We start from the raw sequence: 279,591 nt of genomic DNA, 5'->3' as shown, positions 1-279,591 counted from the left end.
AAGGAAAAAAGAGGAAAACTGGGAAGAAAAGGGGAGGATTTTGCTTTTCTGGTCTTGTTTAAGGAAAAAAAGGAAGTAAATCCTTTGTGTTCTGGTGAGTGACTGCAGGGCGTCACGGCAGGAGCCCCTTGCAGAGGCTGCGGGCTCTGTGGAACAGCCCCTGCACCCTCTGCATCCCTGGGCTTGTGAAGGGGAGGATGCACCGCTATCCCCTGGGATGTGCCAAACCGAGGGATGCAGCGAAGCCGAATCTGATGCTGCAGCGATGCTCCTCTCCCTGGTTCATGTGAACGAGCCATTCCTTTGCTTGGGCCTGCACCTCGCCCCTGCCTGTTAGCGGGAAGGATTCTGGGCTGGGTCGCTGCAGCCCCAAACACAACGTGCCTTTATCAACACACACCAGAGCCTGGTGCAGCCCCGTGGTGTCGGCACAGTGCACATGGAGCTCAGCCAGCACCTTGCCCAGGGTCCTCCCATGGGAAAGATCAGGAAGACCCATCCCAGCCAGCCCTGGGGGTGATGGGGTGAAGGTACCCCAGGAGTTGGTGTCTCCATGTGGATGCGGACTCCCTGGGGTGGAGTTGGTTGTGCCTAATTGCTGGGGCTTTGAAGGGTCCAGAGGACCCTGACACAGTAAAAAGGCAACTCCAGGTAGAACAAGGTGATGGGGTTTAAGCAGCAGAAGGGATTCAGCACTGAAACAGCTTCACTGGGCACAGGGAGCAGCAGGCTCCATCCCAGGGCACTGCGCAGGGATGCAGCTCTCAGAGATGCTCAGGTGAAGAGTAGGGGTGGGTCCATGACCTCCTGTCCTCTCCCTCCCTCTCTCCCATCCATCCAGGATGTCAAAGGCTTGTTTGGGAAACGCTTCTCCTCCAGCCTGTCCCACCAGGTCCCACCTCGGGGCACCGGTCTCCCCCCCATGAACCACTCTCCTGAGCTGCTCCTCAGGTTTAACTTTTTCTTTCTTTCATAATGTATTTATTGCCTTCATTTGAGGAGAGACAGAAAATCCCTCATTCCCCTGCTTCTGCCCCTCTCCCTCCTCCTCAGTGCAAGCAGCATCGTGGATTCCATGCAACTCAGCTTCTCCCAGCAAAGCCAAGCGAGAACATTGTGTGCCAGCCTCTATTTTAAGCACCCAATAAAAGTGATTTTTGGAGTGGTTCTATCCCTGTGTCCTTCTTTCACAGAGCCCTTGGACCTGCCGTGGGTCCCATGGTGGAGATGCCCAGTCCTCAGTGCCCCCCTTGCCTGCTCCAGAGGCTTGATGGGCACCTATTGATTAATGCATTAAGGAATCAAAGCACGCCTCTCCTCACCAGCGCTTCCTCAGGGATGATTGAAATCAAAGCACCCCTCGGGCAGTGCCAGTGGGGTGATCCATGTGGATGATGCCATTCGGATGAAGCAGCTTTCAGAACCTTTAGGACAATCTACCGGTCAATGTCCAGGGCAGGCAGCCTCCTTCCCAGTGCTGCACTCCCTCCCTCCCTTAGCGCTGATCTACAGGTGGGGAAACTGAGGCACAGAGCTGCTCAGTGATTTATGGTCTTCATAAGGCCCTTTTCCCCTTCCAAGCACACCCTGAGGTCAGGAGCAAGAGCTTCTTCAGCCTTTCCATCCAGAAGTCACCAAGGAAAGGAAGAGGGGATGGCACAGGGGTGATTGGAGCTCATCATTCACCAAGGAAATGGATTCAGCTGTGTTCAAGTGGGTAACTGGGGCTAAATTCAGGCTGATGGGAAGCAGCAGGGTGGTGGCATGGGGTTGTTTGGAGCATGAGGCTAGAAAAGCTCTGACCTTGCAGGAGTGATCACCATTTGCAGGGGATGCTGTTGTGGGCTGGGCCTGCCCCATAGCACTGGGGTCTCTGGAGGACCAAGGATTTGGAGCCATCAGTGATGCCAATGGAGCATGGGTGCTGCTGAGGTGGGTACTCGCTGCTGGGGCTGCTCCTCCTGCCCGGGCAGGCTTAAATCATTGATTCAGAACCCAGTGTACACGGGGGGCATGTTGGGGCCCAACCCCACAGTGAGTGAGGGTGTGGGAGCCTCCTGCTCCCATTCTGGCTCTGCTCCCACAGCAAATCAGGTGGCTCCAGCCTGGCCTTGAGCACTGCCAGGGATGGGGCAGCCACAGCTTCTCTGGGCACCCTGTGCCAGCGCCTCAGCACCCTCACAGGGAAGAGCTTCTGCCTAAGAGCTCATCTCAGTCTCCCCTCTGGCAGGTTAAAGCCATTCCCCTTGGCCTGTCCCTACAGGCCCTTGTCCAAAGCCCCTCTCCAGGTTTCCTGGAGCCCCTTTAGGCACTGGAGCTGCTCTAAGGCTTTCCCAGAGCCTTCTCTTCTGTGTTAACAGGGAATTACAAGGAGCCCAGCTCAGTGGCAGCAGCAGCAGGCAGTGAGCGTGGGGCTGCCGTGGGGTGAGGAGGGCCCCATCTGGGGGCTTTCCCCAGGGCTGGATGAGGGCTCAGGGAATACAAGGTTTTGGCAGGGACTCGATATGGGGAGATGTGGAGGAGGGGGCAACAGCCAGAGGAAATGGTTAAAGATGGGATGGGCACCATCGCCCGGGTCTGGGTCCTGTGGAAAACCCCCAGGGCGAGCAGCAGCTTTGGGCATTGCTGGGGCAGAGCCAGGAGCTGCCCTGCTGCAGGTTTAAGCCTGGCAGAGTCCAGCTGCTGTTCTTGGAGCTGCTGCAGGGCTGGATGCGGCCCAGCCAACAGGCACCAGCCCTGCCTGAAGCTGCTCCTCAGAACAGGCAGGGAACAAGCAAGGGCAGGACAATGAATACAACCAGATCTGCCAGAGGTGTCCGCACGTCAGGGAGCAGGGAACCAGCTCTGGCTCTCCTGGCACCGCAGCTGGAGCTCTGTGGTCTTCCTACAAAGCCATCAAGGTGCTCTGCATTGTGAAGCAGCCTCTCCTCCTTGGCAAGGGATCAATCACTGCTGGGCCTGTGTGGGGCTGGGTTACAACAGATGGGCAGAGCTCATTTGGTTTCCTGGGCTCCACCGGCATCGTGAGCCAGGAGGAACCCAAGGAAAGCCAAACACAGCCCATGGGACTGGTGTCCCTCACTTGTGCCAGCTGAAAGGTGGGGTCTGTGCACCCCGGAGCTGCCAGCGCCTCGCTCTGCGCCCTGCACGGCTGGTGGGGGCCCTCCTGTGGTGGTGATGGGCCCTGGCAACCAACTGGGAACGAACCCAGCAAGTACTTAGCCTGGCTCGGGAGATGAAGCCGAAGCCGTTCCCCTTCTGTGGCTCCCGATGGCTTCCACCATCTCCTACCTTGTTGTAGGGAGACGTGTGCTGGGAGGGATGGGAGGTCAGTCCTCCCTCCCTGGAACTGGGCATGCAGGAAGATCACAGGTTCCTTAACTGGGAACAGGCCTTGACTCTATGGTTTTCTCTGAAACAGCACAAATGAAAGACAGAAGAACCCAAATTATCACAGAACGTGCTCAATTTAATTCAATTCATTACACACAGGACACAAACCCAGCTCATTCTGCGATTCACGCCCACTTTCAATAGTGCAAACACAGAGATGGTTGTTAGATGGAGCAAGCACTCCTGCTCGTGACTGCGGCACTGCCTGCGGGTGCAGGGTGGTATGCTGCTCTACACCAGGATTTGGGAGCACTGGGGGAGCTCCGGCAGGAAATCCCCCTTTCCAGCCAGCAAGTCTTTCAGCCAGAGGTACGACGTGTTCCTGCCTTTGGGCTGCTCCTCAGATTGGTTGTGTCTTCTAAGGGTTGGAGATGCAGAAGGTAACTGCAGAGGTCAGTGGGCTGCATCTTCCCGAAGCATCCACTCCGTGCAGCAGGCATGGGGTGTCCCACACATGGGTGGGCAGCAAGTGCATGTACCCAGGGTAAAAGAGCACAGGAAAGCAGGACTGCGATCACAAAGCTGCCTGTTAATAAGGTGCAGAGAGCAAGTGGATGGGATGTGTAACCAGCCTGTGGCAGATGGCCAGACACTACCGTGGACTTGGAATTCCACCTCTTCAGAGGAGCAAGGAAAAGTCCAGTCACTGCAGACAGGTAACTGAAGCAGGGCTTCCAGAGCAGAAAAGCTGCTGCCCAAAGGTCACCTGTGCTTCTGGAGCTGTTCCAAACACAGTTTATCACCCCTGTATAATGTGTGGGTCTCGTTCTTGCTCTTGAGAAGACTGCTCAGTGCCAGATATAATCATCCTGCTAGATGCAGGAGGATGGAACAGCCCCTGGGAAGCTGCACTATGGTCTCCATCACAGTCATGCACCATAATAGATATGTAACACAGTCAGAAAGTTCATAGCTGTCCTCATGGTAACTGCTTAGAGTAAGCATTCCAGGGGGCTGCTCCAAAGGATCTTTGTACCTCATGTAGCGGCTTTCTTTAGGCTAAGCTGGCTCCACAATCCATCTCAGCAGAGGGATGCTGAGGTTTGTGAAGAGCTGAAGCAAAGACTGCTGTGCGTCAGCAAACAGTCACTGAGAAGAGCAAATGCGACGTGTGTACCTCTGGCTGCCAATACTGAGCATTTACCTACACGTGTGGTTTCATGCTGCAGAGCACTTTAATGTGCTCAATGGCACTCTACAGTTCCCACACCGAACTTAAGTACCCACCAAAGGAAGGATTTCGCTGGTTCTGGGGATAACTGGAGGCAAAAGTGGCTGAAAAGCAGAGGGATCAGTACGTGAAACCTGACCTACAGTACACTTGTGCCAAGAGACCTCAGCAGGCTCCTGAGGAACAGCAACCAATGTCTCTGAAGACAAAAAGAGCAGTGAAACAGATAAACCTTTTTAGTCTGGGCATTGCCAGCCAACTCTGCTCCTAGGAGATGTGCTGCAATCACTGCTGGAGGTTACCAAGGAGCTCTCCTCTCATATTGCACTTCATAGTAAACCCACTGTGAGAGAAGAACTCATCTGCTATCAGACACCAATGGAATATTCAGAGAACCAAAGTCCACCCCCTGAGCTCTGAATTCATCTACGTGAGACAGGCAAATGCTCAGCACCTCCAGAAGAACAGAGTTTCTGAACTGGGACCCCACATTAACAGCCACATCTGGAGAAAAGAGGTGACAACGCTTCCTGGCCAATGTCCCGTCTGTGCTGTAAGCTCAGGGTGATCACTGCATGCTTTGAGCTACTTCAACCACACCTGAAATCTGCCCTTCCTAACTAGTGCCAGAAGAGCAGCTCTTGGTACATTGCTACTTATTTAGACTTAAAGCAATAGAACATTCTTCTCTCCTTTCCCTGCACTAAACCTCTCCCCAGCCTCCAAGCCCCAGCCACAACCTGGGCAGTTACAGCTACACATGGTGTGCTTGCACTGCAATAGCTTATTCTTCTATAGGAAGGAAAATCAACAGTAACATCATCTTATGTCCACTAGTACTTCAGCTAAAAAGAAAGAAGAACTTGACAAATGCAGGTTGTAAACACCGTGGTTCTACTGAACAAGAAGTCACAGAGATTGTTACACTCCAACTTTTCTTGCAATTTGCTCCTTATCCTGAACTGCCACACTGAAAACAACTTGGTAATGGGAAGTGCACACAGCCCTTCAGAAGGGGCTTGGTAGAGACATTCCAGCCCATTATCGAAACTTAAACGCTCTGGACTTTTTGGGTTTTGATCACCACAAATCACATGCTTTTCAGTGCAGCGAGACCGGAACAATTCCCTAAACCTGCTTTTAGCAAACATTCAGTTCTTAGAAGCTATCGGGGCGAGGGGGAATTCACAGCATTCAGAAGTGCCACAAAGTGCCACCCTGTGCCCTGCGGAGCCTGATAGCCTCCCAAGGACAGGAACTAGCCAGCAGGAACTCCCTTCGGTGATTCCACGCTGCTGATCTCAGCATGACTAAAGTGCATCACCAGCAATTGAAAAGCCCTTTAGTTAAGGGAGCAATAAATCAGCTTTTCCATGTGGATTGATTCCCATGGACTTACAGATAGTACACCTAAACACCAGGTATCCTCCAACAGTTAAAACACAACTGTAAATAACAGCCAACAACAACAGTCTAAAGTACAGCCAACAGAGAAATCATCACAACACTATGCAAAACATGAAGTTGATCTGACTTTTGGCAGTGATAGGCAGTGATTGTATATAGCACCTACTCTGTTATCTTTGCAGAGAAACAACTCTACCATCAGGACCTTCTGCTGGACAGGATCCGGGTGTCTCATTGCACCCCTGACCTGCGGGGCTGGACCCATGCACGGAGTGTGGAGACAAGGGGAACAGCCTAGAGAAGCACCAAGGTATGAGCATCACCTTCTCTTTTTCTGTCTTCAGGTGTGCTTCTTAGACTAGAGAGGGAATTCTAGAGATGATGAAACAGGGTTTATTCTATGCACTGTACTGAATGCAAATGCCTGTGTACCTGAATGGTGAAGGCACTATTGCTACTGCTGCATGATACAGGCCCTCCAAAACCCTGCAGAACAAAAAGGTTTGAGCACACACTCTAGGATGTGATCTCAGACTGACACCAAGCACAGCCCACAGACTAACCAGCTGCAGTCAGTGCTTTACAGAAATCACCATTTTTTTACCTCAGAGGCTCATATCCTGTCTTTAAAACTACATCATGCTCTGAATTGAGCATATTTAATCTGACAAGATGAGGCAGACAGGAGCTGCAACGGTGCTGTAAGCACAGAGCTATGAGAACATCCCCAAACATGCACAGAGCTCTCAATTAATCCAGCTGGCAGAACAGATTCTGAGCTAATGCTGGACAGGCTTCAGCAAAGCTATGCTAGGTGACATAGACCTGGATTTAAATGGGAAAAAGAAGAATCGATACCAATGAAAAGATCCAATATCAAAGCAAAACCTAACAGCCTATGCTGTTGCCATCTGATCTGGGACCTGAGATAGCTATGGATTAAAAATCTGGGAGGGCTTATTTCAAGACTGGTAGCAGAAGGACCTTCACCTTATCTAACAAACCTACGTTAAACCACACGAAAGAATCAGAAGCCAGGTTGTTTAGTTCTCACTGCCCTGAGGAGAACTGATGCTTGGACCCTCTTTCCCACCCCTGCATATATGTATGCATCTCAGAGGCAGACTCCCCCCTTCAAAGGCACTGCACAGGGTTTGACTCACCGGAGAACACCACTCCAGCAGCCAAAGTTCTAACTCTTTCCAAAACTTGCTTTCTTCAAGAGCCAGTTGTCAGAACAGAGCATCCCAGTGACAGCACTGAGCTGAAATCAGAACATTTAGACAACTTCAAAGCTGGGATGTTGAGATACCAATGTGCCAGTTGCTCCCTGCTCCCCATGGGCTTTAATTTAAATGGACATTTGAAATGTGGATGCTGCTTCATTGAATGTAAAGGATTTCTCCATGCTCTTGGTCAGATTTGAATCTTACTTCTCTTTGGTATTCCCTGTCTGAGCTCTGAAGTCAGGGTTGGTGTGAGTGCAAGGAAACCTGTGTGCAATCTTTTGGGGGAGAAGGCCTGAACTCGCACAACTACCCCATAAAGATCCTGATCACCATCTCAATGTCTTTCCTGCACACAGGGCACGGTGATCTCTTTTTCTTCAGCATCTTTGCACACTTGAAACAGGCCACAAGATGAGCAGTCCTTCCATGGACAATATTCCCATCCCGTGGTCTGTGATGGCACAGGAAGCAAGGGTTCAGCAATTTTTTGATACTCTCTAAAGACTGAATTTCCTCCTCCTTTTTATGCTCAGTGAAATGCAACAAAGACTCCTGGCTTTCACATTCCTGTGCCAAATCCAAAGACTCAATAGAGCTGCGGGGATCTACACGTGATTTGGTTTCTACCACGTACAGCTCTTTGGGTTGGCCAACTGGAGCTGAAATAGTCCTTCGGCAGTCCGGGACATCGATCGCTTCATCATCCTGTTTGTTTTGGATAGCATCAATGCTGGACAGGGAAAGAGAATGAACCAGTTTGGGACAATCTGAGTACCAGTCTTTCCGCAAGGCCCAGCAGCGGTAACAGTACCGTTTGCCTGGAGAGTTAAACTTCTTGCATTTGGTGCATTGCCAACAGTCCTGAGGAATGAGTGAGGCAGACGAAAACAGCAGAAGTTAGAGTATTCCTGCATACAACTCATTTCCTCTACACAGGAAAAGAAGCTAGTAAGATTCATCAAAAAAGGACATTTAATATCAAGCATAAGCTGGTGAATGTGTGATTGCTGGTTTGATTATCACCAGCTCGAAAGCTTGAAGAGAATCTGGCCACCCCTGTGCATTTTACAGATGCAGATCTCTTACGCATTAAAATATGCCCTTCCTCCCTCCCGGCCTTCAGCACTTTGGAAGAATACAATGTTCTCAAGCTGTGCAGTTTATTGAATTTTCAGCATCTCACTCTAAATTCAAGCGTAGAGCTCCTGGAATCAGTCAGGAATACATTTCCCAGACTCACTAATCACTTAGCATCTGCTCAATCTGTACAACTAATAGCAGCTTACTCGACTACCCCACGTAGCAAAGGCAAGAGCTGCCCAAGTTCAGAGCTGTGATTCAGCTGTCCAGTGCCAGGGACATCTTTATTTGTCAACGGTGCACAGACTAGAAAATTAAGCTTAAAACTTAGGGTGCCATCAGCAGCAAAGAGCATCATGACACACCATTGCTGACTTCCAACAAAACCCCAAAAGGCAGGAAGAAAAGACTTGGATCAAAACAGAACATATGCAGGAATACAGATTTTATGTCCCTCAGTATGAAGGAATTCAGGTGAGGAATGGGGTAGTAGAAAGTGGTGACAATCCAGTAATTACTGCTTATTCTCTCTTCCCACCTTCTTCATTTAAAGGGGGAAAAGAGCTGTGCTCTGTCCTCCTGACAACGGCCAAAGTATCTCAGCAAAATGGGGTGAGATTCTCTAATCCCAAAGGTCAAGCCAACTTCTCTACATTCCTCAATGCAGTTTATAAAAAACCTGCTTTTGACTTGATTGGGGGTCGGGGGGGTTGGCCTTTGAAAGTTGTGCAAGAATCAGCTTTTCCTACCACAACCAGCAGCAGCTGTAGGATGAGGTTTTTACTACTATAGCAAGGATGCAGCACACTCCAAGCAAGGAATGCTGACCTAAAGGATGCCTACCTCAGAAGCAGCTTCTGTATCTGTGTCATCACTTAAGCATTGAGAATCTTCAAAGTCATTCAAACAGATACCCTCAGTCACCTGGAAAGAGTGGAAGCATTGTTAAAGAGGTGGAATCATCTCTATCTATGGTGGCACTGTACACCAAAACTAAAATAAATACATCACCACCGTGATAATTAAGTCATTTCTGTAAGTGAATCAAAAGCCATTTTATATACTGAATCCATTACAAAACGTTACTAAGCCTTGCTAGGCTGAGTTACAGCCATGTCTGCCTGCGGTCAACTCAAACCTCTCCCTGATGCACACAAGAACCTTACAAATACACATACATACGCACCTGAGTGGTCCTATTAATTTCCATGGAAGAAACTCAATCCTTTCAACACTCATAACCAATCTCACCCTTTCAGCTCTGGATGGTTATAGATCTACCTCCTCCAAGACAGGCACAGTACCATGAGATCAACTAAACAAGGCCAGGCTGTGGAACCCAAGCACTGTGGCTCTTTGAAGAGGTACCTTTTGGTCACCTTCCTTCACTTCCTCGCAGTCAACTGCTTCCACCTTGACTGCAGCACTGTTCTGATCCGATGAGCATTCATTAAGGAACCACAAGTCATCAGTAGTATCCGAAACGATGGCAGTGTCTATGTCCTATTGGTAAACAAACAGGGGAGACCACTCTGAGCTCAGCAGCAGTACCAGCACCACAGCTATCACACCTCTCCCCTTTTCATCACTAACAGCCTGCTCAGCCCTGGGCAGCTTCTCCAGTCACCCCTGGGAAGGAAAGGATTCCCCCTTCTAGCCATAAGCTGCTGGGCACCACACTACAACCATCTGCACACAACTCTGAACCCAGAAGATGGGCAACTCCTGACATACAACCAGTACTCCGGAGTGCAGAAGGACCTCCAAGGGCTGAACACAGCCTCCCAAGAGCACCTAGTTTATTTCAGAGCACTAAAGGTAACCATCCACCTGATATGAAAGGCTAGGACAGGAACACACAAGGGAGAGGCTGAAAATCCTGGAGTGGGAAGGGGAAAGAAAGAATAAGAATCATTTATTTACTTGGAACCCAAAAGAGGAGAGGAAGAGAACACAGCACGCCTATTTAAAATGGCTACACACCTGGTTAGTCTGAATATCTGTTGATCCATTACTTCTGGACTTGTAATTGCTTCTGAGGTTGCCTAAAAACCACCATGGAAGACCAGCTACATCCCATTCCTCAAACACTAGGTCCAGTTTAGGCTTCTTGCTTTTAGAGAGGTTTTCTATTAAGTCTTTGTCTGTAAGAGCCAAGTAGAATCTAAGTCATGCCACACCTACATTATTTAAGAGACCAGCAGAGCAAAATTGGGCCCCACCTCATTTTAGCAATCTTTCTTGCTCCTTACAACCAGTTACTCTACAAGCTCTGGGATTTGCATGAGTGCACTGGGATGTTACATCTGCAACACATCTGTACTCATGCATCTCCCAACAGTCACTGCACAGCCAGTGACTGTGAGAGGCATAGAAGCATCCCAGTGCTCCCAGTGTTTCTCGAACAGTACAGGTCCTTTTCAGCTTTACCTTAAGACTCAACACAGAACCATGACCACTTCTTTCAGAGATGTAACCAAGTCAACACCGAGCCTTGAGTGACTTAAGATGCAGACAGAACTGTTTCAAATTTAGTTCAAATTCCCAGTGATGGGAGCTCCTCAATTCTCAAACTTGCCCCAAAAGAAGCAGGAAGGCAAGAATCCATCCTCCATAACCTCATGCTTCAGCCTCCTTTTTAGCCCATGTAGTTTAGTCTATGATCCTAAACTCACCAGTCTGAATTTCAAGATAACCTTGAATCTATCTCTGTTCAGTGCCAAGAGTTTCAAAGGCACAGACAAGGACTGTTCCTATCTCTTTTGTACTTGCAGCCAGGAAAATATCTACCACTCTCATTTGATCTGGAAATACCCACTCTTGCAAAGATTTGGTTTTACAAATTAGGTTCCTTGATATGAGGACGACATGAGAACAGAAAAGTAGAACAACAGGAAAATTGCTTCCATAACATCCAGCAATTCATACAAGTGAACCAGCAAGAAATCCCCAGACATTAAAACAAAGGAAATGTCTAAATATGAAGGAGCTGTATTACACTTAAGCTGGGGAGAAAAAGCATTCCATTGTTATTCAGTTCCCTGACTGGTTTGCAGATAATGACAGCAGCCTGCTCAGGCTGTGTTCTGTGTAATCAGAGCAGAGAGTCCCTTGGGAAGATAAATGGATGCAAGTATAATTCCAACATTTACAACACCCTGCAGCAAGGTCTGTGAGATTTTTCATGGCACTGTTTAGTGACAGATGTGGTTTTGAGGCTTAACCTGCCATTTTATTCAAAGTGTTTGTTTATTTATGAGACCAAATAGCCAAGCTACAATACACATCTATCATCAAACCCCTCTGGCGAGCATTTGCAGTTCTCTCAATCTTTAGCATAAACCTCTGATTTTTAAAGATTATATTCCACAACAGGTTTTCATTAGTCTCCCAACACCCTCTTCCAGCATTTTGCTGATGCAGAGCTCAAAGTGTCCCATTGGAGAAGCAGCACAAGAGCCTGCACACACTGTGTTACTGCAGAAGAGCTGGCACTCACCTTCGTAATGCTCACATTTTTGCTCTGAGGTAGACAAAGCAGCAGGATTGCTTTCACCTTCCATGATGCCAGGGTCAGAACCTTCTTGCTGGCTGAACTGCATGAAGGAAGGAAAAAAGAGATGTTAGTCCAGCAGAGCTTATAGGGACAAGGGGATGTAGCACTTCCATTCCGAGTCACCAGCTGCAGTACAAGACCAAGAAGTTATGAAAGGTTTCTGAACAACTACACACTATTAACCCTTTAAGAAGGCTAATGCATCTGTACCAGCACAAACAATACACTTGCAACCTAGGAAAAACCTTAAGAGTGGCAAAAGTTCCAAAGTTGCCATCTTAATGCAGTGACACCATGATCTTTTCTGATTCTCTGGCCCCCAGTGTGAACAGACACCTCCTGGATCAGACCCAGTGAATCCCACAATATACCTGGATATATTGAATGTGCAAAGGTTTTTCCTAGGTTTCAGATTCTGCCTGAAAGCTTCTGAAAACAATCCTCCTAAACACAAAACTTGGTCACACGTTTTAGAAAGCTTAATTATTTGGCAATTCCTACTCAGAGAAGGGGTGGGAGAGAGCGGGGGAAAGACATGAAAATACAGAGCACGCTGGAGGAACTGAGGACTAGAAGTGCTACACCCCGAGAAACGCGCTCAGAGACTGGTACTCTGTTATGAAGAGAACAGAGAAGGGTCACTCTGTCCCTGCTCTGTGGACTCCAAGAACTTTTCAGGAAGGTGAGGACCTGGCAGCCAAGCAGCACAAAGTTCTGGCAGTCCACCATGCACAGGTACAGAGAAGGGGCACTCTGTACAACAAAAGAAACCACCAGGCAGTGGGTTTACCTTCAGCTGGTCTTGGCTTGGCTTATCGACGCTCTGTTCCTTTGCGAGACTCTGTGCAGCATCTAGATGGCAGGTAAAACAAAAGAAAAAACCTTCCCTGGTAATAACCATTCTCACAACACAGGGTCTTCAGCAAGCAACCAACGAGCCAGGCTTGGCAGACCTCGAAGGAAGCCTTTCAGAGAGCTCTTTCTTCCTTAAGAGAGCTGGCCATCTCCTAGAGAGGCATTACTCCAGTTTTGCTAGGTACACACAGAGGCATTAGCCTATGCAACCCAGAGTCTGTGCCTCCTTGGAGATGAAGCTTCATGAAAACTCACAGAACCTCCTCCTTCCCAAGGTGAAAAACTACTTTTCCTGCTGGCTGTCCTGCCATCACAAGCTCTAAGCCCTTTCTGCAAAAGATCTGCACAGAGGCAGAAACCCAGAGCAACAGCAGAGTGTGGGGACCTCTTGTGAAGGCTGGATCAGATCCATGCTGAAGGTGGTGAACAGATAAGAGGAAGATCTTTATAAATACCTGAGGACACCACCTCCTGCACCTCAGGATGAGACCGAAAAACATCTTTCTTAAAAGCCTGGGCATGAAGAACAATTCCTAGACTACAGGAGGGAAAATTCCATGCACAGCAAGCTCTTCCCTGGGTAACTGTGTACACATCCGGAACACAATTTAATCCAGATGATTATGCTGGCCCCAAGAGTTAATTAAAAGGCCAACCTCAACAGCAAGAACAGTCACATTACCAGAAATCTTCCTACACAATAGGAGAGCTGCACTTGTGAAGTCACCCTTTAAACAGAAAGATGTGCTAGAGAAAAAAAGATTGAAGCATGGCTCCTGCTGGATCTCCTTTTAATCCAGCAGGGAAATTCCCTGCTGAATGCCAGGCTGGCAGGAACAGTCCCATTCATTCATGAATCATAGCACTGGTACTGAAACCTGCTGCTATAGGCAGAAAAGTGGACCTCAAAGTATCCACAAAATGGACCAGAATACAGAACCACACGACATGGTTCTGTCTCACATGGTCTGCTCTCCATGCATTAGCTCAGCTTCCCTGTCTTCTCTTCCATCACCCTACAGCTGCTGCAGTCACTGATTATTTAATACCTGAAGGAAAACAGAAGCCAACTGGCTCGTCCATAAGTGGTTTGGCTCTGCAGTGATATTAGAAGAGGTGAAGACTGACCCTTCTAACATGACAAACTATAATGCAATAATGCAAATTAGCCTTAAATACTGTGTGGAAAAACACTCCACTTACTGGAAGGCTTCCTTTCTTCAAGCCAACACATACTATACAAAATGTCCTTAAAGTAAGATATTCCTGAGTCTACCTCAGGTGAGTCACTTAAGCAGAAGCTTGCTAAGTAAGGGCACCATCTGATAAAGAGCATTCTGTCAGAGCTTCCTCTTTATTACCAAGATGTTCTGCAGTCCCTTGCTTTCTACAAGTGTACTTAAAAGAAGTGGGCGAGATAACCTGCAAAATGCTGTGCTCATAAGCTCTAATTTGACTAATGAATACAAGCAGCTATTATGGAACATGAAGACCTCTTCAAGCTCTATGGCACTTCCAGTTATTCCTATGTTGCAACGAAGGTAAAACACCACCTAGGGTCATCTTACCTACGTATTTGTCAAAGGTCTGCCAAGAGTGTTTCGTTTAAATCATGCACACACATACACACACACAAGCAGACACAGTGGTATAACTCAGGGATCATAGCCCCTAAAGGAACAGTGCTTCCTTTGGCAGGTTTCAAGGTAGTTACACCAGGACTGGAGCACACTCGCACACGCAGCCACACACACCCAGCCACAGGCACACACCAAGTAAAAGGGGACAGGGCAGCAGAGGAGAGGGTTTCACTGGGATCCACATACACTGCCTGTAGGGAAGAGGGCAGGGCATCACCAGTAAAGGAAACAGCACAGTTATCCTGCAGGTAACGTGTTTAGACCGAGTCCATTTAGGAAGATTCTCCTATATAAGCAGAGAACTGAGCACTTCAGAGCTGTGTTTTCTCAGTCTCTAAATTTGCACAAGCTTTTGTATACATGTGCAAATACAGACTAAGCCCTTATGAAGAACCAAGTCCATACTATCTGCTGAGAGACCTCAGGAAGTAGGGCACACAACTCCACAACTCCCTCATGATCTGCACACTTGTAGTTTCATCAGAAGTCTTTTTAGCCAATGAAGATTACCACCCATATAACGGGCTCTGGCTGCAAGGAAGTCATCAGCTGAGATTAAGTTAGAATAAATCTTAATTTATGACTAAAGGGGTTTTGATGTAGATAGATTTGGTTTCTCTTATGAGCTGGGAAAACAAAAGTCACCTTTAAAGGCTCAAGTGTTTGACTAAAGTCCAGCCCTCCTTGGCTCGCAGAATCAGGCTGGGTTTCCAGCACTCTGATGTTGTCTCAAGACTATCCAACTATAAAATGAGGTGAGAGAAAGAAGTCACAGGCAGCCACGTTACTCAGACAGTTAACTGATGTCATATCACAGCTACTGATGGTGCACACACAGAAAAGACACAGACTCAACGAGATTGTCTACTCAAAGCCTTCAGCAGCAGTTTGGTTCAACTTCAGAAACATTTCTCTTTTCTGAATATCATTACTTACCCAAGTTACATCAACACTACATTGAATATACTTGCCCATACTGTGACAAACCTACCTGCCACTGCAGCAGAAGTCAGGTTCCGTTTCAGCATCTCATAGACTGGGCTGTGGGAAAGAAGGTGCCAGCTGAGTACATCCACAATCCCAAACAGCATTCCACTTTTCAACCAGGGATTGAAACTCTCTTTTATTAACCAGACAGACTGGGAACTGCAGAGGGGTTTTCTGCCACTCCTAAAATCTTGCTACAGAGAAGTCTAGCTCAGAATTTAACTGAAGGATACAGATTTTTACTCACGTGTGAGATCAAGGGCCTGAGAAGATGCAGAAATAAAAGGGGGAAAAGATGTCACCTTCAGCAGCTCACTGTCTGCACCATTCAGAACAGGCTCTTGATAACAAAGGAGCTCAGCTCAAACTTGTCAAGAGCATTATCAATAAGCCACTGAGCAGAACACTTGGTATTCACAAGGTTTATCCAATGATGAACAGCAACAGTGACACCAAGAGTTTCCTGTCACCGCAACCTCTGTAATACAACATTACAAAGGTGACTTTTTCCTACCTTGGATCTTTCACAGAGAAGCTCTCCAATCCCAGCAGTTCTCCCAGCTGATCTCCTCCACAATAGACCATGTGTTGCTGCCTTTTGTCATATAGCTGCCTCACCATGATATACTGTCCTAGGTAATGCATAACCTGTGGACACATAACATACTGTTAGCCCTATCTGCAGCTGAAACCAAACCACAAAAGACCCTGTACATTTGCTTTAGTTTCTGATACTTGTATCCTGCTACCCTATAGTGTGAGTCAAATTGTACCTGCTTTTTATGCACATCTGCAAATTGTTGGTGTCTCCCAACCAAGGGGGAGTTATGCTTTACCATACTGCTATAAGGTTTGTAACTATTAACACTTGACAAGAAGGAAAAACTAGTGCATTGGTATCACAAAGAATGACGGAGAGGAAACATCCTCTGAGAGCCAGGGGACACTGCCAGCTACAACAGATCAGACTTAACCAAGTTAAAACATGAATCTATACAAGTAACCTGCATTTAATACTCAACTCTCCCCATTTAAACCATTCAATTTGGTTTCGCAAAGTTTTTTAGGAACTAAATAAGTTATTTCAATGCCTTTAAGTATTTAAACTAAGCCATGGGGCTCTGCAGGAGTATCTGACACATTCATAATGAAAACCCTGTGCATGTGATTCTTTGCAGACAGGATACTCTCGTAAATCACAGTGTCATGGTTTTAATCTTGTACACATATTGCATTTTAAGCTGAAAAGAAATGAATTCTCTGAGGTTTAGCTGACAGGCCATTTCAAAGGAAAGTTGGAAGAAAAATTCAACAGGAATCCAATTCTTGAGGCTTTCATGCACTGAGCAGAGAGCAAGACAATTGAACGGCATCTCCTGCGCTCCCTCAGGGATGTGGCTATCCCATCCCTGCTTTCTCTAAAGACAGTTTTTCCAGGATAAATCATTTTCTTCTATTCTAATTCCTCCAGGGGCTCTCAAAGCCATTTACGATCAGCACTATGGCTGATCCTATGGCTATCCCTTAGGATCCCTGGTTTTGCAGACAGGGCTTCAGAGTACTGAAAGCAGCCAGTCCCACCCCTTCCCCACAAAGAGCCACCTGCCAAACAACCAAGGAAGGGCACCCTTCCAGTGCCCCGAAGCTGAGCCCACCTCCTTCAGTGTGAAGGTTTCCCCCTGGGCGCCTGCAGCCTGCAGAATCTTCAGAAGTGGCAGTTTGGGCCGCACCTGAAAGAATAAACCACAGAATTTGGTTTGAATGACCCAAAGCAGTGAGAGGAAGCCCCCTGACACGTGTGCCTGGTGTCACAGCCAGCAAACACAAGTGACCAAGACACAGCAAGCACAGAGCTGACAAGCCAGGGATGAGGTGGAGGTCGTGGAAAGCACTGCTTGCCTCAGGCTAACCTGCTGAAGGCTGGGATTCGTTTTCACAAGGAATCTGCACAGACAGCCAGCTCTAAAGGCTTTAATCACTCACATTGTCCCATTAACTTTGATGTCATTCATCCTGGGAGGGAAGACTGGAAATTCAGATCCTTGGTATGTATGGAGTCCTGAGCAGTGACTAACCAAATGTAGTGAGTCATCTACTCAGGAGCAATGAGGGATGGTGCATTCACATTGCAACTTCAAGAGCAGTGTGCCTGAATTTCCTCTATTAATGCAGTGAATAAGTGAGATCTGCTCTGTACAGACCTATGTATTTATTAGGCTCCATGAACAAGCACATAGTAAGAGTGAATCAAACAGAAGGCGTGGTTAATGAACACCGAGAACCTGCATTTTCTGTGCAGCTCAGTCATAAAGCAGAATCTTTCATTCCATAAAACAGAAAGCACCCTGAGAACGATGCAACTGCTCCACAAGCCCTTTAGCTTTCACCCACACCCCCAAGCAGCTCTGAGTAGATGATGCTATATAAAACAGCACCAAGTTTTAAATAGCTTCTCACTCCCCCCCATCCTGCTACTTCATTTATTCCACAAGAATTCCAACAATTCCTAGGAGAGTGCCACCACATGATCCTGTGCCTTGTGCACCCACTGTTTGAACGCTACACAGCTGTGTACAATTTTATTGTACATTGTACACTAAGGGATGCTTCCCACACTGAACCTCTTTTGTTCTCCTTGTCTATCAGATGCTAGTGCAGGAAGACATTTCAATCTGTCTCAGGACAGAAAGCCCAGTCCTCAGCACACCATGTTCATTGCTGTTTCCCTTGCACTTTGGGCAGGTTTATCCTCTCAAGGCATGTCATCTGTACCAGCTGTGAAGCCCTCACTCATCAGTGTTAGGTGGGTTCACTTGTGTCTCACACCCACTCCTCTTTTTCTGCTTATATAAATGCAATGGTAAACCCAACTTCCTTTCCCCAGGAGCAGAGCCTGCCTGCAGTCCTCCATCTCCTTAAGAGACAGCCTGAGCTGCAGCACCATATTCCTGCACTAGGTAAGAAGAGCAGGGTTTGTTTATCACTTGGCTCTCAGATGGTATTTGGCAAAATATTTCTGTTTTCTGAAATGTGGATGTGTCTGCTTTGCCTGTTTTCTCCTTATTGTATTTACTCAATGCATTTTCAAGCTCAAACAGAACAGCTCATGTCCAGCCCCAAGTCTCTTTCTCAAGAACAGCTTTTCTCTAGGAAAAAGCTCAGCACAGCTCAAGTGCTTGTTACAGCACATGATTTTAATAAGAGGAAATTATGTGTTTGCACTCATTCATTTCTCTAATGACCACTCTCAAATGGATTTGAAGTAACTTCTTGTACATCTCTTTCTGATTAAAGAAGCAACCTAGTTAGCTTGCTCATTTTAAAATGAGCCCTTAGCTACCACAGTAAAGTCAAAATGGAAGTGTTTAATCCACACTGTCTGGGACACTGAGTGGTGACAATCAATATTTTGCTACTAATATCAGAGCCTATTTACTTTTTGCATGCAGAGTGAATTGGCTAAATAAGCATATCTGACTTGGCTACATTTCAAAGCTTCTAAATTAAGCTTCAAATGGGAGGCTCTCTACTTCCCATCAGCTTATTTCCAGTCCTGCCACATCCCTTCATGTTGTAGAGATGGTTTGTACAATGAATTGGCTCTGGAAGGTTGGATGCCTGTCCTGGAGAAGCATTTTAGATGAGATTTTTCCTGTTATTTGCATGTTTCTCTTTTCTGACTGGCTGTCAATATGGTATTAAGACACACTTATCATGGTGACCTTGGCTCAGGGATACAACTACCTTTTGTTCCAAGGAAATTCTAGGAATAGTCAATAAGAGGAGTAGTACAAAGGAGGCATTACTGATTAGACAAAGGTCAGCATGCAAGGTTACACAGCCCCACTACAACTGTCACAAAGAGCCCAGCATTAAGGGGGATGCTGTATGTAGAATACTTCAAGTACAGGTCCAGCACAAAAATATGCATTATACAATTTCTCCTCTGGCCAATCTGAAGTGCAGTTTTCCCCTCCTTCCCCTTTAATGTTCATAAATCCTTGATCTGATAGTGAGAGTAACACAGCTCCTCAGAATAAAAGCCCTACTCCATTAAGCTAAGTTCTTCTAACTTAAATGTACCCAAAGAGGTTGAATTTGATGGAAGAAATTGCTGCTTTAGCAAGGAGAAAGCAGTGAGAGTAAGTGGGAGAGGCAATTACCTGGTTAGCTTGTCCAAGTGCTATTCTGCAGGCATTCTCAGCTGCTGGATGCTGGGCAGAGCTTGGAGATGTCATCGTGGCAGTGATGAGCTATTTAGAGCAGAGACCTATAAATGAGAGGAACGTTCATGTACCAGCAACCTGCTCTTGAGTTCAACCACTTCCACTTCTTAGAAGCTTCAGGAAATGAGAGTTTAAAATTAGCCCTGCATGCATCTCTTAAATGGCTGCTGTATAATGCTAATATTTCTGTGCCCCTAATGTGCTCTGTTGAAACTGGATCTGCTTTGCCTTAGCCAAGCTGCATCCAGCTGCCCAGTGCTGGACAAACAGCCATGAGGAAACAACTGTGACCGATTTCCTGTGGCACTGAGGATGGTTTGGCTCTGCCCATCTCAAGGAGCAGCAGCACAACATGGTGAGGAACGTGGGGACCTGCCAGCTGAAGGGAACTGCCAGTCTCCATCAGGCTCTTGGCAAACTCTTAATGTGGTGAAATTCTGCAGTCAAGAGTTGGGGGAATAGAAGGTGAGTCACAATCAGCCACAAGGGAAACCTTCAGATTCCAAATCACCAGACAGCAACTCCCTGATTGCCCAAAGGAGTGGTCAGTGCAGACTGCAACAATCAACACATTCCCCACCTGCCTTTGCCAAGGGCTGAAAACCTGCCAAAAGCTGCTGCTGCAGCCTCCATCCCAAATGCCCAGATGCAGGCTCTAAACCAACAGTTTGAGCAGGTGAAAGGATCCTTTCCTGGAAAGGAACAAAAGGGGAAGTCCTGCAGCTATCTGAATTTGTCAAGCCCTATCAGTTTCAGCACCACCCAGGGAGCACAGCTTCATATGCAGAATGATCACTAATGACTCATGTTCACAGCCCAATCCAGTTTGCTCCACCCCACACAACACCTTTGAAAACGTCTTTATGCTTAAAGGATGGTGTCAGTTAAGCAGCCACTGCAAAAAGTAACTCGGTTACAAGAAAATCTCCATTTCAGTGTGAATCTGGTTGCTATTCTGCAAGACAACATCAAGAAATCCTTTGGTGAGCCTAAGGCCGGAGCATGTGATGAACTGAAAAGAGTGGCTCCTGAATTTGCTTATACAGATGCATCTTTGGGAAAGCTTTTCCACGTGCAATCTGGCAGCACTGCCGACTTTCAACCACTGCAGGAGTTCCAATCTGAAGGCAAAAGCTTTCAAAGCAGTATCTAAATTCTTTCACAGAATTTCCCAGCTGCAGTAAATGAGTCTGTTCTTACATTAGCTACAACGAATGGGAGCCAGTATGAGCAGCTATATTAAAGAGTGAATGCTTGCAAAACAACCAGACTTCTGCCTGAGGAATGTAACCAAATTATCTCCATGTAGACTAAACAGGCTGAACAGGCAGTGTAGAGAGTCGGCAATGACAGAGACCTGAGCTCTGGCACCAATTCAAGTTACTGTGCACTGGTAACCACCCAACCCCATGGCTCACCTGCCCCAGCAATTAAAACTGAGTTGCAATGAGTTTGTTAGAAGCTACTGATAGTTCTTACAGCATTGCATTTCTCTGAAGTAAGGCAGTAGCAGGAATAAAATCACTCCCAAAGATCAAGCAGATCTAAATATTTAGGAAAGCTTAATTAAAGCATGTTAAAGTTTGAAAAACGACATTGATCTAGGTAATAACCCAAAATAAGTGACATAACAGCTAAAATTACTTCCATGCTACCAGTGCCTTACCTTTTAAGCAAGGTTTCTACTTGGTTACGCCAAGCACACTGCACCACGAGCTGCCCACAGGACCCTCTGTGCTGTGCAAGCTGAGCTGTACTTTGCACCAGCCAGAGACCAACTCACCAACGTTGAACTTCTCTGCTGGCAGGAGGAGCACGAGGATGGGCCTGCTGCTTCCCTGCGCTCCTGCAGTGCTGGAGAAGCTCTGCCTTGCCTGGCTCAGCTCCTCCAGGCTCAAACTTCTCCTGCCTCTAACTGCTGGAGTCAGAGGGGAGTCACTGAACACATCAGCTGCTGGTAAGAGCTTGAGCTGGTTTGAAAAGCAGACAAATGGGAGAAAGCAGTGGCTTTCCCTGCCCCGCCTTTGGGGAAACGGACTGCTACCCCCGGCTGAGGGAGTCAACTCAAGATCACTTTAACTGTTTCAGTACTGGGTTTACTAGAGAAAGGCAAACTCGTGCCTTGCCTCCTGTCATTATCTCCTGTCATAGCCTGGAAGCACCCGAATTCACTTCAGCCAAGTGAACACAGCTCCAGTGAATTTACTGCTCTTCCCCTCTACACATGGAGCTGCATCTATAAGAAAATGGATGCTGGAGCAGAGCAATAACTCGGAGGAAGCTGTGAATCACCAAGGAGTCATGAACCAACCGTTTCTTCCACCCAAGCACTTTATATGGTCATGCTTGCCACATGGACAAGTCATCTGCCTGGTGTGTGAGGAGAGGTGCTTTCTCTTCAGAGACCAAAACCCCACTAAACCGCAGGTTGTGATGCACAGTGAAAACAGGGAGTGTAAACTAGACATAACTTATGGCCTCTGATGGCTCACTCTGGGTTAAGGTCTGATGGTTTTGTCCTTCATCCTTTTTCATGCTTTCAAATAAAGCAAAATGTCTGTCGAGGACAAAGCTGCTGTCCCACGTACTGAGTCACGCAGGAGGGAGGCTTTAACCAACCAATTCGTGGCAACTCGGAGCTAATGAGGTTGGCTCCTCTCGGTGTGAGTCCCTGGGCTTCTTCATGCCCACAAGTCCTCCTGCCCACCCATCTCACCCAGCCTGCGATAGAAACCCCATTTCTCCTCCCTGTAGCTCCCACCTTACTCCATCCCTAGCTCCACCAGTGATGTCACAGTGCTTCCAGGGCCACAGGTTTCACCTGCTCCCATCCCTGGGCTCCCAGCAAGTCCATACATGTCCTTTGAGAGCCACATGATGCCCCCCCAGCAAGTGCTGCCTGGTCCCGGTGCCACTTCACGGGGCCTTGCAGTAATGCAAAGCCACTTGTGTCCTTTTCTTACTGCAACAACTGGTGTAAGCATCAACCACCTGCAAACCATGACCTGTCAGACAACAGGAAGCCTTGAGCTAACGTAAGTTCAACGGACAGCGCAAAGTGCTCAGCAGGAGCAGCGCTCGGTAACACTCGAAGCTCGGGAGCCCGTTTCTCATGGCAGTGGCCGCACGCTCACAGCGAGCCCCCAGCACAACCGGGCCGCAGGATGCTGCTGCCGAGACGCGGTTTCTCCAGTGCAAGGCGGGTTTGGCTCCTGCCGTTAGCACCGGGTATCTGTCGGGGTGGTTTCTGCCCATGAAGCCAATTTTGACGCAGAAATGCGCACCCCGGCCCGGGTGCTCCCGTCCGCCTCTCGGGCGCCAGCAGCGGAGACCCCGCTGAGCTCCGGCCCCGCATCCTCTCACCCCGCACCGCCCGCACCGTGCCCCCGAGGCGGCCTCACCCTACAGCTGCTCCATGGGCACCAGGCGGGCCGCAGCCGGGGGGAGGGAAGGGGGGGGACGGGGCCCCTACACCCCCCGGGGGCTCCTCTCCACCATCTTAGCGCGGCCTCGGGCGCCGCTTCCCCTCACAGCCAACATGGCTGCGACGGCGCTTCCGCGGGGCACCGGGCCCGCGCCGCCGCGCCATAGAGCGCAACGGAAGTCACCCCTAGAGAGGACGGAGGGCCCGGGCGGGGAGCGCGCCCGCCACCCCCGCCGTGGAGGACCGAGCGGTGCGTGTCCCCCCCGCCCCGCGCGAACCCCGCTCCGGAGCCGCGGGACAACGGGCGGAGCCACCGCGCCCGGCCCGGCCCGGCCCGAGCCCCCTCGGCCCGGTACGAGCCCCCTCAGCCCGGTACGAGCCGCCCCGCACTCCTCCCTCGGCCGGGTACGAGCCCCGCCTCGCGCCCGCGCGCACTGATAAGACCGGGCCACGCGAAGCGCTCGCAGAGCCCGGATAGCTCAGTCGGTAGAGCATCAGACTTTTAATCTGAGGGTCCAGGGTTCAAGTCCCTGTTCGGGCGACTGCGATTTTTCTTCACCTCCTATACTTTATTGTGGGTTTATATTTTTATTCCCCCCCTCCGGCACTGCCCGGGACCCACGGGCGGTAGGAGCCGCTCCTGCCGGGGGGAAAATGGGTTTTGAGGAGGGGAAAAATCATTGTGAAAGGAAGGGGAAAAATAAAACCGAACGAAAAGCAATCGCCCGAACAGGGACTTGAACCCTGGACCCTCAGATTAAAAGTCTGATGCTCTACCGACTGAGCTATCCGGGCTCTGACGGCGTTCTTTCCTCTGCCTATACATGGCGCTGCCCACGCGCTCCACGGCTGCCTTCGCTCCATGGCTACCTTCGCTCCTCTGCCTGCCCCCTCCTGCAGCCCACGTTCCTTCGGACACTCTCCATCCAAGCCACCGATGCCACGGTGATGGCACAGCTCCGGGTTCCAATAACCCAGCAAGGGCTGTTTCCCTTCTTGGTCCCTGATGGAGGTGTGTGGTGGGCTGATGGGCAGAGGGGGGTCCTCACTGACAGCCGTGGGTCCATCTGCCTCTTCCCCCACAGCAAAGCGGGGTGCAGCAGGGATGGCTGTTCTGGAGGGGGTTAGACTAGGTTCGAGGAGGACAAAGAATAATCTGCCCAGGGCAGGGGACACTGGGATGTGATTTCTGCAGCCACCCAGCTCAGCTCCATGGTTCCCATGTGGTTTCACAGGCAGTTGTGGTGCTGGTTGGGGTCATTCTTCCATCAGGGCTTGGAGATGCCCACCTGCACCAGGGGACCCCCAGGTCCCAGCTCCCTGCACGGCACTGTGAATCCCACCACAACTTCTCTCCATCCTCCCACCTCCTGGTGAGGGATCTCCAGTGAGCAGGGAGGCTGGAATTACACTCGGCCACAACTGAGGCCAAACCACGGGCTGTGACCCGCAGCCCTCCCAGCCCAGCTTGTGGCTCTCCATCGTGGTGCCGGGGTTTTGGGAGTGACCACAACCCCCCCCAGTGAGCGCCTGGCAGCGCCGGCCGCCCGCAGGAGCACACCACATCCACCGCTGCCCATAGCGTGCTCCGGGGACTGGCTGCCGCGGTGGGAGCACGGCCCCCGCAGCCGGGGGGCTCTCGGCTGCCTCAGCAGCGCAGCGGGGCTCAGGGAGCTCCGCCGTGGGGGGAGCCGGGAGCACCGCGGGCACGCCCTGGGGGGACCCCGCTCCGTGCAATGCTGCGGCCCGCCGGGAGATGGCCCCGCGCCGCGCTGCGCCCCGCCATTGTCCGCTGCTCTCCCTCGTCCCTCCTCCCTCCTTCCTCCTCCTCCTCCTCCTCGCGCCGCCGCCGCGGCGCGGCCCCGCCGCCGCCGCCCGCTCGGAGCAGGTAGGGCTGCGGGGACCGGGGCACGCGCACGGGGAGGGGAGGGGGGGGCGGCCCGGAGGGGCCCCCCCGTGCTCCCACCGCGGCTCCCCCTTTGCACAATGGTAAATACCGGAACGGGCCGGTACCGAGAGCCGTGATTTCACCCCCCCCCTCCGGGGGAGCTGGGCAGCGCCACCCCGAGGCTCCAGCACAGTCCCGGCACTCCGGAGTCCCCCCCCCAGCACTAGGGGCGGTGCTGGGCGGGGGCATAGGGGGGACCGGGAGCGACACCCCCGGAGCCGGACCCCGCGCTCCTGACCCGGCCCGGGAGGGGGGAGGGAACTGGGGTGATTTTTATGTGCAGAACAATGGAACGGAGCCATCAAAGTGCAAAGTTCCTCATCTGCAAAGCGGAGGGGGGGGGGGGGGGGGAGGTCCTGTCGTCTCCCATCGTGTTAGAGACCCCCCAGCGGGATGGGGATGGGGACGGGGACAAGCACAGGGCACCGAAGCCACGGGGGGCGCTCCCGGGATGCTCCAGCTGCCCCTGCGGGGCCGTGCTCTGCATCCTGAACTGGCTCACGCGTGTGTTTAGGAGTGAGCTCCAGAGGTCTGGGAGCCGTTACCCCTGAGCAAGGGGATGGAGCGGCTTCCCCGCAGCTGCTCGTGTGTGTAAGGCCAGGCAGGATCTGGGCCGCGGGAACCAGCACTGCTGTTATCAGGGAAAATCAGTGTTTTCCTCTCAGAGCACAGGGATGGGCAGCAGGGAGCTGGGGGTGATGGAAATAAATGGGGTGCTGGCCCCTGCGTTAACTGCACCAGGAAGGCGCCAGCCCCACCTCGCCTCGGGAGCACCATCCTCAGTATCAAGTGAAGCCAGAGCAGGGAGAGCATCCATGCTGCTGCCAGGGCCCAAAAGCAGCCAAAAAGAGCTGCTTCTCCAGGCCAGGCACCAGCCCTCCTCACACACTAAGGTATGAGTAGGTGCTCTGTGTGTGTGTGCAAGCATGGCCTGGTGCATGCTAAGGACACACGTGCAGGCAGTGCATGCCAGCATCCCGGCTGTGGGGCAGGATGGGGCAGTGATGCTGGGGCTCGCAGCATTTGTGGTCCCATCCCAAGTGGGGGGTTTCCCTATGCGCTGGGTGCACGCAGGCGTGTGTCCAGCCTGTGTCTCTGCTGTGTCCTTGGGCTGCAGCTCTCTCCCACCCTGCAGGCACAGCAGCACTGAACAGCATAAGGACTTGGTTCCTATTGCAGACTGGGTCCTGCGGTGTGGGGCCAGCCAGCACCTCCCTGCACCCCAACAGGGTGCTGTGGGCAGAGGGGTGCACCCCAGTGGCTCCAGCACCTTGAGGCTTCGCTGTAGGAGCAGCTGGGGCAGGGAGAGCCCTGCAGAGCGTGTGGCACTGGGATGACTGGAATCACGGCAGCAGGATCCATCCCTTGGGGCTCACCTGGGGTGCTGAGATGCAGGCAGGGAGGGCAGCGCAGGCAGGGATGCAGGCAGGGAGGGCAGCGTGCTGCTGCAGGCTGTGCATGCAGGGCTGCAGCCGGTGGGTGCACACACACCCGCGCTGCCGTGCAGGCAGCCGCGGTGCCGGGGGAAGCAGAGATTTGCATAGGAGCCGAGTGCCGGAGCTGCAAACCTGTCCCTGGCATGCCCTGGGGAGGCTGAGCACCGAGATACATGGCTCTGGGGATGGGTGCTGGGTGCGGGAGCAGCCAGAGTTGGCTCATTCCCAGTCTGACTGTGTCTGTGTTCCCCGAGCCAGGGAGGAGGAGGCACCGGGTGTCTCGGTGATGGGGATGCAGCAGTGGAAGGGACCCCGCTTGCTCTTTTCTGTGCTCCCATCGGTTTGCAGGCGCTGGGTGAAGTGAAGCATCTCCTATGGAGCTGAGCACGGGGCTGTCGAACCTTGGCTGCCCAGGAGGGCTCTGTTGTCCCCTCTTCTTCCCCTATGCCAGTCTGGGACACCCCATTGTCCCCTCCATCAGCCCCATGGTGGGCTCAGCTCCAGGTAGTGCCTCTGCAGAGCTCCCTTCTTCGGCTGCCCCCAGTCACACCAGGGACATTCCCATCCCAAACCCAACCCCTCTTCCCAGGGCAGGATTTCCTCCCGAGGGGGGAAATACGTATTAAAATGATGGAAGAGCCTTTGGCATCGTGCAGCTTCATATCCTGCCTGCCCCGGAGAGCTTGGACCGGGCTGGGCTTTGCTGGGCTGTTAACAAGGAGACATATCGGCTGGAAGAGGAAGGAATTCCTGCCATAAGGCAACAGGTTGGAAGCGAGTGGCTCCGGCTGTTCCCAGGGTCTGGTGCGTGCAGGATGGCAGCTGCCTGGCGTTGTTTTGCTGCACAGCACGGACTGGGGGGGGGTCTCCTCATTGCAGACCTGCCCCGGCCGTGGGAGGTTGTGGGGTGTGTGGAAGGAGCCGTGTCCTTCATACCCAGCCTGCAGGAACCCTGCTGTGGGGCTGGATCCTGGTGGGCAGGGATTAGCTCCAGGTCCTTCCCGTCACGCTGCTGGGGGGAACCAGCTCCAGACCCCCTTTGGAAGCTCCCACAAGTTCCTTGACTTGTGGATGGGAATAGGCAGAGCTGCCTGGAAGTGTCTGGGAGGGAATGGATCCATTCACACTGAGCACCTCAGGAGGCTGGGTTTTGTTGCGTTTGGGTTGTGCGGAGTGTGGCTCCAGGGATTAAATTCCCTGGGTTTCAGTTTCAGTTTCCAATAGCAGGTTCCCTGTGGGAGCTCCAGTTCCAAACCAGGGTGAATACTGGGGCTCACCCAAAGGGGTTTCCTTGGCCATGACGCTGCTTGAGAGGTCCAAAAATGCTCCATTTCCATCCCATTTTGAAAGGGAAGCAAATTGAGACCAGAGAGTTTCCTCTGGAGCCGGAGGAGCTGGGGCTGTCGTGCTGGTGCTGATAGGGGGCCCTGGGAGCCTGTCCCCTCCATGTCACCACCTGTGTGGGTCTGGCTCTGCTTTGCAGACCTTGGAGCATCCCCGCTGCTGGAGGATGGCCTCAGGGATGCAATGCTCAGTGATCCCAAGGCAGGGAAGCCGCCGGCATCCTCCTACCCGGGCAGGAGGTGCTGGGAGCACAGCCCTGCTGCAGGGGAGCACCAGGATGGGTGGATGGACCTGCAGGCCCGGAGGTGAAGGCTGCTGCTTTATCCTATTCCTGGCCGCTCCTCCCTCCACAGGGTTATAAACGGGTGTGAACTGTGTCCCTGAGAGGCACAACCTCCATCCCCAGCTCCCCATCAGGGACTGCCACTTCAGGGCTCGCTCTGCTCCTCACCCTCAGGTGGTTGATGGCTTCCCAGATGCTTTGGACATCTCAGAGCTGCTCCCAGCACAGCTGCCTGCGAGGGGAAGGGAGGGAGGGAGGGATGGGGGGAGCTGGGGTGCACAGGAGGTCCCTGCAGCTCTGTCCTGGGCTCCTGTCCCTGTCCCTGGCTGGAGCCTTGGCTCTGCTGTGGGATCCTGTGGGATCCTGGGAGATGCTGGGAGCTGGCTGCTGAGTGCCTCAAGTTGCCCCCAAACTGATGCTCATCTCTTTGCACAAGGGCTGGGGTCATCCCTGTGAGGGTGCTGAGGCGCTGGCACAGGGTGCCCAGAGAAGCTGTGGCTGCCCCATCCCTGGCAGTGCTCAAGGCCAGGTTGGACACAGGGGCTTGGAGCAAGCTGCTCCAGTGGAAGGGGTCCCTGCCCAGGGCAGCAGTTGGAGCTGGAGGAGCTTTAAGGTCCCTTCAACCCAAAGCATTCCATGATTCTCAAGGGCTGTGCCCACAGGAAGGCTGACTTCATGAACCTGAGCAGCACAGGGATGGAGAGATATCCCTCACACAGCAGCAGCTCCTGGTGGGTCACAGCAGGGATGTGCCTCTCTGGGTCCCTGCAAAGCTGCAGCCTCCCTGCGGTGCAAACTGGGAAGAAAGTTGTGTTAAACTCGTTCAGAGCTTAGGGCAAAGGGGCTCCAGGGAACAAGGGGGTTTCCCTCCTGCGGGTCTCCATGGAGGGTGGAATCCCAGGCGGGATGGATCCCCTGAGGCTGACGTGACCATGGCGAATGCCAGGAAATTCCAAGTCAGAAAATGATCCCTGTTATTAGCAGTGGGGTTTTAAAGAGGGAGAAATTCTGCTTGTGTCTGCGGCTCTGGAATTCCTGCCTCCGGAGCTCCCAGTCCAGAGTTGTGTTTGTAATGGGATGGGCGTTGGGTGGGAACAGGGCAGGATCCTGAAGCGGGAGGTGCTGGTTGAGCTCCGGTCCTGCCCCTGCCCGAGGACTTGGAGGGCGACCAGGAGAGGTCGGGGCTTTTCCATGTGGATTTGCATTGTCCTGGTGCAGCTGCGGAGGGAAGGGGCTGAGCCACCTGCTCGAGATGCTCTTCTCTGGCTGGCGTTGGCACCATGGGGTTGCTGTGCCTGGTGCAGGCTGAGCCTTCCTCCCCATCCCCATCCCTATCTGTATCCACAATCCCATCCCCTCCCCATTCCTATCCACATCCCTATCTCCATCCTCAACCCCATCCCTATCCCCATCTCTATCCCAATCCCCATTCCCGCATCCCGGCTGCCCTGGTGCGGGTCTGGCTGCATCCCATTGGCACACACGGAGCCTCAGCTCTGCCAGGTGGGATTGTTTCTCTGTCAGGACCTCAGCGAGCTGCCGATGCTTCTCTTGGAGACGGGACTGGGATTGTGGCTTTGTCAGCCACCAGAAATGGGTTTTGTTTTATTGCTTTTGGGTTAAAAGCACGTTTTCTTTGCTCAGCCTCCAGGAGCACTGCCAGCCTTTGGGATTCCTCCTTTTCCAGGAAAAGCCCACAGCAGCCAGCAGGGACCGAAGTGCTGGTGAAGGGGAACATTCCCGGCCTGTCAGGTCCCCATGGAAGCCATTTTTCCAGCTAGACCCTGAGCTTAACCCTCACCTCTCCCCATGCCCAGGTGGCCGGCGGTGCAGCATGCCTTCCTCCTGACCCTGCGCCCGGCAGGAAGAGGTCCTGGGCCCCGGAGCGATGTCCTCCACACGCGGCAATGGGGAGCACTGGCAGTCCCTGGAGTCGGTGGGCATCAGCCGCAAGGAGCTGGCGCTGGCCGAGGCGCTGCAGATGGAATACGACGCGTTATCCCGCCTGCGGCAGGACAAGGAGGAGAGCCGGGCCCGGCAGCACGGGGACCAGCCCCTCATCTCCTGGGACGAGCCTGCGGACAGGAGCGGCTGCACTGGCATCAAAGCGGCGCGGGGCCTCTCCGGCTCTGACCCCCTGCTCAGCTACAATGTCCCACTGGTACCCGACAGTGCCCCCGTGCCCGGAGCCCCCCCTGCCGGCCCCAGCCCCCTGCCTCTGGACCCACAGCCCTGGCTGAAGGGGCCTCTGGCTGGGGAGTGCCTATACATCCTCGAGGGGCCGGGGGGGGACTTCCTCGGGGAGCCCCTCAACGGCACCGAGCCCCACAATGGCAGCAGCAGCTCCCCGAAGAAGCTCTCGCCGCCCCCTCTGCCCCCCCGGCACCTGCTGTGGAGCTCCCCCGAGGGCACCCAGCGCCCGGGGAAGGGGTCCCCCCCGTCCTCCACCAAGGGACCCCAGCCCAGGGACGTCAACACGTTCTCGGCGGCGCAGGAGCGCGCACACGGGAAGCTGCTCGGGCGCCGCATCTCGGAGGAGGACCCGTACGGCATCAACGATGCCATCACCTGCCTCAACCTGAAGGCCACCTACGAGTCGGAGGTGCTGCGCGAAGCTGCCCGCGGCTGGAAGGAGGGCAGAGGCATCTTCGAGAAGGAGCTGAGCGGGAAGCCGGTGGCGCGCAGCAAGACCATGCCCCCGCAGGTGCCCCCGCGGACGTACGGGTCCCGCTTCAGCAGCAGGAAGAACCTGGCACCCAACAAGAACCGCAGGATCTCCGGCGACCCAGTGAGAAGCTTTTGTCTTCCTGGTATGGGGCTGGGCTGGAGCTGGGGCAGTGGCGGAGCTGGGAGGTTGCCAATGGGGCCGTGCACTCGCTGCGTTTCCTGTGCTCAGGGTTGGTTTTCTTTGCCCCGTCCCTGGGGCTCCCCAGTCATGTTTGCACCCTGGTCAGAGGCATCCATGCTCTGAGACGCCGTCCCTGGGGCTCAATGAGCCCGTCCCAGGTTGTGCAGCTCCCCAAGGGGTGCAGGATGGTGCGGAGCCCTCGGGGGGGTGATCCAGGGCCGGGAACCAAGGACACGAGGGTCCTGCAGCTCCAGGGCACAGGAGCCGCTGCCTCGGGCTGTGCTGCAGGGGGTTCACAGCAGGCTCGTGTTGAGGGGTCCCCACATCCTCTGGGAACAGCCGGGAGCCTTCTCCCAAGAGCCAGGCCATCGCTTTCCTCTTGGGCTCGCAGCAGCCTCCCTGAGCCCAGCTCCCTTCGTCCTCTCCCCGAGCAGCAGCAGGATGTGTCCCCGCTGTGCACAAGGCGCTGGGGCTGCTGCTGCCCCTCCTGGGGGCTGCTGGGTGCCTGCTGCTGGCTCTGGAACAGCTCATCCTGCCCCCAGCAAGAGGAGGGGATCAATGAGGGCCGAGGTCACCTCCCTGTCCCCGGCGAGCAGGGACACAGATGGAGCCGGGGGGAGGCTGTGTAGGGCACTCCTCAATGCCAGGGGCTCATTGACAAAGAGCATCAACCCCTTCGTTAGGGGCTGCTCTGCTCCTACCTTGCTCTGCCCCCACCTTGCTCTGCCCCCCCCCCCCCCCCCCCCCCCCCCCCCCCCCACTGCCTGGGTTCATTGTCTGGCAGTGGGGCCGTTGTTCACTGGGGAAGGGCGATGGAGGCCCAGGGACCCCAGTGTGTGGGGATCCTGCCCCGGCGCCACAGCAGCAGGAGATGGGCATAGGCATGGGCAGCGCTCTTCCAGGGATGGGGCAGCCACAGCTTCTCTGGGCATCCTGTGCCAGCGCCTCAGCACCTTCACAGGGAAGAGCTTCTGCCTTATCCCCAAGGAGAACGTCCCCTGTTCCAGTTGGAACCCAGCACCCCATGTCCTGTCTCTACCACGTGTCCCCGGCACTGCCCTCCCCCAGCCGCAGCAGCACCGCGTGCACACAGTCTCTGCGTGCCCGGTGCTGTAGCAGGGAGCTGTAACCGTGGGGCAATGGGCTGGAGTCCCCCAAGGACACTGCAGCCAGGTCATGGGCTCGTGCTCTGCCCCACAGGTTGCCCCCCGGCCACACTCCTTCGCCAATGGCTACGAGCTCTTCGAGGTGTCGGAGGAGCGGGACGAGGAGGTGGCTGCATTCTGCCACATGCTGGATGTGTGAGTACCCGCATGGGGCTGGGGCCTCCTGCTGCAGGGCGGCCCACACATGGGGTGCTCGGGGGACCGGGGTGAGCCCCAAAGCAGGGCAGCACCCCTGACGTGTCCCTGCCTCGCCAGGCTGCGCTCCAGCTACAGCACCCAGGACTATTCCCTGACTGGCCTTGTGTGGAGCGCTGTGAACCTCAGCCCCGAGCAGCTTGGCCATGGCGTGAGCCTGAAGGTGACGGTGGTGTGTGACAGCCTGCGGGAGCCCCTCACCTTCACCTGCGACTGTGAGTGCTCCCTTGTCCCTCCCCCTTGCAGCGAGCCCCAAACCCCCGGGGGAAGGTTGAGGGGGGTCCCACGGTGCTGCTGCTCCTCCCCGCAGGCTCCTCCACCGTGGACCTGCTCATCTACCAGGCACTGTGCTACACACACGATGAGCTGCACAGCATCGACGTCGAGGACTTTGTGCTCAAGATCTGCGGCTTGGAGGAGTTCCTGCAGAAGTGAGTGTCGGAGGGGGGGGCACACAGCACACCCTCAGCATCCCCGGGCTCACACTTGGCCCATGTGTAGCCGCAGCAGGGTGTGATGGATGGCCGGGGCTGATCCCGGCAGGAGCCTCTCCACTCCGTCTCCTGCCTCCCAAGCCATGGTGATGCTCTGGTGTGTCGTGGGAGCATCTCTCCCGGTGGCAGGGTATCCATCACACTGACCCCCGTGCACCTGGAGAAAGGCCTGAAAACCGGGGAGCTGCTAAACAAGCTCTTTGGAGAAGCATTAAGAACAGCCACGTCATGGTTGGAGTGACAGAGCCTGGCTTCTCCATGTTCCTGGGGGAATTACAGGCAGAGGTGGAAAAGAAACATGTCGGGAGCAGTGCGAGGGCACAGAGCATCAGGACTGCGGTGATGGGGATGGAGATCCGCACAGATACCTCCCTCTCCCGCTGCCTGTCCTGCGAGAAGGCTGCATTTCCATAGGGATTTGGGCGTCTTGCAGCTCGGGAGAGCTCTGCAGAGGAAGGTGCAGGAGCCTTGCGTGTGAGGCACGCACGAGCCAGCTCCTGCTGCTGGAGTGCTGCCCTGGGCCTGGCCGGGCCATGGGAAAGCTGTGGGAGCTTTGCCATGGGCTCCGGGAGCTGCTGGTTTAGGCCCTAAAGGGGCGGCTGGGAATGGCTCAGCCTGTGCTGCCCCGGAGCGGAGGGCGCAGGGAGCCAGCTCCTGCCTCTGGAGCGGCAGGGCTGCGTGAAGGGGGTATTCCCATCGGGAGTGCCCCCCTGCAGGATGGATCCAGGCAGCTTGGAGGGAGTTTCCCAAAGGGATGGAGCTCCTGACTGTGTGGGAGCAGCACCCTGGGCACGGAGCGGGACGGGCCCTGGCGAGCTTTTCCCCACTGCTGCTGGGTCTCAAAGGAGCTTTGGGAAAGGCCTGGGACATAAATCCCTTTTGCCACCAGTCTTTTCTTTCCACATCCTCCCGTGGCTGAGGAGATGCTGGATGTGCCAGACCCCTCCCTGTGGAGCCACCGGGCACTTGAGCTCTGCAAACCACCCTGAGCTGCTCCCCCTTTGCTTTGGCAAGGCACAGAGGGAGCAGGACCAGGCACGGGGTGCAGGATGCCAGTCCCAAGGGTGCCTTTCCCAACCCTTCCTCCACCTCTTGCCATTGCAGCTCCATCCTGCCTGGAGCTCCTGTAACCCCTCAGCAACTTGCCATGGCTCTGCCACACAGGGCTGGATCAGCTCCAGGAGGGCTTCCCGTGCTGGTGGGCATGGTGGGACCAGGCTGATGCAGCCAGAGCATCCTCCAGCTCCTTGGGTCCACACTCACTTCCCACACATCCAAGGGCAGGTCCTGGCAGGATGGGCTCCTCCACACCCTCTCCTGGCTCCATCGTGCCAGGTTTTCAGAGGGCACAAGGGAAAGAGGGAAAACAATAGCTTATTCTTTACGTTTCCTAGCACAAGCTACCCGGTGGCACAAACATCCCTTTGCGGCCAGGCTGAGCCCAGCCAACGCTGCCTGGCTGAAGGGCGTTGGGATGGGGGATCCTGGGTTGGGTTTTGGGGCACCCCACGGGGTGGAGAGGGGCTGTGTGCTCACCGGGACGGCTCTGTCCCTGCAGCAAGCACGCGCTGGGCAGCCACGAGTACATCCAGCACTGCAGGAAGTTCGACATGGACATCAACCTGCAGCTGATGAAGAGGAAGGGGCTGCGTAGTGACCTGGCCCGCACGGTGGGTGCCCCCTCTCCCCCCCAGTGTGGGGAGCAGAGCAGGGGTGCCCCTGGCATCTCCCTTCTGCAGGAACACCCAGAAATGGCGAACACACTCTCTCCATCTCCAGGCAAATGATGACCAGAGCCCCTCCACCCTCAACCACTACATCCACCTGCAGGAGAGGCCCATCAAGCAGACCATCAGCAGGTAGGGGGACAGGACTGGTCCCCTGTGCTGGGTGCCCTCTTGGCCAGGGCTGAGCTTCGCTGTCTGTCCTCTAGGCAGGCGCTGAGCCTCCTCTTTGACACCTTCCACAATGAGGTGGATGCTTTCCTGGCAGCTGAGGTGAGCAGCAGGGGCCAAGGGGGCATTTTGGGGGCCACCTTCCCTCATTCACTGCAGTCTCTTTCCCCTTTTTGTTATGGGGCTCTAAGGGTGCATCAGGGAAGGGTAAAGCCATGGCAATGGCGCAGACTGGTTCACCTTGCCCTTGGCTGCTGGAGGCCCTGCCTCACCCCCACTTTGCCCTCCACAGGGAGACTTCCCGCTGAAGGCAGAACGGGTGATCCAGTCAGTCATGGCCATCTGCAATGCCCTGGCTGCTGTGGAATCCCAGGAGATCACAGCAGCGCTCAACCAGATGCCCCCCTGCCCTTCCCGCATGCAGCCCAAAATCCAGAAGGTGAGAGATGGGCACTTCCCGCCGGTGGGAAGTGCGTTCCCACATCGGGCTCCGTTCCCAGCTTCCTCCTTTCGCACCACATGGAAAATTCCTCAAGAGCTGGGAGCAGGCGCTGCCTGGCCCCGCTGCCTGCCCAGGCAGGGTCTGGTTACACGGCTCTGGCTCTGCGAGCGGCTCCCCCCAGGGCTCACTCTGATGCTGCTCCGGTGGTTTCTCTTTTTTCCTCAACAGGATCCAAATGTTCTGGCCAAGAGGGAAAATCGAGGTATTTGTGCTCTCCTCCCCCCCTTCTGGGCTCAAGTTCTTGGTGCTTTTAATCTTCAACCCCCTCAATTAGTGAGGCCAAAAGGGTTTTGGTTTAAGGAAAGAGGTGATGGAGGTTGTTCCATGAGCCCAGCAAAACGGGAAGCCTGAGATCCTCCCTCTCAAACTGCGTTGTCCTGGGGGATCCTGCCCAGGCTCCCTCCTGCATCCCAACCCCAGCCCAGTGGGATGCAGTGGGGGGCGGCGGGGGGGCCACCACCCCACACCACCCGTGTCACCCCTGCAGAGAGGATCGTGGAGAGCCTGACGGCCGCCATCCTCAACCTGGTGGAGCTCTACTGCAGCACCTTCAACGCGGACTTCCAGCCGGCAGTGCAGGGCAGCCGGGAGCACGGCGCGGCGCGGGAGGCTCGCCTGCTCTCCTGCCCACTCGCCTTCACCGTCTATGCCACCCACCGCATCCCCATCACCTGGGCTGCCAGGTACGGGCTCTGCCAGGGCCCCGCTCAGCCTCTGCATGCCCTGCGTGGCTGAGGAGCTTGTCCCTGGCCCACAGAGAGGGATAAAGGTGAATTGAGATGGGATCTGAAGCAGAAGCTCTTCCCTGTGAGGGTGCTGAGGCGCTGGCCCAGGGTGCCCAGAGAAGCTGTGGCTGCCCCATCCCTGGCAGTGCTCAAGGCCAGGCTGGACACAGGGGCTTGGAGCAAGCTGCTCTAGTGGAAGGTGTCCCTGCCCGTGGCAGGGGTTGGAACTGGATGAGCTTTAAGGTCCCTTCCAGCCCAAACCAGTCTGGGATTCTATGGTTCTCTATGCAGCAGGCATGGATGGAATAAGAGCTAAACTCACCCCAAGCCTCCTAAAGGGCAGGAATATTGGGGTGTGGTGATCAGCAGGCAGTGAGGGTTGCTCACAGGCAGCTGATGCTGGAGCTCCTGGGCAGGAAGGGCTCTGCCGTGCTCACCAGTCCCAACCCCACGCATCCCTGGGGATGCAGCATCACTGCCGGGCTCAGCATCACCCCAGGGATGTGACAGATGGCCCCAGTGCAGCAGGGATGGGCTGCCCTTGCCCCACACCAGCGACGTGCTCCTTTGTTCTGTGCCTCGGGTGCCCTGTACCCGCTCCCAGCTCCACGCAGGGGGGATGTGGGGGTCCGGGTGTGCGAGGCACCGGCGCCAGCAGCAGCCACCCCGCCGGGGACCCCTTGCCTTTGTCCTGCCCTTAATGTATTCCCCTTGGTGAGTGGCTCCGAACAAAGCGGGAAGCCTGGGAAATGCCGGCATCCCCTGACCCCGGCCCTCCCTGGATTGTGGCTCGGCACCTGCCACATGGGAGGGCCCCCCCAGCAGCCCCGTGTGATGGTATGTGTGGTGGCATATGGTGATGGGGACAAGGCGCCCAGCGCTGCACCCCCTTCCTGGCACAGCCCCTTTCCTAAGCCCAGCTTCAGGAAGACGCAGCTCCCATCCTCCCCACCCCACTGCTGTGGGTCTGCCCCATGGTGGGGTGCACCCCCGGCTCACAGCTCCCCTGCCCCAGCTGAGCCCCCCCGGCTCACAGCTCCCTCTGTTCCTCTTGCAGCTATGAAGATTTCTACCTCTCCTGCTCCCTCAGCCACGGTGGCAAGGAGCTGTGCAGCCCCCTGCTCACCAAGAAGGCCAACGTCTACAAATACCTCTTTCACCTCATCATATGGGACCAGCAGTAAGGCAGCACCCGGCCGTGGGGTGGGCAGGGGGTCCCGGTGCCAGACCCAGCCTTCCTCTTGCCCTGCTCCTGCAGCTCCTCTCGGCACCTCTCCCTCGGTTTTGGGTGTTGGAAGCTCTTGTGTCATCCCTGGGAATAGCAGCAGCCCTGCCCGCCCTGGACCTGCGTGTTTGGTCCCGGGAAAGGGGATCTGCTCCCAGAATAGCTCCGGGAGCAGGCAGGGAGGCAGCGCCGAGCCCGGGCCGGGCATTCGCAGGGAGGTGGGGATGGGACGGGGTAATTTTAGAAGGTGCCGGAGCCCCCAAGGACAGGCGCCGAGCGGCCGGCGGGGAGCGGAGCCGTGCCCGCAGCCCCGGCCCCTGCTGCCCATGGCGGGGATGTAGCTGCCACCCTGGGCTCCCAGGGAGCATCGCAGAGGAGCCTCAGCCCCGGGGTCCCACGTAGCCCCCCTTGGCCGTGGGACGAGGTCAGTGCGCGGTGGGGACCCTCCATGGCACTGGGGTGCGCTCCCCAAACCCAGCTGCATCCTGCCCGTGTCGTGGGGCCCTCATCCCGCGCTGGGGGCATGCGGCACCCCCAGTGCCAGCAGCAAGGGCGCCGCTGGGCTGGGCTCTCCGGGGACACACTCGGCACCCGCAGGCAGGGTCCGGCCGGCCCATGGGGAGCTCGGGTCCCGTCCCCGGCAGGGCTGAGCCGTGGCTGCTCTCCCGCAGGATCTGCTTCCCGGTCCAGGTGAACCGGCTGCCGCGGGAGACGCTGCTCAGCCTCACGCTCTTCGCCGTGCCCGTCCCACCCCCGGGGGGCTCCTCCGACACCAACAGGCAGCGGCGCGTCCCCGAGGCCCTGGGCTGGGTGACCACCCCCCTCTTCAACTTCAGGCAGTACGTGGGGCACCCCCCATGGGGCACGGCCGGGGGGGGGGCCGGTGCCTCGGGGGCAGCATCACCGCAGCGGTGCCCTCACCCTTCCTTCTCCTCCAGGGTCCTGACCTGCGGGAGGAAGCTCCTGGGCTTGTGGCCGGCGACCCAGGACAACTCCAGAGCCAGGTCCAGCGCCCCCAACTTCAACCAGCCCGACAGTGTCATCCTGCAGGTCTGTCCCGGGGGGCCTGGGGACACCCCCCCACCGAGCCCCATGTGCGGCTCCCACTCACCCTCTGCTCTGCCCCAGATCGACTTCCCCACGTCTGCCTTCGAGGTGAAGTTCACCAGCCCGCCGGCAGCTGAGCTCAGCCCCAGGTACGAGTTCGGCAGCCTGGGGGAGGAGGATCAGCGCCAGCTGCGGGAGGCGATGCAGAAGAAATCTCTCTACTGGTAAGTGATGGACCGGGGGTGATGCTGACATCGCCCTGCGGGGGGGGACCCTGCTGTGACAGCCCAGGGGGTGTCAGTGTCTGACCTTGCTGGGCACTGGGGATGATGCTGGAGCCTGGTGTTGTCAGAGCCGGGTGCCTGGGCAGGGTCTTTCCATTCCCCCCCAAGGGAGCAGCTGCCCAGCCTCTCATCCAGCCTGGCACAGGCCAGGAGTCATCCAGCACTGGTTATAAGCGACAGGATCAAGTGTTGGCAGCTGCACAGAGCAGGGCTGACCTCGTTGCAAACCTGCCCAGGGGTCCCTCAGGGGACAGCCAGGATGTCCCTGCAGCAACTCAGTCACCCCTGGGCATGGGTGCTGGGCTCCCGGCTATCCGCTCGGGGACAGGGTGCAGCGTGGGGATGAGGGGAGCCCCCAGCATCCTGCAGCCCCATAGAGAGCAGCCCAGGGGGACACAGGCAGGATCACGCTCTCCATCGCAGAATCATGTCACGGTTTGGGTTGGAATGCCATCCCCTCCCTTGCCCCAGGCCTCATCCTTGACCCTGTCCCCAGGCTGATGGACATGGACCGCAAGCGGCTGTGGGAGAAGCGGTCCCACTGCCACGCGGCGCCCGGTGCCCTGCCCATGCTGCTGGCCAGCGCACCCAGCTGGGAGTGGGGCTGCCTGCCCGACATCTATGCCCTGCTCAGCCAGTGGACCTACATGAGCCACCAGGATGCCCTGGGGCTCCTGCACGCCACGTAAGGCACGGGTGGGCTGCGGGTGCCGCAGGGATGCACACTCTGCAATGGGAGGAGGGGTGCTGGGGATGCTGCCCCCATGAGGCCTGTCCCCGCTGCAGGTTCCCGGACCAGGAGGTGAGGAGGACGGCTGTGCAGTGGATTGACTCCATCTCCGACACGGAGCTGCTGGACTACCTGCCCCAGTTGGTCCAGGTGCGTGGTGGGACGGGGATGTGCCATGGGGTGCGTGGTGGGACGGGGATGTGCCATGGGGTGCATGGTAGGACCAGGATGTGCCATGGGGTGCAAGCTGGTCCCGCTGTGCCCCAAAACTATCTCCGCTCCAGGCCCTGAAGTACGAGTGCTACCTGGACAGCCCGCTGGTGCGCTTCCTCATGAAGCGGGCGATCTGTGACCTGAAGATCACCCACTACTTCTTCTGGTAGGTTCGGGGGGGCTGAGAACAGTGAGGGGGGACCCTGTGGCTCTCCTGACCACGGCCTGCCCCTGCTCCGAGCAGGCTGCTGAAGGACGGCCTCAAGGACTCGCAGTTCAGCATCCGGTACCAGTACCTGCTGGCGGCTCTGCTGTGCTGCTGCGGGAAGGGGCTGCGGGAGGAGTTTGACCGGCAGTGCCTGCTCGTCAGCATGCTGGCCAGGCTGGCCCAGCAAGTGCGGGACGCGGCGCCGTCCGCGCGGCAGGTGGGTGCTGGGGTCATAGGAGAGGGTGCAGGAGGGAGCTGGGGTGATGGGAGGGGTCCTGGGCTGTGTCTCAGCCCCCCCCCATCCATGCCCATTCATCCTTGCCCACCCACCCTGCAGGGCATCCTTCGTGAGGGGCTGGAGGACGTGAAGCAGTTCTTCAAGGCACACGGGTCGTGCCGGCTGCCGCTCAGCCCCAGCCTGCTGGTGAAGGGGATCGTGCCCCGGGTGAGTGCTGGAGCCGGGGGGCTCGATGGGCTCCTCTCCCCCCCAGCTCACCCTGACGGGCTGTGCCTTCCTCCTGCGGCAGGACTGCTCCTACTTCAACTCCAACGCGGTCCCCCTCAAGCTCTCCTTCCAGAACGTTGATCCCCTGGGAGAAAACATCCGTGTCATCTTCAAGGTGAGCCCGGCACCCCCAGCACAGCCCCGGCCCCATGGGGCTGCCTCAGCTTTGCCCCCCGGCTCTTATGGCTCTTCCCCACGGGCTCGCAGTGCGGAGACGACCTGCGGCAGGACATGCTGACGCTGCAGATGATCCGGATCATGAACAAGATCTGGGTGCAGGAGGGGCTGGACATGCGCATGGTCATCTTCCGCTGCTTCTCCACTGGCCGTGGACGAGGTAACCCCAGCATCAGGGCATCCCCGGTGGCATCGACCTCAACATCCCCTGTTTCAGTCTGAACCCATCACTCCTTGTCCTATCACTGCAGTCCCTGATGAAGGGTCCCTCTCCAGCATCCTTACATCCTTCAGACACTGAAAGCTGCTCTGAGGTCTAAAACTAATGATGCTCTTGGGCTAGCGACAGCACAGGAGGTCCTGGGGCTCTGCTAGAGAGGAGCTGCTGTGGGCAGCTGCGATCCACTTTGGGTCTGAACCCAGCAGCCCATCTGTAGGAGCATGGCTTTGCAGCTGTCAGTCAATGGCTGGGGAGTCAAGGGGTTGTGCTCTGCGGGCTGGGGTCTTGGCAGCCCTCAGGAGGGATGGGTGCTCTCACACTGCTGTCTCACTGCCAGGCATGGTGGAGATGATCCCCAACGCCGAGACCCTGCGCAAGATCCAGGTGGAGCATGGCGTGACCGGCTCCTTCAAAGACCGGCCCCTGGCAGACTGGCTGCAGAAGCACAACCCTGGGGAGGATGAGTATGAGAAGGTGAGGAAGAGCCTGGCAGGGTCTCCGCTGCTCGTGCCCCACTCAGCAGGGATGAGACCCCTTCGCGTCCTGTTCTCCATGGTTGGCTCCTTCCCTCTCTTCCCAGGCTGTGGAAAACTTCATCTACTCCTGTGCCGGCTGCTGTGTGGCCACCTACGTGCTGGGGATCTGTGACCGGCACAACGACAACATCATGCTCAAGACCACGGGGCACATGTTCCACATCGACTTCGGCAGGTTCCTGGGCCACGCGCAGATGTTCGGCAACATCAAGAGGTGAGAAGTGCCCCCGGGGTCTCCATCCCCCCCAGCCCTTGCTCTGCAGCCCCCTCTTTGTGACCCCTGTTTGGGCATCACTTTCTGTCCCTCCCCGACACAGGGACCGGGCACCGTTTGTCTTCACTTCGGACATGGCGTACGTCATCAACGGCGGGGACAAACCCTCCAGTCGCTTCCATGACTTCGTCGACCTGTGCTGCCAAGCCTACAACCTGATCCGCAAGCACACCCACCTCTTCCTCAACCTGCTGGGGCTGGTGAGAGCCGGGGCTGCGCACCCCTTCCCACCAGGAACAATCGAGGGTTCCTCCTGCCACCCCTCGCCCTCATCTGTGCCTTGCCTCCCAGATGCTGTCCTGTGGCATCCCCGAGCTCTCCGACCTGGAGGACCTCAAGTACGTCTACGATGCCCTGAGGCCACAGGACTCTGATGCTGATGCCACCACGTACTTCACCAGGTAGAAGACACTGGGGTGTGCAGGGGCAGGAGAGGACGGAGGGAGCCGAGGACGCAGGCACCGGCTCGGCTCACTGAGCGCGTGGTGGCCTCGTTGCAGGTTGATCGAGTCGAGCCTGGGCAGCGTGGCCACCAAGCTCAACTTCTTCATCCACAACCTGGCGCAGATGAAGTTCACGGGCTCTGATGCCCGCCCGACCCTCTCCTTCGCCCCCCGCACCCACACCATCAAGACATCTGGCCGGATCCGCGACATCTTCCTCTGCCGCCATGAGCGAGTCTTCAACCCCAGCAAGGGCTACGTGAGTGGGGACGGTCAGGGGCAAGCGAAGGGGCTGCCTGGGTGGCTCTCTCCTGATGCTCCTCTCTATCCCTGCATGGGTCCAGGGCATCCTGGGCTCTCCACTCCACGTCCCATCTCTCTGCAGACCTACGTGGTGAAGGTGCAGCGGGAGGGCCCAGGCGAGGTGACCTTCGTGCAGCGGAGCTTTGAGGAGTTCCAGGAGCTGCACAACAAGCTGCGCCTCCTCTTCCCCTCCTCGCTGCTGCCCAGGTACCCCCACAGCCCCCCACGGACCCTCAGGGCCCCCCAGCACCCCCGGGCTCTGCTCAGCATCTGTCCCTGCAGCTTCCCCAGCAGGTTCCTCATCGGGCGGTCGCGGGGCGAAGCGGCGGCCGAGCGGCGGAAGGAGGAGCTGAATGGGTACATCTGGCATCTCATCCACGCCGCACCCGAGGTGGCAGAGGTGCGGGGCCGGGGGTCCCTGCAGGGTGGGGTGGTGCTGGGGGCACCGGAGAGGTGGGGAGGTGCCTGGGGGTCGATGCACCACATCCAGCATCAGTCCCGAGTGGTGCGGGATGTGCTCGCGGCTAACGTCACCTCCTTGCCCCGCAGTGTGACCTCATCTACACCTTCTTCCACCCCCTGCCACGGGACGAGAAAGCGGCCGGCACCAACCCGACCCCGAAGGCAGCGGGTAGGGGGGCTGGGGGCAGTGCTGGCACGGCACAGGGTGAAGCGAGAGGCTCCCATCCCACCCATGTCCCTCCTCTCCTCCAGATGCCACGTGGGCTCGGCCCCTGGGGAAGGTTGGTGGCGAGGTGAAGCTCTCCATCTCCTACAAGAACAACAAGCTCTTTATCATGGTGATGCACATCAGGGGGCTGGTACGTGTGCGGTGCCCGGTGGCAGTGAGGTGGAGGTTCACCCCTCTGCTGTGCTCACGGGGTGTCCCCGGCTCTGCCCCACAGCCACCGTTGCAGGATGGCAATGACCCTGACCCCTATGTCAAGACCTACCTGCTGCCTGACCCCCAGAAAACAACCAAGAGGAAAACCAAAGTGGCCCGAAAAACCTGCAACCCCACCTACAATGAGATGGTGGGATGGGGATGGGGATGGGGATGGGGATAAGGATGGGGATAGGGATGGGGATGGGGATGGGAAGGGGATGGAGATGGCATGGGGATGAGGATGGGGATGGGGATGGGGATGGGGATGGGGAGGGGATGGGAAGGGGATGGAGATGGGATGGGGATAGAAATGGAGATGCAGATGGGATGGGGATGGAGATGGGGATGGGGGATGGAGGTGAGGATGGGGATAGGAATGGGATGGAGATGGGGATGGAGATGGAGGATGGAGGTGAGGATGGGAATGGGAATGGGATGGGATAGGAATGGGATGGAGATGGGGATGGGGATGGAGATGGAGATGGAGGATGGAGGTGAGGATGTGGATGGCAATGGGATGGAGATGGGAATGGGATGGGCATAGCAATGGGATGGAGATGGGGATGGGAGATCTCAAGGGGTCTGTAGCTGAGAGTTTGCCCAACTCTGCCCCCCAGCTGGTCTATGATGGGATCCCGCGGGGGGACCTGCAGCAGCGGGAGCTGCGCCTGAGTGTGCTGAGTGAGGAAGGCTTCTGGGAGAACATCCTGCTCGGGGAGGTCGGCATCCGCCTGCGGGACCTCGACCTGGCGCAGGAGAAGATGGGCTGGTTCGCCCTGGGGTCCCGCGGCCACGGCACCCTCTGAGGGGCAACCACCGGGGCTGGGGACCCCGCGGCTCTGCCCATCCCGGGATGTGCCTGTGGGGACCGGTCACCGATGGGTGCTGCTGTGGGCGGCTTCTCTTTGAAGTTTACCTTGTGTCAAGGGAGCAACGCGGGGCGGGAGGAGGGAGGACCGCGGGGACGGGGGGACTCTTCCGTTGGGATATCTGTATTGGAGTTGTTTTCTAAGTAACGAGTAGCGTGAGGCCGGGCACCGGGTGCGGAGGAGAGGGGAGGCACGGGGACGGTCGGAGCTCGGGGTACAGCTCCAGCCGGGACATTCCCATCTGGGGATGTCGCTCCCAAAGGTGAGCGGTGTGCTGGGGCTGGGCACGGGGCCGGTCCCATGGGGCTGAGCCCCCAGTGCCGTGGGGACAGCTGGTGCCCTGCCCGTGCCCATGCTGGTGGGACACCCATCACCCAGCTCATCCTCCATCTGTCTCCCGTCCTCCCTGCGGCCCCGGGGCCGAGGCGGCTGCGCCGGGGCGGGTTTGGTGCCTGTGGTGCTTTGTTTACAGCAGGAGCTCCGTAAACGGACGAAAAGTTTCTCAGGATCGAGAAGAATGAACTGAACCTTTATATTAAAAGTTTTAACTTGGAGCTGGAGCTGGAGGGATGGGGGGGGATGGAGGGATGGGGGGGGATGGAGGGTTGGGGGGATGGAGGGATGAGGGGGGATGGAGGGATGAGGGGGGCTGCAGGGTTGGGGGGGGCTGGAGGGATGGGGGGGCTGGAGGGTTGGGGGGGCTGGAGGGATGGGGGGGGATGGAGGGTTGGGGGGGCTGGAGGGATGGGGGGGTGTGGAGGGATGAGGGGCCTGGAGCCGGGGCCTTGCTGTCTCCACCAGGGGGCGTGGAAATGAAGGAGTGCACCGGGTGGTGTGGGCCCTGCCTGCGCCCCTGCCTGCACCTCTTGCGCCCCTCCCTGCACCACCGCCCGCCCCCGAGCCCAGTTTCCGCGGTCCCAGGCGCTGCCCCCCTGCAGGGGTCCGCGGGGCTGGCGCCGGTGACGGGGCAGAGCCCTCCGCCACCGCAGGGGGCGCTCCCGCGCAGCTCCCGCTGCCGCGCGGCTGATGCAACCTCGGTAGGCGGGAGTGGCGGTGTCCCCGCCCCGGGTTCGACCTCTCATGGGGGCGTGGCCATCGCTGCACCCAATGGGCGGTGCCGGGGTCTGTGACGAAACGAGCGCCTGCGCGGTGCGGGGTTGGTACCGGTGCTGCCCTCGGGCCTCTGCCGCCATTTTGCGTCAGCGCCCGCAGCAGGATGGAGTCGAGCAGCCGGTGGGAGTCGCCCGCAGCCCGGAGCCCCGCAGCCCCTGCCCGGAGCACCGCTCCGCACGCACCGCCGCGCCGCAGGGAGCGTTGAGCAGCACCCTCCGACCGCTCATGGAGCAGAGCGGCCGGGAGCGCGGTGGCCTGGGGTGGGCCCGGCTGGGCTTCGCCGCGGCCTGGCCCAAGCTGGCCGGGCCTAGCGCGGCCCCTGCCGGAGCCTCGCCCCAGGCGCCCCCGCCCTTCTCATGGCTGCGGCTTGTGTCGCAGCTCCTGTCCCCGCCGCCCGCTTTGCTGCAGCGGCTGCTGCCGGGCCCCGCGCTGAGCAGCGCGCTCTGCCCCGCCGCTGGGCAGCCGCCCGCCAAGGGCCCCCCGCCGCCGCTGGTGTCGGAGCCGGCCGCGCTGGACTGGGCCAAGGAGACGCTGGAGAAGAAGCGGGAGGGCGGCGCGGAGGCCCCGCCGGGCCTCTGGGGTAGCGAGCTGGTGCGGAGCCGCCTGCTGCCCCTCTCCGAGCTGCGAGTGGACCTGTACGTGCGGGGCCTGGAGCAGGGCCCAGGCAGCGGCTCTAGAGAGAACCATCTGCCACAGCCGCTGCGAGCCGAGGGCCCTGCCGAGGCCGGGCTTTTCCGGGGCTCGTTGCCTGAGGCCGAGTTCGTCCGCAACAAGCGCTTGGCCTTTCTCCAGCCGTGGCACTTGGGCAGCATTGGCCTGACCGTGCCGGAGCCGGACCACGGCTACCACAGCCTGGAGGAGGAGCAGCAGCACAAGGGCGGTTGGCAAGAGGAGGTAGGGCCACGGCGGGACCAGAGGTGCGATGCTGGGGAGTTGAAGCGGCCCCAGGAACCGAGCGACACGGGGACACGGTCCGGAGGTAGTGGTGCCTTGGAGCAGGAGGGGGACCGGGGCTCAGCCGAGAAGGGGACACTTGAGGGGGAAGCCTTGGGTGAAGAGGATGGCGAGGACTCGGAAATAGAGCAAATCCTTCCCGTTTCGGTCAGACCTGCCTGTGCCAATAAGTTAATAGACTATATAATAGGGGGAGTTTCCAGTGGGGAGGAGAGTGCGGATGATGAGGAAGACTGGGATGATGATGACGATGGTTTCGATAGCGAAGAGGAGCTCCCCTTGGATTCAGACGCCCGTAGCCAGAACGGGGAGAGGCTTCACCTCTGGAATTCCTTCTATAGTTTGGATCCGTACAACCCTCAGAACTTCACAGCCACCATTCAGACATCTTCTTGCGAGCCGGGAAGGGACATGTCAGATGTAGAAGAGGAGGAAGATGATGATTCTTCGTGGGTCGAGGAGTCCTCGGGCTCTCCTCACCCCAGTTCTGAGGAGGAATGGGACTGTAGCAGTGGGGATGAGGCAGAAAACTTGAAGCTTTGGAACTCATTCTGTACCTCAGATGATCCCTATAATCCTTTAAACTTCAAGGCAGCCTTTCAGACAGCAGAGAAGAAAGGGACGCCTGGTTCAAAAGGAGCAGAGAGGCCAAGTCTGGTCACTTCTGAGTGTAGTCCCTTAACTAACTGTGGGGGGGAGCTGGAAAAGCCTGACTGTGGGGTCACGGTGCTGCATGGCATTCTTTCTGCTGAGAAATGTCCCAGTTCCAAGAGGAAAAAGGTACAGACTTGGGTTTTGGGTTTGTGTTTTGGTGTTGCTAAAATTGCACCCCATTGCACTGTGGGTGAGGGGACTTGGGTTTCAGGCACGAGCGTACCTCCATGAGCTCATGGTCTGATTATTTGGCTGAAATGAGTGTGCCTCATCCTTTCCACGTGATGGGAATTTCAGAACTCAGTGACGTGGGGCACTTCCTCACATTCCTTTTTTAGACTTGGAAGTTACGTTTTCCTCTGAAGAGGTGGCTTTCGTTCTGTGTTTGTTGTCAATCTCTGTTGTGTAGTTGCCATCCTCACAGAAACAGTTGAGATCCGTGAGGGAAGTTTTTCCTTTGGAAAATACCTGTTGGAATAACACTGATAAAGTACTTTGGGACCTTTGCATACACGTAATGTAATCCAGGCTTAAAGCTTTCAGAGCTGGGACAAGCCTGTTTGAGTTACAGACAACTTTTGGAGTAGGAAGAACTCTTCTGTTGGGGATTAACACAATAATACACTGAAAAGTTTGAAAACAGAGTATAATAATACTCCTGTTTTCATGTAGAAGACTTAAAATGCAGCAGTCATTTCAGTGCAATCTGGAGCTGGGCTTTCGAGCACAAACTGGAAGGTTAGCATGATTCTGAAGAGTTTGTGCATTAAAAAAAGGCCTTTTAATACATGTGCCAGGATTCAAGTAAATGGGAATTGCGTGTCCCTTAAGTTCTGTGATGCTATACATGGACTGGGTGGTTTTTTGGGGGTGGTGTCTTGAGTCTTGCCTGATACTTCAGGCATTAGTATGAGGAAGAGCTTGTGATCCAAGCCCCAGGGTAATCCACTATCATGTAACTATCATGTTTGCTTTAATGTTCGTACAGCAAAGAGATTTGTTTGCTCCTTTAATTGAGAGCCTGGCTTGGAGGTGACTTCATACCTGTCCCTGCTGGGGCAGATGGTGCTTGCAGACTTCATGGGTCTCACAGGACAAACTGTTTGGTTTAATTTAAATGGAAAAGACTCCCAGCAGTTCCTGCAGGAGGTTTCTGTGTAACTGCAATAGGTAGGGCAGCCCTGAGGAGCTCTGCTGTAAGCTCAGCCTGCACCTCCTCAAGGCTTTCTGCCTGTCAGGGATGGAGGTTACACACGAGTGATGTTGTGATTGCTGTGTGGTTTGGTTCTGTGTAATCCTGGTGAAAGAGCCGTGACCTAGATGCAGGATTTAACATGACGTTTCAGCATCCAGTAATTGTGCCCAGGGGTGTCTCAGACTGATGTAAAAAGGATGTAAGGTGGGAACTCGCAGAGGGACAGGCTGATGTAACAGCTGCCTGTGCTTGAAAGCACATCATTAGACCTGTCTGCAAAACAGAGCTGAGGTTGCCAACAATCTTCAGGTCATTCATCCTGTTTCCTGTCTGGCACCTTACACTCACACAGCAGCAAAGCCATCAAACCCAGGAGCGCTTTGTTTTGCTTAAGTTACCAATGCCTTGACACTGGAGGATGGGGGCTCTGATGCATCTGCTCTCAGAGGTGACTGCAGTCCTTTGGGATCGCCGCACTAGATTTAGATGACTTCTGGAGGCTTTCACACAGTCTCCTGTGGCTCTGTCCTCAGCTGCTGATTATTCCTGGAGGTCATCTCTTCCATAACTGTTATCTCCATATTGGAAGTTGCACAAAAAAGCAATCCCAGTACACTTCCGTCTGTTAGCATGAACCGAGGCTTCTGTGTTAAAACCTAGGAATAGAGCAGCAAGTGGTTTGTATCTCCCATGTGTTTTCCTGACCTTCCAGAACTAGCTGTCCTGCAGCAAATCCCCTGGAACCACCTGTAAGGACAGCATTTGGCTTCTCTTCAGGGATCGGTCCTGGTGTGAGAGCTGCTGGATGCTGACAGCTCCCTAGTTTGTCTTTGTTTTGTAACTAAATGAAAAGCAGCACAGAATTCAGTAAGAGCCTTGTCTAGTCTGGCTTTTGCTTATATCTTGATAACGGAAGGACTTAAATCCTTAGTATAGTCATACTCTAACCACTGTCAAGTTTAGATCCCAAGCCTATACATTTGCTTTCTTAAAATAGCTGAATAGCTCTTAAACGCAGTGAGGAGTGAAAGGTTTTGATGCCTGTTTTAAAATGCCATCACTTTGATTCTCTGTCCTTGCCTGAGCTGAAATACTCCGGAATGTGGAACCAGCTCTGAGCGGATGGGTTTGTTCCAGTCACGCAGTGATGAGTGTTGCTTCCTTCTATGTAACCTTGTGTGATTCCTTATCCTGGTGCTGGCAGTGACTCACGTGCTTGGTTGCTTCACAAAACAATTATTCCTCCCTTTCTTTCTGAAATGGAAGCTTTAGTAATGGGAGCTGGTGGCTGGAGGGTATCTCTGTAGCCAGAAGTGCCTTGGCAAGTCCTGAGTAACCTCCTGCACTGTGGCTGTGTAAGGTTATAACCCAAGTGCTGGTGGCAGGGGTGTTCTTGAACACGGAACATGCTGTGATCTGCCACTAGCCTAAGGAGGCCTCTGAGGCTAATTTAGAAACTCTGTAGTAGCTTAAGCTCGACTTTGGAAGCCAGCAACTGGTCGTTTCTAAAGCTGAGCTGACACATGCTCTGGCCTAGGTAGCCTCTTGGAGGCTTTTGGCTCTTTGGGGCATTTAGTAAGTTCTGTTTAGAAAGAAAACCTTGTGCAAATAAATACCAAGCTCCTTCTGCACGTGTGCTTGGCTAATGCTTTACTGCTTGTCTTTTCCAGGTGACCTTCCTTGAGAAAATTACTGAGTATTACATAAGCAGTGAGGAGGATCGGAAAGGACCCTGGGAAGAGATGGCACGGGATGGATGCAGGTTCCAGAAACGGATCCAGGAAACGGAAGAAGCGATAGGATACTGCTTCACAGCAGAGCATAGACAGAGAGTATTCCATAGACTCCAAGAAACCTACTACAAGAGGGTTGATCTCTTCTAGCACCTTCAAAGACCTTGTAGTTTGTGTGACCCTGAGCACTCATGAACATCTTCAAAACAAGTGGCAGCTGCATGTGGTCTTCTGAAGTGGGGAGAGAAGTGGGATTTTAGGACTTTTATCCCAGTTGGAATATACCTGTGTCCCATTTTGATATCCAGACAAAATCTTTTGAGTATCATCAAGGGTAGGGGTGGTATAATTGCATTCCTTTTAAGTAACACTTGAGGGACAGACTGCTTTAGGTTCAGTCCATTCCAGAAATGCCTTGTCTGCCGTATGTTGGGAAGTGGTGACTCTTCAGTTGGATTTTTTGCACTTTGAAAAAGCAAAACCTATTTTGAAGGAAATATTTATGGGGTTCAGAACCTAATTCTTGCAGTTTTGATTTAAAGATTTCAGAGGTGTGTGCTCTTCTTGTGGCTCTCCATTTCCTCTGACTTGTGTAAAAGCCTCAGATTTCATTAGCTAATGATGTTTACTGTGCAAAATGCCTTTTAACATCCCAGTTTTGCATGTAATATACTGCTTGAGTGTTAGTGTGGTGCTTTGGTGTCTTACTGTTTCAGTCTAGCACACTGGGGGATTCAGGGGAGCTCTGGTGCACTACGAGCCCTTTGGTTTATCCTTATTTAAACACATACCTTTACCCAGTACTGTTCCAAAGGGTGCTGGCTGCTTGTGCACCAAACCTCTGCTTTCAGGGCAGTGAAAAGCCTCATCCCGATCAATAATTAAAGCTTCACAGTATGTATTGAGGTTGATTTGAATTTAGGTAGCCACGCATAGCCCCTAGTCCTTTAGTTAACCTTAGAGGAGCTTCTCTGTAATGGATTCTGCTTTCTGAATATGGATTGAAGTGAAGGATTCTTCATTATTTCTTGTATCCAGTGTGCTCATTCTGGTACTTGCGAGGAGAATTCTCTTTAACTTATGGAAATCTAAGGCTACAAATTGCTGCATTCTTTACCAAAAGCCAGTATTAGTACCTCTGTGCATCTGCACTTTTGTTCATCTGTTACCAGAGTAACATTTCATGTGTGCGATCTGGAAGGGGAGGTCCCTGGTGGAAGGCAAACACTCCTTATTTATGTTCTTAACTTCCAGTGTGTAATTGTTGTTGTAGTCCCACTAAGGAAGCAGCACCAGTGGGATATGTTTGGACGTGAAGGATGTTGTGTGGCTGGTATCCAAGCAGATATGAGGTTGGAATAAATACCAAGCATCACAGAATTAATCTCTGTTCACATGAAGTTGTGTGAATAAGTGATTTGCTACTTGGTTCCTTCAGCTGTTTCCCTTTTGTAAGGGGGAAACCCCAGAACACTGCAGATTCGTCCTGTCACCACTTCTCCCTGCTACAGAGGGTTAACTGTGAACTACAGTAGTTACCATACGATGTTAAAATACAGCTGATGCTCTAGCATTACGAAAGCAATGCAGCAATGTTATTTGCCGTCCCCATGGCATAGAAAAAATACTAACTGGGTTCTCCTTTCATACAATTGGAGTTTTGAAATTGTAATTCTAATGATGCCCTCAAAACCTGTGAAATACCTTTAATTTGCAGATCATTTCCCTGTATCACATTTGATAACAGGAGTTCTGCTTTTTAGTTTAGGAAACATGGAATGATCAGTGGGGAAGAATAGAGAGCTTGTTGACTTCTGCTTCAGGTGTGACTGATAAGTAAAGATGCTGTTCATTGCTCTTGATAGAAGACACTACAGTGGTTTTCCTGTGCCTCTCCTGGTTTCCTTGCTCTTGGAGAACCTGGTGCTTCAGTTGCTCTGGAAAACTTGGTTTACTGGTGCTGGGAAGAAGCTTTAGAGTGGTGAAAATTAACCCTGCAAACACTGATCTGCTGTTTGCACAGGCTTGGGAAAGGCTCTGCCTGGGAGTGAAACAAACTGACACAGGTATAAGCTACATTAAAACCTGTTACTTCCAGAGTGCTTCTGATGTTAAGAGGTTTTTCCCAGCCTGCAGTGTTCTTACTGAGCCATACCTGCTTGGGTCAGCTTTCTTCTCTCCGACCTCATGTTTAAAGCAGCCACTGTGAGGTGAGCAAAGGTTAACAGGAAGTTCATCACCATACCCACCACCCGAGCCAGGTTGTCCGGGCTGGCGGGGGCGCAGAGCCCGAGGCCGGAGGGGTCAGGCGAGGGCGCTGCGGCGGGCGCTGAGCCCGGGTCCCTCCGCCGAGGGGAGGAGCGGGTCCTGGAGCCCCCGCTTGGAACTACCGCGAGCGGCGCGCTCCGGTCCGCCCTGAGGGGGCGGGGGCGGGGTACGTGCAGGGACAAAGGATCCGCAGAGCGGGCGGGGAGCCCCCGGGCGGCCCCTCCTGCTCGGTGGCTCGGGTGCGGAGCAGCGAGCTCCTGTCTGAGCCCCGCGCGTGTCCGAGCGCCGCCGGCGGGACGGATCGCAGCGCCTATAGCGAAGAGCCGAGGGTCGCTGCCTTGGGTCCTCCTTCACCGGCCTTGAGCATCCTGCAGATGAGCCGATGTGCAGCGAGGGCTCCGGCTGCCTTTATCCGGGTCCTGCTTTTCCCGTTCCCTGGGGACTGTGCAGGGCGCTGGGGTCCGGGCTACCTGAGCAGCGCTGCCTGTGAGGCTGGCGGCCCGCTGGGGGGCCGTGGCTGGGCGGTGGCAGGGGTTATCTCCGTACACGGCGATGGCAACGTGACCGCTGCAGTGAGGTCGCTGCTTTCCTTCTGAGTCTGCAGCTTCTTGTGCTGCAACTCTTCCATTGCCAACAGTTCCACCTGTGTAAAGGGGAGCCTCTGTGGGTACTGCCCCTGCCAGCTCTCCCCTTGCACAGTAACGCTCTTTGGAAGGTGATCTGGAGAAGTGAATTGAGAAGTTCTATCAACAGCAGATGGGAACGGGAGATCTGCTGTCTGATTTTACCCTCTTGTTTAATTCTCAAGGATATTGGCTTTATCTTTCCTTCTCCTTGACTCTTTTCCAGCTCACAGGAGCTATCGATGAGGTGAAACGGTTCTGCGTGCGGTATTAGAAACAAGGGAGCTAAAAAGAAGAGTAGGCAACTTAAACAAGTGTATTATAAAGATGCTATTGTATTGAAACATGAAGGGGGGTAATTTCGCCATTTAATACTTCCTTAATGGCTGGCTGGCAAGGATAATCACAGGCTTTTAACTCAAATAGGTGTTTCTGCCCACGTAACATCTGGTTGAGGTCTGACTCCTCACACATGAATCGGGAGGCAACAAAGGACTGTACCCAGGGCTTGGCAGCAGTAGTGGGAGGCCGCTGGAGCTTGGGCTGATCCCAGACGTGGCAGGAGGGCCACAGACTGGCAGGAGTTTGCTGCTGGTCCTTGGCACCCTCTAATGCAAATGTGGAACAGGCAAAACCGGCTTCGGCAGGAATGTTTGCTTGGAGCTCTGTGGCAGAGAGGGAGAGCTCAGGCCCAGGGCTGTGCGGGCTTGGAGCTAAACCCATCCCTGCGGAGCGCTGCCAGCAGCTGGAGAAGATGGAGCAGATTCCTCTGGCAGCAGCATCCTCCTGTTAGTGGCAGGATTGAACCCCAGCTCTGTGCTCCTGCAGGTGCCCATGGACTCAGGGATCTGCAGGGCAGTTCTGTGGCTTTGGGACCGCAGGGCTCCCATCCAGCCTGTCCTGCCTGGTCCAAGGGGTGCTCAGCCTGGCAGGGGAGCATCCCTTGGGGTCCCCTCAGCCACGTCCATCGCTGCCTCGGGGCGATGCTGATGCTGTGATTGAGGATGAACACATGGGGCTGCATCTGTGTCCAGCTGTGCTCAGCTCCCCCCCACTTCCCTCAGCCCTGCTGTGTGGGACCAGAGCAGGACTAGGAGCCAAGAGCCTTGGTGGGATGTCCACAGCTCAGGGCCGTGGGGCTGGAGGGAGGGAAGGTGCTTTTGAGCACTTTCTTCTCATGCACCAGGTTATTTTGTTTGCAGATCAGTGAGAGGGCACTTGGCTGGGACCCCTCAGGGTTCCTCAGCCCTCTGAGCCTTTGTAATGAGCAGTGCAATGGACCCATGAGATTCCACTTCTCCCTGTATCCCCATCATTGAGTTAACAGCACTTCAGTGGCAGCCCTCACTTCAGTCTCTTGCTCTTCCTGCAGTCACTCACTGTTAGACACTGTGAGACTAAAGCTATAAAGGAAGGGGATGAAAAGGAAGGGCTGGGGATGCTTGTGGGTGTTTCTGTTGCTTGCAGGACTCAAAAGAGCCCATTTGCTTGCAGCCTTTGCAGTGACCAGCACCTGGTTTGTGAGCATCTCCTGCCCTGGCCTGTGTGCTCAGGAGCCGTGCAGCAGGAGGTGCCTTGGGACCACTCTTAGCACACTGCCAGCAGCCGGGCACAGCACATCGGGCCCTAAACTACTTTGTGAGTAATTATTGCACAGTTAAGAGTAGCTCAGAAAGCGAGGAGCAAGAAATCAGCTTCGCTAATCCCAGAACGGCGTTTGTGCCAGGCTCAGCTCCTTTCTGGAGTTCTAATCCCTCTCCAGATGAAAGGGGAATGTTTGCACTTGGACAGGGTCTCATCCCCATGAGTGTGACCAATCTGCTCGAGTGGCGATGACAAACACACAATGGTTTGTTAGTCCCTTCTCAAGGCATGTGGCAAAATCTCAGCATTTCAAATGCAAGGGGGGGGGTTATCCATGAAGATGTGGGCGTTCGGCACTAACGTGAGATCCAGTTTTCCAGCAGTGCAAGTGACAGCCAGCTTTGAGGGGAAATTGGTTTTCTGTGTGGAGCAAGCATTAAAAATAGGAGCTTTGTGTCAAACCCCACGTCTGTTTTGACTAAATCCCAGATAACAAGAAGAATGGGTAGAAGACAGAGCTTATACAGAGAGCTCCAGAACCCAGGAGCCAGGATTAGAGAAGAAAGGATGCGAGTGGGTGAGTGCAGTTGATGATTGTCATGTGCCATCCTTGCACCCAGGGGGATTGCTGTGGCTTCTCTGGGTGTGCCTTGCTTACAGGTGCTTTGATCTGCAAACCTGCAAGAGATCCATCTGGTTCATGGCACCAACCATGGCCAAGGTTCAGAGCCTCATGGTCAGGTTTGGAACCATCTGGCACTGGAAGTTAATCACTGTGCATGGCCAGAAACTCTTTCCTATCAGATGGTCTTGGAATGGGGCATCTTCAGACCTGTCCCTGGGTAGGAGCCTCCAGAACGATTTGTGCTGGTCCCTTCCAACCCAAACCAGTCTGGGATTCCCTGATTCTTCTGAGCAGCTCCCCAGGGGATGGCATTGACTGTCCTAGGACAACCAAGAATTCCAGAGGTTACCGGCTCAGGAGTGTCTGCTCCCAAGCAGAGTCTGCCCTTGCAGTGCCTCGTACCATGGCAGGGTCTGTTATTACCACACATTGCAGCATCTGCTGTGATTGCTGCACCCACCTCAGCTCATCTCACCCAACTCCTGCATCTACAAGAGCAAGTTTTGCACCAGACAGGGCGAGGCTTACAAATAAAACCACTTTATTGAGTTTTTGCTTCTCTAGCACATGGCACATGGAGAATTAAGACACAAGGTGCGATGGGGAGCGATGTGTTTGTCCTTCACTCGGCAGAGGGTTCCTCCTACCCAGAAAAGCATATCCCCTCCTCTGCCGGTCCTGATGCTCAGTGATGTGGAGGAAGGTGGGCACTGAACCGGACCTGGAGCCTGGTGGATGCAGTTGTGGTAACCTGCTGTGAGGAGAGGCCCTGCCTTGCTCGCAAGCCGAGTTTGAGCTTGAAGTTGCTTTTACTTGACTTAATGACAGTAGAACACAGAGCACTGAGGGACTCCAGAACTCAGGGAAAAATCCACCACGAGCAGGTGTCCAAACCCCACAACTGTCTGGTAACAGCAGCTGATTCAGCTGCATTGCAGACTGGTACTTGGGGTGTTAGAACTGCATTTGTGGCCTCTGCAGCCAACCAACCACCAAAGATTCCTTCTTCCCAAAACTTGCTCTTCCTCCAGGGTCTGGGCCTTAGAAGCATTTTTCATTAAGGAAAAACCCTCTTGGTCATCCTCTAGTACCAGGATGCGATAAAACGTAAAGAAAGATCTGATGTTCATGCAAGGATGTCACCTATTTCTGTGACCTCTTCCCCCCTTTATGGCTGAACCCCACCAGTGGTAGCGCAGTTCTCTCCACTCCAGGTAACGCAGTGGTGTACGGGGGGGGGGATGAGCAGCAGCTACAAGAGGGTCCTAAGAAACTCTTCATGCAAATAGCTCTAAGGAGACTTCAGATACAGGGGAAAGAACCAGGTTTTCCTCCCTGAGGAATCAACAGCACTTTTTTCTCTATGGATACAGGGGTTTGGGACACACTGCACAGACTTCCACAGCTCATCAACACCTCGGTAGGAACAGGGAGCCCGGGAGCACGCGGCTGGGTTTGGGCTGACCACAGGAGTCTTTCACTGCTGCTCTTCCCAGCAGGCACTGACAGTGCAGCAGGGACGTCCCCTCCCCAGGCCCCCTCCGAGCACCTTTGCACCATTCCAGCCTCCAGGCACACCAGTCGCTATTTTACACGTCGTTTTACAGCGCTCTTGTCTCAGTCCTTCCTCCTCTGGAAGCATCCGTACAGTGAAAGCCACAGAAAACACATCACCTTGGAGACGCATTAAGACAAGGACGGGTTTGGCCACAACACAGGATTCTGCCTTTACTTACGCAACAACAACCAGACAAAGCCTCGCTGCTGCCGCTGCCCCTCAGCGAGAAGTTGCTGAGGCCGCAGGCCAAGGGCACGAGAGACGCGGTTCGGTCCCGCTCCGGATCAGGGCGTGGGGGGCGGCTTAGGGGAGGGGCAGGAGCCCTGGCTGTCAAAGCTGGCGGCGCGGCCGTGCCACTGCGGGGAGACACAGAGGGAGCGGGGTCTGAGCGAGCCGGAGCCGAGAGTGCCCCGTGCCTGGCACGGCCCGGGGCCAGGCTGGGCAGGGCCCTGGGCACCGTGGTGCGGGGTGAGGCGCCCCTGCCCACGGCGCGGGTTGGAACCGGGTGCTTTAAGGCCCTCTCCAGCCCAAGTCTGTGATCTGAAACGCTTCCCATCCCTTTCCCACGCTCCCTGTCTGCTCTGCTGCAGTCTCCTCTCTACGGCATCCTTCAACTTACTGAACGCCTGCGTTTAACCGCCGAGGGGGAATCAGTGAGCAATGGAGAGCATCGCTCTGTAAACCCAGGCGCAGGCGGAGGGCTGCTCGCAGAGGAGGCAGCGCAAACGCAGCAGTGTGCTGGGGAGGCAAAGCTTGCTCTGGGGTCAGCTTTCTGCTGCTCCCTGGCTCAGTGCTTTCTGGTTTACAGAGCCTGGCCGGTGATTTCCCTCCACAGAAGCCTCAGTGCCCACAGGGCCAGGGACACTTCCCAAAGTGAAAACCACGTCAGTGGATGTAGCAAGTACGGTTTTTACCACGCTTATGGATCATACATTATCAGTGATCAGCCCTGGGGGCTATTAGAACCATTCAAAGCCATCGCTCTTCAAGCCTTTGAGCACTTGCCCATCTCCCCATCCTGTTTGATCGCATCCAAACGACCAACGACAGACATCCCCCAGAGACAACAGGAGGCACAGCGCTCCCAGTGCTCCCTTCTCCCCACGGATCAATTCCCTCCTCTCCTGCATGAGCAGAAACCCTTTGGCTCATGTCAATGCTCTGGCGTGTACGGATTTCACTTGTGTGGCTGAAAAGTCATTCAGTAAGAGTGGCCCTCCCTGGGTCGGGCCTGCCCATGCAGCACAGGGAGCACGGTCCTGTTCCTCTGGAGCCAGCTGGCAGAGCCTGACTCTTAGCGTCCACTTCATAAATGTGCATTTTGATGGCTAGAGATAGGGGCAAGAACCGGGCCAGCTTCCTTCCCCTAAGAGGCAGTGGGTGTAAAGCAGCTCACGGTGCAGATCTGCATCACACGCACTGCATTTCATCGGGGCTGAGCAGGAACTGGGACTGGAGGAGCTGGGAAGCTTGTTCTTCCCAGCACCTGCCCTCAAGTAGGAGAACAGCTTCTTCTCTGTGTCTCCTCTCAAACGTATTTGCTAAAAGCCCTGAGGAACTGATAATGGGGAGAAAATCTCCCACTGAGAATTACCAATAGAACAGCAGAGAAGCAGAGAGTACCATGAAAACGGTTTTTTTGGCACCTCTCTGCCTCGTTCTGCCTCTGGTTACAGCGTTTGATCGTGCAAAGATGTAACGGAAACTCTTCCAAGAGCAGGTTCAAGTAACCTGTGTGCCTGAGCAGCCCGGGGCTGGGGTCTCTTCTTTCCATCAGGAAAGGTGACCCATTCACTGTGCAATTGAACAGTCACAAGCAGCTCAATGCAAGTCAAACATGCCCAAAAGTCTGGAGGGGGCCGGATTTGCATGGCTTTAAAGATAAACGGTTGCTCTTCATTAGGGGCATGACTTGGCCCTCAGCAGCGGGTTTCATCTACAGCGAGGTTTTGAAGAGCTCAGTGCCCCTGTGCTGAACCGGAGGCACTTGGCAACATGAAAGACCCATTTTGCATCTCGCTGCTGCTGCTCTCTGAGACCCGAGTTCGTCTTTTAGAGAGAAGAGAAATCTCCGACTTTCAGAAGTCCCCTTCAAGATGTGCTGTAATTTTCTATTGCTTTTTATAGAGCCATCGCTTTTAACCTGCCTGATGGATGCTTTGGGAAGCGCAGAGGAAATGGCAACGGGTGGGATGATTGAAGTACCTTGGGGAGGTCACGGTGGGACCTCCGGGCTGAAGAATGGGAGCAGGTTTGTGCTGAGGACAGGAGTTTATTGTGAGGATAACTGAAAAACGCATCAGGGATTCTGGTCTTCTGCTCACAAACTCTTCCAAATGGCTGTGTGAGGACAGTGCTTAGAAGCCTGTAATTAATGATTCATTTGCACATGTTCTGTCTCTAACGATGATGGTCATTACAGAAGTACCCTCATTATGTTTGGTTACTCACTGCTGATAAATATGGAGCAACCAAACACAATGGAATGTAACAGGAGCAAGCTTCCCTGAAGGCTCCAGCGATGAAAGAGAGGAAAGGGCAACTCCTTCATGGAGGAAGGGCTAGAATCGTGCTGCCGACCCAGGAATGAGGGGGTTGGGATGTGTTGGTGCTGCGGCTGTGGAACAGACCCAGTGCTCCCAGGGTCTCATGTTAAGGAGCCAAGCCCACAGCACAGGAGGAGGCTTGGCCCAGGAAGCACAGCCCCAGGGGCACCAGGGTCCGTCCATCCCAAAGTGCTGTGGTGGGAGCTGAGGGCCGGGGCCAGGCCATGCTCCTGGTGGAACACATCCCTGAGGGACCATTCCTGAGAGCATCACCAGAACCTGGGACTGGGGCTGCCCCATCGCTGTCAGTGCTCAAGGCCAGGTTGGACACAGGGCCTTGGAGCAAGCTGCTCCAGTGCAAGGGGTCCCTGCCCGTGGCAGGGGTTGGCGCTGAAGGAGCTTTAAGGTCCCTTCCTATGCAGGGCAGGATGCCTTCCTCACCCAGTGTGTGGGCATCCAACACGGAGCAGCACTGAGCAGCTCTGCGTTCAGGGTTCACAGCTCCAGTCACCCGCTCCTCAATTTATGCACTCAGAAAGACAATTCAATGGCAGCCTTTCTGCTTTTAGTGTAAGGTCAAGCACTCAATCAGGAAAGACATTGATGTACAGCAGAGGCCATCAGCTATCGCTCTGGCAAAGAGAGACAGTCATGAGGATCAGCTAGAGAGCAAACGCTCCATTTGCTGCTGTCTGGCTGCAAATGCCTTTGATGATGAAGATGATGAAGATGAAGGCGACTGCTCAGGATTCCAGCACAGCCTGAGCTCCCTCCATGAAGAAATGAGGGTGGGAAAGGGGTGGAGGGTCAGAGCTTCTCCCTCAGCATCGGCATCCACGTGCAGATGGAGTGAGCAGCCGGCAGCCTGGGGGCCGGGACTGATGGAGTGTGACCCTGCATCCCACCACCAGCCTCTCTGTGCGTGGGGACCCTGACCTGAGGATATGGGACACAAAACCCAAGTTGCTTTTAGAATGCACACACACACAGAGGATGATGATGCGATTGCTCAGAACCACAAATCCCATTTCCCATGAATTTGTCCTGTTCCGTCTGGTTGCTTTGTTATTCTTTAAGGGACTTGCAGACAGCGGTGCTAACAACTAAAGGGAGCATTTGCTGGCTGGCTCGGAGGAGCAGCTGACGGCAGAATACCAGAAGAGATGATCAGAAGCTTTGTTCCTCTGCTTTTGAGCAGAGCTCCTGACCTATGCACTGGAGGGGAACATGATTCACTCAGGTTGTTCTTGCAGCGTCTGGGGGGCTCAGCAGAGGTTTTCAAAGCACACCTGAGCAGGTGACTCATGTGCAATGGCTCCCAGGCTCCTCTGGATTCTGCACAACGGTTATGTGGGGTTCTCATTGATCATCAGAAACCTCTCAGGGATCTTTCTCTCCATCTCCCACGTGCAGTAGGAGGAGCTCCCGGCCCTGGGGCGGCCAGGGCCGTGCTGTGGGGTGCTGCACACGATCGGACCTGCGCTGGTGATGGATCCCTGTGCTCCCGTGGCGGTGTGCGGGCACCCACTGCCTGCGCAGACAGCTCCGGCTCACGTGTGGGATGCCGGTGTGCGAGCATGGAAAGGGCAGTGACAGCCTGGTGCTGCTGCTCAGCACCCACTGCACCGACTGCGTCCCTGCCAGAGGAAAGAGCCGGTCTCAAAGATACAGAGGGTTTGGTGCATGCTGAGTCAGACTGGAGGGTAACCGAGCCAGGAGCCTGCCTTCCAGTGGAGCTCAGTAGCTGAGCATCAAGGGGGGGGGGGGGGGGGAAGACGCTTTTTGTTTCGTACTCTGGCTCTGAGGGAAAAAGTCTCCTCAGGCCAGACGCAGCGAGAGGTTTTATTGCCTTTGGCCACAAATGCTGCCTTTCTTCTCACACCTGAAGTGTCAGTGGCGCCTGTGCCAATTTCCGCATCTCTCCCCTTCAGAATTTATGACCTAAATCGGGCAAAGCCCCAAAGAGCTCTATGGGAGGGTGAGAAAATGGAGAGCAAGGAGGAAAAAAACGCTAGAGATGGTCAGAATGGTACCCACGCGTTTCAGCCCTGGTTTATAATCTGGGGCCGCAGCAAGTGAATCTCTTTCTCTGGGGATGCTTAAAGCAATCCCATTTGTTCTATTTATTCTCCCTCAAAGGCTTGGAGATGAGTCAACAGCAAAATCGTTTAGGATGAGGAAATGGGAAGTTGAACTGGGCGATGCCTCGGGGCAATCGGTGCGCAATCAAACAGCGCTCCCCTCCCTTGCTGCTCCCAATCCCTGATTTAGAAACAAAAAGCAAAGAAAGAGAAAGGAAAAGGCAGCAGAGGCAGAGGCGCACCCGTGAGCTCAGCCCCTCTCCCTGCTGCGCGCTCCAGGAGCTATTTCCAGACCAGACAGAAACGTTTCCTGGAGTTCATTTCTGGTGAGAAAATTCCCTCAGCTCTTGTCAGGAAACCCCAGGGAGCTCTCGGGAGCCGCTCCCCGGCTTCTCCTGCACAGGTCGCGCGTTAAAAGGGAAGAACAACTCCACAAACCTCTTTGAAAGACTTCTTCACCTCCACTAACGGATGCCAGTGCGCTATGGGCTTGCGTGGGTACGCCAGCATCTCGTTCCAGTGGTCTCTGCCCAGCCCCTCGGCATTGACCCCCACGCGGCAAACCCCGATGATCTCGTTGTGACCCACTCTGAGGAGCAAGAGAACAGCAGCAGCGGTGTCACTCAGATCGCCTGTGCCTGCTGAGGCTGCTGGCCCTGTGGGGTGGTGATGATTTGCAGGACAAGCAAATAGTGAAGGGGAACACAGTCCTCACTCAAGAAAATGCCATAAAGCAAAGGACCAGCTTTAAGCAGTTACTATTCTAGCAGGTAATTCTCCATCACCATAAATATCAATGACACTTTAACAATAAATCACTAGAGACAAAGTGATGGCACAGAGCCATGCAACCACAGCCCTGATGCTATGGAAAATGGCTGCTGAACAGGAAAACCTGCATCCAATGGGACATTTTCCCCTCCAGCCCTCCACAGCCTCCCACCTACCGATCATAATCCATGACAGAGATGAGCAGGCTGACTTGATCCATGTTCTCGGGGGGAATGTCAAAGATTATTGCTTCATTGTAAGTGGGATTAAGTGTGTTTTTCTTTATGGTGGTTTTCTTCTTTTTCAGTCTTCGCCCGTCACAGAGCAAAGACACTTTGACATATGGATCTGGGGAGGAAGAGGTAGGAAAAGGCCTTCTGCTTATGGAGGTTTCTTTTGTTACCATCACCACATAGAAACAGCATTATCAAAGGGTGACTGTATGTCACCATGAGCTAAAGGCACCCTCAAATGTACTTTTAGGAATATGGATGTCTGGGTACCAGCTGAATCCACCACCTCTTGTACTGGTGTGAGTGATGTTGGGAGGTCCAGGCCCTGCAGAACCAGCCATGAAGACTGCCTGGGAGGCCGAATCAGCCACTTCCATCAAGTTTTGATAAGGGTTTGCAAGCGTAAGGAGGCCCCTTCTCAAACCAAGAGCCAGTATCCATTGGGTGACAATGCACACTCAAGCATTCGAGCTTGCTTTAATTGCACGGCCACAGACAGCAAACCAGTGCTTCCTCTAAGCAAAATCAGAACTTGTCTAAAAGAGCACAATACAATGCAGCATTGTGGCAATCTGAACTTTTGCAGGGATCCTTCCAGAACTACCCAATTGCTAACACTGTATAGCAGAGTTGAGTAAGGGAATTTTAAAGCCCATTATCCCAATGTCAAAGAGCAGAGAAAGAAAAAGGATTAGAGCAGCTCTGCTTCCCACTGGCTGATGATGGCAGAATGCCCTCAAGTTACAAATAGCTCCTGTTTGCTGTAAGGGCTGCTCAGGCCATTTCAATGCATTTTCAAGTAACAGTTAAACGTGCAATGTATTCTTGCAGAAACACTGAACTGGCTCAATCTGAAGTCTCAACTCACAGACATTTCAGATGGGATCAAGCTCCAACTGTGTAGAAACACTGAATGCAAGAGGCTCTTACCATATTGTTAGTGCTTTTAGTACAAGTCATCAATTAAATTCAAACACTGTGATGGTGAGCTCTGGGAAAGAAATTGCTTTTTTATGTTGAAATCCACGATTTGTGCATGCTGCGGTTGCAAGTCCCTTTGGAACTGTGGGTGCAGACAGTGTTCAGGTGACTTTGATCCTAACGTTTGAGTACTGGTCACTGTGCAGGAGAAGGAATATTCCCATGGGATTTATCCATGATCCTTTCCTAATCTTGGGGTGAAATGATTGATTGAATAACTAAAGGAGTTATTTGATGGAGAATTCCCTACTCACATGGCACTGCCAGGGTCAGTATCTGCAACAGAGCTGAAGCGCTCAGCCCGAGGGATGGATCAGAGCTTTGACACTGCAAACCCTTCAGCAGGGATGGGAAAGCTGTGTGTGTATAATCACCTTCCCTGGAGTCATGCCTTGGGGAGTGGGATTTAAAGATAATTCTACTTTTAAGCTTCTGTTCATACTTAAACCATGGACAAAGCTTTGTTGGGTTTTTGTGCCGTGACACAGCCTCGGCATAGAGAGATGTATGCCCACTATCCATTGAGGCTACCTGGAGGGAGAAGGAGGAAGTGTGGATGCTATGGGGTCCTTCTCAGCCATCGAGCACCTACCTGAGTAGCCAGTGATATCCATAGCCTTGAGATTCCTGCATTTTATGACAGTCAAGGTGAGGCGACCTGCAGTTGGCAAATAGCACAGGGAAAACATGATCTCCCCCAGGTCCACGCTTTCCTTCAATAAAACAGAGAACACGACATTGGAAACGTGCAGGAACCAGCTCACTGCCTCCACCCACCACGCAATGCTTTGTGCAGGGCTCCCACAGCACTCACACTGCAGCAGGCTTTGCTCTGCTGTCATTCTGCTGTGTTTGACACTTCACTGCTGGGAGGTGCTTCCAGTGTATCCCAACATTACCTGGCTAAAAGGAATATAGGAACAGGAGAAAAAAATGTGTGTCCAGATGTTACAGCTTCAAATCATAGCTAAGGACCATTTCCATTGCCTCGGTGAAGTGTGTGCTTCCAATTGGAGCATCACAGCTAATGCTCTTCTCTTTTTCTGCTCCGTTGCTTACACAGGAGTGAAGTGAGAACTAACACCAAATGAAGGCCACCAGGAAATCACATCAGCCTCAAGTTTTGCTTGAATGGACAGCATGGATCTTCCAGTGCCAAGTGTGTGACGCTACCATCTGTTTCCTCAGGTGGAGGAACGGGATGCAAATACAGACCACAGGAAGGTGAGACCCTGTACACTGCAACAAATGCAACAAGTGGCTTTTAGGACACTCCAGTAATAGGGGGTTATGGACTTTGTTGGTGCCCAACACATCACCAGGGAATGCGAAGGATGCACTGACAGTGATTTCTGAGCATGGATCACTAACCCGTTACAGACGGGGGATCAGAGCTTTCAAAGAACAATGAATTACCCTGTTCAGTGGCAATTGAGCTTTTAGACTGTGACCAGCTTGGACCACCAACCCCTGCGAGATGCCTTCAGAGAGCAAAAAAGTGCAGGAGAAGGCATGGATGTGTTTGTATGGGAGCAGGGAATTGTCAGCAGGTGGCACTCAGGAATGTTTGGTGCTTTCTGCATTACAGAGCCCAATGCAATTTGCTCTTTTAGTGCCCCATAAAACAACATTATACATCGCTCTTAGCACCTCTTGTACACGCAGCCTTATCTACTACACCTCCTAAAAGCCCATTCCATCATTGCCTTGCTCATGGGAATTCAGAAGAAAACAGCAAAAACCCAACCCAGAAATACTATTTAAATTAGAAAGCAGGAACACGCGAAGTCAGCAGAAAGATTCCCAAACACCCCCCAAAAAATGAATTAAAGGAAATTATCTTAATTTGTACATACAGATCTCACATCTGTAGAGCAAACAACTCGTCTATTTTTGGAAAGAGAGTGTTTGATTCATTTCAATGGCACATAATGATCTGCTGAAAAGAAATTGTAGCTCTTAGTAGTAGAGTGATGGAACTAGAAAGACAAGTAAATGCACTTAAAGCTTTGTTAAGTGTTAGGAGAATAGATCTCTTGATGGCTGAGATTCGTGCCAAATTATTCCCTTCTCTAGTAAGGCAAGGATGGGATATTTATTCCATGGGCAGAATACTGATGAACGTCATAGAAAAGTCTTGATTCTTGACAGGGCTTCACTTGACTAAAAACTGAATTAAGAAGCTTCTCAAGCACCGAGTACACTAAAGACCCAACGGCAGCAGGGTGTTTTCTGGCCAGAACAACGTGTGACGCGACTCGTATCTAAATAAACGTTGTCTCCAAGGTGCTGTTTGCTGGTAAACAGGAACTTAATGATCTCACCCACTCGGAGTTCCTCCTCTGATCCCTCTCTCTAATGAGCCCACAGCATCCTAAACAGCTTGCCTTCCAAGGCGACACAATGAGCTCGAGTCCCAGCCTTGCCGTCAGTAGCTGCCAATGAAAGACGTGGAAGCATTTACTGAGTTCTGATCCCTATACCTTTAGTACCTCTTGATGTGTCCTCCTGGAGTGAACTTCTTGCTTCACAAAATATTACTAAAGGTGCCTTATGAAGGGGCCAGGATCGTTTCCATCACACATGAAATTGCTTTTGGAGCCCCTGCAGCTTCTCATTCACGGCTTCATTTCAGCTGCAGCCTCTTGGCTGCATCGGGTGCCCCCGCATCACGCTGCTGCCTCGGAGGCTGCTGAGCTCCATGAAACCAGCTTTACCACTGGGGTCACTGTGCCCTGAGAGCTGACCCAAGCCCTGCTCCTTGCTGCCTGGCTCCAATGTGGCCGATGTCAGAGGACAGAGCTCACAGAGCCTCATTCATTCAGTGTCTGAAAACGAGCCCGCAGAGATAGCACTAGAGAGGGCAGTTTACTTTTCAAACACGGCACTTCTCGTTACCTGCAGATGCATTCTTCCACTTTTAGCATGAATTGCTTCACACTGCACAGAGCCTGAAGAAATAACTGCACTGAGGAGGCGCTTTGCAAGGAGCACCTGCGAACACTGCTGCTGCATCAGAACTGAGCTTGAGGGCTGGGGTTGCACCTTTTCATAGGATCCCAGACTGGTTTGGGTTGAAGGGAGCTTAAAGCTCCTCCAGCTCCAACCCCTGCCACAGGCAGGGACACCTTCCACTAGAGCAGCTTGCTCCAAGCCCCTGTGTCCAACCTGGCCTTGAACACTGCCAGGGATGGGGCAGCCACAGCTTCTCTGGGCACCCTGTGTTCGCATCCCCAGCTCCAGTCAGAAACTGGAGCCATTCCTCACCACAGACCTCACTGACACTGCAGAAGAGCTGAGAATGCGTATTCTGAAATGATGGTTAGAAACGGTTGTTCTGTTCTCAGAGAAATGAGCACCTGAAGCTCACTGTGTGCCGGCTGCACTGAGCCCTGTGTTTGCAGCACAGTGCAGCAGCACTTGGTATCCACACAACGCACTGGCTCTGCTCTTCCGTGCATTCCTTGGTCCATGTTTCGGAGTGACAAGGGCAGGAAACCTTGGACACAGACATCAGCAGAAAGCAGCCCCATATGGGACTGTGAGAGCACTCCCTGAACATCATCTCAGCTCCTATTCCTCTCCTTGCACTGAGAGGACCTGTTCAGGGTATAAAATGAACATAAATCGGTCCTTGGCCTCCTTGCATTAGGTTAAGAGATTTTTCTTTGCAACCATAAACACAGGAGGGTGAAAATCACATCCCGTGGGTACCTGATTTTCTTGCAGATTATAGACCCTGGGACATTTCCAGCATTCCTATCAGTACTTCCTAGGGAATAATGGAAGCTGTGAATCAATAACCTCTGCAGATTTGAAACCAACAATGCTTCACTGATTCACAGGCTGTACACTCATCAATCCAATAGCTGAGTGCCAGCGATTTGAATAGCTTCTGTCATTGCCTAAGTGTGTCCCGATCTTCTAACCCACACAGTTGATGGAATGTATTATTAGTCACCCAGGGCTTTCTTTGGCTATTATGAAAACTGTATTTACCCTTCTCATTTGTGATTAAACAGAAATGTCCTTGGGTGTGTGAGAGCTGACTGAGATGTCCCAATATTGGCCCATTCCCAAAGAATGGCACAGGAAGGATGAGGGGATGGAGCCAAATGTGGCACTTGCCATTCCTGTGGGAGGCCTGCAGGGTTGCTGCACGATGCGTCTTGGGCATGATGTTGGCTCTGCTCCTCTCACACCTTCTTTGGAAGCTTTTTCCTCACCAAGCCTCCTGTTGGTGTCTCTCGCCCTGGTTTTGGGTTGGTTTTGGTTGGTTGGGGTTTTCCCCATTGAATTAATTCATTTCAGTAGGGAAACCTCCCCTATTCCCCACAGAACCATGCCAGCAAAACACAGAACACACCCAGGCTAAGAACCCCGCACCTGGCTGCAGTGGGGTGCTTTATGTGCTTTTCTTGTCCCAGTTGCATTCCTGCTCCCAGGTCTTTCCCCCTTCAAGCTCTTGAAGCTTTGCCATGCTCTTTGCGTGCTGATCATAGAGCAAGGAAAGGGAAACCCCGGGGTTCCCCACCAGGGCACATCACAACCTGGCAGGGCTGCGTCTTGCAGGCAGAGCAAATGCAAACAGGCAGATGCCCCCACAAGGCACCCACATGTGTGATGCCCCTTGTTCTGCTCCCAGCAGCCCTTGGCCAGGTGAACGATGCACCCGAGGCTGCTGTGTTCCCTTTCGTTCCCCTTCACTAACGATGGCAGGCACGGCTGTTTGTGGGTTGGAAGCCACGAGCGCCCGCACCCTGCCACAGCACCGCGCAGCCGGGAGCTGATCCTCTGGAGCAGGTACTCACCGTTGTGGCGTACTGGATGTCCTGCCAGATGGAAGTCTCCCGGGAAAGGTCTGAGGCCTCGAACAGGTTCTCCAGGATGACTTCTCCTATCATGTCATGCCTGGAGAACCTGTCGAAGTCAAAGACGCTCAGGTGGAGCTTCCTGCTCCCCAGCTCCTCGTGGGGCACGGGGAAGTGGAAGGACTCATCGAAGGTGGGGTTCAGGGTCTTCCTGTGCACCCGTGTCTGGAACTTGCGCTTTCTGTCGGGCAGGAGGTAGATCTTCACGTAGGGGTCAGAGCTGCCACAGAAGTCTTTGGCTGGCAGGTCGAACGCCCTGAGGATGCGCACGCTCAGCGTCTCGCTCTCGTAGTCGTACTTGAGGGTGAAGTTGATTTTCCCACAGGTTTTTGCTGCCTCTTTCTTGGGGTCCTCAGAGTCAACAGATTTTTGCTTGTAGAGCTCGGGTTTGATGCGCCCGATGCTGGTCGGCTGCTCGGCCACGGCCGGCACGTCCATGCCGTAGTCCATGCTGGACACGTGCATCTGCCGAGGAAGGTGCCTCTTGAAGGAGATGTGCCTGCAGGAGGAGCACACAACAGCTCTGTGCTTTCCAAGGGTATTTCTCTCCTTTGCCTCCCTTACTACTGTTAAGAAAGCAGGGAGAGCGCGGAGCGCTGCTGACTGCCACGTGGGAGCCATGTACGGTATGGAAGTGAACCCGGAGGGAACACCGCCGGTGCTCACAGGAACCAGTCCAGCACATCTCCTAACTCCAGAGTGTGCCTGCGACAAGGTGCATCGTTTCACCTGTTACAGGAGAAACTGCAAACAGCTAAATATATGAGACCCGACAACTCCTTCACCAAGACACAGGCTAGCCACTATGAACACTCAGTCCTTACAATTCCAGGAAGCATAGAATCACAGATACCAGCACTAAAAAGCTTTTAAAGTGAGAGAACCACAACGAGCTCAGAAAGTTACGTTTTATTCTGGGTATTGCTGCTTCCAGACTCTGACCAGAAACGATAGATAATTCTTGATGGGGAGGGACGCAGAGCCTCATTCGAAAGCTGTCTCTTGCCTTGAGCTCCCCTTCAGCACACGGGAAACCATGTGTACCAAAGCTTTATCTAAGCAAAGCATAAGAGCTTTCTGTGGGCTCATGGCATTACTTCAGATTATCTGGTGTTTACAAGAGCAGTTTTATGGAGCCATTTAACCATGCTAATAAATGGTACAGCCAGAGCAGTAGCTTCTGGTGATCCACGGTGCTGGAGCCCTCACTTCTCCTTGGCAGGTTCCTCAAAGGTGTTTTGGCCTGGGCTAAGCTGGGCTGTCAGAGATCCCAAACTGCATCCCTGGGTCTGGCTGCCTGCCTGCGGTTCATGCTGGGCTCTTTCGCTTGAGAAAGTGGGTTTGAAACCTTCCCACATGTGCCCAAGTCCCGCTCTGCTTGTGCTCATTCATCCAGGCTGAGCTTTCTTCTCTTCCCTTGGGAACTTGCAATAAAAGCAGAAGGAGCTCGTGCGTGACAGAGGCCGTCGGCTGCCCACAAAGCAGCGCAGCCAAATAAGAGTGTGTGGCACAACTGCAGGCAGCACCGTGGTGACGTTAACTCCAGCTTCTTCCAAGAGAAGGCTGTGACCCAGGCCTTATCAATCCTGCAACATCACAGCCCATCTGAGCAGTGTCTGCTTGCCCAGTCACGCTCTCACATACAGCATGGGCACAGCCAACAGAGCAAGCAGAAGTGCTGGGGGCAGCCAGGAGCCTGCGATCACCCTTTCCTGTCCCACTTTCTCAGCCTGATGTCAAGGAGAAGGCACCGTATTTCTCAGTGCTCTTGCCAAGGAAGTGTCCCGGGGTCTGTGCAGCCTTACCCTGGCTCCCCCCAGGGTGATGCTGACATCTCTGTCCCCAGCTGAGACAGACCCACATGGGGCGCAGCTGGTTCTAAGCTTGTGCACCGAGCGATGCGTCAGCTCTGCTTATCTAATTGTGTCTGCTGGGAGCCACAGCAATGAGGGAGAGCAGAGAGGTCTGACTGTGCCTGACAGCATCCCATCAGCAAGGCTTCAGCCTGCCTCTCATCTTCCAGCAAATTACAATAGCCAAAGCGTTCTGACAGCTTGACACAATGAGGTCAGGTCACAGTAATAGGGATTGAATCCTGTTTTTTTTCAAAGGGCCCGCAGTAAGCCAGTCTTAGCACATTAATTGGTTAATGACACCAAGTAATCCGGCATGTAGGTGGGAGTGTTTTCTTTAGCCACCCTGAAGGTATCTGAACCTCAGGCTCCGTTAAACAGCCACCGTGAGGCGCAGCATCCCTGCAGAGCATTGCATCCCTGGCATTCAGCCCTGAGAAGGCTCCAGGAAGACCTTAGAGCAGCTCCAGTGCCTAAAGGGGCTACAAGAAACCTGGAGAGGGGCTCTGGACAAGGACCTGTAGGGACAGGGCAAGGGGAATGGCTTTAACCTGCCAGAGGGGAGACTGAGATGAGCTCTTAGGCAGAAGCTCTTCCCTGTGAGGGTGCTGAGGCGCTGGCACAGGGTGCCCAGAGAAGCTGTGGCTGCCCCATCCCTGGCAGTGTTCAAGGGCAGGCTGGACACAGGGGCTTGGAGCAAGCTGCTCCAGTGGAAGGTATCCGTGCCCATGGCAGGGGTTGGAGCTGGAGGAGCTTTAAGGTCCCTTCCAACCCAAAGCAGACTCAGTGATCCCGCTCACCTGGTGGAAGACGCAGGCTCTGTTGTTTGCCGCTGGATCCGCGTGCGCCGCATGATGTGGTCCTTCATGGACATCTGCACCTCTGCGGGGATGTCTGGCGATGTGTGGCTGATCTTCACCGCTGCCTCCAGGAAACTGATGGCGCCCGTGTCCTTGAGCTTGTCTGCCATGCTCTCCTTATGGCAGCCTGCCTCGCTCTGCAGGACGGCCAGGTTAGAGGATACGGCCTTGTTCCTCCAGGGAACCCAGCACAGCTTCCAAAAGAGAAACAGGAAAGCTGCCACCAGGGCCAGTCCGCACACGATCACTATCACAGCAAGGAGGCTGACAGAAAGCTCTGTGGGGGGAGAGAAGGCAACAGCGGCAGGGAGAGGGGAGGAAGAGGGAAGGAGGAGAGAAAAGAAAAGAAAGATGGTGAGAGAGCCATAAGTAAAGGAAGAAATGTTCCAAACTGACTTAAGTCATGACTAACAGGGGGTTCTTAGCAGGTTCTGCATCAGGAGTCAAACCCAAGTGAGCATCCCCTGCAGATCAGGACCATGTCCTGCCCCAGACACAACCTGGAAGAAACACGTGTTCCAGATGGCAGAAGTTTTACACCATGATGCTTACACCAGCCATAAAACATCATTCTTGGTTTGCTTTCTGCCACTGGCAAACTGCTGAGCCTGAAATCAAGAGGAACTGCAGAACTGGGTGATGGAAACAAGCAGAAACTGCCTCTTTGCTTCATAGCACAGGTGTTGAGACACTGTATTAAAGCATCTCTCTGCCATGATCCTGGAAGCAGATTGCTGTTACGCTGTCAGTGCTCACATCTTGTCCAGATGTGCCCATGGGGAATAAAAAGTAAATACCAATAAAGAAGAAACAAATCACAAGCTGCTGATGCAGTGCAAGCAAACATGGAAGGAGGCTGTACAGAAAGTACTACACAGTCTTCCTTATTCCAAAGAGCATAGGAGCTGCGTCTGTTCTCTGCTGCTCTGAGTCACTTTTACCTCACACTCTGCATTTCAGTGTTTCAGTCTTTTTCTGGAGAGGCAAGAGCTTCCACAGCTATGAGCATCAGGAAAAGATGCAGCTATATTGTGTATATAGATACAGATATATACACATGATCCAGGCAGTGAAATGACTCACAGCGCTTCAAAAAGAGAAAATAGTGGCTATTTTTAGTTCCTTTCTTACAGGATATTAATTCCCAGATTGCCACCCAAACCAAGAGCCAGCCAGAAGTCCCTGCAGCTTTCCCTCTCCCTCACCAGCCTCCTGTACAGGTCACACTGCAATATGCATTTGCTGCTGTAGCTCCAAAGTGGGAGCATGGATCACTCCTGTGATGAATAAAGAGGTCCCATCTTACTCAATAATAGATAGGATTGTACAGGTCAGGGGCTGAGCTTCCTTTGAGATTTGGCTAAATATGTTCCCACCAAAGCAGAGAGGGCAAAGGTACCATTTTCCTATCCTTTTAGGCCTTGGAACTGTGCCCAGGATAGTCAGTGTCAAACGGGTTCATCAGAAAACTGAAGGACTCGGTGCAGACACGTCTGTTATCACAAAGAGAATCATTGCAGTGTGGAATCCATCACTGCTGGGAGCTGCTCCGTGACTGGAAAGTTCCTGTTAAGACACCTCTGCCCATCCCCAGCAGCTCTGCTGCCGCCCCAGGCTCATTAATGGGAAACATCAGAACCACTCCGTTAGCACCCCTGAAAACCTGTTGCCAGGTCGAGAGCCTTCTACATCCATGCCACTTCTTGCTGAGCTGGCATTCGTAATGGATTTGACAGGATTCACAGCTCCTTTCCTGCATGACCTCCTCCTCCTGCCTCTGACAGCTCACATGAAGCACACGTCCAAGGGATCAGGATTTTACAGGCTTTTTTTAAGCATCTGCCTGGGAAGAGCCTTGGTTTGTCTGCAGATGACATGGAATTTGCCAAGACCTTTTCGTGGCTTATTAAACTGAAACACGATTTGGACAGAGTTGACCTGAATTGATGTAATGAGCTCTCTGGTATGAAGTTACTGCTATGAAAATGCTTATATTCAAAACGTTATGTTTTAAATGTCCTTTCACTTACAAGACACTGGAAACCCAAGCTAATTCCTCACCTAACAGACAATGCCCCAGGGCCAGAGGTTGCTTGGCTATTTCTGCCATGGATGGACATAAGGCTTGTTCTCCAAAGACAGAACAGACTAAAAGGGAACCTCAGCCAGGGAAAGATTAGCTCCTCTATTGCTGTTATCCCACCCTGTGCAGCATTTGGGGCCAAGGCTTCCTGAGCAGAGGTTAAAGAGGAGTGAGGGATGAACCATTCTGTGGTTCTATGGTCCTGTGTCTGCATCCAGCAGTAAGAAGGGCTTCGTCTAACACAGAACGGCACAGGAACAGTTCAGCCTCTGCTTTTTCCCAGAGCATCACCACTGTTATCGTCCTGAGGAAGTCCTGTCTGAGGAAAAATGTAGGAAGTACATTTCTGTTCTGCTCTCCTTTAAAATAATACCCGAATTATTTGTCACTTTGTTATCAGGTAAGTGGGCCACTGAAGTACAGAGAAGCTTCAGCCATTCCTCACCCTTGCGTTATCTCACTTGCTGCTGGAGCCTCATCCAAGCCCAGCTCCCTTGAAAGAAATTGCCATGTTGGAAAATAGATTTTGTTACAACTTGTAACTGAAAAGATAAAGCTTAAAGAAGGAGGCGGCAAATACAAATTAACATGGTTATTTTCCAGCCCTGCTCCCCCCTGGGACCAAGAGCTGCTTCCCAGAGGAACCCTCAGCTGAAAAGTGCGTTTAGCTCAAGAGCAGCAATGATGAAGCTCTCGCATGGCTAACAAGAAGGGAGGGAAGAACAAGCAACAGAAAAGACAAGGGTGCGGATGTGAACATTTACCTGCATGAGCTGATATATTTAGGATAAGTCACCAAGCTGTTATTTATCCAATGAAGCAGAGACAGCGCCCTCAGGGATGATCTGGCTCACTTAAGGGCTTTTTGAGGCAGAGGCTTAGCATGGTATGTAAAGCAAAAGCGCAATAGTGAATTTGTGACCCCCTACATCTCTGTGTGCACCCAAACCCCTCAGAGAACAGAGACACTGCCCCTACATCCCACAGCAGTGCCCCAGAAGTGGCCATCCACAGTCACCACCAGCAGTCCTTGTCCTTCACTGCAAAGCAGAGACCTTCACCGAAAGCATTTCCACACCAGGAGAAGCAGGGCAAGGCTCCTCTCAGCCAGGAATGAGCTTTTGATGAGTTGTGCCACAGGTTCCCCACCAGAGCAACTGATGGAGAGAGAAACAAATGGAGCTTTCTACCACTTTCCCCCAGGACAGACGTGAGCACATCCGCAGCAAGGGCCATGGATCACGGTCTCTGCTCTGCTTTCTGTTAGAGAGCAGGAGAAAGCCATTCCTGAGAGGCTAATGGGAAATGATAATTTATCACCGCTTACGCAGTAGGAGTTCAACACCAAAATTGAGTCAATGGAGATGCTGAGCTCCCACCCCTGCAGCCTGGCATAAGACAAAATAATGAATCAACGTCCCCAGAGACAGCATAAACAGCTTTGACTTGTTACAGAAACAACAGTGCCCTTCGGGTTTCTTGTAGCAGGAGCAGCTCTGTTTGCGTAGAACAGTTACACAGAAGGGAGCAGGGATGAGGGCAGTGGGAAGCTGCCCAGGTGATGCTCAGGAGATGCTTGGCCCAGGACTGTCCTTCTCTGGCAGAGACCTGATCTCAGGGCAGCACCCTGCTGCCAGAGCCATGAGGAGCAGTGGTGAGACCAGCACGAGGACAGGGACATTCAGGGACACTCTGGGTCAGTGCAAGGGACACAAGCTGAGATTGGACCATATTCAGGCATTTAAATACAAACAAGTGTCACGACTGTGGGTATTTGACAGAGGACTCCAGCAGTGAGATGCTCTTTGATGGAAGAATCTCACTGCAGAAAAGACCCGAAGCCAACAGCAAGCAATGGGGATGCCAAGAGCACAAAGGAGAAGGTCTGTTAGCTCTCAACTTGACCAGCAAACAATCTTCTTTCTCTTCTGACTTCTTGTGTGTTTTCACTGTGTTTGTAACATCTCAAAAGCTGGTTATTGAATCTTACCAAAAACCCCCCACAGGATGGCTCAAAGCTATAAAACTCCTGAGAAGGCCACTACTTCCTACTGCCTTTCAGATAAGAGATGAGATGGAACAGGGCAGGACAAAGGGGCAGTGGAGCAATTGAAAACTGTAAAGCTTAAAGAAATATAGGCAAGGGGGATCATTTCTTGGCTAGTTCACCTCCCCATGCACTCAGAGAGCAGCTCCGCAGTGCAGCCATCCCCTGTTTCATCTTGGATGGGAGCTAATTAAGAGAATATGGTGGAAATACCGTTCAGCTTTATGTCCCTGCTGACTTCCTCATACCCAAAGTGAGATACCAAAGGGGATAATTAGCAAAGGGCAAACAGAAAATGATTACTAACATGACAAAGCCATGATTACAGCAGTCTATTAGCTGCAAGACAATTCTGGCCTAATTATGACAACACTGACTTTTATTACTGTGAAGTAGCTTGAGCTCCCATTGAAGAGATTCATGTGTAACTCAGAGTTTAATGCGAACAGTTATATTTAATATCCTGAAGAGGTAATTTAGCTTTCTTTCCACCCACTCCCTATAGAGAAAACAAAACATGCTGGATGGCTCCCGCAGTGCTCCAACACCTATTAGTCATTGCAGCGACCTGTTGGATTTAAACAAAGTTTGAATGCCATGAGTGCACGTTCCAGGGGCTGAAGAGATTGGATGCTATGAGCGGAGGCTCGTGCAGGAGGAGCTCAGCTGCAGCAGACACCAGGACTTGATCTGACCCCCCATGTGCTGGGCTGCACCCCTAGAGCTGAGCAGCAGCTCGGGGGAGATCCTGCCCCACTGCTGCGCTCTGGGGAGAATGTTGTTCTATTTCTGTAGGGCTTTGGAGGGATCATGCGTTCAAATGATGGATTACTGTAAGAGTCATTGCTGGAGGACAAGACGGGCAGCTCTGGGGCTACAGAAGACCACGTGAGACACCCACTAACTCTGATCTAATTTGCTCCCAGCTGAGGAGCATCAGCAGTGTAAGTCTGATGAGCTGACGGCTGCAAATTGGCCATGAGAAACTGTGGTGGATCTTGGATGCCTGAGGCGGGGGCAGAGGCGAACACAGAACAACCCCAGGGGAAAAGCAGAGGTTTCCATTAAACCCTGGCATAGACATGTGTATTTAGCAGCATCATTCAGCGCTGAAGCTTTCCAGAGCAAGAAGCAGGGACCAGACAGAGCAGAAACCAAATGTTAAACCAATGCAGCAGCACTAAAACACGAACCACAGCAAAGCAAGGGAACTACCCCTTTGGGAGCACAGCTTGGAACGAGCCCTGCAAGGCACCATGGAGCAGCAGCAAACACAGCAATCCTGAGCAGGAAATCTGCTGCTGGTCCATCGTGAAGGGCTGCGCTGGATGAGAGGTGAGCTGCAGCGCAGCAGCAAGCAACGCTCAGCCACCTCCTTCTCTCCCAAGCATGCCACAGCCATGGGAATGGTGACAGAGCAAAACATAGAATAGACTCATAGAATGGTTTGGGTTCAAAGGACCTAAAGATCATCCAGTTCCAACCCTTGCCATGGGCAAAGATGCCTCACGCCAGACTATGGCACCCGGGGCTCTGTCCAGCCTGGCCTTGAACACTGCCAGGGATGGAGCATTCACCACTTCTCTGGGCACCCTGTGCCAGGCCTCAGCACCCTCACAGGGAAGAGCTTCTTCCCTATCTCCAACCTGAACTTCCCCTGTTCCAGTTTGAACCCATCACCCCTTGTCCTGTGACTACAGCCGCTGATGCACCCACTGACACCCTGCTCTGGCCAACAGGACCCTGGGCTGTTTGTCAGGGGCACAGGGACCATCGCCTGGCCAAGGACGGTGCTGCATCCTCAGGGTGCCAAGGATGGTGCCGCATCCTCAGGGTACGTGGGAGAGGAAAATGTAGTCACAGAAATACTTGGTAGCCCCAGAAACAAATCAGGGCCGGTTTATCTCCTGTACTGTTAGTGAAACCCCACTGACTGCTCCTCTCCACTGCCCAGTGCAGGACAATGGTGTGAAATAGAGACCTGAGAGGCCCCTGCACTGTGTGAACCCTCACACAACCCTGGGACAGTACTTCACAGTATCTCCAGGTGGAGGCAAGCAGTGTTTCCAGCTGCTTTTTTCTGTGAGGCATGCCCAGATCTTGTTTTGTTGCTCTTTCAGTAATCCCAGAGAAGCCAGGACAATGATGGTGAATGGAAAACAGTGCGAAAGCAGGAAGAGTTTGCACAGGTTGCTTTACACTTGCACGCTCGCTTTATCATATGCAGCTCAATGGCAAACCCCCTCTCACACCAGCAGAGGGGTGGGAATCCTCATGAGATGAACGCTGCAGATGTCCCGAGAGGAGGCGTTCAGGGCCTCTGAAACATCCCCTTGGAATCTCTGCAAGCTCAGCCTTCCCCTTGCACAAAGCTGAAAGGGGATTTATCCCATTCCCACGCTTCCGCCATCCTTGGACACTGAGTCTTGTACTATCAGCTCCCACCAGCTTCCTCCTGCCAGCGTGGGCTCTGCAGGAACCCAGACAGAGCCTCCTCATCTCATGTGCACAGCCAGCTCTGCGATGGGTGATAGGCACAGGGAGACAGGGATGCTCAGACTGGCATTTGCCAAAGTTTCAGGGAGAATAAAACTTCTTAAACATTAATTTGCTGCTAGCACGGGGTTCCTGCCATGCAGGAGCTCATTGGAATGCAAACTATAAGCTTCAAAGGAAAGGATGAATCAGAAGCTATTTTGAGAGTAATTATATAAGATGATAAAATTCAAACCATCTCATTATTGCACGTTAAGGATGAAGACAACCTGCTTCATGAGGACACCTTACAGGGATCCTCCTGTGTCTCAAGCAACTATGAGCTATGGACCAAGCGCAAGCAGCAGCCTCACAACTTCCATCCAGACAAAACTTCCTGCATAAGCAATGACAGGGCTTTCTTCACTATTCACTGTAATTCTTTAGGGAATGCAATTCTTACGCCTGGAAGAATAAATAGAACAAAAGACATGGAAAACTTCATGGGAAGTTTGGTTCCTTCAACAGTTTGCCAGTTGCTGTCCTGGAATCCCCATACAAAGTTATGAATCTCCAGTTCAAATTATAAATGAGGAGAAAACAGCGAAACAATAAATTTGCACATGGAATAAGGTAACTACTGCAGCAGCTCCATCCAGAGCCACAGGGAGCAGCCTGGGTGTGCGTGCAGTGGGAAACCTCCGTTTCCCCATGGTGTGATGGAGACTGTGGCAGCTCACCCCTGCGAGAGGACAGGGCTGTGGGGCCGGGCCCTGCACCGTGCCCTGCCTGCAGGGAGAGCAGAGAGCGGGTTTTAGTCCTGCTCACAGAGCCAGGCTGCAGCTGAAGCTCCTGCTGTGCCTTGGCTCGGAGGAAGCAGGAGCAGGCGGCAGGGCTGCGAGCTGCTCGCTCCCGAGGGGAGGGCACCGTCCTTGCTGCCCCCCAGCCCCTCGGTAGGGACCCTCCCACCCAATGGGCTGAGAGAGCTGATGAGACAATGCATTAAACAGGGACAAGGGGGGGAAATCGAGGCTGTCATCTCCTTTGCTGCCCGGCGGCTTCAGTTTGGTGCTTCCATCACCCAGGGAACAGACGGCAAATGCCCTCGGATGCACAGAGGGAGATGCTCCAGTTCCGCTGAGGTTAGAAAAGCAGAAGAAAAGCTGAACAGAGTAATTCAGAGGGAAACACTGGAGATGATTTTCAAGTGCAGAGCCAGCAGTGACGTACTTGACACACAGGTACTTATATATCACTGAAAAAGAAAAACTAAATAAATACGTATGGAAATGCACAATACACCAAACAAAAGAATGCAATGGAAGAGGAGACCTCGGGAGGCTGAACTGCTTGTGCTTTGCTCACTGAAACAGAATGGAGAAAGAGTTAATTGCAAAAAAAAAACAACAAAACAAAACAAACTCCAAAATCAAAGGATCATGAAGAGCTGACAAGCAAAAGACATCTGTGTACCTGCTACATGGAGGAGAAGTCTCTACCACATCAGGTTCTGAACAGCCAAAACAATACATGAGACCTCAGCAAAATCTCTGCTAAGCAGTAATAGCAAATAGGAGTGAGAGTCAGACACCCCTGTGCTGACATCCTCTTCCTCATCTGTGTATTTAGAGACAGACAAACGAGTTCTGTCCAGCCACAGGACTTTATGGATTTAAAGCCATCTTGTACAGAGGAAAGAAAAGCAGACTTTCAAGCTTAAAAAGACTGCCTGTTCCTTTCCTCATCACCTTCCTCCAGACTGAAGGTGATGGGTGGCTCAGTGAATGCTCACATAAGCCAAATGTCTTTAAAGCCCAGATCAAATCATGGCTGACAAGGATTAGAATCAGAAAAGAAATCTCAAATCTGGGTGGGAAGATCCAGACAAAAGATATTAAACCACGAAGGTCAGTGCTGGAGACAGGTTTAACATGTCACCTACTGCCATGGCTGGGGGCTGTTAGGATAACACCAGGCTCCGGTCACACTCGCTGTGCAGAGCAAGTCACTGTAACATCTGGAAGAGCTCTCTTGCACAGCTGGCAGTGCCCTGGCAGGCCTGGCTCAGCCTGGGATTTGGGGTGTAAATTCCCTTCTTCTACCATCGTCTTGCCTATGAGTGGCTGTGGGCTTTGTACACAACACTGGGAGACCCTTACCAATATCCCCAGAAAATAACACACCTTAGACTGGCCATGCCCCAGCAGAAGAGCTGCAACGGGAGAGTCTGATCGAGGGCTTCTGAAGACCAAACGTGTTGGTATTCAGTGGTTATCGACCGTCCAGGCTGCATCAAAAACACATTTTGTTACCCAAACTCTTGCAAGCAGATGGGAACTCGGAGCTGTCAGCAATGCAGCATCTCTGTTATCAAAAGTGACAAAAAAAAACAAAGAAAAAGACAATGTTCCAAACCAAAGGAAATATTCCCCAGGGACTTGGGGTGCTTTGTGTCTTAATTGGCTGCTCTCTAGAGTGTTATAAATGAGACAGTAAGAGTTGTCATTGCTTTGTGCCTAACTGATGGCAATCTAATGAACTATTACAAGCCCCGCTGCATACAATTACAGTACATAGCTGTGGGCTAATCCCACGACAGTTTAGCACATATGCTGGAGCAACATCTGTAAACGACTCGGCAGCATTGAACACAAGCAGCACCCCTGATCCCTGGGCTGAGGCTGAGCTGAGCATCATCTTCCTGCCATGATGTGACCATGAACACACAGGAGCTGAGCCAAGCATTGAGGATGCACCATGGAATCCTGATGGGGGAAAGTCTCTATCCAGACCTGCTGACGCTGAGCAGAGCTGGACAGAGAGCGAAGCACCAGGACACATCTGGGAAGCAGGAATACAGCGGTGGCTCACGATGCGATGCAAACAAAACGAGCCAAAGCTTTCAGCTGTGACTCTGCTTCCATTAAATGATCACAGAGGCTGGACCTTAACGTTTCCCTTCAAAACTCCGGCCAAAGCTGTGACTGCTGCGGGGTCCCAGGGCCCGGGGCAGCAGCACTTCAGTGATGGCTGCACCAGCACGGCCACGCTCTGCCCTTCACCTCCCACAGTGAGGTTCAGATGTGGGGAAAGCTTCACTGCTCCTCCCTCCTTGACTCCGCTGTGGTGCCAGAACCCCTCAGAGAAGGTTCCCTGGCGAGATCTCAGGATAAATAAAGCCTGGCTGGGAGCAGGGCGAGGGGCTCTGCCCGTCCCTGCCTGCAGCCCTGGAGGGTGACCCTGCCGCAGCCGCTGACCTCATCCCCACGCAGGCACTGGGCAGCCTCCAGCCCTGTGAGCCCGGAGCAGCTCAGCCTGGGGAGGGCAGAAGGCCCCGGGCATGGACAAGGTGGCCCGGGAGGCTTCCCAGAGGGTTTCCTTTGGCTGAGTGACCCCCCAGGGACACGGAGCCTCTCCAGTGCAAGGCGGCTCCTCAGCTATAGCAAACCGTGCTGGAGGAGCCCTACTGCCCTGCAGGAGATCCAAAACAGACAAAATTCAGCCAGAACTCCCTCAGCTCCAGATGCTGCAAGGACTGGGTGATGCACAGATCCCTGTCCTCGGGAGCACAGGCTGGAAATTAAAGCCATCTAGACCCGGTATGACCACGCAAGCCCATGTCATGCCCTCTTCCTCTCCCTCACTTGCCATGCTGAGAATACCTGGCACACAAAAGACCGTCTGCTCTGCAGGGCAAAGCAGCACCGGCTCGTTTGAAGCAGGATACAGAGCAGCCGAGAGGGATCCTCAGCCACCAACCTGCCTGGGACCGGCTGCTTGGTACGGAGACCCGGCACTGAAGTGCTGCAGTTGTTATGGAAAGAGCATTTCTTTGTTCAAGCCCTGCTGAATGATCAGGGAACTTCCTCCCTGAACGGCTCTGCTCCTGTCATTAGCTCCTGCTGCTGCTTCCATTAGCCTGTAACAAAGAGAGATCTTTAACCCCTGAAATGTACCACGCAGCAGCCCGAGTGCCTGATCCTACAGAGCGATTCAGTAGATTCCGAGATCCTGTCTCCCTTTCCCAATGACTCCTTTCACTCTGCACCATGCAGCGCAGCATCCTTGTAGCATGAACCAGATTCAGAACTGAGCTCAAATAACTCAGAGCGAATGCTCACAGATGTCCAAGGGATGAAGCACTGCATCCGGGAAGAAGGTATTCAAGGAGGTGCTGGCTGTGCTCACCTAACACTGTGTTCTTACATGGGCACATGCATTTCTTCACAGCAGTTACAAACATGCATAGAAAATCGGAGTAATACTTGCATTAGCAAAGACAGTGCTGTGTTAGAATTACCATTCCATGGAACCAAATAGTGTAGGACTGTATGGCTTAATGATGGTTCTGAAAGGGCTTGCATGAACTGAGCTTCTGGCATCCTGCCTTTAGCCTTTGCTGCAGTTTGCTGTGATGTTGTCAAACACTAAGCTGCTACAGCATAACAAACTCAACTAAACATAAAGGTGGCCTTGATCAGCATCTGCAGGTTCCCTGTGCACTGATTCACCTGCAGGATAACTTTCTTGTTTTCCCACTGACATGGAAAACGCACAGTTAATGTACAATGACTCCAAAGATCCCTTCTCTGTCCCTCCAGGATGCCATTTTGCAGTGTATAAGTATAATTAAAGCCAATGCATGGCAGAGGGACAAATCACATCTCTCACAAACAACTGCCAGCATGTCTGTTGTGTTAGTGAGTCCATTGGGTTGAAACAATAAGGGCTGTTGCAGACAAGCTTCCTGATTTCACGATACACAGAGAGGAAGGAAAAAGATATATTATCACATTCGACACAGAAATGGCAAACATTAAAGCTAGAAAAAGCTGCCTAACCCACGAGACATGGAAACCTGGGGTCCTAAAGCATGAATATGCGATTGTACCTAGAAATGAGAACAGTGAGCAGAAGAACAGGGAAGATAAATGAGGATAGCTAAAACTTCAGTTAAATGAATGCATGTATCAGACATGAGACTCAGTTCTAGTTCTGCTTTCCCCTCTGAGCAATGACTGCACACATGTGGGGCTGTGCGCCTGTCAGTGAATGCCTGGTACGTGCAGCAGGCTGTGCACATTGCGCTGCTCGCACTTCAGCAAGCAAAGATGTCAATCAACAAACACCTGCAAACACAAAATACCAGCTCCTTCGAGTCATGCCACAAAACAAGGGGGGAGATCAGAGCCAGGCTATGCCCTGGTTTGAACCAGCTCCAAGCACATGTTGCCTTTCAGTGAAACACAGGGAGAATACTAAAAGCAGAAGGAAACGTTTCACCGGCAAAGCCTGAAACTGCTGAAGCCAAATGTTTGTGAAGGAAAAGAGGCTCCAAATGAGGAAAAAAGGCAAAAAAATGAACAAAGTAACTCCAGAAATGTGCACTTACCCCGAGGTGTCTGCTCCGCAGCTCCGTCCCTGGTCACTGTCCTCAGCCTGCTCACATCCTCAATTAACACCAGCAGCAATCTGGCTGCCTGTTTCTATGGAGTTGTAGATGCTGATCCCTGACTATGCATGAGGCTACTGCAGCTGCAATGGAACAGGCTTTGAGGTCCGCAAAAACCCCTCCAAACATCATCAGCCTCCCTGTACTACTTCAGGAATGAATCAACCAACAGCAATGAGGCAGATGCAAACCCGAACCTATGCAGAGAGCTCCCTACATCGCTCCTAAACACACACAGCTCCAGAGGTGCGTTTCATTTACCAGGACCATCACAGTGCATAGCCAGAGGTAGCTGTAGAGTCACAGATCCGCACACAATACATAAGCAGAGACACATGTTCACAGGCAGCCTATAAAATCCATTTTCCCTACATTTACATTGCTGCTATTAACCTTATTTTAATAGAGTTTTGCAAACCTTCCTCTGGCAGCAAGGTTTGAACCTGACACCTTCAGGATCAGAGCCCAAACCTGCTTTACTTGAGCTAAAGAGCAAATCTGCTCATGGCTTGGGGTGGCTCTTTCCTGCTGCTGGACCAGACCCTTGCAGAGAAAGGCAAGATCCATTTTGCAAGTGCATCACTCTGTGATAAGGAGCATTTCTGCCCCAAGGTGCGTTTCCCAATGGAAACACAAGTTTCAGTGATAAACAGTAGCTTTGCCCGGGTGGCTTTAAACATGTTTATGGTTGTATTTGCTTAAAATACACTTGATTCAGCAAAGTGTGTCTTTACAGCTGGGTATGTAAATTCAGGACTTGCCCATATTTCATAGGCAGTGACTGCAGGCATCCCGTATCAGCGAATGGGCATGTCACCAGTTTCCCATTAGTCAAACTGTCCTATCCAGGGGTGAGTTTTTCCCCAAGGAAACTGCTCCATAAGCAATTCCACCATAGCAAAGGGCTCTTTCTGCATCAACGTTCCTCCAGTGACTAAACCCCTCTATTGCAGCATAGATTCACCCCTCTTTCTGCCTGCAGCAAGAGCACTCACGTACTTGTGGGTTTAACATTTAGCAGCATTTCCAAAGTGCCGGGAGGGCTCAGCGCAGTACGAGATGTACTCCCTGCATCAGGGAGTTTAAAAAGAACAGTTCACACAAAGGGCAAAACACTGAATGTGCTTGGAATGATGGCAAGATCCAAGCTGACACAGTGTGCTTGGAAACAGGCACCAGCATAAGGTCTCTTCTGCTTTTGCTGTCCTTTTTCCTGCTCTCTCTTTAATTTTGCTATCAAGCACTAGAGCATATCACTGGGGTGAAGCAGTGCATGAGGAGGGTACACAAACTGTGCTGAGACCAACAGGGATTGCTGTGCACACAGTTCTGTGCTGGGTGAAGACTGCAACGTCTCTGCACAGCATCCATTGTATCCTGTACTTATGCTATGGGGCAGTGAAGCTTTTAACACATGGATACATTGAGGCAAGTAACCCCAATTTATGTTATAAAGTCACAGCATGGCAGAAATCAAACCCAGGGGGCTGCTCCTGGATGTGCTCTGATCCTGGTGTAAATTCCCTCCCGTGCTGATGCAGCATCCTTTAAATGAGCAAGCATCACAAGCCACAGGCTCCAGTCACACTCCATCAGCTCTGCATGTTCATTTCAGAACGATCACTTACTGTTTAAATCTCTCTGTGGAATCGAGCTCCCATCTCTGTACCATTCCCTTCTTGGCACAGCCTACCAGGACTGGCTGGAAGCCTCTGTCCACAGCCAGATCCACAGGGAGCAGGACCTGGTTCAGACCAGCACTGGAATGAGTCGGTAACACAGGTCAGAGCAAACCGAGTGACAATGTGAGCGTGCAGAGAGGCACACAGCACACTTCGTGATGGTGAGAGCTGCAGCTGGTACCTGGTGATGCTGGAGGATGGAGCTGAGCTACCCGCAGCAAGGACCCTGGGCAGGAGCAGCCAGGGGAGAGCTCGCTCCACCACAGGAGTTTGTATTGAGCCCTGGGAGCAACATTTGGCTCCCTGTTTTCCAAAGACCCTGGATCCTGTTGGTCTCCAACAAGCAGCTCTGCTCCCAGGGGCAGAGGGACAGGGTGACAGGGGGTGGCTGGCTGTGCCCAGTGCAGTGATCCCATGGGAGCCTGCCCTGGGCTCCCCTCCATTGGCAGCCAAGTACTTTGCAGTTCACTTGGGCTTGTCCACAGATTCTCCCAGCTCTATCCTAGAGCACCCACTGCACCTCCAGGGCAGAGAAGGGACATATCCGTTTATTTAAGGCACACCTCCGCAGTGGTAAACTCTGTACCTATGTTACAGGCATTTTCACTGTCTACAGCTTTTCCTGTGTACTAAGTCACACTCAGAGCATCGCTGCGCAATGGCTGAGGACCGGCAGGGAAGAGAGCTGTCAGATGGAGGGAGCTATGGGGGAGGATTTCAGATAGGCACAACAAAAGGATGCTGCATCTTGCTCGATCTCAGGGCCCACAGCCAAGAGATCAGTTCTATTCCTGGCACCGCCACAGGCCGAACTGCAGGCGAAGCTCGCCCTCGCATCCCCCTGACGCATCGAGACCAAAACCTTCCTCATCCCAATACATGACTTCTGACACACTTAGCTCCCGGGTTACCTGCCAGCAGCAGCCTGCAGTGCTCCTCTGTGGATGTACAGTAAGGTATGGCATACTGGAGGAATGCTGCAGCTCTATTTCTCTTCTTGACTTTAAGAAGGAGAATCATCTATTGCATAACCCAAAGTACAGAGTCAAGGAGCAGCCACTTTATACACAGCAGCACTTTCCACATTCAGTCCAAGACGGTTTTAAGAGAAATAATCACTTCATAAAACCAAACTCTGGCATATTCTTACTTAAACTCCCCAGTAACATCCTTACAGTCACAGTTTTTTCCCACTTTCAGATGCAGTTCAAGGCTAATGATACCTGGGTCATTTCTTTCCACTCCGCAGCATCCCTGGAACATATTGCTCGCCATTAATACATGAAACAACAGAAAAAAAACAAACTACCTTGGAAGGTCTAACAGCAAGCAGAGCTGGGCAGAGGCAGCCCTGGCTCCCAGCTTTGGCAGCACTGGAGAGCTTTTGTCTGCCTGCTCACAGGCAACGTGAACTTCATTGGGGTGCTTGACAAGCCAAGCTGAGTCAGCAATTAGCTAATAGGAAGAGGTAACAAATTGAGAGGAGCCACAGACTTCACGTGATGATGATGACAAACAGGGCCAGGTCTCCTCCAGCCTTGGCTGCCGAGGCTGTGCTGTCCAGCATGGGTATCAGGACTCGTGCCGGTACCGTACCCTGTCTCAAAGCTGTATCACTGCTCATTTCCACACCACCTCTTTCTGAGGAAGGACTTGCTGGATCTGAACGTAGGACTCCACCAGCCAGTTTGCTTAATACAAGCCTTCAGTGTAAAATGGACAAAGCACAATTGGCAGACAATGAAATAAACATCCAGACACTAATGGGAAAGGTCTCTCAGCACCGCCACTGTGACTTTAGTTAACTCTCAATGCAAACAGATTTGTTTCCCTTGCTGAAGCAGTTTTATATCCAGGCATTCGAGCAGTGTTAGTACCCATCGAGCCCAAGCAGTGTCCTCAGTGTTGTCTAGACATAAAAATGGGCCCCGTCATGCAGAACAGAGACAATAGTAATAGCTGATAATGCACCTGGTACAGGCAGCCGGCCCAGCATGACTTGCCCAGGGCACTGGGCAAGAGGCTGACGCTTAAACCAAGAGCAGACAACGGTTTAAGATGTTAGAGGCAGATGGTGATGTAATCACAACCTGAAAGCGAGGTCCTGAGCAGGCTGCAGGATAAATGCAAACCTCTCGTATGAGAGCACGCACACCAAGAGCAGGACAGTCAGAACAGGTCCATTTTGGTACCAAAGTACGAACTGACAAAGCAATGCAGCCCATTATTTGCAATCAGCAGCTGCACTGGATGCAGTGCAGAAGGATGGCACCAGCAGTGGTCAGAGGCCTTGAGGACAAGCAGGGGTAAAGCAATGCCATTGTGAGTTGATGATGAAGTCACAAGCAGACTGGGATGCGAAAGGAGGGTGCTTGTTGGGCAAAACAGTGCTGGAAGCATCCCTGCAAGCAAAGAGACGGCAGGAGCCCAGCAAAACCAGAGAGCTCTGGGTGCCACTCACACCTGGGGCAAGACACGGACAGAGAGGGCCAGAAGAAACCAAAGCAGGGTGACACAGAAAGCCTTGGGCAGGGACTGATGGGCTCCTGTGCTGTACTGGGGCTTTGCTGGGTCCTCAGAAGGAGGGAAGGAAAGCGATGCTGTGCAGTCAGGCTGGTTTGGTGGATCACTACCTACGGAAACCTTATCAGAAGCCCTTGATGCAGATGTTCCAGTGCACAAACAACTTACAACGTGGCACCAGGAATGCTAAAAATGTGGGCTTTTGGGGTTTGCTCCTCAGCACTGGGCTGTGAGCTCCCTGCCAATGTCCTCTGAAGTTACAGCAGGAGACACCCCCTCTGGAACAAGCTTGGAGCAGGAGCGTGCAGAACAGTAACTGCTTCACAATAGAGAAAAGCCCCTTTGCTCTCAGATCTCTGACATGGCAGCGCGTCTCCCTGGCTCTACAGGCTGGCGAGGAACAACCTCAGGCAGTTCTTAGGGCAAGTCAACCGAACACATGAAAGATCCTTTACTGGTGAACAAAAATCACTGCAAGTCCCTCCTTTTCTCAAACTGGGACAATCAGTTCCTGTCCTCTCAGCTACTTAAATGGGCTTTTTACTACTTTTTGGCTTATGCAGGACAGGAGTGTCTGGGTTTTAAGCATAAGGAGCTTTCACAGCAACTTCATCTCATGAGCCACTTCCTCACCAGCACTTCACACTGCCCTGTGCCCCATCCCCATTCAATTACCCCATCAGCCGTTCCCATGGGCTTCATTGCTCCTCATCAACAGGTGGGGCAGCACTTGCACCCCAAGCTTCCCATGGAACACGTGTAAAGGCAAAACAGCCCCCTGGGTCTTGGAAACATCCCCCTCCCTTGCAGGGTCCTCCTCCCTCCCTCCGGCTGCCATCACAGCCCAGCTCGGGCACAAGGACCAGGGCACTGTACCTGGCTCGGAGATGATCAGGCTCTGGTCAGAAGGCAGCAGGAGGAATTCCCTGCAGGTGTCCAGGTCCAGGCCAGGCAGGCTTTTCTTCTGGCACAGCTCGGTGACAATGCGGATCGCCTTCTGACAGTGGCTGTCATCCTTGGTACCACTCATCTCCCCACCGCATCCTCTGCGCTCTGCCTCTGCTGTCTAAGAAAGTCAAACTGGGTGAAGAGGGGCTGTTCACTTTTAGTCACACACACGGATTCGCACCGGTTCCAGCCTCTGGCATGGCAGCACCCTGAGGGACACCCAGTGCCAGGCAGTGCTCCCGCTCCACCAGCCCTCCTCAGCATTCAGCCCAGGGGTGCCTGCTCAGCCTCCACACACCACCACTCACTGCGGTCCTGCCAGTGCTCCTGATGCCTTACTGCCTCTGAGATCAGATCTGTTTGCTGCCAAGGCGTGTTCCAGGCAAAGAACCTCCTACCACATCCACTTCTGTGCCCTCCGTACTACGGTGTTAAAGCTGCAGCCCAGAGAAATCTGGTTTAACCCTTTCACTGCTGCCCCATCTCTGTTCTTCAGGTGCAGTCGCACATCCCAGCCCCAGAGCAGTTTTGCAAGCACAGTGAAAGCAGAAATCTCCCTGTTGAGCACAGCACATCATCAGACAAGAGTGACAAGATGCTCCCACCAACACCGCACAAACTACTTACAACTGCCAAAGGCAACAGAAGAAAAGCAGCAGGTTTCATCGATTTGTTTGTGCTGGTCCTAACACAACCACAGGCTACAGATGGCAGCAGAGATAGAGAACACCATTGAATTTCATAATTACACATCTTTTAGTATCATTTTCTGCAGTATCTGTTAATGCCTATTGCAGTTCAGCAGGCAGGTCATGGCACACGACAGGGCTGTGGTTCCGAACAGGGGATCTGGCTGACAGGTATGGGAGAAGCAGCAATCGTGTAACAGGCAATTAAAACCCTGTGCAGCAGAATGATTCCGTGCAGCTCCCGGAGCAGAGAAGCCAGTACAGATATAACGAGCAGAGGGGAGAGCCAGCACCACCACATTTCCCCAGCACAGCAACAGCTTTCGCTTGAGCCGTCAAAACTGGCACCAAAAGAGGGATTCCTGGAATACATCAGTCAAGCATCACATCTGGAATCGGAATTTACCTTAAAGAGATTTCAACAGAGGAAATAAAACCCTGAACCAAAGCTTTAGAAAAAGGTTAATGTCCAATTGAGAGCTTGAAACATAGAAATCAATAATAAAATCCAATTAGTTGGGGAAAAAGCTGATTTCATTTCAAAGATCATACCAAGAACCTTTTACTTTTAAAGCTAAAGTCACCTTGGGTCAATTATTCACCTTCATTTCACACCTGAGGCCTCCAGGCTTGCTGGGCAGCAACAGCAGAGCCCACAGCATCAGCATCCACGCCCTCCACAAACGTTTGTTTCTTCAGAGCACAAACCCAGACTTTCTTGCCCTTTGTAACCCTGAGCTTGTGTCACCTGCACCGTTTGCTGCCCAGCATCTGAGCCTGGAAAACAGTGGGGCAGCAGCTGCCGGGGCTGAAGGTCCAAACCCTGCTTTTCCCACGCAAGGACTCACGCTCTGACTTCTCTTCCCTGCCGTACCCACCCATGTAGCCTTTGAGGGACAAGATTTCGCCTCTCACCTCCCGCTGGGAAGCTCCCTCTTTGCCACATGGAGCTGCACAGGGAAAGCTCCAGAGGAGCCAGACCCCTCTCCTCAATCTCTGCAGCTCCCATCACCCTCCAGCCACTGCTGCCGGTCCCCCCTGCCCAGCCACACTGCAACAGAGGCACGAGCCCAGATCCAGGCTGCTGCAGAGCATCCCCTTTGCCTTGGACTCTGTCGTGTTTCCCCCTCCCAGCCTGATGAGCAGAGGCAAGTGCCCCCCGACCTCCCAGGCCCTGGGCAGAGCTGGTGATCTCGGACAGGGTTCAGCAGCTTTGGCTCACCCATATCCACCCTGGCATTTCGGGCTTCCCGTGTCTGGCAAGGTTTTCCCTGCAGCTGCATTCATGTGGCATTTTGGGAAGCGTGGGTGCCTTCCTCTCACATGGTGGCATTTACGTCCTCCTGTGCAGTGGCCTGATGTCACATTTAGAGAGGCAGAACTAACAGCTAAATAGATCAAGCTGCATCTGTGGCTAGTTCAGGAAAGCTCAGAGTTGAATAAACGTTGGGGGGAAATGGCTCGACCCAGTTGGGTTATGCAGAGAAATGCATTATATGCAACAACGGAGACCTTGAGTTACCTTTGAAACAATCGCTTCAGACAGGACCACAAAAGGAATCGAGACTGGCTTTGGTTTGCATCAGTCAGAGGTTCACCCACTGCCCATAACCGAGACTGAAATCAGGGCAATCATCATCATCTGAGGGCGAGCAGATGGAGAAGGGACGGGTACTTCCCTTCAGTAAAGCAGAAGACAAGCCCCAAACACAACACAACCACAAACATTTGAGACACTGGGAAGTTCTGGGGCACATTGCAGTTGGTCCACAGAATGGCTTGGGCTGGAAAGGACCTAAAGATCATCCAGTTCCAAGTGCCTGCCATGGGCAGGAACACCTCACACCAGACCATGTCACCCAAGGCTCCGTCCAGCCTGGCCTGGATTAGTAAGAGCGTGTTCAACACGTGTCTCACTGTGGGCTATTTCTGTCTGGAGTCTGAACATGACACATGTTTTTCTATTCAGTATATACCTGCTCACGTCTGTGGCAATGTGGCTACCAAGGTGGAGCCGTAAATGTATTCAGCTGGGATGGAAATGCTCTTCATTTAACTTTGATGAGGATCTATTTGGTGCTGATGATTTATTCTTTCTTAAATAACAATGAAGTCTGGAGAGGGAGCAGCAGCATCTCTCGACGCCGGTTCAGGGATGCCAGTCTGATATCGTTTACTCTCCCAGTTAATACAATAATGGGAAACAGCTCAGAAATGATTCAGAGCTTCTTGCAAGGAAAAAGGAGGTTGATCTGAGTCCTTTGGCAACATCAACGTGCCATCTGTGCACCTTTACATGCCGCTTGGATGTAGGGATCTGCGGATACTGACTCTGTGAGCAGCGAGCAAAACCAGCATCCTCCCCTCATCTCTGTGTGCACAGAGAGGGGGACATTGCCCTGCTCATCAGAATAGGGACAGAGCTTTACGAACTGGTTTAAATGTAATGGTAGGAGCAAAAATAGAGCTCAAACTAACTTCAGGCTGCTCTGCTCATCTCCAGCACAAGCAGTCGCCATCACGATGGTCACCAGGACCCTGCTCCCTCACACTTCTTAGCAATGAACCCTGCCAAGGCTCCATTTCTTGCACAAAGCAACAGCAGAAACGCAACAGAAGAGCTGCTTCCCCACTGGTGTGGACCCGGCCGCTGCACGGTGCCTGCTCATTCCCTCTGGAAGCTTTCTTGGGAGCAATCGCTCAGTTCCAGGCATGCTTCTCCTTGAGCAGCCTGGCAAGACAAGGAGGGAGGAAGGCAAAAGTAATCCGGCATCTGCAGCCTAAGGTGCCAGTCCTGGCCAGTGCAGGCAGCAGCAGCAGAGGTGCGAAGTTTAAAGGTAACTCATTCACGTCCTCAGCATGTGATGAACCTGCACAGCACAAAGGCCACCACGGCGAGGGGTGAGCCGCGGCTGCTGCTGGCTCCTGTCCTGAGGTGTCTGCAGGGTATCGCTGTGTTCTGTTGACTCCATTGCTTCCACGGCAAGAAAACGGGGCTTGGTGTCCTGAGAACGTGCTGACTCCAAGGAGCATTGCAGCTTATTGCACAGAAAGATGAACAGGGCTCTTTGAGGCTGAGTGCGTCCCGGCAAGCAGCTTTCCAGGGGCAGGACTGTCATCAAACATTGCTTTCTGGTGATGGGACTTCTGAAACACATTTTATTGACCCGGAGTCTTTGCATAGCCTCAAGGTGACCACTCACAGCAGGGCCGGGAGCTCTAAAAAGCCATTTCTGCTCCAGCAGCATCCGGTGGCGGAGAGACATCAGATGAGATGGTATCGGGGGATGCGGCTGTGTTGCAGCTATCAGCCAGGCCCAGAGCCATTAGCTAAATAGCTTGTGGAACTCTGACCTTCCATTCCCCAAGCACCTGCATTTAACAGGAGCACAATCTGAATGAACTGATGGAGTAGAAGCCCAGGGCCCACTCCGAGGTACCTGCCCAAGGACTTTTCTCCACCGGTGCACCCAAGCCAAGGGCAGATGTGAGAGGCATGAGCCCTGCGGGCACAGCCTTGGATCCGCCTGGGCAGCCCGGCTTGTTCAGGACCGAAGGTTCTGGGAGCTAATGGAGCAAATCCTGTCACCCAGACAGGGACCAACAGGAAGGAGCGCGAGGCTGGGGTTAGACCCATTTCACTTCCTCGGCCTCCTTGATGAAGTTGGTCACTGCGGGCCCCCAGGGCACACGCGTGGTCCTGCAATGCTGCCAATACCTCGCCTGTGTCTGGTGTCCAGGGGCTGGAGCTGGAGGAGCTTTAAGGTCCCTTCTGACCCAACCCAGGCTGGGGAGCTTCTGCCACTGCCAGGTCACTGACGCTTCCAAGTCCATACAATCTCACAGACCCACAGCCATGAGGTGGGCAGTGTTTAGATGTGAAACAGCCCTGGACCACATCGCACACAGCTTCATCTCAGCCCAGCTTCCATCAGGGAAGGAGATGGCGAGACACAGAGAGTGGGATAAAAGGATCTGGATAAATCCCATGTGTGTACACAGCAGCGACTGAACACATCCATCTGCAGCTGCCCTTCCCTGAGCTGTGGGCAGTAACACCTTGCAGGGAGCTCAGGAGGTCACAAGCCCAACCCTCCTTGGAATAAGCACAGGCTTTAGACCACAATTGTTTTCATGGAAACAGAAAAGCAAAGCAGAACGTATTTAATCTCAATCTTCTGGAAGAAACAAGAGGAGCCGTTATCTGCAGTGGAAAATGAGGAGTTATAAACCCGGTTTTGCCTCCAGGGCGCTTACAAAGTATTTGCCTTATTCCAGTTATTTTTATGCCTCCCAGTGGAAATACAAGTAATAAAAATAGCAGTTTTTCTGTAACAGAGAAAACAAACCCAGTGGTGCCCAATTATGCTTCGGAGAGAAAACACTGCTGTGGGTTTGTGTCAGGAGAAGATTAACACGTGGAGAGAAGCCCAAGTGCTCTTTGATTAACTCCATCAGGCCCCAGAGAGCCAGAGGCCTGCAGGACTGGCTCCCTTTGCCAGTGCTTCCAACGAGGGTTCTCCTCTCCATACAGGGAAAGCTCCTGCATCCCATTGCCTGACAGCATCAGGGCTTCGGCCACTGAGTCTCATTTACTCCTTGTCTCTCCTTCTCCCCGCAGCTTCCTCCCTGCCCTCTGGGACTCTGGGGCTGGGTGCTGATGGGTCCTGCTGCTGCAGTACAGGTAACCCCAGCGCATCCTGGACCACGATGCCAAACATCCTCCGCAGGATCCACAGCCCTCAACCCGAGGGATTTTTTAGCTAGAGACATAGAAATCTGCATCGAAGTGCTCATGGGCAGCTTGTCCTCAGTGCATCCTCTGCAAGGAGCTCCCCTGGGAGCCCACAGTGCCATTTGCAATGCTCCTGAAGAAGGAAAGAAGAAACCCCTTTGCCAATCACTTCAGCGCTTGATAATCTCCTTCCACAGGTGACAGTGGACAGAAAAGTCAATCCTTAATGTCAGATGTGCTGGCAATTGGCTCCGCTCCTGAGGATCCTCACAGAGCAGCCCCAGTTCACTCATTGGCCTTGGAGCATGGGGGACTTTTCCAAACCGTTCATTTCTGTTGCCTCTTCTTGTCCCTGTGGAAGGAAGAGGAGCATCAGGCCCTGCAGTAGGGACTAAGGGCGTCCCTGCCAGCTGCCCATAGAAGAGCCATGTAACAGAAGAGCAAGAGGCTGCTCTCCCCAGGCATGAGGGTTCACAGCCCAGCCCCAGTACCCAGGAGGTGGGACATGGGGAAAGAGGATGGTGCCTGCCTCATAGCAGGGCTTTGCTGCTGCTGCTGCTGCCAGCATCAACCCCTCTCTGCCAATAGACTCCACCGGGTTGGTTTGTTTCTGGTTCACTGATCACGTTATGTCCCAAGGCTCCAAGTGAGGCAGGACACAGCCATTAGCACCGGCAGAGCCGTTTGCTCTGTAGGTCTGCTTAGATAAGAGTCAAACACTCTCCCCACCTCCGTCCCCAGCCAGCGAAGTGCCCTCCACCATCACAGCAGGGCGCAGCCTTGGGCACACAAAGCCCCTGTCTGTGTGGGTACGTGCCCCCGGGATGCCGGTGGTCCCAGCCTCTTGTCCAGCCCCTCACAACTGCCCTGCCAGAGCCCTCTGCCATCTCTGTGCAAACTCAGGAGCAGACAAGGCAGAGCATTGCGTAGTTTAAAGGAAGAAGGGGATGAGGGGATCGGCTTTCTGCCGGCTCTGGTGAAGCTGTGTTGAGAGCACCACCTGGTGACACATCCCATAGTGAGCTTTTGAAGAGCTAACAGTGAGTTTACCAGGTTGGGAGCAGAGCTAGGGGCAGCTCACAGCTCATGGCCTCTGCTCTTGTGCAGGACGTAGCTGATGGCAGAAGGCCGATCGTCCACAGATTGTTCTGTGCTTCTTAATGGAGTTAGAGCAGCTCTGACTTACCCGCACCTTCCCTGCGGTGCTGAGCTGATTAAAGCTCTGATCAGTAGATAATCTGCCTTCATCCGGAAAGCAGAATCCATCTCTGGGCATGGTCCTGCAGCACGTGGTCAGTAAAGACCTGTGGCTGCAACACCTTCCATCCATAGCACACGGGAGCCGGTGGAGCAGGTGAATGATGGACATCTGGGGCTCCCCGGAGACACAGAGCTCAGTTGGACACTTTGCATCTTGGCCTGAAGTCAACAGCAAACCTGCTGTGGAGATCCACAGCACAGACCCTGCTGCAGAACCGCACTGAATGCATCTCCAACCTTATTTCAGGTGGATGGGGACCCCTGTATCAGACCCGCAGCTCCAGCACACCCCAATGGCACATTCCAGCCCCTGTTCCCTGTCTTGTGATGCCACCCATGGAATACTGGGTTCAGTTTTGGTCCCTGCTGTACAAAAATGATGTGGATGGGCTGGAGAGAGTCCAGAGAAGGGCCACAAAGATGATCCAAGGACTGGGAAGCCATGTGAGGAAAGGCCGAGAGCTGGGTTTGTTCAGCCACTGCTCTGGGGATACGGGTCCATGACCTCAGCCTTCAAGGCCAATCCCAGGCACACACTTGCCTACAGAGCTGCAGGTGTGAGCTCTCCAGCCGCAGCAGCTGCTGAAAGGGTTCAGGGGCAGGTTCTGGCTCTTGGTAGTTTCAGGAGGGGAAGGTTTCCCAAGGCAGGAACGCTGGCAGGGAGCTGCAGCACTGACCTGCTGAGCAGCCCAGTCCGTGTGGCTGGAGCAAGCCAGGAGAGGCCCAGGAGGGAAAGGAAGAAAGGAGCCAAGTGAGTCCAGGGGGGAAAGCAGGGCCTGAGTGAAGTCAAGAGGCCAAAGGTGCCATCCAGAGGGACCTCGACACGCTTGTGAGGTGGGCTGATGCCAACCTCATGAAGTTTAACCATGCCAAGTGCAAGGTCCTACACCTGGGTCAGAGCAATCCCAGGCACAGCTACAGGTTGGGCAGAGAAGAGATTCAGAGCAGCCCTGCAGAGAAGGGTTTGGTGGTGTTGGTCGATGAGAAAATGAAATGAGCCAGCTTCAGTGTGCGCTCGCAGCTCAGAAAGCAACTGTATCCTGGGCTGCATCAAAAGGAGCGTGACCAGCAGGTCGAAGGAGGTGATCCTGCCCCTCTACTCTGCTCTTGTGAGACCTCACCTGGAGTATTGTGTGCAGTTCTGGTGTCCTCAACATAAAAAGGACATGGAACTGATGGAACAAGTCCAGAGGAGGGCCATGAGGATGATCAGGGGACTGGAGCACCTCCTGTATGAAGACGGGCTGTTCAGCCTGGAGAAGAAAGACCTCATGGCAGCCTTCCAGTGTCTGAAGGGGGCCTATAGGGATGCTGGGGAGGGACTCTTCATTAGGGACTGTAGTGACAGGACAAGGGGTAACGGGTTAAAACTTAAACAGGGGAAGTTTAGATTGGATATAAGGAAGAAATTCTTTCCTGTGAGGGTGGTGAGGCACTGGAATGGGTTGCCCAGGGAAGCTGTGAATGCTCCATCCCTGGCAGTGTCCATGACCAGGTTGGATGAAGCCTTGGGTGACCTGGTTTAGTGTGAGGTGTCCCTGCCCACGGCAGGGGGTTGGAACTGGATGATCTAAAGGTCCTTTCCAGCCCTAAGTGTTCCATGACTCTGATTCTAAGGCGGCAGATCCCGGTGCAGCCGCAGGAAGCGATGGCGCAGCTGAGGCTTCAGGAGGGGAGCAGCCGGGCGGGCTCGCACCGCAGAGCGCTGCGGAGCCCGGCCAAGGGGAGCGGAGCAGCCCCCGGAGCTCCCTCTGCGCCCCTGCCAGCAGCTGCGGAGGGCGCGGGGCTGCAGCACCGGCTCCCCCCGCGCGGAGCACACCCGGCGCCAGCAGCGGCTCGCGCAGGCAGGGCTCGGTCCCGCAGCAGACCCCTCCCCGCCGGAGCGCAGAGGCCGAGGTTCAAACCGTTGCTGCTCCGCTGCAGGGTGCGAAGGACCCGCGGGAGTGCTGCAGGGGCCTCAGTTTCAGCAGCAGTCACTGGGCTTTAGCGAGGGGAACCAGACCTTTGCCTAGAAGAGGCTCTCTCACGTGGTAAGAGATGTGACACCGAGCAACCACAAGCACTTACAGACAAATCCAACTTCTTTACAGCCCGAAGCCAGGGCTCTGATGGAACAGACATTCTGCGGTCAGAGCCTTTGCCAACTGCAAACACCGACAGCACAAACACACCTTCGAGGTGGTTGGCATCCCAGGATGCGAGACCTCTCTCATGGCTTGCAGAAAGATCATTCAGGGGTCATTTTAGCTTCTGTGCGTGCTCACTTCACTTCTTGCAGCTCTGGTCAGCTCGAGTCCAGTTGAGATCGGTGCCTGGAAGGACCTGCCAGGGTCCTGACTTCCGGTAAAGCAAACCAGACTGGCTCCTACTTTAAGTTGCACAGCTGTAGCTGAACAAGGCCATACCCCAAGGTGTGAAAGCCCAATTTTGCCTTTAGTTTGGGAGATGGTAAGTCATGAGGCTGCGTCAGTAGCAGCACAAAAGATGGATCGATCAGTTGGAGGGAGCTCCAGACACTAAACTGCAGCTCAGGGGTAGGTAACACAACAGCATTGCTTGTGCACAGCCTTTCACTGCATGCAAAACACACAGGATGCATGAGAAACCTCCTCCTCCTCCTCCTCACTTGTAAAGACTGCCACAGCCTCACTCCCAAGATGAGCATGCTGACCCCAGCTACACATTCACTACAGACTCATTTCCAACAGCTAGAATGCACCATGAACCTCATAGAGCAGAGTAGGGCAGAGAGACAGCAGATGAGGAGCATCATCCAGCTCTGGGTGGGATGTTAGCAAGTTTGCTCAGCTCCCTTCGCATTTCTCCAGTGCTTACTGGGGCAGAAGCAACGCCTTGGAGCCATCCCCTAGAGTTTGCTGTCAGGTCTATTGGGTCTTTGGAAAGCATCCCAGCTCCTGGAATGAGACACCCATGAGCTGCACACCTCCTGCACCAAAGTTCATAGGATCCCAGCCTGGTTTGTGCTGGAAGGGACCTTAAACTTCATCCAGCTCCAGCCCCTGCCATGGGCAGGGACACCTTCCACTAGGGCAGCTTGCTCCAAGCCCATGTGTCCAGGATGACAGCAGCACAAAAAACACTAGAGAAAACCTTAACATACTTGTATCTCATGAACTAGGTGAATATAAAGGTCATTTTATGGGTAAGTAAGCACCGAGTGGTGAAATCCCAGCATCTCCAACACCTTTGAATCAAGTTTCAGTGTTTTCCATCTTGGCACATTACGCAGCTTCGTGTGGTCACACTTGAGCTGCTGCCCTTAAGCTTTCATCATGGTACTTCCAGGATGCAAGCACCAGAAAAGCCTCTTGCCAGACACAAACCAGTATCTAAGGACCTAACGCAGATGCGCAAAGAAGAAGCTCAAATTGAAAGAGTCATTTCTCTAATTTAATAGAAATAACCAAAACAAAATGGTTTTTAAACAATGCTTTAAACTGACCTAATACAACTTCTACAGCACATTCCAGAGCACTTAACAGGAAGTATTTACAGGCAGGTAATGTATTAAATAACCAGGTAAAGAAAAACTTTTAGTACACACCAGCAAAAAACACAGGAACAGAACAATTAGAAACAGTAACTTGGTTTAAAAAAGTTCCATATGATTATTCAGGTAATACAATACCACAGAAACAGCACTTTTGTCTGAAGAATCATATTAAAAGATGAGAGGAGTTTACTATGTGCAAAAAAGAACCAGTTCAGTTACTGGAAGCAAGAAAGAATCAAAGAATGGCATGAATTTAACCCTTCCATGAGCATGTTAACATGTAAAACAGGCTTTCAACTGCACAAGTCTTTATAGGCTTATATACATGTTTGATGGTGTCTGAACTGAAGGAATACCCCGTTTGTAGGCCATTAGCAGACATGCACCTCCTTTTCTGACACGTAGGTTACTCTAGAGTGGATGCTGCAACAAGTCACAAAATGCCTTAGTACCTCTCCTTGTAGAGAGTCCGTAAATCCTAAAGGAAACAGCCTTGAGCTGGAAGATCACTCAGTAGAAAAGGCCAGAATCACATCTCGCACATTGAACAGTCCCCTTGTAATAAAGGTGGAAGTTGCTGCACCCACACCTTGAGAAACAGGAACCCTCCCTATCCGAGGACACAGCGCTCACGCTGGAATCTGTCTGGGTACACTGCGGTGTAGGAACTGGTTTTTAACAAAAGAAACCTCTGTTATTTTACCCAAACACCTATTCATTAGAGAAATACGGAACTTTCCCCAGTTTGCAAACTCAAATGCCCCACTCTCAACAACTCCTGCACACTTGTGGTTTTAAAAGCTAGACTTCGTGATATACATACAAGCCACCAGCCAAAGGGAAGGATGCCTGGCATGCTAATAGGCAACAGACAAAGCAGGTTTATTGCTTTTTCCAAGGAAGAGAGTAAGGAAAACAAATCCACAAGAGCTTTAAAACACTGCTGCCATTCCCTAAACTTCTAAAGGTCAGCCGCTGAACTCGGTCATACAGAACACTCCATCTGGGGGGATTTTAAGGCCTAAATTTAAGGACTTCTGTTTCACAAGTCCTTAAAATCCACCCAAATCTGCAGAAATGTCCATGAAACATTCCAGTGATCCAGCACTTGGTGTGCAGACGCAGTTAGATGCACCAGCAGTGGCGACATCCCTACAAACCCCAACCCAACTCTCAACATTAAACAGAGCATTGCTATTTTCAAACAGTTGGGAACATCTTTTTTGGATAGTAACTCTGCCTTATGTGCTACAGACCACTTCATTCCAGGGCACAGCTTACTACAAGACCTGAACCTATTGAGCTAGTTAAATCATCACTACTCACTAGTAATTACATGGCAGGATACCTGCTGAGGTAATCGAGAAACCCACAAGTAGCATACTGTACACCTCCCACTCTTCTTTCAAAAGAAAGTTCTCTTTTACTTCTTTGGATTAACTTAAATGTCAGGGTCATTTACAACAGAAAATTGAGACACAAATGGGCTTTTTCACAACTGCCTTAAATGAGAGCATATAGTTACAGCATGTGCCAGACTATCTTCTTGAGACCAGGTTAGAACACTGTGACCATGAGGACAAAGGGGATGGGACACAGAGTGCATGCACCACACCTTTGGTCTGGAGAAGTTGTATCTGTGTAAACCACACTTTAATTCCCAGGGTGAGACACAATCACTTGCACATATTGCACACACATCATCTGGCACAAAGAAGAAGCTGAGTAACAGCAGCCTAAACCCCATTAAACTGCTCTTGAACAAGTTGCATACAGCGTGGCACCAAAACCTTCGTTTGACTGAACAAACCCTTACCAGCTCTATGATGAATACTTACAGACTAGAGGATCTGCAAATGGATTAACAGAATTTAGCTAGTTGCAAAACAACCATTGAATTGTCCTGGGAGCTCAAAATGAAGGGGTGGGAAGAGTAAAAGAGACTGTTGGTTTCCTCTATAAAGAAGAAACACACTTTCTTGCACAAGAAGATTCAACCTCCTGAGCACTGATGAACTGAATGGAAGGGCCAATTCTAAAATTCAGTGGGTTATGTGCAAGAGCAGGGCTTGAACCCTCAGCAAGGCCAAAGCTCAGCATCACCTGTGGCCTGCAAGTGAGCTAGTGGAGTACCGGCAAGTGGTGGGTGAGCCTCTTCTGTCTTGCTGTAGGGAGTTAAGCTGTCAGAAGCTCCCCCAGAACAGACACCAGCTCTGGGGTCTGGTACCTGGAGTCTGGGCGGCCAACGATGGTACCTGCAGGAGCCAGGAGCATATGCTACCCCTGAACTGCAGCTCTGTGGCCCAGCCTAGGGTGCCACCACGCTTGTCCTACGCTCCGGTGTCTGCAGTACTTGAATCCATGACTGGTGCCTTACAAAGTGAACAGATAAAAGGCTGAAGCCTGAAGGGACAGAACCTGCTTAAGTGCCATAAAAAAAAAAAAAAAAAAAAAAAAAAAAAAAATCGCAACCCCGATAGAAGAGAATTCACAAAAAAAACCTTATTTTCATTATAATTTTAATATTCTTCCTTTGTAAAATGAAGCTGAGAAACTAGAAGTGCAGAAATAGGCAATACACAGAGCTATTAAATGATCCCTTGTTAATATTAGTGTCCTATTCACACATGTCATCTTTTCTATGGGCAAAGGTTTTGCTATATGTTAATTTGTTTAAGTAGAATTACTTTTCCTTTCACATACAAACTGGTAAAAACTCAACTGAACCTGGCACTATGTTAACATCTGAGAACTGAAAACAAAAACCCCACCAGTCTGAGTTTTAAGTGTAACATCTGCGTAACCTAAAGAAGTGAGCTTGAAGGTACAAATACCTTCAGCTTTCTCGTTCATTATGAGAGGTACAGTCACACTGTACATATACTTTGTTCTTATAAAAGAAATGAAATCTTAAGTGATTTGCACAAAAATTGCTGAGAGCATCTCAATTTGATACACTGTGCTACAATATTTACCTTTACCATTATGGTAAAGCTTATACAACGTCACAGGAATTGCTCACACTGAGTATACCCAAACCCCTGTGATTTACCACAGAAGTGCTGCAGTCACACAAAACCTCATGGCAAATTTATAGTCTGTCCACTTGAGCTCATCTGATGACATTAGTTCTTCAGCTTCCTTTACTCAGATCTATGTGAAGGTTCCTATTTCTAGGATGTCTCTCAGTAAAGGAAACAACTGTTCAAACTATCATTCCATTGTGATGACCTAATTTGAGCCAGAAATACTGGAATGAAGGCAGTGTGCAATGGGAAGGCACTGCAGAGATGCCTGCCACAGGGTTTAGGGAAACTCTTCTGTTTTCACTACCGACCAGAAACCACTCCAAGCCAAATCCTGGTCTCCGCAAGTTCTTTGTTCAATGGATGGACAAATAACCCAATCAACAGATTCATTCCAATTCTTTTGAGACATTTCGCTCCTAAGCTGCTTCTGAAGAAAGTTCTGAGTAGTACTCTGATAAAAATAAGACAGAACCTCAAAATGAACGCAATGTTAGAAATAGCATATATTACAAATCTTTTCTTGATAGGAACAATTAGTAAGAATACATATTAGCTTAAAAACAGGTCAGCAAATGTTGCTGATCTGCAAGAAATCTCAATTCACTATTTACAAATAAGACAAAGTGAATACAGGAAATTTTACACATTTGGTAGTTACTAGGTTATTGTCTGCCAAGTGGTCTATTTGAAACTGATATTTAGGAAGACTGGAAAAAAAACACCCCAACCAGTTACTACCTCTTCAGTCAATATCTGAAGTACAGAAAATGAGCTGATGAATACTGGAGATGACATTCTGCCTCATTAGGGGGAGCAGGGACAGATGACACGATGCTAAGACTTCTGCCATTAAAATGTTCTGTGTACAGGACTCATCATAAATATACCTAGCCCTACTGAAAAGAGATCCTTGCCACCAGTTTAGTCTTTCATCTGTCAAGAACTCACACTCCTGCACTTGCCAATTCAGAACAGTTTAATGATATTGGTTTTTTTCCTTTTGCTATACATAAAATGTTGTAAAGAAAGTCAAGTTTAGGTAATTGGATCAACACAGAAGACCAGTTACTCACAATACCGCTTAAATGAGATGAAAAAAAAGCAATGAACAACATGCACTGAAGTTCATACAAAGAGGGGTGCTCAGGAAAACTGCTTACAGTTTAGACTGCAGTCCAAAATGAATGCAAGACACTGTAACTGTGTTGTTCCAGTGCTGTGGAACATTTTACTAAGGAGTCTTATCTGCAAATGGAACATCTTTTGTCAAATCTGCTTCTCTTCTACATTCATCCGCCTCTATCTGTGAGACCTGGATGAGTGTGCCCCCTCCACCAGGAAAAGAAAACATACAGTAAATCAAGAAAAAAAAAAACACAAAAAAAGGAAATAAACCACAAAAAATTTACAATATAATTTTTCCCCTTTTGATAAGAAGGCTTTTCTGTACAAGTGGGTTTTTTTGTCATCTAATACTGTTTAAAAAGCTATCAGCTTCTTCAAGGTGGCCACTGTCGGCATGATAATATTCCAGGAACACTTAAATAACAGTTTTTACAATAAATTTTAGGTCCATATCATTAGATTACTTTATATGCACTGGTCTGTCATCTGATTTTAGGCGTTTTCTACGTGGCTGTATAAAATCTTCATCGGAGTCCTCAGTTATTTCACCATCATCCTCTTCCTGCTCAAATTCAGGCAAAGGCTGGAAGGTCCTGTCTGGGTAGATTTCTGGAAGTTTATCTTCAAAGTATAATGCAACTGCCTTCCCTGCCTGTGCTACTTCTGAATCAGCCTGTAAACAAAAGAAGACAGGAATATTCACCTGTTGGAAATGCACATCTGTTCACCAAGTGTGCATGGTCTGAAACGCTTACCTTCAAATTAATCTCTTGTGTTTCTGCATAAACTTGAACAACTTTCATCATCTAAAAAGGATACCAGAGTCAAAAAAAAAGAAATTATAATCCTTCCTAAAGTTATGAGATTGCATAGGATTGGATGACTAAAGTCAGCCATAACAACAGAACAGTTTGTTATGGACTACACCTCTTTAGTTCTCCAACTTAGCAGAAGCAGGTTTAAAACAGTCTTAGGAGAGGGGCATGAAGTAAATAAACTTCAACAAAACACACAACTTTGGTACAAATAAGTGTCTCCCAGCCATTTCAGAACTGTGCTCTACTCCTGACTGCTTTCTTCAGTATAGATCTCAGTTGTCTGGACATTATTGTGGAGAAGTCTCACTTGAGAGAGAAATGCTTCATGAGACTTTCTTGGGGATCTTACCCCACTTTGATTTCTAGTTTTCAAAAGCATATGGCTTAGAGACACTAGACATGATAAGCGGTCAGGATGACCCATCCTTTGCCATAAGCCAGCATTTCAAACAGTGAGAAAAGTCCAAAACATCTTTTGTTTTAAAAAACACCAACAAAACAAAAAACACATCCATGAGTCCTTGCTCCCTTATTTTACTCTTGTCCCTAAGAGCTGCAGCATGTTTTCCTCTACAGCAGATGCTTCATTAATTCCCTCGATTGAGAAGTTCACATAACTGCAACTTCTTCCACAGTGCTCGTTAACCTCCACCTAATACAGAGACATAAGGGAGTCAAAGTCCCAAATGCTTGTGAGCATTTACAGCATTACATCATTAACCTTGATTTTTACTAGTGCACTTGAGAAACAGTTGAGATTTTAATTACAGGTTTGTGTAATTCCTTCCATTTACTTCTTCATCCAGTCAGAAATGCAGCCCAAACACTGCAAAACTCAGAAAAATACTGGCTGGTTTATGCATTTCTAAAGGTCTGAAGGAAGCCATTCCTTACAACATCTTACTTTAAGGCACTTCAGAAATGAGGATACCCTCTGATCTCAGCTCCCACTCTCTGTTTCAGCACAATACAAGCATTCTTTCTTTATACTCAGAATATTTTCCCCATTGTTTAACCTACTAAGAACACTGAGGTAATTCCTCCTGAAGTCACATTTCACATTAAGTGCAAATACATCATTATCAGATGGGTTCACTGCAAAATAAGTCAACTTCCCACAGTCATCAGAAATGGGGCTCCATACAGAAGTTATCTACTGAGAACTGATTTTTGTGAGAGCCCAACTACCCATTAGCTAAAGCTCTAAGCTTAATTGCAGCCACAATTAACACAATGCTTTGCAGGTACTAGAACCAGCAGAATAATCTCCAGAAAGGCACTTCTCAGTAAAGGAAGTTTCCTCAGTAAAGGTCTCCCATGTTTCATCACTGAAGGAGCAATTACCTGTATAGCCTGAGACAGTTTTAAGGACTGCTCAATTATCTTTATTACCACACTTCCTAAGCACTTCTTCAGTCTATTTGATGTACAGAAACAAGGTCACCCTGCTCCTCAATCATATATATCCATACCAGTGAATGCACTTTAAAAAGCACCCTCTGTTAAAGCCTGATCTCCCCAGTTGGCTAAAACTGAGAGGTAGTCCTGTAACTGCATTTGTTTCATTTGGGTTTAAGTGTCTGATTCAGCATCTGCTCCATAAGCAGAAGTTAAAACTAGAAGCAGAGCCTTAATTGAGTAAAACATCAAAATACATTAAAACAGATCTTCATGTAAAAAACCATGTACAGATTGGAAGTTAACATACTTCATTAAACCTTTCACAGTTCTTGAAGATCAACCGCACATCTGCCACAAAATCCTCAGGAGTCTGGTAGTGTTGGGAATGCTTCTTCTGCAGTTTCTTTTTCACTGTAGATAAATCCATTGGTTTCTTTATGATTTTATAGTAGTTTGGTATCTGCAAAACACAGTAATTTATCACTATGATGACTAAACAGTTCAGAGAAGCAGCTGATCCCATCATGCACTGTATGTATGTTCCACAACTGCCTTTCCTCAAACTGTTTAAGAAGTTCTTTCTAACCTTCAGGGTTGCAATATAGTTACTTCTTTTACAGCTGAAACAGAAGTAGTTTCTTTCCTTTTTAATTTAAAAGATTGACCAAAACATCCTACAGCATTTTTAATTTCATGGGTATCCCAAGATATTATGTTCCAAATTCAACAACTGCTCATTGAAAGTATTTCACTATCTGGGTTTGAGACTAGGAGTAGAACCTCTGCATGGAGAAGCAACAGAATCAGCTCCTGCGTCTCTCAGAATCATGAATACTGGATGACCATCAGAACTTTTAGGTTGATGAAGGGGGACATTCTTCAAGTAAAAGCTCTCAGTTCCTTCCTGAACTCAACTCTAGACTTTGAGGGATGTTATGCCAAAAAGAAGTCACTGAATCCCAGATTGTTTTGGGCTGGAAGGGACCTTAAAGACCATTTGGTTCCAAATCCCTACCACGGGCAGGGACATCTTCCACTAGAGCAGGTTGCTCTAAGCCCCATCCAACCTGGCCTTGAACACGGCCAGGGATGGGGCACTAACCATCACAAACCAATCCATCTAAACTATCACTAAATCACCAACTACTTTTCAGGAGACTCACCGAGGCTGGGACTGGCTCTTGAAATTCAATGCTCAGCTCATGACAATACAGGTAAAGCAGGAGACGTTCACATTTCTTAAGAAAGAAATAAACAGCTTCACATTAATATCCTTAATTTATCCTCAGACTAGAAGTTCCCATCTCCCTATTTTAAGCAGGTTTGTACTTTATCAGCTTAATACTAGAAAGCTGAAATGCAACCCCCACAAGTTTAACTATCAAATGTAAATGTTTTTACAAATTTCCTGTTGAAATATTTTCCCCTCCATTGCTTGTAATTCCTTTGGAGGAATTCAATTTCATTATGCACAGACTGATGGGATAAAGCTCAGGACAATTCTGACCATCAAGGTCATTACACCTTCTACAAGTATGCACCTCAATATTGCTAGCACCTCTCTCAGCATGAACTTAATGCATCAAGCTCACATAGCTATTTATAAGGTTATATCAATGTTAAATGCAAAGAACTTCTAATTAAGAACACTGAAGACATTCATCCATGTTAAAGGATGTATTTAAATACAAAATAGGTGTTTACATGGAAGTTTTAGCAACAAAATGATTACAGTGCCAATGTGATGGAGCACTCCCACATTGTCATCGACATCTGGGTACATGGGGACAGCAGGAAAAGTCTCAGTACTCATGTCAGGGCTTTGTTTGCTAAAGCCACAACTGTACTTAATTTTCTGCAGCCACAGCAAAAACATCTTCAAGAAGCAGTGGGGGGACAGCTAATTTGAGAAGACACATTTGCCTATGCGACAGATTCCCACAGATGTGAGACATACCCTTTGGTCCACAGGACTCAGGCCTTGTGCTGTTTTCCCTTTCTTGCTGTGTTGTGAATTGTCACAATCATATTCTACTTCTGGTTTGCTCAGATCTCTGCAGAATGTACATATCCACTCTCCACTAAACAGAAACAAACACCGTTATTCCAGGTATCCAAGGACAAAGTCTCTTTAGTGATGACTACAACGATTCTTTTGTTAGCCCTAACAGATTCACATCTTACTGTAGTAAAGACTTGGGATACTCAAAGATAAAGAATAACCCTTAATGTTCAAGGTAATTCTGCCAGTCATTGGCATTTTTCCTGCCCTCACATTTCTCTCCCAAGTAATACTTTACAACACCTTCTTACCATGACTTTAAAATTGACTTTAAATAACAGAATCTTACTTTGAGAGACCATGTGTTTATCAGATAAATGCTGACCACTTACATGCAAAATTAAGCAATTCAGGCAGGCCTTTGAAATGTCAGATTGTTTTTTACTGACAGGAAGTCATCCAGAACTAGCTGATGCTGAGGATGAAGCACCAGTTTTGACACTGTGTTGAGATCTACCATATGAATGAGAGCACAGAGCTGCTCTCAGGAACCATTACAGTCTTTCTGGTACCTTGGAAAGCTGAGGAGTGTCGGTACGTGACAAGTCAGGTGAAACACCTTTGGACACTTTTCACAACATAATAGATCCCCTCCGTTTTGGCATACAGCACACCAGTCTTCATTTGGATCATCATCTTTGTTATTGCCTTCTCCTCCAACTCTTGCTGCTCTGTGCATTAAACTCCGCACTGGGGATTTTCCATTTACAAGGCTATGTCCAGACTGTTTGCAGCTTTCACTTAAATCTGCTGGTTCAGTTTTTACATGATTTTCAAGACTTCCTAATGCTTCTAATTCACTTTCCAGATGCAAGTTGGTGGACAGTGGTGGTGTCAAGCTGCTCTCAGGACTGCTAAGCTGAAATGAAAGTAGCACATGAAAATCAGAGTCAATTTTACACGGCCATCTTTCTTCCTATGTTGCAAGTCAAAAGCATTCCCACCATTTAGAGGTACTATACTCATCTCCCACAATACATGGCAAATCATGAAGACCTGAGTCGCATACAGTATTGAATACTACTTGTTCGCAAGTCCACCCTTTTCAAGAACAGACATTTCTACTGATATAACATGATCAAACTTTCAAGACAAACACACCAGTAAGTGGTTAAAAATATACCTTCACTGTCACTAGGAAAAATCCCCAAATCCATCACCCAGTACATAAACCATGTTAAATCACAGAATTTGATGCTTAAGGCAAGCCATTACATACTGTTGCACAAACTAACTTTACCATGCAAGCACTCCTTCGGCCATCCTCTGTTTTCTCCTGTTTAACTGTTCCTGAGAAACTGCATATCTCTTCTTCCATCCCTGGCTCTTGCTTGACTTTCACTTGGTCAGACTTGAAGTTAATGCTTGTTTTCTCAGCAGTTCTGCCCGAGGAGCCACAGCTAGAGAGATACCAGTGTGTAAATAAGAGGAAAACTCATCACAGCAAAAAATAGTGACTGTTTCCTGTACAATTTCAAAGTCAAAGCATGTCAGAACATTCATGAGGTAGATCAAGTTTAAAAGACAGCAGAGAATCATAGTGAAAGAGGTGAAGGAGGCAAATCAGTCTCATGCAAGCATCCTTCCATTACTGGGTCACAATTATATCAAAGCCATACTGACCCACTACCAATTCATTATTTGAACTCATGTCTGATTTTTCAGCCTGCAGTGTTAGCACACTTACCTTCCTCTGCTCCCTGTGCTGGAGGTACTAGGTGGCCTCACAGGAGTGTGGGAGTTGGATAAACCTGCAAAGAAGCAGCATACAAGTTAGAATCATAGAATCATTAGGGTTGGAAAGGACCTTAAGATCATCTAGTTCCAACCCCCCTGCCGTGGGCAGGGACACCTCACGCTAAATCATAGAATCATAGAAGTTGACTTTGTACAAATCTATTTCACCTAATCCAAACAGTGCTGTAGCCCTCAGCCTATTAAGTCCTCAAATGTTGTCCACTGACATCCACGAATAAAGTCAAGAAAAGCAGATTGTTTTGCACTTGGCTTTTGAGAAACATAAGTTCTGCTGCTGCAACCGTTCATTCACAGAGTTTTACAATAATCTTACAGGGAGAAGACTAAGAGAAACACATTATCAAATTAAATTGGCTTCTTACTAATAGAAATGGACATTTTCAATGTTTAAATAACTCAACATTAGGTACTGGTGACTTAATTTGTTCACATCCATAACGAAAGCTTTATCATCCGTCTGCTACTATTAGTGTGACCTTGCTCAAATGATATTCCTGTGACTAAGAATCATAGACCCACAGACTGGTTTGGGTTGGAAAGGACCTTAAGATCATTCAGTTCCAACCCCCTGCCACAGGCAGGGACACTTTCCACTAGAGCAGCTTGCTCCAAGCCCCTGTGTCCAACCTGGCCTTGAACACTGCCAGGGATGGGGCAGCCACAGCTTCTCTGGGCACCCTGTGCCAGTGCCTCAGCACCCTCACAGGGAAGAGCTTCTTCCTTATATCTAACCTAGATCTCCCCTGTTTGAACTTATTATCCTTATACTATTGCTGCACTCCCTGATGAAGAGTCCCTCCACGGCATCCTAAGCTATTCTAGAAACTTACTTCCCAAACCTCAGAAAAGTCTAGCCAGTCATCATGGTAAGACGAGATAGAACAATGTAGTCTCTACATGTATCTGGAATACTGCATTCATGTGCTGGCAGTTTCTTACTGTAAAGATATTTCTGAAGGAGGGTAACATTGAAATTTCCAGAGGAATTTATTTCTGAGCAAATCAAATTCTAGCAGAACTTCCCTGGTGGCAGGAAATGGAAGGTAATTGTTTTCAACTTAAATGCCAGAAATACCCATTTGCTTTTTAGAATCATTAGAAATCCCCATCACACTCACCTGATGACCCTGGCGATAGAGCTGAAGGTCCTGGGGAGGGATTCATGGTACTTGTGGGTTGTGGGGGTAGGTGGCTGCCTGTGATATATCTACTTAGAAGGTTATCTAAGCTACTTGAACCAGCATCTTCAAGCTAAGAAGAAAAACCAAAAGTCTGAATCAGTGAGGCCTAAGTAAACCTTTTGAATAGTTCCACATCTTCAAACTGTGATCACTATCTTTACCAGAATTGTACACTCTGCCCACAAGGTTTCAGGACATCAGCAAACACTTCTATCACTTTCATACAGAGATAGACTTTCAAAACAGAAACCCACAGCCAGAAACTTAAAGTGAGATTTCTCAATAGCTCCCAAATATCTGAGTTCTTCCAGTCATGGAAGTTCTTCCACAGTCATGGGCTACACTTACTCTAGGTCATTCCAAACTTTTTGGTTCCCAGATGCTCAGTGTGTTAGTCATACAAACGGTGGTCAGTCACATGAACTACCAGATTACTAATGTGACCAGTTATTCCACAGTTAAGATACTAAGGGAAATCATGAACTAGTTTTACTTCAGGATGATGTGAAAATCTTGCTCCCTCCCACTCACTTCTGTGCAGATTTTGATACATTTAAAACAAGGACACAGGTACCCTATTACTTATTATCTCCTTAAAGCTATTAACTGCAAAACAGCATAATTGCAAATGATGCGTTTGAAATCCATGACAGCTATAAACAAGTATAGAAAAAGAGCATCTGAACCAAATTCTGCTTTTTCAGTGTACCCAGAAGCTGCATGCTTATATTTTATACATCCCACTGCCAAAAGTTTCTAACTTGGTGTATCATAAACTTTGGACACAAACAGGTGATGCTCTGATGTTATACAGTCATAACCAGTTGGTTATACTTGTGTTTTGTTCTAGTGACTAAATAAAGCTTCAGCACTGCACATAAACCAGATTCAGATGTGATCCTTTCTTCCCCCCCTTCACTATGGTTACATGCAAATTACTTGCAGCCTTGTGAGAAAACATGAGCATACAACCCCCTGAACATGACTCTAAGAGTTAAACAAGTTGCTATGGTATTACACCAGAAAATCTACTTGGACGTAAATGTTGGATGTAAATGGCTTCTTGCATACAAGGAAATTATTAGAGCCACTCTACTGGGGTACAGAGGAAATGGAGAGCAGACAGACAAGTAGGGCAGTGGGACACCTTTTCTCAGTACTTCCTACATTTGAGTGTCATATTTAGGAACATCCCAGGGAAGTGCCAGGTAACTTAAAATAAATCTCCATTCAAGTCATTCAACATACGTAACTATTCAACTCTTCCAGTGATATCTTCGCATACAGTAGTCTTGTGGAAGAAAGGAAGCAAACAGTAGTTGGGATTAACTAATCCAAGTATCAATTTCACTACAGGACAGCCATTAAGTAGTGATTAATCTAAAGACTAACACAGGTCAAGCAGGTCAGCCCTGTATAGTGAAATAAGTTACAGGCCCAAGTCAAGGGCTGAAGATGTTAATTCTTCAACTCTAAATGGTAATTTATACCATTCCACAGACAAGTACCAATAACCAAATAAAAAAAGAGAATGGAAAGCAGATCGTTACTTCACCCACAGCCTGATCTCCTCCACTGACCTGGATGGGTGGGATATCTGGCAGGGAAGGTAAGTTCTCGGGGTTTGTCACAGAAGGAATGAGTTCAATTGCAGTAACGGACGGACTCGTTGGACCACGGTTCGCACTCGCCATTGTTGCTGTAGTGGGACTGGTTGGATTAATAGTGGTGTTGTGCGCAGAAACAACTGGAAAAGGCCCTGCGTGCCCAGGGTTAGAATGCTGCAGGAAAAGAGAAGGGACCATGACTGCACTGCAGACAAATAGGACAGACACTGCATGTAAAACACGTGCATTATAGGATAGTCCTCAAGAATTAGGGGGAAATTTATAAACTTACATTTCTATCAACATAACCTGATAGCACTGAATGCAAAGCAACTGCTGTTTTTATTTACTTGGAAAGAAAAAGCACTTTATGTGGCTAGATGTTTAAACATACAGCACGTATTCCACAAAATCGTGTTCATATACGATTTTCTTAATTATTTCCTCCAAAGACAACTTCAGAGTCCACGTCTGTCTACAAACTTACAGAGTAATTGTTTGAAGTATTATAGAGTAATTTTTGATTTTCCAGTCACATTAGCATTCATTGTCAAGAACTTTCATTCTGAATGGTATGCAGAGCTCTGCATCATGCTTCAGGTTTAAATTTAAAACTGCTTTGAATTTGGTTTCATTAGAAACCCTCAACTACATCACTTTGAACTTCACTACTCTTTGACTGTTCTCTAGGAAACCTAAAAGCTGAATGTCACGGAAAAATGAAAAAGGAAATGTTTTGTTTCCCAGAACAAAAATGAAACACAAACATTAGAACTCATTTTCACTCCTATGGTTTGGATTTTCTGATGTTCACAGTACAATATGCCACACGAAAAAGCACATGTGCGTAGCTGCGAGTTCTACACGCTACATAAATACATTTACAGCTGGAGGTATCATCTATTGTAATGACAGATTGGCACAATGGCACAAATGAAGCGTGTACACAGGATATACTTGTCTTTGAAGGTGAGGCTGCATCATGGAGTATTGTGGTCCATTGTGGCGTGGTATTCCTGGTATACGAGCAGCATTCTGAGCCATTCTCATCTGATGTGCTTGGAAAGCCCCACAGTTCATGTTACCCCTCTGCATGGTCTGCATGCTGATCAACCTGGGAGGCTGCAAGGGTTTTTGGGTTTTAAAATTGGTGCTTTGAACATGTTAAAAAGAAGCCAATCTCTTTCCACAGTAGGTTTATTAGTTACAAACATCAAGAAAAGCCAAGAGCTGTCACATTTCAAGTATGGTAAATTTCAAAAGAATTTCATGTTCATAAACTGCTTTGTAGATTAATATTTGATAGAGCTATTTAACTCTCAGTGCTACTGTAAAACATAAAATAACAACATACAAGATACTTACCTGCTGCTGTATGACTTGTGGACTTGTCTGCCTGGGAACTGACCCAGTTGGCTGTGCCATCCTCATCTGCTGCATTTGCTGATGCTTTTGTGCATACACCTGCTGCTGCATATGCTGAAGGCGAAGCTGCGCTAGATTGATTTGTCCTGGAGCTTTGTTGACGTGGTTTGTTCCTGGAGGAGTTTGTCCAACCACTACATTAGGAGTGTAACTAGGAGTTGGTTTATTTTCAATGACAAGGTTACCTAAAGAAAGCCAAAAGAAGAACCAGTAAACACTTAAATCTCCATCATCATCTGAAGGTTGATAAATGCAGAATATTCAGATGTTTCTAACATTAGTTTTGCTAACAGAAAGAACAGAGCAGACACAGAGAGTAACCAGGACTGCATGGGTTATGTCAAGAGAGTTTTGGTCTTCTGCATTACGAGATGTATTGTACTCCAACTCACTCACGTTGGATGAACAACCCCAATTCAATCTGTTTTTTTAAGTAACTAGTTTTTCAGAATAAATACACACCATTTTCTCACCTAAATTGACAACGTTCTTGGCCCAGAACGTAGGGTCACAATGGAAGCGGATTGCTCCATTGGCAGCCGGGACGGGATCGCAACGCGCCTTTAAAATATGCCGTAACTGGAATGTTATCTAATGGGAATCAGAAACAAGACTGGTGAGGACAATGAAGTAAAGAATGAGGACATTAAGAAGTGTGTGTTTGCCCAGCTAGATTAAACTGCTGGATCACCAACAAGGAATGTCAATAGCAAGTTTAGTTCCTAGCCTGGAAATTCACAATTCACCAGGAAAAACATCCATTGTACAATTAGTTTTTTACTCGACTCAGAGGATTACGGAGAAGTGCTGTTACACAATACTACTACAATGACTCAAGTAAAACACTGAGGTGCCTTTACAGAGCTTGACCCCATTCCTTTATGATCCTACTGTTAAGTCCTTACTTTACAAATGAAAAGCGGTGTGCAATTCAGGAAATTCACTCTATTATTACAGAGGGTTTTTTTTCTGTTTTAAATGAAGCATGAATAACTCATTGTCTCTTCCATGGATATAATCTAGTGAAGCTACAGGATACTTCGAACACTCTTTTGACTGAACATTCTCTGTATTGCACAGACAAATTAAAGGATGTTTCCTTACCAGCCGTTTACTGTATAGCAAAGCAGTGCTGCTCCCACTTGCAATAGCCCAATTAGTAAAGTTCATCACATGCTTCACTTGTCTGGAAAGACCAGTGATGTCATTCTGTTGTTGTATTAACTTCATCTGTCTCTCCTTTGTTACATTCTACAAAGAAACAAAAACTTAATTATAATGGAGGCTTCAGACTTAGGAGAAAAACGTGAACTGCTATCACAGATCCTGGAGCAAAAGAAAACTGTCACAAGCAAAGCAGCTTATGCTAATGCTCATATTCAGAGCAGCTAGAACCAGCAAGATAGCTATTATTCCTCTCTATCAGTCTTCACAGAGGTATCAATATAAAGGGAAAACAGGAAGCTCAATCTTCAGGATTGGGCAACTGTTACAACCTCACAACAAAAGGCAACTTTCCAATGGAATTTTCTAGCCTGCAACAAATGCTGTGTCAACAGAAAAGGAATATTTGATGTCATTGACAAATAGCTGCTCCTTAACCAGAAGAAATCTATTGTAATTAAGTTGGTCTTATTTTTCTTAGCCACACCATGCAGACTGGCAGCATGTTCTGCACTAACTTCTGATGGATTTCCTCTCTTCAGGTAAAAACTGAAATCATAAGTTAAATTTCCAGAGATTTGAATAAAGTGAATATAATTATTAACCAGAATATGCTGGAAAGTATGCTTAAAGTCATTGCCTCCTTTACAATGACAATCTATAGAACTTAAAATACCTTTACATACAAACACGTATGACTACCACATCTTTGAAAACCTAGGTGTACTTAAAGGGTCAGGATTTGTTAGCAGTCAACACCAGTTATGAGAATTACTAAGGGAACAAATACTAACAAGTGCCACTAGGACACCAGGAGTTAAAATGATCACCTGTCACTTCCCTGCCCTTTTCGCCTCATGCCACCACCCTATGCAAGCAAAAGGAGGAAATCCGATTTTAACAACAAGCAGGAGAGGAAATCATGATGTAAAGCTGCAATTTGTTATGTGCTCAAGACAAATTACAGACCTACCTCTGGGAATTTACACTGTGAAGAATAAACATGGAATATAAATTCTGAATAGGGAACTGGAAACAGCAAACAACACTACTAGATTTTCTCTTAACTGTACCTCAAGGTGCTGTAAGAGAGATTTTCCCTTTTTATTGATCTCATTGATGAGGGTGAATATAGCCACTTTGATCTCCTGTTCTACCCGTTTGTTTGTTTCATTTACTTCTTTTATCCTAAAAAAAAGAGAAATGTATTGTCAGGCAGTCAATACTCAACATCACTGACCCTTGGAGAGTGAAGGAGAAACTTCTGTTATTGAAGGAGTTCCGATGCATGCAAAACATATAGCTTGTTTGAGTTCTAAGAGAAATAATCATTAATCAGCTTTATCAAAGAAGCCATCTAAAATTTCAGGTTTGAAAAAATATGGTATAATCTGAGATCAAGATGGTGTCTCAATTACAACTCGGGTTTGACTTAAAATTATATGAAACAGACCTTGTGGCTTATGTGCTTTATACAGAGACATACCCAGCCAAGACATGTGTGTATGTACATGTATATATTTATCTCTATATCATGTCTTTTTCACTGTGAAGAATTTATATATGATGCCTTAACCTTTTATGCTAAGGAAAGGAAGTGAATCATGAGTTTCAGATTGGTTCCTCCACCTCCCCCAGAAAATCTCGTAACAAAAAGATTATTACATGCCTGTAAGGTATTACAGGCCAATACACAAGGGCAAACAATTCACTAACAATTTGCTCAACATTAGGTTATATTCTCTTGCGCTTTACTACTACTGCCCTTCTATCTCTTCATTTCCATCACTGTCCATTCTTCCTCAGTTTTAGTGTCTTCACTATTCTCAACTTCAATCTCAAGCAAATCATAGAATCGTTAGGGTTGGAAAGGACCTTAAGATCATCTAGTTCCAACCCCCCTGCCGTGGGCAGGGACACCTTACACTAAATCATATCTCTGTCCACAGAATTTGAAATAAAGCATTTCTTAAACCTCACTGCAAATTTGGGATTTACTTGATGCTGCCTTAAATCTACTGATGACATAATGTTGCAGGAGGATTCTTTGCTTCGCTTGTAGGCAGCAGAACACACCACCTTGCATGAGCCAGTCTGAGTGCAAAGACTTCAGCTGTCCTTTTCTGAAGGGCTTCTTCACTCCTAGATCGAGCATCTGAACTCACAATGTCATTCATTCTGACAGGATCACAAGACCAATACTCATGTGTCTGACATCTTCATGATTGGTGTTAAATGCCGCTTAAGGCACCTTGGACACAAGTTGTGCTTTTTCACAGCACAACCTGGTCTTCAACAAGCATTCAACCAACTCCTCATTAAGTCAGTAGACATCCATCCTTGGGCTTGGCACCTACCAATTATTCCAGGCAGTTATTCTTTCTACCTTGTTTTATGCTTCACAATCACATAGGATGGCAATTTCATACCATCTGCTAACACTGACAACATTATTGTAATATACACTTTTTTTCATTCCCTGAAGATTTATGATAACATATTTTGTGCCCTACACTTCAGCACTGCATAGAAGGGCAAAGTAACCTACTGTCTCACTTGCAGAATCCATTTGGCTCAGTAGATAATCATAAGCTTTACACAACGCAACCACATGCTGCAGAAATTCACTGAATTTTCAGTGAAGCCAGAAACTCTTAGACAAAACCCACCATTATAATGTGTTACTTGTATATGCCCCAGCCATTATTGGCCTTGAATTCATATCACAGAACCTTTTGTGAAGTTCTGCCCTGTAAGGGTGCTGTGGCGCTGGAACAGGCTGCCCAAAGAAGTGGTAAATGCCCCATCTCTGGCAGTGCTCAAGGCCAGGTTGGACAGAGCCTTGGGTGACATGGTCTAGTGGAAGGTGTCCCTGCCCACGGCAGGGGGTTGGAACTGGATGATCTTAAGGTCCTTTCCAACCCAAATCATTCTATGATTCTATGATTCCTTGGCCTTTTAGTTTAATTATTTCCCATTAAGCCGAGTCTCTGTCTCTTCTTCAAAGATGTAACAATTCTACAGCTTGTCCTCCTCCTTCACGATGGTGTTCACTTTTGGGAAACTTCAAAGAGTTTCATGCTGAGTCAATGCAAAGAATTTAATTTCCATTACTTCCACCTTTGCACACTTGCCTCTGCCATGTTCTATGTTCTCCTTCCCTTGCAAGTCTTTTGGGGATTTTTTTAAATGTACATGTTATCACTAGGAGTTAAAAATTTGCACCAGAACTTCCCCTTCTATCTTTGGGGCACTTCCTTCTCCCTTGTACTTCCCATCTCCACATGAGGTGTCATTCTGCAAGTGACATAAAAGGTGCAGAAGGCTCATGAAACCACTGGAATTACAGTGGAATTCCCTGACCTCCAGCACACCACATCACCATGAGAGGGTGAAAAAAACAGCAGTGATCTTGTGCTCTCTCTGTCTCTATATTCAGTGTTCTACAGGACAATGAATTTACACTCATTCTGGAATTCTAATGTTAAGCTACCCGAGGAAAAGCTTGTCTTCCTGTCAGGTAATGACACTAAGTTTTGCCTGCCTGCTTAAAGCAAACTATTCACGATTTCCTACGCAATTTCCAATATGACTTAAGATGCAAAATCAATTAAAATGTGAAGTATTATTCTAGTTCATCACTCATCTTAGTGTGGTGCATTCAAAGGAATGTAATAGTAACAATTCATCATTTTGGGTACTCACCTATTCTGAACTTGGGCAGCTGCAAAATTTACATAGTTCTTCTTCTCAAGAAGTTTGGCCAATAGGTTCTCAATTGCACCCTTCTGGTTCTGAAAAGCCTCTTCCAGAAACTGATACCTTTTCAACATGCAAAAGATAGCAATTACCAAGGAGGAATGGGCTGAAACTCAAGGTTCCAATTTAGATACAAAGCTTTTGGAAAAAATATGACAAAACACACAGAAAAATCAAACTGTGTACACCAGTGTGTAAAATGATTCAGTACTGATAAAATCCTTTGCAAGTGTCCAGAAGACTGAACTCCTATGGGTCACATTAATTCCAACTATGCAGGGAGACGATGTGCTGCATCGTTTCACCAGACAGCAAGCAATGGAGCCCCAGCTAAAGCATACAGCAGAAGCTTCAAAGCTTGGCAAATCATTTTGCTGGCATTAATGAGAAAAATGCACTAATAGCTTAAACATACATTAAATGATACAGAAAACTCCTATCACAGAAAACTATTTTTCCAGCTGCTATTATACTGCTCATATTTGACTGAATTAGCTTAATCTGAAAGAAAACAGTCCTATTTAAATAAAAACCTAAACTCTTTCATACTTCCATGTGAAGAACATATCATTCCCTTCCAAGTCTTTCAAGAAAACAGCTTCTATATCAAAGGCACCTTCCATTACCTCATCTGAAAAGAGTGCAAGTAGCTACATCAAAGGAAACTATTGAAATTAGTTGCATTTTCCTAACATACAAGAGGAATGAACAGTGCAACAGAAGCAGAACACTTAAGCTGGAAACGGCACTGGGATTTAAGTAGCTCCAAGAGTTTTAATCTTCTCTGTTTTTTCTCAACTACCCAGAGATTCCCCTCAAGCCCCAAGATTCCTATCGGTCACTTGCCACTTCTTGTCTTCAGTAAGTAAACTTTATGCTTTCTACAGAAGTACCAGCAATTCACTTGAAACTCTGCACTGAACACTGGACCACATTGCTGCTAAAGTGGTGATTCATCCTCCTTTGGGGCAAACTATTGGTATTTCAGGTAAGAAGTAAACAGATTAAAACTAATCTTTGTTTCCACTTTATTTAGTGACCTTCATAAAGATCTCAGTTGTACTTCATGGCAGATGAAGCAGTCACCCTAACCATCTGTAAGTCACATCTGCAGACAGAACTCAGTTTAAAAGAAGATTCTGCAAGGTAGCATGTTAATAGCAAAGTATTCTCTTAGTGGAAGAGAACAGGTCAGTAGAACAAGATACATCTGTTAGTTAGCATCAGGCACAAAACAGATGCAAAGAAACCAACTAGAACAAGTTAGTTTACATATCCTAGGAGACCACACTGTTTTGGACACATCTTTCAGGGTATTTATGATCAAGCCTATGAAACAGGCTGTTAACAGTATTCATTTCAGAAGTAAAAGCGCTCCATTAGGCTGCTGTAGCAGCCTATGAGAGCAAACACTACTCTGTAAAACACACACTAAATTCAATATTGCAACATACTGACAATCCCTTTCACAGAGAAATCTCCCTTGTAGATTGACTGGGAAAACCAGTGCTGCAGTGGCTGATAAATACTTATTTATCCCCAGGTTCTCTATTATATCCCCAGGTTCTCTTGGGAAATGGGAGAGGTGCCTGAGGACTGGAGGAAAGCAAATGTCACCCCAGTCTTCAAAAAGGGCAAGAAGGAGGACCCGGGTAACTATAGACCAGTCAGCCTCACCTCCATCCCTGGGAAAGTGATGGAACACCTTATCCTTGGTGCCACCTTAAGGCATATCAAGGATAAGAGGGTTATGAGGGGCAGTCAACATGGCTTCACCGGGGGAAATCATGTTTGACCAATCTCTTAGCCTTTTATGAGGAAATAACACGGTGGATGGATGATGGCAGAGCGGTGGATGTGGTCTACCTTGACTTCAGCAAAGCATTTGACACAGTCTCCCACAGCATCCTCACGGCTAAAATGAGGAAGTGTGGACTGGATGATCAGGTAGTGAGGTGGACTGCGAACTGGCTGAAGGAGAGAAGCCAGAGAGTTGTAGTCTATGGGGCTGAGTCTAGTTGGAGGCCTATAACTAGTGGAGTGCCTCAAGGGTCAGTGCTGGGACCGGTATTATTTAATATATTCATCAACGATTTAGATGAGGGAATTGAGTGTACTATCAGCAAGTTTGCTGATGACACTAAGCTGGGAGGAGTGGCTGACACGCCAGAAGGCTGTGCTGCCATCCAGCGAGACCTGGACAGGCTGGAGAGATGGGCAGGGAGTAACTTGATGAAATATAACAAGGGAAAGTGTAGAGTCCTGCATCTGGGCAGGAACAACCCCAGGTTCCAGTATAGGTTGGGGAACGACCTGTTAGAGAGCAGTGTAGGGGAGAGGGACCTGGGGGTCCTAGTGGACGACAGGATGACCATGAGCCAACACTGTGCCCTTGTGGCTAAGAAGGCCAATGGCATCCTGGGGTGTATTAGAAGGGGGGTGGTTAGTAGGTCGAGAGAGGTCCTCCTTCCCCTCTACTCTGCCCTGGTGAGACCCCATCTGGAATATTGTGTCCAGTTCTGGGCCCCTCAGTTCAAGAAGGACAGGGAGCTGCTGGAGAGAGTCCAGCGCAGGGCAACAAAGATGATTAAGGGAGTGGAGCATCTCCCTTATGAGGAAAGACTGAGGGAGCTGGGTCTCTATAGTTTGGAGAAGAGGAGACTGAGGGGTGACCTTATAAGTGTCTATAAATATATAAAGGGGGAGTGTCACGAGGATGGAGCCAGGCTCTACGCAGTGGCAAACAATGATAGGACAAGGGGTAATGGGTACAAACTGGAACACAAGAGGTTCCACTTAAACTTGAGAAGAAACTTCTTCTCAGTGAGGGTGATGGAACACTGGAACAGGCTGCCCAGGGAGGTTGTGGAGTCTCCTTCCCTGGAGACATTCAAAACCCGCCTGGACACATTCCTGTGTAACATTACCTAGGTGTTCCTGCTCCGGCAGGGGGATTGGACTAGATGATCTTTCGAGGTCCCTTCCAATCTCTAGCATACTGTGATAACACTGCAAACTACTTTTTCAAACATTCAAACAACTCTACAACAGAGCTGCTAAAGAGCAGGAAGTTTTAATGGATCTTAAGAAGTTCCAACCTTTTTCTACCAGCAAGCTCTGGAAACAAACACCAGCATTACTTTTTACTTGGAGTGAGGCAATGTTCAACAAACTAAAATCATGCAATTTTTCCCCTCTAATACCATAAGAATATATTAATCTACGATGCAAAATTTATACCTTACAAAAATACCCTAAATTGAACAACTGGTGCCTAAGAAAAGATGCCCTTTTAAGAAATTACCTCATCCATGACTATTTCACTTTCTGCTTCTTTACAGCACCAGGTACTCAGGGCTGTAGCAATTTCTATTCAAATCCTGACAGCATTGGTAAATGCCAGTTAACAATCACACCAAGTCACCTCAGCCCATGTTGGTTTGAATCTGCTCTTAGGATACTTCATGAAGCTCAACCAACTGATGGCTCAAAGTTTTCAGCACTCCACACAGGTTTTCCTTCGCAAGGGATCATTTCAGCCCAAAGAGCACATACAACAGTATTTAGGACATAAAATGCCATTTCATCCTCTGAGAAAGCACACCACAGGAATTAAGACATGGTAATATTTGTACCTGTGTTCTTTGTGTTCCAGTAACTGACAGTCTCTGCATGTCAGCCTGTCACATGTTTCACAGAAAAGTTTTAACTGCTCTTGTTTGTGGACAGGACAGAAAACAGGACGTTGACCAGATGCTCCCACGGCCTCTGTTTTTAAAAATAAACCAGTTTTGCATTGTAAAAATCAAACTGACACGATCTGAAGAGCAAAACAACTCACTTCCAAGCCCAGTAACAACCAAGAATGTGGAGAAAGACAACTATAGACCTGTTCTCACGCTCAAGTTCCCATTAATAGGTTCTCATTGAAGTATTTACAGTGCCAGCAGCTTATAGCTGCTTCTACTTGATTGTATTGAAAGAGAAGGAGAAATTCCTCTCCTATCACAACCACTCAAGACACTGGCATCTGTAAGAATACAAAGCCTGTACACAACACCAGGATCGTGTACACATGGTCACAGTTAAACTGTGTGCAATTTCACCTGATGCACTGAAGGACGGATCAAACTTCACGAGCTTTTACACTGTCAAACACCCTTAGGTTTTCTAAACTGTCACTACAAACCCTTTATAAAGCTCATCAAGTCATATGCAACTGAAGTGGTAAATACAAAGCAAACATTGCCCATGTTAAGGGTTACTTAAACTCCAGCTGATCTGCTTCCCTTTTCCATTTTAGCAAATAATAGACGATAATGTCAAAAAGCAGTTCTGAGCTTACGAAGAAGTGCTGCACAGTCTTCTAAGAATACTTTGAGCTTAGCACAGAGGAAAGCAGCCTTTGGAAGATACAGCAGGTAAGGTTTAAAACATGAATGTCTTAAATGTCTTAAACATGAATGTCTCCAACATTTCTGAAGCTTGTTATATCATGCAAGTTATTGTAAAGAAAAGAGAGCTCATGAATTTACAGCTGACACTCAGTAACAGGAATTTAAAGTCTCCAGGGTGTATCTTTGGTTCTTATAAAAAAGAAGGCACAAGCTCCTCCAAGAAAATAATGAACTGCCATCCCCAAGAGTCAAGACAGTTTCTAAGGATCAGTAGGTCAGGTCAAAGGAAGGCTACATTCTTGCCATAGGCTACCACACCAGCTCCAAGCTGGCTTCCTACAAACACCAACCTACATTTCTGATACAAGGTTTATTTTATTGGAACAGCCAATTTTTGGCACTTCTGCCTCAGGTTTAGTGAAGGGGAAGCAGAGCTACAGTATCACCTTGACAGTCACAATATAGCTCTCCTAATGAGGAACATCAGTAACATCAGTAACACTTTGCAGGGCCCTATACTTTGATTTCACCGTGTTTCTCACGTAGTAGGATTAATACGTTTAAACTTAAACAGATAATACTTCTTTTTGAAGAACACCCAATAAAACATACAGAGAAACTTCTCCAGAAATGAAGTTTTTTACAGAGCAAGTGAAATAAGATCATTTTCTAAAAGAACTAAGCTCAATAGCAAATTTTAACTATTAATCTGATTTTGATGAGAGTTGGCAGAAAGCAAAGCAGTTACCCTTTTGATATGGCACAATGAAACAATCATGAGGATCTTAATTCTAAATGGAGAGACAGAGAGAGCAGAACGTGAAGATCTCTCCTCCTCAGTAAGATCAGTCTTCATGTACATTCAGCTTGTGTAGAACCTACAGGCCTTTAAATCTGAATCCCATTTACAGATAACACCTTCTAAGCTAAAATCCAGCTTCCTTTTACCTGCTTTGGGAATGTTTTCCACATTACCTCAGCAGGTTATAAACAATACAGAGTCAAATAACAGTTTAAGAAGTTCTATAAAGCTGTACTTCTAACCAAAGTGCACACACAGTTCACACATTAAATTTTGCTAACCTAAAATACATTTGAACTCCACATTTACTCAGCAATATCAATACAACAGTAACATCACACTGAATATGGCTATGAGCTTATCTGTGCATACTTCTCTACTGGGAGAACTATAATTGCTCCTTATACATTTTGCTGTAGTTGGTGAATTTCCTTAGCCAATGGATATGTCAGTACTCTCCAGATTTAAATCCTCCATTTAGTTATTCTCCTAAAGTAAAGGATTATTAAGAATAGATCTAAATTCTTTCCAAAGATCTAAATTCTTTCCAAAGACTGCTCTCTCATTCTCTACTTAAGATATTTCTTCCTTTGGACATCACACTGTACAAAGTGTGAGTAAATAACCCACTTGAGTTTAAAATTTAATTTTTCCTCCATTTTTGGAGCTACAAATTCTGCACTGGGAGCTTTTTACTAAACTTTTCCCAAATCTTTGGAGAAAGCCATACATACAGTTGGTTCTTACCCAGATAATTCTCCCTGTCTCTTTCTATATGTGCCAAAGAAAAGGAGCTTACTATAGTGATACCCACACACTCACCTGAAGAAACATCCTCTTTTTTTCTGATCATATGATCTTTAGTAAATTTTACTCGCTGATGAGCTTCTATGCAAGTCTTGCACAACCATTCCCCACATTCTACACAAAATCCAACAGCACTAGCATTATCTTCACAGCTTGTACACACCTGCGAAGGGAAACAGGCAGTTACCATCATTTTCCTGGAAAGCATTAACATGTATAGACAAAGCCAGCAAGCGAATTTCAGCAAGCAGGAAAGTGCTATACCTGTTCTGACTTCTCATCAGAGCTGCTTGGTGCTTCTGATGTGTCTTTTACAAAGTAGTTATCCACCAGATCTATCTGTCTGCATTCTTGGCGGCATATGGGACATCTGATGACACCAACTGCAAGACAGAAAGTGTTTCCCAATTTTAAGATAAAGAACATAAAAAACAACACTCCCGGAATAAAAGATCACAAGAATGAAAACAGAACCCTCGGACTGCTCATTTCACTTGGCTAAATTGGAACAGGCTTCCCAGGGAAGCAGTGGAATCACTATCCCTGAAAGTGTTCACACACCATGTAGATGAGGCCCCCAGTGCTGTGGCTTAGCGGTGGCCTTGGCAGTGCTGGGGAATGGTTGGATTTGATGAGCTTAAAGGTATTTTCCAACCTGGGTGACTCTGTGATAAAAGACACTACCCTTAAAAGCAGCCATTACCTACAGGTAACAGTTTCTCCTAAAAAGCACCCCAACAACAACAAACCATGAACAAGAAAACCCCCACAAACCACATGCACCTCTCTTTAGAAGAGGCTCCATTTCCTAAGATGAGGGTGTGATAACTTTTACATCATACTCAGGTTTTACTACTGATTTCTTCCCCCCAAAATATGTATAAACCATGTATTTTTAGCCCAGTCATTTGTTCTCCCCAAGCAAATATCCTCATTTCCCCCCACTTTAGTTTAATAAACTCAAGACACATGTTAATTAATTTTTACAACCATCTACTGTGCAGTCTGTCTCAAGACAAACATTAGGAAAGGGATACAGATGAGTAAGACCAACTACCTGAAGGTTACAGGGGTTTTCCAAGTAGTGTTTTGCAGGGAAGGCAAATACCAAAAGCCACAATTTGACAGCAAAAATTCCTCTTAGGCCAGCTACACCTACCTTTCTGCAGCACATACAATGCTTTGCACATATAGATGTAAATGCATACACACGTAGCTTTAACACCGGATATGATGAGACTAGTTCCTTTCCAGTATCCGGCTTTGTTATCCTCTGTAATTGCTAAACTAGAGCTTGAAGTCCTCAGTGGAGCACTAACCTGCTACATGATCCAAACTGACATTTAAAGATGTTTTGTGAACAACAGACATTAAAAGTTTGAAAGCCTAAGTTACCTCTGAGGTAGTGGTTAACACCTAGTCTGAAGTTGCTATAATACTTCATTGTCATCACCATTTTCAAGGAGAAGCTTTCAAAGCAATTGGGTATTTTTATACACAGAGACACCTGAAATGACTTTGGAAAGTAAGAGTAATTAAATGATGCTCAACTCCTTTGTGGATATGCAGTTAAAACAGCAGGACTTATTTCAGAGAGATTAATTACATTAGTAGTAAACGAGTTAATTTTTTCAAGTGCTAAAATTAACAATGGCTTCAGAACACACAGGATTCACTGCAGAGCAATATGAATCCAAGTAAGAAGTCCCTGTACCATCAAACCAAACATGCTTCTAGTACAGGACGTGAAAAATAGCCAATGTTCTAGTACCTACATGTACAAAAGCTTTCACATATACAATGAAGCTTCTACATATGCAGAGCCTTCAGATTTTCTTACTACTGAGAGACAACATTCTTTAGGGAATACTATAATGAAAGTCACCTATCTGCTGATGTGCCTATACTTACAGGCCAAAAGTTTCTAACCATTAAAATGCTCCATCTAAAACCAGGCCACAGTTAAATCTAATTTTTAGTGCTGTCTTGGGCTGATCATACAAAAATCCTGCAGGAAGCACAAAAGCATCCAAGATTTATAATCTTTACACAAAGAGAAGTCAAACTCCACTAAAGCAAAGCGCTTCCTGTAAGGCAGGTTTGGATTTCGGTTTTAAACCAGACAAATCACTAAAAGCCTGAATAAACTCAAGCCTTTTCATGCCAGAAGAGCAACACAAATGGCAGCCCATGGGCTGGATTTGGACCACGGGTAATTCTACCTTGACCACTGCATCTCTCTGGAAGGACACAGGGAACATGGAGTCCACAAACACTGCTGACAGTCAAACATCCACATTCCGCAACTCCATATTCAAGCACACTTTGCACACCAGTACTCACTGGCGTTCTGCACATATCTCAATACAACATAACCTTAAGATGAGGCCTTGCAATTCTTATTTAGCATATACACTTCATTTTCACATCTCAATGCCCTCAATTACTTCCAAAGTAGCTTTCCAATATTATATGAGCAACTCGTACTCATGTCCTGCTCTTTGAATCTAATATAAGCCAAATTAATGCAGCATCGTTTGTACTAGAAACCAGATGGAAAACATACAGATGTGGCTAATTTTGTGAGGGGAGAGGGAGAAGTAGATAAAGATCATGCTGAAATAACACACACATAGAAGAAAACCAGAAAGAAATCCTTACCTGACAAAACTGGAGGTCATTTGCCATCTAATGAAGTTTATGGTAAGGATTTCATGTGAATGCATTTTAGGACAAGCTATGGCTCAAATGTTTATATAACTTACTAGAAAAACAAGGTTTCATTGCCAGTTTCAGTCCGAAATACTTCTTATGTAAGAAAATTGAAATGAAACACAAGTATCATCCCACAGCAGAAATTACTGCACTGGTTTTCTGCATCCATTTAATTTAGAAGCTTAATACTGATTAAAAAAAACAACAAACAAAACCAAACCAACCACCCACCCCAACACAAATGTATTTAGCCCTAGTATACACATTTCCACTGTAACTCTGCTTTCAGAAAGGGCATGTACCTACATCCAAAGAATGTATCCGACAGCACACAGAAAAAAATCCCAACCCTATTCTTAAAAGATCAAAGTTGAATTAGAATTAGACACATTCATAGAAATTAGGAAGCTCAGACTGGTTTATCATCTCTCCCAATCCAAACTATTACCGTAAAGACATCCCACACTCTAAAAAATGGCTTCAAAATAATACAAAGCCACATACATCAACACTCAAGAGGTTAATAGCAGCACTGAAGAGTTGAGAATCGGCAAGTTTCTTTCACACTTCCCATTTCAAATCCTACACAACTTGGTTTTACTAATCCATAAAGCAGAAATGCTTCTTCCCTGGCAAAAATATTAGGAGATATAGTACGTATTGACCACATGACATGGAACTCGGAGGGTCTGTTTTGAACAGCAGTTCCCATCTGATTTACAGTACACTGGCATCAAAATACCTTCATCCAGGAACAGAGTTATACTTCAGGCGCCAAAAAGGAAAAAAAAAAAAAGCCCCCCCCCCAAATGTCACCATCCACAGCTGCTCTGGGGGGAAGTATCACTTTCATGAAGAAATCCAAGAACAATCAGCCTTTGGACCTAAAAGGCCACAGAAAGTAAGGAGCTGTTTTGCAAGAGCTGCAGGTAAGGAGTGGACTTCCAGCTTCTTACACTGCATTGAGGAGGACTCACATCACCAGTTTTTCTACTTGTTTAATCACAAACCTCATAATAAGACCTGTAACAACCATGAGCACAAACACACCATACTTGATACACACAGCTGTATGTACCACATTTCCCCTTCCCTGCCATTTCCAGTCACACTGTGAATTACATCCTATTCCCAGTCAATCGTGCAGTTCAAATCAGATTCTACTTTTTGTCACACACTTCTTCAGACTTTATCCGGAACAGCAAAAACATTCTCAATCATGTTTACTGCCCCTCATCTGCTGCATGTAGTATAAATCAAGTTTTGTTTCTCTCCTCTTACCCTATGTGAGGTTGATTTCAGTGAGAGCAGGAATAATTTCTTGCCTGGAGATTTGGTTTGAGCCCCACCAATTCAGTAGGTAAGAAAAGCCTGCCTTGCATTGCTAACCCCACTCAAAGAGAGGCAGGTTTCATTTGCCACCTTCTCACATGATGAGCCATTCCTCCCTACTGGAGTTTCCAAAGCCTGCAAAAGAGGCTTCATCCTTGCAGACATTTACACTATTGTAATGATAAAGCTTCCCAGGGCAGAAAATATTTGCAAGCACTCATGCGATTTAATAACTCAAACTTCCGTTTGAAGTTCCGACTTGGCATGCTTGCAGTCCTCCAAGGAACGAATCTCTGCCAGGTTTCATTTACTGGCTGAGAGCACCAACAGTAGTTACCACACGTGTGTAATATTTACTTCTCACAGAAATGTAAGGGTCCAAATACTCCTCCATATAGCTATACATTAACAACCTTAATCTAGCGTCAGGGGTTAGACCTTGAAATAAACCCTCCCGGGTCAGGTAAGTGACACAATCCCACTGAAATCTATCAGAATATAAATACATTTGGAAGAAAAATAACTGCTTTGAAGGTCCACTCCTAACTCTGCCTTTGCTTTTGACAAACAACCCTTGCTTGTATCACAAATGTCATGCATTGACCTGACAACATGCTATATTTAGTGAGGAAAACCAATTTATAGCAGTCACAGACATCTATTTTTATAAAAATTACATATGCTCTAGAATGTTACCAGACAAAAGCGTCCTTTAAAAATACACTGAAATTACATTTAGAACAAGATTTAAGTTTCAGACCAAGATTTTAATAAGCCCAGATGAACTGAACATTTGTCAGGACTTGGCCTTTGCTGGGATCCAGCAGATATAAATCCATGACCCTCACTCATCAACACAGGAGAAAGCCAAAGAACCAAGAAAATTCAGGTGACGTATGCTAACATTTCCTAAACCCAAGATGGTCTGCACTGAGACAGCTTAAAGCAGTCTATTTGATGCAGGAGTTTTCAGCTTTCGAGACTGAAAATACAATAACTACAACTGAATTCAGTTTAAGTGCTGTGTCAGACTCTCCCAGCCATCATACTGGTTTTAGGGCCCCCTCCCAAAGCAAATTAAAACTACTTCCTGCATAATTTAAGGTGTGATTAATACATGGTTTCTAAATACACAAACAGTGGGTACAGGAGCTGAATTCAGCTATCAAAATAATTTATGATACTAGGTATGACAGCACTCAGTAGTAAATGGACTGTTCCTCAAATTATACATACATGCATATTAAGTTATGGAGGTTTCCCTTAGGCTCCCCAAAAGCATCCTCCAGCTAATGCAGATTGTGCCATTCTCAGGGAGCTGGGAGGGCCACACATTCCCTCTGTTGAGATAATCTTCTTATGAGAGATTGTAAATATCTCGGCAAGAGTGAAACCTCCAAACAAGTCTCTTCCCAGGAGCAGCTGCAGCAGTGGGTGCAGAACAAGGTGGTTTGTGGGATCTGTAACAGTCTGAAATCTCTAACTTCAAAGTAAGCCTTTTTCAGAACACTGTGATCAAACAGAAGGTGGCATTTTCTTGTAACCTGTTCACTCTGAAAGGAAGAGCGCAGCTGGACAGCTGAAACACTGGGCATTAAGCAATCAGCTATCCACCAAATAAACACACATTCCAATGACCTAGAAAGTCATTAAGCTGCATATGTTACTTTTTATGTTTAACAAGTGGCATAAAAGTATGCTTTAAATACACAAAACAAAATACTTTTTCCCCCAACATAAACAACAGCCAAAACAATCTGTCACTACCACAATAGGTATGATCCCACCAGTGACTTCTCTATAACAGAGCCAGCCACAACTTCAGATTGTGGTTTTAAATTTAAGTCAGTTTCTTAAACTTGTGGGAATTGAGACCATTCTTCTGTCTTCACTAGCAGTGTCTCTCAAGGGAGTGGCAACAGGGTAGGAGAAGAGATGCTGATATAGATCACAAACTCCTGCCTTCAAGCATCCTTCTGTTTTCCCCAAGAGCAACAGCATGTTTTCACCAGGAGAGGACACAGAACTGTTCTGTAGGTACTGAGGTTGCACTCAACTCCTGGTAAGTGCCTTCCACAGTTATTACCCAATCAATACAGGTATTTATTACTGTTAATACTGACAACTCTTACAGAGCAAAATCTAAAGCTAATTAACAAAGAAACCAGGAAAATGACAAAAGAAACCCCTGTTCTTTTCCATAACACTTCTAATCACGTTATCTAGGTGTAGAGACAGTAAAAATGGCAGCAGACAAATTTAAATGCATATAGAATAGTACAGCAAATAAACAAGAACTGAGAGCCTGCAGTTGAGTGTAACCTGTTTCAGGTATAGCTATAGGTACCACTTTTCATAAATTCTTCCTTCATGAAAAAATACCTGCTCGTGTTTAAGGAGACTAGAGAAGCAGTAGAATGGGAAGTAACACATCATGACCATCAAAACTCATGACAGCAGGGAAGGAACCTGTATGATTAAGCAATGTAGTACTTCTCTGGATGCTGAGAATGCTCATATTGGACCTGACTGACTGGTAAGCACTTCAAGTGCCATTTAACTGATTCCATTTACAAGTGGCAAGCACTGTCCACAAACCTGCATCTTCTGTCTGGTCAACGCCTTGTTCTTAAGTGACCTGCTGGGCTAATGCATTTGTGCATGCAAACATGCATGCATTTTGTGCATAACGTGCATTTGTACCACCACGACAGATCACACATGTCTCTACCAGTGTAGTTTCCTGGAGCAAAGACACCCATGATGCTCACATCACCCAAAAGTTTTTGATGCAGCAACCCAAAGGGGAATTCTTACTTCAAAGAACAGATTAAAGCATTCTTAAGATACATGTAGCGAGAAGTGAAACTCCAGTTTACACATACTTCAGAACCTAAGGCTTTGCGGTGTTCCTACACTCGTATCTTGACAGAAACAGCAAGATGCAGATAATCCTGCTGATGGCCATAAAATCAACTTAGCTTCAAGTTCTGTATCTTTCATTTGCATCTATAATGCAAAATATAAAATCTGGAATTTAACAAGAGGGTTCACAAGCCCAAGTGCTTTAGTTACTGCATTTATCAGCTACATTGAATTAATCAGCTTTTTAAAAGCAATGGACTTTCAAAGACCACATCCTAGATGAACTGCTTCTGGACAGTCTGGATGAAGGCAGCACTACCAAGTCAGGTTAATTACCTCACTATGCAACACAGGAAAGGCTCAAGTCCTTGCTAAATCCAGAAAGATGCCACCAAACAAGGTCTCAGTGACCACAAGGCCCAATTAAGAGCTGCAAAACCACTTCCCAAGGCCCTCATTTGGTCTGCAGACCACAGCATGGGAGTCGCTCTATGAAGAGCTTCAGAAGCTTTTCAATTCTATCTCTGAATGCTTTAAAAGAAAAATCAAGCTGTGATTTCAATACACACACTTGGAAGGAGCAGTTTACACTCGTTCGACGGCACAGGAATTATACATGCGTAGAGTACACAGGCACAGCAAGTCAAGCGACAAACAGCACTGCAGTGGTTTAACTCGGACCACAGGACACACGAAACTGAAAGCAGGTGTACTCCACACACCACTGCCAAGCAAGCCATGTCATACTGTAACAACAGTGAGCTACACCTCACTCGACAGTATTTTTCCTCGAGTACTGACCAGCCGAACACTCCCTCACAGACACGCCTCTGCTGGAGCACCCCTGAAAGCCAGAACACAACGTACAAGGCAATTCACGCTGCAATTCCAAGACCTCACAAGTTTCAGCCCTGGCTTACAAACACGGCGCAAACTGCTGATGGGCGTGGTAAGAGAGATCCCGGAGGATCAGAGCAGCAGCAGCAACGGCGGGCACGGACGCAAGCTCTATCGGTAGAGCTGTCAAACGAGGCCGAGACAAACTGCGGGCTCAAGCCCGGAAAAGCTGAAGCTCGCTCGATGCCAGAGACAAGAACCTGCAAGCAACGCAGAGGAACCTCCCGAAGAAGCCGCCAGCGCTGCCGGCTTCCCCCGCACTCACCTTGCTGGATGTCGCCGTTCGCCCCGCCGGGCACAGGCACGCTGAGCTGCCGTTCGGGCTCGGGCAGGCAGCGCCGGCAGAAGGAGTGCAGGCAGGGCAGCAGCTTCGGCTCGGCCTCCCGCCGGCTCTGCAGGCTCTGCGCGCAGACGGCGCATGTGTCCAACAGCGAAAACGGCCCCGGCGCCGCCGGTGTCAGCGGAGGCACCGGGCTGGGGCCAGGCCCTGGAACGGCACCGGGCCCCGACGCCGCTGCCTCGGCCTCGGCCTCCGCGAGACCGCGCTCCGCCGCCGCCGCGCCGGGACTCTCCCGCTCCTCAGGCGGCACGGCGGCCGAGGGGGAGGCGGCCGCGGGCTCCGCGCCGCCGCCTCCGCCCGGCCCGGCCTCGGCAGCCCCCTCCCCGCCGCCGCCGCCTCCTTTGTTTTCCGCCATATTTCCTCCTTTGAACCCAGCTCCCCGCTCCGCTCACGTACGGCGTCACCGCGCGCCTCACGCAATGGAGGCGGGGCCCGGGAGGCTCACCACCCGCTCCCACCGAGGAACAAGCAGCAGAGCGCTGTGGGGAGCCCTCTGAACGCAGTGAGCATCCCAGAGACGGGAGTTGGGGCCCTGCAGCTGACGGCGGTGGAGCACCGGAGAACGCGGGTGTGTTACGATGCTAAGACCTGCAGGCAGTGCGCCGTGCCGGGCTGCGGTGGAAGGTGAGAAGTACACGGAAGAAGGTAATGAGCGTTCCCGTGACAGCCGTGTAGCACGGGGCACAAAACCCCGTGGGAAAAGGGGTGTGAAGCGACAGCAAAGTAGGACAAGGGAAATGGCTTGAACCTGCCAGAGGAGAGACTGAGATGAACTCTTAGGCAGAAGCTCTTCCCTGTGAGGGTGCTGAGGCGCTGGCACAGGGTGCCCAGAGAAGCTGAGGCTGCCCCATCCCTGGCAGTGCTCAAGGCCAGGTTGGACACAGGGGCTTGGAGCAAGCTGCTCTAGTGGAAGGTGACCCTGCCCGTGGCAGGGGTTGGACCTGTGAGCTTTAAGGTCCCTTGAACCCAAACCAGGCTGTGATTCCATGAAAATCCCTTAGGCATGGCACAGTCCAACTGGGACCCCTCACATGCACAAACAAGTACCTGTGCAATGCTGTACACCCTATCCTAGCCTTTCTCCCAGGCTGGCATGGGCCAGTTACAAATACTCTAACAGCAGCAGCCTCCACCCAGGCTCAGTCTCCCACAGTGGGTTCAAGTTCACACACATCAGCCATGCAGTGCCAGTCACTGGGTTCAGTGGACTGCTTGCAGGCTGGCTTTTGAACACGAAGCAAAAGCCATAAAGATAGCAAAACTGTGTTTATTAAAGGCATAGGGGAAAATGTAAAATCATGAATAGATTTTTCTTTAAGAGCTCCTACATTTGGTATTTAAAAACAAAACAATTCACAAACCAATTAAAATACATTTAACTATGCACATAACACATGTGAACAGAGCATTTTGAGTCCTAGAAATGAAAACAAAGAAAAGAAACAATGAAAGTAACATCACACAACTGCAACTTGAGATGTCTACAAAGACACAGCATCTCCAAAGGTTTTTGCGTTAACACATGCTGCAGTGAGACACCAAGGGTGAAGTCACTGGAAGTCTTGCTGGATGTTCTCCTTGTTCGCCTCACCATGCTGCTGTTTGATTTGTGAGATTTCATTTTCCAGCTGCACAATGGTTCGTTCAATCTCATAGTTTTTACTGACAAGAGACACCCATCTGGAAGGGAGAAAAAAATTGAAAAGCCTTTAAGTTTTATGTAACCATCCTCTGCTTTAAAATAAAGAGACAATTATTGCTCCAAAAAGCACAAAGGCATGGAATAATGCAGTGTTTTTCTCAACACATGATAAACATCCGTCAGTAGCAATGGTGGTTTGAACAACGAAAGTTAAAAAACGTAGGTTTTAACCCTGTCAAGATTTTGTATGCAGAGATTTACTAGAATCAACCCCACTGACTGCCAGTATTTAAAGAGTTTAAAAAACAGTTTAGGCACTCTGAAGGAGCTGATGTGTCCTCCTTCCACATCTGTTGCTCACTGATTCACTTAACTGTAGCAACTCTCACATAGACCTGAATTACAAACCCTCTGTGCAAAGCAACAAGCAGTTTTCCCACGGTAACATCCCACAACAGTATGGAAAGATCACAGACGCTCTGCACGGAAGAATTCCAGGCAGAAGCTTTACTTGTGGAAGGTTTAGCAGAGAACTTGAGATACTCACGTGGATTCCATTTCTCGGAGCTTGGCCCCAGCTGTGAGTTGCATGTTCTTTCGTTGCCAGTTCAGATCCTGAATGTTTTTCCTGGGGAGAAAAAAAGATGGATTTCTTTTTATCTCCTTTCTTTACAAGCTGTAATTTCTAATTTCATAAAACATTTGTGTAGCCAGGGCTGTAACTGCAACAGATAGATGGACAAATCCCAGTACAGAACCCTAAGACAGACAGACAGATAGACAGAAACAATAAAAGCACAAACACAAAACCTCCGCTGTACTACAAGCAAAACTTCCAACATTCAAACCCACTGCTTGAGGATGGCAGGGTCAGATCTGTTAATTACTGTTGTTACTGGGTCTTTTTTCCTGTGACTGTGGCAGCAGCACACACACAAGCCTTGCACAGCCTGGGGGAAGAGGCTCACTTTCCTTCCAACTTCATTCTGAAAAATGTAGAAAAAAATCACTCACCTCAACTTCTGAAGCTCTTTCTGGGCTTGTTCTATCATATGAACCAGATGTCTAAGAGCGCAATGGAAGCAAAGTGTTAGGAACACATACAATTGCTGGCTCTGACCCATTTAAGATACAAAAAGCCACAAAAAGGTCCTGCAGGAGTGAGTCCAGAACCTGCGATTGTGGCTACCCCATCCCTGGCAATGTTCAAGGCCAGGTTGGACGGGGCTTGGAGCACCCTGCCCCCTATGGCAGGGGGCTGGAACTGGATGAGCTTTAAGGTCCCAACCAACCTAAACATGTCTGGGATTTTATGATACGTTCTGAAGATCCCCACTGATGTACACAGGGAAACACCTCAACCACAGAGAAGCTGAAGTCAGAACTTCAGCGAGGTCCCGCAAAGCCTTACTCGTTGTACACTTTCCAAGCATTACAGCCGTGCTGCGACATGAGCTCCAGGTTCTCGATGCGCACGGCCTGGTGCTCCAGCTGCGCCATGGAGTTGTTCACGCACTCCTGCCACGCCGTGATGTCGTTCTTCTGTCCGGAGGACGGCGCCGGCAGCTCGTACCTGCATCAGAACGCCCGCCCGCCTCAGGACGGGGCGCGGGAGACTCCGCTCTCGGGCCGGTGCCCCTGGCCCTGGGGCCGCCCCGTTTACCTCTTCATGCTGAGCAGCTCCAGGGGCTGCCGGGCCGCCAGGCGCTCGAACTCGTTCCGCATGATCTCGGTCTGCGGGAAGGCGCGGGTGAGGCGGCGGGGGGAGCCCAGCCCGGGGAAGGGGCAGGAAAGGGGGGAGCTCGGTCCACCTCACCTCGAAGGCGCTGAAGTCGTGCGCCGGCAGGTAGCTGAGGTAGTTCTTGGTGGGCCGGTACCGCCGCGTCTCCTCCTCCACTAGCGCCGCGGCCTAGCGCACACAGGGCGTCAGGCACCTCGGCTCCTGGCCCAGATCGCTCCCGCCTCCCCGGCCCGGCCCGGCCCGGCCCACACTCACCGCCTCCCGGACGCCCGGCGCCTCATAGCCCTGGTCGAAGTAGGGCAGCGCGTCCACCACAACGTCCCCGGCCACTAGCCCTGGGCCCGCCATAATGCGCCCGGGCCAGCACTGCGCCTGCGCGTCGCACCTCAGCTACGGCACCGCGCAGCGAACCCGCCCCGCCCCTCGCGGCCCCTCCCCGCCCCTCGCTGCCCAGCCCCGCCCTCCGCCCCGAGACCCCGCCCCTCCCGGTCCTAGTCCCGCCCCATCGCAGCGCGGCAGGAGCAGGTTGAGGCTCGGGCTGGGTCGATAACGCTGAATTGACGGTTTAATAAATCAGGAGCCGCACCCGGCCCCAGCCCGCCTGCAGCCACAGAGGAGGCCGGCTCCGGCCGCAGGGCAGGCGGCACCCGCGGCCCGCCGCTGGCCCGCAGCAGCAGCAGCAGCAGCAGCAGCGCCCACTCATCTCTTCTGGAGAAACTTCATTTTAGTGCCTGTGGAGAAGAAAGAGACACAAAGGCCTCAGCACCGCTGAAGGGGCAACAGAAAACAACACAGGGGCGCACATAGCAACAAAGAGCCTCTGCTCTCTTTCCCATGCAGTTATTTGGTCAATAGCAAAAGTCTTGGGTATGAGGATGGTGAGACGCTGGCACAGGTTACCCAAAGAATTGGTAAACAGAGCCTTGATCAACATGGCCTAGGGTGAGGCATCCCTGCCCCTGGCAGGGGGGTTGGAAGTGGATGATCTTAAGGTCCTTTCCAACCCAAACCAGTCTGGGATTCTATGGTTCATTTAAACAAATACAAATGAACAAAAAGCAAGGGTGTCCCTTTACCGAGACTGCGAAGGATTTTGTTCATTCCAGTCGGTTCAGTCCCTGGAATACTCTCCAAATACTCCAAAGCACGGACCTCAAACAGGCCTAAAAGAGAAAAAAAAAAGAAACAATAAAAACAGAGCTATTCCATCTTTTAGCATGTGACAGCTTGTCTCATCAACAAGGAGGTTACAAAAAGGAAATCATGGGTATGATGTAGGCTACAGGATGAGAGAGGAGAGATGTAAAAATCCTTTGCTTCAGCCCTTGATTAGAAGGGCCAGGGCTACCACTGGCACCAAAATGCCAACGGAATAACTCGCCAGGACAAAAGGTGTCCTAAGAGTTAAAGTCACCTGACATGATACTCTGAAAGTGAATCAAAACCAGAAAGCAAGATCCAGCCTCACCTTTGACTGGGTTCTTTCTCAGCTCTCGGTCCTGGATGAAGCCTGCAAACATCTGTGTTTCCATGAAGAAGTGCAGGAAGTGCCGCACGTTGCGCGAGACGTGAGACTTGCGGAACAGCTCCCGCTGGAACACGCGCTCCCCTCTCTCTGTGACGTTCATGTGCAGGGAATAGTGTCCAACGATCTCCACAAAGAACTGCACAAAAGCCTCAGAGACCAGGGAGTTTAGGGGCACGTCACCTGTGAGGAGGACAACAGAGGGACCTTTCACTGCGCATTCATCACTTTGGTCCTTCCTCTCCTGCAAGAGGAGCAGCAGTTACTTTTTAGGCTGTCTCAGACATGAAATCCCAGATGCGTGTTTGATACCAAGGAAGGCCCAGCTCAGGTTCCACGTCCCTCTGGTGCTGTTGCCCCAGAGCTGGATCAGGCCAGCAGGAGGTGTCTCCCCAGAGTGCAGCAGAGGGGGAGAATCCCCTCTCTGAGCTGCTGCTCACAGTCTGGGGGTGTAGCCCAGCACATGGGGGGGTTCTGGGCTCAAGCACACACTGATGGGTCACAGGAAAATACCTTTCTAAACTGCGTATTTCCTCTCACTCATTTTCCCATCAGAGCTGTGGAGATTTGCTAATGTGAAAACACTTGTCCACACAAGTACCTTGTGTGTCACTCTGCTGATGAGACAAGATTTCACTTCGTTCTTCCAAGACTTGGACAAGAGCAGCCTGGAGTTTATGGGGCAGGATCTCATCTTCATCTGATACCTAAAGAGAAAAAAGGCCATTTTGAGAACCTTCTCATGGTGAACTGATGAGAAATACTCATAACATGGCTAAAACAGCTTGAGGGAAGTTACTCTGTGATATGGTTTGTCTTGGCAGAGAACACACATTTGTCTTGCAGCCACAGAAACAAAAACCATTTGCTCAGCACCCTCCCACTAGATCCTCCTGTTGGAGTCACACACACAACGTGTGCTATATCCATGACATAGACTCACGCTTACAATATCAGTGATAAAACACACAAAACCAACAGAAAATAACCCAAATCCTTTAATACCTTTCTCCAGTTGCAGGCTGCAATGCAAAAGAGAACAGTAAGGCAAGGAAAAGGAGATGCAAATATCCTCCTGAACTAGTAACACTCCCATACATTTACAGCAACTTGTGATGCAGAAGCACATGAGGTGAAGTTCAGCAGAGAACCGCAAGTGAACTGTGATGATGATCTGTCTCCTCAACTATCACCCTGGGGAGAAAAATCAAACAACCAAAGGAAACCCACCCCAGATAGAGAGAGGACAACATGTACACAGCCAGACAGAAAGCAGCAAAGAGCTTTAGTGGTCCACTTCACATAATGAACCCACTCATTATCCCTGTTCAAATCAGGCTCAGATAAGCAGCATCTTCGGCTTCACAGAGTTCTGTACCTCATGCAACTTCAGTCTTACAACAAGAATTTGTAAGCCTGTCCCCTCCTCTGTTGGTCAGAAAGGAATGCAAGATACTTCTTCAGCCACTGGAGCTGCCATATGAATACCAGCTTTTGCTGAGGTCTTGTTCTCATTTTCTTTCACTGGTGCCTTTTCCTGGCATGTAACACTGAGTGACTGCTCCTGTTATTTCACTCACCTCTTGCAAGAACTTGTCAGCACAAAGATCAACGATCAGCACCTAGGGAAGGATGTACAAAACACACAGACTCTTATAACCAGGTATGCTGCTGTACAGAAAAAAAACTTTTCTTTCTGAGTGCTAGAGGATGTCAAACACCCAACACAAACTGCAGCCTGTCCATAAGGACAGTGAATAGTATTGATCCTTGATACCAGTGGGACACCCTGACATGTACCTGGCAAGTTCACCAACCTCAGCAAAGTTTGAGAGTTTATATTAAGACAGAACCCACAGAGACTATTCCAGAGGTCAGCTCATACCACTGCCACTGGCCCTATACTGTGCTTCACCCAATTCTCACCTCTTCTATGGGCAGGTCCTGGAGCTGTGGTAACGAGCAGGAGAGAATGCCAATTAGGAATGGGGTCGGAGAGCACACAATATCAATCATAGAAGTTGGCAGGACTGGTATGTAGGTGTGTTGCCAAGTGAAAGGATAAAGCGTTGCAACTGCAGCATGGCCACATTTAGACAGAATGCTAGAAAGGTAAGAGAAGCACAGAGTTGATTGTCAACTTCTCCTTCAGTACCAGGCTGCAGACACAGGTTAGAAATGCTCAGGGGAACATAACTCACACATGTACACATCAGCACAAGCCCCATGCATCCACTTTTAAAGGCAATTCTGAGGGGCCAGGAATGGCATCAACCCAGACTAAAGAGGTAAAGGAAACATTCCTTTATCTCCTGTCTTGGGTAAATAGTATACTCCAAATTCCAAGCATGCACGTGTTGTGTGAAAAGTCTGCAAAAGCTTGTAAATGTCACTATTTACAAGTCAGACAAGCTTGCACACGAAAACAGCCCCAGTGCAGAAGAAAACAGTGTCCCTCAGAAGCAGTTATGCAGACTCCGCTTTTACCTTAAGTTGTCAGCGACAAAGATCACCCTCCTTTCCAGCAGGAGAGAGGCAAAGACCTGAATTGTGTGAGTCACACTGAGACACCTGAAGAGGCACTCGAAGTCAACATGTTCCAGTCGGGAATCCAGTGGGCGGCAGAGCTCCAGCACCTACGGGCAATCAGAGATGCAGAGCACTGGAGGAGAAAAGCCATCACAGAGCAAGGCCAGGGGAGGGGAAGCCTGGCTAGAACATGGAATGGGGGCTCCCTGCAAGTGGTACCCCGTGGCCTGGACAGTCCAACTGCCCAGAGGACTCCCAGACAGATTTGCCTTAAAAAGCAGGGAATCACTTCTACAGTAGATGATTCAACAGGGTTTCTGTGGCAGCCCCTCTTTGGACTTAAAGACATTATCCCCACTTGCAGCACTGTGTGCAGTGCTGGTGTCCCCAACAGAAGGACATGGAGCTGTTGGAGCAAGTCCAGAGGAGGCCACGAGGATGCTCAGGGGCTGGAGCAGCTCCTGTATGAAGACAGGCTGAGAACATTGGGGTGTCCAGCCTGGAGAAGAGAAGCTGCGTGGAGACCTCACAGCAGCTTCCAGTGTCTGAAGGGGGCTACAAGGATGCTGGAGAGGGACTCTTCATCAGGGACTGTAGTGACAGGACAAGGGGTGATGGGCTCAGACTGAAACAGGGGAAGTTCAGCTTGAAGATACAGAAGTTCTTCCCTGTGAGGGTGGTGAGGCACTGGAATGGGTCCCCCAGAGACATGGTAAATGTCCATCCGTGGCAGTGTTCAAGGCCAGGCTGGACAGGTCTAGTGTGAGACATCCCTGCCCATGGTAGGGAGTTGGAACCGGATGATCTTGAGGTCCTTTCCAACCCAAACCATTCCATGATTCTATGATTATCAGACTGATTTTTTGCAGGCAGCATCTCTCCACAGGTCAGTTCACAAAGTGCCGCTGTGCTCCAGCACAGCAAAGCTGCTCCTGGTTTCCATTACCTCATTTCCTGCTCCTGGCAGGAAACTCCTCACAGTAATTGTGCGTCCAGGAGCAGGGAAAGGCGCCTCCATGACACTGTGCATGAATGGGTGCACCAGGGCTGGGGACATCTCTCGCCTCTTCTCCACTTCATCTAAAATCTGCAAGAGAATACATTAGACATTGGTCTAATGGCTTGCTGAGGCCAGAGGAGATACCAGCCTCTGTTAGAGTATCCCATGCCATAGCTACATGTGAAGGCTCCAAAACAGACTCACAGCCCTTTCCTCCCTCGCTTGGGATCCCTGTGAAAGCTCCCCTCAAAAGTCTGAGCAATCAAATGGGAATAGATACCTATGAGTACAACTTTCCATTCTCAAATCCAGTCTCTTGCCACTGTAAGGAAATGTCTTGTACATGGTAATTGAATTATCACGAGTAGTCAGAGGACTAAGAAGAGCAACACCCCAACCTTCTCCCCAGTAATCTTTCTAAAACACTCTTCTAGAAACTCTGTGCTCCAAAGATTAGAAATGAGCTTTTTTCCTTATCATAAGTTTGCCTCCTGCTGTTCTTCTGCAACAGCAGCTCTTCACCTGCAGTGGTCATCCCCAGGCTCTACCTCTTTATCTACTCTCCTCATAGCGACAGGAAAAACAAGCTGAGATTCCCACCCCCCCACCCCCCAACTGATTTTCCATTTCCAAGTCATGGAAGAAGAGGATGAAGGGGCACCATCAGTCTTATCAGGCTGATGAGGAGCCACTTCCTGACAGTAATTTGGATGAAGGAATAGTTATCTGTGTATCAGCTGACAACTCTCAGCACTAGCATCATTTTATCTGCCGTCAAAGCAAAGGCAGTGAGGAAGCACCACAATCACTAAGCAGTTCTAGACCGGACAGAAGCACCCAGTTACTTTCTGGAGCTTGCAGGTTGTCAGAGACTCAAGTCCAATAAGAAGTAACAGGTTCCCCCCACTTCACCTTGGAGAAGAGGTTGAAGCAGCCCAGGCGGCTAACAATGCAGTACACCTCAGGAAGGCGCTTCCCTTTCCCTTCTGGCTGAAAGACAACAGGAACAGGTGAGAACAGGGATGCAATAAGGCACCTAGCACCTACACTGCAGCTGATTCACACAATTCCTTCTGCTGGAGTTCCCTTTACACTTCTGACTTAAGATTCTTGAGGAATGTTGAGTTCCAGGAGCTGTCTTTCAAGCCCAGAGCTCATTTCACTCTACAGGGGCATCATCGTGCTCTCTCCTTTACTCATTCAAAGGGCTGGTAACATCAGCAGCACAGGCACTACGTAACTCACATGGGAAATGACTGCTGAGTCACATCATGCACTTAACTGTGCATTTATCAATGCATTCTTTACCCTCAACCCAACACACAGATGCTTACCAGGAGCTTCCTGCAGTACCCAAACCAGCGGCTGCCATCCTCCCCCGTCAACACGAAAGAAAATGTTTCACTGGGGAACCAAAGAACAGTGAGGGCTGAATTCACCATCCAGGTCAGAGACTGACAAAGCTCACAGACTACAAGCCATTTTCTTTCTGTCATGCTGAAGACTCCTTGCTGTGGTTAGCAAGCTACTTTGATCTCTATTCAGTGTAGAAACCTGCAGCCCATGGACTCCCATTGAACTACTACAGCTCTCTTCCTTCCCAGCTGCTTCTCTGTTCTGCCAAGGAACAGCAGAAGCACTTGGTCTTGAACAGACATTACAAACTTCCTTCTTGCAGGAAAGAAGGGGCTCAGGCAGAAACAGCATTTCCCCTGCCACCAGCATCAGGGATACAGCCTTTCTCATTTTAACTTGCTCTGCAGTTCCTCTGGTCCAGCACACTGGCACCTACCTAAGCTTTCAGCATTGCCTGTTTCAGGCATGAGTATTCAAAACCAAGTCTTTACCTTTTAAGGTCTGATGCAGGAAACCAGTCTTTGGGATCTGGAAAGCAGAACTTGGGAATGACCTTTAGCCTCTCTTCAGTATCCTTTGACTGTCTGAAGGGATGTTCAGTCTGGAGGAGTAACACATGCTTTTGAAGTCACTTAAGTGTGGTACACAGCTTCAGCATTTAAAACAGTGGGAGACAGCATATTTCTGACACTTCCCAATGCTGAACCACCAGATGGCTAATGCCCAAGTATAGGAGAACACATTCTGCCTGTAACAGATTTCCAGTTCCCTCTTGGGTCTTTCCTGCTGATTGGACCTTTGTAAAATTACCCACCTGGTAAGAAGTCTTGGTAAGAAGTGAGTAAGGATTTACATGCACGGCCAAGTTTACTGGGGAATAAAGCTAGAACTGATCCCCCCACATGATGGCTGTGTCAGCTTGCCTCAGTTCTAGTCCTAGGAGATCTGAGACTTGTGATGTGCAGATCACTCAGCTGTGAAAACAGCTCTGAATCCTATCTGAAAACAGATCTGAATCCTATGTCCCACTTACCATGAGAGGGCTCAAGTCAAACCCCTCAATGACTACAGGACAACTTTCCATGCTCAAAACTGCCCAGAAGGAGCAAAAGGAAGGGTTTTAAGTAAGAGAGATCATATTTAAGTAGGAAATGGCCCTGAGAAGTTGAAAGTTTATTGCACAAAGCTGATTATAGACCCTGCACCCTCAGTCAGTGCATCCAGGTTATTCCAGTGTCCCAAGCTGTGACAGCATGAAGGAGCAGTCTGGAAAACAGCACAGCATTTTCAGAGTAACAGCTGCACAAAAGCATTGATGTCCTTGGGCACAGCCCAAAGAAGAGGGTGACAAGCCGATTACTTGGAAACAAGGCTATTTTTACAAGGGAGACAAATCAGAACACCTCCACAATTCCTGGGCAATGTTTCCTGTACAATCCCAGCATGACAGACTGTCCATGTAAAGTAACTCACCAGAACACTGTAATTTGTCTGTAAAAGAGCAAAGTGCTTCATATTGCACACCTGTATCCAAACCAGTGGCCTGCTTTACTAGTGAAGAGTTTAGGAAGGGATACACACCATGAGAGGAAACAAAGAGCTGCTGAGTGTGTTTTGTGGGCAGGTTTCCATGCAGCTCCTACCTTGCTGGGAAACTGCTGTATGATCTGTGGCGTGTAGGTCATCTCAGATGCCTTCTTGTGCAGTGACACCACCACAAACAGCTCAAACAGCCGCTGCTCCTGAAGCTCTATCAGATCCCTCTCCAAAGTCTGGTAGTGTGGGTTCCTCTTGGAGGTTGACCTCATCAGGCACCTGTGTCGACCTGAAGAAAGGAACAAACCCAAAACCAGGCTGTGGCTACTACTGCCAAGCACCTATAGGTCACAGAAGAGGACTTGTCACTACCTTTAGAAGGGGGAAGGGAGATGGGTGTATTCGTCTACCACTGCTGCACTCTATGGGACTTAGGACTCCTGCATCAGCCCCTCACGCACAGAACTCTTCCAGACAGGGGAGCACTGGCCTTGCAGCAGCTCTACAAATTCCTCTTAAAATCACAGAATGGTTTGGGTTGGAAAGGACCTTAAGATCATCCAGTTCCAACCCCTCTTGGCTGATAGCTAGCATTCTTCTGCTCTTTCCACACATCTCAGAGTGACAGGCTGTGCTTAGGATGAGGGAAGCCCAGCTTCACCAGTTCAGTAATTGCCAGGCCTCAGGCAGGCAGGACTAAAGCAGCATGGGCATCAAGAGAGTCAGAGCCAGTTTCCTGGCCAAGGAACCTCCAGGCTGTGATGTCCTGACAGGCAGCACCAACTCACAAGCACAGGCACAGCACCCTGATGTAAGAAATTCCTGTGGCCCAGGCACCGTGACACATTGTGGACAACTCTGAAATCAGGCAGTGACTCAGTCACTGTATTTCTGCAGAGACTCTTCACATTACTCGCAACATAAAACAGTGGAACTTCACTACTGACTCCAAGTTAAGGCCTCATCTATGCTCCCCTCCAAGCAAATGAAACACCTGAAAGTATGGATTTTGAGTCTGTAGCTTGGGCCTATGATCAAACTCAGGACTGTGGAACCAGACAAACAGCCAAGGGATTTCTCCCCAGAGGAAAGGGCATTTCACAACAATATACACATAAAATACAACCACAGGAAGGAAGTAGGGTAAAATAACCTCAAGTGCTAGCAGCAAAGGTGATCCAGAGACAACCTCCTGCAAGACAGTTAAGTGTGCCTCTACCAAACCAGAAATTAATCCAATTCTGACAACTGGTAGATTAATGGTGTTAAACCTCAGGAGAAGGGGCAGAAACAGAGGTTGATTTGCCACAGCAACAGCTCCCAGCCTTGGCCATGCTGCCTCTTAGATATTTTCTTTATCTTAGCAGAAGCCAGGACAGAAGCAATGACTAGTCAGTGTGCTTATCCCAGTAGAGCCTTAGCCAAGTGTGTAGTGCTATGGGGACGGGACCAGCCCTTGTGATTCACTCACTTTTTGGCTGATTTTCCGTATCACTTTCATTCCCACTGGTTTCACCTGAAACACACAGAGTTTTCATTTATTAGCCATGCAGAAGGAAGATGGGCAACACCCAAAGTTGGGCAAGAGAAAGAACTTTATACTCAACACACCAGCACCGTTCAGGACTGCCCACCTATCCTGCTCAAAGCAGCAGCACAGAATGGCCAGGACTGGACAATGTGCTACAGCAGAGCTGATGCCACGTCCCTGTTTCTAGTAAACCACCTGCAGGTTGGCTGAACATAGACATAGAACAGAAACCAAGTGGCTATTTGATACCACAGTAAAAGTTAACAGAGCTGCTGAATAGAATATACTACAAATAAAGACCATACCATGGCTACAAAAATCAGAAAAACACAAGAACCTCACTTTAGAGGCATAAAAGCAATGAGTGGAGTAGTCAGAGGTGAAGCGACCTGGGGGTTTGTTCTGCCTTTTTGAAACAGCACTTTTAACCAGCAGCCCAGGCTCAGATCACAGTGAATCTGCCACTTGTGCCAGTATTAAACTTGGGTTAAGCAAGTGCTCCCAATCTGAGCAGTGCTGAAAGCTCAGCAATTACAGCTGCAAGACATGGGCCAGCACTGTTGGGTCAGCCCAGCAGGACGTGCTGGAGGTGGTGGTGCCCGGCCTGCCAGCAGTACCCCAGCATGTGCAGGAGCTGGGCTGCTCAAGAGGTTTATGGTGCTGGAGACTGTGTACCTTTCACTGGAGGTGCTTCTCTCCCAGCAGCACTGAGCAACTTCACCCTCTTCTTCCCACGCTTAGAATCAAAGATCTCCTGGATTTTTAGTACCAGCTGAAATCCAAAGCAGAAGCAGAGGTTAATGTGGAGGTCCAGAAAAGGGCTCCCAGATGATTGCAGCCCAACAGCAATCATCTAGCACCACAACACTTGGAAAGGCTGCCCAAGTCCTACCAGGCTGACAGACTGCTTGCTAGAGTACTTCTAGCACAGCTCAGTGAATATGAATCCACACACAATTTCTGCTATGAGAGAGATTCCCGTTAGCACAACTCAGAGCTGACACCAAACTGTACAAGCATTCTGGCATCAGATCTCCATTCTTTATTAGAAAGTCCAACTACAAAGGCACTTGCAAGAATATCTTCTGAGCCCTCCACTACAAAGGACTCTGAACTCTTCATGCTCTCAAGCATCCCAATTCTTTCCAAGCCCAGAAAGAGCAGAGCACTCTGATTGTAGCTTAGGGTTGGTTGCTTGCTTGCTTTACAAGTCAAGTTGGATGTCAGACAGCTACAGAAAGTTCTCCAAAGCACAAATCAGGCGCAGAACAAGGCTGCTCTAACACAGTCCTTGTTCCAGGAATGAAGGATTACGCGTCTTTGTTTTGCATCGTGAAGAAAGGCAGAGGGACAGAATAGGGACACCACATATCTGGTCCAAAGTCCTAATGCTTTCTGTTACTCCTGTCACTGCCTCCCTGGGTTCCCCCCTCAGTTGCCAGGTATAGATGCTGTAGGTGGCTCTGGTTCTGTCTGTCAAAGGAAGAGTTATAGGAAATGCAGTGAGCAGGTCAAGTCCATTCTTGTCTCAAGTTAAGAATTCATTAAATGCTCCCACTGAATGTAGGAGGGTGGGGCCCAGCCATTTGTCACCACAAATGCTACATAAAAAGATCTTCTGCAAGAGAACCTGTTTTTCAGCTCAATCCTTCATCCCCAGCTCAGCAAACCAAGCTTAGGCTCTTCTCCTTTTCAGATCTATTCCTCCCCGTTTTCTGCATTAGCCAGTCCCAGCATGAGGAGGCTGCAAGGAGAAAAGCCCACAGCAGAAAGCTACTCTCCTGCTTCATAACCTGATTTCTTCCCCCTCCTGTACAGCCTTACCTAAAGGATTTCTGTGGGAGTTCTCTGGTTTTGTGCAGCTGAGTCACCAGGGAGAGACGTTGGGTGTGTTTGTGTGTTTCTTAAGAAAAAATAACTATTTTTCTTCTTACACTCCAACCTTTTCCTCAACCTCTCAAGCAATCTTGGCTCGATTCCTTGTGAGCAAAAAGAGTCAAGTGTGCTTCCTGCATGCAAATTGCTACCAGATTTCTGGAACAGGTTTGCTGTTGGAGAATGTTGTATGTTCCCCCTCCAAATGGAAGATTCTCTACATCACAGCATTGCTATGATAGTGCCATCTTCTTCCTGATTTTCCAGGGCTACAGTTCATTCAAAACCAGGCAGAAGTTGTTTGTTATCTGAAGCACTTCATGTTTGAACAGTGCTGTGCAGCTCTCCAGCTCTGCCTCTCGGTCTTGTGCAATTTGAGCAAATGCACCCAATTTCCACAAGAAATAAAGATCTGCAGAAGTTCAATTATTTTTCTGTGGCAAAAGTAAGTTGTTACCATTTCCACAACTGGAATTTGAGGCCTATGCACAAAGTGCACTGCAGTGGTACCTGCAGCCAAACTTCTACAGCACATTCTGTGCTTTAGCACTGAGGCACATGAGCTGGTCACTGATGCTGCTAGCTAGAAAGGTTCCACATATCAAATGAGAGTTACAGTGGAGTCCTCTATCGTGAAAGTGGCTTAAAAGTCTTTCTCTAGCCTCAGAAGCACATGGCACACAAGTAGGAGGGAGCAGGAAGAGGCAGCAGAGGGGTAGGAAGGCTTTGTGAAACGTGCTTCTCCCTAAAAGCCACTCTTCACCTTTAGACTATGAGATATCTGCAAGGGTATGGTCCTGATGGCAAGTCAGGAGCTCCAAGCCAACACGCCAAGTAACCAAGGGCCCAACCAGCTCCCTAAAGCAGCCCCACACTGTCAGCCACTAACAACCCAGTGCCTGGAGCAAGAAGCTGAGGGTCAGACTGAGAAGTCATCAGGAACAGGAGACATGTACATACAATTGGACAGAGCTGGCCCTTTAGCTCCCAGAGAGCTTTCTCGCATTCCTGCACCACATTCAACACAAACCCAGCATCACCACGCTTCATGGAAGCAGTAGCAACAAAGCTTAAATGACAAAGCACAAGGAAGAGCTCGTATTCACACACAGCACTGATTGCCAGGTGAGCACCCACTACTCCATTTCCAGACTGTTGGCCAACAAACCCAGCACTGCCCCAGCTAGAACTGACACTGGTTTCTGATCCCCAAATACCTGCCTTGCTACCTGGAAGGGAAATGGTTTGAGCAGGACCACTTGTCCACACACACAGCAGGGCCAACCAGCATTCACCTGCCATGACCACTTACAAAGCACTTACAAGGTGCCACAAAAGCAGCAAGATTGTGAAATTCCATGCAAGAGGTAAGGTTTCACACTTTAATCTCACCCAGGGCAAGTTCTTTCTCCTGCTAGCAGCCTCTACTGCTCGGAACAGCTTCCACTCAGACAGTGTGACAGGCAGGGTTGTGTCCTTCACCATTTTCCCTTGGAAACTTGACTGGGAGGGCTTTGGTTCAAGAGTCTTGTGACTGAGGAAGGGAGGTTTTGGGGGAGGCTAGAAAACAGCATCAGAAGAGATGGTTAAGCATGGGATTAACCTTTGGCCCAAGGAGTCAGATTATAAATGATGAACTCCTGCTCTACAAAGCTCTCCATCCCACCCCACATACTCAAGCATCTCATCAACCCTCTCTTGTTCCTATTCTTTTGCTCCTTAGCAGCTTAATCAACTGCCATTGCCATGGTTGCTCATTATCATTTACATCAATAACAAACAATAAAACGCAAGGTAAAACAATGGGAATGTGGGGCCAGGAGAGAGCACAAACAGGGCCCTGGTGAGGATGACTCTCTGTAAAGACATGACAACTTAATCTCCTCATCCTACCTTGGGAGCTCTCCTGGTGCTCCGGGGGGGTGGCAGCTTCCAGACAGATGGGACCTTCCAGAGGGGTAAGGGCAGCGCTCCAATATCTTCATATGGGCTCTCTTTTGCAGGACCTGGAAAAGCATTGGGCTTTAGGGGATTTAGGAAAGGAGATCAAGTCTTGCACTCTTGCAAGGAATGTAAGCAGAGACCAGGTGCAGTTGCCTGCCAAGCTTTAACAGGGCCTGAGAGAGACTTGGTTGAAGATGGGTTAGGTTCCTACCACTCAAAGACCCTTCTAACCCATTACCATCAACCTGGCAAACTGTGCATAGATTCAGCAAAACAAAACACTTCTACCACTGCAGAGAAAGTAGCTCTATTGCAAAGCAGCTGATTTTGACAGTGTTCACACTGATCTCTGTGCAGCACTCAAGCAAAGCATTTGAAGAACTTATAACTCAGTTTAGCACAGGCCAATTCTAGAGCTCTTCCATGACACCTGAAACCAGGCTGTTCACATGCAGTTACTAATATTAACAAGGAACCCCGGATGGGGAAGACTTTAAAAGTCGCAGAGCTGGAAAGGGCCTCAATGCATTCTCATCTTCATTCCTCCCTCCCCAACAAATTTACTACCCTTAAATAAAGCGAGTGCATCCCCCAGAAGCACAGGCACATACAGATAATGTCCTCATAGATGTTGTCTTCTGACTGTGTGTAGACAAGCCTGGATCCTGTAGTGCCATTTGTCTCTTCTTGAAGCCTGTGGGACCTGGTGGTTGCCATCCGGTTGCGGAAGCCCTGGATGTCCTCAAACTCAAAAGATTTCCTAGAGGAAAACCAGTGTAACTTCTTCTAAAGGCAACTGCATGTACTAGTGAATTGCTGTCTCCAGCCCACAGAGAGTATGGTCTCCCTGGGGCCACCAAGCACAGGGATGCTTCACTCTAGACTGATTTCTACATGCTGAGGCTTAAGCCCAGGCAGCAGCTCAGCCCCACACAGCTGCTCACTTGCTCCCACCCAGTGGGATGGGGGAGAGAAGCAGAAGGGTAAAAGTGAGACAATGCTTGGGTCAAGATAAAGACAGTTCAACAGGTAAAGCCAAAGCTGCACACACAAGCAAAGCAAAATAAGGGATTCATTCACTACTTCCCCTTAGCAAGCAGGTTCAGCCATCTCCAGGAACGCTCCATCACACACAATGGTGACTTGGGAAGACAAAAGCTGTAATTCCAAAAGTCCCCCCTTTCTTCCTTCTTCTCCAAATATTCATTGCTTTTAACATACGGTGTGGGATATCCCTTGGCTCAGTTGGGATCAGCTGTCCTGGCTGTGTCCCCTTCCAGCCTCTTGCCTAGCCTGCTCACTGGTGGGGCAGTGAGAGAAGCAGAAAACACCTTGAGGCCGTGTGATGACTGCTCAGCAACAGCGACAACACTGGTGTGTTTGCAACGCTATTTTCACCACAGATCCAAAACATAGCACCTCACAGGTGATTATGAGGAAAATTAACTCTATCCCAGCCAAAGCCAGCACACCAAGTGAGTCCTACTCACACTGGGAGATTTCTAACTTAAACATGAAGTTAGAGGCTCCATGGCCAAGCACACTCCAAGCAGGTACCATGAGTCCCATCCTGCCAGAGAGGCAAGAACCCAAACCACATTTTGCAGACTAAGCACTTGCTGCAGTCCTCAGAATTAGGGCACTGCTTTCTACTGGAGCTCACCTACTACTTCTGTGAAGGTGTTATCACGTTTGTGAGCTTCAGTTCTCATACACTTGGCCGCCACTTCAAACTCATGGCACAGAGATCACAAAGGAGGTGGCAGGGATTTAGCCCATCATCATAAAATCTGGGTTGCTGCTGCATGCTTGGCCATGGTGAAAGGATGTTTCAGGAGTCCTAGTCACATCTCCACCTATCACGTGCACGCTCCTCTACCACAGCTGCCCTAGGCAGCTCCTCTGTAAGCAGAAGTAGGGTCAAGCCAGCTCAGAGGTGTTTTACTCTGCAACAGGGACCTCTGGATGGGGAAAAGCAAAGAATAGCCAAACCTACTGCAATAGGAAAGCTGGAACATTGAGCAGGCACACTGCACAAAAGAGAAAGCTATTCTGTAATCCATAAACTGCAGCTAAGGACAAACTCAGAGCAAGAAGCAGGCAGCACCCTCCTTGGGACCAGCATATTGTCACTCAACTCTGTTGAGTCACACACCTTAGGGTGTGGGACTGACATCTGTTTGGAGCTTTTACCGTTCTTTGCAAGATTATCAGGCAGTGGAACAGGTTACCCAAAGAAGTGGTAAATGCTCCAACCCTGGCAGTGTTGAAGGCCAGGTTGGACAGACCCTTGGTCTAGTGTGAGTTGTCCCTGCCCATGGCAGGGGGTTGGAACTGGATGATCTTAAGGTCCTTTCCAACCCAAAGCATTCTATGATTCTGTGATTATCAGCAGCAAAAGCAGTGCACAAGCAATGCTGGAAAGGGGATGCTTTCATCCAGAAATATCCTCTCTCCACCAACAACACTGGTACTAGCACTTGTACAAGGACACTTTGGCAAGCAAGATGTTGGAAACCATCTAGAAACTCATTTAAGGAGACACGAGAGATGAATCGCTGTACCTCTGGGTTCTCCCTCTGATCCTCCTGCTGGCTATTCTCTTCTCAGGGTTGTTGGAGGATGACACTGAGTCTCCTCCATGCTGCTTTTGTACAGGAGCTTCCCTGGTAGCACTGGCATCATCACAGCTTCCAGCACCCTTTTCTGCTAGATAGCGGAAAGTCCTGCGGGGCTTAGGTGGTGGGACAGCAGCAGGAGGTGGTGGGACCTCCTCTTGCCCCTCAGCCTCAGAGTAAATGTTTTTCAAGCTCCTCTCTGCCCTGCAGACAGATTCTGCTCCTTTGACTTTAAGTTCTCTTTCTGTGGAGCAATAGCTCCCTTGCTTCCTCTGAAGGTCCACGGGAACTGGTGGGGCTTTGCCAGGCAGATGGGGATCTACTCTCCTCCACAGAGCTTGCGAGGTGTAGAAGTTCCCTGGGGGCAGTCTTGCTTCTGGGTCTAGGCCAGCTTGCAACTCTCCTTTCTCCTTGGCTTGGGAAGCTATAGGGCTGTATGCACAGGGCTTGAGGTCACCACAGCCACCAGTCTGCAAGCAGCCCCGTGCATCTTCCCTGAAGTCCAAGCCCAAGCTCTTTGGATCTTTGGACCCAGTCCTTCTGCCCTCCTCTGCATGATCTGGCTTCACTCTGGGCAGAGCATCGCAGCTAGGATCATACCTGACTCCAAAGTCTTTCAGCTGCTGTTTCTCATTGCTGGAGCACCCTCGTGTCCTCCCCTCCCACTGGGAGATCTTCTGCTTGATATTACGGCAGTGGCTCCGGGAGAGGGTCTGCACAGCAGAGCGGGAGAAGCTGTTGTCCACTGACCCTGTTGGGTGCATGGCAAGTGCCAAGGAGCTCACAAACACCCCATCTCCAGCCTTGTCCACGTCCACCTGTGCCCCACACACATTAAGCTGGCATGAGGCTCCAAAGCACCCACTGGTGTCCAAGAGCCCCTGGGTGTCAGCTCCACAAAGGCAGCCTGGCAGCACAACCTGCAGAGAAAGAGAAGAGCAGAGCCATCAGCTGAGCTCCAGCCACGCACATCACTGCTGCTCTGGCAGTTGCTGAAGAACATTCCTCCCCAAATCACATGTTCCAGACTGGTTTCCAGAGCACGCTGCCCACAAAGCCTGTTTGTGTAGTACACTTCAGGGAGGGCTAACAAAAGGAAAGAGAGGTCCCACTGGCTTTAAAAAACCGAACACAACACCACAACAGGAACAAAACCCAGCCAGGGATCCCAAGGGTCCAAACTCAAGGAAAGCATTTTAGAGCAGAGGAACACAGCAGCACAGCCTGTCTGCAGCAGGGCCCACAGCCAGCCCCTCTGCTGCTTGCTTGGACCGCTGCAGCAGGATGTCTTTACAAGAGCTCCCAACACAGCAAGGTACCGCATCAGCTCCAGAGAAAGGGAACCCCATCTACTTCTCCAGAGAGTTAGCAGCAACAGGACTGCTGCTGCTTCATGCAGAAGGACTAGGCCAGTTGTGATGACTGGAGAAGAAGTTCCTCCTCCTGGGAGCGTGCTCCTGCATCACAACACAAGTAAAAACCTGCCTGATGTTTTGCTTGTCAACACCTGACCTAGATTTGCCATCAAAGGGACTGGAGGGCAGTGCTGCCCAGCCTGTGGCCTGCAGCCAGGGCAGGTTTTAAAGGCATACAAGAGGCCAAAATGCAGAAGAAATTGGTGAGTTCTCACGCTCAAGAGGAAAACAACCCTGTTTAGACCAGCAGAGGAGAAGGAATGCTAAAGAAACACTCTAACGTCTACCCAAGCCAAGCCTGCACAAACAGGAGCTATGCTCTTTGAGACTACCCCAAGGTGTAATCCAGAGGATAGAGCAAAGAGTCTCCAGGTAGTACAGGACAAAAGGTGGGTGAAACTGCCAGGGAGACCCTGGGTGGCTACACAGACCCAGCACCTGCAGGTTCAACACGACTTTAGTACAGACACGTGGGGTCCCCAGCCTCAGAGCCCTCTGGCTCTCTCTGTAGCTCTCTGGGATCCCCCATATTCTCAGAACTCCTGACCAGCATCAAGCCTGTCTCTGCAGAAGTGAGGTGACGCCACCACTGTGCAGATGGCCCCAGTGCCAGCTCCAGCATGGCACAGCATCCCCTCCGCACTCCTGCCAGCAGTGAGGTGCAGGCAGGCCCCTGCTGATCCCAGCACAGAGGGGCAGGGACAGGGCAGAACAAGTTGAAGGATGACACAGAACACACAAAATCCAAACCCCACCTACCCCTGTCCCAGCCCCCTGGCCTGGGGTACTGCAGAGCTCCTGTGCCCTGCTGCGAGACCCTCTTCCTGCCCAGCCAGGCTGCTCCAGGCAGCGAGGGGCCCCTCCTATAAATAGGCATTGTTTCCAACACATCCTGAGCCAGAGCAGAGCCATCCTTCCTCAGTGCCTGCCCGCACAGCTCTGATTAGCAGACAGGAAAGCAACTTTCCCCTTTCCTACACCATTGCATTTACTCTCAGTGCTGCTCCTGAGGACCTGAAGCATAAACCAGCAAAGAAGCAAAAGCTCTGATGGGGAAAGCAGGTTAGCAGAGGGGTGAAACAACCTCCTTTCAGCCAGTACAGTTTCAGAGCTTTTACTCCCTGCCATGTCTTCAAACACGGGACCACTGGATGAGGAACTCACACAGGGACAACTCACATAGGGACAGGACCCCAAAGGACCTTGCAGTGTGGAGCAATGGGCTTATTCACAGGATTAAGCAGTTCAAGGCCACCATATGCATTGATGGAGCATGTGAAGCTTCATGCTGACAGTAAGTCCACGTGGCTCCCCTGCTTCCCAACAGCGCTGGCAGCTTTCCTCTCTGAATACACCCTGGAGTTCAGAACAACAGCCTGGCAAAACATCTGCATGCAGCATCCATGAGGCCATTCAGGCAGAGCAGGTGGAGCAGCCCTGCTCCTCTTTCTAGTTGGGTCCCTCCCCAGAGCATGCAGGGCTGCCTGTGCTCTGGCAGCTCAGGTTTGCTGGCTGCCAGCCTGCCCCAGATCCTCCCTCCAACCACTCACACGGTAACGGTGCAATAACAAGTGCATTTGCTGTAGTTTCCTCAGCCAGTCTGACACATTCCGATATAGAGCCACGGTCCAGGTCAGCCTGGTGCTCCTGACCTCTCCTACTTCAGTGCCTCCATGATGAGGCACAACCAACAAGTCCCAGCCAGCATACAGGTACTGGTGAGACTCTGCAGGGCTGCCTCTGGTTCTGCTCACTGATGAATACCCAGAGTTCAAGCAGTTCACCTAGTGCTCAAGCAATCACGCAACTACCATCCAGAACTACACAGACCCATATGCAGAAACAGGATCCACACTGAGCTCATTTTCTCTCCTTTGTAAACCTACCAAGTAATACTACTTCTCCAGCCAGTGAAGCTCCACGCACTCCCTGGAGAAGTAGTACTACTTAGAAGGTGAAGCCATACGGTTCACTCACCTAAGAAGCTGTTCAGGTCTTTCCAAGGCACGTCACTGGTCTTTGAACCACCAGATACAACTAGAAACACCCAGCTCCTGGCTCATCTTGAACACAGAGCAGAGAGCAGAAGCCTAAAGCACCCACCCCTCTCCTGCTCAGCACTGCTCCACCAGCCACAGCCCTGGACCGTGTCTTCCGAAATAACCATCCGAGGAGGAGAATAGTGCAGCCCTTCACCTGCTCAGGCTTGCAAGCTGCTATCAAGAACTAGGCATTTAATCTAAGCTCATTACACGAGCCAGGGCAAGAGTAGAGACTGATCTTTGGTGAGGAAAGAGCAGACTGAGATGGTCTGATCCAAGCAAATAACCCTCAGATAAGCCAAAACCCAGCTTAGGGACACAGAACTGGTAGAGACCACCTGGGTGAAAAAGCCAGCACTTGCACCTCAGGGACCACACACCCCATTCCTTTCACAAACAAACCAGATGTAACATGACTGCTTCTCTCCTGACCTCTACTTCCAAATTCTTTCAGTGGCTTCAGGATGCTTCACAGTCTTTCCACAGAAGCCAAATGCATCATCTCTACTGCATGAGCAGTTCCAGCAGCTTGATGTAGTTAAGAATGTTGAATTATCTCACTGAAAGTGGGGTTTGGGGTGAAGAGAAATACAGTAATTTCCAGACAAAGCATCACACGTTTCTCCTGAAAGGGAGCCTCTTGGATCCATGCTGTTTGAACACAGCTCCCACCTCTTCAACCCGAGCAGAATGAGGCACACTCACACCACATGATAGATAGCCCTGACTCTTTTTTCCAGTTCTGAGAGCCAGAGCACACGAAGCATTTTCCATGCAGCGTCTCGAGACAATTCCATTTCCTGAAACCACACACTCCAGGAGAGAATGCTGCCACTGCTCTCCAAGAATGAAATACTCTGATGCTGAGGTCAAGCCCACTCCTCGCAGGTGCTGCTGGTACCCCACAACCCCCCTTACCACCCTCATGCCAGTAGCTGATCAGCTAAACAAAGCACGAACACACCACCTTACCTTATCCTGCTGCACCACGGGCATGAGAGCACGCAAATCACTGCCTTGGCAAGCCCATGCAGTCCTGAAGCAATCCCTCGCTCTGTTTGTGAGAGCCGTGCCACTCCAAACCACCCAGGAGACCTCCTCCTCACCAAGCCTCCTGTGCTGGGAGCCAAATAAAAGATCGTTTCTGGTCTCCTGGAGCCTAGGGAAGCTGCCAGCTCAGCGCTGGAGGGATGAGGGGGCAGCCAGCACAGCAGCAAAGACCCCTTCTAGAGTCTTCAGCTACTCCCATTCTGTTCAGCTCTGGGAGGAACCTGAAGCTTTTCTGAACCAAACTCTTGCCATGCTGATGCCTGAAGGACATGGGCAGTACCAAACATGCAGATTTTATATCAAAATAAGTAACACTTCAGGAATGCAGTGTGCTTAGTCATTTCCATCTCGATACAGAGCAGCTCTAGGTATTAACTCATTCAAAGCTTCTGCCTGTCATGCTGAGAAACAGAGCTCCACCTCATCAGACACACAGCCCCTGGACGTAGTAAATGTGATGTCAATCTTAAGTACATGGCAAAAGAAGGTTAAGTCTGACCTCTGCATGGGTCCCAAGACTTTTGTACTGAGAAACAGATGGATCTCTCAACTTCCAGTCTGTTTTTCAAGTGATGAAATCCAACTTCTTGAAAGCTTTTACCCATGCTAAAAGCCAAACTGCTTTAAGCATGTAAGCCCTGAAGGCTGCTATAGCAGAGGACACCCGGATAGAACCCACAATGTACTATTTTTAAAGTCATGGGTTTTAACCTGACTCACGGGATCTGAACTTTCGTGTTAGCAGGACTGACTCACACTACACCACGGGCTGGCTCTATGCCCCAGGAATGCCACAGCCTCACACAAGAACTGAGACCCAAGGTAGTGACAAAGGAAAAGTTAAACTCAAACAGGAGTCATCCTGGAGCTGTTTCCTGGTGCAGCTGTAGGAGGTGAGATTCCAGGCTTCCCTCAGGGCTGGCATCACCATAAAGCCACCACCACCTTTATGCTACAAGGGCCACCACAGGCATCCTGCTCAGCGCCTTTCCCTCACCACTGGACCAACCCCCTGCATCCCCGCTTCGCCTGACAGAGGGCACACTGGCTTGTTCAGCACATTCTCATTTCTCTGCCCCACTCTCCCTTCTCATGCAGCAAGGTCACCACTCACTCCCCATCCCTCCTTTCTGTAACTGACAGGCAGGGACGGCAGAAACCACAACCACCATTGCCCAAATACACATCTCCAGGAGCTGGTTTTACTGCAACTCTTTATGCTCCTATCATTAGGGCTGATGCAAGTCCCAGCTGTCAGGAGAAAGAGCTCCCACCACTCCTAGGGCTTTATCAGAGCCGTGGTAGCCAGGTGACAAGCTGCATTCAGCCATGGTAAGTGGAACAGAGGGATCTACGCAGTGACCAGGAAAGGCAGAGAGGCAGGTCCGGCATAGCAGCCTACACACCGTGCCCTCAGGCAGCCCTGCCAGAAAGGACCTCTGCAACACCTCATGCCTGCACACCTCAGTGCAGCAAAGCACAGGTACCGAGCGCTACCTAAACCATCATAACCTCCTAGTAAATCATTTGCCTTAACGAAACTCCGGAGGATCACAGCGCGGCTGAGGTGGGCAGGGACCTCTGGAGCTCAGCTCGTCCAACCGCTGCCCCAGCGGGGCCACCCACAGCAGAAGCGTTTCCTGATGTTCAGAGGGATCTTCCCGTGCACCAGCTAGTGCCCATCACTGGAAAGCGCCTGGCTGGGAGCCCTGGGCGCACACCGATGTCATTCCCACACTCCCCCCCCCGCCCGTGTCCTCTCCGTGCGGAAGAGGACGAGGGGCCGCGGTAGAACACAGGGCTGGTGACTCAGCTGAGGGGGCACCCACATCCTCCGCTCAGCTCCCTGCCCTGCCCGCGGGGGAACGCTCCGGTCACTGTTCCGCGAGACCCACGGGGCGGAGCTGCGGGACCCGGCACCGGCGCTCCCGAGCCGGGGATGGCGAGCCTCGGCCGCAGCACTGCTCCCCTCCTAGCTCAGGGGCGGCAAAAGCCGCCGCGGTGCTTCCTTACCCGGTCCCGGCAGCCCCGGGAACCGGCAGCGATCGGACCGCTGCCAGCAGCAGCACGCGGAGCCCGCCCGGCTCTGCCAGCACGTCCCGCCCGGCCGCCCCGAGCCTGGCCCCCGGGGCGGATCTAACCCCCTCCCCGGGCCGGGCCGAGCCGCCCACCCCGAGCCCCCTGGGGGCCGCCGCTGCCCCCGCCCCGCCTCACCCGCTGCCGCCGCCCGGCCCCGGCTCGGTTCCGCTCCGCCTGGGCGCTCCCGGCGCGCACCGAGCCGCCCGCCCATTGGCTCTCGCAGCCGTCCCTCAGCGCCAACCCCGCCCACCGCCGCCGCACGGGGGCACTGACACCGCCGCTAACAGACCCGGCTTTACTGCGCGGCCCGGTTCAACCCCGCCCCAGGCCCGTCCCTCTCCGGTCCGACCCCGCCCCGGGTCCGTCCCCTCTCCGGTCCGACCCCGCCCCGGGTCCGTCCCCTCTCCGGTCCGACCCCGCCCCGGGTCCGTCCTCTCGCAGGTCCGACCCTGCCCCTAGTCGTTCTTGAGGCATTCGGCGATGAGGTTGAGCTCGTAGCACCAGGTCTCGTAGCGATAGGCCATGCGGATCTGAGCCACGTTCGTCTTCCGGATGTCGTTGCCTTGGGGCCCCTCTTCCTGGTAGTTGTCACCCAGGAACTTGGCTTTCTCCTGTCAGAGAACAGGACAAGCGCTGCAGAGCCCTGAGGCGCCCTCAGCGCCCTGCCCTGAGCACAGCCGGCAGCAGTGAGACCCCCCCGCAGCGCTCAGCGCAGTTCTGGTGTCCCCAACAGAAGGACATGGAGCTGTTGGAGCAAGTCCAGAGGAGGCCACGAGGTTGATCAGGGCCTGGAGCCAGGCTGAGAACATTGGGGTGTTCTTGGGCAGAAGCTCTTCCCTGTGAGGGTGCTGAGGCGCTGGCACAGGGTGCCCAGAGAAGCTGTGGCTGCCCCATCCCTGGCAGTGTTCAAGGGCAGGTTGGACACAGGGCCTGGAGCAAGCTGCTCTAGTGGAAGGTGTCCCTGCCTGTGGCAGGGGTTGGAACTGGGTGAGCTTTAAGGTCTCTCTTCAGCCCAAACCAGTATCAGATTCCATGTGCTGTGGAGCTGCTCCTCATCCCCAGGCCTCTAGGACCCCTAGAGGGGCACCCACCTCATGGGACAGGCCGCACTGCAGGATGCTGTTCCTGGCAATTTCGCATATGTCACAGGTGCTGAGCTTGAAGACCTGGGCAGCGATGGCGTACTCCTCCATGAGGGCCTCCTGCAGACACAGGCTGTGTTAGAGGCTCCACTGCAGCCAGGGCCACCCCGGCACACTGGACCCTTGGCAAACACTGCTGGCTTCCCAGAGAAATGAGCCCAGGGATCAGCTCCTGCTGTACCTTGGTGTAATGGAACTGCATGGGGTCATCTGTAGAAAGGGACACCATGAGGCCCTTCTGGTGGTAGTCAGGCAATGGGTTCTTTGCGTACTCCAGGAAGAGGCTGTTGTTGCTGAGTGGGGACATAGCAATGGGAATTTGGGCAAGGAAGTACAGGTACTGCAACACAGGGGTCTGCAAAGATGATCAGAGTTGCCAGGTTAGGAATACAGTTGCTGTGTCCTTCACCTTTCCGGGGTCCCTCCTTAATCAGCCCAGTGCCCCAGCTAGGAAATCCAACAAAGAGAGTTCACATGTGCAAGAGACAGGCAAGGGAGCAGTCCTCCAGGGAGCACAAGAGGCCAACTGAGTTGAAACCTGTCTGATTTCAGCACTCGTCTGGCTCCAGTGACAACAGACATATCCAGTGATAGGTCTGTGAGGCTGAACCTCTGAAATCTGAATATGTTTCTCAGCTACATCCCCAAACATGCCTGGAGAACATCCCTCCATGCCTCGAGGAACCCACAGAATCATGTAACATCTTCTGGAAGCCAGGCTGTGTCAGTCTAAAGCAGAGGTGCAATTAACACAGCTACAGTGGATGCCAGCTGTGTGCATGTGCTCCTCTGTCATGCCTGGGCTGCTCTGTGACATACTACTCCACTTACCTTCTTGAGGTTGAGACCGTGTGAGATGTTATCTGCTGTCATGAAGGCTGTAAGCAGATGTGTGATGGCCCCGGCTTCCCCACAGTGTGGACGGAAGAGGAACGTGTTCATGCCACGCTGCCTAGGCACATGGAAGAAGAACTTAGAGCAAGCAAGCAGCAGGGGTAGGTGGCCATAGTGCAAGATTCCCTGACTTCAGGTCCAGCTCTGCCCCCAGCAGTGAGTCCCCAAGAATTCAGCTTGAACTAGGAGCACATTACTTGTCATCATTCCTTATCTTCAGCAAGCTGTTCTAGTGGAAGGTGTCCCTGCCTGTGGCAGGGGTTTGGAACTGGCTGAGCTTTAAGTTCCCTTCCAACACAAACCAGGCTGGGATTCTATGATCTGTGCATGCAATAGATGCATCTCTGCAACTCCAAAGTTTTCACCCCAGTTCATCACACTTCCTACAGAAGAGTGTTTGGATGGCTCTGGGACATAAAGCTCCAAACTACACTGGTGCCAGAGCATGGGGGACCCCACTTTTCCACACGAACAACCAAAGAGCTGAGACAACTCATGAGGCAGCCCTGCTTCTGCCAGCCCATCACACATCCCTTAGCAGATCCTGGGCCTCACCTGCGTAGGTTATTCAGCACCAGGATGTTGGCATACATGTAATATAAATAATAGGTGTAGGATGGGTTCTTCTCCGAAGTCCATTGCTCTGGCTTTGGGCTCTTAGTGCAGAACATGTGTCCACTATGCTTGGATTCATCATCCACGCTGTCGAAGCCAGTGATCTGCTTGGCAAGGCAACAGAGAAGCTGCATCTCAAAGCTGCCCTCCTCCTCATGCCCAGGCAGACTAGCTCGCCCTGCCCCACTGCAGCTTGCCATCACCCCACTGCAGCCTGTAGCCCTGTCCCACCCCAACTGGCGCCAGTGAGGTTTTCCATGGGTAATACCCCATTTTTTGTGCACAAACAGGAAAGTGAATGTTCATCACACCCCAACAACATCATCAGGTGGGACTCACATGGCGTAGAAGGACGCTCAGTTGTTTGTGGGCTTGAGGGTTGATAGTTGCCTCAAACACAGGGACAAAGATATTCTCCAGCATTTTCCCAAAGTGTGGGAGGAAATTCTTAGACCTGAATACATCACTGTGGACACAGATAGGGATCAGCTGCTAGCAGAGGAACATGTCCCACTGTCCCCACAATCCCTTCAGGATAAAAAATGAGATAGAGTGCACTTGTTCAACCTGGAGAGGAGAAGGCTCTGGCGAGACCTCAGAGCAGCTCCCAGTGCCTAAAGGGGTTACAGGAAACCTGGAGAGGGGCTCTGGACAAGGGCCTGTAGGGACAGGCCAAGGGGAATGGCTTTAACCTGCCAGAGGGGAGACTGAGATGAGCTCTTAGGCAGAAGCTCTTCCCTGTGAGGGTGCTAAGGCTCTGGAACAGGGTGCCCAGAGAAGCTGTGGCTGCCCCATCCCTGGCAGTGCTCAAGGCCAGGTTGGACACAGGGGCTTGGAGCAAGCTGCTCTAGTGGAAGGTGTCCCTGCCTGTGGCAGGGGCTGGAGCTGGAGGAGCTTTAAGGTCCCTTCCAACACAAACCAGTCTATGATAAGGCACAGGGCTCTTTCAGACCCACAGCACATACTAAATCCTAGGTACTTGGATCATCCACTTCATGTTGGGGGAATAGATGCGATGTTTGGTGAACCATCTGGCTAGCTTGGGCCACTCCTCAGCTGATCGCCCATAGATTGAGAGGCGAGGCTCCATGTACTGGTACTTGGCATCCTCCAGATCAGATCCAACCTCCTGCAAACCAGGGTGCAGTTGCCTGGGGACCCTCCAGCCTCTGAGCACAGCAGCACCGCAGCTTAACTGTGCTCTCCTTCTCTGTATTCTCACCTTGATGATGGTAGCAAAGTACTCGCCATCGATAGCATTGTCTGTTTTCAGATAGAGGTCACGCAGCTCACTGGCACCCACGGGGTTGTACTTGTCATTGAACTTGTCAAAGCGCTGGAATGTCTGACGTCCCTGGGGAGGGGAGGGTCAGGGTAAAGGCTACACACACTGCTGATCCAAATAACCCAAAATGGGGTAGCCAGGAGCTGCTGCATCCTGCCACAACCACTCAGATGTCATGAGTGCACGGGAGAGGGAAAGCTGTGCCTACAGTGGTGGGTAAGTGTGACCTGAGAGTGGTCCTGTAGTAAATGCCCTACCACTTACAGCATGGACATCCAGAGAATCCACTGTCAGGTCATAGGGATGCAGATTGAGCTGTTGGAAAAGCTGTTTCAGAGTAAGCTGTTTGCCCTTGGCATCATAAACTATGCGGTCAGCATCCACAAAGTAGGATTTCTTGATAAAACGCAAAAGATGCTTCTGGTTCATGCAGGCTGCAGCATGGATGTGTGTGTCCACCTGAGAAACCAGAGGGACAGCTACCTAGTTTCAAATTGGAATGCTCAGGCACCATTACACGGAGGCCAACAAACCCCATATATGAGCCCAATATGCGTGGGGAGCTCAGCAGATGAACACAACAGGATGAGGCCAAGAGCACCCCAGTCAGCACCATCCCATTAGCAGCAACAGTGTAGATGCCACAGATCTTGACTCTACTATGCAGTTGCCGGGGTGGGGATGGCACCCAGACAGCTCATCTGCAGAGTTACCAGGGCTCTAAGCTTTGCCATTTACCTTCCGGCAGTTGTAGAAATCCCGGTGGGGGTTGTTCTTCAGCTCTTTCATCTCATCCATCTCATTTAGCATTTCATGCAATTGGAACTTGGATGAGAGGAACTTCAGGCGCCGATGAGCATAGGTCTTACTAGTGAAAGCAAAGGGCAGAACAGTGACAGGGCTCCTTCCCCCTCAACATAGGAGCATGGCACATCAAACACTAGGGTGCAGCTTTCTCCTGAAGTGGAATTGCTCATGCTGGCCTGGCCCTGCTTCCCTAAGATGCTTCTCCTGGCTCTATTACAGAGCTTCAAAGGAAGGCCTGGCCAGCTGTGAGCATACCTGCAGAGTGTGTCTCCAATCCCTCAATGCTGGTTTTGCTTAAGACCCCAATCAAGGTGGATGACAAGAGCCAAGGACACTTTGGAAACCAGCAGGCTGCAGGTATGTCACTGGGGTTTCCTCCCTCTGCCCAGGAAGCAGAGGGGGCAACCCTGGCTCTGCCCTGACCTCCTTCTGCCCGCTGAGGCAGGACCTGTTCAGCTGCATCCAGCAGTGCTGGGTTGTGCACTTACACAGGCCCCTGTGCAACCAGGGCCAAGAGGAAGTTCATGTCATCAACGAAGTGTTCAAGGCTGGGGTAGGGCAGATTCTTTGGCTCATTTCTGTCGGCTGCTGCCTTGTCTTCATAGACATAAACTACACCATCCTTCATCTGAACGTGGTATCCCAGGTCCTCACCAAGATTCCCAGTGTCAAAGGGATCCTCTCCATCCTTCACTGGCGAGGTGAACACTGGACCAAAAGGACAATACTATGAGGCACATGCTGCCAGCCAAAACCCCATGAGCCTGCCCTGCTCCTCCACCACAGGCAGAGGACAGAGACATCCCTGCCACTCTCACTGAAGAGGAGACCGGGGCAAGCAACTCTCCTGTGCAGCCCTCCCACAACCCTGCCCACCCCACAGTGAAGCCAGAGAGGAAACCCCCCAAGCACCTACATGGGCCTGGGCCAGTATCACTAGCCCTCCAGACCTCGCCCTCGATAGTGCGCAGGTACTGGGACGGGGTCCTGGGGAACCTCTGTATGGACTGCTGCATGTGCTTCTCCCGGATGCACAGCGCACGGTACAGGCCTTTGCAGACAACTTCAAAATCTTCCACTGTCACCTGCAAGAGAGTTGGTGCTGAAGCAAACTCACAAGGGAGCCTGCCTGCCCGAGACATAGCTGGTGCACTAAGAGAGAAAGAGGACGATTTTATTCACAGCAATTCAGTGTTCAAGGCCAGGTTGGACAGGGCTTAGAGCAACCTGCTCTAGTGGAAGGTGCTGACGATAGGCAAAGTCCTAGACATGGCAAAGGGAAGTTCCTTGTGCCAGAACCAGTGAATTCCCTGTCATCATCTTTTACATTCCTTGCTGCAAACTGAGATGGACGCAAGGTCTAGGCAAAACACTAGAAGGAATTTTTAGAGCACAGGCTGTAACTGAAGCAAGACCAGCAACATACACTGACCTAATGTGTCAATAATTCCTGATATACTGCACAGGCAAGTGCTTTGTTCAGTCAGGAGAAGTCAGAGTGGCAGCATTGAGAATACTGTGCAGCAACTTCAACCGTTCTGGGATTCTGTGACATGCGCAGATCTCAGACAGTTGTGTGCAAGCAAGTGCAGGCTACAACAGAATGAGCATAGCCCGTCCTGCCATGCCCTCGCCTCTGCCCTGTCCAGACAACCCCATGGGGAACATGCAGCACTCAACAAGCTCCCACTAAGGAATTCAGCTCTGGATCTTCCAGGAACACAGCAGGGTACCATGAGATGCTCATGAGACACAAACTGGGCTGGGAGACACAGACTAACCCCACTGCAACTCATACAGACTCCAATGACACTGGGCACTACTGAGGGACAGGCAGCGACTGTATGAAGTGGTGGTCAGCGTGCAGAAGGGTACAGCCATGCAAATACCTACCCCAGAGGCATAATCCCCTGTGATCTGTACCCGCTGGAAGTCAGGCACAGTCTGGTACAGGGGGGAGGTGGAGATGACCTCTTCGATAGCGGATAGTTTGGTTATAGACTTATGAGCCACAGGCACTGCCAATGCAATCGTCTTCATGCGGAACAAGCGCTTCTTCCTGCCAGGTAGGAGAACCTCAGGCACACAGGACTGACCACAGCCACATTCCAGCTGTGCACTACATGAACCACCTCACTGGTGCTTTCTAAGCATCTCCAACAGGCAGTGCCAGGAGTAGGGCTCACAGCACACACAGCAGCCACAGACTTTCAAGCACAGTCTTTAGAACTTGCACCTTTCCAGAGAAAGGTCTCTGAGTCTCCCTCTCCAGCAGCTCCATGGCCATTGCTGTGCTGACACCTAAGAAACAGGCCATGGGTGTCCTTCTGTCCAACAGCGGCAACAGTTGGAGAGGAAACCCTGAGGTACCTGAAAGATGCCCTGGGATTACCAAGGATTTATCCCAGGGGTGGTGTAAGCTGTTTCCACAGGCACTGATTTATGTTCCCCCGCTCTGGCTGGGGATGTGCAGACAACACTCCTCTCCTTTCCCCAGTTGCCCTGGTTGTTGCTCACCTCTTTTCTGACGTGACAGTGCTCTCCTGAAGTATCATGTGTTTTCTCATCTCCTGGCGTGAGATGGGGCAGATCTCTTCCACATCAAAAGGAGAGATCTCTTGCCTGGTCTCCTCATCTTTCACCTCAGAGGCAAAGACCTTCTCTGCGAAGGAGCGCAATGCCTCATCCATCTCTGAAGGGAGAAGAGTGCAAGGTCACATAGGCATCTGGTTTGCAGCCACTGTAACAGCCCCATGCAGCATCTTAGTTCTCAGCTAAGAGATGCCCTTAGGACACCTACACCTCCATGCTGCCTGCAAGACTCTAAAGTTTGCAACAAGCTTAACAGAGCCTGGGCCACATATGGAGGGCTGGAGACATACCTGGATACCTCTGGTACAAACCACAGTCCAAGAGTGAAAAAAAAGCCCAGAAAGCAGCCCATTCTTGCAAAGGGCACTGATAAGAGCATGCACAGAGACAAAGAAGGGAAGGCTGGCAGAGCCCTTACAGCTGTAGGAAGCTTAAGACCCACTTGCTTCACAAGGCATCCAGCCAGGATGATGACGAGGTATAGATGGAGACAGACAGAACCAGCAGCTGAAGCACTCAGCTGCCCCCATCACCATGCAGCTGAAGAGCTCCTAGCTGGAGAACCCTCTCAGCCCATCATGTGCAGTGTGCTGCAAAGGTGCCAGCTAACATGCCCCTATGAAAGCCACCACTGAGATAAGGTTGACTGGAGCTTTATGAAGAAAGAGAAAGAAGGTTAAAAGCTCTTTTACTGCCAACAACATGTGAACCTCAAGGGCTCTTGTGGTACCAGCTTCTGAAGTGCACGTTTGGACAGTAATCGAGCAGGTTTTGCCAGCAGCTGACAGCTCAGCATGAAGCATAGTGAGGAAAGATGCTGAAAGATGGAGGACACCACCGGCATCTCAGACAGGACACAGTCAGTGGATGACAATCGAAGCAGACAGGACTGACAATGTGAATAAATGAGGTGAAACACTGGATCTGTCCCCTCATGGATCAAATCCTCTTGGAGCAGGATGCTCCAGCCTAAAGTAAATTTAAAAGAAGTTACTTTAGGCTGGATCTCTGCTAAGAAAAAGGGAAAACCAACCAAATAAACAACAAAGGTGTGAAGAGACTCAAGGAAAACTGCAAAATGTTTCACTTCTTGCCGCAGTGGAAAGAACTCCTTTACGAAATGTTTATCTCCTGAGCAGGAGCTCAGGCCTCAAGGACAATGTTTAACAAAGAGCTTCATATATCAAAGGAGCAAAAAGCTGGAACCATTCCACGGAGGAGTGAGGGGCACAGTTGGCACTGCTGAGAAACAGCACCTTCTCCAGCTGCTGGAACATCACCATGATCCTGTAACTGCTGCTTGTTTCCAGTGATCATGTCTAGGCAGTAACACGGAAGAGCATACAAAATGCCTGGAAATACTCACCTTTGTCTTCTGCTGTTTGAGATAAAACAGAAACAAAATGAAACACATGTGATCAGCTCTTCAAACTTTAAGCCTTTTTGCCTAATCATCGCATCAGTGATTATAAAGAGATGAGTGAAGGACAAGTTTAGGCAAAGCCTTCTACTTGCAAAAGAAAGAACAGAAGTTGTCTCTTTGTACATTATAGATGGAAATTCTGTGTTGACTGTTCCATAATAGCACCCTAACAGTGTGTGCACAATGAACCACACAGCAGATGCCATCAGACCTGAGCTCTTTGGCAGAGCTTCTGCACTGCAGCTCTCCAAGGGAACAGCATTTCCTAGAATCTACATCACCTCAGTCAACACCATAAGCAACTACCAGATACCCGATCATCTAATCACACTGAGCTGTCTTAGAATGCCTCTCCCTGCACCTGGGGATGCAGAAGAGCCCAGGAAGAACTGATGAGTGCAGAGCAGCATTCTGCTGCTTAACAGAGAGCAAACATTTCAGTGATTCAGAGCACTGGGGCTGCTTTGCTGTTTTTTCATCCACCTCCTTTGTGAAGACCAGGGTGGATGGGAACGTCAGAGATGCTAAAGTTCATCCTCCAGCTGCTTGTGGTCACATCTCCACTTACCCACTGATGAGATCAAATTGCTGAGACAGTTGCAGATATTTTCATGCACAGTTATAGTGTGGCATCAATATTTTGGTGTGCAACTCATGCCCTTTGCATCTGACTCAGCAAATTCAGACTGGAGCTGGCATCACAAGTCACCAGCTGCTGACTTGGCAGAGCCCAGCCAGCAGAATATGCACTCATGGCACTTGAACTCCATGTATTCATTTGCAAACTAAGCATCCCAGAAATGCCTGCTTTGACCTTTCCTCTCTCTAGTGGATGAAAATGACACTCACGAAGGTCAACAGACTCCCACTGGGGTTGCAGGGCCAGGCTTTGACACAAGCTTCACACACCAGGACAGTGTCTATCACACCACATAGCACTGCAATTCTAACCTGCTCTTATCAGAGCTGCTTGGTGCTGATCTTCCTCTGCAATGGCATCACATGTCCCTCTGTGCTGCTCTGCACAGCCTGGCTCGCCCTACGCCTGCTGCCCAGTTCGTGTTCCCCCTCCCTTGGGACCACAGCACCCCACATCATCCGAGCTTAGGCAGGTTGACAGAGATTCCTGAAATCCCTCTGCCCCCTTCCACAGTGATTTAATGGTGTTGTTACAGGATCCAGTGCACTGCAGAAGAGACAGCATTTTTATTCAGTACGAGCAGAGCAAGATTTAAACAATCCCAGACTGGTTTGGGTTGGAAGGAACTTTGAAGCTCATCCAGTTCCAACCCCCTGCCATGGGCAGGGACAACCTTCCACTGGAGCAGCTTGCTCCAAGCCCCATCCAACCTGGCCTAAACAATAATGTTTCTTTGCTGCACCATCCAAATAGGAAGAAAACCACTCAAAGCCCCCAGTGAAGTGCCCTGGGCTGCACAGGTACCACCAGACCCACAGGGGCTCCAGCCTGCCCAGTGGTTCCTGGCCTCACTACCTGCAGTTTAAGACCTACCTGGGATTCTCAGCTGGGACATCCTTGCAGCAAGTCTGCAGAGCCTCAAGTAACACCCTACTATAACAGAGCACAAGCAGATGACTGACGGCACAACAGCCTCACACTGATTTTACTCCCTTCCCTTGCCTGTAATCAGACTCTCCTGCTCTAAAAGGAGAAGGGAGGTCAGCTCTAAGCCTATTTAAAGTGCAGCCACAAGCACTTGCACTGAAACAGGTGAAGCCACAGCTCAAATTTAACTTCTTTAACTGAGGCTTTCATTTTATATTTAGCAGAGTAGGCCGAGGTTTGCATTGTTTTCATCAGCACAGGGGATGGGTACAAATGATGTGCTCTCACTAACCAGTGCACTGCTCAGAGAGGATGTTTCCTGAGAGGGGTTTTAGCAAAGGAAATGTCCTCACATCTTCCCAGCTGAATCGATCAAACAAAAGGGAAGTTCATGGAATTGTGTTTTGTTCCTGAGCTTTTCAGGAACTGCTGTTATAAAACTGTGTATCTTAATAGTAAGGGTGATCCTCAGTTCTGTACATGGTGAGCCATAACCAAGGTGTATCTCACAGAGACCAGCACTTAGTACAACCAAAGGTGTGACAAGAAACTGCTGTTTTAAGCTACACATAATGCTTGGATGCAGCAGAGCAGGGTTTCAGTCTGGGAAGTACTTCTGCTTGCTTTAAGTAGATTCTTCCTAGCATCCAGGCATTGAGGGCTGTACCCAGTCCATTAGGGTCTCCTCAAATCTACTTCAGATCTCTCATGAAGCTGGAAAACAGTTCCCATCTGAAGGAAATGACCACAATTTGTAGTGCACTGCATATTGCCAGGATAACTCTGAGCACCTGACTCCGCTCAGCTTCCTGGTGGGAAGCAGAAAACCGGGACCAGGTCAGAGGGATACAATAGCTTTGATTTGGAACAGTCTTTTCCCGTTTGTTTCCACTTCACCTCTTGCTGGAGCTGACAAACTGCACTGAAATCAGGACAAGCCAAGCAAACTATCTGGGCTACAGGCAGCAGAGGCTTGCTGCTCACTTCAATGTGACTTTGGTAGTAACACTGAAGGGAACAGAAAAAGCAGCACTCCTGGAAAAGCCAGCACTGGTTGGAAGTGTACGTGCATTTAAAGGCTTCCTGTGCTGGATGGCGTAGGAACAGCTATGAAAAGGCTTTGTCCTCGACAGCGGCTGGAATGAGTGACTTGCATAAGATAGAGATCTAGAAATAACCAGCCATAGATTTTGGCTGTAGGTGCATGGGAAGCCACTGGCACAACCATTCAGTGAAGTCAGACGAGCTGAGACCTGGCCCAGCATCACATAACGTCCAAAGAATCCAGAAACTCTCAAGGGTTGCTACTGGATGTGCACAACTTCGAACGTGCTGCGTTACAATGAAGAGATTCTCCAGAATTGAGGGAGTTTTAGCTCCGCTTCCCACATGTTCATAGAATCCCAAGAATATAAATAGATTTCCCCCCCCCCCATATTTGGAGGTGCAGCCAACAGGGCAAAGGTGGGATGCTGCCAGAGTCTTCACCTCTAATACCTGGTCTCATCCCTGCCGGTAGCAGTCTTCAGTTTCTGCATTGCTCTTGTTCTTACTCCCCAGATTCTGAGCCCCCAACATCAGGTTATTGTGTAACTGCTTCATTTAAGGTCAATAATAATTGGCTCCTGCTGCTTTGCTCCCCCACAGGGACCTTTCTGGATAATCAAGACCTTGGGATTCACATCTGAAACCAAAGTTAACCTTTAGGGTGCCAGGGTCATCCCTTCTCAGGAGGTCTCTTGATCCCACAGCTTTTTTAATCACGGGGTCAATGTAGTTAGGTTCATGGTAGAAATATGAGTAAAGCTTGAGTATGTGGTGCTAAAGTTAGATCTGAGCCTCTTTAGGCTGAAGTACTGAGTACAAACAAGCCATCTTCTTGCTCTTTCTCAACTGCAAAGTGATTCACACACAGAGGCTTCAGCACAGCTCTAACCCCACCCCCTCTCCATCTTTCTATCTGAGCTGCCTCTATCCCACCCTCTGGTCAAAGGAAAATGCCAGAACTTTGGAGGTGAAGGTTCCTGGAGCAGAGCAGCCCTGTCACAGGGGAAACCGTCCCCATAGAAGCCTGGGGGCAAGGGCTGTGAGAAAATGGTTTCAATTCCTGAAGAGGAAAAGTATTAACAGAGGGGGAAATCCCACCATGCCCAGGTGTGCTGTGCCTTTGACCAACAGCTCCTTGCACTAAGGAGCCTCAGCAACTTCTTTCCCCACATTCCCTTAGTCATTCCCTACACAGATCCCTCCAGGGCTGTTTAAATCAACCTCTGCTCTGGAATGCAGCGTAAATCAGGAAATCCTTCAGGTGTGAGCTAGTTTGTAGGAGCAGATTGTCACAGCTAACCTTCACAGTGAAGGAAAGCTTTCCTAACAAGCCAGGAAAATCCCTTGCTTTTAAGCACTCATCCATATATTCTGAATCTTTCCTTTTGGAACAGGCAGCTACTACTGCAGCTACACAGTGCAGGGAGTTTTATACCCTCTTCTTAAGTTCCTTGCACAGAAAACAGACTGGAGTCTGTGTTTCCAGAGGCCTGACACAATGGCTTAGGAGAAACACATTCAAAGCACACTTTCTGCATGGTCCAACCCCTTATTGCAGGAAGAAAGCCAAAGGGGATGTATTTTAGAAGACTGAATTAAGCATCTTAAAAGCATGATTTGGATACAGCAACAACTTTATACATGATTTCACTCTTGGAATGCCAAGTAAAGAAATTCCTCCTCCCCCTTTCTGACTCGGCAATCATCCTTTCCAAAAGCAAAAGTAGGATGCCCTAGGGACCCCACTGCAAATGTGGAGACTCAGCACTAACTCAAGACATGCAGATTGGTGAAGTCACTAAAACTGGACTGTGGAACAAGCCCATGGCACATCTCAAAGCGACTCTCACTGCTTGTTCATGCTGTAGTGAACATACAAATACAGCTGTTCATGCCACATTGCAGAAGGGACAATCCAAGGAAACCCAGATCCCACAGGGAAAGCAGGGAGTATCATGGTAAGCTTTCTGTGAGCCGGTTGTGGACCCTGTGCCTAGCTCGCCTCCAACAAAAGAAACAACCAAAGAATTCTAAGTTTTATTATTTAAAAAAGTTATTTAAGAAGCAAAATAATTTACTTCAATTCAAACCAAATGAGATGCATTATTGGAAGCAAATAATTATACAAACCAACAACAAGTTAGCCCTTGAATAAGAAGTCCAGATCCCAACAGTTCCCTACAATCCTGGAAGTTACACACAAACACTCACTCAAGGCTTGGGGAGTAAAGAGGACCACGTAATTCAAACTCCCACTACTCTCCTTCCCCACATAGGCTTGAAGCTGCTTGAAATCCAATTCTAAGTCACTGCACTAAGCTCCGATGGCTGGAGCATCATTGTGACCATCCAAAGTCCAGCTGATGGCAGAAAGAACAAAATCTGAGCAGTGTTGTTTGAACAAGACCACAGCGTGGGGACACGCAGAGTTCCACTGTCTCACAGTTAAACAGCTGCTCATGGGCCATAGCAACAGGAACCTTTGTTTTCTTATTGGCACTTGTAATTTTTCAACAAGAACATTACCCTTTTGTTGTATTTTACCTCTAAGTTGTTCCTGCCCATTTCCCCCGGCAGGATGGGGCAGTTCACCTGGCACCAACACACGGTTTTGCTGTTAGTTCTAAATAACATCTGGACTAAATCTACAAGCCCCCCTTTCCCAGGGACTTGTGCAAAAACTTCTGTGCTTAAAGTCTGAATCATTCCCCCCAAAGTTCTTGGGGGTTTGTCCTTCCACGGTTCTCTCTCAGTTGCCACCAAAACCGGGGTTCACTTACAGACAGCTGGAAATGAAGCACAAACCCTGAGTTTGTATCACTGTACATCTGAAACTAAAATCATGCAGATGGGAGGGAGCACAGCCTGTGTAGATCAGCTCTGCAGCGTCCCCTCTAAGGCTCCAGAGGTCAATCCACACTGACCCATCCTTACCAGATCATCTTCACATCTAAGATTTTATACAGGCCAAGAGAAGGGGGAATCCCAAAGCCAAGGCAGATGCATTTGCCAGTTCTCAAACAACTCCGAGAATTCACAACTTGTGGATTTTTCACAGCTAGTAGATTTTTGAATGACAACTATAACATGCCCTGCAATGGGGAGTTATGGTGATGAGCCTTCATCCAAAAGAAACAGTTTTCCATACATGACCACACAACCTCCAAACATCCAATGCCAGATGAAAAAGGTTTCCCATGGTCACAGGCTCTGACCTCTGCAATCCTGTTTGCCAGGAAAGAAACTCCCAAGTTTCTCAATAAGCAAAACCCATCTATGTAGCCAGACGACAAGATCTCACCCTTCAAACATAGTGCAAACTCCACACTGCTGCCTCTCCTGTGCAACCAGATGTGTATCCCAAAAGCTGCCATTTTCCAGATGCAATTTATTAAGTAGAAAACAGCGTGCCACTCCTGTCTTTAGAAGCAGACAGTCATCTGCTGCCACAGTGCTGAATGCTTTCATCAGTCACTTCTCATCTTGCACCAAATAAACCCTGCTTGCTGCTTACAGCCAGGACAGCTTGCAGTGAGGGTAATTCTGTCACATTTAACTTGCAGGCATGAGATCATCTTCAGATGAACTCAACCTGAGTCACCATTTGTGCGTGTTGCTGGAAAATAATGTGTTGTGTGAAAACATTGTGGGTTTAGTTTTTCATCAGTGTCTCATCAGTCACGGGTAAAACAAACTGCAAAAAGTACTTATAAGGATTATCACCGATAAAGAAAACCTGATGTAGATTGAGCCTCTTCCATTCCAGGAGGAGAATTAAGAATGTAAGTAGTGAAGGGAGCAATGTTAAAAGGAACAATTTCTTCTCTCAGCATTCACTGATTTCTAATTTCCATTTGAAACTGAGAACTCCAAGTGAAGGTATACGAATCTGACACCAAACTGAATTAAACCTCTTGCAATGTCTCTGCTCACGCTGGCTCAGCAAGCTGACTGCATGCTCCCTCTGTTGGCTGAAGAATGTACCTCCAGATACCAGCTGGGAATTCAGCTTTGCAGTGGGACACACTGACTGACCACACAGAATAAAACCCCATAGCATGAGAACTGAGGAAAGACACAGCATTCTAAGGAATGCTGGTAGGTTTTGCAACATTGGCCACACTTGTACATCCCTATTATAGGAGGTGATGACATGTTGTTATAGGAAGATCTCACCCAGCTGATGCAGGAATTCTCTTGTACAATTCTCTTAGAACAAGCCCAGAATTCCCATCGGTAAAACACCACCTCCTGCACAGTCATTGCTGAACTCGCTGCCTCCCTCATTTTGCAAGGATGCTGCAATCAGAAGCCAGCTCTGTTTCTGTTCTAGCTCATTGCTTTCTCCCCTCAGCCTGGGTGAACATGACAACCACTGCACCAAGCAGGGTCAGCCTGAAATCCCACACCCCTCCCTGACATGGAGACTCTCCAGCTACATTTTACAGAGACAACTTGCAGAGACTGTGTTTTACAGTCTGCTGGTAAGAAAGTAATTCAGGATAAAGTAGTCTGCAAGTTACAGAGCTGAGTAACAGCTGTGCAAGTTCTCTAACCTCCAGTTATTGGATTAACTATTGAGAAGCTGCCCATAAATGCTGGCAGTTAATGTTAAAATGAGCATCTGACTAATTTGGTCCAACTCAGTAGAGATCTGAATGCTGCACAAAAACAATACAAACAGTTCCACCTACAAAGAAAGTAAAAACCAGAGGCAGAATGCCCCCCTCCCTAGTTCAAGAGTCTTACAAGTGCCTGCTGGATCTTCCAGTCTATGAACTCTTTCATTAGTATCCTGTCAGGTAAAGGTATCACCCACACAAGACTTGCCTGCTTCAGACAACAAGCTCCCAAGAAATTCCAGTCCTTGGGGTTTTCCTCAATGCGAGGGAACAGGGGAAAACTTCCAATCTTCTTAGCAAACAGGCACTTAAGTTAGGAAAGAGAATTCCTTTTTATTACAGAAAATGAAGGATCAGTTAAGTGGTACTCCTGGCACAAAGGAGATGTTGCAAATATACTGCAGGGGTGCACAGAGAGCAGATACCAATCTGATACGGGACAGGAGCATCCATGGTGGCAAAAGCATTTCTGACATAAGCTGCCAAGCAACGATCAGTGCTACTCCTCTGACAGTGCTGCAAATCAGAATCCAATCGAAAGGGGACAAGCATCGCTTCTAGCTTTTTACTCTAGAGGTAAAGTGTCATCTTTTTCACAGCATTTAGTCTCTGTAGTTCACTTTTCTTGCAACTGGTTTTCTTCTTGACCAAACCCAGATAACACAGTGAAAAAAGAATCCCAGTTCATCAAGAGATACGACTGCTCTGTTAGCTGAGCAAGGAGGTAGATGCCACAGATGTTCTCTTCAGATGGAGCACAGAAAAGGACCTTGTGCTAATTAAGTGGTACCAAGATTCTGGTCACTGGCACCAAAATACTGCAGGGCATCAGCATGAGACGCAATACAGTAGCATCGAGACTTGTCCAGCAGCTACATCTGAACCACGTATTCTTGGCATCTGGAACAGAAAGGCATCTCTAATTAGCTGCTCTCCACCTTGTGATGTGCAGAGCAACAGTCCCGAACTCATCTGCCTGTTTTTCTGGTGATGAACAACACCTTTCAGGTAACTGCTGGACAGAATTTCAGCTGGGGAACTCCTAAAGTTCATTACTTGCATTATTTTATTGGTTAATCTTCAAACAGGAAATACTCCAGAGCAAAGCCACTTGAGCTGCTCAGGGGTCAATCAACCATCAGCAAATGGTGACTGTAGAACTGTACACATTCCCTTTCTAGTTCAGGTGCTTCTTGTGTATAAAACAAAAATGACACTTTCTCCAAACAGTCAGAATGATTTCCCAAAGGAAGGAGACACTGATAAAATGATACAGAAAAACCAATAATCATCAATAATAAACGACTGACATTAAGCTCACCTTATCACATCACGATGCAGGACAATCCCATGCAGCCTTGATTCCCATCCTCATTGCTGTTGAGCTTTTTCATCCGGTACTGCCGGATCTCTCTCACCAGTGTGTAAAAAGCATCTTCCACGCCCTGAATGCAAAGGATCCAGGTGAAGTACTTTCTTCCCTGAAGCTTTTGAGATGGCTATTCTTTGCATCCTAGAATCTCTTAACATAGCTGAAAGACCTACCCATACAGGAAGAGTACTAGCCAACTTATACTATAGCTCTTAAGAAGGAGAAACTAGCACTTAAGTCCCAAACTCTTGGCTTATGATCTTAACTCCTCCTCAGAGGCAAACACCCAGAGGAACAGCCATTAAAGGAAACAAGGCAAACTGTAACTGTAGAGGGGTCATGTGCAGGAAAATTACTTCTTGAGTCATCATCTCTGGTTTAGGATTCTTAGGATCTTCTGGCTGCTGCTTAATAACTGCAGCTTTTCTGCTTCAGTCCACACTGCTGTGGGTAGAACCAGGCTGACCAGACAAAGCCATGTATCCAGTGCAGCTCTGAACACACTTATTAGTCCACTGGGGAAATCCTTCAGTAAACATAATCTTATAAATAGCCTTTGATAAGAAGCCAAGAAAACTGAATAAGTCTACAATGATTAATGGCAGTCTGACCATGCCCTAGCAAGAGCAGATCACAGAATCATGGAATGGTTTGGGTTGGATGGGATCTTAAAGCCCATCCAGTTCCAACCCCCTGCCACAGGCAGGGACACCTTCCACTAGAGCAGCTTGCTCCAAGCCCCCAAGTCCAATCCAGCCTTGAACACTGCCAGGGATGGGGCAGCCACAGCTTCTCTGGGCACCCTGTGCCAGCGCCTCAGCACCCTCACAGGGAAGAATGAAGCTCTCTTTACAGACATGAAGCTGTGGCTGCCCATAGTACATGGGAAAATGTGAGACTGTTCTGCATTTATCATGCAGGAAGAGGTCAGATGAGAACAGAAGCATCTTACCTGTCTTGTTTTAGCAGATGTTTCTATGAAGGGGATTCCATAGCTTTTTGCTAATTCTTGAGCCTGTTTTGTGTCTACTGTTCTCGTGGGCAAATCACACTTGTTCCCAACTAGCACCATTGGCACGTCATCTGAATCTTTCACTCTCTTGATCTGTTCTCTTAAAAAAGACAAATTTTTAAAAGTTAGGAACTGTCTTCTAAATATAAAGACTTGTTTAGTTCAGTATTCAACCAAACTTGTACTACAAAAATAGATACTAAAGCTGGACAGGACTCAGGGGTTCTAACATACAGCAATACGTCAAATAATTTCCTACACTTCATCTTCTTGTCCACATGTAACTCCATTATTTGCCGCCTTACCCACTGTCTTAGAGATCATGTTCTGTGTGCTCTAAATGTCACTGGATTAAAGCAACCACCCAGATAAGTGCCCCATTCTGAACAGACTACTTAAGTATTGACACAGAACACAGATAAGCTTGAAAAACTTCCTCAAATAACCAAGAGATTTAGTATTTGTCTATTATTTACTTGTCACTGGATTTAAGAGCAAATGGGTCTCGTGCCTTTTCCGCTCTCTGCTCCGGTGGCACAGCCCCTGGTCATACCTGTAAAGGTTAATATCAGCAAATGATTTACTGTTGTTAATGGCAAAGACACAGAGGAATCCTTCCCCAGTTCGCATGTACTGGTCCCGCATGGCACTGTACTCCTCCTGCCCCGCAGTGTCCAAGATGTCCAACAGGCACGTCTCGCCATCGATAACCACCTGCTTTCTGTATGAGTCCTGGAACACACACAGGCAGACTGTAGGGTAAAGCACTTCGGGCAGTTTTAAGGAAAAAATAAATATAATAAGAATAAAGAGAAGCATGAATCAGGAGCTTTTCTAGCCCTGCCTGATAAAAAGACACCAGTATTAAGAACTGTCAGGGATTAAACTGTTGCTCTAATCCCCCTCAACCTTTGTGACTCAAATGCAGAGTCCTGTTTGTAAGAAATTCCTTTAGCAGCAGAAAAATTATAAACACCATCACTGCACCACCATGACTGGAATCTCCAGTCTACCATCTGAGGACTTCTTTTGTTGCCATTGTGCCTACCTGCACCCTGCCTTGGGCAGCAAGGAGTGCGACAGGCAAAGGGGTCTTTGAAAGAGTGTCCTGGTTTCAGCTGCAGCAGAGTTAATTCTCTTCCAAGAGAATTCCTCCTCTGCCGGGAGGAAGCAGGGACAGAACATCTGACCCAAACGAGCCAAAGGGGTATTGCATACCACAGCACATCATGCCCAGTATAGAAACTGGGGGGAAGTTACCCAGAAGGGACTGATCGCTGCTGGGGTCGGGCTGGGTATTGGTCTGCAGGTGCTGAGCAATTGTATTGGGCATCGCTTGTGCTTGCTGTTGTTTTTTCATTTTCCCTTTTAGTTTTATATTCCCTCCCCTTGTTATTTTCCTTATCGTTATTATACAGCCCTTTAGTCAATAAACTATTCTTATCTCAACATGCAGTATTACATTAGAATCATAAAACCAACCAGGCTGGAAAAGCCCTTTTAAGCTCATCAAGTCCAAACGTTCTCCAGCACTGCATTTACCAGCTATTCATGCGATTACAGGTCCACTTGTGCCTGCAGCTCCCGAGCCGCGCAGGGGCTGCAGTGCAATGGCTTGTTCCGAGCACAGCCCGATGCATAACGGGAATAAACCCTTCTCTCTCCCTTGTCTCTCATTCTTCCTCCCGTTCTTCTCGTTAACAAGGTAACGTTAAATGGGTGTTCGGTACCGATACGACTCAGTGGCCCGAACCCTTCTGGTTCTCCGATTCGGTTCTCCCGCCTCCCCTCCGCACTCCACCCGGCCCGCGGGGCCGGCACCGGCTGCTTTCAGTCACAGCCCCACCGGAACCAAACGAGTGAAGGGAGCGGCGGCCGCGCCGCCCCGCCCCGCAGCAGCCCCGGCGCGGGCCGCGGCTCACCTCGATGGTGGGGTCGTACTCGTCCACGAAGTGGTTCTGGATGAGCTGGATGGTGAGCGCGCTCTTCCCGACGCCGCCAGCGCCCACCACCACCAGCTTGTACTCGGTCATCGCCGGCCCCGGCCGCCCCGCGGCGCGTCCCACCGCCCTCCACCGCTTCCGCCTTCCGCCGCCACGTCATCACCCACCGCCGGAAGCGCGGCGGCGGGTACAGCTACTTCCGGACACGTGCTGCCGGCGCGGCCCCCATCCCCCCCGCAGGAAGGAAGAGACGGGCGGGAGGGCAGGTTCGTTTTGTCTCAAAATCAGTAAAACTTTATTCTATTTCCATTCTTTGCCGTTAACAGAAAAACCTGGAGAAAGCAACGTCCGGTTTACAAAGATAACGCGGCTCCCCGAGAAACCCCTACAGCGAGAAGAGAGGTAACGTGACAAAACAAAAACCCCCAAACTGAACGAAACCAACCCCAAACCCCGGCACTCGCCTCGATCCCGAGCGGTAACTCCTGATCCTGTTGGGTAAATAAGACTCAGACCGATCAATCCGGTTTCTTGATGATGAAGTGTGAGGGGAACATGGGGGGAGGGCGCAAAATAAAGCACACAGAGATCAACTATCCCACCTCGATGAAAGGCTCGGTACAGCTAGTATGGGAAGCCTAAAGGAGTATTTATTCTGTTACAGTACATGGTGCTGGCTGCAAAAAAATAGAGAAAAAAAAAGTATTCACTTCAGGCACAACTTCGTCCTTTGTTTCAGATTAAATCAGTCAACAAAAAAGGGGGGTGGAAGCTGCAGTGTTGGAAGCAGCAGATTTGTGCATTGTTTTAAGTATATTTAAATTACCACACTGATGGCACACCTCAGCCTTAGGAAATTCTGCACTGCACGTGGTTCCGAACGCTACAAACACAAGGTGAAGCTCAGAAAGAGGCTGTCACTGGGCTCTAAAGGTCACTGGCAGAAGGACCGAAGTTAAATGAAACGGGAAAACATTGTAACATTTGGCCACCAACTTATCTGAATGTTCAGACAGATTTGTATCAAGTTGCACTGATTCCACCCTCACATGGTCCTTGTGAGTGGAGCACTGAGCTGAAGGTAGCCTCCCGCTTCCACTAGGAAGTGGACACAACGCAGTCACTCACTAAGGCATAGGAAAACCTCAGCCAAGATAACAAAGCAAAGAGAACTGTAGTGCAGAATTCCATAAGGTCTACCCGAGTTGAGCTCTCTATAATGTTTACTCACAGAGGCAACGTAGATTTGCAGTAACCAGTTGCGTTTAAATGCACCATTCAAAACAAGCTTCTAAAATGTGATACTATAAAGGCGCCACCTTAAAGTTCTCCAGAATGCAACTGTGCATAATTTTAAAATGGTTTCATAAATTTATTTTAAACATAACATGAGAAGGTGTTAAAACCGGTGTAATAGCTTCTTAGAATTTGGAGGAAGGGATTAACAAGGAGATATTCAGTACCCTTCACCAGCCCCCAGCACTCAGCCGTGTATCAGGGATGGGCTTTGAGGATCAGTCTATAACACCAGCTTGGCGGATCTTTCTCTCTGCACCAAATCCCTGCAAGGAAAACACAAACAAGTAACTTTTAGCTCCAGCCTCACACTTTAAAGTCAACCTGTTCTCTTCCAATCCAGGACTGACTGAGCACGCTGCTTCTAATTAGCCACATTTGGCTTCAGGAACACAGACAACACAGGTTCTGTGGGTTGCCAGATGCCTCAAGAGATTCCAGCCACTTCACTTTTGTTTATCAAGTGGTGGCAGAACCTCCTTTGAAAGCCAAATTGATGTGAAGACATTTCACTATCTCTGAGAAGGGGAGCAGGAGGTTTATAAACAAACCTGGAGAGCCATCTCTTGTGTTAGAACACAAGCAGCAACTGGCTGCTTTGATGCTGCATGCTCTTCAAACCACAGCATACATGATTGATTGACACAGGGGACAGCACCCTGACATCATGCAGAAACAATCTCATCTCCCACAGCAGGTAAGTCATTCACTGCGGAATGAAGGTGGACACTGCGCTTCCAACCGTTCATGTTTCCAGAGGAGTCAGTTTTATGCCATTCAGGTTTAAACCCAAACTGCAGTTACTCTACAATGTAACCTTTTAGCTTACATACCTTTGAGTTATCGGGTCCCCGAGGCTGACGAAGAACTGTGAGCCGAGGAGCATTGGCATCATCCAGATTAATGCTCTTTAAGCGGTTAACGAGTCTGTCAGGACGTGGGGCAGCGACAGCCTTTGCACCTTCACTGTAACAGAGTCAGCCACAGAAAGTACGGGTCACTTCCCAGAGCTGGTGTGAGCTATTCACTGTCCCCATTAGTATCACCCATCCTGTGCAAAAGCAGACCTCAGTGATGCCACATAATTCTGCTTCAAAACCATTCCTTTAAGCACAGGGCTACAAAACAGCAGTAGCTCAAACTCCTCAAAAGGGTATTCTGTAATGAGTAGAGGTGTTGCATTTACTCTCATGTACATCTAAATAGTATTTCCTACGTTTCTGTTTCCTTTAACTGCAACAATAAAAGGCTTACAAGTGGTCAGTACACAATGGCATAGCATCAACATCTCTAAATGATGGCAGCTCTTGGGTGAGAGGTTCTCACTGAAGCCAGAAATTCAGAGCTCCCAGTCTAGGAACAGCTCAGTTTAGAAGAGGCTTGCACCAGCCTGCTGTGATGCAGACATCATGCCAGATTAAGTCACTTGAATTGTAAATCCTCACCAGACACGCCATACGTTACAGGCACTGCATTTTCCTGTGCGCTGGTTCAGGATTACAGAGAACTCCACTTCGTCTCCAGCCTGCAGTTCCACACCATCCTGAACTTCTTTGACATGGAAGAAGAGCTTTTTGCTGTCACCCACTTCATAGTTAATGAAACCAAACTGAAAACCAACATATCACAAGGTTATTTTTTTTTTCCTCTGGATCTAAACAGATTCAATGACTTACTCATTATTGCAGTTTAATGGCTTTTAGAAGTGGAAATGCAATTTCTACACTGATCAGAACATTCTGCTGGAAGCAATACTTCTGGAAGTCTAGGCACTCTTGAGTTGGTAAAGTAACATTTAAACCCCAAAACCTATTGAACAAGTTTTGAAACCTGCCAAAGTCCTGGCAGCATTCTCAGTATTAAACTGAAGAGTGCTGCTGCATGTTCTTTTCCAAGACTCCTCTTTATACAGCAGAAACCACTCCACTTGTTGGTCTGTCCCAGGTGTAAGTAGTTGGTTACTCCCATTCACCATTTTACTTGGCAAAACTCACCCCTCTGGCAATGACTAGAGCTTAGTGCTGCAGAATAGCTGTAAAACCAGAAAGCATCACAGCAGTTAATTTTCAAAGAATTGTGAGATGCAGCTGGCCAGGTTACGATTATCCTTTGTGTTTCAGGTGGTCTGCAAGCACTGTCTGCTTAATGCTGGGAAGCAGCTTCTAAAAGCAGAGTTTGCACCATTTTGTTTCTTTTTTAAAACCCTTCTTTAAAAACCCTGTTCTGCAAAAAATAGTTAGAACAATTTCTAGGACATCCCAGAAACAGGCATTCAGAATCAACTGATTTTGATCAGGAACTGCTGCCCAATAGCACCAATGAACCAGTAGAACCAAGTACTGCGTTCACCTTCCCTAAAGCCACATGACACAGGTTTGCGTAAGCCAGTGCTTGGGTGACACAAACCTGCTTCCCTAGGACCAGCACACAAAGCAATCCATCCCTGCCAAACAAGATTCCTGGATTAAAGTGCTGAAGTGGGTTTTCATCTGCTCTATGCCACGTTAACTAGTATTTCCTGTGAACGTGCATCACTCACCTGATCTTTCACACATTCCACTGTAGCTCTGCGGAATGGTGTGATGTTAACAGCCATTGTCTGCCCATTTTGACCAAGAACACAGAGCTGAAACTTTACAGTCTCTCCCTTTTGCAGACAGTCACCCTTGTTTGCCATTCCAACAATTCCAAATGGATAAACCTCTCCCTTCATCTCACCTAGAGGAGGAAAAAGCACAGGATAATTGAGAGGCATCCCTTCCTACCTGAGGGCATTCAGAACTTATTTCTGATACTAGAAATGCTGCTTTTACTATCAGCTTAGTAGTATGAATATACTCTGTAGGATATCTATCGACACCTCTATTTACAGTTTATTAAGATTCTATACTTGTGCATTTGTGAAGGAACTCTTGTAACTTAAAATCTTACCATCCTCCATGACTTCAATCATGCCCTGGTATTCAGTCTGTGTGGGATCTACACTCCTCAAAGGACGAATTACTTTACCAGAGTAAACAGTTGGATCAGCTTCTTCAGTGATACCATTCACTGAAAACAGACAATGGAAGAACAGGATGTTCTTTTCATACTTTAGTGGTCAATAACTTCCTCTTTTTAAACTAGTTTGCACTGCAAGACACTGAAGGCAGTGCACTATCACCCACTAGCACTGGAACAGCTTTAACACAGCAGTAATGACAGCTTTTATAATAAAGACCACACTGATATTTCAAACACTGAAGCAGAAAACCACTGTTTTTTTGTGAAACTAGAGATCACTGAATCAAAGTATTTTACTTCTTTTCCACTGCATTCCCATTCCCCACATATTTTAACCATTCAGTAACCTTCAAGTATGCTTTTTCTTTTCCCGCCAAATCCTTAATAACCCCAGCTGCATACCTCCTGCAAGGCACAGCACAGTTAGGGCAATTATTAATTTGGCTTGTTCTGCCACTAGCTCTCCTGTTCTAACCCTTCAATTGAAGAGGACAAAGTACAATAAAGGTCTAAAGAGTTGCTACTGTCCACAGGGCTGTTGGTCTACACTTGTCTGTTCTCTGGAAACATAAGCAACAGCTTTCAAGAAACCTATGACCACCATGTTAAGCATCATCCTGTGGATCTAAGCTGCAGCTGTAAATGGATTATTAACAAACTTTATCCATCCACACCTGCCAAGAGCCTTGTAAGCAGAAAATACCAGGCAGAGTCTTACCTGCATGTGTTTTGTTCACCTTTTCTGCACTAACTTTGTTTCCTTTGCCTTTTGACAAGCTGTATTCAACAGTGTCTCCAAGTTCCAGGCTATCAATATCACCGCAGTATTCACTAGACAAACAGAATTATGGACAACTTTCCTTTAGTTATGTAATAACATGATATTCATTCAACATTTACATAAGTTGATCAGAAACTATTTAACTACTTCAGTACCTCCCATTTCCATGAAGCATTTCAAATATACAATTAACTGTATTTTGTGGCCTGGGATTCACAGGGATAGAATACCAAGGCTGCTGACTAATAGAAAAGCCTGAACCAGCCAAGCAAAGATAATAAATGGAACTTGAGATACTTAGCACATACGTGTGAAGTCCAGATGGGTTTAACAGTAAACCAAAAAACTCTGGCCCCCAACTAAACAAACCCACACAAACAAGCAAGTAATAATAAACTGTCATTCACCTGTAGTGGAAAAAGATCTCCTTATCATGGTTTGCTGTTTCAATAAATCCAAAGTTATCTTTCAGGGCTGCCACATATCCCAAAAGCCTCTTTGAGCTGTAATTGCGTCCTAGCATTCTGACGGAAACAGCTGTCTGCAAACCAGTTCTCTTCACTTCACACACACAGAACTCAACCTGTTGAAGAGGTGCATGTCAACACTAGACAGAAAAAAAACAAGCAAACCACCACAAAAAAAAAAAACAACTCCAAACCATCTCATTTCAAAGCTGTGTAGCTCTAATCAATACCTACACTCACCAGGGAAGCAGTTTTCTAGCCACTACACTCACCAAAACATCTGTCAGTCATTGACATTTACTACATTCCAAAGAGTAGCAGTCACAACTAGCAGTACCTGCAAGGCAAGCCAGCCTCCAGCACTCAGCTTTTAACCCATTACAGATGAGAATCTTTCTGTTCCTGTGATTTGCCTCCTTACACTACACTTGCCATTAGTAGCCCCCAGTGAACATGTACTGAGCTTCACCCACTTGTTTCAGGTTTTTAAAGACAGTAACTGGTGCCTTCCTAGTACAGCTCCTGATCACTGGCAGTTTTTAGGCTGCTCTTCCAGATCTCCAAGCTCTTTTTCCCCTTCCATTATCCCTCATGCTAAGTTGCTCACAATGGTATGTTCTCCCTCTTCACCATTCATCTCAAAATCTCTATGCCAGTTTCCTCTTAATTATTCCCAAGCAGAGCCCAGTGTCTTGATGATAAGAATTCCTTGTTTTAAAAGCTTCATTTACACATTAGGACACTATTTTCACATACGTATCACCAGGTTTCAGGATATTATTCTTAGGTATACAAAATATTACGCATCTCAAACCTAGGACAGATGAAACCAGTAACATTATGCAGATGCCTTGCCCTTCGTTTGTTCCAAGAGGGAGAACAAATCCAGTAACAAGGCAAAGAGAAGCTCCCACCTCACACTGCACAGAAAAAAAATATTTCCCAATGGTGTACTTAGTTATATTGCCTTATCTCCTATCTGGGGATTAGCAGATCCTTCCACATCCTTGGCCTGGTAAGGAATGGTCAGTTTTACTCCACAGTCATCATAAACAATTATTCCATCCTCAGCTTCCTAAAAATAAGACATCAGAATTCAGCAGTGTCTCATCTGTAAGTGAGCAAGTTCCCTGTATACAATTCAAGCACTGATCATTTGAGCCACAGTGGTTTGACAGTAACTGGTGAAAAATGCAAGAGAGCAAATGACTCTAAGAAGTTTTAAATTATACAATAAAGGAAAGAAAAGTATTACTACTATAATAGTAATAGTAGTAGGCACTTATTGGCAGTTTAAGTACTCTGGTATTGTTTAAAACAACCTGACAAAGCAGAGGTTCTCCTCTAGCCCTAGAAGCTTTACTTTTATTCTATCTAGTACCTTACTGAGTAGAAGGTAGAAAGAAACTTCTTACCGAAGTTCCTGGAAATTATCCTCAACAATATAATCATTAATGATTTTTTTCTTATCTTGTTTCACACAGGTTAGTTTGTGCTGACTGCTGTTGTTGGCTATTCAATGTATTTCACATTTATACAGGAGTAAGAATGCTTCAAAAAATGGAATTAGATTTTTAAGCAAACAGCCTCAGGCTCCAAAGCCAGGGATGCAGAACAGGTACTCCACAAGTAGAAGAGCTTTAGCAAGAAGAGCATTAGCAAGTAGTAGCATTACCTTCTCTTTGCCTTTATTTGGGCTAGCTGCTTTGGCTGGAGTGGCTTCTTTGTCTATAGTGCCCACAAAACGATGGTCTGATTGGGTGTGGAAAGAAACCGTGCCCTTTGGAAGCTTCTTAATCCTTATAGCATGATTTCTTTGGGCAGACAACATATCCTGGAAAACAGGATCAATCCGATTGTAGACAGACTGCATGTAATACCTTTTAAAAGTAAAGATTTCTCAGAAGTATTAATCTCACTTACAGGAACAACAGTAAATTCTACTTCATCAGAAATATGGAGTTGATTCCCATCCATAATTTCACTGAAGTGAAAGAACATGCGAGCATCCCGGTCCACACATTTAATGAAGCCAAAGCCATCTCTCATTGCTGCAATCACACCCTGGTAACAGGCAAAGGAACAATTACAATTTTTGTACTACATGACACCTGTCTGCAGGTACTCCATGTGTGTTTGAGGAGTTCATAATCTGGACACAAGGCCTGAATCCTATGAAAACATTTATTGGTTTATGCGATATGCTGCCTTGCAAACTGCAGTGTTAATGGCTATGGTCAATCTGAAATGCAAACAAGTTGTACTTACCTGGTTTCTCAACTTAATTTCTTCTTAAGAGTGACATGGAAAAGATTAAGCCATTAACAAGGACTACTACAGTTAAGGAACCTGGCACTACTACTACACAGAGAACAGCTCTACAAATTCATAAAGCACATATATGCAAACTAAACATACAAGAACTTATACAAAGAGAAAATAAAAGCAGTGGTCAAATGGAAGTTTAAGAGAAAGTCCATCAGATTTCCAAATGAAATTGCTGAAAGAATTCATTATTCAAGTTAGGAAGAACTACAACAAGATCCTGCCAGAAGCACAGTGCGAGACAGAATTCACATGCATACTCAGTTCAACCCAGTTCCTACAGAGCCTTCAGCAAGTCTCAGCAAAGGCTTGTAATACTTAAATGGCAACACAAAGATAATTTCCACCTTTGGGAACATTCTCTTGCATAGCATCTTGAGCTTTCCTAGCTCCTATTCAGCTAACACTTGCCAGCCCAATGAGAATTCGGTTCAGGCAAGCAACTATACCTGGCCATAGTAGAAACATAAGTCTATAGGATAGAAAGCCAAAACCCAAGAGGCTGAAGTTCAGTGGTTTTCTTAAAGCAAAGGCTCCCTAATCACAGCAGTCTTATCACACTGGTATGTAACTGGTCTTCAGTTGAAAAGGCAGGCAAACTCACAGTGTAGCTGGAACAGAACCAGTATTCCCAACTACAGGAATGAAAGATACTCTATAATACTGATTAGCACATCCACCTTAGTCTTATATCTAAGGATTTCAGAAAAGGCAATGGAACACACTAGTGATTTTTACATTCAAGTTACTGTTTAAGACAAAACCCTCCCTATGTTTTACTTTGACTTCCCCATAAGAATTAAAAGAGATACTTGCCATTTCCCTAGTTTCATTGGTAAACTGGAAAGTATTGGGAAGAACCTCAATATTGGTGGCTCGTTCCAGTTTGTCACGTCTGTCTGTTGAAATATTGAATCGAACGTGGTCACTTTCCAGCAAGGTCACCTTGGATTTTGTATCTTTGTCTCCAAATGGAAGTTCTTTAGGAATCACAAAGTCAACTTTGATGCGGCCAGGTAATGGATCACTCTATAGGCAGAACACCCAACAGAAGACATTAGTTCACCTGCAAGAGTCAACACAACTGCACAAGGCACTGGTATTTCTGCCAGCTATTCTAACAGAAGTATGGATGACACCACATGCCTGCTGGAGTCAAACCACTATGTTCCATTTCTACCACTCCTCATTTGAAATTTGCTGTACATAGCCAAATTAAAGGTGTCTTTGTTGTGGTTTGCTGGTTTGGGTATTTTTTCTAAAGCACCAAGCATGTTATTGCCAAAGAAATCAAGACTATTTCAAGAACTGAGTTTATAACCATGCTTACAACACTTCCAAAAAGCAGAGTCTTACCAAGTGTTCAAAACACACAAGAAACCCCACCCCAACCCCTCCAAAAACAACAATGCTGACTGGCCTAAAGCCATAAGGGAAGTGCTCTTTCCTCTAAGGCAAACATTAATGGTCAAGTTATCTGTCAAACATGTCTTTAAGTGTTAATCTTCACAGGAATCCTGAGATCAGGCATTTCCAGCAAGTATTTTCTCCCCTTTTCCCTATCCTTTTGCCTTAAAGATTCATCCTAAACTAATTAAATTCAATGGGAAGTATGTAAAACATTAAAGAAAACACTCCCCAGTGTAGCACTACCCTAATTCTTGCTTTTCATCATCTTTAGAAAAATTGTGTACTGTGACTGCTATGAGTGGTTGTAACAGGTTAAGCCCAAACTTACTCCTTCACTCTGATACAATGCTGATGCAGCAGACTGTTACAGGGAAAGGGAACACTTACTGCTGGACTGGAATTCAACACAATCAAAAAAACTTTTCACATAAACTTCAGTAAATACTGAAATTCACCTGGTTTTTGCTGGGTACTTTTGGAATTACTTTGGTTACAGTTCCTTCAAAATGTTCAATGCTGATATCTTCAAAAATGACAGTTCCTTGAGGCAGCAGTCTAACATCTGTTGCAACTTCTTTACCCTAAAAGCACAAAATCAGTCAGACACCCATAGAGATGAGGTAAAGAGCCATTCTCCCATGAACCTCCTCCCTCCTTTTACAAGTGAATTTGAGAAAACAGACAGCTGTCCAGTTATGCTCTAGCATCGTCTTCAGTTTTCACTGGATTTCATCTTACATTTCTGTCTTTGATTGTAAACTCCACATCATCACCAGGCTGTAAGGCTTCTAGGTCACCTTTAAATTCACTATAGTGAAAGAATATCTCCTTCACGACATCACCCCTCTCAATAAATCCAAAGGCTTCCTAAGAACAGAACAGAGTGTTTAATAAATTGCCTATTCTCTTAACGCAGCAAGTTCTATCAAAGACAATAAAAGATTATGACACGCCAGCATAGCAGATTCATAAGTGCACACAGCAAACAGACAACCATGAGAAATTAAGATACAAATGGAAATAAATAGGACTTAATTTGTTAAGATTTGTATCAAAGATCAGCTGTTTCAAACAGTTTACACCCACAGCTCCAAGCTGTTAATAGCTCTTAGCACCCTAAATATATTACTATAATACCACATTTCAGAACAGCATTTCATTTTCTAAGCAAACTTGAAAGCTGAAGCACCACTTACTTTCATGGCACAGACTACTCCTTGACAGCGGGCTTGTTTCTTTTTTAGTAGCATAATGTTACGAGCACTTACAGCACCAGTACTAGAGAGGAAAAAAAAAGTAAACAGAGGAAACCTGAAATAACTTAAAACTGCAGCAAAAGTTAAGATTATTTCATAATGTCATTTCAATTCTTGGAACAGGCATTAATTCTGCCTGCCTATTACCCCAAGTACAAAGGCAGAAAAGCAATACCAACTTACTGTTTATTTGTATCAATTATAAAGTTAATTTTATCTCCTGTTTCCAGCTGTACATTTCCTTCAACGTCCTCTGGGGTGTAAGTCAGGTAAAACACCTCCTGTAAATTAACATTCACTGACATTATTACTTAATATTTGCAGAATAGCAATTTAAAAGAAAGATTAACACAGTTTTAATAACAATACCTGCACTAAAAAAAAAAACTGAGTTGAGAAAATGGAAAATGCTCAAACATGGCATGCAAAACCATTCCTTTTTCCCCATCATGCTGCTTGGATGAGTCTTTAACAAGCAACTTAAGTTGGAAGGTTTTTATGTGGCCATCTTGAAATGTCAGTTTCTAAACTTTAGTCTTCAAGGTAAGGATACATGAACATTACAAACCCAGCTTCATTAAGTTTTAAAAGAGAAAAAACAACTCTGTGGCTTTATATAAAGTTCTCCACAGATATAAGCTAGCAAGCTGTGGAATTAACATTTCTGCTTGTAGAATTACCAAAGCATGGGAGGTTTTGGCCAAGAACTAGAGCTCTTAGCAATGTCAGCTGTCTACATTATAAATTGCATCACATTTTTTGCTCATAGACCACAGTGATGGACCAGTGAAGAGTTCAAGTAAAATATGCAAGCTTTACCCCATTACGTTCGTAGCATACACTCCCTGTTGGACTCTGACCCGGGGCAGCTGGAGATTTACTCTCTAAATTGTGAGGAACAGCGCACACAACCTACCAGCCAAAAACAAATAAAATCCGTTGCTAGTCATTTCAGGAGCAGCACTGTTGAATACAACATGAATCTCAGTATCCCCTGCTATACACTCATGGATGCACTTCCAGTGTGCAACAGGGAATGCCACATTGCCAAGTTTCACTCTTACAGAGCATCGGGTGACTGTAAGAATGGTTTGGAGCTAAGGAAGAGCTCAAACAGAACCTCTGATTTTTTTTACCAGAACAAAGATATATTTCAGTGTAACAGTACACCATATTTGGTTAATATGCATGCTAAATGAATTTAGCCTTCAGTACCAGAGTGAAGCATAGAAATTACGCATGCATAGCAAACAGGCACTAACTTGTCCATTTATTCGTTCTTCAGGTAATATTTCTGGTTTTATCTTCACCAATTTAATAGCAATGGGTTTTCCAGTTCGGCGGTCAGAAGACACTTCAAACTCAACATCATCTACAAGACAAACACACACACACACAATAATGGTGTCACAGTTTTGTTTAGGGGTTTTGTTTTAGTTTTTTAAATGGTGACATGTGCTAATCCACTGCTTGTAGCCAAACACAAAGTAAAATCTCAGTAAAGCGCATAGCCAAACACAAAGTAAAAACCTTGCTTTTGTTACCAAGCAAGGACACGCTATTTGCAAATATTTATCTGGTTATTCACTCCTGCTGCTAACAAACTACTCTATTGCAATGGCTTGCCCCTGAGTTACTCCCTCCTCCTGCCCTGCTCAATGTAAAGCAGAGTTCAAATGGAAGTGCAGACAACATAACACATGCCATTGAACAGTTCAGAACCTTTGCTGCCACATTCATCAGTAGCATGAAGTAGCAGCCTGCCCATTCTGAAACACAACTGGCCATCCTCAAACTAATTCTAAAGAAGAAACACTTCTTTAAGTAGATTCTTCCCCAGTCAAAGCACTTATTTCCATTTCAGTTATACAAATTTGACCTAACACCATACCTCTGCCAGAACAGTCACAACTACATTAATGCAAGCTGCACAAAGCTTAAGTGTTGCAAATGTCTCTCATCAGGAGTGGTGGGTTAATTCAGTTGTCTCTTAGCCCACCAGAAGCAACAGCACCCATCTGATTATGCCACAAGACAGAAGTATTTTCTATGGCAAGTGAAGGAGCCTGGTTTTCACTCAAGAAGCTCTGGAAGTTGCCTCATTACCTCCTACTTTGAGCTCCTGTAAGTTGCCATTATACTGCGAACAGTGGAAGAACAGCCTAGCTTGCCGTTCTGAACACTGAATGAAGCCGTAAGAGGTCAGCAGTTTTTCTATAACCCCAGTCTCACGCAGCGCTGCCGAAGTACCATTGGGGTACCCGTTGTGTCCATTGTTGTGGAGCAGGTTTGGATCAAAGCTCATCTGGTTAAAAGAAAACATAGGGAGGGAAAAAGCCACAAAACCCACTTATTGACTTAAAATAGGTTTGTTTTTTCCATGCCCACATAATACAGTACCTATTATTAACAGAAACACAAAGGGCTTGTAGAAGTTATTGTAACAAGCAAATTCTAGAGCACCAAAACAGTCAAGACAATCATCTCTAGACAGGCAACATATTTATAAAACAGGCCAGAAATACAACACCAAAATAAATACTGTTTAGACCAAACCAAACTTCTGACTTTCTGAAGCACTGCACCTCAAAGTACTCCCACATTCACTGTTTCACACCAGAGCCAGGAAATACCCAAAATATCTGCTCTTCCAAATTAAGCAAGTTTAGGAAAAATGCAACAGTTCTGAACCAACAGATTCAGATGCAAGCATGTTAAAAAAGAGCATAACAAAAATGTCAAATACAACATCCATTTATACAGATCACCAGGAGGACTGTCATAAAACTGTGCTTTAAGAAGCTTCTAGTAATAGGCTACTACCTATTAATTACTTGGACCTACAGTATAATGGCTCTCTACTGCACCATGATGACTGCCCAACTCTGCCAACAGTTCACTCCCAACAGCTGACTTCTAAGTAAGTAGTTATTTGAAAAGAAGGGATTTGAATCACAACACTACCATTACTAGAGGACAGAAACATTAATAACCAGCTCTCTAGGGTTATAAGCATCATTAACTAGAAGCATACTGCAAGTACTATTAATTTGTTATACTACTAAAAAGCCAACATAACAGTAAAAACCAACATAAATCCTGTTGGCAACTTATTTCCTATTAAGTTCTGAAATATATATATATATAAAACCTTTAGATATGCATACCAACCTCGCAGTGATATTCAAATATTGCACTTTCAGTAGTATTAGCCGATTCTTCTGTTTCAGCACAAGTTTCTAAGGATGAAGACTGCTATTATTTAAAAAAATAAGGAAAATGAGAAAGAAAGAAAAAAGATAGCAAGAGAACTTGATCTATTGAGCTAATAGAGAATACAAGTGCTGCTGCCCTTGGCAGTTTCAATACAGCACTGGAGAAAAAGACTACTAGCAGCGCTGGGACGTGCTCTTTTGAAGCTGTTGAGTAGGCACAAACTTCTTGTTTCAGATCAAGCCTTGTGTCTTCAGTGTAAGTTTCCTCTTCTTTGGTCTTGAGTTGTTACAATGTGGTATATTCTTTTCCTGATCTGAACTTGAAGCAGCAGTTTCAGGTGGTAAATTCTGTTCTGTTCCACTTCATACTGGAGAAAGGGAGAAGACACAAAGTATCACTTTAAAAAGAAATTCTACATCAGCCCAGGTGTTCCTACAAAGTTCCTCTACCTTAATACTGCAGGTGTGATCCATGCTAGGCAAGACTGGCCTACAGATATATTTGGCATTCCCATTTTCAGCTTTGTTTTACAAGAAACTATCTCCAAGCCAGTGATGTGGCATTTCCCATTCTAAGCTCTGCATGCAGTTGGGCATTTCAGGAAAGGTACCATTAAAAGAGCAACTTCATTTGATAATACAAGTCTTAATCCTCCTATCAGTTACTTTATATGCTGCCCCATAATTTAATTACTAAGTGCTTGCACAGACTTTCAGTGTAGCAGCAGGGTGTCTGTGTGTGAAGGAATAGTTTTTGTTGCAAAAGGCAAGTCTAGGACTAACAATACCTGAAGCACCTTTACCTTTGTGTACGAAAAAAACAAAGTAAGTACAGATGCTGTACGCACCCTACACAGCATGTAAGAACTGCAGAGCTATTCTCTGGACTTCTTAAGATAGGGTCTGCAAAATACTAATCACATATAGTTAATACTTGTATAGCCAACACAACAGAGAAGCCTCTCTACAACAGTAACTAGATTACTTTGTGTCTTCATGAGAAAGTGCCACTACTACATGAAACTGAATCTTACAGAAACAAACTTTTTTGGAATAGAAATCAAAATCATTTTTGATTTGAGTTTGTTGCTTACTCAGTAGATACAGGGGAAAAAAGGGGGGGGAGATTCTTGTAACTATGACTCTATGGCTAAAATACAATATTCTGCAATAATCTAAAGGTGTAAAGCATCAGAACACAATTTCTCCCAAACCATTTCACAAGTCCCACACCAAATGAGAAAAAAAAATATGAACAAAGTCCATTTCTCCACTGCAGTGGGGAAAATGGATTTCACAATCTACATCTACCTCTGAATTCCCTTTAGTGAATGTGAAAGAGTCAACTTAAGTGACTGAAACATGAATGTAAAGACATTTAACTTTCCTCATAGTGAAAATGCTGACTGCAGGCAGCTATTACAAATCAGAACTCTAAGCCCCAGCAGCACACAATGGCTGCGTGCAAACTCATCACCTGGTTTTCACACAAGTTGGTATTTCAATGACCTCTCCTCCAGATGAGGCACCTTCTTTTAGTCACCACTCTGAAAACTTCCATCTGAAATAAGTTCTCATCAGACCATTCCACATACAGGAATGAGGTTAAATAAAGAACTGGATGAGGGTTCTGAGGTTGAGTATCTGGTTTGAAAGATTTGCAGTGAAACATTCAATTATAAAAACATACAAATTAGAAAACATGAACCTATTGCAAAAAAACAATAGGAGCACTAAACTTTGCACAAACCTCCCTATTAGGTTCACACAACTGTTACTAGAATCTCTTTCACAACACTAGTATTTCTTGGACAGCATTTCAGATCTCAAATGAGCATCCCCTTCCCTGCCCAAGTTGAGGAGGAGTGAAGCAGACATGCACTGAATCACAGGAACTGCACAGAATATCCATGTACTTCTCTCTCATCTAATTAGACTGACATTATTAGAGCTCTACTTGAGCTGTAATTATCATGTTACATTTCTCATTTTCCTGGACATAGAATATATTACATTTCCATAGAATAATCAAAACCCCTCTTCTGTCCAAAGATAACCAAAGCTGATTGTATCAGGTAATGAGTCAGGCATCAGCTTTTCCCTCAAAAGCCAGTTTGATCTGGTAACAAGGCTGGTTTACCACAGTTCAGAGGGTTGTCAAGCAAACACAACTCAAGTAAAAAAAAAAATAAATCTGTGTGCGTCTGCCTCAAATTCTTTACTTTTTAATTCAGCTGCTATAAATACTCCTCCAAATGGTAAACACTCGAAGCAGCTGCCCAGCCCCCAAGTCACACTGGGTTCACATTGTGTATTTACAGCTGAAAGGATTAATGCAGACAGGGCAGAGCCATACACATCCTGTTCTTGAAGCCTTTCAGGTGCACATTTTGCTAACTGACAGTAAGTCACATAAAGCTGGCCACAGCTTCAAACACGCTCACAGCAGAAGCTGCTGGATTACCACCACTCATCAGGCTCACAGCAGAACCTGCTAGATTACCACCACTGCTTTATCTCACTTTTTCTTCAGAAGAAATGGTAACTTCAAGAACGTGCATTTTACTGGATGTAATATGTGCTTCTGGAAACAGCCGTCTCTTACACGACTATAACCAAGTTGTCTAAAGACTTTGTATTTTTAGTATGCACACACAACACAGCTCTTAGATACTTGGAGATAAAACTATTCCTCATATTTTTGTATGACTATCAGAAAGCAGCACTAAACACTAGCCTGAGCGCCCCAATTGATACCTGACTGCTACAAGATCAGCCACCAACATCTATCTACTGTGTCAGCGAAGTCAATTTTACATCAAAAAAACCCTCAAACATCTATGGGGGGAAAAAAAAGTTAAAGAACTTTCACAGACATTTTGTTCCAGTATCTAAAGGGTGGCTACAAAGACCACAGAGACTCCCTTTTGACAAGGAGTTCCTTGGAAAAGATAAGGAGTGATGGGCACAAGTTCCTGGTGAGAGTCCAATTGGACACAAGCGAATTTTTCTCAATGAGAACAACCAGCCATTGGAATAACCTCCCCAGGGAAGTGGCGCATTCCCCAGCACTGGACATTGCTATGATTCAGCTGGACAGAGTGCTGGGACATCCAGTCTAGATCATGGTTTGCCTAGAGAGGTTGGACCAGATGATCTTTGAGGCTCCTTCCAACCTGGGATTCTTAGATCTGCAAAAGCACATATACATACACAATAGTTTAAAAGATACCCATAAGCCCCCAAATGCGTTTTCTCTGAAAGGGATGTGGGAAGAGTCCCGCGCTCATTACTAACCCAGACAACAGAGAGCCGGCCTCAGGCCGATGGCGGCTCGGCGGCCTCCAGGGCCCGGCGCGGCCCTCCCGGCTGCGCTGCAGCAAGATGGAGGCCGCGGAGCAGAGCGGGGCCCGGCAGAGGGGCGGTGCCAAAAGCAGCCCCGGCCAGCGGCGTGCCGAGCGGGGGCCGCGGTGCGCGGGAGGGGGACAGCACACCGGCCGCGGCCTACGCTATGACAGCGCAAAGGCCGGAAAGGGCCGAACCAGGCACCACCGCTTCCCGGCCCAAGGGAAGGGCAAGGCCCAGTGGAGGGAGTGGCCGCCGCGCCGCCCGCCCCGCACACAAAGGGGGGCGATGGCGGCCGCTCCCCCACACACAAAGGGATCGGGGCCTCGGCCCTGCGCCGGGCGGGGCTGGCGCGCAGCACGCCGGGAGCCGCGGTCCCTGCCGCACCCCCCCTCAGCGGACGCATCACCCCGTCCCCAGGAGCCACACTCGCCGGGCCGCGCTGCCCGCCGGGAAGACGAGTTCCAGCGGCGCACCGGCCCCGCCTGCGCGGCCGGACGGAACTCCAGCCCCCAGGAGCCCCGGCAGCAGGGCGTCTGCCCGCGGGGCGCCGGGAAGCGTAGTGCGCACACCGTCACGGCCCAGTGTCCCGCGGCCACTGGCACAACACCCATCCCCGGGATAGGCGGCCTACAAGGCAGGTGCCCACCACCCATCCGTCCCCGCCGCGCTCCGCAAGGCCGAGGGGAGATTGCGGGCACCTCCGCCCCGCTAAGCCCGCTGCGACAAGGGACAAGCGGGAGGCGGACCCGGAGGTGCCCTCTACGCCTCTCGGCGACTCCCGGTTGCCCGCAGTGTCCCCTCGCTTGCCCGCGGGCGGCCGGGAGCGGCCACGGCGCCGCACGAGCCGTACTCACCCCAACAGCTCAGCGCCCCCGCTCCAGCGCCGCCATGAGCAGCACGGCACCGCACGTAGCAATAAATCCCGGCCTCTCGCGAGAGCGGCGGGGCGGAGCCGCGCCTGCACCCTCAGCACCCCCTCGGCCGCACGCTGCGCGTGCGCGACCACCAGCCGGCCGGCGGCGCGAGCCTGTCCGCCTGAGGGAGCAGAGAGTCCAGCCCGAGATGGTTCATGGAATCCCGGAGTTGGTTGGGTTGAAGGGACCTCAAAGCTCCTCCAGCCCCAACCCCTTCCACTAGAGCAGCTTGCTCCAAGCCCCTGTGTCCAACCTGGCCTTGAGCACTGCCAGGGATGGGGCAGCCACAGCTTCTCTGGACACCCTGTGCCAGCGCCTCGACACATGCATTTCAGATGATGCTAAAACAGATACAATGCAGCACTGTTGGTCATTGTAATATTTCATTCAGATGAGGTAAAAAATAGGGGGCGAACAGTTTGGGTACATGCAGAGCAGACGGATTCACAAAGCACACCACACTTGAGAAAAGACTGTCCACTGGGGTCTTTTATTCCCTCTTCAACAATTTCTAATAGAAACGGATTATATACAAGATTACTCCTGTACAGAAATCCCTTAGATCTACCAAACAACCTTGCTGGATATTCCAAAGTTTTGCAAGAAAATGTCTCTTAATAAGAACAGGAACATAAATCACCTTCTGCATCTATCAAAATTCTCACTGGGGAAAAGTAGCATAAAAAATTAAACTAATATTGGAAACAAGATATTTACTGTTCTTGGAGGATTATTCTTTGACCACAGGTAAGAAAGACGAGTCTTTATATAAAAATGTCATTAAAAACATCACAATACTGATACATTCCTACAATAACACAACTATAACTTCACTCAATACAGGATTATTCTGTCATAACTATGTAACATATGGTACTAGACTTACCTGTCAGGTAACACTAAAAACCTGTCTATATGGTTAGTTTTGGTTCAGTTTTGAGGCAGAATTATACAGTCTTCCTGAAGTCCAAAGCAGTGGGAGGCTGAAGAGCTTTGATTTGAAAGCCCTATGCTTGTGCAGGGTTAGAGCACACGCCTTGAGCTCACAGCCAGCCAGTACACATGTGACTTGGAGCACTGGTAAAGCTGGAACAGGGCTACATGTACAACCAAAATCAATTGGATAAATGTCCTTCAGAAATGCACAGGTGTCAGAAAGAGTTGTCCCCTCTGCTTTTCACCCCTAAAACAAGGTAAAGAATGCTCCTTAGAGGAGTTACTAAAGTGCTCTCTTGGCTATCTGCTGTTCTGTTGACCTGCTTCTAAACAGCTGTCCAAGTAACAGTGTCAACCCAGGCAAATACTGAGTGTCAGCTCTTCAGAGCCAAAGAAAAGCTCTGCACGCCTGCTTTGTGCAGGCAGGGCAAAACGTGTTACTACCATTTGCATCAGGTTTGAACAATCTCTTATTCCTTCTATCAAACAAAATAATCACAACTATATTATCTTCTCTATCTAATGGCAAGGTGGATCTAAGTGCCATCTGCACAGCTGGAATTATTAACTAAAGCTCATTAAAAATACAAACAGGAGAGGAAATAAACTATCACTCAAGAGTACAAATCAAATACTTCATAGTTAAGCATCTGCATGGTGCAATTACTAAGACGGAGAAGCAATGCAAAGCCTTTGACATCAACGGTATGTAATTTCATCAAAATGCAGAGAAAAAAAACCCCACACTTTGAAAGACAGAACAAACATACAAAGAAACACCTGAAAGAACAAACCAAACCCCATCCTTGCAGGGTAGTTTCACAAGTTTCTGAAGTCAAGGTTTGGAGATAAGGTTATTTTGTGACCTAAACTTCACAGTCAGGCAGATCTTCTCTCCCCACCTCAAAAGATTCTTTGCTGATTGACAATAGTTCACGCAGCTCTTTGTTTTCAAGCTGCAAAATCAATATTTTTGCTGAAATAGAAATGAGCTAATTCACAATTAAAGGACAATCATCTTTCAATAGCCCGCTCCTCCACAGGTAAATTAAACTGATTTTGTAACATAAGCATTAAGGCAGTGCTAGCAAGAGAGGAACTACATCATTTACAGCTAATATTTTGCTTCTGGCTACATGTGTGCATGTGTACATGTGCGTAGACATAATATACATAATACAGTCATTAAGAACCTGAAAATTAACAGATCGTGTTTTGCATTTCCTGACCCCCACCCCCAAAGTTTTGATTGCTATAAATCCTTGACACATGCAAGTCCAGAGTGAGTTTAGGCACTCCCAAAGCTCGATCCTTAGTAGTTGTATTTGTTCTTACCTCCAATTGAGCTAGTTTCTCCTGAACTTTAAAGAACTGATCATCATCAACTTGAACAGCTTTTCTCATCACCTCTCCCATCTCACATATTCTGTCTATTTGACTTTCAATTTCCTGAAAGACGTAAAAGCAATATATTCAATATGTTCAGGCAAAAGCAGCAGCAATTTTTCCCTTCTAAATCCATTACTTTCATTTTCTTGATTTTTTATTATTTCCCTGTTTTGAATTTTAATCCTTTCCTCCCAAGCACCTGCAACCCTTTCTAACTGGTATAATATTTAAAGATGAACATGTACCTTTTCATCATGAGTCATTAGTGAAAACAGCGAAGAGAATTACATCAGACAGCAAGATAAAGCATCTTTACTTACCAAGAAGGAAATAATTTCAAGTGTGACAGGTACTGGGGGCAACAGATTCAGGTTCATGTGAACAGAGTTTAGTATGCAGCAAATTTCCTATTGCTTTGTTAGAAAAGCCTGACTGAATTAAGAACACCGACCATAAAGGCAAATGAGTTTCATGACTAAGTAACTGTGAAGTAAACAGCTTCATTTCAGCAGGATGCCAAGCAAGGAAAGTAAACCATGTCAGACTAGAGCTTCCTGAGGCAGTCTGTACAGAACACATCTAGACACAGCTCTAATCCTTTGGGAGATGGAATTTGTTGAAGCTCAGCAACACACATATAAAGAGCATTGAAAAGTTCTAAGAGGTACTGATTATGTAGCAACAAATCCTGTTTGGAGAGTGTTCTGTTTCCAAATACAGTATTCAGAGAGGAACTCAAATGTGCAAACACAAAAATGCTGTTAAGTGGCAAGAATCATAGAGTCACAGAGTGGTTTGGGTTGAATGGACCTTAAAGCTCATCCAGTTCCAATCCCCTGCCACGGGCAGGGGCACCTTCCACTAGAGCAGTTTGCTCCAAGCCCTGTCTAAGAACTTGGAATTTCTGAAGCATTTTAACGCAACAAAAATATAAGGTTATCACAAAGCCCTTTGGGGAATACCAGATAAAGTGACAGGACAGAGGCTTTTTCCTCTAAGCATCAGTAGTTATTCTACTGCCTCTGGAAGATAAATATATCACCAGAGCAAAGAATTCAGTTTTAAATTCCATGATTCAGGAAATATGTAAACAGATTAGAGCATCTAAAAGACATCTGGAGGAACAAGAAAACCTTGGATTACTTAATCTGGGAAGAAAGAATTACTTTGTTTTTCCCTAAACGGAAAGATGGTTACAGCAAGAATTTAGCCCTTAAAAAGACATTAAAAGGTTGTTACTGTTCTCCAAGTGCTGGAGAAAAATTCATGGATTTAATCTGAAGTACAGAAGATTTTTCCCCAGTGAAACAAAAGCAGTGACAGAGAATAATGATGGAAGCTTTGTATAAATGTTAGGACATGATAAACAGAGCAATTCATGCCCCTAAGCAAGCACTGGAAGCAAGACACTGCTGAGCTAGCTACTTCAGAAGACCTAAGTGACACAAACTAGAGAACAAGTTGCCACGTATCGGTGGAAAACACATGTTAGGCTAGCTCCAATACCGATTAAAACCCCACAAGATATGATATGTCACTAGCTTTAACCAGCTTGCTATTCTCTAATCACATAAAAATGCATCTTAACAAATGCTTAACTGAATTCATAAGCTTAAATGGGGATTTAATGTTATTACTAGATGCCTAAACATAAAATAGGCAGCATTTTTCAGCAGCCACAGCTCAGAGGTCTGAAGTCACTGATGAAGGGGAACTTTTAGGCCACTGAGTATGCAGATTTAAAAACATTTGGGAGTGATGGTCTCTTAAGAATAAAACACACTGCAGCTCACAGAGATTTAGAAGGATCTTCTCCCTCTGTTAAAATTCCTGAACAGTAACAACTCTGATGCCTTTGATTTTATTGTAGAGAATCATGTGCATTACGCTTAACACAGGGAATTTAGGACCTAGTGCATAAAGAATAAGCCTTCACCCCAGCTGCAAAAGGGCTGTGCTTTTCAGTGTCCTCTGTGATAACTGTTACAACCATTAACTGCTGGAAACTCTATCCCTGGAAAAGGAATATAGAAAAAAATACCAGCAAAGAGAGACAGGAGTTTCAGAAAATGTCTTTTGTAGCAGAGATGTTCCCTGGATGGAAAAAAACGTTGTACAAAAGCAAGAGACAGGGAACAGGTGTCTTGAGCCCCCGTCTGACCCCATCCCACCTTACCAAAGAATTAGCCTGGTGAACGTTCAAGGCTGGTTCAGCATCTTCACTTTTTCTCCCTTGCAACAGCTGTAACATCTGCTTTCTGTATTTGCTCATGATAAGCTCCAGTGCATCCTGGTGCTCCTCCAGCGAGATCCACAGCTCTGCAAAGCACTGCATCTCATTGCCACGAACTACAAGCCATTTTCCATAGCCATGTCAGCTGTTGCCGTTTCCCTGTACCAGCTGCTCCCCTCCTTGGTGCTATCCCATCACTCCCCTTCCCAGTGCAGCCCCAGGGCTCGGGCCTGTGGCCATTGGCTGTCTGGAGCCATTAGCAGGCCAAGGGGCCATCTCAACAGCAGTTCCCACTTCCAAGGCATAGAAACACAATCACAGAACAGTTTGAGTTGGAAAGGGCCTTAGGATAATCCCCTTCCAATCCCCTGCCACAAGCAGGGACACCTTCCACAAGGCCATGTGGCCTGAGGCCCTGTCCAACTTGGCCTTGAATGCTGCCAGAGATGGGGCATTCACCACTTCTTTGGGCACCCTGTGCCAGTGCCTCACTACCCTCACAAGGAAGAACTTCCTTATATCTAACCTAAATCTCCCCTGTTTAAGTCTGAACCCATTATCCCTTGTCCTATCACTACAGTCCCTGATGAAGAGTCCCTGTCCAGCATCCTTGCAGTCCCCTTCAGACACTGGGAGCTGCTCTGAAGTCTCCACGCAGCTTCTCCAGGCTGAACAGCCCCAGTGTTCTCAGCCTGGCTCCATACAGGAGGTACTCCAGCCCCTGAGCATCCTCGCGGCCTCCTCTGGACTTGCTCCATGTCCTTGTGTTGAGAACACCAGAACTGCACTCAGTGGGGTCTCACGAGAGCAGAGGGGCAGGATCACCTCCTGCTACCTCCTGGGGCACCCAGCGGCCCTGGCAGAAGGCCGAACAGACGCGCTCCCCGGTCCCCTCGGCAGGCCCCGCCACACATCACACCCCACCAGTCCCCAGCGCACCACCCAACGGCCCCGGGAGCTCCAAACACCCCTTCCCGATCCCCCCCGGGTCCCGGCACATCTCAGCCCCCGGTGCCACCGCACTCACCCCTGTTCTCCCGCTGCAGGTCGCGTATCTGCGTGTTCTCCTGGGACAGGAGCGCGTGAGGCCGCAGCCGGGACAAGTCGGTCCGCTCCGCCGCGGGGCCCTGGCCCTGCTGAAGACACGGCGGTCAGCCCGTGCCGCCCCGCAGCCACCCCACCGCCGCCCGCCACACTGGGCTCACCTTCTCGGCCCACGCCGCGCCCGCCTCTCTCATGGCGGCCACTCGCTGGTGCAGGACGGCGGACTGGTCGATGAGCGACTCGGCCGCGGTGTCGTGCTCCTTCAGCCGCTCCAGCAGCGTTCGCGCGTCCGTAAGGATCTTCTCGATGGTGCAGTTCATGGCGACCGGCTCCTCAGCCCCGCGCCCGCCTCATGACCGGCAGCGCGCGACCCCGCCGCTTCCGCCCCCGGTTAGGCGGCGGGTCCGTGTGTGGGTCCGGGTTCGGGTCCAGGGCCCAGTGCCGGGCCGGACCCTTGACGAGGAGCTCGGGGCCGCCGCGCTCTTTACTGCTGCGGGATGCCTCCCAGGAGGAGGGGGGGCGCTGCAGCGCCATCGGACCCCGGTCGACGCCCGCGATCGTGGCGGCGGAAGCTCAGCCCTGCGCTCTCTCCGCCCCAGAGCGCTTGAGGCGCGGGCCATGCGGGCTCCCAGCGGCGGTGCTGCCGGGGGTGCCCGGGCGGAGCGGCTCCGGTTCGCACCAGCGCGATGGGAGAGCAGCGTGCCCAGGCAGCCAAGAAGCCCCAGCATCCTGGCCTGTATCACCACCAGAGTGGCAGCAGAGCCAGGGCAGTGATTGTCTCCCTGCACTGAGCACTGGTGAGGCCGCACCTCGAATCCTGTGTTCAGCTCTGGGCCCCTCACTTCAAGAGAGACATTGAGGTGCTGGAGCGGGGCCAGAGAAGGGCAACGGAGCTGGTGCAGGGCCTGGAGCACAAGTGTGATGGGGAAGGGCTGAAGGACCTGGGGGATTCAGTCTGGAGAAGAGAAGGCTCGGGGGACCTGATCGCTGCCTACAACTGCCTGACAGAAGGATGGAGCCAGGAGGGGCTGGGCTCTGCTCCCAAGGAACAAGGGATGGGACAAGAGGAAACGGCCTCAAGGTGCACCAGGGGATGTTTAGGCTGGATATTAGGAACAGTTTCTTCCCCAGAGGGTGCTCAGGCATTGGAACAGGCTGCCCAGGCAGCACTGGAGTCACCATCCCTGCAAGTGTTCACACACCGTGGAGACGAGGCCATTAAGTGCCATGGGTTAGTGGTGGCCTTGGCAGTGCTGGGGAATGGTTGGACTGGATGAGCTTAAAGGGCTTTTCCAACCTGGTTGATTCTGTGATTCTGTGTCCCTGACCCAGGGTGCTGTTATCTTCTCCACTCCTGCCTTAGACAGCGCATGATAAACCTGGGCTGAGGGCTGCTGGGCTGTCTGCTTATCTTATGCTCCCATGTGCCCCTCTTCACTGCAAACATCCTCCACTCCAGCTAAAATAACAAGCTGTGCAATGCTGACTTGCTCCTTTGGTATTTATTTGCTAACTAAAGCTACTGTCCGTGATCTGTGATGTCCTTGATGTTTGGAGTAACTTTGAGCCACAAAGCTCCTTTATTTTATATCACCAACTTTATCAATCATGTTTTCAACAATAAGGTTCCCATGGCACTCCCTTTGACTTAAGTCAAAGACTCACAAGACTCACTCAGACACACAAGAAAAAACTAGGATGCTGTCGTGGTTTATCAGATGAAGGTTTCTGTGGGATCCCAGACATCACCAAGCCCGGTGCAGAAGTGCTGAGTAAGACAATTTTATATAAGCAACAATGTCAAAACATTCCTACAGTCCAGAAGAGGACAGAGTAAGCATCTGCATTTGGAGTGTTTCATCAGAATCAGATTAGTAAGTGAAGTAGGATATAGATTTTGCAAATGCGGGAAGTGTAATGCTCCTTTATAGTAAACTGCATGAACTAAATGTCCAGACCATGCTTTACACCATGTGTTACCTTCTGGGCCTTCCTTATTTTTCTTCTTGTTAGAGAATACTACAAAGTTAAGACAACATGTTACGAGAATTCCTTTTTTGTAACAGGTAATTCACAAACATTTGGAAAAACAACAAATATCAACTGCTAGTTCCAACCCCTGCCATGGGGGTTGGAACTAGGCCAGGTTGCTCAAAAGCCCTGGTGAAGGATCATTACACCTCAGCAGAAGCTGCATGTGGATTGTATGTCTGAATCTCTGGCCTGGCCCTTGCCTTTATACTCCTGATTTAATAAACGCTTCTCCCTGGCTTTAGAGATGACATCCTGGCCTTCCATGCCAAGTAGAGACAAGCAAAGGAGACAAGGGGCAGCGCTGCTCTATCAGACTTTTCAGTTCAGGACCAGTGTAGTCCCTTTCTGGGATTCAGGCTCTTTGAAATAAAATTGTAGAATGAGAATCAGTTAAGTCTACTATACTACGGCCACAAAGCACTAAGTCTTGTGTTCTCACTCTGGGATGCAGCTCATCCCCTCTCCAGCAGATCTTTTGACACAGAATCATTTGTTCAGCTTCCATGGGACAGTAGAATAAGTTAGTGTGGCGCCAGGACACCGACTGATCCCAGTAGGACAAAGCTCCTTGATTTAAATGCTGGGAATGTTTGTCACCAGATGTTCTAGTACGGAGCAAGAGAGCTTAAATCAACGGATGAGCTTTTTCTGAGTAGTGGTGTCTTATAATTCCTTTGGCTTATCACATCCATTCTGTATAAACTAAAGAGAATGTATAAATTTGGCCTCTCAAACTTTTTAGTGTTTAACTTCAATTCGATTAAACACTTATGTATGTGTACAAAGTGAAAAATGAGGGTACGAGAGGTTAATGTTTTAATGCTTTTAATAACTCTTAACCACATGGCTGTATTTTGTCAAACAGAACATGGATTTGTTCTAGCAGGAACAAAGCATGTTGAGGCTCTCCAAAACAGCATGAAAACCATTTCTAGGCCATCTTTGAAAAATAATTTATGATTTTTATGTTTTAATTTTATAAGTAGTATTTATAGTATTTCTGTGATGGAATAAACAGGTTCTTGCTCACAGTAGGAAAGTAGAAAGGAAACCTAGCCAGACCTGGAACAGGTTCGGGCATCAGTACAGAGGATGTGAATGTGCACCAGGTGATGCCCGTAACTTACCGAGGAACTGGAGGTGGAGTAAATTGTGGATGATAATGCCCAGAGGAATTGATGGGCTGAAAATGGCAACATCTGCAACAGACCAAGTGGCATCTAAATGCTGGAAATAGATAAAAGAATAAAGGGCAAATTTCTAGGATAATTCTTGGGTTTCAGGTAAAATCATATTAATCCTAAGTGTGGTCAGCACAGTTTGAGAACTTGTGGCTAAGTCTCTGACAGGTCTCACACCATCGTTCTGCAGACACCGGCTTCTTTCATGTCCACTACAAGTCCTTCCTTGAAAAACTTGGTGTCTAACAGCCAAACATATCATCAGCTCCAGTTTGTTTGCAAAGGCCTCTCTCACACCACTCCCCCAACACTTCTTACTGCTGGCTTTTAGAATCTGGTGCTGGTGTTAACACAACCATCAGCTACTGTTACAGTGTCACTGATATTGTCCTCCACAAAATCTGCAGCACATTAGGCCAAGTGAATCCTCCTCTTGTACTTCCCATCCTGTACTTCCAGGTGGATTACTGCTGCATAAACCCAGAGTTCATCTGTGACAAAAACTATTACCCAGAAACTCAGTCTTATTGTTCATCTCAATTATCCTGCTTTGATAAATCTTGAAGAGTCACCCACTGCATCACAGCACTCACGTTTATGAGTCTAATATTCTTTTTACTATCAAAACAAATGTCCTTAAGATGAAATCCAGGCTAGAAAAATGGGAAAACATTATCGCTGATAAATTGATATATCCAGCTTTTTAAATCTCTCAGCAGCAAGACTCCACTGCTGATAAAATGCTGACCAAGGGATTCCACAATAATTATTCTGGAATGCTTAATACATAATGTCAAGATATTCTGCTTTTTGGAAATGAGGTTCAGAATTTATCTTCTCTTTGCTGTACCTACAGATTCTCAGAACATGTGATCCAACAACTGAACCCACCATGTTCAACAGGTACACATCCCATTAAAATAAATCTTTCTCTTGTTAAAGCCAGGAATGCACACCAACATGCAGAAGTGCTAAGTCAGGAGGCTTTGTGCCTTCTCTCACCCAGGGTTTAGGTTCATCCATGCCATGAAGAACATCCCAACAGTGCCAGAACCACCGCACCTTTTGAAGATTAATAAATAATCCAGAAGAGGGTGAACAAAAGTTTGCAGGTTTTCCATGAGCTCCTTAATAGATTGTAAGTGCATGTGGCTCTTGGACTACTTTTTCATGCTATCTATTTGTCTACCAGTCTATTTTATGCCTCTGAAACATTTCTCTAAAACAAAAATAGGTAAAGGAACATTTTAGAACCTCAGCTGTTTTGTTAAAGCTCAACTTTCTTTAATATTGTTCCGAAAGTTTACTAACTTAATCCCCGGATGATAGGATATAATCTGTATTTCAATATAACCTTTAACTCACATATAACAACAATGTTGTTATTTGCAATTAGCAAATAGTTTTCCAAAGGCTCCCAGTTTAGTATTTGACTCTCGCTTTCATCATTTAATGATTTACAGTAATGAGCTGGAACATCAGGATTTTGTACTGAAATGGCCAAAATAGTTGTCCAGGCATCGTTGCCCTCCTGTGACAGAACTCAGATGTTTTTGTGGAGAGTTAGCCAAAAGCAATATACAATGCCATGGCTTCTGTTTCATTCTTACTGACAAACAACAACAAAGTGACTGTCAGGACTGGTAGTCAGAGCCTCAGGAGCTTCTGAAGGGCTGTTACTTTGTTGAGATTGTGCCCTTTGTTTAAGTTTTGTTTGACAAGTGCTTTATAAATGAGCAGAAGAGGTGGTTTATGTTTCATTAATGAGGCTGATAGTGGTTAATTACTGAAGTTATGTAAACAATCCAATACCAGATGAAGCCAAGCAGGTCAGTTATGTAGAGAAGCTCCAGCTGGAGTAGATATGACTTCCTTTAACCAGTTCTTTGTGTGACTGTAGTGGGCTTTCAGGTCTCCCGTTTTTATTGTCACACAAACTTTCGAATAGGAGAAGGGGCCTGTTAAAATAATATAAATGTATGTATTTAACGTGGATCAGTAACTTGGTGTGAATCACTGCATGACTGGACAGCATGTGGGTTGGAGCAAATGCCCACAGGCTAATGCTTAATGTGGCACTGCACTTGATTTCTACTATGACTAAGTTTTAGGTTCCTATATTCTTATTTTAGAAATTGAATTTATTCTGAATCCACTAGGGTTTATTATACGGACAGAAGGGGGATTAGTTACCTTCTAAAAACCTGAGCTTCAGACTTGAGTTTCCTGAAGGCAATAGGCTTTAAATGCCCGTGTCCCTCAGGCACATTTGACCAGCTTACCAATAAGGTATCATATCAGAAAAGGTACTAAAAAAAAGTCAGTAGTATTAAAAGGTAAAGGAAATAGTTCACAAACCCCTGCTTGTTTTTCCAACTTTCATGGGAAAGGCTGAAAAACTGGATGAAAAGCCAGTGGTGTATGTGAAAGACACTGCTGCAAAAGAAATCCGAGTTCTAACAATTGTAACGTCTTCACTGTTACTACTGAAGTTTTTGTGATGTCTTAGTAAATTGCTGTATAAGGCTGCTTTTACCAGAAAGACAAATGCTGATCATAATGAAACTTAAAAGCTCATTATCTTTGTCTGTACTGTGTAAACAGTACATTCCAGCCCTCTGTCACCACACATCATCAATGTCGGGCATTTGAAAGCTCAAAAAGCCCTGTAAGATGCTCAAACAACACCCATGAGTCAATCTTTTTTGATCCTGAAAGTGAGACTCAACCATTCACCTCCAAAGACTAGGAGATTCCTAAATGGTGACAGACTGTGTGGAAATCAGTAGCATGCTCTTCTCTGGAGCCTATGGAATACAAATGTAACTCTGAAGGGTAATATTAGCTTGCTATGCCATGAAAACCTATTGTCCCTAAAGACTATTTTAAGTGACTTTGCAGTAAGATAACCAACATGGACTGAGTTTTTCCCTTTGACACCTAATTCCATGAAGTCTACAACACACCCAGGTTTTCCTAATATAAATCAAGAATTGTTCTTCCACAGAAGAAAAGTGACACCCTTCTGGAAGTAGTATGTTTGCATCTAACCTTCCGTACATCATGTTGGGGAGCAAGCGTAATGACATGATACCTAACAAGAAAATGCCCTACCAAAGATCACATACTTTATCTAGGAAATGAGCAAAACCTCAGATCATAATGATTCATGTATGAGAAATTATTAAGAATGGAAATACTTGGGGGTTTAAGAATGAAATTTTGCAGAAGTAGCAGCAACAGAAGTTGCTAACAGTTGTGGTCTGTTATGGGAGCACATGAGCCTTGTGCTGACTGCATCAGCTCAGGTGTGTCAGAATTAGAATAGGGAGAACCAGGTGAGTGGTTTGTGTTTGGAGATCCTGACTTCATCAGTGTTTCCAAAATCAAATAATACTGCTGCAGTATTTCTCTGCCCAGGAAAGGAACATTATCCATTTACACAGAGACATGGCAATCTTAAACAAGCAAAATGGGAGAATTTAGAATTCTACCAAGAATATTTAGTAAGTGGACACAGAGAACTCTGGGAAGCAGTGACGTGAGGGTCCCATGGCCTCTGTCCCTGATGACCCAGTTATTATTTGATTTATGTGGACTTGCAGCTGCCCTTGCTGCGACCCCAGGAAAGGCTGTGTGGGAAGTTTGTGTCTCTGAGTGCAGCATTGCTCTGCGCAGTGTCTGGAGCCTTGTGTATGCTCAGAAACTGATAAATACGGAAAAGGCCCTGTTTGCTCCAGCTGGACTCAGACTCAGAGCAGCGCTGCAGCTCCACGGACTCAGCTCTGGGAGCCAGAAATTCTGCAACTACCGTGAGTATTTCATGTACTTCCCTGACTGCTCTGGGATTATAAATTGTTGCTCTGGCCATAAATCAATTTGCCATGTGAAAATATTTCAAGCATTGGGCTTTTTTCTTCTTTTTCCTTCCTTTTTTCCCCCTTTAAACATCTGACTAAATGAAAATAGAAGAGGCTTTTAAATTTGGCATCCTACTGACAAGAATTTGTTCCAGCAGTTCTTCATTTGACATCCAGAGTGAAGTAAAATGACTTTTAAATTCCATTATCTGTTTCCCTTCCCCAAAGTACCTGGAAAACACTAAGTTCCAAACAACCTCTAACCTCTTATTTTACAATATATAAAGATGATACCTTTGAAATAATTGTTCATGGGGTAGCAATTCCAAAGGACAATAAGATAATTCCAACACAGTCCATTAGTGAAATAAGTCAATTCCTATTATGGTGATTATATGACAAGGAAAAGTGGGATTTCTTCAAACAGCAGCTTTGGGGAGCTTCTTGGAACATTAAAACTGGGAGAAACAGATATAATCTTAATAATGTATGTAAGCTGCATACAGGATGAATCAAGTGATCCTACAACTTATGCTGTGAAAGAATTCTTTAATGACAGTAATCAGTGATTGCTGAATTGCTTGAGTGAAACTGAATAGCTCATCCGGGAGCAAGCATATTGACACCAACTGTGCTCAGTTATCATTTGTTTCAGGTTTTGGTTTAAATTTCACAAATGAAAAAACTAAGTTATGCTTTCCAGAAGCAAAAAGAGTGCAGCGATTTAACACCGAGACTGAAACATGCTATCTGGCTCCAGTGCATGATTAGTAATGTACCACAAGGTGTGTTAAATAAATGTTGGAGACCTTCAGCTTGAGTTCCTAAAATTCCCAGTAAACAAGAAATTTCCCTATGACTCAACTGTCAAAATATTTACTATAACAGTTGAAGTACTGTCAATACATACCTCTTAAAAGACGCCCCAGAGCCTCTTCTACAAGTAGATTTTGCATGTTAACAAATTTGATAAGTTAATATGTTACTTTATAATACTGTATTTTAGAGCAATAGAAATAGTAAAAACATCTTTCACCATAAATAAAAATGGATACATGTACTGTACGTTCCAGTCTGAACGTGTACATTCTGTTAAGTGTCTGCTTTGTCATTCTATATTACTTTTATTGATTATTGGGTTTTGTTTTGTTTTCTTTACTGGCTTCCATCTTCTTTGATAAACTGAGAAGTCATTAGGGCAGGACTAAGAACTGAATGTTGGTGAATTTCTGTATTAGACAGGTAATCAACCCTTTGAATCAACATCCACTCCAGTTTATATTGAACATTAGTAGTTCAGAAGACTGATTATTGTCAAAACTAAACTTGGAAAAGTGGAACATTTTCAAACGTGCTTAAGCAACCTACAGCCTAGGACTCATCGTCTGGGAAAAAAGGGAAAAAACCCATAACTCCACTTACACACTTACAGAGACTTTTAAAATTGAAACCAAACAGATATGACACACTCCCCATCAGGATTTCACACATGAAAATACCGAGCTGAAATAGCATCTCGGGAGTAACTGAAAAGAAGGAAAAGCAGGGAATAGCTTTTACGCAGATGACATTTTCTTTCAGGTCAGTATGTCTGGCTGAAGATTAAAGACTTTAATCCTCTGTTACTACTTGTAATTTTATGAAACAAGTTACTAAAATCTTTTGGTTTCAGTTCTTTTTAAGCTAAAGACCTTTATGAACCTTCTCTTCAATTACAGAATCATAAGGATTGCAAAGGATCATCTAGTTCCAACCCCCAAACATATTTCTTTCTTTTTGCTTCCTTTTTAAAGCACACTTACACAAAACATATAGCTGTATTTTGAGTTAACAGAAAAAATGAGCACAAAATATTTTGGTTTGGAAATAGCATGACTGTAACTGCCCTAAGCCCCCAGAGCTCTCTGCCAACTTCACTTCAACTTTGTCCAAGTGATTATGTTTTGAAAATTACAATCAGGCACGTACTACATTCTGTCCAGGATTCCCACAGCCTTCAGTGTGGAGCTGAGCTCTGTGTGCGTGCAGAATTTACTTGCCTACATGGCAAAGGATTACTGAACATATGTGTGGGCTGAAGAAGTGTCCTTTAGGTCACTGTTCACTCCTATGAGGTGAGAGAGATTAGGGACAGCTACTGAGCTTCTGTTCCTTCAGCAGCTTCTCAAGTTTGGAGGAGGTTTCCCTACTGCTAATAGACTCACACAAAAGGCGAGGCAAAGGTTGCAACACATGACTACAACAGTCAATCTTAGAAATAAACAAAACTTATCCTGTCCTAGAAAATTAAGTTCCTACTTTACACATCTTAATCTGATCTTTATTTTTTTGTTTTAAAAAGCCCAATGCAATTTTATATCAGGAAAACAAATTTGTTAACAGTGAATTCTAGAGTGTCAGAAAATGAAACAGTGGCATTCTTATGCAAGCATGACCATTACTCTTGTTTCAGGACAGTATAGCATTCTTCAAATAACTACTGGATTTACTATTAATACTGCTATAACGTTCTCTTAATTTAAGAATTTTAATTTATGAAGTCTTGTTCTAAGCTGTGAATTCTGTGGTTGCAACTGATAACTTTTGTTAGCCAGAAAAAATCGGTAAGAAGGTCTAAATCCTCAAATCTGTTCCTAATACAATATTGAAGTTGAGGGAACTTTGCCTAATCAAAGTCTGCTTCCAAGATTTAGAATATTTTATCAAAACACCACCTTGTGTTTGGCCATATGTACTTCATACTTCCAATATAATACTTTTCAGACTGGATTGGTGTCATTTTATATTAGCTTCTATATCTTCTTCTATTATCTTTATTTAAAGAACTACTGGATCCCAGAAGCATGTTTCTTAAGCAAATACACATTTTTGGGGAAAAATGTAGACTTTGCCCAGGCCAAACTGATCTAACTGATAAGGACCTCATGATTCAGTGAGTCACTTCTTTCTCAAACAAATATTTACTAACAGAGATAACAAAAAACCCCCCAGCATTCCAGCCTCACTGCATCTTTTCACCTTCTGCTAACAACATGAACAGAAAGTGTTCAGTTCCAGAGATCAGTCCAGATTGAGGGGAAGGGGTGTGTGTCTTTCAAGAAGTACACTTCCTTACAGTGAAAGTCAAAGCATCCAAGTGTAGCCCAGGCTCCTTCACTAACCAAGGGGAAGAGAAAAGCTCTCTAGAGGGTAATACATCCTATAGGAAATTGATGTGTTTTGGTCTTCACAGGATGCTTTTTACTTTTTAAGGAATACAGGCTCTTAAATGTAAATCAGGCAGTGCTTAAATGAGGCAAAGCTGACTTTTACTGCATAAAAGAGTATTTATGTGAGGAAGAAGATATTCTATTCTGGCCTTTCCAGGCTGTTTTCTTCTATTTACTTCAGGTTTGATGAAGAAGTGAATGAAGCAAATTCACTAAAAGCCCATGTTTGTGAAGAAACAGAACATCCACCACATCCACATCAGTGCAAATGCCTGAACTCATTCTGGAAGCAAGTTTTCCCTATCCAGCAAAGCTCCTTCTAATCTCTTCCTGAACTAGAAAATTTACCAATGATCAGTCTGATTCCTCCACATGGTTTTGTGTAAAATTCAGAGCAAAACAGTTCTAACTATAACTTGCACATTTAGGAATGTTCTCTATTCTGAATCTGTACTGTTAGGAAAAGGAAATATTTTGCAACCTCTTTGAAAGTATTATGTGACTTCACAGATTTTCTTATGATCTGAAAATGTTCCATATTCTGGAGTTTTCTGGGTTTAGCTCTGTAGCTAACCCTATCCAGCAGTTCTTTCTCGCACGATTATTTCTCTTACTTTTCCATTTCTCTAGGTTGCCCTCTGAAAGTCTATGACATAGCAAGTGAAAGAAACAGCACAGCTGGGAGCAGAACATGGCAAATACATTTGTCACTGTACCGGATGGGTATTGCCTGCCTGAGCCCATCCAGTATTATGGTGAGTAAAAGCAAAACTTCCGTATTATGAAAAAGCAGTATAGAAAATGAACATCTGTGGGAATGCCTATTATTTTCTTCATTTTAGTTTGTCTTTACAAGCTCTTAAAAACTACACGTTTGTCTATCAAGCTCACACTGAAAATGAAAAGTATTAGCATGTGCTCAGACAGATTTGGTACACAACACAATCATGCTGACTGATCATTCCACATAAACATTACTGCTGCTGTCTCCCTTTGACTTGCATGAAGAAGATAGAAGGTTTATTGCAGTATTCCAGACACATTATAAATAGATAATGGTTATTCTATATCTTATATAATTGCAATAACTAATTTGATTATGGAAGAGGAAAAATAGTACCCAAAGCCCATTAAAAAAACCCTCCAGACTGCTTAAAAAACAAACCAAAACCAACCCCAAATAAACCCACAACAAACTTCCAATTTGTATTTACAGAGATTTACAATTCCAAAGGAAGACTGAAATATGATGCATGTTGCACAAGCTTTCTTCTGTATAGCTGTGTGTATTTAAGGAAGGGTGGATAAAATTATCAACAGAAAGGCAGGAAGAAGCACTCTTCATAATTCTGTACCTATATTTTGCCAAGATAAAACTTAATTGTAAGGGATTATAAGTGGAAAAATGCTAAATAAAGCAAGCCTCTGCTTTTCACTCAACTGAATTTCAACTTTAAGTCTCCTGTCATATTAATTTTAACCCCTCTAATTTCTGGACCATGCTGCTCAGACTCTTGTGCAACACTTCCAGAATTACGCATGATATACGTATCTGTAACAAACACTTCACTTGCTTATGGGAAATATTCTGTAATGTGGCCAACTAATAAAAACAACCATTAATACCATCAGTTGACAAGTGGTAATTATGTCCTAGTAAGAATCTACTGGCACCCACATGACATGGCCCAAACTGTTACCAAGCCATTTCTACTACATCTAAGATTCTAGTTAAAAACGTTACGGGTAGCACATTTAAAACGAAATTATCAGACTCTTCTTCTGAAAATGTGTTCCTCTATAATTTGTTATTAAATTTTTAATCTATAAAACATTTTAAGACTTTTAAGTAGCTGATGTAGACATAGTTTAGTTTTTTATTTCATTTCCAATTTCTTCTGTATCTAGATGTTCTGCCAGAGCACATCAACTATCAGCTGCAAGACACTGATTTTCAGACTACTCCTTATTGCCAATACTCAACAGCTCAAATTCCTCCTCCAGTATTACAGTCCCAACCTTCCCACTCCCAGTACAGCATGTACAGCCTGGACTCTCAGTACAGTGATGGGCAGTGTGTCATCAGCAGCTGTGAATTAAGCAAACCCCCTTTCATAGCATCCCATATGGATGATGGATGTGGATACCAAGCATTAAAACGGCCAAGATTAAACCACTCTTCTTTCAGCATGAAGGGACAGGAGGAGCTGTGTGTGGTGTGTGGTGACAAGGCCTCAGGCTATCACTACAATGCACTTACCTGTGAAGGCTGCAAAGGTAAGAAGAAAACAGGCTGATCTGTATCTTAGGCAGGACCCTGGGCCCACAGTGCTCAACAGTGTTCCACATCTGTGATTTAAATGAACAGATTTTCATTGTTTTTTAAGCTGGTGTTTCTACAGAGGATTTTAATTTACCAAAGAAACCTTTTATCTAAGATGCTTACTCCAGATTCCCATTTTATACCATTTTTTGAAAAAATGCTTTCACAGTGTCTGTTTAATAGGAGCATTTCATTTTTGCATTGATTGTTCACTAGAATAGTGTCAGTTTAAGCAGCCGCTGATTTTCTGATGCCCATTTATTGTAGATTTATGTCAGTGTTACTAACTTTACTTATTTTTAAAATGAAATAAACCCAAGTAATAATTACTTGCTACTGATTTTAACTTGCTATGTGGGGGCTGTCTTAACCAGGTAAGGAACACAGCAATTAATATTCACCAGAAAGTACAAGACATAACTGTGTCGCTAAAAAAGCAAATGTCAAATCAAGGTAATGTTTCCATTGTAAAATAAACAAACAAAACCCCAAAAAGCATTTACTTCTTTAACTCATTATGAGATGAAGCTCCTTAGAGATAAATTCGTTCAGTCATAACCCGATCCTTGTCTGCAGGCTTCTTTCGACGCAGCATAACCAAAAATGCAGTGTATCGATGCAAGAATGGTGGTCACTGTGAAATGGACATGTACATGCGAAGGAAGTGTCAGGAATGTCGCCTGAAGAAGTGTAAAGCTGTGGGAATGCTAGCAGAATGTAAGTGCTCCTTCCAAGCTGGCTCCTTTACTCATCAACTCCATAAAACCTTTTCCAAAGCAAATCCCTTTTCCTCATCAAAGCTAAATGGTGTTGTTCTAAAACTCATTTAGCTGTAGGAAGATTGAACTTTGGAGTCTGTGGCACCTGTAGCATCTTTATTTGCAGAAACCACCAGTGCTCGAGAAGTATCTCCTTAAGTTAAGAGGCTATTCAAAGACATTACAAGAAAGCACTAACCAGAGACAGCTAAATACCCTGAACCTTGACAGGGCAGTAGGAAGCCTATCAGATGTGCTTTTGTGCTTAGAAGTTATTATTATAGTCTTCATGAAAAATTCTTATGTTTTATCACAGAGCCACAAGCAAGAAACCTGCAAACATTCAGGCCTTTGGAGGATACTAAACACTAAGTCATTTAATGAATAACACGTTGCCATATTCTCTAGCAAGCATAGTTAGTTCCTTATAGGTGACTGCTTCTGTGATGAAAGACTTGTGTTAGCTCCATTAATAAGTGATTATTTCAAATTGTAATTATTTGAAAATACACATATTGACACACACTTCCATGCCTCACAGGTTTGCTGACTGAAGTACAGTGCAAGTCAAAGCGGCTCAGAAAGAATTTCAAACAGAAGAGCAGTTTTCTTTACAATATAAAGCTGGAAGATGAGGGGCTGAATAGTAGACATGTATCATCTACAACAAGATCTGGAAAAGTGGGATATTTTTCTATTTAAAAGATCTCTTTTTATCATTTATTTTTGCCTCAAGTCATTATCACCTCATTGGTTTATATTTTTTTTTTTAACAGATCCCAGAGAAGATGGAACTTACTCCAAGGGAGCATCAGCTTCTGGACCACATCGTAGCAGCACACCAAAAATACACAATTCCCCTGGAGGAAGCAAAGAAGTTTGTATGTACACAGAACAATCAACCTGTGTTGCTAAGTTGTTATCCTAAGCACTGCACCCTGGTTATATCAGATGTCTAAATGCTCTTTCATGCAGCTGCAGGAAACTGCAAGTCCTGAGGAAAGTTTTCTCTATCTCTCCGAGACAGCAGTCATCCATGTACAAGTGCTAGTGGATTTCACAAAAAGACTTCCAGGCAAGTTTCTTCCTTTGGGAAATATTGCAGAACAGTGTGACTCCTTTTCTTCCCAAGAGACAGGAACTATACAGATGGCATGAATCCGAGAATACCACAGGCTTTAAGAAAACTCTCATTCCACTGACCAGTTTTTCTTCCAAATCTAATGATCAGGGTTACCATTTACTTGTCAGAAGGACACATTAGAAGGATTCACTTCAAAAGCTTGCTAGGATTAGATTTTTCTTTTTCTGACATGGAGACATTTTCCGAAAGTACATGGACTTCAAACTACCATCCTGAGTGAATTACTATTTCAACACATTCTGAAATCCAGTTCAGTTTGCAATTTATCATAATCAAAGAAAAAACCAGATGTTCCTTCAAAGGAAAACACAGCACAGGAGGGACTAAGCAGCTCCTATTCGTATTTTCCTTTAATAAAGGACAAGGGAACATGCAATTAAATTTCAGTGTGAAGTTGACAAACATTTGGCTGGGAGGGTGATAATTCTTTCACTACTCTAGGTTGTAAAACTTACTGAGAAAAGCCAATCAGCATGTCTAAAGCAGATATTTGATGTAATTTAGCACTACTGTGGAACAGATCTGAAAGAACAGATAAGCTCTTTTCCTACCCTGCTTTGATCAGGACAAACAAAAGAATCAATAAAGTTCCTTTACTCTTGAATTCTAAGTGCAGACAATAAGCTTGTCAAAAGATGAACGTAATTTTTTAAAAGATCAGATACTAATGAATAAGAAGTATAAATATCCACAATCACTAAGTGATGTTGCAAATTTAAAAGGTACTAGGTGTAAGCACACGTGAAGAACTTCTTCCTTATATCTAACCAGCTATTAAGAAGAAATTTTGCTTAAAGGCAGCCACAGGCTTCCTTGATTCTTAACATGTATCTTTCGCTGCAGGATTTGAAAGTTTAGCTAGTGAAGATCAGATTGCGCTGCTAAAAGGGTCAACAGTTGAGGCGATGTTTTTGCGTTCAGCCCAAATATACAACCAAAGAATCAGTGAATGCCAACCATCAACAAGTGAAAGTAAGTTTGACTGACAAGCTTTGTACTAACACCGGGAGGAGGTGCTGCCAATTTGAAACAACTTCCATTCATTTTAACTGACTGAAATAATTTCCTATTCAACTGTACTGGTACTTAACAATAGTGCCAGTTATGCTTATGTACCTTCTATTGGCTTTTTATCCCCAAAGATCAGTAAAATAAAATAAAAATCAACTGAATCTCTGTTTCCCTCCCATTAGTTACAAATAAAGAGCAACATTTTTGAGTGCTAGCACAAGTTGTTGGGTGGATGGATGATATTAGCTATATTAATGATGTATTAGATGCTGTGTCAAGAGACTTTGACCAACAGTAATGCAACCAATGAACTTAGTGCTGGATAATAAAAAGAACAATTTTTTTTCTGCCTGTATGCTTCTGGGACAAGTTCACACATTTTTGTGTATATATTTGAAAAGCCGATGCAGAAATACATTTACAGTCACATTAAACTTATCTGGGAGCTGTCACCTGTCTTGTTCCAGGTCACGTAAGGCTTTCTGATCATGCAACATACTGTCACATTCAAAACCTTGATAGAAACAACATTTACTCCACGGAAATGTCTCACAGTGAAGAGAGTCCAACTTCCACTACTACCACAGGTAATGAAGGTCTCAGAATCAAAATACCTGGGAGTCTTACTCTGCTGGCCCTGTTCTCAGTCATACGGAGCAATAGTTGGTGTGGCCACTGCTCATTCTCTTCTCCTCTTCCTCTCCATTCCCTCAAGATGCTGTTACACGGACAGGCACTACATCCTCGTGGAAGGCAGAGGTTCATTTGCTTACATCCTAAGATAAAGCCTTGAGCTGTATATATCAAAAGCTGCACAACTGCAATACAACTTCTGTTACTACTTTAGGAATCAACATTGTTTTCACCACGTTTGCTGACGATTTCATGCAATAGAACAGCCTGGAGCCTTAGATTAGGGCAAAGACCATTCATAACAGCAGTGCCTGTTTCTGCATGGAAGTAACATTCTGGTTATTTTATTTATCAGGTATAACCGAGGAGTTTATTACCGCGCTGTTTTACTTCTACAGAAGCATGGGTGACCTGAAAGTGACCGAGACCGAATATGCCCTGCTCGTAGCAACGACGGTGTTCTTTTCAGGTAATGCGAGCTTTGGCTCGTCCCGGGCGCTGCCCGCCCTCACCCACCGAGCCCCCGGGTGCGGAACCGCACCGCTCCCGCTCACTGCTCTCTCGCCGCGCTCTCACAGACCGCCCGCTCCTGAGGAACAAGCGCCACGTCGAAGAGCTGCAGGAGCCGCTCCTGGGCCTCCTCTACAAGTACTCCAAGATCCATCATCCCGAGGACCCCCAGCATTTCGCCCGCCTGATCGGCCGCCTCACAGAACTACGCACCCTCAACCACACCCACGCGGAGGTGCTGGTGACGCGGAGAACCAGGGACCCGCGGCTGACCCCGCTGCTCTGCGAGGTCTGGGACCTGCACTAGGCGAGCCCGTACGGGACCCGCGCCGCTCCCCTCAGGATCGCTCCTCACGGGCACTGCTCTGCCTGGAGCCGCCTCACCGGCCCGGGCGCGCGCCCCACCCGCAGCCACCTCCCCTTCCGCCTCGGTCGCGCGCTGCCCCCTTCCCGCCTTTTTGCCGTCCCTCAGCAGACGGGGCCCGGCGCGGCCGTCATGAGGCGCTGCCGGTGACGGCCCCCTCTTACTCCGCGAGGCCATGGAAAAAGAAAAACCGTTCAAACTGTTCGTGCCGCCGCGCCTGAGCAGCGGCCAAGTGTCTGCAGTCAAACCGCAGGCGAGCGCTCGGGCGACGGGGCTGTGTCAGGTAAACGGCGTTGCCGCCTGCCTTACCGTGTGTTGCTCTGGAGGCGACGGCTGAGGAGCGGGGTGGGAGCGGTGAAAGAGTGGAGAAGCAACCAGGCTCTCCAGCCCTGAACCTCCCTCCCGGAAAGCACATGCGTGTAAATACGTGAAGTGTGGGCGCTGAACTCGTTTTTCTGCCAACTGTTGAGATGGGTGCTGGGGGGTGAACATCTCAAGTTTTAATTTCAAAGACTTTTGTTCCTATCGAAACTGAAAAGAATCATCTTCTTGAGCATCTGTTGTGTATTTTAACTGTGCATCACCTGTGATAAAACATGTTTGACGTGGGCAGTTCAGATAGTAAGTGGGATGTGCACTGCTCGAATACCCCTACCAGCTTTGATTTATTGGTCTGGCCAGATCAAGTGTGCAGTGAAATGTGCTGTCTCTATGCTGTGTTATGTGAATTCAACAAGATACTTTTTCATGTTTAGGTGCCTTATGAAATACGTTTAGATTGCAGTGTGATATTCTGACAAGAGATGAGTTACACTATTTACAAGGCAAATTTCTGTGATGCTTTGTAAAATGGAATGTTCATGATAAAACATAAGCAGGTGTGTGAACTGTGCACAGGCATGCAGTGGCTAATAAGTTCTTGACATCAAAAGCTTCCACATCGGCCACAGCATAGTCTGTAAAACAATCTATGTAAGACCAACAGTTTGAAAAGCCAGTGTGAAGTAAGAACCACATGAGAGAGTGCCAAAGTCATTACCAATACCTTGGACTTTGCAAATTGTGGGCAGTTGATTAATTAACAGAAAAGTCTATTTTCATGTTAGCTCATGTTATTTTTCTTCCTGGCTTTTATAATCCTTCTTTACAAATCTACATATCCAAAACTATTTTTTTAATTTGTGCAGGGGTTTAACAAATGCCCAGATGATGATTTTAATTTGCCGTTTGTAATGGGTACACCAAACCGTGGTGAAATCACTGACCCTGGTAAGCCTAAAATGAGCCGTTTACTTGACACATTCTTTATGTATTTTTCATATCGTTGTCATTTTTCATGTATTGTTTAACTATTTCATAGCTGGAACCCTTATAAATACAGTCCCACTGTTATTTTTTATTAGATACATTGATCAAAATCTCTTCATGTTTCAGCTGCGATTTCACAGGAAGTAAAACTTGGCTCTGAGGTAGATGAAGAGGTCAGATAAGTATAAACTCTGCATATCTCATTATCTCATTTCCTAGGGCCTCATAATTTGTTCTCGAAACACTACCTAAAGCACTATTCAGTAGATACTTCAGGGCTAAAGGAAGTAGCCAGAGGGGAATAATCATTTTTTGTCTTCTATTTAAAGCTGAGTCACATAGAGAAGGTATTTGTGATTCAGTGGAAAAAAGCCTTTAAATATTAAGGTGATTTTTTTTTTAATTGATTTTTTTTTTTTTAAGGGCCTGGTAGGTCTGTGAGTTTTAATCAGAATAAGGTTTAGGCACTTAAGTATCTTTGTGAAACTGGTTCTGAATATTTTGAAAGGCAGAAGGATTGAAGTCAAAGTATTCTTTGGAAAACTGAAGCAGATTATCCCAATTGTCTTGTCTGGCATTATTTTATCTATAAAACAATGAATTTAGTGTAGGGGTTTCCTCAAGCATTTGATACTTCTCACAGCATCTCTACCATTGTTTCTCTGCTTTAGTGCAACTCAGTAAAGATATTTAGTTTTTTTGCAGTAGCATCCTGTGCTTTCCAGATACGAAATGCTGTGTGCTGCAACAAAATGGGACAAATATGCTTGCAGTCCTCCTAAAGATTTTCATATCCCTGAGGACTAAACTTCTTTTAGCCCTAGTAGCTATTAAAGTCAGGACTCTTACAATACCATGGTGCAGCCAAAACATGGGTAGTGTTAGTTGACATCATACCTCAAACAAGCTGCAGATCTGCCTTGTGGGCTGTGTACTATTACCTGCCTAAGCCACTGAACGAATGTTTCTTGTACAGTGCTTTAAAGACGTTCAAAGAGCACAAAGTTGGTTGCTTTTTCTTCCTGCTTTATGTATGAGTTAACGGCAGAAACTTATCAGAGGTAGTCCTGGGCAAGATCTCTGAAGCAGTTTAACTTAACTCAGCAGTATCTCTTGAAGTAAGAAGGGGAAGTGGTGCGCAGAATGGGAGGAATTCTGGCTCTACTGATCATTATAGCAAAACTTTTATTGATGGAGTGCATTTATCTGTATCTTTAAGAGTATCTGTTTAGCAATGTCACTGTATCTGAGGGCAGTGGGGTATTTTTCACTTTTGTTTTTGAGTCCTACTTCTTCTGTGATGTGCCAATACATGCACAGAGGATGAATAAAGAATTAAACCTTGGTTCTTGATAAGCTTGTGTCACCATCTGTGGAAAAGAAATTACTCCTGTGATATTTCTAAAGAGATAAATACCTATCTACAACATTATTAATTAAATTGCATTTGAGATTAATTTGTGGAATTTGTTTTAATAGAATGTAGAAACAGTGAATGAGTTGTACTCAAAACTCTACAAAGAGGCTGAGAAGATCAAGCGATGGAAACTAACTGTAGAGTCAGAACTAAAGCAGAAAGAAAGAAAACTGCAGGAAAACAGAAAGATTATAGAAGCACAGCGTAAAGCCATTCAGGAATTGCAGGCCAGTATTGTACCATATCCACTGAACGTGTAAAGAGAAAGTTCTTCCTGTTGTAGTATGAAAACATTATTCCTGCGATTAAATGAATGTCCTGGAAGGACACGCCTGGCAGGTGGGGAGGGGGAGTTGCCCTTTATGTTAGGGATAGTCTGGAGAGTATGGAACTCTGTCTGGGGACAGGTGAGCAGTCCACAGAGAGTTTGTGGGTCAGGATTAAAGGGAATATAGCTATGGGAGACATTACTGTGGGGATCTGTTACAGACCGCCTGATCAAGGAGAACCTGCAGATGAAGCCCTCCATAGACAGATAGGAAAAGCCTCACGCTCGCAGGCCCTTGTTCTCATGGGTGACTTCAACCACCCTGACATCTGTTGGAAGGATGGTACGGCCCGGCACAAGCAATCCAGGAGGTTCCTCGATTGTGTAGAAGACAACTTCCTTCTGCAAGTAATAGAGGAGCCAACAAGGAGAGGTGCCATGCTTGACCTCGTGCTCACCAACAGGGAAGGGCTCGTTGGAAATGTGACGCTCCAGGGCAGCCTTGGATGCAGCGATCATGAGATGCTCAAATTTGAGATCCTCAGGACAGTTAGAAGAGCGTGCAGCAAGCTCACTGCCCTGGACTTCAAAAGAGCAGACTTTGGCCTCTTCAGGACCCTGCTTTGAAAGGTTCCATGGGATACAGGCCTAGAGGGCAGAGGGGCCCAAGACTGTTGGTTGATATTCAAGTATCACCTGCTGCAAGTTGAGGAGTGTTGCATCCCAACCAGAAGGAAGTGCAGCAGGAGGGCCAGGAGACCTCCTTGGATGGATCAGGAGCTCCTGAGGAAAATTCAATTGAAAAAAGAGGCTTATAATAAGTGCAAGCAAGGACAGGTGGCATGGGAAGAGTACAGGGATGTTGTCCGAGAAGCTAGGGACCAGGTTAGGAAAGCTAAGGCTCAGTTAGAATTAAACTTAGCTAGAGGTATTAAAGATAACAGGAAGGGATTCTACAGGTACATAGCAAATAAAAAACAGACTAGGGAGAATGTAGGCCCCCTCAGGAAGCTCTCCGGAGAACTGGCTACACAGGATTTGGAGAAGTCTGAGGTTCTGAATGACTCCTTTGCCTCGGTCTTCACCGGCAAGGGCTCTGACCAAACCACCCAAGTCTTAGAAGGCAGATGCAGGGACTGTGAGAATGAAGACCCTGTGCCCACTGTAGGAAAGGAACTGGTTTGAGACCATCTTAAAAATCTGAACGTGCACAAGTCCATGGGTCCTGATGAGATCCATCCGCGGGTCTTAAAGGAGCTGGCAAATGAAGTTGCAAAGCCCCTGGCCATCATATTTGAGAAATCATGGCAGTCAGGTGAAGTTCCCGATGACTGGAAAAGGGGAAATATAACCCCCATTTTCAAGAAGGGGAAAATGGATGGCCCGGGGAATTACAGACCAGTCAGTCTCACCTCTGGGCCTGGCAAAATCTTGGAGCAGATTCTCCTGGATGGCATGCTAAGGCACATGAAAAACAAGGTGCTTGGTGACAGCCAGCATGGCTTCACTAAGGGGAAATCCTGCCTGACCAATGGGTGGCCTTCTCTGATGGGGCTACAGAGATGATGGAGAGGGGTAGAGCAGTTGATGTCATCTACCTGGACTTGTGCAAAGCGTTCGACACTGTCCCACACGACATCCTTGGCTCTAAATTGGAGCGACATCAATTTGATGGATGGACCACTCGGTGGATAAAGAACTGGTTGGATGGCCGCACACAAAGAGCTGTGGTCAATGGCTCAATGGCCAGCTGGAGACCAGTAACGAGTGGCGTCCCTCAGGGATCGGTGTTGGGACCGGTCTTGTTCAACATCTTTGTCGCTGACATGGACAGTGGGATTGAGTGCGCCCTCAGCAAGTTTGCTAATGACACCAAGCTGTGTGGTTCAGTTGATACCCTGGAGGGAAGGAATGCCATCCAGAGGGACCTCGACACGCTTGTGAGGTGGGCTGATGCCAACCTCATGAGGTTTAACCATGCCAAGTGCAAGGTCCTACACCTGGGTCGGAGCAATCCCAGGCACAGCTACCGGTTGGGCAGAGAAGAGATTCAGAGCAGCCCTGTGGAGAAGGACTTGGGGGTATTGGTTGATGAGAAAATGAACATGAGCTGGCAGTGTGCGCTTGCAGCCCAGAAAGCCAGCCATATCCTGGGCTGCATCAAAAGGAGCGTGACCAGCAGGTCGAAGGAGGTGATCCTGCCCCTCTACTCTGCTCTTGTGAGACCTCACCTGGAGTATTGTGTGCAGTTCTGGTGTCCTCAACATAAAAAGGACATGGAACTGATGGAACAAGTCCAGAGAAGGGCCATGAGGATGATCAGGGGACTGGAGCACCTCCCGTATGAAGACGGGCTGTTCAGCCTGGAGAAGAGAAGGCTGCGTGGAGACCTCATAGCAGCCTTCCAGTATCTGAAGGGGGCCTATAGGGATGCTGGAGAGGGTCTCTTCATTAGGGACTGTAGTGACAGGACAAGGGGTAACGGGTTAAAACTTAAACAGGGGCAGTTTAGGTTGGATATAAGAAGGAAATTCTTTCCTGTTAGGGTGGTGAGGCACTGGAATAGGTTGCCCAGGGAGGTTGTGAATGCTCCATCCCTGGCAGTGTTCAAGACCAGGTTGGACGAGGCCTTGGGTGATATGATTTAGCGTAAGGCGTCTTTGCCCACGGCAGGGGGGTTGGAACTAGATGATCTTAAGGTCCTTTCCAACCGTAAAGATTCTATGATTCTATGAAATATTTAAGAATGTTGCAGAGGCTGAAGTAGTTTTGAACTTTCAATGTGATGACTTCAAAGAAACCATTTTGCTGGATACCAGTGACCTATGGCTCTACTGTTATTAAAGGAAAAAGTAACATTTTGGTTTCTAAAAATAGTTTTTCTCATTTTAACAATGTGCATTCCATCTTTGTATTATTTACATGCACATGATACTGTGAGTGTGCTGAAACCTGTTCAAGACTGAGTAAGTTTTCATCTTCCTTGTAGCTGTAAGGTATGCTCATGCTGTTTTCAACATATACAGGAAACGCACTCAGCTTTATCCTAGTTTCTAATCTTGCTGGTAGTGATGGACAGCTTTGTGACTGAAATACATATTTAAAACTATTTATTTGTCTTTCTTTTTTGTTGTTGTTTGTTGGCATTGGTTCTGTAACAGAGTTGTCTCTGATTGCTTGGCTTTTGCTTTGAGAAAATGATTATTCTGAGAAAGGGTGTGCACCTGTAGTGTGTGAATGTGTGGATGAACAACATACCTGTGAGGGTTTCAGTTACTGGTAAATTATTGTTTATTGTTATGTCTTTCATGCCAACTGTAACAAAAGATGGCTCAGTATGTAGTGCCTGATAAAATGGGTTTTGCTGTCTTCTGATGCAGAAAATTACTTTTCCATATGAGATCTGAGAAGTAAGAGTGTATTTCTAGTACATTTTCCAGTAACAGTGTGGTTTTTTTGTTTGTTCCCTATGAAATTAGTTTGAAAATGAAAAACTAAGTTTAAAACTGGAAGATGAGCTATCTGAAAATAAAGATCTCTTAAAAGAGTAAGTAATACAGTCAGATATATTTTTATGAAAATAACTTGTTTTCATGCTGAGAACTGTGCTAGTAGCTGTTAAATTATAAAGCTCATCAGGGCATTTACAGTGTTAGTACTTCGGTATGCAAAGTACCGTGCATTCCTGTGATAACATACTTTGGTGTTTTTTCCCTGTTCTAGAAACAGCGCCTCAAAGCATTTGTGTAACCTGCTTAAGGAAACCTGTACTCACTTCACAGAGAAGTCCACCAAATGTAAATGCTGTTTAAATTTTGATTTGTTGAAGTAAAGGTACTTTCAGCTTTCTCTAATCTAACAAAGGAAAGAAGCTGTCATTCCACTGCAAATCTGTTTCCTGGTTCAGATAAATTGTATGTGGCTCTGCATCAGAGCAAGATTAGAAGTGAAGCCATAGGACTAATACACATATGTTTTTTGTAATGTTAAATCTAGAGGGTTTCTGAAGTCAGTATGACAGTTTGCTGAAAGGTTACATGCCTGGAAGCTATTTAGGTCTCTGAATACTGCTACTGGTTTAAAGCAGTGTAAGCAACCCTTATTAGCCACTAGCCGCCACTCGAGAGGAGTGCAGGTCTCCTAAAGTGTTGTAAGTCCACTGGTGTTCTTCAGTCCCATCTAGATACCTTGAATATGTTATAAGATATGTGAGGTGGAGATGAAATATTGTTACAGTTCTGTAATGGCAGTTCTGTGGTCTTGGATGTCTGCTGATGGGAAGAAATTCAGTGCTACACCTTGTATTACAGTTATTCAAACATTATCATTTTTGATCCATTAATACTCAACAACATTACTCCGTCAAAATTTAAATATAGTCATATAAATTGATCCAGAATTACATCACAGAAAAAGTGAGATTTCAAAGGATATTTGAAAGCTGAGCTTGCTTGATATTTCAATGGAACATACATTTTGCACAGATTATATAACTTTTAGCACCCTGATTTTTAAATAAGAGCCTGTAATTACTTTTCTAATTTATTATGCTGTTTAAGTGTAAGGGCTTGGACAGCTGACATTCTTTTTCAAAAGGAAAACTGTATGTTCTTACTTTGATAGATGAACATGAAAGAGAAGAAACCAGACAACTATATGAGGAACTTAATAACAACGTTGAAGTAAGTGATGTAGCTTGTAACAAGGCTCAAATGTGATCTGAGTTATATGGATATGTGGAGCTGTCTGAGTTACATGCATATCTTGAGATACTGTTTGTACAGAGAATGTCCTGTATTGATAAAGCGATTAGAACAGTCACGTGTGATCCAAGAAGTCAGATTTTCAGTCCCTTTTCAAGAGTAATTTTTTGTATCGCACAGAGCATCATAATGGGATAAAATGCAGCAGTGTTTGGGGTGGATGTCGATACATATCATCTGCTTAGCATTAGGTGACTGCCATAACTTCTGTCTGCTTTCTGTGCTGTTTCCCCTACCTGATGATTTCACAGCATGGCTGAGGTTGGAGGCAACCTCTGGAGAGCCTCCCCTGCTAAAAGCAGGATTGGCTAGTACAGGTTGTGTTCAGTCAGGTTTAGGGGTCAGGTGTATTAGGCTTATTCTATTAGATAATTTTATGTATTTATAATAGAAGAATGCGGGACATCATTGTCTGGGAGTAATGAACCTGATATTAAGCAGGGTCAGAGTGTCCGTGCTGTAATGTTTAAATATTAATTATAGGTTGCTGTGATAACTAAGAAAAGCAAAACTCTTCCATTGTGTTAGGTATCTACAAACACGGACCAGTAAAAATGTTTGTTCCTTGAAATTGTTTAGACCTTGAGTACAGAAATTCTTAAACTTCAAACTTTGAAAAGTTAAAGTATTCTGTTAAGTTTGTGCTTTGAATTTCATTTATAACAAAATTTCTCCTACAACTGTAAATGAGCTTGTAACACTGTTTACAAAGCATAAACATTATTCTTCATTACTGAATGTACTTAGTTTTATATGAACTTACATATTGAGTTTTATTTTTAGAGGATGGTAGTGGCATTTGAAGAGCTTCGTGTGCAAGCAGAGAACACCAGAGTTGAAATGTGTTTCAAATGTGAGAACTGTGTTTATTGTTTTGATGCTGCAGGATTAACACTTTCATACTTCATAGATTTATTGCATTCAGTTTCAGGGTTTCAGGACAGAAAGATACAAAGTGCTGAGGTGGTGAGCAGTTAACACTGACAGTTTGGACCCACTTCTATTCATGCTGCCTGCTTTTAGATGCCTGAGCCCTTTTATTGGTTTTCCACTGGGTCAAATTTGAAACTTTATTTTTCAAATAGTCACTCAAAAGTCTTGAGTTTTATCTGTGAAGTACAAGTGTATTTAAATGAAAATGCACTAGTGGGCAGCCACAGAAATTTTAAGTAAATATTTGCTTTCTTTACAATATTTTGTGCCTGTTTCATTTTTGCGTGTGCATTTATGTTTGTTTCTTATACCAAACTATTAAACAATTAATGGAATAATGGACTAATTCTGTGGAAAGCTGGCACAAAAATTATTTTGTCTGATTAGAAAATAACTTCAAGCATGACCTCAGCAGTTACTCTTTAGGAAACAACTTATACAGCAAATGATAAGCAATCTTAAACTGGAAATTCTATTTAACTTGGAGTATATTTTAGCTCGTGTATTAACTGTGGATATTACTATTTCTCACAAGTAAAAGAAGAAGCAGAAAAAGTGGACAAGCTTGAAAAAGAATGTCAACTGGAAGTCAGTGTGAAGGAAAAGCAGGTTTGCTCACTTTTACAATCTAATATGTACAGCTTTAGTTTTGAAACAAATCTTGTGGTTTCTTTAATATTTGAACTCTTTTTTGGTTTTGTGACTGATAGATCAAATGAAAACAATTATTTTAAACGTGCTTAGTTGTATGTAACATATTTGTATTTTGGAAGGGTGAAATGAAACTACTGTATCCTAACAAGGGATAGTTTAGTGACAGGATTTAAAAACATCATGTAAGGGCTGGATTCTCTTTTTGTTCTCTATGCGTATACTTGCCTTTATCAAGTTGCTTGTGTAGAAGCATAAAATTAGCAAAGCAGCCATCAGTCCTCATAGCTAAGGAAGGTATGGCTCATCTCTGGTAAAAGGAAGGTGTGAAGAAGGATTATAGTGCATATCAGATCACAGGCTGGTAAGAAAGTTTAGTAATCTGAGATTAGAGTAGAGTTTTGTATTGGTGATGAGGTACTATAAGGGGAAGACTAATCAATTTGAGGAAGTTAGTTGTGATAAGAGTTCTTAGTTTGTAAGTAGCAGTCTGAGAAGCTGGGCACCCATCTGGGTCTGGGAAGGTCAAGAGTTACTGTTTTTTTCTGAGGATGGATGAACAAGTCTATGATTCTATGATATTGCAAAGGGACAAGGAATGTTTCTCAGGATCAGTAGAAAGGACAAAAAAAAATTAGCTGGAGCTGCATTTAAGTCAGATTCCACTAACTGTAGTTATGTTCCAGTATCTTTAGTCTATTGAAATTAATATTTTGAATTTGAACTGTAGAGCTTTTTCATGCCGAGAAATGTGACTTGGTCAATATTTGGCTAGGATTGACCACCTTGTTTAACTTGACTGGCAGTAGTATGTTTCTAGTCACACAGAGTGCACAATCAAAATGAGAATCTGTCCTTTTTTATAGACTTCATGATGATATTATTTTAATTTTGTCAGATTTCAGCTCTTACCATACAGAGTGATGAAAAAGATGATATAATAAGAGATATGGAGACTCAGCTGCAGGAATCAAAAAATAAGATTGCTGACTTAGAAGAAGCAAAAAGTAAGAGCTCTCTCTGTTGTATTAGCATGTAGTTAGTTATAGAAGTATAGGGAACAAAACGGTGATAATTTTGCCCTGTTACTAGTCAGCAGCAGAATTTTGGGTCCTTGCAGGCCATATTTTTGTGTGGAACAGAAACTGCTGACAAACTATGACATGAATACTTTATTTAACTTTTGTTCAGTTAAAGGAATATATTGATCTGTAAAATAGGAATGCAAGCATTTTTTAGTAATTCTCCTCTTTTTGTTAAATTTAAGCATGTATCTTTCTGCTTAGGACATGAAGAAGAAATGTTGAAGGAGTCCCAGATCAGTCAAGAACATCTGAGGGCAGAACTGGAAGAGGCCAAAGTTTCATTGAGAAAAACAGAAGTACAGCTTGCTTATAGCTTTCTAGTATAAATAGATTAGATGACTAATTGCATAAATAATTAGTGATACTTTAGATTTGAAATAGTTGTAGCTGTTTGTTGCAAAACACCTTTAGAAATGATATAATTCCTTTGAAGGTTGTTCAAAAGAGCTTAGAAACTGAATTGCAGACTGCAGTGAAAGCATTAATTGAGATGACTGGAGAAAAAGAAGCACAGGTGGAAGAATGTAAAAAAACTAAGGCTTTGCATGCATCCCTGAGAGAAGAGTTTGAGACTTCCATTTCCAATTTGAAAAGCTTGCTGCAAAAAGAGCAAAATAGGTAAATTAAACAGTTTCAGTTCCAAGAAGGATGTCATAGGTAAAACCCTAGATTACAGAGCTGCTGAGGATAAAATGTCTCCAGAGAGGGAGACTCCTCAACCTCCCTGGGCAGCCTGTTCCAGTGCTCTGCCACTGCCAATGGAAAGTTTTTACTCATGTTGAGGTGAAACTTCTTGTGTTTTAGTTTATGGCCATTGCACCTTGTCCTGACTTTGTATTATCCTTTAAGTTGCAAATGCAGCCCTTTGTACTATACTTTTTTTTGCAATTACCATTTCCTTAGATTGGAGAAATATCACGATGAGTCAAAGCTGCTGACCTTGGAGCTCAGAAATAAATCTGCTGAACTAGGTAAGGTTTATAGAAAGAAAGAAAATGAGCTAGGTAATAAAAATGGGTTTTGGTTTTATAGCACCCTGTACCTGTCAGGAATACTGAAATCCATTTTTACTTATCTGACTCCCTTTGGTAGTTGTTGTAGCTGGCAACAGTCTCACAGCAGTGCTGTGCGGAGCTCTAGTAGTAAGACCGTAGGTGCATGGATTCTCCTGGAAGTCATTTTGGTCTCTCTGCACTTTTCCAGTTAAGACCTGTTAGGTGATGTTACACTGTTAAGCAGCAGATTCCAGGAATTTGTTCTGTAGCTTGCAGCAGGGACACATCACTTACATTAAACTTTCCTGCAGAGCACTCTCCCCATGTTGGATGCAGAATCACACTGACAGCAGTTAGCTTTAAATGTTTAGATCTTCACTGCTTATCCCCCAGAGGAAGAGCTTTCTCTTTAGCACTGTTTTCCCAGTGTGCAGCATGTGTCCCTAGTCCTGATATGATAGATGAGAAATAGAATTTTATGTCCTTGTACATACTGAGGCCATCTAAGGAAAAGCATTCCAAAGTTAGCTGCTAATTCTTGTCTGGAACAAGGTAAGATGTGACCTCAGAATTCCAGAGCAAAAGTGTATTTGGTGTCCAGTACTTGCAAACACCACCAGTAATGTGAAAGTATCTATAGAAAACCTTTTGAAGTCACCGGTAAGTGATTTGTTTTTTCAAAATATCCATGTGATTATTTTCAATCCAGATATTTTTGTCTGGAAAAGTGCAGATGTATTAATACTTGGCAATGACTCCATTCTGTCAGTCCACAGTTTGACTGTGGAAAACACAATAGCCTCTGGATTTTATTGAAGACAAATCATTACTTTCTTTTCAAATATATATTTGCTAGTGTCTTTCTGAATAGTTTTTTTTCAATTCTACGTTTAAATTAAGTCCTAATTTAGCTTTACAGTTTCTGAACTTAATTCATCAAGTTTTGAAAGCTGGGTACTGCAGAGGTATAAATGCTTTCTACTCCTGCTAAATATGTAAAACTGTTTCTGTTCAATTAATTTTACATTACATGTGCCGTAGAAGAGATGACTAAACTAAAATGTGACAAAGAAATGCAACTGGAAGAGCTGTCAGAAAAACTGGTAAATGTTCATTTTATTAGTCTCATGGGATTTGCTTTTCATCTGAAGTCTCTCTTGCTTTGGAAGGATCTTAAGTACCATATAAAAACACTGTCTAACGTGCTTTAATGTTATTAATCTTCCTTACCTGTTTGGGGCTTTTCCTGTGGTGAACATTAGCTCAAACCTCATGAGTGCCATGCGAGTGAAGTTTTAGGCTGAGGGATCTACTCATTTTTGGCAGTAAAGAGAATTACTTCACAAATCTGTTGTGATTGTTTTGCTGTTTGTGGGGTGTTAGTTATGGTGAGGCACCCTCCATACTAAGAAAACATTTAAGAGTCTGCAGAAAGGTCTTTTTCGGGGTATAACACCCTGTTCCATGTATTCCTGTTAGAGTGTTCTATTCTTACTTACAGGGAAGTTTCCTGAGGTATTTAGATCTGATCTCTGTGAACCCTATAGCACTGTGAAACAGGCCCATTTTCTCTTATGAAGTCTAAGCTATATATAAAGTACAGTTTTTATACAGGATTATTTTTGTTATGATCTGTATTTACAATTCTAACAAGAAATTCGATCAGCTATAGACAGATAGAGTGAAAACAGGTTTGCATTTTACCGTGTTTTTTGTTCCTTATGTACTGTGCATTGAATTTTCTGACCTGAGATTCACTGACGTTCTTAAACAGGGAAAAGTTGAAGCACTTCTAGTGAAGAAGCAAGATCTTGAGGCTACTTTAGAAGATTTGCAGGAGAGAGAAAAAGAAACGAAAAACATTCTCCAAATCAGAGAGGTCTGAATAAAGAGTGATAATAACATGTAATTAATAGTTATGTCACACTTTATCACTTGTATAGAAGAATGTAAGAGATACCACATAGTCACACCAGTGCTCCACCCTACACTCTGGTCATGATAATGACAGCAGAAGATACAAAGTAGAAGAGTCTGACTGCTATCTGTAGTCCATTGCCTTCACCTTCCTACAGTAGCTGTATTAAGAATGTTTGAGGACACATCCCTGTCAGTTGTCTTTGCTGTCAGTTTATGGAATAATTCCTGTTCACCCGTACTCATGCTCCTCATGCTCTTTGTCTCCAGAGCCTTCTGTGATAACGAAATTCCTGTAGTCCATTATGTGTTGTGCCTGGAAACTAATCCTCCCCCACTCCTCTTCCCTGCTCCCCTCACCTCCCAACAACTGCCTGCCAGTGCCTGTGGTATCAGTATATCACCAGTTATTTGGAGGAAACAGTATTCAAAACGTTTCTGTATTATGAGCTACACCACATTACAAGGTTTGCCTTAGCTTGTAATGGCAGCAGATTTCAGAGGGAAGAGTTTTGTTTTGTGGTTTGAGATGCATCCAAAATATGTGCTTATTCTGTCACTGCATTTCTGTGGGGTTTTTAATTATTTTTAGGTGAACAAATATCTTTATTTAAATTTTAAAGTTACTTTGGTCAGTAACTTTGCAGACTAGTTGGACTTATAATAGTGACACAGTTAGTACTTGTATCAGTTCAATATCTAACACAGCTTCCTCATCACCCCAGAGAGATGTAAAGATACATGCTGGCTAGTTTATGTCATGGATGTCGTTTTGTTTTGTTTTGTAAAGCTTTGTGTTACTCTTCATTTCTGGTAGCTTTTGTGACTTGTAGTTTACATATCAATAATCAAAACACTTCCTTTTTCTTTTGCAGAAAGAAATCCAAGATTTGAAAGTCCAACTGAGCAATACAGCTGAAAAGGAACGAAATTATTTAGACCACTTTAAGGCCCTGAACACAGATCTTCAACAAGAGGCGTATGATTATGTTTTTTTTGAATAGTATTAAGGTTTTTGTGTGTGTGTGTTACAAAGAAGTTACTTTGATACACAATGAAATGATCTATGGTTGCTTTCTAATGAAAGTTGAACCTGTGCACATAGTATGACATCTGTTACATACTTACATTTATAAATTTGTCAATATGGGACTGGACTTCTTCAGTGGGAAGTAACATTTTTGTACCGGATAAATTTAACTTAAAAGGAAATTATAAAATACATGTTCTTAATCCACTGACCATTTGTTTTAAGTTAGGCTAAAGAATGAACAACTGACAGCATATATCAATGAGCTTTCATTAGAAAAAGAGCAGATAACACAAGAGAAAAGTGCTATGGCTGCAGAACTTGAGAAACTGCAAGAGAGTCATGAGGCAAGTTGTAAAATTCCAGCTGTTTTTAAAGGACAACATTCAATTTCAAATACAAATCGTGTGGGAAACTACAATATGACATGGTTATTTAGAGGATCTGAACTATTTTTTGCGTTTAAAATATAAAGGAAGTACAATTGCCCTTGTGAATAAGGAAGGTCAAGATGCTGCTTAAGATGTCTTTGAATTTTTTCAGATGGCTCTGTGAATTTTATCCATCTTACTTCCATGGGTCTTTCTTTAGGATAGTAGGAAAAAAGAAGAAAATGCAAAGCAGTTAGTTGAAAAACTGGAAGAAGCAAATGGCCAGCTAAGGCAAGTAAAGCCAAATATCAATGTACATGTCAGTAAAGGATGTAGACTCTGTTCTTTCTTCACAGTTCATTTCAATGTCGTGTTCATATGCTGCTTTCTCTGATTTTTAGTTTAATCTTCTTAGGTGCTATAGCTAAACAGAAATTAGTATTGGCCATGCAGAAGTTTCTACAAATTAGCAATACCTATTGTTACAGGAACCATTTTTGCCCTAGCTTTATATTATGTACAGAGAGCTGTCCTGTTCTGCATTAACTTAGGGTGGAGTAAATAAAAATAGACATGAAAGGTTATGGAGTGAATGTGAAAAGTTAAAACTGGTTCAATGTTACTCTCTGAAGTAGTCTCTGTACCACCAGCCATTAGACAGGCAGCCTTCATGTTTCATAGATGCGTTACGATATTACAGATTGAAATATAATTTTACTCAAGTAAGAGGAACATCTTTCCATATTTACAAAAATCTGTCCAGTTAGGACACTGACTTCGCAGTCACTTTGTATCTTTTTAAGAACATTTTCATAGAACAATTTATGAAGTTTCTCATCAATATTAACAGCTCTCCTTAGAAAATAAAGTATAAATAGCAGTAGTGAAAAGAAGTTAAAATTATTAAATAAATATTTACTGATGCTTTTTAATTTGGCATTTAGAAATGAACTGGAGTCTTTGAAGGAGAAGATGGCAAAGAAAGGTGAAGAGATTAAAAGTAAACTGGATGAAAGAGAAGAAAATGTATGCCATATCCTGTGCTTTATCATGAAAATACATAAGCACATCTTTTTAACACCATAATGGTTTTCAAAATCTTACTGTAAAAATCAAAGTGTATAATTCTAATTCCAGGCTAAGAATATTGAAAATGAAATGTCAAGAAAGGAAAAGCAGCTGAAAATTCTAGAAAATAAGGTATGAAAATTTAGCTTTGCATGGATTGTTGAGAACTTCATACGAGATTATTGTTACATTGTGAATTTACTCCTTTTTCCTTTTCTTCCTAAACTCTGTAACCACTGAGGAACTGGTGCACTGCTGCTAATGCTGGTGGTACTGGGCTAGCAAAATCCTTGTAGTACTTTATGGTTGAAAGTCCAGTCATTGTCACATGTGTTTCAGTCCCATTGGAATTAATCAGACTATGCAAATGCATGTTTAAGAACATTGACAGTAATCTCTAACACAGAGAGTAATTTTTTAGGATCTTATTAACTAAGGTTTCAAATACCTTTTTTAGTTGAATAATTTAAAGAAACAAGCGGAAAATAAAAACAAATGCATTGAAGAGTTGCAACAGGAGGTATGTACAGTTGTTAAAATTCACATATACATAAAACATGGTGTTTTGTGGTAACTTTTCAATAGTTTTTGTCTTATGTGATATCTTTAGAAATATCTATGTAATTTATAACATTTCTTATCCTAACTGAGTAAATTAAGGAGTCACCTTTGGAATGACTTGATCTTTCAATTTATCCTTCTGAAAAATGCAAATGAAGAAATAATAACTTTATTGTAATACAGTACATGGTATCACAGATATCCTTAGTGTAGTGACCTATCTCAGTTACCAATAGTAGAAAGGAATTGTGCATTAGGACAAGTTGTTAATAACTGTACTGTAAAAATGTATCACTTGTATTTTTTTTGTCATGACATCTGCACTTTTTTTGTCAGCAGCATCTTAGTTTTTTGTCCCATTGAGCACCCTCATGTTATTCTCTGCTGTTGCCCATGAGGAAGCTTTCATAAGGTCATCTAGTAACAATATTATTCAAGTGAGCATGAGCACTCTTTTGCTTAGAAAATTGATCTGGAACCTGAACTGCACAACAAAAAGGGAGTTACCTGCTTGCTGAAATCTGGAATGAACATTCCAACCTATTTGATGCAGTGAAATCATTACATAGTTCTATGAATTTATTAAAGTGTAGTGTTTGTTTTACTTGATTTTAACAGAATAAGCTGCTGAAAAAGAAAATTACTGCAGAAAACAAGAAGACAAGTATTTATGAAGGGAAGGTGGGTTTAAATAAGTATGTGCAAGAGGAGGGTAAAGCATAAAGACCGAATGTTTGAAGTCCCAGTGTAATTAATGATAATACATGTCAAAAATGTTCTTAATTAGTTTACGGATCTGGGATACAGATTTTTACAGGAAAGAGCCCATGAGGTGTTTCCAGTTTTAATCATTGGACACTGCCAGGGCTATCAGACATTTATAATAGATGGGCATCACATCTCAAGGAATTATGTTAATTATGTTCCTAAGCAGTCCCTTTTTTTTTTTTTTTTGATTGATAGTGCACTGAACATTATTGAGTAATACCACCCACTGAAACAGAGAGGAGCCTTGAGCTTGAAGACTGTGTTATTGACAGAGGTGCACAAAACTCGTGTGGTCTGACTTTCCCATTGTGGTGATGCCATTGTTTCTATGAACATTTTCTAACTCACTACAGGCCAAAGTTCAATTCTATGAAAAATCCTGAACACTAAATAGGGAACAGTTCAATCACATGCCTGAAAAATAGCAGAGTTGTTCTGCTTGAGCATTAGAGGTAAAAATAAATTATTGGCATATTTGTTCCTGAACAAATAACAGCAATAATTCTGCATTCTCAAAAGGTGAATAAATTAGAGTTAGAGATGGAAAATATGAACAAGCAACATAAGGAAGCAGTTGACATCTATGAGAAGGACATTGAAGCAAAAAAAGTAAATGAAAATAAACTTCTTGAAGAGGTGAGAGCTGTTAATTTTACTGCAACATTTGTAATATGTTGCTTTTATGGAGCTGTATCAACCAGAGTCTTGCTCTTACATAGCAGTCTTATCAACATAAATGGAACTTCTTCTAGATGATTTTAAGGTCCTTTCCAACCCTAACTATTCTATGATTCTTGTGTATGCAATGCTTTAGTATCTTAGAGCCATAAGGTGAAGCATTTGTATATGTCTTTTAGGAATAAAAAGCCAGTTAAAAAACCTTTTTTGTCAAGGTATTGTTCACAGAAACTCTGTTCTTGGTATAAATACTGCATAAGCAAATTAGACTAACTTTTCCCAGTATTTTTCTGCCCTCACTTTTTGAATGGTAATATCTAAATACGTGAGGGCAGAGGGCTTGAAATGGCTGTGTGGTTTGAAATTACACTTGTCTACCCCAGGGGAATGGCTGTAGTTTTAATCTAGGTTTATTTTCCTATTTTAACATTAAATCTGTGTAAAAGATGTAAGATTTGAAAAGCATCTTAAAATCAGATGAAGACTACACTAAATGAGATTTACATTGTAGATACATTGCACCCACAGGAATAAAAAATAATGAAACTAAGATTCTTTAAAAAAATATGTTGTTGATAATTGTTCATGAATTAAATGAAAGCTGTTACTAACAGGTAGAAAGGATGAAGTTGCTTGCTCATGAAGCAGCTGCAATTCAGAGAGAAACTGATATCCGATGTCAGCACAAGATAACTGAAATGGTGGCACTTATGGAAAAGCACAAGGTAAGAGATGTGACTGATTTATGTGATGTGTAATGTGTAATACTGTGCCAAGTAAAAACCTATAAAACCCAGAATATTACAGATTGGGAAGTGAAATTTCTTAATAAAGACTCGAGTCCAGAAAATAAAGTTGAACATATGCTGACATCTCATCTAAAAATAAATTCATATTGTGAATACATGCTTTATTGGCAGATACATTGCAGTTATCTAAGTTTTTCAGATGTTTTTGGTTTAATAGTCAGGCTTCCTTTGGTACCATCCTAATGCCATGTGGTTCAGTATCAGTTTGGGGCCTTTCAGTTGGATCACTTTGGGACCTTCGGCAGTTTAACATATGTTAATTTACGTTCCTAATGACTCTGGTTTGCAGTATATTTAGCAGGTACCATTAATACAAATAATAAGGCTTTTATGTGCTGGAGCACATACCACTGCCTAGAGACAAAGCATTCTCTGTCAGCCCACAGAATAATACTGCTTCTGCATTTTCTGGTTCACAGTTTCTGCTGAAGTGTCAATGTTAATAGCAATTTTCAGATGTTCAGAAGAGCATTATTTGAAAAAAGGAGTAATGTTTTATTTAATGGTAGATCTGTAATTCGAATGTCTAGTCATGTTTTGAATTTGTTGTTTGTTTTTTAACATAGTGTGAATATGATAAAATGGTTGAAGAAAAAGATACTGAATTAAAACTTTATAAAGTAAAAGATCAAGAGCAGTTCTCATCAAAGAGAGCATTGGTAAGGTGAACTCTTTAGCGCTGAGTAATTCAATGGAGGGGCTACTGTCCTGCAAGTGTAATACAATTATAAATATCATATTAGACTTCTTCCTGTTTAACACTTGGGGGGTTAAGTGTCTGCTTTAGTGGAAGAGAATAGTAAAGATCAACCCACTAATTTCTGTTTGCTGTTATTTACGGGTTTTATTCTGTGCATTAAAAAACCGCACCTGTTCCTAAAAATACATCTGAGTAGTTGTGCTTTACTGTCTGCTTTTTCTGATAGTGTGTCATGTTTTAACCTCACTGAATAAGAAACGTTTGTATTAAATAGTTTGGTTCCACCTGCCCCCCCTCATTCTCACAAGTGTTTGAAGTTCTTACCTTGAACAGATCTGGTCAAGTGCCTGTTTCTTAGTACCTTAGTTTCTTACTTTTAAAAACAAACTGAAACAAAACTTCAAATCTAGAGTTGCATCATCCTCCCCCAGCTGCTTCTTTGATCATCTCCTATTCTAGCAATTGAATCACCCCTCAGCATAACCTTATGAACAAGTAGCTCTCTCATACAAATGGAATTTTCTTTTGTTTATAAGGAACATCACTATTAATTACTGTCTCATTTTGCACCATGATCTTTTTTCCAGGTTAACCATAGCTAATCCTATCCTATCTAATTGTTTCTAGGAGAATGAGCTTTTATGTTTGAAAAGTGAACTGTCATCCCTTAAGGAACAACTTAAAGCAGAAATTGAAGAGAAGGTTTGGTTTGGTTTGGTTCAGTTCAGATTAGATTTAGAAGTTTGGGTGACATGCTTGGCCTGGTCTTGGGCACTGTAATAATGAGAGCTGTGAAGTGCACTTTGATTCTAAGTCTTGCTCTCACTTGCTGTCTGATTTCAAGAGCTTGATGTTCTCTGAAGTCATTATGTCTCATTCCTTGTGGTAGTGAGTGTTCTGCATTACTCCTCAATTTGTAATATTCTATTAGTAATAGAAAATATCAAAGATTTCAACAGCTGAATTCAAATACAGTATTTACTTCCTATCACAACTCTTTTTAGGAGAATCTTGCAATAAAAGCCCTCCAAAATATGGTTCCTGAAAAGGAGAAGAAGCACAAGGTACCTTTAACCTTATCATAAATTAACTTTAGATTTTGGTAATATTTATACATGTGCAATCTAACTGAAATTCATGATAAATAGTCTACATTCCACAAAAGAGACTGAAATGCTTTTAATTTAAACCTCTTTCATGTTAGAAAATACAGACTCATTTTGCTGAGACTCCTAAACGTCAATTTGATCTGGACTATGAATCAATTAATGTAAAGAATAAAAAGTCTCCAAACGATATTCCTACAAAAGTCAATGTGATGGAAAAGACTAAAATGCCTCCTGCAGTATCTGCAAAGAGTCCCCTGGGTAGTCCATCATTCAAGGTCTGTAACTCATAACAGTGAATTCATACTTTTCTGACTGAATTTCTTATGTCTGTGTAGCTGCTTATTTGTTTTTTGTTGGGATAAGCAGGGATTTAAAGGGTAGATAGCCACAAAACCCAAAAATGTATTCCATAAGGATATCAAAAAGCAGCTTGTTTAAGGGCTCCTGCTGTGTGTAATTTTCGTTGCTCAGTTCCTTAACTTGTCTATTACCAGTAACAGTTCTTGTCCTAGAGGGACTGTGAGTTGAATAATTCCACTAGAATTTTTTTACTTAAAAATGGTGTCTCTTTCAAAAGGCACATTTTTTCTCTATGGAATAGAAAATAGCTTGTGTTGCTGTAAAAACTGTCAAGAGTATTCCTGGATGCTTCAGCAGAACTGTAAAACCTCATGTAAAACCTGTCAGCAGCTCACACACGATGTTTGTTTCTGTTGTTAAGATACAACTGCCATTTTTCTGTTATCCTTTTAAAAAAGGATTGCAGGGTTCTATTTCAATGTTTCTGAGGAGTTTAACTTCTAGAAAAAGAACTATTTAAGTAAAACCAACCTTGTTCTTGGTGTCAGTAGCAGTGTCTTTCTGGAAGCTTATTACTGCAGTTTGTTTGATGGCATTTCCTTAGCTGTTAGTTACAGGCTGTATGTAGGAGCTACAGTTCGGAATACCCTGAGTTTCTGTAGGTAAGCATGAAGAAGTTAAATACAATCAGCCGTAAAACTCAGTTCTCCCACAGCTTCCTGTTCATTCTCCTTGTTTGGCAGCGAAAAAGGGACTTTTTTCCTTTGTCTGGGTTTATGCCCCACATTCTGGATAGAATGATAATGAATTGTTCCACAGCATGTCTCTAGTCTTCCTGCACTCAGTCTGTAAACTGGGTTAGTAGTTTGGGTTTTATGTTCTATAATTGACACTGAAAATAGAATGAACAATTACAAGTATACTCTTTCTCAGGCATACATAATAAAGACTCCTCCAGTACAGAAACTGCAGAGTGAAAGCATAAACATGGTCTCAGAGCAGAGCATGAGGAAAAAGCAGAAAGTGCTGCTCCAGCTGGACACGCAGTCAGACAGCTCTGAGCACAGTGACCTCCTGGTAAAATCAGACACACTGCTATATATAAGAATGTATAGAAAGCATGTGGGGTTCCAAGACAATATTATGTGTATATTTGTATTTCAGTGTTTCTCTCTGGAACTGCATTTCTATGTACAGAATGAGTAACTCTATGAGAGACAGTACTGCTATAAGAAGTCTATTCAGTCATAGAATAACATTTTATATTGTTTTTATTGAACTGTTGAGGCTTCATAGTAACATCCTAACTTTTATTGAATACTCTAACACACACACACACACACCCCCCCATGGAGAAAAGGAAAAAAAAGGATAGTTTTTGCACATAGTTTAAGTAACTTTTTTTTTTTTTAGAGCCTAGTCTCAGAGGAAGAAATGTTTAAAAAACTGTACAGGGATTATCCTCAGGCTTCACAATTATATACCATGACACCAAAAAAGGTACCTTAGCGTTTGTTTTCACAACAAACCAGTTACTTAAATGGATTATAGGAATTACTGAATGACTTAATTTCTCTTCTTAGAAACCAGCTGCATTAAACGTGAAGACCCCAGGCTCTGTACTGAAACTGTCAACCATGAGGAAGATGCGTGAGGCAGGGTGGACAGCAGTTTCCAAACTGGACAGAAAAAGGAAAATGGAAGAAGCTGAGAAGTTCTTTACTTAAAATGACAAACTGACCAGTGCCCTAGCATGGTCTGATGAGTGCAGCCACAGTAGTAGGATTCTCTCAGAGTTAATACATTGTTGCATTTTCCTGTCATACTCAGTATGTTTAATACTACATTTGTTTCCTTTATACACATAAATGTTCGAGATATGTAACTCCATCCACCTGCAGAGCAGGTTTTGCATTTCATCCCCTACACTACACAGTCGGTAGACAAATCAGCCCATTTGTAAATGTTGAGATGGGTATAACTACATCGAAAGTTGTTTCAAAATGAAATACAAAAGTCTGGCATTAGAAATACTGGTTTTAGAGAAATACCGTTTTGTTCTTTTAAATTTATTATCTTAATACGTAATTCACAAAAGGATATCACTTAAAGAAATCTTGAAGCTGTTAAACTGCATGTGCTTTTACTTGACATCATCTTGCTTTTCTGTTCGTTTTAAATGTTACTAGAATTGTCTTTTTAGACTGTTTTGTTTTCAGTAGCTCCTATTTCAATATGTTAAAACAGTTTTGAAACTTTTACATTTGAATTTCCAGTAGAGCTACTTCAGTTCAAAAAGATTTTGGCTTCATGAAGAAAGAAATATGTACATGTTTTAAGATTGTAAAAGCAATGTTAAGATGTTATTAAATTGTTTGTCTGAAACATAAAGTGTGGGACCAAATGTTGCTTTCTGGATAAGAACACAGATATAAATCACTAGGCCGCCTTCCTATGGACTAACAGCTTCTGCCACTCAGGCATAATAGTTTAGAACAACATATATTTCTGTGTTAATCCTTGATTAATCCTAGTTTCACAACAACAACCTGCTCCAGAGCTTAGAGACAACAAGAAAACTACAGGTACATCTTAAATTACTGTGAAAGATTAAAATCCTGAATGTGTCTGAAGTGGGTAGGAAAACATCTGCATTTCATTCTTTTTGCGTAGCACTTTAAGGTATAGGCTTGTAGCTTGGGTTCCTTATGCTTTATCTGTTGACAGTGATATTAGTAATGGTTTTTTATTGTATGTAACTGACAGATACTCTCTAGAGATCTGAAAAAAATATAATGTTCTTTTCCTCTATATTTGGAAATAGAATCTGTTACACAAGCAGATTTTCTGAGAAGTTTGAATGGCTTTGAAAGATTTCAAATGTTTGCAGGATATTAAGTTTTTATAATAAATCTGCTTGAATAGTGTAAATTAGGACAAATGCAGAACAGAGAAGCTGCTTGTAACTCACACCTTCCAGATGTCCCTTCTTTCCAGGAAAGATTTTTTTACTGTAGTAGTGTAAAATAATCCATTTAAACCTCTCCCAGATATACGAGTTACTTCTTTTTTGCCTGGATACAGGGACTGTCATGCAAAGTCAGTTATTCCTCATTTTAATTTGCAGTGTGACTTATATCTCTTCAGCTCCTCTGCAGGAAAAAGGAAACACAACTTATATGTGCAGTTTGACATTTATTTTAAAAGGGCTGGTGTTTTATACAAGACCTGAACACTTGCCAGTGTTTATTACTTCATTTCAAGATGGCTTATGTCTAATTTCGACTGTTGACATCAGATTCAACAGATATGCAGACTCATCTGCTAAGCTAGATACTGAGCAAGCAAAACTAAGAATTCTAGGTGTTTCTGAATATAACGAGACTTCTACTATAAAGTCTGCTCAGCCAGGGCTCACACAGAGACCCATGAACTACAGTTTTCCAATCTTGAAGTTAAGATTCAAAATCCACATCAAGCTGCCTTCCCATATTCATACTTGAATGCCTTGCTATAAAACATAGGTTTTAAATTATTTTTAATTGAGACTTTAGATGAAAAATTAGAGTTTTTTCTTGATATCTCCCAAACCTGATTTCCAGTCTAGTGGTATAGGTACAGTATCTGACACTACGAGAAGAAATGACAAGGACCAAGCAGTAAGAATTAGAAATGCTGGTTATTGTAAGAGCTTCTGCATGTCACAGTGAGTCTTGCAGTAACTAAAATATCTGGAAGGTGGAGAAAAGTCTTTCCACTTGAACAGATATGAATTCAAGTCTGAACTGCCCACATCTAGACTACAACAGGAGTAATCAGGACCTTGTCATTTTCCAGTACTGTCATGGCTGCATTATGAATCTGTGGTGCATCCTGATACCATGAGTGTGTTGGGTAGTGTGATGTATAAATCATCTGCAAAACTACAGAAATCTTGGTAGTATCAGAATAGGAATCCTACAGGAAATATAATCAGCTAGGAAGGATGTCAATCATATTTGCTTCATATGATGCCTGTTCCTGTGCACAGATTATATATAGTAAATGAAACTGAAAATATAAGCAACTTTGTTAGGCATTAATCCAGTCTGCATAGGAAAAGCAAATGGAAATTAGTTAAGTGTTTGTGAATCCTTCAGGAAAGTAAGAAAAGATCCTTAGAAAATGGACACATGTAGTATCAAGTCTGCACAGCAGATCTTCATCAGGGATTCATTGTTGTGCTCTTGGGTGGGTCCAGTCATTTGAACACTGCAGAAGGCTTCTCAGGTGTTTGGGGTTTTAAATGTTCTCAGTATAGTGATTGTGTATCTTAGAATAAAAGAAATGTCCAGCACTTTCCAAAGAACTGAAACCAAATACAAAGTGTTCTATCATCTGAGCCAAACAGCAAAAAGGATTATGTATTTTCAGACCACAAATGGAGATTGTTGGCATATGATACATGACAAAGGGAATTGCTGCCTTAATCTGTGGTGGATAGGAAATGCTGCATCTAATCCTAGGAACAAAAGGGAATAGCAGTCATCTGTGGATCTGGAAATTGAAGAGCTGAGAGCTGTGTTTCCAGCTATTACAGAGGCTTGCTTTGGAAATTCAGCAGCTGCACTCTGTTTAAATGCAAAACCTGGCAAACCCACTTGTTTCTATGACAGCATATTAGGATCTTATTTCCTTTTATCAGTGGAGGTTTGCAACAGGATGGGGTTGGAAGTAATTCCTCTACCAGAATACTAATCTGTTTAGAAATCTGATGGGCTTTGTCTGGTTTTCATCAGCATAGCTTCTAATTCCCTGCTGTTTGCAAGCATGGACATGGTTTCATTTTAATATCTACAGCACTGCATTCAGTGGAAACAGGAGTTAGTGTGTTAACCTGCTTGTAAGATCAGAAGTTTCCTTGTGCTAACAGGGGAAGAGTGAGTAGGAATAATGTGATACCTCCTGCTCATTGTTCCTACTTTTATCTCAGGCATTGGTCAATGACAAAGAATCCTACTAAGTTACTTGTATGCATAATCTCGTGATATGCACTGAATCTCTAGCCTGTTAGAGAGATTCCTGGGTAATGAACCCATGAATTTCACTATTACTGAATTCTGTTTACAGAGATCACTTGAAACACTTCTAATGGAACATCAGCATCCTGTCTTTCACTTAATGAAAAAGTAAAGTAACTGATGTCAGTGAATGGATTGCTTTAGTTAACAGAAAGGTTAAAGATAAATAATTAACAGTGTAACTGGCTGTTCCAGAACAGGGCTACAAAGCTGGTGGCTGTAAAACCACATTAAAAACATCTATCACTGAACAGTCTGCAGGTCAGTGGTGGGGCAACCAAAGAAAAGGATCTGTATGCATCAGACTTGTAACTCTGGATTTTAGGAAACTGGATGAAAGAAGCCTCAGGCACTCACAGATTGCCACACTGGACTTTGTTATCCTGCCACAGTGTTTTGTCTTGCTGCTCCCAGGAGGTAGTGGGATCTCACCCCCATCAAGTGTTCAGAGGGGTCAGTAATGAACGAGCTCTATGGTCATGTCCAGCAGGACAGTCAAGGAAAAGCTTTCCTACCAGCTTAACAGTTTGTGTAAGTTACTGAAGAAACGTGTATGTATGTTATGACTAGTGATAGTGCCTCTCTGACAGATGGGTGGGCTAAAATGATGCCAGCAAAGAAGAGGTAGTAGCCAAGAAGTTCTGTGGCCATTATTGTTGTGAAGCTAACCTGAGTGTGAGGAGCAGCAGCAGTTACATCAGCCTCAGGGTCCATTCAGACTAGTTTATTATGCTTCCATATAGATGAATTTCCATTCTCAATACTCAGAGATTTCTGTAATGCACTGCAGGGCATTCAAAGGCTGGGTTGCAGCAAATAAATTCACTGCTGAAATTACACTACCTGCTCCAGTGATTAATAATTCCTGACATTCAGAGCACACCACCCTAAGAGCTCTAAATCTTCATGACAGTGGGGCTCTGGACAGATGGAACTAAGGCCATTGCATCTATGTAATTGCCTTAACAACCAATTTGTAATCACCTCAAAGAATAAATCAGGTTTGTGTGGCATGACCTATTTTATGTAACACCATCTTGACTGGCATTATGTTCTCATCTGTTAATTCTTTATTGCTCAAATCCTGTATCAACTTTCTGTTATTTTACCTGATTTATCAGGGATAGATGTCAGGCTTCCTTGTGGAGAGTTACCTGGGTCAGCATTCTCTCTTTAAATATTGCCATAATATTAGCACTTAATGTTTTGAAATTTCCTCAGTGGTGCAAACTTCTTGAAATCAGCATTAGCCACTTAATGGGGTTCATTTAAAAATATTTATTCTTTATACAATTTATTTAGTATATTTTGTTGCAAACGTGGATGTTGGTTGTTCAGTCACTCCGTTTTCAAATGCACATGTTCTTACTGAAGACTTTGCACTTCCTCTGCACCAACAGCTTGTCTTTGTCTAGCAATGGCCCTGGATGTGCCTGTTGGCCTGACAGAAGTTGGTTTCCTAATCTCCAGCATCCCATGCAAGTTTTCTGCATCTTCTCACGTCTAACAGTGGTTGTTGTTTGTTTTCCTTTTTTTCATTGCTAGTTTTTAGTGTTGCATTCCCTTTTTCATCTTCACTGTGACAGACTTTCAAGCATTGTTATACTTTCTTTGCTATTGCTGTTTGCAGACATTTCCGTAAACCTTGTTAAAGCAAATCCTTTTTTCTCCTAATCTGAACCTCCCCAGTTACACCCAATTGTCTCAAATCAGAGGAATTAGCACTTTGAAGCAGCAAAAGATTTACATATGCCTTCATACTGTGATCTGACCTCTGCCTAGATTCTGAAGGGATATGTGGAAGACATGTTAAACCTGGATGTAGGGTCTTCCTGTCGTGACCAGTGTCTCCAAATGCCTAAAGCACTGCTTGTAAACCACTGTGGAATTTTTAGAGAAGAATCAGCTGCACCTACCTCAGCTGTGCTGCAAGGGCTGCACACTTTGTTCCTGCTTTAAGAATGCCAGTTTTTATTCTTATTTGGGGCAGTTTTTGTCCTCTCCAGGATTATGTTTTGTGAATTATTTCCTTTTCCTTTCAGGATTCCTTTAAAATACTCTTTAAGATTTCCAAGAATGAACATTCTTTTCTCTGATTAAAGTTTTAAACAACCAAACCCATATGTATTTATGTCATGTATACATGTATATGTAATGTGTATATATGTATACCTGTTATCTACACAAGTGTATGTATGTGTATACTCATATAACCTGCATGTTTAACTGCATTTTAAATATGTCAGAAAACATAGAGTTAAATAATGTATGGGAGTTGTAGCAAAATAAGTGTTACACTTGCATTGCAAAGTGTGGATGGACAGATGTTACTGAGAGTACAATTAATACTCTGCTCATGTTCTTAAGCCACAAAGAGTTACATTTAATTCCTAAGAAGTTATATGGTAGAAATTAACCCAGAAGTAGAAACTCCATGAAAACAGAAAGCATTTGGCTTGTCTTAATGGAACAAGAACTCTGTCATGTTATCCAAAAAAGGAGAGTTATTCCAGGACCCAAAGTCGTGTGCAGCAGTCCAAAACCTCAGGAAAAGGAGCCAATGTTATTCAGGAATTAGCTAAACACCAATAGGGACCATGTTTACCAGCTCAAACTCAACTCTATCATATTGCTTATGGCTACATAAATCAGGAATGTGGTTGACCTGCATTAAGATATGTATCAGTTCCAGGTCCAAGTGGCAGGTAGTTGATTTACGGAAGGGAGATGTTAGCAGAGCTGCAGTGAATAAGCACAGGAAGAAGGCTGCTCAGACTGATGAAGCAGCATAGGTCAGTGGCTTTGTCAAACTTCTCTTACTTTTCTTTCTCTCAGGTTTTCCACACACAAAATCCTAAAAATAAGTGCTTTCCCCCATGTGTGGACATCTCAGTTTCACTACTGTTAGTGAAGTATTTTGCTTCTCATTGTGCTACACAAGTGGTTTCTTCAAAGCTTCTCCCCCATCAATTGCTATTCCAGAGCAAATCGCTTTGTTACCTACCATTTGCTCCATATATTAGAGGCCAGATAATTTCTCTGTGTGTTTTGTTTCATTAGATAAGTGAGGCTGCACCAAACCCACCCCACTGAGTACAAATGCTCTGAGATTTGTTACTCTGTGTGTAGTGCTGCTCTGGCAGTGGTACCTGCCTGGTAACCAGTGCACACGGTGAGCCACACTTCCTTAAATTTCCACAAAACACAGGTGTAGAATTAGTCCTGTGTAATTCAGGATGACTCCATTTCCATGCCACCCTTCCTGTCGTGATGTTGCTGTCCTATGTAGCGATTAAATTCATCAAACATAACTTATTTTAAGCAGTGGCCAGTTTAAAAGCCTGATGAGAGAATGACTGTTAAAATAATTAGATTTCCATCTCCAGTTTCCAGGTTAGGATATTACGGAGACATTTGTTCCTATCACATTTGCTTTGTGGTTCAGTATGAATTTTCAATAGATGACTTTGCGATAAGAAAGCAGCAATTCAGATGCAGTTATATAAACAGTAAGATCAGCCTGGAATTAGCCTGGGGAGTATAAAGCACACACGGATCTGGTGCTGGGTCACTGCTTCTCCCAGCTCAAGGCAGAATCAGGTTCCTGTATTAGGGAAGAATTCAGCTGACAAGAGGTTGGTCTTTCCAGACTTGCAGCTACAGGGTAAACCAGACTGTGGAATGAATGGCTTTTGCAATGGGAAACTGGTAGCTGGAAGAGACTAGAGGGTGATGTCCATGTGTTTGTTCACACTGTCATTTAAAGGCTGTAATTTGGAGGATGTAGGGTAGACCCTGGAGTTGTGTTGGAGCTAAGCAAAGCTTTGTTGTCGGGATCCCCCCACAGGTATGAGGAGTGAGGTCAGCACAACAGCGGGGATATGTTGAATTGAACTCTTTGCTGATGTTCTTTATTGTAATTTGCTTGAATCTATTATTTAACTCTTGGCAGTGTTCCCATCTCTTCATGCCTCTGAGCCAACTGGGAGGTGCACAATGCCTGCTATGCACAGCTGCTTCTTTTCTCTCTTGCACATTTTATAAGATGCTTTCTTTAGAAAATTATTTTTAACCCACAAGGTTATTTTGGTATCTCTGGTTAATCCTGGAGCTCATGTTCTCTCACATGGCACATTTTAAAATCCTTTAGCTCCTGTTATTTTCTGTATCGGCATTTTATCACTCGTGAGTGAAGTTTCATGTAATATGCTTTAGTGGGGGAGGGAAGTGAGTTTATTGTATGTCAGTGATGGCCTGTTTATCCTTTTTTGGCCAATGGTTAGTACTGTTTCCATTAAAGGTCTGAGATGGGAAAGATGTCAGGCTGCAGCTAAAAAAGTGGAGATTACTTCTAGTCTACGACTGTCATAACTGTTCTTGTCAATTCTGAGAGGAGGGCTGGAAGGTACATCTAATTCTACTGACACTTTGCTTTGTTTGTCTGTTTCCCCCCATCCAGCATGAGTCCCTTCTTCGTGATGTCTCTCCTCTTTGGCCTGACTGTTTGTCAAACAGCATCACTTTGTGCTCCTTCAGAGTATATAATCCATGTGGAGAAAAGGGAATGTGCCTACTGCCTGGCCATCAACACCACCATCTGTGCCGGATTCTGCATGACTCGGGTACAAGGGTTACTCTCATTTAGGCAGTTGTTTCTGTAACAGCCATCACTGCAGAACAAGTGATGTTCACTGGGAAATTGGTGTAAATGATACAAATCTAATACTGTTTGTCACAGGCAGAAAAATCACACTGTCATGCTGGTTTGGAGTTAGCTTGTTGTGAAGGTATGGGGGAGAAATGTTAAGCTTCTGGAGCTAGGGAGCTCCTAACATCAGCAGCACAGCAGAGAACTGGCTGCTGTTGCCACTACAGAGCCTCTGTACTCAGTTTGGGGGGTCAGGGTTGAACAGGTGAGAAGTAGACCATATTTAGTAACTTATTTAATGTAAATTCCTTGGGTAACTTCTACTCCCATTACTGCTATGACAGCTTGCTTGGAGAGTATCTCACAAGTAGACATGCCAAAAACTGTGTGGGAGCTTCACTGTTCAGTGTAGCGTTTGATGTTGCACCTTGGTTAGCAGGTAGCCACTAAGCTTACAAAGCACTGTCAGCACTGAGCCAAGCAGATAGATATGTTCACCTTGCTTGTGTGATTTGAAGTGCTGAGGTAGTGAGCCCCAATCATGCACAGATTCAAAACTGCAGATCCAAACTGCAGCATGCTGAAAGCGTTCACGCTAGTCTAAGTGTAAAAAGGTCTCTGACACTCGTAGATGCTTCAGTGAAACAATGCATTTCTTTTTTCTTTACAGGACAGCAATGGCAAGAAGCTGCTACTCAAAAGCGCTCTGTCCCAGAACGTTTGCACATATAAAGAGATGCTGTATAAAACAGCACTGATTCCAGGCTGTCCTCATCACACCATCCCTTATTACTCCTACCCTGTGGCTGTGAGCTGCAAGTGTGGTAAATGTAACACTGACTATAGTGACTGTGTTAATGAGAAGGTTAGGACAAACTACTGCACTAAACCACAGAAGCTCTGTAACATGTAAGTCTCCAACAGAATGTAGTCAGAATGTACCTCTGCTTACAACTAAACGTAAATAAAAGTGTATTTCATAATGGGTTTGCAAATGGGTGTGCACAAGTGTTTATTCTGATGTTGATCACTAGTTACTTCAGTTAACCGCGTCTCCTGTGACATGTGCAAAAGCAGAGTCATGGGACTCCAGGTTTGTACTTAGAATCCACCTGTAACTTACTTTGGGTAAGAAGGAGAAACGATTATGTGTATGAATAAGTGTTTAATAAGTGAGCAAGTTAATTAATAAGTGAATAAGAACATACTAAGTGTATCTGTAAGTGTTTGCTCATAAATGCCAGGTATTTTTGAAGAGATGCTCTGAGGCAGAGGCAGATGACGTATTTCAGAGATTAAAAAAGGCAATGCATATTCTTAGTACTGAACTTTTAAATTAGATTTTGACATATATTTATAGCCTTCATAGTAGCAAAGGTATTTTTCCATCTATGTAATTCAGGTTTCATCTATGTAATTCAGGTTTTCTGAGGGCCCCAGTGTAGCCAACTTTGATGAAGCACATACAGTTGGTTATGCACACTACAGCTCTTTTCCTCTGCTGCTGGCCTGATGTATTTTTCAGACATCCTGTTGTCTCTGTGCTGGGGCAGCAAGCCTCAAGCCTCTTTTCTATTGAAGCACATATTGTTTGAAAAACTTGCTGCACTAAAGCTTCAGCTCTTGCTGCTCTGTTCTCCAGAAGGGCAGTGAAATACCAGGGAACTTAAAGTGAAACTCAGCCAAAACCTTTTTCCCCACACAAGTCAGCAGGGCTCTTGGGAGTGTTAAAGTGAGCTGAGCCCCAGGCCTGTTCTGGCCCTGCACAGGGGAGCAGTACAGACCAGGATGAAGAAAGAACCATAAACTAACAAATGTTTCCTTGTCATTGAGGTTACCCCCACCCCAAGTGCAATTTCATTCACCCATGCAATCCCTTACAAAGAGCAAAAGTTACTAACCTGCACCTCACAGATGCTGGGTACCAGCTCTCTGACCATACTTGTCACATGTAACCTTATTCCTGTGTCCAGGAGCAAAATCTAAATGGTAATTTTCAGCCTCCTGATATATTCACTCTCCAGCTCTAATTCTCCACAGTATGGCACTGGTTACAACCTGTTTGTGCCACTATCATGCATTAAACAGGTTAATTAATCCCTGCTCCATTCAATCAATCAGTCCAGAAACATACCAGTCCAGAAAAATATTTTCTGACCAACAAGAGGAAGTTTTAACCTGATAACCAAAGTTTACTCAGATGAAATGCAAAGCATATGATGACAGACAATAAACTGTCAATCTATCTGTGGCAAACTGTGTGCAGTGCTAACCAGGAATCACAGAGTCACAGACTGCCTTGAGTTGAAAGGACCTTAAAGCTCATCCAGTTCCACCCCCCTGCCATGGGCAGGGACACCTTCACCAGAACAGGTTGCTCCAAACCCCGTCCAGCCTGGCCTTGAACACTGCCAGGGATGGGGCAGCTGCAGCTTCTCTGGGCTTCTTTTACGCTTAAGAAAAATCCAAAGTAAGGCATTTGGGTTTTGTTCCTGCACCTATTTAAATACACACCTACATGCCCCCGAGGTTACTTTGTTCCCTTGGCCTTTCAGTGGTCTTTGTGTTCAACGCTATGACCCTCAGACCCAGTGATAACAATCCATTGAGGTGATGATGCCTTATGACCAAGGTGTTTTATCGTACATTTATCGTAAGTTGCTGTTTCACATAAACCAGCAGCAGTCCTGCAGACAATCCCAGTGTCCTTCCCTCTTGTCAACAGCTGAATTCTAGCGAGGAAGCCGCAGAGAAGCATAGGAGCACTTGGTCAGTCACAGAACCCACACAGAGGCAAATTTGTCCTTTAAACATCCCTGGCCTCCTCTTCGCTGCTGTTACTGTCACATTAAACATTAGGCCTCTCTTCCCCGGCACAGGCTTCACACGTGGGTCCTTCTCTCTGTCCAGTGTCTTTGCTGCTCAGCACTTAGAGCTGAGCACTTGGGCTTCGTGTGACCACCAGCACCCATGCTGAGGAGCTCGGGCACGCTGGAGCTTGGCCCCGCGGACGGTGCTCGCGGCTCGGCCTGAGGAGCCCCTTGGAGGGCGGACGCCCCGCGGGCCTTGACTGCCGGTGTACTGAGCGCCGGGATGCAGGAGGTGAGGCGGAGGCGGAGGCGGCCCAGCCGCGGTGGGAGGGTGGTGGCGGCACTGAGGGGGGGCGGGGGGTGTGTTGGTTCGGACCGCGCTTGGTGCGGGCTCCGTCAGTCGTTTATTTCGGGTTATTGTCATTAGAAGGATGTTTCACATTCAAGCTGAGAACGCGCCGCTTCAGAACACAGGAGACTAAAGCGAAGGAAAGCCGATTTCAGTAGCAGAGTGAGTTTGTTCTGTTTGTTTCTCAAAGAAAGCTGCCATCGAGGTAATTCTGGCACAGGCTTTGCAGCATAAACTCACAGGCCAGTTCTGTCCAGAATCAGAATTTGCACCATGTAAACATATGTGTTACACTGGAAGTGCTTTTATTTTGAAGAGCTTAGTTGCAGGAGCACCAATACAGAGGAAAAAGTAAAATTGAAAAGCTTTATTTATGTACATTTTCTGTGAGCAGCATCTGATTCTGTTAATCAGTAGCCTCCAGAGGCTGTAAAATAAAGCATTTGAAGGCTTAAGATAACTCAATTTCTTTTTCAGTACATATGAAATAGATTTTGCTATAAAATTATCACTTTCAGCATAAAGAAATATTACTCTTCATTGCAGGGCTGTTACAGGGCTGAGCATCAGCACCTGCGTGACCTCTGCATGACAGCAAAACCGGCTGAGGTTCTCCTGTAAGAAACAAAGCTCCCACTGAAGTAAGTTACTTATTAAAATTAGACAAGTGAAATGTGAATAATGATGCTTAGACATACATTAAGGACATCAACAATTTACATCTTTCGATGCTTTAGAGCAAACTGACAGGGGACGAGGAAAATATGTGTGATGTGCTTTCAGAGTTATTGGATATTTTGTGGCTTTCCTCTGAAGCAGGTACAAGGGATGGGACTAAACAGGTACTTCTGCTGACTGATAGGGCAGTTTTGATATATATGGTGCATTGGAGTTTGTTAATGAAATCCTGGCATACAACTCTGGAGCATGAACTGTATTTGAGGAAGTTTAGACCCTGGTTTGGGTTTAGTTACCTTTGAAAAGCTTTCCTATTGAGGACATGGTGTAGTTGCTTGGAAATGGTTTTGTACTGCTGACAAATATCAAAGATCTTGCACTTTGAAGAGTGTAATGAAAGAGCAGCAGCACAGTGAGCTATGGGCGCTATATATTCAGTTTGGATAGGCATATCCCTGCCTGTGACACCTGAGCATTTCAAAAGGGCTGCTCAAGCTAGTCAATGGAAACTGGAGTTTTTAACTAGCTGTGATCTAAAAGCATTAGAAAAGAATTCTTCCAGCTTTGTCAGGGAAGGAACAGTTGTACTTTCTGTCCTTCAATGAGTTAAAGACTTTCAGTTACAGAGAAAACTGCAAATATACTGTGCACTTGGTAACAAAAGAGGCTACATCTCTGGATTCTGTTAAAGTACATCTACTAGTTGATAACATGTTGATTTCCAGCTTAAATTATGCCAGTAAGTTGGAGAAGTGAACCAGTAACTGGTATTATTCTGTTCCTGATATGCAGTGCAAATATCCCCTATACCTATGTAGCAGTAAACTCTACAGTATAAGCAGTAGCTATGCTCAGAAAAACAAATGTACTGATGAAGAAAGAAACCACCCCACAGACCCAAAACACTTGAGCACAAAGTTTGTTTTTTCAAGTCTAAACATATAGAAGACCTCTTATACCACTCTTGCCTGTTTTCATAAGGTGCTTGGATGGTTTTGTGTTTCTGAGGGTTTGGGGGGGCTGGGGAAGCAACAGAAGGTTCTGCAAGCTGCCTTTTTAGTCAGTGTGTCTCAAAAGCAGGAGTGGGCATCTTCTAACTTGCTCAAGAAACAGTAAACAAGTAAACTCTGGTTCTGTCATTACATTCTAGTGCCTTACATTTGAGGAACTGAAATCAGTTTTATGTAGATGTGTTTAAAATAAAATGCTGTCATGATGAGGGACTGTAACAGAAGGACATAGCTTTGTTTGCAGTAAATTTCTATCCCTGTAGGGCAATAATGTTGGAACCTGAACCAGTGTGCCCTAATGGGCTGCTTTTACTGGTTCTCTGGAAGGCTGTTCTGCTCTGAGTGGCAGTGACACTATTCACAGGTTTTTCTTCCTGTCAGTATTAGCTTGGGAGAAACCACCTCAGCTGTGTACTGTCCTGTGATCTCCTTAGAGCAGAATCAGTTGCAGGGGCAGTCTCAGATGTACCTGGGATCTGGGAAATTGCTTCGGCTGTGTCAGTTTTCTGCTCTGAGAAACTTTCTTAGCTTCAGCTCAAGACCCTCACTGATTGGCTGCCAGTGTCATTCTCCCAGTTGAGTCTTTCCTAGAAGCACAGAGTAGATTGGGGCCCTATTTCCTGGTCTGATGTTGACAGAATAAGGTCCCAGGCCCGACTTTTACATGGCATCCGTAGCTAATTGGCTGTGAACAGTGACACAAGCCTAACTCTTCTTTGGTGTATGATATCTCCCTGTCAGCTGGGTACCTGAAGCTAGGCCCAGAAACTGCAGTGCCTGTTGCAGCATTAATGCATGGCTGTCTCACTTTCACAGCTTGTGCTTGAAGGATTTGAAGAGAGCTCTATGTAAAGGACAGCAGGATGTGTCTGTTCAGCCTGGAGAAGAGAAGGCTGCGTGGAGACCTCATAGCAGCCTTCCAGTATCTGAAGGGGGCCTATAGGGATGCTGGAGAGGGACTCTTCATTAGGGACTGTAGTGACAAGACAAGGGGTAACGGGTTAAAACTTAAACAGGGGAAGTTTAGGTTGGATATAAGAAGGAAATTCTTTCCTGTTAGGGTGGTGAGGCCCTGGAATAGGTTGCCCAGGGAGGTTGTGAATGCTCCATCCCTGGCAGTGTTCAAGACCAGGTTGGACGAGGCCTTGGGTGATATGATTTAGCGTAAGGTGTCCCCGCCCATGGCAGGGGCGTTGGAACTAGATGATCTTAAGGTCCTTTCCAACCCTAACGATTCTACGATTCTATGATTCAATTGGCTTCATGGAACAGCAACACTATTTCCAGTCCTGAAGTAACAGAAAAGTGATGGGAGTTGAGGCTCTTTGAGAAATGAGAGGTAAAGCTGATGAGGGATGTGTATTCTACACAAATGTGCACTAGAATGCACGCATTTTCTGAAATCCCATTTCTTTCCATCATGTTTCCATAGCATAAAGACCCCATGACTTGTAAATCCAAGTCCTGTTAGACAGCAGGGACCATTTTGATGAGAAATGTAGTTTAGTTGAATTCTTTCCCATCACGTATGGAACAAGTGCATCAAGAATTTGGTCTAGTGGTCATGAGAGAACCAGAGCTGGTCTGTGGGTATCATCAGCAAAAAGCTATTTTCTGAAATGGTGAATTATCTTAAGCAAAAGAATTAAGAGATTCTGAGCCTTTGATGTAATTTATTTTTCCCCTTCTGGGGACAGCCTTTCTCCCTTCTAGACTGTTTTAAAAGGAACATTCTGTTATTCATAAATATGACAAATAGAAAAATAAAAATATAGAAACAAAGGATGTAAACTCGAGCCCTGAGGTATTTCAAGCACACAGTGTAACATTTATACCTGACACACCATCGAAAGGTGCCATTAAAGAAAAAATGTACTTTTTGGCTCTGTAAATATGTCCCATCTTTCTTTCCTGCCTTATACCTGCAAGAAAGGGAGAGAGGTTGAGGTAAGAGCCCCATGGAAGCTGTGATAGTCACAGAAGCAGAAACAGAGGATATTAAAGTGCTGTGTGTCTTCCCCTGACTGTTCTCACTCTTCAGTTGGCTTCCCCAGGCCAGTTAGATTCTACAGACTATCTACAAAGCTGCTGCTTTTCTGGCCATAGGCTCCAGTCCTGCACCAGTATATATCCCATATAGAGTCTTGCAGGATAAAGGGACTTCTGAATAAAGATTTTAGTGGTCCCTTTTACTCAGATTTCTATTGTTTTTGGTGTGTATCTCAGGCTAGCACTGCGCTTGCTCCCAAATGACTGCATTATCTTACCAGCTTCCCACCTCTTTCCCCCTCTTCCTTTAGCCTGGATCTCCTTGGATGTATTTCTTCTCCCAGAGCTTTCTGCATTTGCATGAAGGGTAACCACACCAAATCCAGTCTCTGCATGCCAGTGGTGCCAGTGGGTCTCCTCACATGAATTTGAGTTTGCTGGAGCAGGCCTTTAGGCATTAGATTTGTTTTAATAAAGTCCAATTTTATTAATTCTACTCTGTGAGGCTTTGAAAAGAACTATTACAAAATAGATCCTAGATCTCCCTTTTTAAAGTGGCATTTGTTCCTCTGCTAACCCTTGGCAAATGGGCTGGATATGAAGGGTTCCAAGCACTGTGTGTATGTGGGGTGTGCACGCTCTTGCATAGTGAGGCTCTGGAAGACTGCCTGCAAACATGCACACACAGCACAGTCGATTTGCACATACATACCTAGACAGGTACCTACTCATGCACATATGTAGAGAGATATGCATATGCTTACACCATGTCTATTGATGTGTAAACTCTTAATTGCACATATACAAACATTAACAATTAGTCATAGATGCACCTTTGCTTTTCTTCATTACAAAGTACATTTAAAACCCCTTTTTTGTTCACTTCTGTTTTACTGTAACTAATACAATCCACCTGCTCCTCTAATGGGATATTTACCCTCATTATGTTAAAACACTGATTAAAATGTATTACAATTATTAAATTGGGTAGAACACTTCTTGTAAGCTTAGTCTGGAACTCCTGGGACACAGTTGTGCAGTGACAGTTTTAGATCATGTCTCTTGTGTTACGGATCGCACAGCACAGAACCATGCTGAATATCATGCCAAAGATCTAGAAGAGAAGGGATGTGATTTAGGAATCTACTTACAACACAGTTATAAAATAGTCTGCATATCAGAGCAATCGGAAGGTTGTAACTGCAGAGTAGCAGGTGGCTGCTTCCATCTACAAACCCCAAGACATCATACAGTTAACATCAAAGAGATTTCACTGATACTCAAAGCCAAGATTTTATCGGTGTTCTTTGTCCTAAATGTTAATGCCAGCAGAACAGCCCCAAACATTAATGTTATTAACATAAATTTCACTGTGACTATTGCTGTTATGCCTGGAATTGCTTCAAAAGGTTCTGAATTTCAGAATGCTTAACATGGAATATTGTATACATATTTGAGCAAGAGCAGAGGATGATTCCAGAGGAACCAGGTCTGGTGCTGAGCATTGTGGTTTTGCAGAGAAAGCCAAGCTCTTAACAGTTATGAATGACTCAAGACCAAGGCTCTACAGTAAATATAAAACTATCCATGTTAGGGAGCTGGGTAACTAGAGGGAATGTCAAAGAACAGTGAGTGTTGCCAGAGTCTCCAGAAATTGCTTTTTTGCTACAGTTTTAGCAGCTACCTCCTGAAGCTTCATTGCTAATGACTGAAGGTGAGCAGTACTATTGGGCAGTTACACCACTGAGTTCATATCCCCTCCCCACACACCTCCCTAATGAAGAAGGAGGCATCTCACCCTGCTCTTGAAGTGTCAGAAACAAGCACAAAAAAAGTGTCCAGACATGCTTCTGCTGCTGAAGGGGTTATCATTCCATAACTTCTGCTTTAGCTGAGGTGGGAAGCCATAGAAGAGAGATTCATATTTCTAGTGCTTGGTGAGCAATGAGGTTACCGAAACTCTGTGTTGCTTTGCTGTATTTTTGAGTGTGCATTCACATTTTGTACAAATCACAGGATTGTTTCATCCCCCTTCCCCATGCCATGGTTTCTTTCACTTGCATAAAACCTTCATCTGCTTTTAAGTGTCCATGTAAGTCCAGGAACCTCCTGCTCACCAAAGCAGCTAAAGGTGTATTTCTTTACTCATGCTCTGGTTCCTCAAGCTGCTTCAGGCTACTGCTGGTTTCTGGGCCTGAAGGAAGTCATGGCACAAGCGCTGGAAAGGCCTGTTTGAGAGACTGCCCGACCTGGCACATCCTTGCGGCAGGGTGACATCTATTGGTCACAGCTCTGTGGTGGAGGAGCAGACCTTGAGAATACAATACATGCTTGGGAGAGAAGGTGGACTGTAAGGGAAGTTATTGATGCTTTGACACAGTTTGGTGAAACAGCTTCTGTAACTAGAAGGAGGTTTAGGAAAGAAATGCTGCAGTGTTCCTTTATCAAAATACCTACTGAGTGCTGAGTCTGTGACCTAGGAGAACTGTTATTAACTATCCTTTGCACTGAACCAATGCTAGAGCCAGCAGTTTCCTGGAAAGCCATTTCTGTGCAAAAGTTAGGCACTCTATTCTTTATGAAATCTAAGGAATGGATCCTTAAAGGGCCTAAAGCGTCAGTCCGTAGTTGTTGCAGAATAGATTAAATCCTGCTACAGCCTTTTGATTTTCAGTTTGGTTCATGGGCACTGCCATTAGATAGTTGGGACCCTGTCTAAGGGCACAAAATGAACTACTAAAACAAAGTTAGGCAAGTCTGCTTGCACCAATGTGGACAGTTCCCAGAGAGAAGATATACTGAAAGTGATAGGAATAGCTTCACCTTTGAGGAATCTTGCCAGTTGCCGTAAGACCTTCCACAAAGCTTTGAGGAAGAGACAGGGTACTGGGCTCAGATAGAGATTTGAGAATGAGAAGATGGATTTACTCACTGTGATGCCAGCAATTGCAATTCCAACAATTCCGACTAAATGCAGATTAGCATCAATTACTTTCTGGATCTCAACCAGGCAGCTCTGTTAAAAAAAACATGGAAAGATCTTTATTCCTAGAAAAATATACTCCAAGCAGCTCTAAACAACAGATATTAGGAAAAATATTACTGCAGACACTGTATTAATTCTTCCATCTGTGTCTTGTGTTTTGTAGGACAATTTTCCCAGTGTATTCCCTTTTCTAGTGAGACATCTCTTCCCTGTACCAGCTGACACAGACAAGTCGTCTTCTGGTTTTCCTTAAATTTAAAACCCTTTCTATAATGGGCCATGCCAAATCAGGAAGTTTGGCCCTTCAGCTCAACATTGCACTCACAAGCAGATTCCACCCAAGACAGAACTAACTATCCTTCTTAAGACCAACAAAGTTCCTAGTCAGGAACCTCCTTGCAGGCAGCCTTCACAGGGCTTTACATTTAGGACTGCTGTTCTACTACATCCCTCCCACTTTTCAGATGATGTAATATTGTCTCAGCTACCATGGGATACTGTAAGAAGGCCTCAGCAATGAGGGCTGGGTATGTTCAGTACAACTTCCATCTTATTTCTGCCTCCATTCTGCTCTATTTCATATGGAATTTCATGCTGGCACTTGTAAAAAGGAAGTTCTTCCTTTCTTTTACTTATAGAATATCTTCAATTTTACTAAACAATTGACATAAATAAAGTGATTATATCAACCAGAACAGAGGATACTTGCCTTTGGCAGCTGGATGTTCTCTGGGCAGGGTAGTCCCATTTGTTGTTCTATACCATCTTTACCACAACATTGGAGCTAAATGAGGGAGAGATGAAGGATCAAGGAAGGAGAAAGCACAGACTGGTTTCATACTGAAGGTGAGACAATAGATAACAACAAACAATACAGAACAAGTAATAAATAAATTCCCTATATTAATTGCCACTTCCAACTCAAAAATCGGTTTCAGTTGTCTGAAGCCATAGCAAACAAACAGATTTGTATTAACAACAACTTCCAGGTAGGGTTTTTATTACAGATCTCTGAGCAAACTTGTGGATTTGGGAAAGCAGCTCCCTGGCTTATAGGAAAACAGGAGTTGTTAAAGGGAGAAAGCAGAAAGTTCAAATAGCACATGCAGAATTATGTGCAACACACAGAAGCTGCAGCAGAGAATGCCAGAATCTAGTTCTGACAAAACATAGTTGGGTTTGGAGACGGTAATAAATCAGAGTGTTCAGAGGGTTTGTTTTTCCTGTTTGCCTATCTCCCACAAAATGCTTGGAATTCTTTCTTGGGTCAGAAATAACAACTATGGGAGAAGGACAAGAGGGTCTGAGGTTGTGAAATGTTTGTTCTAAAGAACGTGGGAATGCTGCAAGGAGAAACAAAGCTTGGGCTTTATCTCTGCGGGAGGCAGTGTAGATACAGGGTGGACACAAACAAGATTCAGGAAGTTGCAGGTTCCAGTTCTGATTCACACACTAACTTATTGGGTGGCCTGAACTGAGCCACCCACGTGCTTTTGCTTCTTTACCTACTTGGTTCAGTCAGTGACAGGATCTGCCACACTGGAGGTCCTAGGACATGGGTCAGTTTTCTCTCTGACAAATGCAGAGAGATTCAGACCTTTATCTCCCTCTACATTTGTGAGTATTTCTTCCTGGATTTTAATATCCAGAAGGGCCATAAGAGTTGTATCTTCTGCACAACACGGTCCAGAAGCATCAGCTGAAGTTTAAAAGCCTGGCCATTTTCACTTTCAGAGGTAGGGATCACTTTAGAATTCTGACAGAGCCATTAGGAAACCAGGTTGTGAGCCTCTTGATCCATCCTAAGTAACACTCAGTTCTGTTCTTTCATACCTCAGTGGGAGGCATTCTGAATTTAAAAGGTAATGTGACGGTAGAGAAGCAACGTAAGGTATTAAAGTTGAGGACTACTCACAGCCATGTGTAAGTGATAGATAGTCCTGTTGACCTTCCCCCCCGGATTTTTCATATAGTCATCATAAATGTCTTCATAGATCTTCTGGGCTTCCTGTATTGCCTGTAGAAATCAAACTTTCCATGTGAGTTACCTGCAATCCACTGCAGACTTCAGGTGTGTCATCAGCCTCCAGAGCAGAAAATGATGCCTGGTAAACTGAGGTACCGGGATTGGAAAGACAGGAGGTTTTGTGGCCTGATGGCATTCAGAGGCACTCTGCATGGGTCAGAATTTACATCTGCTGTATTCTATGTTTTGGTTAAACACTGTTAGTTGGAGAAGTTCACTGCTTGAATCTCTGCCCTTTTCCTAAGCAATGCCCTCTTATCATACAGATCTACTTGATGTTCCTGGTGGATGTGAGGTTGAATGACACCTGCAGATTTTCTTTTGGAGGGGGGGGAAGGAATGCATCCCATTTTGGACTGGTGATAACACAAACTCTCACTGACTCCACATAAGAAAGTCAGAGTCTTCCTGGGAAAAGTCTCTGGAAAGATTTGCAATGTAAGAGCCAGACTGTAGGTCACTGCATGCCAGAGTCTTGTAAGTACCCATTCATTACGTTAGAAGTTTCTTGCTACTTACCACTTTCTTGCCTATAAAGGCAAACACTCCAGCAGTGATCTCGGCTGCAAATATCACCAACAAGCAAGCAAAGAACTGCAGATGAAGAAGAGAATCTTACATTATTAAACATTGCACGATACTGCTTTACATGCACTGCCAGTCAGTCCCTCATCCAGGCCTGAGCCTCAAGAAGCTCACACAGTAACCAAAAGGAAGCTGGTAGCAGGGGCAGTAACAAAGAGTCAGGTCAGATTTCTTGTTATATGCGAACTAAGGTGGAAGTGGCAGAGATGTGGCTCAGTTGGTAGCTTCAGAAAAGCCAGAAGGAAATTCCAGCATGTCATATGAGACAAGCAATGGAATTTCTTCATGTATGGAATCTCTGCAATAGCTAGATCAGCCAGTGAAAAGACTGAAGGCATTCCAGGTCTGGGACAATAAATATTTTCCCACTAGTGACACATATGCTTTGGGATTATCTTGCTGTGCAGCCCAGGCCCTTGAAACCTTTTACTTACTGCTCCAAGTAAGCACTGAGACTCCCGCGCTGCTCCACAGCACCCAAAAAATCCAACTGTGGTCATGAGAGCTCCGGCTCCCACCAGCACATAGAGTCCTGTGGAAAACCAGAGTCAGTGGAGGATTTAAGGTTTCACTTCCCAAAGGCTGCTACCTCTTTTGTGAAAACCACACATTTGTACGTAACAATGGTCTCTGGCTCTCACAAAGAGCATCTGTACCACAGGAAACTTTTGCCATAAAACCCCAATGATTTCTTCAGAATACTTGGGGAATTTCAGGAAGATGAATGAGAAGACTCCTGCCTCCCAAGTTTCCTGTCCCAAGAGCAGCTCAGTCCAGGAGGAGCAGACACCACAGCATCCAGAAGCACCTTACAACTCTTCAGGGAGGAAAATAAGGAAAAAATCCCCTCCACATTGCTAAAGGGCTTATTTCTGTGAAACCTGGAGATGCAAATGTGCTCTGCTGCTGTGTAGGAGCAGAACTTGAAAAGCTACCTGGCAGTTATGCTCTATCCATTGCCTGGCAGCACATAACAAAGGACTTTTGAAGACCTTTGGGCAAGGGTCCAGGCAGTACAGTGTGATGTTCCTCTGGAATCAATGCTTTAGCTGATTGCTATTAGAAAGAATGGGGAAAAACATTGAAAGCTGTTAGAAGTTAATGAAACAAGAAATTTGCACCCTCTGGTGAACTGAGTGACAAGGAACAGCCTGGGAAGGGTGGGGTGTGGTGGTCATAAGCTCAGCAATAGTCCTGAGCTTGGTCACTGTAGAGAATAGAAGCTTGTCTACAGTGATTTGGAGTGTGGCACCTTCCTTTATGAGCAGTAGCTGCTTTATTGCCTGCTGCGTAGGCATGATCCAGCATCTTTACTCTTTTTCCTCCAGCATACCAGGGCCAGTGTTAGAATGAGAGAGGAGCAGCTTTTAAAGGTTCATGTTATCAATGTATTATGATCAGAAGACTTGGAGACATGGGTCAGTGGTGGCCTTGGCAGTGCTGGGGAACGGTTGGACTTCAGCTTAAAGGTCTTTTCCAAGCTGACTGATTCTATGGTTCTGTGATTCAGTTCCCTCATGCCTCATGCTGAGGGGCCAGTGGAGCTCCAGGCTGTGCACACTAGAGGGCACAATGAGCCTTCCTCCCGGCTTTCACTACCAAACTTGTGAGGAAACTTTTAGTCCCCTCAGTTACCAACTTAAACATTGTTTTACAATCTGACCCAGATCTTTAGGGTTAACAGAGCTGCTGGCATTTACTATCAGCAGCCCTTGTGTAACCTACACGAGAAAGCCCTACAAATGACAATGTGCAGTAGTTGTTAGGAAAATGAAACCCCAAACAAAAGAGTCAGTACATGAGTACAGAGCATCCCTCTCTGCCACACAGCTGCAGCCTGCTTGGAGAAGACAAACTCCTGCCTGCTGCCCATTCAGTGCCACATCACAGTCCAGTGACTGGCTATCAGCCAGATATTGATCCCAGCTATCGTGATCCTTCTCCTCCCTCCATCCTTCTTGCCCTGGTACCTTTCCTGTGCCCAAGGATTGCTGTGAGGACACAAGTTCTGCTAAACAGCACTAAACTGGTTATCATTAATATGGCTTTCCAGGTCTGGGATGGGATATGTGGGATTTGCTGCTTGCTGAATGTTCTGGCAGTTCATATTCTGTATTTTCTAGATTTTTAATATTCAGCATCTTGTGACTTATCAGGACTAAGCTAATAATTGTACACACATTACAACACAGTGGGTTTTACTGAAGGAGGGGTATACAAAATATATATGGCTCAGGAGAGAAAGGTCAGCCCCTCGTGGAAGAAGGACTGGAAAAGACAAAACCTCCTTGGAGGTGCAGAACCTTCTGTTGAGCTGCCAAACACCAAAACTGCCATTTCCTGAGATCTCCACGGCAATAAACAGAGTGTAACTACAAAGATGTTTCCTGGACCTTTTTCTGTGTATCCCTCCCTACTCCAGTCCCTGTAGTCACTTATCAGGCACCTCAGCCGAGAGACTTTCGATTAAGGCTGGGAAGAAGTCTTCCCCTGGGTTTTTGGTGCTTGCAGATAGCAAAGGGGTGAGACCACTCTCAGGAATTTGGATTTGCTTTTGTCTGAGGAACAGCCTGAACATTTCCCTCGCATGACTCACGCCACCTCCGGCAGAGCTTCCCTTTTAAGGCGTGTTACAGGAAGGCCTCACAGCACTCACTAAACAAAGCTGAGCCCCCTCGAGTCCGGCCTTACAGCTGAGCCAGACAGGAGCTTCAGAGCACCTTCTTCCACCCTCTGTTCAGGAGAGTTCCTTCCAGACCTTGCCCTCTCTCAGCCTGCGGCTGGTAGCTGCTGATCCTCAGAGAGCTATTTCTTCAGATTTGTGTCATTCTTATTTTTCCACCTAGATGTTTTTACTTGTCTGTAATATAGACACACATGTAATCTTTCACACAGGAATGAGGCACTTGGAGAGTAGCTTGAAAGAAATCCATGGGGACTCAGCTTGCACTGCGTGGTTTCCTGGCACCCACATCCAGGTATCTTCAAGTGGAAGATGCTTTCCAGGGAGGGTATCAAAGCAATAGGTTCAAAACCAACCTAGAGGTTGTAAGTATATAATGTAGGGACTTATATTTCTTTTCCTAGTGGGCTATATGCAGCAAGGTAGGCACGATCACCTCAAATTCTTAATAGGAATAGATCTAAGCTGAAAAGTGAGACTCTGGAAAAGAAAGGGTGGCAATATATGGCACCCCTTAGAACCACAGTCTTCCCTAGTGCCATCATGCACTGACAGCCATCAAGTTAGCGCAGTCAGGATCAGCAAAGCAGACAAATCCAGGAATCACTGGGCAGTAGTGTCATTTCTCAGAAGTATCTGAGCTTCACTACAGCCCATTCCTTTCCAAAAAGCAGGATGGAAAGCAAAGCCTTAATCAGCTTCTATTCATAAGTGCTTCCATTGTAAAACACAAAGCCTTGGCATAACCTCCAATCTGGCATGTAAAGCACAGCAGAGAAACAGAAAAGGCAGTTTATAGGCACAAAATGGAACATATTTTGCAGCTAGAAACTCTGACGCATAAGAAGTTCACCACAAAGCTCAGCAAGGCCAAAAGAAGCATGCAAGTGGGGTTGAGGTGAATGGGAAGTGTTGAGAAGACTCTGTAGCTGCAGCTTTTTGTGCAGCAGAAGTAAAAAAGTATGAGGTAGAAAGGAAGCAAAGGTTTGTGGCCTGTGTGAAATGTTCTCTCACCTCTTCTCGCCTCTGTTCATTTCCTGAGGCTTAATTTTGTCACTCAGATCTGTGCCTCCTAATGAAGAGTTTGATAACAACCTAGTCTTTGAGTTCAGTGGCAGCATACAGCCTGCACAGGAGCAGACAACAGAGGAAGAGGGGATCCTGAGGACAGGCACGCTGCTACATCACTAAAAGGGGCAGAAAACAGCCATGTATGTGATTGCGCGCAGCTCAGAACTATATTGCAGCTGTGTGCAGGACACACAAAGCAGGTCACTGCCAGTCCCTAAGTGCAGAAGGGTAGAGAGGCCTGTGCAAAATGCAATAGAAAATCAGTTGATGGAGCAGATGCAGCCAGGACACTGCTGACTCTGAGGGGTACTGGAGGAAATACGGGCTGCTTTGTAAAGACAAGAGAATGAACAGCTGGATGTCATAGTGCTGGCATATTTTTGGCCAGAGCCTATTCTCTTGACCTCATTTGTGGGGCAGTACTCTGGTTTTGGGATGGTGGGTTGGTTTTTGGTATTTTAGCTGTGCTAAAACACACCCTAATCACACACGTTTTTATAAGCTGTGAAGGAAACTAACACTTGTACTTTTAGCAGTAAGCCAAGTGAAGGACATCTAATAACAGATTGATTTCCTTTCTGGCTAAAAAGCAGAAAGTGTAAGAGGGGAGGCCCATACTTCAGCAAAGAACAGATTTGGAAAGCAGCAAAGCAGCAGCTTTGCCATATACTTGATTTTTTTTTTTTTTTTTTTTTTAATTCATCCCATGGGGAAAATCATTATTTGCTGAAAGGAAAATGTAACATGGGGGTATTCCCTGTGAAAATCCCAATGGGAGGAATTCCCATTTTCTAGCAGGCTTTGCAATTACCAGGGAAATGAACAAGTTACATGGTGATCTCAGAGCAACCTCTGGCTCCCAGTAGTGAAGAATGGCAAATCCACAACTCGGAGGAGATCTCTAGGTGGTCATCTGTGATCATGGCACAGAGTTCTTCCATAAGATACTGTTTCTTCTGGATATGGTACACAGATCCTATTGGGGCTGTACTCAGACAGTGGATCTGCAAGTGTGAAGAAGCACCTCTCAGGAAGATTAAAGGATTCTGTGTGCCATTTCTGTATCAACAAAACCTTTGTGACTCGCAGTGAATACAGAATTCCACCATTTTTAGACTAGGTATAAGAGAAGGATGGGATTTTATAGCTGCTGTCTGCAATATGTCTTTATATGTATCAAAAGTGAGGGAGGGATCAGCCTCATCTTTAGAGTAATATCAATTCAAGACTGTTCTTTGTACCTGAGAGCAATGAAAAGGGAATGTGCAAATTTCTGCAAAATTAATCTGAAAGGAAATGCCACCAGTTCTTTAGTCTGTTACGTGGTGCTTGGACAGAGTAACAACTGTCCTTAGGTCCAGGGTCCCCCTGTGCTCCTGTTGTAGAGCCTCGTGCTAGGCAGAGCTGTGCACTGCCAGTGCTTGAAAAGAAAGGAAACGCCACAGCACAAACCAGGAAGGTAGGAACCTACTAATATGCACATTAAAACCACTGCTGTTGCAGACAGTGCAGGAACCATCACCACCACCACCTAGGCTGGTAGAGATCTGATTTCAGAGTCTGGAGTAAACCCTCTCCCAGTGGTTTGGTTTTTCTTTCTTTTTCTTCCAAAATCTTACTGATGGCTTTGAGATTAAAAATCTCTGTCTATAGCCTACCTCAAAGAGCAGGAGCAGACATACACTGTCTCCCTGTCTGGTTCACATGGTTTTCTTGTTTACCTGGCTGCTGTGCTCACTTTCCATTCTAAATAATTCTGCTTTTCCTTTTCTGGGCTGAGTAACTAACACCAAACAAGCTGCCAACTCTTCATACTCCTCTGAGACAACAGGCAGCTCTGTTCTTGCTATAAGGGATGCAGAGGCAGTGATTTCAGGAGCCCCAGAATGCAGCCATGATTGAAGAGGTTTTCCTGAGGTTGTATGTGCATTACAGCCCAGGAGAGAGATGTGATCCTCCACAGAGGGACTGAGGCTCTCAAGGACCAAGGACCCAGTAGTGCAAATGTGTTACTGGAAAAGCTGAGAAGCACATGTAGGAGCTGGATGTAACAGGCCAGACAGCACAGCTGTGTATGCACATAGTAGCAAAGCTGGTTTCTGAAACAGGCTTATTACTAGAGATTACCATGTCTGTACTAAGGGATTTTTAGTATATTTATCCATAAAATAGATTTGTAAAACTGGAGAAGAGAGGCAGTATTCTGAAGGCAGGTAAATGTCTCGAGAATTGGAACTTACTAATTTGAGCATAATGCACAGACATAGATGTCTTGTGTGAATTCAACAGGTATTTTGGGTTTAATCTTCCTGGAGCCACAAAAGCATTACAGACTGGTTTGTCAATACCTACTTCACCCAATACTAAGCTCATTGAAGTCAGCTGTAACCAACATTCCTGTACTAGGTGGATCTGCTCTATCAGAATCCTGTGGCAACGGAATACTGTGAACACTGTGAAAACCTTCCTACTCTGGAAAGTTATTCATAGTGCACAGTACGATAATCTGGTGAAACTTCTTAGCACTCTCTGGTTTTATTTCATCCTTTTTGACCAGATACAGCACTCAAAGACACTGAGTGCATTAGAAAGTTACACAATGACATTACAGTTTTTCAGTTGGATTCTCATTTATTAAGAACTTCTGACATTTTATCTGCTTTTGACTGCAGCTGAAGGTACTTTTGTCAAGAGTAACTGACAGTCTAAGGTCATGTTCCTGGGTGGCTACAGTTAATGCAAAGTCTGACAGTGTTTTATACTGCTTAGATTATCTGTTATCATTTGTGCCACACTGCTTTATTGATCCAGTGTTTCATCTGGCTTTTTAATACTCAGTCATTTGGTATTCTACGATCCTCTCTAGATTAGGTCACCCTGAATAATTCTGCATGCGAATATGTTTCCATGCAGACATCAGCAATTACACAGTTCTAACACTTAAATGTACAGGCTCCAAACCAGAACACAAATGTGTTCTCCCCCTACAGCAGTAAAAGTTAGGACTTTGCAGAGAGCTGTCTTTACTCTCTCCACTGCAGATAAAGTGTTGGAACAGAACAAGCCAACTCTGTGAAGACCCTCTCTTTTGAACTAACGCATTGTGAAAAGGAGCTAAGGGCTTTAGTTTGTTGTTGCTGTTTCATTCTTTTCCAGCAGACAAAATGCTTTCCTCTTACTGGTTTCTGAGTGGACAGTTCCACTGTTTCCAGCTCTGTCAGAATGAAACACGACACAGGAGATTTCCATCCGTTATACTGGTTGGTATTTTTTCCTGGAAGCCACTTCAGAGCGTGGTATCTCAAGCACAGTTTGGCCTTTTGAATAGAGCATGTATGAAGAACAGAACATGTAATTGAGAAAGCCTGAGCATGAACTGGTAAATGCCCTATTCTGGCACTGTTCAGGGCCAGGTTGGACAGAGCCTTGGGCGACATGGTCTAGTGTGAGGTGTCCCTGCCACTGGCAGGGGGCTGGAACTGGATGATTTTAAGGTCCTTTCCAACCCTAACTACTCTGTGATTCTATGATTCCTGGAGTTTACTGTGCTGCTACAGCAAGAGGAAACACCTTGATGTCTTTTTACTTCACACAGAACCAGTGGCAGGTTTATCCCCAGTCACTGAGGTCACTTGCTACTGGTGGCTGTCTCTGGAAGAGCAGAAGTGTTGAGCCTGTGGTGCCACTCTGCAATGGGCAGTGTGACTGAAATGAGGTACAACTGCTTGGCCACTCACTGAGGTGGCTCACACAGTGAGCAGCATTCCCAGTGACTGGGCACCAGGGTGGCTGCCAGGTGTCTAGAGGCAGAAGAGGGTGCATCAAGAAGGAAGTGGCATAACTGTGAGTTCAACTGTTGCTGCTGTGTGGAACTGCAGAGCTTCTAGATAACTACACCCAGACCAGGGTGGGAGAAAGGTTTAACCAGGAGGGCAATTTAACAGGCAAAAAGCCTGCTCAATTATCATACTCAAGTGATAAGTCAGTCTTGGCATACTGCAAATATAAACCAGTCAACCCAAGATAGATGGACAGATTATTCCAGTAGAATCACAGACTGGTTTGAATTGGAAAGGACCTTAAAGCTCATGCAGCTCCAACCCCTGCCATGGCCAGGGACACCTTCCACTAGAGCAGCTTGCTCCAAGCCCGTGTCCAACCTGGCCTTGAACACTGCCAGGGATGGGGCAGCCTCAGCTTCTCTGGGCACCCTGTGCCAGCGCCTCGCCACCTTCCTTCAAGGGAAGGACTTCTTCCTTAAAGTCTCTCCTGTTTCAGTTTGAACCCATCACCCCTTGTCCTATCACTACAGTCCCCAATGAAGAGCTGCGCTCCAGAATTCTTGTAGGTCTCTTCAGATATTGGAAGCTACTCTGTCTCCATAGAGCTTTTCTTCTCTGGGCTGAACCATGGGCTTAAGTAACTTGTTTTATCAGACTACTAACTTTGTGCTGGCCTTGCCTTTCCTTTGCAGGTGGGTACTGATTCTTAGGAACTGACTGCCAGGTTTTACAATCCAGTGCAGGGACTGAGGACTTTTGAACAACTTTCATTTTGAGTAAGGGTGAGATTTTTTTGTGGGGTGGTGCTGTCATGTTTTTCAAGCAGAATTTCCGGTGCAGCCACTCGGAGCCACTATCAGCCTTTTCTAAACCACTCTTCCTCAATACAGAAGAGATCTGCACACAAGATGATAGGAAGAAAGACAAATTCATTGTTTAAGTCTTAAGTAAAGACTAAAAGCCTCTCTTAACACACATGATAGCAGGACCATTTGATGCTCCTCATCTCTACAGAGAGGGTGCTTTGCCAATGGTTCTCATTTTAAAGGCTGATAGAGTTTGAGGCTATGGAGTTGAGAGAAAACACTGTTGACAAAGGATATAGTGCTTGATTCCAAAATAAATGACTAGAACTATAACAAAATGAGGCACGGAAGCAGAGAATTGCTGTTTACGTGAATTTAACTGCTGGCCAACACGTTCCTGTTTGTATGGGCACCCACTGCTACGGAGAAAAACTACTAATATCCTTCAACTCCAGACATGACTTCATATCCTCAGGCATGTGCCTTCTAACTGTACCTTTCAAAGCCAGCATGATCACTCCTGCTCTTGTAGAGCCCCAGAGAAAGCCACAGCCACCCTGAAAGTTCTGCCCACAATTGTTTTGGCCCTGATGGATGCCTGGACCACAGGTTGGATCATGGAATGAAAGCAGAGAAGATGTAGCGAAGCAGAAAGTTTGTGCAGGAGAAGCAATACTTCCATGCTGGCAGTTACGAGTAAGAGCCATCCACATTTAGCGGCAGGACAAGGGGTGATGGGTTCAAACTGAAACAGGGGAAGTTCAGGTTAGATATAAGGAAGAAGCTCTTCCCTGTGAGGGTGCTGAGGCGCTGGCACAGGGTGCCCAGAGAAGCTGTGGCTGCCCCATCCCTGGCAGTGTTCAAGGCCAGGTTGGACACAGGGGCTTGGAGCAAGCTGCTCTAGTGGAAGGTGTCCCTGCCCATGGCAGGGGTTGGAGCTGGATGATCTTAAGGTCCTTTCCAACCCAACCCATTCTAGGATTCTGTGATTGATTCATTCACGTTTGTCAGGTTTTGTTAGCATTCCTGAGGGGGCTTGTTGAGTACATACATTCCATTTTTATTGCTGCTGGCAGTGATGTGATCCTCTGCACTCCACTTATGAGGGATAGTTTGTCCTCCATTTTGCCCAAGGAACCAGAGCAGACTTTTCATCCACCAAAAGCAAAGAGGAAAAAAGGTGTCTTGAAGTAACCCTTATAAACCCCCGTGTTAGTTTTCATTGCACTCAGCAATGCTGACCTCTGGGGTTCACACAAACATCTCTCTTTTCCTTCTGATTGTTGCAAGCTTTCCTGCCCAGCAGAAAACTCGGCACAGTCTTGGCACAGGAGTCTTGAGAAGGATGAAGAAGCTGAGGGAATTCTTTTTTCCTACAGATCTTTTCTCCATTTGGTCAATAGTGTCACAGGCAGCTCAGATGAGGTAACTGCCCCTCTACTGACCTTTAAATGATCTTTTATTTTTCCTTTTATCTTTCTTCTTTAAGAGAGGAATGTATGAAATCCAGCAAAGCTGAACTGCCATAGAGTAGGAAAGCTGCATTTTTGCTTCACCACTTGAAGCACAGGCACAAAACATACTGTGAGGTGACGTGACACAGAAACATTGTGCAGTGGGAACTCAGAAACTTGGGGAGCTGCAGAGAGAGGATGGCCAATTTTAGGAAGCCACTCCAGTGTAAGATACATGTGGTAAAGTGAAGGAGGAGACTTTACGGGTCAGAGAGTTTCAAATCTAACCTTTAAAGTTGTAAGTTAAAAACCTGCAAGCTGCAGTGGGAAATATGGATCACCAAACACAAAATCACAAGCAGCAGATAGCTCAGAACACATATGTGTGCTTGACCTCAGCACTGCTGCCTCTGAGTTGTTCTCAAACCAACACAAACATTTCAGTGGCTGGAAAAGATGAACATGTCTGGTTGCCAAGTCAGAGCCCAAACTATTCCAGGGGGCAGACTGGGCTGGGCTGATGGTAAAGAACAAGGCTATTTAAGGAGACTCCTTCTGCCCTAATGGAAAATGCAAAGATATAATCAATTATTTTAAACTAAAACATTTCAGAACCAGGAATATAAACCCCATCACAAGGAAGCATGAGAGAGAAGCTGGTTAGACTCAGCTGGCAGCTCAGTGCAGGTACAAGAAGAGCAGAATGTGCTGCTCTTTAGAATCAAGAAAATGAGCTGTTTTCCACAAGATGCTGATTCTGGACAGTGCTTCAACCTACCAAGCAAACTCTGAATGCAGCTGCAGTGTTGTTCCAAGCACTGGCACAAAGCTGAGCTGAGCACAGTGTTATCGCAAGGCAGACACAAAGCAGGCAGTGGAACAGAGCTACAGGACTTGTTTTTAAATCTATTGCGATGTGTTTCTATCTCCAAGTCATATTGCTGATCTCTTTCTCCTGAAACCCTCTGGGCATCTGCTCCTTGTGTTCCATACTGAGAATTCCTATGCAAAAATTGGGCTCTCACCCAGAATGCATGTTACAGAGCAGACACATACAGCCAACTGAACACCACTCCTGTGAGAAGGGCCCAGTACGCAATTGTCAGGGGACTTGGAGCTGAAATCTCACAGAGGGGTAAAGCCCTTGAGCATGATGATCAAGTGCAGCCTTGCCTGTTGCTAAAACCCACCCTTATGGAACTCATCACCATTCCTTTACCACTATCTTAGTCACAGATTGTTACCAGCCTCAGACTTGGGCTGCCCCATCAGAAGTCACAACATTTAATATGATCTGTAAAGAGTGAGGGCAGCAGAAGATGTTTTACTTTTCTTTAACAGGAATGCTCCCTGTAGTAGGCACGAAGCCCACTACAAAAAAGGGCCAACACTTTGCTTTAGCAGGTCAAAAGTTCAAGTTCAAAAGAATCTTCAACATTTAGGTCCTGTTCCTTATCAGTTCCTCTGCTAGCAGCTACGTATTACAACGTCCAGCTCTATAAATACATGTGACAGCCCCAAGAGTTGAGTGTTGCTGTATATGATGAAACTTTTACAAGAACATGCCCCAGGACTTCTCCAAATTAACTGCTCTGATCTGCTTTTGCAATTCCCATGCAGGACTGAAGCAGATTAAATCTCGTAGAGATTTAAATACACAGGCACCAAATAACACTGTGTTACAGTCTGCGCTTGCAAAGCTGTGAAATGACCATGGTGCTTATTCACATCACAGGATCTATTATTTTCTGGCTTCTAACAAACCAACAGTACTTGATTTTGAAGGCCAGAACATCTTTCTGTCTTGTTGGATCTCCTGGGTCAAGAGTAAGTGGATGAGGCAGGGAAGAGCTCCAAGATAGAGCATAATAAATCCAATAGGTATAAACTGGACCTGGAAAGGAAGTTGATCTAATAGCAGCTCAGATGTAAGAGAAAACATAAATCATACTTCCTGGCTCTGTGTCAGTGGAGGTGCTACAGGGTAACCCTCAGGTCCCAATCAGATTTTCATCTGAATGGTCTTATTCAGCCTCATGAACTGAGGCTCATGAGGCTTCCACAAAACTTTACTGGGTGTAATGTTCTACCCATCTGTTCCACGGCACCATACAGGCAGCTCTGTGCCTCCAGCCTGGCTGCATATGTTAAAGAAGCTTGGGGCTAGAAGTATGGTGTGGCAGAGCCAAGGTCTCCTCCACTAAGGGAACTGGGGTATTTAAAGTCACTGCATAGCTCAGGCAGTGTTCCCAGGATGGGTAACTGACGGCTACAGGACTTCTGGGGTCATCTTCCATTCTTGGCACCCTGTCAGAGTGGTTTGATGGACAAGGAAGGACAGGGGATTCATTCACACTTGGCATTTGTAGATGGCAGAAATGTTTGTACCAACTGAGTGAGTCCATCCCCAGGTGTGAGACATTAAAACAGACAAAAGTGTGACTCTTCTGGTGTAAAGGCACGTTGCAATTGCCAGTGCACAGAGAAATACAGCTGCTGGCAGTCCTAGAAAGCTGCTATTTAAGGATGTCTGTAGCTATGGAACAGGGCTGGTGTTTCCAGAAAACCCACTGGAAATCCTTGGGAGAAAGAAGATTATCTTAAATGCCTAAAATTAGATATGACCAATACCAGTTCTGTAGCCTGGGGAGCTACTGATTTCTCTCCGGGCTGGACAAGCAGCCCTTGAGATGACTGAATACTGGGGGTGTATTTTTACTTCTCAGCTGTGGAAGGACTTGCTCTGATACTTGAAAGTGTCACTCAGGGCCCCTGTGTGCAGACGCAGGGAGAATGGCAAGCAAAAGCCTTCCTGCTGCACTGGTGGTAACAGCATTCAGAAGCTACAGTTGTTTCACTGGTTAGCAACTGCACAGAGAAGTCTGGAAGGATTTTTTGGTGAGCCCCATGTTCCAAGTCTCTGACCCATCTCAGCTTCTATTCCAACAGCACAATTCACTTAGGATCCGTGAGGGCTGGATCAGGTCTGAGAGAAGGGTTCACTTAGGCCTAAGGAAGTTGATGCCAAGCAAAGAAAGGATGAAAACCATCATGCACATGACAGCACCAGAATGTCCAGTTTTGTGTAGTTCAGGCCAGGAATTGTTGGCCTTCATATAGTTCAGTGCATAAGGTATGTCACATGCTCTAGGATGAAACCAAGGCTAAAGTCTACTGTCATCACAAGCATTTTAACTTACCCATGAAGAAATACTCTGGAGACCTTTTGTCTGAAGCAATGTCTGCCATAACCCCACCAAATCGCAGCCACAGCCCAAAGGCAATAACAGCCAGTCCTGCCAGCTGGAAGAGAAACACAACCGTCAGTGTTTCAGGAAGGGTTGGCTGGAGAGCATTAAAGAGGTGTCACTGGTACCTTGTACTTTCTTGAAATCCCACAACTCAGGATTGCAGTCGGAAAATTCGGTGACAATGAATTCCTATTAGAGTGCAATGTACTTCTTTCTTTCAGCTCTTAACTGTAGTGGTGTTTGTGAACTTCCACTCTTCTTCCTGACTCTCAGAACTTTACTGTGTCCAGGCAGGAGGCCACACAGGGCCTCAGTCTGGACTCAAGATGCTGTTACTGTAGGAAAAGCACCTTATTGGGAAGTGCTGTGTGACCAGGAGTTAAGCCCTGTTTAACTGTGACGTACATCAAACTTTGATGATAGAAGTAACTTAATTGACTTCCATCCCTGGCAGTGTTCAAGGCCAGGTTGGACGGGGCTTGGAGCAACCTGCTCTAGCGGAAGGTGTCACTGCCCGTGGCAGGGGGGTGGAACTGGATGAGCCTTAAGGTCCCTTCAACCCAAACCATTCCATGGTGGTGATGATGATGATGATGGTGATGAATGCCCCCAGTCCAGCTGAGGAGATGGTTTCTCCCATCTCAATGAAAAGGCAGATAACACAGTACTTGTCACTTTTGTGAAACAACAACACAAAGCTTTGTCCTTCTCCTGACTTGCAGCTGCAGCTGGGCAACATCACTCTGCTCCTCCAGCTTGAGCACAGCAGCACTGTGTACCCGGAGCTCGCAGTGCTGTCACCAACAGTTGGTTTAACTGTGCTTCAAGCATAAAGGAGACAAAAGCCCAAAACTCTTTGCTCCAGAGAGGCTGAACGAGATTCTTTTGTGACTTTTTGAAAAACAGTAAATGGGAAAGAAAAAGACGTTTAAGAAGCTAACATTGGTGATTGTTACCCCTTCTGGAGGGGAGAACAGAGGATGAGGGAATGTGAAAGAAGGAAAGCAAGCTTGAATTCAGCAGTGCTATTAAAGGTGCAATGAGGGCAGAGTGGGCATAGCACTAAAGCTCTTGAGGGTTCAGCAGTAGACACTTTATTGCCCCATTAGTGTAGCTTTCAGCAAGATAAATGCAGTCTGATGCAAGGCTTAGGATGAGCTTGGGAAAGCAGTGGCTGTTGGCTTGCTATTTGAAATTACATTATTAAAGAGCATCCTGATGCTGTGGAGTATTCCACTGGAATACACAGTGTGGGAGGCTGGAAAACCTCTCACAGCCTCCCGTTGTTGGAAATGTTAATTCTGGTTGGGGAAATGGGCACTAAATTACCGGTTAGGAAAGGTGGTGGCTTTCCTCAGCAGTGGAAATACTCTTACAGCGAGTACATATTTCAACTGCAACCCTACGGAGCGAATAGAAGCCGAGGCAGAGAACTCGGGCAGCCCGTCCCGGGACCGGTCCCTGCCGCTGGCAGCCCCGCACCCGGCACCCGGCACCCCTCACCCCGCGCTCTCCCCCGGGCCCCGGCAGCGCCCGCAGCAGGTGCGGCGGCTCCTCCCGGCCCCGCTCGGCCCGGCCCGGCGCTCACCCAGAAGGTGGTGTTGAAGATGCACAGCAGGATCTTGATGCAGCGCATCCCCCCGCGCCCCGTGCCCATGGCGCGCGGCGGCTCCCGCAGCAGCTCCCGCAGCGGCTCGGCTCGGCCCGGCCCCGACTCGCGTCGCCGGCGGCTCCGCGCGGGGCGGGCAGCGGGGCGGTGCCGGGAGGCAGGTGCAGCGCGGGGCTCGGCGGGGGCGGACCCAGGGCTGCTTCTCCTGCCCTTCCCGGCCCTCCCCGCGGCTCCGGGTCTGCCAACCCGGCGGGGCTCCCATGGGGTCTGGCTGCTTCCCGGGCGGGGCTCGGCGGCTGCGGGGACACGGAGCAAACCCCGCGCGGGCTCAGTAAAATCCCTCTGTGCTTCCCGGGCGTGTGCTCGAGGCCAGGACTTTAGACCCTTAAATACTGAAGCTACCAGAATCCATACCCGCAGAGTTATGAGCAAGGTTGTGAATGTGATGGGTGAAGACAGGGTAGCAGGAAAAGGGCCACTCTCATTAGGACTGTTTTCACTCACACTCAAACTAACAGCCCCTGAAGTTCATTTTCCAATCTCTGACACTTTTGTTCTCAAGGTTTAACCCAAACGCTCTGCTTTGTTTTTCAGTGGCCGTTTTCTTTCCCAGTCTTCAGAAAATCAAGTCTGAAGGTGTCTGTGGAAGCACAAGGTAAGGCAGTCTCCTGAGGAGTGAGGTTTTTGTGTTAAGCATTTCCTCTCAGTATTTAAGGAATAAACCATTAATTTTCTGTTTTGTGCTGTACTGAGATAACTCTACAGTTTTACCCATCCAGATTGTTGTTTAGAATCATTTTTTCCACAGGGTGTGTATGGAAACGATGCAGAAAGGCACAGGGAAAGGTGCTGTGGTATTTCGACTGCAATTATACTCACCTAATGATCTGGTAACACTGGAGGATGGTGGAGGTGGTTTCTGTTTTCACTCACTTTGCTGTTTATTCACAGCTGCTTTCAAGCCTGGCAGCAATTGGGGAAAATCATCCCAAATAGTTTGACTTGCCCTGGCAGGGTTTTATGAAGAATCTCTTGTTCCATGTGCAATGAAATACTTTCTTTTTCTAAGAAACAAAGGAAACCCCTGTAATTCCCCTTTTCTGCTTTAGTGTGATGCTGTGCTCAATGCTATTGACCTGCCAGGTCCCATGTATTTCTTCTAAAACCACAAATCCATTTGAATAGAGAAAAGAGCTTAATGACAATGAGATGGATCAAACAGCAGGAAAAGACATGGGAATCCCCCAGTACATTGGAAGCAATAAAAAAACTAAAGGGTGCAGTTTTGCATTGGGTTTTGACAGCAAAATAGGTTTTGGAAGTCTTTTATGAGGTTTCTCTACTCTAGTAATTTTCATGCTAATTTCTTCTAGAAGCTTAGGAAAGAATCATTCAGCCTTCGTAAGTAGTAGGTTACCGCTCATTCTTGCAGTGAATGAAATCCAGCTGAACAGATGCTGAATTTATCAGGAAGATGTTGCTCTTCCAGTAAGCAGGTTCAACTGGGAACTGCACTATTGGTGCTAATAGTGGCATCTCTTTGATACTCTTTCCTATGTAGCTGGGCTGTTCTGCTCACTTGTTACAACCGCATTTATGTTAGTATTTGATTGCTTCTGACATGAAGTCCTCACTGGGGACAAGAGCATATTCTCTTGTCCAGCTCTTTTGACTGCTCAGGAGGTGTGAGATCACTCCATGTGGACTTGATTCAGCATTAATTTCTTTTTTTTTGTGATATTTTTCCTCAGAAGCATTTCAGAAGCGGTGATTTAGGTGCTGCTGCATGGGTTTCTTCCCTAAAATGTGCTCCCAGGGCTATGGCAAGGGGGACAGCAAACAGGCCATACACAAAATGCCTGTGAACGTCAGTCATGATCCCACTTCCCTCACTTAGCCTCTGAAGCTCAAGTTCTTGCAGGGGTTCTGTAGCACAGAATGGCTCATCTTCCCCCAGATAGATCAGAAGATCCTGTTTCAACCTGTCCTTCAGAGCTGCACATTTCTGACAGAGCTATGTGCAAGATTTTTAGCCTCAGTGAATCTAGACAAGACTGTTCCTTGAGGTTACAGGCAGTTTTCAGTAACAGGGAGCCATGAAGAAAATACAATGGTAACAAGTGAAATTAACATGTGGGGTTTAATTTACCTGTTGCTAAAACCTTCTAATTCAGGAGACAGGGTGTCTCAGATTAAATTAGCATCCACAGCTTTCCTGTGCTGGCAGTGAGCTGGGTTGTGGGAGGGTGACACGTTGATCCCGACCTCTACCATCTCCTTGTGTGATGCTGACTTAACCTGTGAGCCTGGTTTGTCTCATCTCCCCAGTACATGTGCTCTTCATAGTAGGGATAATCACACACGTTCTTAGCTTCTCTAAGAAGCAATTCCCCACTTCCTCCTGCTGTGCCTCACAAGTAGTCTCTCATGGCAAGGCCAAATAACCAAGAGCTGAGCTCAAAAGCAGTGTTATAGGACCTCCAGAGGTCTCCGAGAGAACTATGAGAGTCTGAGTTACAGGACCACATGTCTTCTGCTCTCTGTAGTGCTACCAGATCGGTCTCGGAGCCTTCAGTCCTCCGATTTGAGCCTAGGCTGCGGCACAGGGAGGGGGTCCCAGTCACCAGAGAACATGTAGGACAGAAACCGACAGGCTCTCTGCAGTGTTCTCTTCAGAGCTGATTCTCAGGAAAGGCAGAGCTCACTGCTCAGCCCACTGTTACTGCCCCATAACTCCCCGTGACCCCCTTTACCCCCGTTATCCCCCTTTACTCCCCCGTTACCCCCCTTTACTCCCCCGTTACCTCCCGTTACTCCATCTCCGCAGCGCGCACCGGCTCGCGACACCCGCGGACCTTGCGTGCGGCAGCGCCCTCTGCTGGCGCCGCGGCGCTTGGCGGGTCGAGGAACGGGAACAGGGGCGAGAGGAAAGGAGGAGTCCCGGGGAACGGGACGTGAGGTCTGGAGCATTCGTGGTGTCCTGTGGTGGGGGTTTACACGGCAACAGCGGCCTCGGGAGGCTGCTGCTACAACTGCCTGACAGGAGGATGGAGCCAGGAGGGGCTGGGCTCTGCTCCCAAGGAACGACGGATGGGACAAGAGGAAACAGCCTCAAGCTGCACCAGGGCAGGTTTAGATGGAGCTGAGGAACAATTCCTTCCCCAGACGGTGCTCAGGCATTGGAACAGGCTGCCCATGGCAGTGCTGGAGTCACCGTCCCTGCAAGTGTTCACACACCGTGGAGATGAGGCCTCAGTGCCACGGGTTGGTGGTGGCCTTGGCAGTGCTGGGGAATGGTTGGACTGGATGAGCTTAAAGGTCTTTTCCAACCTGGTTGATTCTATGGTTCTGTGATCTCCACCTCAAATGCAGGGGATGCCATCCAGTGCCTACGCAGCCCTGCCATTTATTTATAATAGTGTCTGTGCTCTCCAGGTTTCCCACCCATTAAGAGATTTTTGAGGAAAACTACAAAGCTGATTCATATTTTCATTCAGAGGCTGTTGCAGAACAAATCAGTGTAACTAAGGAAAGGATTAGTAATATTCTCGTCAATGCAATTACCAAATGGTGAAGGAAACATTCAGTTGATGGACAATTCACAACATTGTTTCACGAGCTGTGCCAGTCACATTTGCTATGAAGATGGACATTTTACTGTCATCTTGAGGACATCCAGCTTCAAAATCCAGGGGTTGTATTGATTTGTATATTAAAGAGCCTTCTGTTACCGAAGTGGCCTGTCCTACAGGTTCTAACATAGTACGTTTCAGCTGGAACAAGCATGTAGACATTTGTAACAGCTCTCTAATGTGGAAATGTTTTTGCAGTTACATTTACAATTATGCAGATCCTGGGGCAAAGACCATTTGGTTTTGTTATTTTCTCATCACAGACCATGCTGGGAAACTTTTGAAAGAAGTGTTAATCCCACTGTAGCACTAGATCCTGCTCAACATCTGGTATTACTTTAATTTGTAATGACAGATGGGTAAGAAACTATCCTTACTTGAGCAAGTGCTGTTTCTTTTCAATTAGAGAAGAAAGCCTGAGTTTCCAATCCCATAAAGATCATCCCTAAACTGACTTCAGAATT

General features: G+C 47.1%; 15 protein-coding genes, 2 long non-coding RNA genes and 2 other non-coding genes across 33 annotated transcripts; 7 read left to right on the top strand and 12 right to left on the bottom strand.

Moving 5' to 3' along the window:
- Positions 1-7,167: 7,167 nt before the first annotated feature.
- On the bottom strand, positions 7,168-23,180 carry MDM4 (MDM4 regulator of p53). 4 transcript variants are annotated; one of them, XM_057400621.1, is made up of 11 exons: positions 22,946-23,180; positions 19,482-19,588; positions 16,974-17,048; positions 15,833-15,966; positions 15,323-15,372; positions 12,627-12,688; positions 11,780-11,876; positions 10,264-10,424; positions 9,649-9,783; positions 9,124-9,204; positions 7,168-8,061 (listed from the first exon to the last, which is right to left on the bottom strand). In XM_057400621.1, exons 2-11 carry the CDS (start codon positions 19,554-19,556, stop codon positions 7,507-7,509), a joined length of 1,425 nt encoding a protein of 474 aa, XP_057256604.1. In that variant the 5' UTR covers positions 19,557-19,588; positions 22,946-23,180; the 3' UTR covers positions 7,168-7,506. The 4 variants fall into 4 exon arrangements, with proteins under 4 accessions (XP_057256604.1, XP_057256605.1, XP_057256606.1 ...); XM_057400622.1 differs by lacking the exon at positions 22,946-23,180 and adding an exon at positions 21,328-21,539; XM_057400623.1 differs by lacking the exon at positions 22,946-23,180 and adding an exon at positions 21,332-21,539.
- On the top strand, positions 18,010-20,840 carry LOC130594626 (uncharacterized). The gene is made up of 3 exons (XR_008971129.1): positions 18,010-18,121; positions 18,203-18,275; positions 19,882-20,840. It is a non-coding gene; the product is annotated as an uncharacterized LOC130594626 (long non-coding RNA).
- Positions 23,181-23,436: 256 nt separating the features above from the next.
- On the top strand, positions 23,437-23,509 carry TRNAK-UUU (transfer RNA lysine (anticodon UUU)). Its single transcript has one exon. It is a non-coding gene; the product is annotated as a tRNA-Lys (tRNA).
- A 181-nt stretch (positions 23,510-23,690) lies between these two features.
- On the bottom strand, positions 23,691-23,763 carry TRNAK-UUU (transfer RNA lysine (anticodon UUU)). Its single transcript has one exon. It is a non-coding gene; the product is annotated as a tRNA-Lys (tRNA).
- A 1,044-nt stretch (positions 23,764-24,807) lies between these two features.
- PIK3C2B (phosphatidylinositol-4-phosphate 3-kinase catalytic subunit type 2 beta) lies at positions 24,808-43,914 on the top strand. Of its 2 annotated transcripts, XM_057400620.1 has the most exons (33): positions 24,808-24,856; positions 29,797-30,767; positions 32,028-32,128; positions 32,249-32,403; positions 32,499-32,619; positions 34,241-34,352; positions 34,462-34,541; positions 34,616-34,679; positions 34,870-35,016; positions 35,248-35,281; positions 35,567-35,762; positions 36,862-36,984; positions 37,701-37,868; positions 37,968-38,079; positions 38,158-38,300; positions 38,857-39,045; positions 39,147-39,240; positions 39,375-39,469; positions 39,548-39,728; positions 39,849-39,956; positions 40,039-40,131; positions 40,224-40,353; positions 40,751-40,887; positions 40,994-41,163; positions 41,267-41,423; positions 41,515-41,624; positions 41,724-41,925; positions 42,052-42,176; positions 42,252-42,369; positions 42,519-42,600; positions 42,684-42,790; positions 42,875-43,003; positions 43,473-43,914. In XM_057400620.1, the coding sequence occupies exons 2-33, from the start codon at positions 29,868-29,870 to the stop codon at positions 43,659-43,661; spliced, it is 4,872 nt and encodes a 1,623-aa protein (XP_057256603.1). In that variant the 5' UTR covers positions 24,808-24,856; positions 29,797-29,867; the 3' UTR covers positions 43,662-43,914. The 2 variants fall into 2 exon arrangements, with proteins under 2 accessions (XP_057256603.1, XP_057256602.1); XM_057400619.1 differs by lacking the exon at positions 24,808-24,856 and having other exon boundaries at positions 28,862-30,767.
- A 1,034-nt stretch (positions 43,915-44,948) lies between these two features.
- Positions 44,949-50,045, top strand: PPP1R15B (protein phosphatase 1 regulatory subunit 15B). The gene is made up of 2 exons (XM_057400618.1): positions 44,949-46,571; positions 49,311-50,045. The coding sequence occupies exons 1-2, from the start codon at positions 45,063-45,065 to the stop codon at positions 49,521-49,523; spliced, it is 1,722 nt and encodes a 573-aa protein (XP_057256601.1). The 5' UTR covers positions 44,949-45,062; the 3' UTR covers positions 49,524-50,045.
- Positions 50,046-56,302: 6,257 nt separating this feature from the next.
- Positions 56,303-88,056, bottom strand: SYT6 (synaptotagmin 6). 2 transcript variants are annotated; one of them, XM_057400616.1, is made up of 7 exons: positions 87,361-88,056; positions 70,168-70,502; positions 67,455-68,013; positions 63,236-63,356; positions 61,606-61,777; positions 61,097-61,247; positions 56,303-56,387 (listed from the first exon to the last, which is right to left on the bottom strand). In XM_057400616.1, exons 1-7 carry the CDS (start codon positions 87,517-87,519, stop codon positions 56,316-56,318), a joined length of 1,569 nt encoding a protein of 522 aa, XP_057256599.1. In that variant the 5' UTR covers positions 87,520-88,056; the 3' UTR covers positions 56,303-56,315. The 2 variants fall into 2 exon arrangements, with proteins under 2 accessions (XP_057256599.1, XP_057256600.1); XM_057400617.1 differs by having other exon boundaries at positions 70,168-70,504; positions 87,366-88,055.
- Positions 88,057-101,148: 13,092 nt separating this feature from the next.
- Positions 101,149-131,496, bottom strand: TRIM33 (tripartite motif containing 33). 3 transcript variants are annotated; one of them, XM_057400608.1, is made up of 20 exons: positions 131,045-131,496; positions 123,235-123,353; positions 122,986-123,133; positions 120,600-120,732; positions 116,911-117,027; positions 114,279-114,393; positions 113,146-113,292; positions 112,515-112,632; positions 111,982-112,226; positions 111,574-111,738; positions 110,590-110,790; positions 108,947-109,079; positions 107,758-107,821; positions 107,311-107,470; positions 106,583-106,929; positions 105,966-106,089; positions 105,172-105,246; positions 104,316-104,468; positions 102,545-102,595; positions 101,149-102,462 (listed from the first exon to the last, which is right to left on the bottom strand). In XM_057400608.1, the coding sequence occupies exons 1-20, from the start codon at positions 131,472-131,474 to the stop codon at positions 102,250-102,252; spliced, it is 3,258 nt and encodes a 1,085-aa protein (XP_057256591.1). In that variant the 5' UTR covers positions 131,475-131,496; the 3' UTR covers positions 101,149-102,249. The 3 variants fall into 3 exon arrangements, with proteins under 3 accessions (XP_057256591.1, XP_057256592.1, XP_057256593.1); XM_057400609.1 differs by lacking the exon at positions 102,545-102,595; XM_057400610.1 differs by lacking the exon at positions 111,574-111,738.
- An 870-nt stretch (positions 131,497-132,366) lies between these two features.
- Positions 132,367-134,886, bottom strand: BCAS2 (BCAS2 pre-mRNA processing factor). The gene is made up of 7 exons (XM_057400615.1): positions 134,758-134,886; positions 134,578-134,670; positions 134,425-134,495; positions 134,173-134,334; positions 133,776-133,826; positions 133,309-133,389; positions 132,367-132,799 (listed from the first exon to the last, which is right to left on the bottom strand). The coding sequence occupies exons 1-7, from the start codon at positions 134,848-134,850 to the stop codon at positions 132,670-132,672; spliced, it is 681 nt and encodes a 226-aa protein (XP_057256598.1). The 5' UTR covers positions 134,851-134,886; the 3' UTR covers positions 132,367-132,669.
- A 189-nt stretch (positions 134,887-135,075) lies between these two features.
- Positions 135,076-157,153, bottom strand: DENND2C (DENN domain containing 2C). 3 transcript variants are annotated; one of them, XM_057400612.1, is made up of 19 exons: positions 154,846-154,951; positions 150,363-151,336; positions 148,410-148,558; positions 147,748-147,860; positions 147,247-147,414; positions 144,655-144,751; positions 143,920-143,964; positions 142,556-142,737; positions 141,404-141,513; positions 140,891-140,960; positions 140,469-140,546; positions 139,503-139,643; positions 138,515-138,663; positions 137,954-138,131; positions 137,608-137,649; positions 136,629-136,734; positions 135,971-136,210; positions 135,579-135,665; positions 135,076-135,233 (listed from the first exon to the last, which is right to left on the bottom strand). In XM_057400612.1, exons 1-19 carry the CDS (start codon positions 154,867-154,869, stop codon positions 135,202-135,204), a joined length of 2,985 nt encoding a protein of 994 aa, XP_057256595.1. In that variant the 5' UTR covers positions 154,870-154,951; the 3' UTR covers positions 135,076-135,201. The 3 variants fall into 3 exon arrangements, with proteins under 3 accessions (XP_057256595.1, XP_057256597.1, XP_057256596.1); XM_057400614.1 differs by lacking the exon at positions 154,846-154,951 and adding an exon at positions 157,138-157,153 and having other exon boundaries at positions 135,078-135,233; XM_057400613.1 differs by lacking the exons at positions 135,076-135,233; positions 135,579-135,665 and adding an exon at positions 137,033-137,049 and having other exon boundaries at positions 136,064-136,210; positions 154,846-154,952.
- Positions 157,154-157,451: 298 nt separating this feature from the next.
- AMPD1 (adenosine monophosphate deaminase 1) lies at positions 157,452-167,423 on the bottom strand. The gene is made up of 15 exons (XM_057400595.1): positions 167,274-167,423; positions 164,263-164,437; positions 163,639-163,804; positions 162,662-162,830; positions 162,234-162,453; positions 161,677-161,806; positions 161,203-161,397; positions 160,876-161,007; positions 160,619-160,782; positions 159,993-160,119; positions 159,594-159,757; positions 158,976-159,096; positions 158,326-158,499; positions 158,094-158,204; positions 157,452-157,613 (listed from the first exon to the last, which is right to left on the bottom strand). Exons 1-15 carry the CDS (start codon positions 167,293-167,295, stop codon positions 157,458-157,460), a joined length of 2,226 nt encoding a protein of 741 aa, XP_057256578.1. The 5' UTR covers positions 167,296-167,423; the 3' UTR covers positions 157,452-157,457.
- Positions 167,424-173,309: 5,886 nt separating this feature from the next.
- Positions 173,310-177,442, bottom strand: NRAS (NRAS proto-oncogene, GTPase). The gene is made up of 5 exons (XM_057400602.1): positions 177,303-177,442; positions 175,934-176,112; positions 175,321-175,480; positions 174,318-174,441; positions 173,310-173,896 (listed from the first exon to the last, which is right to left on the bottom strand). Exons 1-4 carry the CDS (start codon positions 177,411-177,413, stop codon positions 174,322-174,324), a joined length of 570 nt encoding a protein of 189 aa, XP_057256585.1. The 5' UTR covers positions 177,414-177,442; the 3' UTR covers positions 173,310-173,896; positions 174,318-174,321.
- Positions 177,443-178,671: 1,229 nt separating this feature from the next.
- On the bottom strand, positions 178,672-195,401 carry CSDE1 (cold shock domain containing E1). 2 transcript variants are annotated; one of them, XM_057400593.1, is made up of 20 exons: positions 195,279-195,401; positions 191,033-191,444; positions 189,968-190,166; positions 189,124-189,233; positions 188,681-188,773; positions 188,045-188,142; positions 187,802-187,883; positions 187,344-187,472; positions 187,061-187,186; positions 186,012-186,224; positions 184,794-184,934; positions 184,546-184,704; positions 183,838-183,945; positions 182,811-182,986; positions 182,341-182,453; positions 181,551-181,670; positions 181,159-181,337; positions 180,065-180,228; positions 179,453-179,585; positions 178,672-178,885 (listed from the first exon to the last, which is right to left on the bottom strand). In XM_057400593.1, the coding sequence occupies exons 3-20, from the start codon at positions 190,164-190,166 to the stop codon at positions 178,838-178,840; spliced, it is 2,391 nt and encodes a 796-aa protein (XP_057256576.1). In that variant the 5' UTR covers positions 191,033-191,444; positions 195,279-195,401; the 3' UTR covers positions 178,672-178,837. The 2 variants fall into 2 exon arrangements, with proteins under 2 accessions (XP_057256576.1, XP_057256577.1); XM_057400594.1 differs by lacking the exons at positions 188,681-188,773; positions 195,279-195,401 and adding an exon at positions 194,374-194,391.
- Positions 195,402-196,726: 1,325 nt separating this feature from the next.
- SIKE1 (suppressor of IKBKE 1) lies at positions 196,727-201,367 on the bottom strand. Of its 2 annotated transcripts, none has more exons than XM_057400599.1 (5): positions 201,102-201,367; positions 200,924-201,032; positions 199,840-199,982; positions 197,610-197,723; positions 196,727-197,230 (listed from the first exon to the last, which is right to left on the bottom strand). In XM_057400599.1, the coding sequence occupies exons 1-5, from the start codon at positions 201,258-201,260 to the stop codon at positions 197,141-197,143; spliced, it is 615 nt and encodes a 204-aa protein (XP_057256582.1). In that variant the 5' UTR covers positions 201,261-201,367; the 3' UTR covers positions 196,727-197,140. The 2 variants fall into 2 exon arrangements, with proteins under 2 accessions (XP_057256582.1, XP_057256583.1); XM_057400600.1 differs by having other exon boundaries at positions 200,924-201,029.
- A 2,629-nt stretch (positions 201,368-203,996) lies between these two features.
- Positions 203,997-217,340, bottom strand: LOC130594616 (uncharacterized). Of its 3 annotated transcripts, XR_008971127.1 has the most exons (4): positions 217,075-217,340; positions 213,485-213,573; positions 205,968-206,113; positions 203,997-204,201 (listed from the first exon to the last, which is right to left on the bottom strand). It is a non-coding gene; the product is annotated as an uncharacterized LOC130594616 (long non-coding RNA). The 3 variants fall into 3 exon arrangements; XR_008971126.1 differs by lacking the exon at positions 205,968-206,113; XR_008971125.1 differs by lacking the exon at positions 203,997-204,201 and having other exon boundaries at positions 205,800-206,113.
- LOC130594607 (bile acid receptor-like) lies at positions 211,864-217,966 on the top strand. Its single transcript, XM_057400597.1, has 10 exons — positions 211,864-211,979; positions 213,133-213,501; positions 214,124-214,264; positions 214,847-214,986; positions 215,082-215,186; positions 215,281-215,380; positions 216,293-216,421; positions 216,928-217,047; positions 217,449-217,562; positions 217,672-217,966. Exons 1-10 carry the CDS (start codon positions 211,916-211,918, stop codon positions 217,908-217,910), a joined length of 1,521 nt encoding a protein of 506 aa, XP_057256580.1. The 5' UTR covers positions 211,864-211,915; the 3' UTR covers positions 217,911-217,966.
- Positions 217,967-218,081: 115 nt separating this feature from the next.
- Positions 218,082-241,089, top strand: SYCP1 (synaptonemal complex protein 1). The gene is made up of 31 exons (XM_057400605.1): positions 218,082-218,250; positions 219,155-219,236; positions 219,402-219,448; positions 220,755-220,919; positions 224,440-224,507; positions 224,684-224,757; positions 225,584-225,642; positions 226,507-226,576; positions 227,192-227,265; positions 228,206-228,314; positions 228,594-228,688; positions 228,826-229,010; positions 229,296-229,363; positions 230,429-230,490; positions 231,162-231,266; positions 232,180-232,283; positions 232,564-232,681; positions 232,926-232,996; positions 233,650-233,731; positions 233,843-233,905; positions 234,231-234,293; positions 234,953-235,015; positions 235,622-235,738; positions 236,395-236,505; positions 237,156-237,248; positions 237,917-237,991; positions 238,294-238,353; positions 238,494-238,673; positions 239,632-239,775; positions 240,112-240,198; positions 240,282-241,089. The coding sequence occupies exons 1-31, from the start codon at positions 218,143-218,145 to the stop codon at positions 240,423-240,425; spliced, it is 2,946 nt and encodes a 981-aa protein (XP_057256588.1). The 5' UTR covers positions 218,082-218,142; the 3' UTR covers positions 240,426-241,089.
- Positions 241,090-243,598: 2,509 nt separating this feature from the next.
- On the top strand, positions 243,599-249,389 carry TSHB (thyroid stimulating hormone subunit beta). Of its 2 annotated transcripts, XM_057400603.1 has the most exons (3): positions 243,599-244,289; positions 248,218-248,380; positions 249,077-249,389. In XM_057400603.1, the coding sequence occupies exons 2-3, from the start codon at positions 248,219-248,221 to the stop codon at positions 249,317-249,319; spliced, it is 405 nt and encodes a 134-aa protein (XP_057256586.1). In that variant the 5' UTR covers positions 243,599-244,289; position 248,218; the 3' UTR covers positions 249,320-249,389. The 2 variants fall into 2 exon arrangements, with proteins under 2 accessions (XP_057256586.1, XP_057256587.1); XM_057400604.1 differs by lacking the exon at positions 243,599-244,289 and having other exon boundaries at positions 248,082-248,380.
- A 6,670-nt stretch (positions 249,390-256,059) lies between these two features.
- TSPAN2 (tetraspanin 2) lies at positions 256,060-275,631 on the bottom strand. Its single transcript, XM_057400607.1, has 8 exons — positions 275,475-275,631; positions 273,836-273,938; positions 261,274-261,371; positions 260,774-260,848; positions 260,144-260,245; positions 258,938-259,012; positions 258,175-258,258; positions 256,060-256,356 (listed from the first exon to the last, which is right to left on the bottom strand). The coding sequence occupies exons 1-8, from the start codon at positions 275,541-275,543 to the stop codon at positions 256,291-256,293; spliced, it is 672 nt and encodes a 223-aa protein (XP_057256590.1). The 5' UTR covers positions 275,544-275,631; the 3' UTR covers positions 256,060-256,290.
- Between the last annotated feature and the right edge of the window lie 3,960 nt (positions 275,632-279,591).

Source organism: Pezoporus wallicus, unplaced genomic scaffold, assembly GCF_028554395.1.
Source record: "Pezoporus wallicus isolate ANWC-B61680 ecotype Strahan unplaced genomic scaffold, APGP_CSIRO_Pwel_v1 scaffold_7736, whole genome shotgun sequence".
NCBI classification, from domain to species: domain Eukaryota; kingdom Metazoa; phylum Chordata; class Aves; order Psittaciformes; family Psittacidae; genus Pezoporus; species Pezoporus wallicus.
The sequence above is the reverse complement of the archived record's forward strand: the minus strand, read 5'-3'. Positions and strand labels throughout refer to the sequence as shown.

Bases quoted from the DNA above. Each gene is read 5' to 3' on its own strand.
- MDM4 (XM_057400621.1), bottom strand. From the start codon at position 19,556: ATGACATCTCCAAGCTCTGCCCAGCATCCAGCAGCTGAGAATGCCTGC. The intron at 12,689-15,322 runs GTAGGTTTGTCA...CCTGCCATCTAG, and splicing joins GACTTCTGCTGCAGTGGCAG to ATGCTGCACAGAGTCTCGCA. The intron at 11,877-12,626 runs GTAAACCCACTG...TCCTTCATGCAG, and splicing joins CAAGCCAAGACCAGCTGAAG to TTCAGCCAGCAAGAAGGTTC.
- PIK3C2B (XM_057400620.1), top strand. From the start codon at position 29,868: ATGTCCTCCACACGCGGCAATGGGGAGCACTGGCAGTCCCTGGAGTCG. The intron at 40,354-40,750 runs GTAACCCCAGCA...TCTCACTGCCAG, and splicing joins CTCCACTGGCCGTGGACGAG to GCATGGTGGAGATGATCCCC. The intron at 42,601-42,683 runs GTAGGGGGGCTG...CCTCTCCTCCAG, and splicing joins CCCGACCCCGAAGGCAGCGG to ATGCCACGTGGGCTCGGCCC.
- PPP1R15B (XM_057400618.1), top strand. From the start codon at position 45,063: ATGGAGCAGAGCGGCCGGGAGCGCGGTGGCCTGGGGTGGGCCCGGCTG. The intron at 46,572-49,310 runs GTACAGACTTGG...TGTCTTTTCCAG, and splicing joins CCAGTTCCAAGAGGAAAAAG to GTGACCTTCCTTGAGAAAAT.
- SYT6 (XM_057400616.1), bottom strand. From the start codon at position 87,519: ATGAGTGGTACCAAGGATGACAGCCACTGTCAGAAGGCGATCCGCATT. The intron at 68,014-70,167 runs GTGAGCGGGATC...CTCCTCCTGCAG, and splicing joins GAGCCTGCGTCTTCCACCAG to GCACATCTCCTTCAAGAGGC. The intron at 61,248-61,605 runs GTAGGTGGGAGG...CTTGCTCCTCAG, and splicing joins TCTGTCATGGATTATGATCG to AGTGGGTCACAACGAGATCA.
- TRIM33 (XM_057400608.1), bottom strand. From the start codon at position 131,474: ATGGCGGAAAACAAAGGAGGCGGCGGCGGCGGGGAGGGGGCTGCCGAG. The intron at 114,394-116,910 runs GTGAGTACCCAA...TCTTTTTTTTAG, and splicing joins GCTGCCCAAGTTCAGAATAG to GATAAAAGAAGTAAATGAAA. The intron at 109,080-110,589 runs GTCAGTGGAGGA...TTTTCTTCTTAG, and splicing joins CAGATATCCCACCCATCCAG to CTTGAAGATGCTGGTTCAAG.
- BCAS2 (XM_057400615.1), bottom strand. From the start codon at position 134,850: ATGGCGGGCCCAGGGCTAGTGGCCGGGGACGTTGTGGTGGACGCGCTG. The intron at 133,390-133,775 runs GTGAGTGATTTT...TTTTCTCCCCAG, and splicing joins AAAGAGCTTCAGAAGTTGAG to GAAAAACATTCAGGATCTGA. The intron at 132,800-133,308 runs GTGAGTATCTCA...TCTCCCTTCCAG, and splicing joins CTCCGAGAAATGGAATCCAC to ATGGGTGTCTCTTGTCAGTA.
- DENND2C (XM_057400612.1), bottom strand. From the start codon at position 154,869: ATGCCCGTGGTGCAGCAGGATAAG. The intron at 147,861-148,409 runs GTATGTGCCTGT...ATGCTTTTCCAG, and splicing joins CATCTATGAGGACATTATCT to GTCCTGCAAAAGAGAGCCCA. The intron at 137,650-137,953 runs GTGAGAATTGGG...ATCCTTCCCTAG, and splicing joins AGGACCTGCCCATAGAAGAG to GTGCTGATCGTTGATCTTTG.
- AMPD1 (XM_057400595.1), bottom strand. From the start codon at position 167,295: ATGTCCCAGCTGAGAATCCCAG. The intron at 161,398-161,676 runs GTAAATGGCAAA...CTGGTTTCTCAG, and splicing joins ATTTCTACAACTGCCGGAAG to GTGGACACACACATCCATGC. The intron at 158,500-158,975 runs GTAAGTGGAGTA...TCATCTTTGCAG, and splicing joins ACGGTCTCAACCTCAAGAAG to ACCCCTGTGTTGCAGTACCT.
- NRAS (XM_057400602.1), bottom strand. From the start codon at position 177,413: ATGACCGAGTACAAGCTGGTGGTGGTGGGCGCTGGCGGCGTCGGGAAG. The intron at 176,113-177,302 runs GTGAGCCGCGGC...TGTGTGTTCCAG, and splicing joins AGTACGACCCCACCATCGAG to GACTCATACAGAAAGCAGGT. The intron at 175,481-175,933 runs GTATGACCAGGG...GTCTTTTTTAAG, and splicing joins GCTGATATTAACCTTTACAG to AGAACAGATCAAGAGAGTGA.
- CSDE1 (XM_057400593.1), bottom strand. From the start codon at position 190,166: ATGAGCTTTGATCCAAACCTGCTCCACAACAATGGACACAACGGGTAC. The intron at 180,229-181,158 runs GTGAGTGATGCA...GTTGGTTTTCAG, and splicing joins TGGAATGTGTGAAAGATCAG to TTTGGTTTCATTAACTATGA. The intron at 179,586-180,064 runs GTGAGGATTTAC...ACTCTGTTACAG, and splicing joins TGTAACGTATGGCGTGTCTG to TGAAGGTGCAAAGGCTGTCG.
- SIKE1 (XM_057400599.1), bottom strand. From the start codon at position 201,260: ATGAACTGCACCATCGAGAAGATCCTTACGGACGCGCGAACGCTGCTG. The intron at 197,724-199,839 runs GTAAGGTGGGAT...TACGTCTTTCAG, and splicing joins TTCACCAGGCTAATTCTTTG to GAAATTGAAAGTCAAATAGA. The intron at 197,231-197,609 runs GTAAGAACAAAT...TTGATTTTGCAG, and splicing joins AGAAACTAGCTCAATTGGAG to CTTGAAAACAAAGAGCTGCG.
- LOC130594607 (XM_057400597.1), top strand. From the start codon at position 211,916: ATGGCAAATACATTTGTCACTGTACCGGATGGGTATTGCCTGCCTGAG. The intron at 215,381-216,292 runs GCAAGTTTCTTC...CTTTCGCTGCAG, and splicing joins TTTCACAAAAAGACTTCCAG to GATTTGAAAGTTTAGCTAGT. The intron at 217,563-217,671 runs GTAATGCGAGCT...GCGCTCTCACAG, and splicing joins AACGACGGTGTTCTTTTCAG to ACCGCCCGCTCCTGAGGAAC.
- SYCP1 (XM_057400605.1), top strand. From the start codon at position 218,143: ATGGAAAAAGAAAAACCGTTCAAACTGTTCGTGCCGCCGCGCCTGAGC. The intron at 235,739-236,394 runs GTGAGAGCTGTT...TGTTACTAACAG, and splicing joins AAAATAAACTTCTTGAAGAG to GTAGAAAGGATGAAGTTGCT. The intron at 238,674-239,631 runs GTCTGTAACTCA...ACTCTTTCTCAG, and splicing joins TGGGTAGTCCATCATTCAAG to GCATACATAATAAAGACTCC.
- TSHB (XM_057400603.1), top strand. From the start codon at position 248,219: ATGAGTCCCTTCTTCGTGATGTCTCTCCTCTTTGGCCTGACTGTTTGT. The intron at 248,381-249,076 runs GTACAAGGGTTA...TTTTCTTTACAG, and splicing joins CCGGATTCTGCATGACTCGG to GACAGCAATGGCAAGAAGCT.
- TSPAN2 (XM_057400607.1), bottom strand. From the start codon at position 275,543: ATGGGCACGGGGCGCGGGGGGATGCGCTGCATCAAGATCCTGCTGTGC. The intron at 261,372-273,835 runs GTAAGTTAAAAT...GGTTTTCCACAG, and splicing joins TCCAGAGTATTTCTTCATGG to GACTCTATGTGCTGGTGGGA. The intron at 256,357-258,174 runs GTGAGTAAATCC...CTTCTCTTCTAG, and splicing joins TTGCAATTGCTGGCATCACA to ATCTTTGGCATGATATTCAG.